Source organism: Sebastes umbrosus, chromosome 7, assembly GCF_015220745.1.
Source record: "Sebastes umbrosus isolate fSebUmb1 chromosome 7, fSebUmb1.pri, whole genome shotgun sequence".
In the NCBI taxonomy this organism is placed as follows: Eukaryota; Metazoa; Chordata; class Actinopteri; order Perciformes; family Sebastidae; genus Sebastes; species Sebastes umbrosus.
Window position 1 is genome coordinate 7,622,744 of NC_051275.1, and position 241,334 is coordinate 7,864,077.

Sequence of the window (241,334 nt, forward strand, 5' to 3'; positions counted from 1 at the left end):
TTGTATTTGTTTTTGCACAATTTAAGACTATACAACATGACAAAAAAATAAAATGAATGATATAAAGTGCAGGAAGAGGCAAAAAATCCACTGGGCTTATCTGAAGCCTCCACTTAGAGACAATATTAATATAAAGAAATAATATGACTACATAATAGTGATAACAAACAATTAGGACAAGATATATATAATAACAACAATAACAATACAGTAAATATATAAAAAAAGATAAGTGTGTGTGTCGTGGAAGTGTATGGTTAGTGTTTGTGAGGAGGATATTGATTTAAATATCTATAATGACTTCTGGGCAATCGTAACCAAACAACATTGTGAGTGGGAAAAAATAAAAAACATAAAAACAGATACTTGGACAACATGGTGGAAAAGCAATTACAAGACAGCAATTAAATGACCCTTTAAGCGACTTTTGAAACGTTTGACAGTTTATTGATAGATTTGAAACGCTACTCCATAATTTGGTTCCCTTAAATTTTATCAATAATTGCCCCCGTGTAGTGAGGAATTTAGGAGGATGAAGATGTAGAGATTGACGTGTTGAGTAAGGATGGACCTGAGAATTTATTTTAAAATAGGTCTTGAACTGCTCAGGAATATTTCCACCAGAAAGTATCTTATAAATAAAAACACATATTTGAGAAATATTGATATCATAAATAGTAAGAGTCTGGAATTTTCTTAAATAGAGGAGCAGAGGAGATGTGTGACTCTGATCGAGTTGCAATCCTCACAAAATGTTTTTGGAGAACTAAAATTTTATGAAGGTTTGTAGGAAAAGTACTCGCCCAAACCATATTACAGTATGAAAGATAGGGATAAATTAGACTATAATAAAGAGTAAGGAGACAGTTTGTGGTGACAAGAGGACTAACCCTTCTTATTATTCCAATAGATTTATTTGTTTTTCTACTAACCCAGTCAATCTGTTCTCTCCAACTCAAGCACTCATCAACAATAATTCCCAGGAATTTTGTAGATGACACTTGAAGCATTTCAACAGACTCAATTTTAATTATAGATATATCCTTAGAATATGATTTTCACAGAGTACACTACACAGGAAAAATAATGTTTCAAATGGGTTTTACAGAATCAGAAATTTGTCCGCATTGCACACAAAACACCACAGACACCTATATGCATGCCACATGGGACTGCACACCAATCAAACAATTCTGGCGGGACATCACTGACAACCTCTCTCTTCTTCTGGACTACCACATCCCACTCTCCCCTTCACTCTGTTTACTGGGAGACATATCCAACACTAACCTTAACAACACATCCAGCAGAACACTCTCCATAGCCCTAACCATCACCAAGAAAACTATCCTCATGAACTGGAAATCAAGACACAAAAACAATATTACACTTTGGAAAAATCTATTAATCGATTACATATCAATGGAAAAATTATCTGCCTCTATAAAAAAACAAACCGCCGACTTTGACATAATCTGGAATCCATTCATCGACACCCTTAATTCATAATTTCCTCACCAACTTCACTCATCACGTCTTTTTGCCTGTCAATCATCCACAATAAACATACACCCTGTCACCCACAAACGGGCATATCTGCCATCACATGTGTCATGATTCCTACACATTTTTAATCTGATATACACATGCAGGCATCCTAGACATCCACATTCAGTCCTTCAACAGCCCCCCCAGCCTCCCTCTAATCTATCCATCCATTCTGTTTTTGTTTTATTATTATTATTATTATTATTATTATTATCACGTTGCCTCTCAACTGCTCACAAACATCATTATTATATATACCTATGTACCTTCTTCTACGTACCTTCTCACCTATCAATATTACTGCTGGTATTTTTCCTCTTTGAATTAACTTCATTCATATTATAGTTATTGTCATTATTACTGTGATTATTGTGACAAGTTTGTCTGTGTGTGAATGGATTACAGTTATTATAATATCTCCATTATTATCACTATTATCATCACTATTATTATTATTGTTATTATTATTATTATTATTATTGGCAGTGGAAGTAGTGGTAGTATTGATATTGATATTGGCATTGATATTGGTATTCACATTATTAATATTATCATTGTTGGTGTTGATATCGGTATTGATGTTGGTGTTGAGATTGAAGCTAATAGTATTATTATCATAAGTGATTATTATTATTTTTGTTATTGTTTCTGACCATACTCATACAACTGTTAGAACCGGGATTATCTGTTTATTCATTTATTTATTTTTATATGTATATACACAGTTCACTCTTCTTATGTTCCATTTATTTTTTTTGAATATTAGATCACTATTTTGTTCATCTGTATGGAAATTTGTTATAATTGCTATTTTTGATAGTATGATTATTGATTATATGAGGATTGTGGGGATGATGGTGGAAATGGTACTAATAATATGGTACTAATAATATGGTACTTAATTATCAATACTAAAATGAATTAATTAATTATTATTATTGTTGCCATTGTTACTGTTATTATCACTCAATCCTTCTCTTACACTCACCTCACACACTCCCACACACACACGCAGACACAATCAATTCACTCAACACACAACACAAACACAACCTCCAACCCAATCTCTTGTTCTCGTGTGCGTGGTGGCGTATAGCAGTGCTGGCTTGGGTCTGATCACTCGTGAAAGTCTACTTGGTGTGCGGTTGATGCTGCATAATAGACATGAGCTGGAGTTCTCCAGGCCCACAACCCACAATGACAGTACCATGGGTGGGGGGGGGGGTCAAAAAAAAAGGCAAACCCCCTACTGAGGGTCTGTGGGTTGCCCACCTGCATCTCAGCTTGTAACTACACCCTAAAGGAATGACTGGAAAACATAACGCAAAACCCAAATACAGAAACCATGATCATTTGTTTGATATGATACTATGCAAAAACCCTTAAACCACATTATCAAAATGCTGTGATTTTAAGATAGATGAGCTGCTGGGAGAGATCAACATGTATGTCAATTATTACCCATGGCTGTTTAAACATACTGTAGTCAGTCCTGTACCTTTGGTCAGGAGCTATAAAGACTACTGTGGCCTGGTGTCAAACCCTGTTTTAGAAGTCTTTATGGCCTCTGATCAAGAGAGGGAAGTTTAAGAAGTTTCTTTTTTTGCAACAAAGATGAAGAAGTAGGATTATATTGATGTACAGCAGTCGTGTTGGGGTTAGATGTGATCTCAATCTGTTATCTGGTGAGTGCAAACAACAGATTTACTTTTACTTTCATTTTCAGGGTGGGGTTTCTTGTAAATGGTCTGACTTGTTGTAAATGTGTGTGTGGGTGGGTGAGAGAGAGAGAGAGAGAGAGAGCGAGAGAGAGAGAGGGAGGGAGAGAGAAAGATGTGTGTGTGTGTGTGTGTGTGTGTACACTGTATAAAAGGAGCTACAGAGTGAACTGAATCAGAACTCGACCTCCCATCCAACTGAGCGGTAAGTTGCTGAATCTGTTACACTCTTTATGCTTCAGTGTTTATGTGCTAGTGAAGATATTAGTTGCGTAAACATAATTGCATGATTTAATTTTAGTTTTAGAATGATTTGCTTGTGTTTACTGTTCTTGTAATTGTCTCCCAGTTTTGCAAACACAGTTTCGTACATGCGGTCCCACATGGTTGATTCCTAATTGATGATGATTGATATCCAACAAAACTTTCGAAAGAAAAAAAAACCCAGAATAGATGTTATTAAGAGTATTCTTCTTTTTAGTAAGAAAAATGCATCTTTGTAAAGCTCACAGATGTCAGATTCGATTCATCATTCAAAAGATTGAAATACTACTTTCAGGCTCTTTGTCCATTGCTGCATCATTCATTTACTGTATGTTTATAGTCCACTAAATCAAAATAAAAATTTTGTCGGCTCACTTTTAATATTTTGAGTTAATTTTTAAATTAAGTTGCCTTCAGTTACAACCATGCGCTCAAAGAAATGAGCTTAACAAGCAGCAGCAAGTATTCTGTCGGTATGTATTGCGGTCTATCATAGTGTCTTTTTACATATAACCACTGAGGACATGATGTCTTAAAAGTCCAACTGAAATTAAAGTGCATGTTGTCTGTCAAACTAATTAATATGAAAAAAAAAACATTTACATTAAGTAGTAACGTCAGCATTATTTCATTATTTTCATACGGTCACACTGACAACCAGTCAGAAAGCAGCCTGCTACAAAATAAAATCCTTATCCTTATCTAAATTACTAACATGAACACACGCCTCGTCCTGCACCTTGTTGAACAAGCCACCAAACAAACAATCACCACGGAAAAGTGCACAGGTCTCTAGTTTGATCCATTCATCCTCTGAATGCTCTAGGTCTCTAGTTTGTGGCTGTAAAGTTTCATGAGGATGTGATTATCCTAGAGGTCACCACAGGTCATTTTATACTGTGAGGTCAATCAAATGTCTCCTATTGGGACTAACATCATCACACATGAATACAGTTGGGCTCACTGGATCCACAAGAGGCTCAGCTTTACAGTGATACCAAATTTATGGAATTTAAGACTTTTTAGGGATCCCAGTATGCAGAAATATTCAGATAAACCATTTTAGAATAGGAGACAATAACACATACTGCATGTGATTATCATAGAGTGGGCATGTCTGTAAAGGGGAGACTCATGGGTACCAATAGAACCCATTTTCATTCACATATCAGGAGGTCAGAGGTCAAGGGACTCCTTTGAAAATGGACATGACAGTTTTTCCTCACTAAAATGTAGCCCAAATTTGGAGCGTTATTTAGCCTTCTCCCTAGCTTCACTCTAGCCCTAAAACTGTACCTGCTGGAGCCTCTGAAAGACAGTGAAGTCGGTCGGGGTCGCCACCGGCCGACTCACCCGCGGGTCTCTTAGGGTTAACATGCAATGTTAATAAAGCATCTTATCATATCTTATCCAATTAGCTGCTCAGCTGCAGCACATTATGCAGCATGAAAACGCACCTGCAAATATCACTTTGATCCATCTGGAACAAACAACATTCTTTCTGTCCATGTCCAAGACTTTTAACAAATATGAAAAACACTCAGACATTATTTTTTGACTGCCAAAGGTAAGATACTAAATGTGACTAAACATTGGACTTCAAAATAGAATAAGTGGAACTTTGTACTTGTTTTATTTTAGGAATTTGGAGACCAAGGTGTACACCCCAAGCAGCATCAGCTGGATCCTGAGCCGGGCGACTGGACTGAGAACAGCCAACAGGTTTGTTGTAATTCATTTTCAGCAACTGTTTTCTTATAATATATATATAGAAAAAAAGTATAGTTATACTATTATAGTATAAAGATCAATACTGCATTGCATTGTGGGATATTTATGCTGCCGTGGTGTCAAGCATTTGCTTACTGTAATATTTCACTGGAAATAGTATAGAAATTCACGTACTATTGGTTTCATACTAAGGTTTCGGACTGTTTTAGCGTACTAAATATCATGTAAGTATGGAATTTCAGACACAACTTAAGTCTTTTCTTTACTCCTGCAGAATTTCATCATTTGAGTCTTCTGATTGCCTCTGGCTACTCATACATTCCTCTTTCCTTTTTGTTTTATCATTTATTCAATTATATTCTGTTAGTAGTTAAGTCATGTAGTTAGTCAAATAAACACCTCATTTTATAAAGAACTTGGTTATTTGATTTTATGTGTGTATATAAACAATTCATATCACTGTTCACTATGCCCAAGAACTCCGTAGCAACACTGAGATTATGAGACTCAATTGGTTGATATCAAATTGGCAATTTTCCCCTGTTTTTATAAAACTGGGTGGCGCCTGGGTAAAGTATGATATTAAAAGTAACTGTGTGTGATATTTGAAGCTGATCATCACCACTCTCCTTCACCTTTTAAGACAATTTATGGGTTTATGATTAATAATTTTGGGTTATTAATTATAGATACATATTCTGATATTAATTAATGATTGATTATTAATCTGCTCTATGCAATAATGCTACATAAAGCTACAAAGGCCTCGGTATCTGACGTCCTGGGAATGAGAACGGGCTGAAAGAGACATACAGCTACAAACAAGGACAATAAAGCTGGACAAAGACAAAACAAACATTTAACTACTATGTGTGTATACTATACTGTATATATATATACCATATCGTCATACAACGGTTGGTATGATATCCTACGAAGAGTGATTACTGCACCTGCACAACGCCCTGCAGTACAGACCTGTTTAGGCAACAACACTACTTTGTTGTCAAATCAGCGGTTTCCCGGGTGAAAGTTCGGTGTTTTTGGACCCACCTATCCACCCTAACTCCTCCTTACGTGGACTTTGTCGCTCTTTCTTCCATGTCAACTGTCCTTGCTAACGATTACATGGATTACATCTAAATTAATTATCTGGGTTATATAAAAGTTATAGTGCCTTACTTTTCACCGGTATAGCTACGAACACTGTATGAGAACAGCTCGAAACTGTATATACACACCTATATACACTAGAATGTACATAAACATATACACTAGACACTGTTGGAATAAATATGGAATGATGAGCAGGTTCCTTTATGGAGATAGGTGGTTATGAAAATGTATTGCAAGATAATGCAAAAGTATTTATTACAAAAACAAAATTCTCACCGTGACTCTGTCTGGGGCTCCATAGAATTTTATTTTTGCCTCAAACACAAGTACCCTCAAACAACTTTTAAAAATGTCAATTTAACATAAAACTACTAATAGCAGTACTAAAGACCCACACAAATAAACTGGTAAAATGTGTGAAACTTCTCTAACCTTTTGGGCTGATAAACCCCTGCAAATCTAAATCTAATGGCAAATTTAAAACCAAAGAGTCTTTTTCATCTTTTATAAAAAGTGACAACCTGTTTGTTTCTTTCCTGTTAATTATTATTATTATTATTTACTTTACTGCTGCAACAAGACAATTTATACATGCAAATAATCAACCTTTCTGTTCTGTGTCTGTTGAAAGAGCTAAAGTTGTTTACCATTTCATTGTACAACCCTGTGTTGTAAAATGACAATAAATGAACCTTGATACATTTGTGATTATGATAAACATCAGACTCTCAATACACAAGGCAAAAGTGAGCATGGTTCACATAGCTCAAAATGAGCTTGTATGTATTGGTTTGGATTTTAAAGTTTGATTCAGCCGAATCCTCTCAGCCGTAACAGTGACAAAATAGGCAAGACGCTGAGGTCTAGGTCTGGTTGGTGTGGAGTCAGTGGTCCACCAGCTGCACCAGGGCCTGTTCAAAAGAAGTTAGTCCAGCATCTTGGACAGGAGCTGGAAAGACTACTGGTGTCAAAACCTGTTTTAGAAGTCTTCATGACCGATGATGCTGATGCTGCTGATGATGATGATGATGATGATGATGATGATGATGATGATGATGATGATGATGATGAAAAGAGGAAAATTGCAGGTTTCTTTTTGTAACAAAGATGAAGAAGTAGGATTTTATTGATGTAGAGCAGTCGTGTTGGGGTTAAATGTGATCTCAATTATGTTATCATGTGCGTGCAAACAACAGATTTACTTTTACTTTCAAGGTGAGGTTTCTTGGAAATGGTCTCGCTAGTTGTAAATGTGTGTGTGTGTGTGTGTCTCTCTCTGTGTGTGTGTACTGTATAAAAGGAGCTACATTGTGAACTGAAGCAGAACTCGACCTCCCATCCCGATCAGAGATGAACTGAGCGGTAAGTTGCTGAATACACTGATCGGTTAGAACTACTTTTTATGCTTCAGTGTTTATGTGATAGTGAAGATATTAGTTGTATAAATATAATTGCATGATTTAATTTCAGTTTTAGAATGATTTGTTTGTGTTTCTTGTTTTTGTGTCAAAGCTCACAGTTTTTTTTTGTTTGGTTAAAATCAGGTTTTGACAAACTCAAATGGTTGATTCCTAATGTAAGAAAAGTCATCAATTGTTTATTGTGGCTTCCCAACAAAACTTCATAAGAGAAAACCCAGAATAGATATTATTAAAAGTATTCTTTTTAGTAAGAAAAATGTATCTTTGAAAAGCTCACAGATGTCAGAATCGATTCATCATTCAAAAGATTAAAGTAGGAATACTACTTTCAGGCTCTTTGTCCATTGCCGAATCATTCACTCACGTTTATAGTCCACTAAACTGCAATATGAAACATAACTGGACTTTAAGTTAACCGGTCTTATTACTGTTTGATCACAAGGGCTTAATCTCCACTGGGGATGTGGGGGACGTCCCTCTCACTTCTCAAAATCCTAATTTTGTCCCCTTCACTTTTAATATTTTGAGTAAATTTTCTTAGAAAGCCTCAATTAACATCATCCTCTGAAGAAAGAAATGTTAACACACTTATCTAAGTTGTCTTCAGTTATAACCGTGCGCTCAAAGAAATGAGCTTAGCAAGACGCAGCAAGTATTCTGTCGGTATGTATTGCGGTCTATCACAGTGTCTTTTTACGTATTACCACTGAGGACATGAAGTCTTAAAAGTCCAACTGAAATTAAATTGCATGTTGTCTGTCAAATTGCTTAATTTTGTCATTTTGAGTCTCTTCGTTGTTTTGGATCTCTTAGTGGTTGTTTGTGTGTCTTTATAGTCGTTTTTAACCTCTTTTTAGTTGTTTTGCTCATCTTCACGATCATTTGCATATCTTTGAAGTTGCTTTGTGCCTCTTTGTGGTCATTTTGAGTCTTTATGGTTGTTTTATGTCTCTTTGTAGTCTGTGTCTCTTTGTGGGCATTTTATGTATTTTTGTAATCATTTTGAGTCTCTTAGTCGTCGTTTTGAGTCTCTTTGTGGTTGTTTTGAGTGTCTGTGGTCATTTTGAGTCTTTCTGTGGTTGTTTTGAGTCTCTGTGTTGTTTTAGGTCTCTTAGTAGTCATTTTGTGTCACTTAGTGGTCATTTTGAGTCTATTTTTAGTCGTGTTTTACCTCTTTGTAGTTGTTTTGCACGTCTTCACGATCATTTGCATATCTTTGAAGTTGCTTTGTGCCTCTTTGTGGGCATTTTATGTATTTTTGTAATCATTTTGATTGTTTGATTCTGTGGTTGTTTTGATTGTTTTGATAATTTTGAGTCTCTTTGTGGTCATGTTGCATTTCTTTGTGGTTGTGTTGCATTTCTTTGTGGTCATATAGCGTCTCTTTGTGGTTGTTTTGTGCCTCTGTAGGCATTTTGCACCCATTTCTGGTCATCTGCATCTCTTTGTAGTCACTTTGCACCTCCTTGTGATGGTATTGCTCCTCTTTGTCATCATTTGCTTCTCTTACAACAACAATAACTTTGTTCTATATCATGATAATGCTGATTTTTCAACCAGTGGTTATTGCATTAATGCCAGCTACACAGAATAAAGCTCTGTCTGTCATGACAATAGCACTGTACTGAAGGCCTTTCCTTTACTCTGGTGACTCTCTTTACAGCCATCTGAAGACAGCAGGTATCTGTTATATCTACAGTATCTGGAGTGATGATGTCACTGCTAAGCTGCAACTACATTTTGTTCAACCAGCGTCAGACTGTTGTAAAATAACCAAAGAACCCTCCGTGCTTATGTGCACATCAAACATGTCGTTATGATTAGTTATTCGACACAGTTTTTGTGCACATCATCATGATTTTATTTCAAAATGACCATATTAGCTTACCAACACACAGGCAAACTACATTGTTCCTTTATCACTTTGGGGTACTTAAAACACCCATGAAGTCCAGGGGCCAATGGCTGTGTATCATTCACCTCACCAGCAGGGACCTCATCACTCCAGATACTGTAGATTTAACAGAACCTGCTGTCTTCAGATGGCTGTAAAGAGTCACCATAGTAAAGGAAAGGCCCTCAGTACAGTTCTATTGTCATGACAGACAGAGCTTTATTCTGTCTAGCTGGCATTAATGTCATAACCACTGGTTGAAAAATGAACATTATCATGATGTCGAACAAATGAACTAAATTACATATACTACCAAATAGGCTAGAAATGATTGAAAAGTATCATAAACCACCAAAAAGAATACAGTTAGTTAGTGATTTCAGTTTTTTAAGTGAACTCAGGCTGATTAATCATCATTTTAGACTATGATGTCTGAAGGTTGGCAAACATGCTGATCAACCATACTTATCTATCATTGACCGTGATTATTGACTTGACTCTTCATCGATAAATGCATCAAAATTGAGAATTTGACTGCTGAACTTTTTGGGGAAAAAAAAGAAAATCCTAGGGGATTGAGGAGGGATGACCTCTGACCCCTGTGGTGGGTAACGTCACAGAAGGCCTACTCATAAAATGCACTGACTTCACTGATACCGAATCTCCCTCCAAACTAAATTGAAAAGCTGACGGCCCCTGAATATGATCTGATCAATACCACGTTGGCAGATTGATTTGTTTACTATGTAATGTCACAGGACTGATAAATTCCATAGGTTGTGTCGGCCATGTAATGTAGTCAACAATGAACAACAGCTATGAAACTGAACATTGGCTTGATAATGTTGTATAATGTGAAGTTATTTGGTAGCCTACTGTGTGAGAGAATGTGTATTTTTTTGGATCAATAAGTGTGGCAGCAATCGCTTCAGGGTGCCGGATCAGGACACTATTTTGTGCTCAGGTGAGAGTGTAGAAACAGAAAGATGCAGAGTCCAAGTGTAGAGTTAAGGCTGTTTATCTTGATGCATATCAAAGCATACAAAATAATGGTGTGGGAATTGAGCCTAATGAGAAATTAAAGTGTTAAATGCAAGGTAGTTGCAGTTTCTGTATATTTTCCATGGACGCACACATGAAAATAAATGTCCATTAGGCATCAATCATAGCAGGTGAAGCCCAGCCGTCTTCTCCTTATCTGTATTTCTCCCTCAGTGCTGTATTTGGGGGCCTACTCAGTGCAGGCACACTGATGGCACATGCACAGCGTATGATCAAGCACAGGAGATAGGAGGAGGAGACATGCACAGTAGAGGAGTGCAAGGGATTAGGTGGAAGTGTCAGGTGTGTTGAAAGGAGTAGCCACATAGTGCTTCTCACCTGCCGACATAATGAAACAGCCCATAGTAAGAGTGTGAGAGAGAAAAGTGTCAATTATGTGAGAGTTCTGAATAACATCTGTAGAGACTCTCCCTGTAATTTATCACACATGTGTTAATGAAAAGAACAAAACAAAAAAATATATATTTATGTAGCTATGTACAGTATGTATTTATTTGTGTATTTATTTAGCCTATTTATCTTCTACTGTTACCCCGATCCTGTGCTTAAAGAATGTTACACTTTTATAGAATGACCAAACTACCTTCTTGGTTTTTATTTTGACATGTTTGCTTTCACTTCCGGGTAACGTGACTGCCGTTCTTCGCTCTTGGATTCAAAAGAGAAAATGACAGAAAGAAACTTGCAAAAACTAAAAATTGGATCGTTTCTTTTAATTTGTTTTTTTCGTTTTTTGTTTGGAAACAAAAAACATTTAAAATGAAAAAAACGCGTGACTCCCGTTCTTCAATTAAAAATTAATAATGATAAAGGGAATTAGCAAAAACCAAAAATGGCTCGGGTTTGATTTGTTTTTCGTTTTTTGATTTAAAAAACGAGAAACGAGAAAACGGTCGTTTTTCGTTTTTGAATTCCAAAGGAATTACGGATTATCCGTTGATACCCAGACCATCAATCAATTCACTGCAGTGAATTGGTGATGTCTATATGTTAATGCTGATAAACACTTGTGATATTAGAGCCTAATAAAAAGTCTTACAGAGAGATTCAAAAGATACTTGAAGTAACCAGGTGACCTAATATTTAATTTTGCTTATTAATATTGGGTGTTTTTTTATTTTCATAAGTGAACTAAATTCATTGCTACTTTATTATTTTATTTGCACCTTTGTTAATAAATACCCAAAGCTTGGGAATTTTGTATTTAAAGCATACTCATGGTGTAGTTCATCTTACATATTTCAGGTTTTGTTGAACTATTTACAAAAGGTCAATTGAATTAATATACCAGACTAAAAACTTAGTTGGATACATACTTTTATTGTATTTCTTTAATCTTATTGGAGGCACTGCCATTCATTTTGTAGTTCCAGAATAAGAGAACAGAAGTTGTGAAATTCAAAATAGTTTACAAGTACAAGTAATAGCGCCACTTAATTTGAAACAGAACCCAGGCCCCGCCCATACTACTACCTTTACAAGACTCACCTAATATTGTATTGATACATGGGACGGGTGCTATAGATAGATAGATAGATAGATAGGCTGTAACTGGGATTATGATTATAGCCATGGGATGATATATTGTGGCTCTAATAAGGAAAAGGGTAACGCCTGCCCACTACTCCATGCCACCAAATGTTATTAATGACTACTGTTAATGATTCTGACCTGATGAAGATCCAAGTAGGGTTGAAACGTAGTCATTTATAAAAAAAATTGTGGCATGGAGCAGTTTAGATGCGTTACCTTTTTCCTTATTGACGCTGTGCTGATACGATAAGTATTACAAAGGAAATGCAAAAACTTAATGCAATGGAATGCAAAATCGGAATCAGAATTAGTTTATTGCCCAAATATGTGTACACATACAATAAATTTGACTCTGGTTCAGGGTTGGAAATTAGCACCAGTCAAATGCTGGTAAAATATGCAAGTGGCTGCTAGATTTGCTTCACTGACCAGCCAAAAAAAACAATGGTAGTTTATTGAGTGGCTGGTAGATTTTGGAATTCACCAGCCACAGCGGCAGGTGGACAAAAAAAACATTTTTTTAATAATAAAAAAAAATTAGTTTCCAACACTGCTCTGGTTTTCGTTGTCCACTGTGATTTGTTATCAGCCCATTAAATGGCCGTTATCAGTTGTTATCACGGCCATTCTAATGCTTCAGATGGGCCAAACTGTGTTGAAAGTGCAACGGTCGCAGTTTTAAACACTTGGTTAACGTTGCGAATGGAAACAAAACAACAACAAAACCACTTGGTTAGGTTTAGGAAAAGATCATGGTTTGGGTCAAAATAAGTATGTTTGTTACGTAACTTAAGTTACGTACGTAAGTTAAAATAAGTCAATGTGTTGACTCGGTCTCCTTGTTGGAAGTCCAGTGTTGATTTTTCCACCATCCATCCACCCACCCCGACCTCCTCCCTACGCGGACTCTGTCGCTCTTTATAGTACTACAACTGATTTCCTCCTTTGCTCCTGTCATAATGATAGCCATTAGAGGTGGTAGGCGTCGTCTTTTTGCATTCGTATTGGTGATCAACCTGTGGATAGTTGATAACAGCCTGCTGAACCTAATAGTAGGTGTAGCAGGCTGTTGTTTTGTGCCTCTGTAGGCATTTTGCATCCATTTCTGGTCATCTGCATCTCTTTGTAGTCGCTTTGCACCTCCTTGTGATGGTATTGCTCCTCTTTGTCATCATTTGCTTTTCTTATGGTCGTTTCACGTCTCTGTGCTCGTTTTGCGCTTCAGTGTGGTCGTTTTGTGTCTCTTTGCAGTCACTTTATGCTTTGTGTCTCATGGTTGTTTTGCATCTCATTTTTGTTGATTTGCGTCTCTTTGTGGTCGTTTTGCATTTCTTTGTGGTCATTTTGCATCTCTTTTAAGTCATGTAGCGCCTCTTTGTAGTTGTTTTGTGCCTTGTCATGGTCATTTCCATCTCTTTTAAGTTACTTTGTGCTGGTTTGTGGTCATTTAGCATCTCTCTTTTAGTAACTTTGTGCCTCCTTGTGGTCATTTCGTTTGTCTTTGAGTTGGACATGATATTACCTAATATGTTTAAATCACACAGACAAACAACAGATTTAACAGCAGAAGAGGCAGAGAAGTGAAGTAACAAGCTGTTTTCCATTTTGTCCAGTTCAGACTGAGTGATGGACTCTGAAGCCAGAGGGACGATGGAGATGCCGGCGCTCGGCCGGCCTTTCAGACTCGGAATGTTGTACGACTGCCGCAAAGACTCACTCATCCCTGGTAAGGATTTACATGTAAAGATACTTAATGCATCACAACCAAACTTTCAGTATTTAAAGTTGTATTCAACAATGTTTCATCTCAACCATAAAATGTAACTGGGAGGTTGTGATTTTGAGAACTAGCCTGCACGCTAACAATAATACAAAGGTCACAATCTCATAATTATCTGCTCTAAGAGGACTATGCTCTCCTGGGCCACCAACTATTGCAATCAAAGGATCAGGTTCAATCAGCTACACAAAAACTTCTAAGAGAGTTTGGAAAATAGATTTCTAATAGTTAGCAGGGAGCTGCCTACAATGGTCACATATACATGAGGATTTATTTTGGCATGTTTTACTTTGGAGTAATGAAGATGATGCAGTACTTTGAACTAGCCCATACCTAATACATATTGATGCTGTATGTACATTCTTCAAGGCAACTTCCCACTGTTCCTCCGTTATATCCAATCCCAGATCATTCTACCAAGAGGATTTCAGAATAACTAGGGAAGTGTTGTGCAAAAATAGAGAAATAATCGTATACAAAGGATATTTTGCTGGTTTAGCTGAGGGATTGAAGGTGAATAAAGATTCCATGGATGTATTGTAGGGCAATCTAGGAAAGGAAAATGTCTTCCATTTAATAAAATTGCGGATTTGGAGAAATCTGAAGAATTGAGTTTGTGGAGATTAAATTTAATGCACAACTGTTCAAAGGAGGGGAATATTCAGTCAATGTAAAGAGCTTTCAACACTTTTACATTTCCAAAAACTGAAAGTAAGATAGTCCCATACTGCCACTAGGTTTAGGTATTTATTCTATTCTGTTTGTTTTTTTGTTCCAAATAAAGTGGGTTATTACTTTATCTAGATTTGTAAAAAAAAAACTTTAAAAAAAGGATCAGGATGCACTGAAATATACATATATATCTTTTAAGTATATTAATTTTAACAGCGTTGATTTTTCTAATGAAATGGGGAGACAGGGCCACCTATCAGCAATAGTGCACTCGGGTAGTGTCTTAAAATTCTATTTAAATGAGTCCGAGCTGGGTACAACGCCGCTGGGAGATGTGAATATGACATACACTGAGCTTTTGGTATTTATAGGATATAGTTCGCCATTTGACAAATTCCCTTAATAGACCCTACCCTACTCTCAGAACAGACCTAATATTTGGTATTGATTTAAATCGGTTTGTTATGTATAACAATAAATCATATGCATATAATGAGACTTCTCGTCCGTCGTTGTAAGGGGAAGTATGTTGATTTGAAGGAATAGTTCTGGATCAAAGCAAGAGGAGAGACATATAATAGCTTCACCCATGAGATGAATTTGTCACCAAATCCAAACCTCTCGAGAACCGAGAAAAGAAAGTATTTTACTTTTCTGGTTTATTGAAATAAACAGAGGAGGGACAGGTAGACAGTTAAAGGGACTGTTTGCAACTTTTTAAGCATATAAATGTACCGGGTCGGGACATATGCGCGCTCGCGTGTGGCCGGAGCCTCTCCTCCTCTGCCTGCTTGCCTTCACTCACACTCACTCCACACTGCAGACGAGTTAGTTTAGCTCTGAGAATATCTAGTGAATGTACAGTGGACGTTTGTGCAGAAATAAATGCTGCAGCTCCTCCAGACCAACAGAGGTTTCCCGTGTCTTGTGAAGTGACGGAGCTCAGTAGCGAATAACGTTATCGTCTCTGACCGGGTGCCGGTGTCTCCCTGCAGGCGCAGTCGGGATACACCGGCACCCGATCGGCGGCGATAACGTGTCTCGCTGTGGAGCTCCGTCACCGACCCGCTTTTCCTGCTCAATCCCTCTCCGGAGGGAGACACCGGAGGCTGAGCAGGAAAAGCCAGCATTGATTCATGGAGAGACCTTCGTTTGGTCAGCTAACATTACTGCCAAGCAGCTGAAATATAGAGTGATATTGTGGTTTTAGCTGACGTGTGTCGCCTCACTGTTTTGAGCGATGCTCGTTCATGTCTATGTAGAGCGATCACAAGCGCGAGCCTGAAGCTGACTTTCGTTGACTTCACGGCCACAGGTCACTGTTAATAAGCATTTCTGAAAGTTACAAATAGTCCCTTTAACATGAGATCAAGGCTGAAGTAATTCAAATATTACATTTGAAAACTCAACAGCAACAACTGTTTCCTGACACAATGGCCTGGATATTCTGGAGAAAGTCGTTTTTCTGAAGAAATAACCCATATCCCAAAGTGTGTTCGGCACGTCCCGGACGCACTGCGGTTCAACAACAACAATGATGCCCTATAACAGTTATGATAATAGTCAACATCATAAAACGTATCCACCTCTTTTGTCTGGTAAGGAATAAGGGATCTCTTTATTATCATACAACCTCTTGGAGGTATTATATAACTGAAGAAACAATTCCACAATTTTCAAGTATGGTGAGGAGGATGACTTGAATTTAGTTTGTATGAGTATCTAATCTGTCTTTTCTGACGTAACAGCACATTCTCCTGTCTGACTGGTTCTGGAAGCTGAACTTGATTTTCACTTATTTTTCAGGAATGACACTGTGGGACCATGATGATCTGATGAAAAATATTAGCGACAGACCACAGAACTATAATGACTTTGAGATAGTTGCATCGGAATCAATTTCAGATAAATCTTCAGCACTAAATGTTGATGCATCGCTGAAGGCAAGTTTCTTTGGTGGACTGGTTGAGGTTGAAGGATCGGCAAAATACCTGAAAAATAGTACGACATCCAAAAGTCAGGCCAGGGTAACACTGAATTACAAAACTACCACAAAGTTCCAGGAACTGTCGATGAATCATCTTGGAAGAGGCAATGTGAAGCATCAGTATGTCTTTGAGAAAGGATTAGCAACACATGTAGTCACTGGTATCCTTTATGGGGCACAAGCCTTCTTTGTCTTTGACCGTGAGGTGTCTGAAAAGGAAAATCATCAAGACATTCAGGGCAATTTGAAAGTCATGATCAAGATGATTCCTTGCATTGCGATAGAAGGTGAAGGTTCGCTGAGAATGGAAGACAAGGACAGAGAAAATGTTGAGAAATTCTCCTGCAGATTCTTTGGAGACTTTTCCCTTCAGAAACCTCCTACATCCTTTCGGGATGCAGTGGAAGTCTATCAAAGTCTGCCAAAATTGCTGGGAGTCAATGGAGAAAACGCCGTACCGATGAAAGTTTGGCTGTTGCCACTGACAAGTCTGGATTCTTCTGCTGCTAAACTCGTACGTCAGATAAGTCTAAGATTAGTTCAAGAATCCCAGAGTGTCCTGGAGGACTTCAGTGAGCTGGAAATGAGGTGCAATGATGCATTTAAAACCACCACTGCACAGCGTTTCCCACAGATTGGCAAAAAGATTAAAACTTTTAAAGAGATGTGCTCTGAGTTCAGACTGGAACTCCAACGAACCTTGGCAAAGAAACTTCCATTAATCCGAGGAGGTGGAGAAGAGGAGGCTGTGCTCGCTGAGATCTTGAAGAAGAGATGCTCTTCTCCTTTCAACAGCAAAAACCTGAATGAGTGGATGGACTGTAAAGAGAGAGAAGTCGACACATTAAAATCTTTCACCAACATGATGAAAAACACCAAGATCGTTCCATCTCAAAATCACCTGTATAAGGAAAGCCTCAGTGCAGAGCATGCTATGTGCTTTGTTTTCACCTCGCTGGGAATTGCTGAACCGTACCTCTCAACTTTATCAAACTACTTAAAACAAACACCAGACGACCCTCAAGATCCACGCACTCAGGATGTAGAGAAGGAACAATGGCACGCCTCAAAAGAAGTAGCAGATGTGATGAGGAATAAAGCAAAGCTCTTCAGTGACTTTGCAGAGGCCAACAAGGAGAACAAGAACATTAAGTTCTTGACAGTGGGATTAACAAATGAGACACAGAAAGGTTCAAGCATCTACCTTTATAAAGATGGCTTTTCAGTCAATGAGAACTTTGAGCCACCTTCAAAGCCTGAAACAGTAACAGTAAGTGATATAAACCACAACAGTGTGACACTGAAGATTTCTCCACCCAGATTTGGAGCAGAGAACATCACCTCCTACTCTGTTGAGTACTGTGTCACTGGAGAGGATGGATGGAAACAGAAGACAGCATCAACAGCTGTAGAAGTCACAGTGACCAATCTGAGTCCTAACTCCGAGTATATGTTCAGATGCAGAGCAGTGACCTCAGCGGGTGTTGGGCCAGCCAATGAAGGTAGTGGTTCCATTAAAACCTTACCTTGCAGCCCTCCTGGAAAACCTCAAGTTGAACCAAACTCAAGTGAGATATCAGTTAGCTGGGAGAAACCTGCTGAGCTTGGACAAGATGTCCACATCTTGAGCTACATTGTGGAGTACGCCGTAAAGGACAAATGGGTGAATGAGGAAGATATCCAATGGAGCCGAATGATGTCGAGAGCTGAAAAGGCAATCATTTCAGGGCTTCAGTCAGAGACAGAATATGTCGTCAGGGTCCGATGTGATTGTGGTGTAGACGGCGGAAGCAAAGAGAGCATCACTGTCAATGTCAGCACAATACAAATTTCATTCAAAATGTATCACAAATCGCCCTCAGTTAATCAACTCACTCTGGCAGAAGAAAACATGGACATCTTTGGATGCCGGAGGTTTAACTTTGGCAAAGAAAGCACGATGCAAAATCGCACAATAATGGTTCTTGGAGCGACCGGATCAGGAATGTCCACTCTGATCAATGGAATGATCAACTACATCCTAGGTATAAAATGGGAAGATTCATATCGGTTTAAGTTAGTTGATGAAGGTCAGGCGAAATCACAAGCTCACAGCCAGACTTCTGAAGTCACTGTGTACAAGATCAACCACCAGGATGATTTTAAAATAGATCACTCACTGACCATTGTGGACACTCCAGGGTTTGGAAATACAAGAGGCATAGCAAGAGACAGAGAGATCACAGAACAGCTACGTAATCTCTTCTCTGCTGAGCACGGCATCAGTGACATTGACGCTGTGTGTTTCGTAGCTCAGGCTTCTTTAGCACGACTCACTCACACACAGAAATATGTGTTTGATTCGGTGCTGTCAATCTTTGGCAAAGATGTGGCGGACAACATCCAGATTCTGGTGACATTTGCAGACGGCCAGCAACCACCAGTTCTAGAGGCAATCAATGCTGCAGATGTCCCATGTCCTAGAACAAAAAACGGGCTGCCAATTTACTTCAAATTCAACAATTCTGCATTGTTGGCAGACAACAAATCATCTGCAGCAGACAACATGAGTGATGAAGATGAAGGAGGAGAATTTGATAAGATGCTCTGGGACATGGGGACAAAAAGCATGAAGAGGTTCTTTGTTGCTTTGAATAGCATTGAAACCAAAAGCTTGATAATGACAAAAGAGGTCCTCAGAGAAAGAAAGCAGCTTGAGAATTCAGTTGAAAACTTGCAGGAGCAGGTTAAAGTCGCGTTAACCAAGCTTGAGGAGCTAAAAGAGACAACTGCGATACTTAAAGATCATGAGGCAGAGATCACCAGAAATGAAAAATTTGAGATCGAACGCACTGTCACACAGTGTTTTAAAGAAGATCTTTCTGGTACTGGAATTAACATCACCAATTGTCAGCAGTGTCACTTCACCTGCCACACGAATTGTCCCTATGCAAATGATGCAGATAAAAAACACTGCGATGCAATGGGATCAAATGGATACTGTACTGAGTGTCCAGGCAAATGTTATTGGAATGTACATTTTAATCAGAGGTACAGATGGGAATATAGGGAAGTTAAGAAAAAAGAAACATATGAAGAGCTGAAAAGAAATTACCTGAAAGCCTCAGAGGCTAAGGTAACTGTTCAGGCGGTGGTTGTAGAACTGAAGGCTCAATACCAACGTCTGGAGGATAAGGTAGTGAACCTGATGGAGAGCTCTGGTAAGTGCTTAAACAGACTTAAAGAGATAGCACTGAAGCCGAATCCTCTCTCTACTCCAGAGTACATTGACATGATGATTGAGGGAGAGAAATCTGAGGCCAAGTCTGGCTGGAAGCAACGAGTTGACTACCTGATAGCCATGAAAACAAAAGCAGAGATCATGGCTAAAGTAGGCAGAAGAGAGGAACTCCTCCCTCATCAAGAATCTCAAATCTAGGCCAACCAAAACCATGATGAGACCAAAACAGATTCCATCAAGACCAAGACGAGACCTATTCTGACATGTATATAAAAATAACTGTAAAGGATTGTGAGTGACACTGATCAAGGCCCAGACGGGACCAAGACTTTTTAATGGCTATAGCCAGTGTTACGACGACACAAGTTCACGGGACCTGTAGTTTATTTTTTTTCAGTGCTTAACTAGAAACTGTTGTAGTGGAACTGATTTTTTTTAGAACATAGAAAGTAAACTTTGAAAGAAATGCTGAATGAGAGATTGTATTGAGTTACAGAAGCCAGTGGAACAGAAGCTAAACAGGAAGTGAAGTCAGGACTTCAGCTCTTAATAAAGTGCTCCAGGGATGATGTATTATTGTAGGCCAACCAGGAAGTTAGTATTGCCCTGGTTCTCTTGACAAAACGCCAACGGGATTGCTCCATTGGGTTTTGGATTATCGGAGAAAATGAACTCTGTTAAAAACAAATGTTTATGATACTCACACAGTTTGTTACGTAAGATAATCCTCACAAATGAACAGCACTTTATGATTTTTGAAGTGTGAATGCAATCGCCAGAAATAAAAAGGCAAAAGTGAGCATGGCTCACATACCCCCGCTCACTGCTTGACCCCTGCTAAAGTAAGGCCAAAGGTTTGGCCCTTTTCTAACCACCAAAAGGCACAAATACACCACACTGTCAACCATTATACCAAATTTGAAGTTCCTAAGTTAAATACATTTTGAGTTCTACTCCTGAAACGAAAGTGTGACACGCAAACGGACAGAAGGAAATGCGGAGCACCATATACCCCCGACTACGTTGTCGCGAAGGTATAAAACGCTAACGTGAGGCTATAAACAAACTACACCGCAGTCTCATCTGTGCAAGTATACACAACGAAGCTGTAAAGGTGGACGAGTCGGCATGATGACGTTTAGTAATCTCATTTAGCCACTTGTTAACAACCGCATTTTTTTAAGACACGTAAAAGCTTCAAAATTCACCAGTGGGATATTTATTGACGTATTTTATGTTGTAGAACAAAATGTTAAAATCTCTTCAGCTTGTGTTAACCACAGACCTTATTTCAGACATCTAACTAATAACTCATTGACATCCAGACAAGGGAACCAGAAGTGCAAAAATGCTGACTCATTTCCAGGTTTTAGAACTCATTCCTGTAGCACTCTATTCTGAGAAATGGTGGTACAGGTGGTAAAATTTTTCTTTTTAAGTCTAGGGGATGTAATTACCACGAAGCCATCCAGCTGTACCAGCTACTAACAGGCCACAATATTAACTCAATATCTTCGGTTGACACAAACAAGAAAGGATGTCCCTGATAACCATGAGAGAAAAAGCAGACCATGTGTCTCGATACCGAGAGACTTAAATGACATTGAAGAAGAAAAGCTGAAGCATAAATGTGTGTGAGATAAAGAGTGAAGCTGTTCACAGTTTTCTTTTGTACAAACATATTCCTGCTGGAGTTATTTGCTATTTTTGTTCTGTTTACTAAAAAGGAAAACACACATTTACCATGTGTGGTGATAAATGTTTAAGTGTGATCACATTTTGTGCTGAAACCATTAACTTCCTGACACCAATGTAAAGTTTAAACCTGCAGCTCTATTAACTCAGCAATCTGAATACTGAAAATGTGATAGTTTGTTTTATTTTCTATTATGATCATTTAATTATATTTTCATGAAAATGTTTAGATATATCTACACTGCACCCAATTTACATTGGTCAATACTGGGTTTTAAACAGGAATTAATTCAAAACTAGCTATTTAATATATATATATTTTTTTTTAAATCTGCTTTTATCTTATTTTTTAAATTTGAAAAATATCGTTAATGTGAATACCTTTTAATAATTCTATTGATGTGCATTGAAAAGCATTTTATTGTCCTGGAGTAATAAGGTGAATGTTGGAGAAATGATTAACAATAAATCATATCTGATATATATAAACTGTGTTGTGTGCTGTCCTCTGATGTGTCATTGTGTTCTTTGGCCCTCTGCAGTTAACTTTCAAATCAGCCTTCATCCTGGTGGCATCAACTTCAAATCATCGAAAATGATCTTCATTTTCTCACATAGTTCGAGATCTTTTGGACATTCATACATTTACTGTAAATATCAAAGACATGCAAAAAAGTTGACCATATATACACACAATATATTTATTGAAGAAGATGGAGGTTAATTGGACAGTTAAACTTTATGGTATGGAGCCCCCGAAAGGAAACAGTGTTGGGAATGTTTTTTTCTCAAGTACTTTTACATTACCTCACAATATGTTTTGCATTCCCACTAACCTATAAGGTAAGGCTGAGCTGTATTATGACTGAGTTTTGTATCATAGATAGATAGATAGATAGATAGATAGATAGATAGATAGATAGATAGATAGGCTGCAGCTGGGATTATGACTATAGCCATGGGATGATATATTGTGGCTGTAATAAGGAAAAAGGTAACGCCTGCCCACTACTCCATGCCACAAAATGTTATTAATGACTACTGTTAATGATTCTGACCTGATGAAGATCCAAGTAGGGTTGAAACGTAGTCATTAATCAATTTTTTTTGTGGCATGGAGTAGTGTAGATGTGTTACCTTTTTCATTATTGACGCTGTGCTGATACGATAAGTATTACAAAGGAAATGTAAAACTTAATACAATGGAATACAAAGTCGGAATCAAAATTAGTTTATTGCCAAAATATGTGTACACATACAATAAATTTGACTCTGGTTCAGGGTTGGAAATTAGCACCAGTCAAATGCTGGTAAAATATGCAAGTGGCTGCTAGATTTGCTTCACTCACCAATCCAAAAAAACAATGGTAGTTTATTGAGTGGCTGGTAGATTTTGGAATTCACCAGCTGCAGCAGCAGGTGGACAAAAGGAATTTGTTTCCAACACTGCTCTGGTTTTCGTTGTCCCCCTTGATTTGTTATCAACCCATTAAATGGCTGTTATCAGTTCAATCAGGAGAGACCCCGTATAGATTGAACAATAATTTATTACATAATGCATGATAAGAAGAATAGTGCAAAGTCTTTGGCGATTAGACTCCATCGTGACGTAGTATATAAAAGGGGGTAGTGATGCCGTGATGAGATTAGGTATATTCCCTCCAAAAAGAAGTAGTTTAGAACGGAGGATTTTCTACACTACAAATACATTACCTTACTGCAGTTGTGGATTCCTAAGCAGAATTAGACATTAGACATGGAAGAAAATTACAAAAGTAAAACATTTATAAGTTATGCTGTCATAACACCATAATGTAAGGCTGAGGAACCATTACCCGGTGCAATGAGTGATGTTATAAGAACATGTATAAGGAATTAGGTCCAGTGCTAAAGAGAGGTCAAGTGGGCCAGTGCCAAGAATGGGAACATGTTAGACCAGTGCAACTAGTGGATTCAATAAAAGACCTGGCAATAGTGGGGTCAAAAAAGACATTTGCAAAATAAAACAGTGAATATGTAGTAATCAAGAACTCATATTTGAGCAATTAGCCGAAATGCTAAGAATTGCTTGTAATAATCTGAATTAATTAAACTGAACAGATACCTGATGAATGCCGAGGTCAGCTGTAACCGGAACCAGATAAAATAGAGGGACGTTTAGCAGCAATGCAGCCGCTTAACTGAAACACCACTACCAGTTATAGGAGGAGCTAGCATTTTGCTGTTGTTACTGTGACAGGCCATGATGACTTTCTGTGCAGATGAACGCGTGATGCCTCCGTTCAATCTGAAGAATGTACTATTGGGATGCCAATGATTGAGGGACACACGAACTAAGGTGATTGTGTTCCGATGAAGGCCCCGACATGTAGCCCACGAGCCAATGATGAATACTGGAGTAAGAGGGAGGCTGGTGCTGAGACCCTGTCGTTATATTCTCCCCCCAAAAAAACCCACAGATGACGTGTCCATGGGAACTGAGTCTGAGGAATTTGCCTGCTCGTGAAGAAGAATGTATGCCGTTATGCTACTGCACAGTTGTGTGTGATGTTGAGATGAGGTCAGCCATGACTAAACACTGTTTAAAGTGGATCGTGTGATCGAGCATATGTCAGAAGGTGACGTGTCCCTAGCTATATGGTCCCAGTTGAACGCCGTAGCTGCACCGTGGTTATGAGGTGACGCCAGAGGTGACGTTGTTTCAACATCCAATACATTCTGACATCTGTTATATATCATAGAATATGTATGAACAGTCTAAATTTCATGAGAGTAATTTTAAGTTAAAAAAATACTGTATACAGATTAATACCAACCATATTCTTTAAATGAAGTATTATTCTGGAGAAAAAAAGTATTTTACAAATATCCAACTAAGTAGAGATTGTCAACTGTGAGAGTATTGTAGCAGCACGCTTCAGGTGTCTACCTAAACTAGCTTAATGTTCCAGAATGTGACATCATTAAAGGATAAAGACATCACTGTAATGCATAAAAGAATATGTATGAACATTCAAAATGACATATGGAAAACTAAATTTAAAATTGTTTTTAAAATTCTTCATCCTTAGTAAAGATTTTTATTACAGTTGGAAATCTGGAACTCAGTCCTGTTTCATTAAAATTTCGTGAGAGATTTTTATTTTTTTTAAGTATAGAATATGACATCATTAAAGGAAGATGACATCACTGTAATACATACAAGAATATGTATGAACATTCTAAATGACGGATGGACAACTAAGGGTGCTTTCACATTAGGGACCCGGGCCCAGATCCGAGTACACTCGTCCCCAAAGTCCAGTTCGATTGATTAGTGTGATTGCTCCGTACCGTACTCGGGAACGGTTCGTCGATCCGTACCCGAGTCCACCTGAAAAGGTGGTCTGGACTACGGATCATGTGTACTCAGGTACGGTTCGCATCAAGTGTGAAAGCCAACGGTACCAAAACACGGAAGTGGACCGCTATTTAACGCGAGTAACGTTAGCAGATAGCGATTACTTTTGACAGGTCAAGCTTTTTTCAACGCCGCCGGTCTCCTCCAAAATCTGTATACATAAAAAAGTTTCATATCTATCGATATCGATCTCATCCTCTGAACTGCACGGCTGTGGATGATACAGCAGGAAGGCCGGCTAGAGGTTCCTTAAAACATAGACAATAGGCGATGGGGTTGAGTGATGTTTGTTATTTTATTTAGCTAATTTAATGGTCTGTCTGCGAAGAACGAGAGACGCTCAGTTTTTCAGTGGGCAGAGAGAGAGAGACGGGGGTGCGGGGGAAACAACGTGTACAGTTGTCCTACTTTCACATCAAACTCTGTGAAATAAGAGTTTATTTCGGCCGAACCAGAGTTGGTGATTGTTGGAAAGACTAACGACGACAGTAGTGGTGAGTTTTATTTAGTTTCCGTCCAGTTTGAATGAAGTGTTTTACGACGCTCTGCCACTGAAACAGCTGATCTCAACATAAACAAATACACATGGATGATGAAGCAAGTGTACTCGGGTACGGAACAACTTTACTAATGTGAAAGCTGACCAGAGAGTGGGGGGCAATCGTACTCGGGCACAGTACGGATCAATCGTACCTATTGTGAAAACGCCCTAAATCCACACCCAGTACCACTCAGAAATCCCCAGGATGTATCCTAATCAAAAAAAAGAAAAAAAAAGAAAATGCAGATATGGCAGACATATCAGTACTCTTAGTGCCAAGTTGCCTCAGATCAATCTTTATTTCCTAATGTTGGACATGTCCAAAATGTGGGACACTGAAAAGTCTGTTAAACGGCCTAATTCACCTTGATTAATGTAGGAAGCATTCAAGGCTAAATGTACAATCCCATGTTCAGTAATTTTACCTCTCACAATGTTATCGCTGTTACAAAATCTATGCTTATAGGCGTGGATGTTACATGGAGAATAAAACAACATCAAACATTTAGGCATATTAGAAAGACATTAAATAGCCTATATTATCATATCTGTTATGCAAAGAAAGCAAACATAAAGCTAAAAATTCACGAATCTGCTGTGAATTGCAAAGTTAAAATGTTAAACTGTTAAAAAAAATTTCATTTAACTATACAGGGAACACATTCAACCGTAACATAGGGCCTATTTGAAGACAACGCATCAAACCTGAACCTGCGTAAAACCATTGCTTACCACACACTGCATTATGGATAATGATTGAATAACCTACAATGCATAGGCATAAAAACAACAACCTGCAGTAGTTAATATCTAATTATATATTTTTTTAATAATATCTAAAAAAAAAATGCATTAGAAGAATAAAACCTATAAATAACCATTGTTATTTCACAATCCATGCTGTCCCACATTAGGCAAATCATCCTGTCCCACTTTTCAAAACCATATTAATTTTCCCAAGTGGGACAATGAAAGATTTGATTGAAATAACACCATATTATAATATTTTTTGATGAAAAAGCATATCATAAACATATCCTGATAACAAAATTGTTTTATTTATAAGAAATGTATACCCTTAACATTAAGTTTGTCTAAACATTATGTTACTGACCTTCTTGTTTGAAGATTGCTACACCCTAATCTATGATTGGACATTTGAGAAGTCATGTGATTTTGATCACATGACACCACAGCTTGTAGTAACCAATAGCTTTATTGTCTTTTATTTGTTTGAGGAAGACCTTAGGTCTTTTTCATTGTGCTAACGTGTGTCCTCGTTTCCTTTCCTCGCCTCCTCTCCTCCCATCTTAGTCCCTCAACCCACTGGAGCTTATAGGTGTCGCACATTATGACAACTCACCCTACACAAACCCATTTTTATAAGACATTAATAAAAGCTTACCATTTTGGGGATGTTCGGAATGTCTAATAATTCTCTGAAAAATGTTAAATAAATAAACCAAACATTTACTATTAATGTGTCATATTAACCTAATTGGATATGCTGCAGTGATGTTTCTGTGTTCTTTTAATCCTCCTACAATGCTCAAGTTCATTAGGCCTGTAAGAATACATATGCTGCATTAATGCTTGGTTGGGTCAAATATAGACAAGATCTCCTAATGTCTACAATGGTTTCTTTTAATTATTCCAAGTTCCAGCACTCAAGTAGTCATTCATGCTGGAGTGTGCGAGCGTCTGCATCAAAGTGAATGAGTCATAAAATCATACTGCAGTATAACCATCTGTGATACACAACCTGACCCGATATGGTTCCAATGCTACCGCTGCTGCTGCTGTGAATGAAACAAAGTGTCACACACTGAAGAGGGAGACTGCCATTTATTACCATTCAGTGACAGATCTTTCTCTACATATGCTAATATAAGAAAGATAACTCACTCTGTTCCATTTAATACTTCATATAGATTCCTACAAAAAAAGATAATGCTTTAATTGATACAGATTATGAACAGTCCTGCGTTACATATAGTTGAGTGAATGATTAGCTTAAATACTGGTATATAAGTCTGAGTGGGGATGGGCACCCTACACATTTAAACCAACCAAAATTTAAAACACTGTAATCAAAGACAAATATAAGCTTCTGAGATCCACATGAGCTCTTGTATGTTACTTTTAGAGGCAGATGATGACTCAAGCAGTGCATTTATTGATATATCCAGGGTAGCAAGTATCTATTTAGTTTCACAGGTCTCCATTCAAACAGGATGTGCTGAAGCTGCCAGATGTTTAGCATTATGTGTTGAGTATGTAACTAGGCGAAGGAAATATAGAGCTTTTCAATGTATTAATTATCTTTGTTCAGCTTCTTTGAACAGACTGCACTGATGTGAAGAGCAAAGAGGGAGTTAATGGGTTAGACCTGATTGAATTTAAAGGGCAGAGCGTATTTTGACGACTTCAATTTATGATTTCCTTTTTAAGAATGTATTTTGACACCTGTGAGGACTCCTTTGAAGAAACAGTTTGATAGTTTTGGAAATGTGCTTATTCGCTGTCTGGCAGGGAATTAGATGAAAAAGGTTGATACTAGGGCTGTCAATCGATTAAAATATTTAATCATGATTAATTGCAAATGAATCACACATTTTTTTATCAGCTAAAAATGTACCTTAAATTGAGATTTGACAAGTATTTAATACTCTAAGCGACTTGGGAGTGGGCAAATTTGCTGCTTTATGCAAATATATGTATATATTTAAATCAATTAATAACACAAAACAATGACAAATATTGTCCAGAAACCCTCACAGGTACTGCATTTAGCATAAAAAATATGCTCAAATCATAACATAGCAAACTGCAGCCCAACAGGCAACAACAGCTGTCAGTGTGTCAGTGTGCTGACTTGACTATTGATCTTCTCATCTAATTCTCTGCAAGAAAGCATATAAGCCAACTTCCCAAAATGCCGATGTACAGTATTCCATTAAATGTCATATTCATCTCTGGATTATGTATGATAGTGGTGAAAGCAAAAGAGTTTTACAACAAGCTTTTACTGCACAACCACAACATGTGCAGTGGTCATTCTGCATTCTGGTCTATTGAGGCTACTGCTGGTGGAGTTAGTATGATGAATGTCTCCTTGCGAAATTGTTGAATGACGAATAGAATGTGTCTCTAAAAGGCCTCACAGTAGGATTCAGTATGGGACTGACACCAAAACCTGAAGTTTGCTGTTGACGGTCCAGTCGGCCAGAGTAATGCAACAATTGCAGCACAAAACGACAATACATTCTGGACAGTGCATTGCCAAAAGGTGTAAAAGGGTGTCAAGGTGGAATTTTCCTGCAAACCTGTTTTCTCATTGCTTTCTCAATCAGCTTCTTACTGTGAGTGGCGGGATCCTACATACAGTAAATAAGAACATTCTCTCCCAAAGTAACAGTTTTGGTTACTTCACATGAGAAGTTTCTGTATTTTTTTGTTTTGCCTGAGTTCTTGTCCAGCCAAGCCGGACAGCAGTTTGGGAAGTAGTCACGGAATTTTATGTATTGATTTGTGTACATAGATACGAATTTCAATTTTTTTTTTTTTTTGTGATGATCAGCACGAAATCAATTCGTATGTAATCCACATAATTGTGACCAGGGAAGTATAGAGAGCAGCAAACGACGCGTAGGTCAAAAAACACAGGACTTTTGCCCAGGAGGCCAGTGTTCATGTCCCGTGTGAAACCACAAGTCAAAGTTGATTTATTTGTCACGTAACCTCCGTACTTAAGTTACAGCACTTCCAGAGTTATTTTAACCCAAACCACGATCTTTTCCTAAACCTAACTAAGTAGTTTCGTTGCCTAAGCCTAACCAAGTCGATCTTCTCCTAAACCTAACGAAGAAGTTTTATTTTGAAAAGACTGGAGTGGAAATTGACACGTGCGCCACATGTTGTAGGACATTTGTAGGAAAACGCACAAAAAACACATTGTTAAAAGTCGTGCTGAGCATCACAAAAATGGGAAATTTGTGTCTATGAACATGAATCAAATAGATTACATTTCGTGACTATTTCACAAACTGTCGTGAGACTATGTTGTCTTGTCACTGATTTGAATGGGAGGGTGATGTCAAAAAATTTACCAATCAGAATTTGAATAGAAACGTGATGACATCAATCAAACCTGATCGAAACCACAACCACACACTCTTGATGAAGCAGATTACCTGAGTTTTTGTTAAAACTCCTTATAAATAATAACTGAATTTTTTTCCCCCTAACTCTAACGATGAGTGTTGCTTTATTAGTCGTGAATGTTACAGCGAAGTACTTAAACTCTAAAATCAAGTTTTCAGGGGCTATAAAATGGCTTAGCTAACAGTAAGCAATACACAATACATAACATGACAGAATACTGTTCTTAAAAAAACAAAATCTGGATGAATTTAACAGGTAAACAATAAATTTACATCAACATTTCAATATTTCTTCTTGTAACTGTGTTCCATCAAGTTCATCAAGTTCATTAATCTAAGCAATTTCCTCGCAAACACATTAAATCAATAAATAACATGCATACCAAAAAAATCACCCACTCTGCAAACAATTACATACACTTCAAACAAATCTAAACGCTGATTAGCACAGACATTATAATTCAGTGGTTAAGTTCAGGCTTGGGTGTTGGTGCCAGTGCTGCCTCTCTCTGTGCTGGATTCTATGGCTGTGGTTCAAGCTACGCTAACATTTATTCAGCACTATAGTGACAAAATGGGGAAACAGGTCCCAGTATTGTAATTCTTTTCATCTAAACCAGTGATTCTCAAAGTGGGGTCCGGGGACCCCCAGGGGTCTGTGGCACTCTGTCAGGGGGTCCACAAAATAATTTGCTATCAATTATGAAATTGTGCTGTAAATAAAACCCATTTAGTTACAAACTGAAAGTGAAAGTGTCTACTTCATACGGAGTCTCAGCACAGAGTAGCGGGTGTCATTTTTCACACATGCGAGACGAAAGAGAGTTGACAGACAAGGCGATGGTGGAGGATTTGGTGTCGAAGCGAAAAGCAAAAGTGCCTATTTGGCAATATTTCAGATTTAAACCCAATGCTGTAACGGGAACCATAACGTTAATGAGGTAATCGCTGTGAGGAGGATGGAGCGGTCACAGCCGGTGTGGGCGGCGGAGCAGCGCCGGTTGGAAACCTGCGACCCCGCCGAGCAGAATGTGCTCTACACATATTGATTGTCATCTTTTCTCGTAAAATGTCCAATGTAATCGGTAACACCGGTGTTATCACAAGTTTATTAACCGGTGGGAAAATTTCGTCAGCGTCACATCCCTAGCTTGGGCCGATAGAAACTCTGATATGATTGTGACACATCACATCAATCTGTCAGGAATCAGTCACTTCGCTGAGGACGCAACGAACCGTTCCTGCAGCTGCTTAGCTGATTAGCTACAAAGCAGCCGGAATATCAGGGCAAAACAAAGTGGTGTTAACATGATTCAAATTGAAATGTGATTCTGTTTATCACTATCAAACAGGTCTGAAGTATTTCGGTTGAAAAATTTTAGAGTACAAATAGTTCCAATGGCATCTAAGAGTACAAATGGTGGTAAGCATTATGCTTAATTATTGATTATGAGGGGTCTTTGGAAAATGTTCTCCCCTTTAAGGGGTCCCTGGCCCCCAAAAAGTTTGAGAACTCCTGATGTAACCTGCTGTGTGTCATTGCTACACCATCACACTTATATCGCCTTATATCACACCTTCTAATATTCAAGTATAGTAGTAGTGTTATAAAATAAACATTGGTAAATTATAATAGTAAGGAGGGAAATGTTGTTGCATTCACATACTTGAGATATTGATACATTTGGAGGGTAAATACACTGTTAAAAAGAGGCCAAAGCACACTGAGCTGAGTTTTCTATCAGCAGTGGATGAAATGAGAGTACAGCCCAAACAGGTATTTGTTTCCAAACACTAAATGTGAATTTAGTGGCTTGACATATCAGCTGTGTCCATAGCCATAACACGGTGCACTATCAGGAATCCCCTCCTCTGCTAAGATGCTTGCTATAGGAAAAATCAATAGCACCAAACATCAAATATCAATGCTCCTCTTATACAAGGTGGATGCAGTATGATAAAATCAATACATAGTGTGTATATTCCACATTATAATAATAATACTACTCTAACGAGCTATCTTTGGTGGAAGTAATTCTGTGCAGGATGGAGTGAAATGTACAATACAGTTATGTGTAACACTGATATAGAGGCATTAGAGTATTTCACTGAATGGTGAGCAGATTAAAGGCGCATATACCCGCACAAAACAGAAATCAGTCAGGGAGAAATACTGATTATACTCTGAGAACACTGCAAATACACTTTAAAGAAAGTGCATTGATTAAGCATTTAAAGGGTCCATAAAACAATATCAAGTAATTCAATAAATTATGAAATGATATGACTTACATAAGAAAAATGGAGCATTTGAAAAAACGGAATGCTATCCTCTTAAAAGCCAAAATAATAATCTGAAATAGATAACAAACAGCAAACACTAGTAAAATCGTACAGCCATGTACGCAAAACATGGGAATTTGATGAAAACACATTGCTACTATGTGCCTTTAAAATGACCATGAACACACTAGCTAATGACAAACTCTCAAGCATAGATATAAAACAGTTAAGAGAGTTCTTACATATTAAGTTTAGGTCATTGTCTGCATTATTGATGCACAATTATGACTTGGTTATGCTATCTTCATAATTGAAAGCATGACTTGTTCTCTTGGAGCTATAATAATAGATATTCTACCAAAATCTTTGTGTTTTTTGGTTCATTTTAGACAGACACAGATGTCTTACGCTCATTACTTAAAAAACAGTATTGGTGTATTGGTAGAAAAATACAAGGATTAGAAGGACAACCTAAGCCTCTTTCCCCATAAGATCCAATTACAGCAAGTTTAAAACTGTACCCAGGTAAGATGGCCACCATATGGCTCCATCCTGGAATGGCAACATGTCACATCTACTGTTTTATATCTATGCTCTCGACCTTATCTTACTCCTTAGAATGTGCTCAAATGAATTAACATAATCTGGATAAGCAGGTATAGCTGATGGATGGATGAATACAATCAATCCTGCACTTACACAATGTTTTAAATAGAGAAGCCTTCATACTGCTCCTATGTGGAATGTGCACTGAAAGATTGCCTTTTGGGAACCCTGGTTGACATGACATGACACAACAGCTGCTTTGTGATAACCTCCGTGGGCATGTGTGAGTGTACATGTGTTCATACAGTGTGTGATAAGCAACACAGTACCATCAGAGCTTGGTCAGTGATGAAGGAAACATCCATCCATCCATTTTCTGCTACTTATCCAGGGGGCGGGTCGCAGTGGCAGCAGGCTAAGCAAGGTAGTCCAGGTGTCCTCTTCCCAAGCAACGTTTTCCAGCTCCTCCTGGGGGGAATCCCGAGGCGTTCCCAAGCCAGATGAGACATACATCAGACCGGCAATACGTCAGCCAGAGTAAGCGTTCATGACCACGGTGGGGGAAATCAATCCCGTGTCTCTCGTAGATGTTAACAGCGTAAAGAGAAGTTGAAACATGTCTCCAAATTTCTACTCTAAATGAACCGGCAATAGTAATAACGCTATGCTGAAGAGTTGCTGTGTAGTGGGCTGCACCATGCCATGTCCTAAGTGAGGGATAATGTACAGCCAGTCATTTCTGTGAAAGAAACCCCGACAGGGCGATGCCTATGTCTCTCATCACCCTGAAGGGGTTTCTTTCACAACAATGACCCGCTAGCTGTACATTATCCCGCTTATTACACGGCTACTTACTGAAGAAATCAGTAATTTAACACAAAAACGGTCTGCCAGAGTCCCACATCACAACTGTGCCCATAGCAATGGTCTGCTATACATAGCAACAGTCTGCTATACATAGCAACTGTCTGCTATATATAGCAACCAAACACGTCAAATTGCATGGAAGTCTATGGGATCTTCAGTTTTCTTTCCCCCAAAAGGGGGCGCGGCCTTGACTTTTTGTGAAGTAACCGTATGTGCCGGTCTGATGTATATAATCCGTCCAGTGTATTCTGGGTTTACCCTGGAGTTTCCCACTGGTTGGACATGTCCGGAAGCCCTCCAAAGGTAGGCGTCTGGGACCCCGAACCACCACAACTGGCTCCATTCGACGCGAAAGAGCAGTGGCTCTACTCCAAGCTCCCTCCGGATGTCTGAGCTCCTCATGCCTATCTCTAGGGTGAGCCCTGCCACCCTACAAAAGGGAACTCATTTCAGCCGCTTGTATCTGTGATCTCATCCTTTCAGTCACTACCTAAAACTCATGACCACAGGTGAGGGTCGGGACGTGGATGGACTGGTAAATCAAAAGCTATGCCTTCACCTCCCTATTCACCACGACAGTTCATTACAGCACCCGCATTACTACCAATCCGCCTGTCCATCTCACGCTCCGTTTTACCCTCACTCGTAAACAAAACCTCTGGACACTTGAACTCCTTCACTCGGGACAGTAACTCCCAACCCGGAGGAAGCAATCCACCGTTTCCCGGCAGAGAACCGTGGCCCCAGACTCGGAGGTACTGACTCTCACACCGACCGCTTCCCACTCAGCTGCAAACCGCCTCAGTGCATGATGGAGGTCACGGCCTGATGACGCCAACAGAACTATATCATCTGCAAAGAGCAGAGAAGCAATTCTGAGGTCCTCAAACTGATCACCCTACCCATGAAAACAAAATCGGTGACAAGGGACAACCCTGGTGAAGCCCAACACCCACTGAAAATGTGTTTGACTTCCTGCTGAGAATGTGGACACAGCTCTCACTCCAGCTATATAAGGAGCGGATGGCTCGTAGCAACAGCCCCGGTTCTTCATGCTCCCCACAGGACTCTCTGGGGTACACGGTTGCAAGGTTTCTCCAAGTCAAGAAAAAAACATAACAGGATAAAGAAAACATCAACCCTAAAATACTCTTTACACTGTTAGATATCATCAATTCATGATCGTTGCACTCCTGAAGCCATTTTGTCATAAAGTGGTGTAATGTTCCCCTTTTTTTAAAGTTATTTTTTTGGGGGCATTTTCCATTTTTATTGACAGGACAGTGGATAGAGTCTTGAAAGGGGGGAGAGAGAGAGTGGATGCGGAAAGGGCCACAGGCCAGATTCGAACCCGGGCCGCCGCGGTCAGGACCAAGCCTTAATACATGGACGCCCGCTCTACCGACTGAGCTAACCCAGGCGCCCATGTTCCCCTTTTTACCATGAAGCTGCCTCATCTCAGAAACTGTTTGTACATTCATCTGCTGAAGAAGGAAAGTTACGTTTCAAAGTTACACTTCAAAATGTGCATATTTCTTAATTCTGGATTTTTCAATGATAGAGTACCTAGTAGGGCTGTCAATCGATTAAAATATTGAATCGCGATTGATCACATGATGGTCCGTTGTTAATCGTGCATTTTTTTATCCTTTGAAAAGTAGTTACAACTATTTATTACTCTTATCAACATGGGAATGAGCAAATATGCTTGCTTTATGCAAATTTATGTATATATTTATTATTGGAAATAATTTAACAACACAAAACAATGACAAATATTGTCCAGAAACCCTCACAGGTACTGCATTTAGCATAAAAAATATGCTCAAATCATAACATGACAAACTGCAGCCCAACAGGCATCAACAGCTGTCAGTGTGTCAGTGTGCTGACTTCACTAAATTTGCCAAAATTTTGTTTAAGTTTGTGGCGTTATTTAGCCTCCTTCATTACAAGCGAGTATGACATGGTTGGCAACAATGTATTCCTTTAGGTTTTTCTAGTTTCATATGATACCAGTATCTTCACTCTAGCTTTAAAACTTAGCCCGCTACAACCTAAAAATCGCAAGTTGCGTTAATGCGTTAAAGAAATTAGCGCAGCGTTAAAACAAATTTGCGTTAACGCGTTATTATCACATCAACTTTGACAGCCCTAGTATTTATACAGTTTTAACTTTCAAAGCAGAGTGTTTCTATACACCTTAAAACATCTGGAGAGATCTTTAATTTGAAATCTGCATATTCTATAATAAATTTCACAAGGATTGTTGATTGTCTAGAAATAATTCCTTGCTCTTTGACTCTGTTGGTATTTTGTCAAACGATCTGAATAGCATTATTAGCATCTTCTAACTTTAGCAACTACCCACAGAAACACAGGAAAAAAACACCACCGTACAACAAAATGGACTCAAAAACTGCTACCTTTATCACCAGCGTTTAACAGTTTTAGGCAGGATTTTTCCTTCAACAACTGCTGCTCTTTCTGATATTGTGCCCACTTTAAAAGTGCACTGCCTCACTGCTAATCAGGGTAGTTTTTGCAACAAGTGGGCAAGCCAGTGGTGTTGGATACTCGCCTATGCAGGTGCTATGGTACATGTACGTGTACTAAGAGATAGAGCTGCAGCGAAGCTTTGCTGGTACAGCGGTGCCCTCCCCTCTGCTTAAGCTGCTAGCTGGCTGCTCTTCCAGTGTGACAGATTTGTCTACAAACTCCAGTGGATGCCCCTAATAAAGCTGAAATAAATAAAGACGTAATGGCTGCATTTCCAGAAAGTGCCTGCCAGCAGCCCGCTGTAGTCCACTGTGCAGTCACCATGAGGGTGTTCGCATCATTTTCTTGTTTTACTCTCTCCGTTCCAACGAGTGGGCCGCTGATGCTGTTCCATATGCATTTGTTTTGTGATGTCAGTTAACCAATCAACAAATAATCCAATTAATCAATCAATCAATGAGTCACTCTAATTATCCAGTTGGACACCAGCTGGGTCTTCACTTGGTCTTGGGAACCACCAGTAGTTCGTCACCATCTTGGATGCTGTAGGAGTGGAGAACCCGGGTGTTGTACTTCATTTCCTCCGGACCAAAGATGCCGATCTTGTCGATGTAGTAAAGCCTCATGCTGTTGGTGGACAGCTGGACCACTGTTGTCAGCTGCTTCTTCAGCTCAGCTACGGTCTGGTCCAAACGGATGCTCAGCTGACACAGAGACAAACAGTTTCTACAATTTAGGCTTTAAACTGACACTAATTTCACTCAGAATAAGTACAATAAGACAATAAATCCAGATTTTTTTTAATTCTGCACGTGGTGGCTTTAAAGTGAAGTTTAAAGTTTAAAGAAAGTTTTTGGCATCATTGGGCAATAATTCCATAATAACCTTTCAGCATATTGTAATTCAAGTGTTCTGAGAGAAAACTAGACTTTTGCACCTCCTGATGGCTCTGTTTTCAGGCTTTACAAAATCTAGCCCGTGACGGGAGACTTTGACCAATCACATGTCATTTCAGAGAGAGAGCGTTCCTATTGGCTGTTCATTCAACAGAGGCAGCTGTCAATCACTCGCAAACTCCAATGAAACGGTCAAACTAGGCAGCGCTGATCAAATATGAATCAATATTTAGTTACTGTAATGTCTATTTCTCACTTAAAATGTTTTCACAAACATCTTGTAGTGTACTGTTTAGCTATGAAATGAGAAAGTTTGCTCCGGCTGGTGGGCGGTGCTTGGTATTTCCTCAACTGATCTCAACATGGCTGCCGGGTCACAAACTTTCTCATTTTACAGCTAAACAGTACACTACAAGATGTTTCTGAAAATATTTGAGAAGAGAAATAGGCATTACAGTAACAGAATGCTGATTCATATTTGATCAGCGCTGCCTAGTTTGACCGTTTGTTTGGAGTTCGCGAGTGATTGACAGCTGCTCAGAGACGGCAAGGCTCCAGATCAGCTCTGATTGGTTGTTTTCCTCCGGTCTGTGAAATCTTGCAGATGCCATTAGGAGCACCGGAGGACACAGAGGCACATGTTTTTTTTTCAGATTACCTGTCTCATGCACTACTGTCAGGATATAGCGACTGTTTTATAAAAATAACTTATTTTAATCATATTTCTCCAATCTGCCTACTGCAGCTTTAACGTGGCCACCAGGGCATCATCTAAAGTCCGGCAAAAGATAAGCTAAGTTTTTCTAAACAAGTTAACTAGTGAGGGATACGACAGTCAGTACAATGACCTTCACAGCAATGCTTTGTTTCCGTCTTAATCATTGAAGAGGGATTAATTACACCGTGTGGAGTCCCATGACGTGTTTGATCGATTAGTCTTTCACAATGGAAGGTTTCATGGAGTCATCTGACTGTGCGGAACATCGGAAAATGAATAGTTATCTATTAAAGGGTTGAGATGTTTCAAACAACAAGCGTCACCAAACTGAATTGGTGCTGATACTAATATTAAATATACCCTTGGTGCACCAAGTAGTCAACAGTAGGCAGTGTGAGTGTGTCAAGGACACAGTACTGAGGCAGAAACAATAATTAGATTCACTAAAGAGACACTCAGCAGGATTGCAAGGTCAAGTATGAATGGGTTACATGATATCACTTGAAGCCTCGCCTCTCAAGTGATTTTACATTGGTGAACTATACAGAACAATACCTCATGACATGCTTAACACACCTGTTCCACTTTCTCCTCACAGTGAACCTCTACCTGGGCACGGCAGCGAGGTCGGAGGTCAACCTCAGCAAGAGGTTCCAGCTTCCCATATTTGGTTACCAGGGAATGATATCTGAGGAGGAAAAGAGCAGGTTGTGCTGTCGGTCTTAAAGGGACAGTTCACCCCCAAAATCAAATATACATATATGTATATTATGCTATATGATAATATGCTATTACTAGCACAATTTAGAGGATGAAACTATAACTATACAACTATAGCAAGTTTTGTCTTTAAGCTTTTTGGGCTTTATCGGTACTTGTTTTTGTTTTTTTCGTGACATTTCTTAACGTAATAAAGTAGCTAATGCAGGATGACAACCGCTCTACCTGTCTTAATCTTTGCTAAGGTGCTGGAAGATTCAATGAGTCCAAAAGATAATAGAAAAGATATCCGCACACTTAGATCTTTGCAGTATTTCACTTTTTTTCTAAGCTTTCGGTCTTTCAGACCTTCATCAGAGCATACATGATGATTCAACAATGAACAGGCTGGTAGAAATAACCAATCCCATTCTAATCATTAGCAGTATGCAGTACACCTGCGCACACATTAAAAAGCTTGGAATAAAATGAAATACTGCATAGATCTATGTGTGTGGATATCTTTTCTATCATCTTAACGTAATAAAGTAAAATATAGAATATCACTAGACCTCTTCTTAAAGCAGAGGCTACTACACTTCCTCTCAGCACCTCCCAAACTCTGACTGACATCCAGTGTCCCTGAAGTACGAGCCTCTCGCCCATGAGTAGATGCTCGCTTCCTTCTTTGCGGTGATACGGTTGGCAGGTGTAGTTCGGTAGAAAGAAAATAGATCCTTCATGATACTGCTCGCAACAAGGTCTGTGGGTTATCTTGAGTAACCGGCTCATTATTTCTGGAAAGAGACATCGCTGTTGCGTTTTTCAAATGTATTTTTTGGTGCTTTGAGCACCTCAAGTCGAGTGCCATCTAGTTCCGTTATATTGGAGAGAAGGCAGAAGGCTGACATCTCCAATACTCGGCAACTCACACCAAAACTACCTAGATTGATAAATAGCACGACAAAAATATGTATTTTAGATTCTTTAAAAGCACCCACACATACATGACACAAACACTCATACTATTGTAGTTGGTGTATAGACAGTGAGTGCAGCGTACCTGTAAGGCAGCTCCTCCTCAGGGTAGTCTACGTGGTAACGGATGAAGAACCTCTCTGCATCTTCTCTCTCACTATCACTCACAACACTGCCATTTAGCAGTGATATAGAAGGGAGCCTAGGAGAAGCATATGCATACTATATTAGCAGGTATGCTGAGTGAATCTCAAGTTTCATTTGTTAAACACTCCTCAGTGTTAGGAGCAAACAAGCTACTATAAAGGATTTCCATTCTCACTGATGGATGGGACTCACTGTGCTATCATGAGGCTGCGTCGCTCTGTGTTGGTGTAAGTCTGCAGTAAGGGGATGCCCTGCAGCCGCACCTCCTCCAACTTAGGGAAAAAGTTGAGCATCTCGATGTCCTCCCATCTGGTGAGACCTGACAACATGTTTCAAGTCACGTTTCAAAGAAACAGCGAGAGAGGGAGCGGCAGCGAGTGTGTGAGAAAACGAGCAAGCGGCGGCGCAAAAGAGAGTTAGTTTAGCTCTGATAATGTCACGTGAATGTTCAGTGGAAGTTGTGCGGAAATAAATGCTGCAGCTCCTCAAGACCAACAGAGGTTTCCCCGTGTGTTGTTTCCCTGCTGCTGAGTGAATAGACGGGGCTTTGGACCGAGTAACGTTATGGACTCTGGCCATAAACATGTTTTAATTTGCTTCTTTAATTCCCTTATTTATTTACTCTTCTATTTAATCTTCCCTTTTATTTATTTAACATTAATAACAAAAACAAACATAAATAAAAAAAGCATAAATACAAAAATAAATACATACATTTATAAATAAATATAAAATAATAAAAAATAAATATATAAATAAATAAAAAGGAAAATTAAACAGAAGAGTAAATAAATCAGGGAATTTATATAAAGATAAATACATAAAAAGCAAATTAAAACAGAAATATCAATTTATTGCACATTTTATAGATTAATTAAAGGCTACATTTATTTTTTATATTATTTTTGCTGCATTTAATGACATTCATTTCAGTCATTTATTTATTTATTAATTTTTTTATTTTGGCAGGTTTCTTCCTCCATACCAGACAGGGTTGGGAAGCCAGAAATTTTAAAAGATGGACTTACACGTTTTTGGTTTTAGTCTTTTTAAGGAATTTATTACAGTAACAATGAAACAAATATCCTTTATGTATGTCAAAACCTTAATCCTAGACCTCAATCTTTGATGCTTTATTAACTCTTGTTCCAAGACATTGGCACTCAATTCTAACGATGCCTTCAACAATGGGAACTGCAATCATAACCAGCGAAATTATCTCAGCCTGTACGCAGAATTTGTTTTTGTCTCAAGAAAAAGAAGTCTTGAAGGCTCAAACTGAAACAAAAGATATTTTTCTGTGCCTCAGGCGAAAGAGATATGAACAAGTGATGTATTGAAGTCAATTTGAAAACGTCTTTGGATATTGTTTCCGTCCCCTCCACTCTCAACAGAACTCTAAAAATAGATTCACCACTGATACTCCCTAAAATAGAAACAATTCCTGAGATAAAAGCTGACATAGAGAGGAATCTGTTACAATACTCTACAAATAACACAAAGCGTTTAGGTTACGGCGTTTGCTTGTGCTAATTTAATCAGCCGTCGTTAAGTCACTGCATACAGATGCTGACACTGTCATTCCGTACTGAGCTGAAAATTCTAAGTAATTCAGTGTTTCCTCCTAGAATTAAACCATCATTAGGCGCTAAAACACTCAATTGAAAGAGTCTTATACCAAAAACACACACACACACACACACACACACACACACAGTACAAATCAACACTCAGATCAGCTGACCTGAGTTGTGCAGGTTGATGCTGCGTAGGTTGGGGAAGAGCCGTCGCAGGATATCCTTGTTGTCCTGAATGGAGGCCAAGTTGTTGTTGGCCATGACCAGAGTGTCCAGGCTGGGGAACATGGAGCCAATCTTGCGAACTTCGGCCCAGTCCTGGAGGCTGTTGTCGGTGATGTGAAGCAGGCGCAAGGTGGGGCAGGTCACACTGGAGGTACTCACACTGCTGTACTCATTAAGGCACAGGAACAACTCCTCCAGCCTGCAGGATAACACGGGGGAGGGGGGAACAGGGTATGTTGTGTAAAATAGAAAGGGACTCGTTGGGACTATTCCTTCAGTAGAAAGCAGATTCTTTAACAACCTAAGAACCCTACCCTCCTCCACCTGAAATACATACAGTATATCCTCCAGACATCGCTTGAAGAGGCACCTGCTCGAGGCACCTGTCCAAGTCGAGACAGACGGGTTCAGAGCAACGATGAAAACACTGGAATCGAGGTACTGTATATCTTGCTGGGGCGAAAACATTTCAGCCAAACTGCTATCCCAATATCACACCGACACAACCCAGTGGCACAGCAGTTTGTATAATAATAGTCACAAAATTGTATGTATTGATTCGTGTACAACTTTTTTTTTGTGATGGTCAGCACGAAATGAATTTGTATGTAATCCACGTAATTGTGAAGCGGTGAGTATAGAGAGAGGAGAGCGCCACGTAGGGAGGAGGTCGGAGTGGATGGGCAGGTCAAAAAACACAGGACTTTCACCCAGGAGACCGGCGTGTCCCGTATGAAACCAGAAGTAAAAATGTATTTATTTGACACGTATTTAACACCCTTTATAATAATAATAAACATAATTTATAAATGGCAAATTGGTAGTTAATTAAACTTAGTTAGTAGTTAGTTTACTGTTAACACACAATGGAATGATAATTATTCATGTTTACTAATTATTAGTAATGCTTTAATTTCTGTTATTTTATCAGTAGTTTGTGTAATATGGATTAATTAGTTTATAAATTCTATATTGTATCATAGCTGATAAGAGACGATAACAATTACATTCTGATTACATTAGTACACTATCTATTAACTGTTTATTGTTGCACACATTATAACATTTTATAAACGATATTAAGTATTTGTTAGTGATGACTAAATGATTTGTAAATCTTTAAGAAATCGTTTGTAAAATATCTATAATCATTACATAGATAGATGGACCAGAAACCAATTATTAGCCACTGACAAAGTATTACATATCGATTTAATTAATATTTATAGATGCTTTACAAAGTATTTATTAACCATTTAACAAGGTATTATAATCATCAGATTCAGCTGGATAATAGCCATGCAAATCATGTTTATAGACGGTTTACAAAACAATTATTAACCATTAACATTAAGTGTTACAAATATCTGGTCCATCTATCTCTGTAATGTTTATAGATGTTTTAAAAACAATTTCTTTAAGGTGTACAAATAATATCTTAATCATTAGAAAATACTTATATAGTATATAAAATGTTATTAACAATAACCTGTTAAAATAACATAAATCATAGTATTACTGATTATTACCAAACATTATTAATTATTGTTTTGTTGTTATCAGTAAAATAACTATTAACTAAGTTTGATTAACTATCAATTTACCATTTTTAAATTATTATTATTATGAAGAGTTACCTATTATATTCCATTGTACACTGTTATAACAGTTTGCAAGGCTGTGGAGAAATGGAGAAGCAGTGATCAACCATTGTTCTTACTCAGTTATCTCCCTGGTGAGCAGCAGCACGGTGTCCCAGGACACCCGAGTGTTGTTGAGGACGAGGCGTCGGACCCGGGAGAAGCCTTCAGCGCAGCGCGGCTCCAGGGTCATTCCTGCCAGGGGGTTATAGCTCAGGTTGAGGAACTCCAGGTTGGGGATGTTGGACACGATTTTACTGATCTGAAAATGAGACAACGATGTGTTTTTTAAATTTTGAAGCCAAAAATGTAAACAGAAAACTAGAAGATTGATTTCACTTTTTGGACGACTAGTGTGGCCACAGCTTTTTACTGGTCATTAGAATGTATCGCATCATCACAAATACACCCACAGGAAGACAGATAGCCTGCACATGTTTGACTTCTGCGTTTGGCACACTCCCCTGATAAACTTTACAGGATAAGGAGTGTTTTACTTAATGTAATGAAGGAACATGTCACCCAGTGCAACAGTATGGCTCATTGATATGTTTTTAATAGGGCTGTCAAAGTTAACGCAAATTTGTTTTAACGCCACTAATTTCTTTAACGTATTAACGCAACTTGCGATTTTTAATTAACCTCTTAAAAATCAAACAGGCCGCCGATCTTTCGGAGGTTGTAGCGGGCTCAGTTTTAAAGCGAGTGATACTTTAAAACTGAAGATCCTGGAATCATTTGAAACTAGAAAACCAAAGGAATCCATTGGTACCAACCATATCATACTAGCTTGTCATGAAGGAGGCTAATAACGCTCAAAATTTACGCTAAATTTGAGCAAGGAAAAACTGGCATTGCGATTTTTTAAGATTTTCAAAAGGGTCCCTTGACCTCTGACCTCAAGATATGTGAATAAAATGGGTTCTATGGGTATTCATTAGTTATTCTCAGATATCGCTGTTTTTTATTTTTTTATATTTATTTTATACGATGCCCAAAAAATGGTGCTTGGGACAGCACATAGCCTCATAACAACGCACAACAACAGATAGCTTAAATAAAAAAAACATAACAACACATAGCTTAAATAAAAACAAATGACAACACATAGCTTCATAACAACACATAGCTTAAATAAAAACACATAACACATAGCTTCATAATAATACATGACAACAAATAGCTTCATAACAACACACAACACATACTGAAGCTTCATAACAACACATAGCTTAAATAAAAACACAAAACAACCCATAGCTTTGTAACAAAATAGCTTCATAAAAACACATTACAACACATAGCTTCATAAAAACACATAGCTTCATAAAAACATGGCTTCAAAACAACACATATTAACACATCATAACAACAAACCGTAATCCGCACAGGAGCAATTGATAACAAATTTCTCCTTTTGCTGGGCATATATCACGGCTAGTTAGCGATACAACCTAAAGTTCTATCAGAGTTCGGTATCGCTTCAGTTGTGATTAGAGGTTACTGGCGACGGAGAACTGTATCCAGCGGTATCTCTGTCAATTTTACTGCTAATGAAAAGATAAATGTACCAATGGAAATCTGAAGATCGTATTGTTGGCCATTCTATCATGAAGGCAGAGGGGGTGTACTTTGACCCTGAAGTAACCATGCTCCTTTTATTAGGTTTTCACGTTTTTTCTCAGGTTAAAAGCTTTTATAAAGCACCCTTAAAAAATAAAGAGGGGGAAAAACATGTCTGTGATCTTCTGACATCTGTTCTAAACAGCTTGAAAACACCTTGGAAATCATCAAGACTCATAAAATCACTTTTCTGCAACACTTTGGAATATCTAGCGTGTATTTGGTGACCATTTTGATAAATGGCTATCACGGCCTTCAGGCCCCAGATTAGTAGTGCCCCGATATCTATATCTTTTCACAACATACTGTATAATCCTACATCTGTGCCAAATGTGTTTCCTTCTATCGCAAAATGCACAGTTGTTGTGCTTAACTGCCCCGCTATTATCCCTTCAAATGACATGAAGTACTGTAATAAACCCAGAGACGGCACCTCACGCCAGTCCTGCAGCTTGTTTCGAGACAGGTCCAGCTCTATGACATGGGCACAGAAAGCAGCAATCTCAGCCTCGTCTCCTGCCCTGCTGATCCCACAGCTATCCAACACCAGAATACTGGGCAGGTTCAGTCGGTCTGGAGGAGAGGTGTCAGAGGATGGAAGGAAGAATTAATAAGGAGTAGTCAAATAGAGGTGAAGATTCACACAGAAAAAGGAGAGCTTCAAGGGGCTTTTTATTGGGTAATTGGTTGCTTTCTCTGCCAACATATATAACAGCTAAATGTAACAAGCCTTGGCCCATTCTACGGAGGCTGGAGTGAGGAAAGGTGAAAGTGACATGCCAATATCTATCTGATCACCAGCTCACCTTTCATAGGGGAGCCTTGAGGACATACAGTGGGTACCACCACTATTCCCATACCAGGCCCTCTGCGTAGCGGAAAGTTATCCGGGCTGTACTTTTCACTCATCACCTCCACAAAGGTACGACCGTCCTGGTCCTCTGGTGGCTCCATGGCTCCGTCCCCCTGAACAGCACCCCCCTCAGCTGGTCAGCAGTGTGGGAAAGAGACACACATCCACAGTGAGTAGCTTGCAGCTTGAACAAAGGCCCCGTTTAACCGTGCAATCCAAGCACATTTGCTACTATATACAGGGTTCCCTGCGGATCCTTAAAGTGGCAGTAGGCAGAATGTTTTTGGCATCATTGGACAAAAAATCCATAATAACCTTTCAGCATATTGTAATTCAAGTGTTCTGAGAGAAAACTAGACTTCTGCACCTCCTCATGGCTCTGTTTTCAGGCTTTAAAAAAAGACTTTGACCAATCACAGGTCATTTGAGAGAGAAAGTGTTCCTATTGGCTGTGCTCCGGTCATGTGACCGGAATTTGGCGTTCCTTCAAGAGATTTCCCGGAGATTTCACAATGGCTACCGTGTCACAAACTTTCTGATTTTACAGCTGAACCGTGCACTACAAGATGATTCTGAAAACATTTAAGGCTAGAAATAGGCATTAACGTGACATAATATTGATACATATTTGATCAGCGCTGCCTAGTTTGACCGTTTCGGAGTTCGCGAGTGATTGATGATATAATACAGAAAAAAGCAGCAAATCCTTGATTTTAAAGTTAACAACAGGGTGCTACTGTTACAGAGAAAAAAGATAAAGTAGAGACAAACACAGACTAAAGGTTTGATGTTTAATTCTAAAATTCTCTGTCAAATCTCTCATCTTCTCCAACACATAATTCTCCAAAATATGAACTACATAAACTTTGGTGAAAATCAAGTAATTTTTTCCATTTCCTGTCGTACACGTCAAAGTTAACACGATAATAGCGTTTTAACGCAAATTTATCTTAACGCCACTAATTTCTTTGACGCATTAATGCAACTTGTGATTTTTAGGTTATATCTGGCTCAGTTTTAGAGCCAGAGTGATGATACTGGTATATGACAATAGAAACTAAACCTAGGGAATCCATTGGTTTGTCGCGAAGGAGGCTAAATAATGCTCCAAACTTGTGCTAAATTTTGGCAAGGAAAAACTGGCATGGCCATTTTCAAAGGGGTCCCTTGACCTCTGACCTCAAGATATGTGAATGAAAATGGGTTCTATGGGTACCCACGAGTCTCCCCTTTACAGACATGCCCACTTTATGATAATCACATGCAGTTTGGGGCTTTCCAATAATAAATATATACATACATTTGCAAAAGCAAGCACATTTGTCCACTCCCATGTTGATAAGAGTGTTAAATACTTGACAAATCTCCCTTTAAGGTACATTTTTAACAGATAAAAAAATGTGTGATTAATTTGCGATTAGCTATGGACAATCATGCGATTAATCGCGATTAAATATTTTAATCAATTGACAGCCCTAAAATAATCCATTGCACTTTTCTCAGGTGTAGCCTGTATGTATAGATCAGCCATCTATGCAGGAACACAAGGATGGCCAGGTCTGATAAGTGACTGCATTTCTTTTAAAGAGGGGTACAGATGATAATGGGTGCATGGAGGGACACAAGGAGGCGTCCTTAACTCTTTATCAGCAAACCAGAGAGACACTGTCCCATTTAAATATCCCCCGAAGCTGATCTTTATGCTGAACTTTTAAAAATAAAACAGATTGTGGAGAAGGCCCTTTTGACTTAACTTCTCACTTCAGTTTCTATAATTAAAATGACGAGTGTCTGCGTGTGTTTTAAAATGCTTGGTGGGCAGAGCCTCGCTGTGGAATCTGCTGCAGGGAAGCATAAATTATGTAGTGGTTTTGCTGAAATAAACAATAAAAGGATCCTGTTACAATATCTTATTTGACAAAAATGGGCTGCAGTAAATTGCGGTAACGTATGAAAACCATTTGCTACTCTTTAGCTAATAAAGCAAGTTATTTGCAATAACGTCGCCATGGTTCTTTTTTTTACAGACATGAGACAAATAAAACACAGGTATCCAATACAACATGCATGCTATGGGTTTGACCCTACTGTCCTGTTTGAGAGAAGTCACATGGTTATAGTAGAAAAGATACGGCAGAAAGCATCTTACCTGAAGAGACGTTTCCCTTGACTGGAACACTGTCACAGCTTACTGTCTTCTTCTGTGTTCGTACCGACATCCTGTCAAAGAAATCAGGAGTAGCCTGATTAAATTTGTATCCACTGACAGATGTATTTGTTCATTCATGTTTTGACAAAGCTGTCTATTTTGAAGATGCTCTATAGCACTGCCAGTTGTGTCTTACGCCAGAGTGGCTGGTAGGGCTGGCAGATGTCTCCAGAAGAAATGCTGGTCCCTCTTTGGCCAGTTGCTCTGGACAGACCAGAACAGGGAGGACTTGGAGGCTGTTCACCACATGACACTGGAGGAGGTCAAAGGTCAGTTTCTGCCTTGTTATTCATTTAACAATATAGATATAATCAAAAGAGCATAGAAGCACGTCTAGATTTCTTAGATGTAGAGCAAAGTGCTACCGTAAACAGACAAACTGCCTTCACAGATAATACCAGACAAGAATTTCTCCACAAGGGTTAACAAAGTCAGTGACAATATAAATATATGTGGTTGATAATTGTGCAGTAAGTAAGCCATTTGAATAGTGAAAAAAATAAGTTGAACGAGATTGGTTCTGACTTGTTTTGTTAAGTATAAAATCTGCTACACCGAACGCCCTTGAGAACTCTGACAATTTGATGTTGGAGTAACGTCTATAGAGAACGGGAATGCGACGTTACCGATAGCGAGTCGGACATTTTTGGAAGATAAAGGGTAGAAGTGCCATCCAAAATGTCAAAAGATAACACGGTGGACCACCGTGGGACCTTATTTTGTAAAAAATATGAATGGTAGTAAATGGCAAGGGACAAATATTTTTTTTGATCTTGTTTGAATTGTGCCGTGATCACACATATGATGTTTGTCAATTTAAAAGATCATTTTACAAGTCAAGAAAGTCTCAGTTTGTTGTAAAACTGTTGAAGTATCAGACTGTGAAAATTCATACTTAGAAAAAGGACACACCCAAAAGTCGCGTAAGTGACGTCTCTCTCTCGCTGGATCTACGATGCCTGTGTGTTTCCTACTGGGATGACCTCACACCAGCAACGGGTCTGATCATTCTTTTGCTGGAGTCGCTGGATAAAACACATCAGGTTAGATAACGTTTCATTTGTGTATGGAATATCTAGGTTAGATAGCTAGCTGGTGTTGGTGACGTGTATTGTGCGAGACGAGAGATGTAGTTCACTGAGCGGTTTCACACAAAACTAAATGATACTACGACAAAATGAGACTTTCTTGACTTGCAACATTATATTTTAAATGTACAAAACATCATATGTGTGATTAATAATTATAAATGAATAAATAAATAGTATTGATATAATTCAAACGGCATCAAAAAAATATTTGTCATGGTATGACTACCATTCATATTTTAATAGAAATAAGGTCCCATGGGGTCCACCGGAAGGGGCGGGACTTCTCCTCTATTGGGTGAAGGATGACAGTGGCAGCAACAGACAAACCGAATATCGTGTTACTTATTGTAGGCTTTTAGATTTATGCCGAACTAATGTGTAAATCTTGCTGATTCGTAAAAGATCTTAAGTGGTGTTGTGACGTGATGCATCGGCGGATAAGGACGCAGGCGTATATAAAGCGACAGATTACTGAGTGGGCTTCAGCTTCTTGTGTTATTAAGAGCCCGCTGTACCAGACGCCCTTGAAAAACCTCGTACTTTTACTCTTCTTTGCCCATCAGTCAATGTACACATATAACAGTTTGTAAAACCTGATGATGTGCAATTCAGCACGCAATTCTTGTCAATTCGGCTTACATCTTTTTGACAAAGCAATAGTCATTCAGACACAATCTAAACTTTTAGACGCGGTTTAGCCGACTAGCTGCAGTCTCCTGACATGAAGTTGCATTAAATAGGTGAAAAGTGGTCTTGGCAACAGAAGGCAGACCGATTATAAAAGTTGATATTTTATTGTTGTAAGCGATACTTCTTCTATGAGATTTAAGCCGAACTGATGAACATATCGTGGTAATTCATAAAAGGGTATTATAGTGGTGTTATTATGCTCTAAATAGGCCGATAAGGCTCAGATAAGTGGAAATTTACAGATTTGTGAATGGAGTCTGGCTTTTTTTTTTTTTTGTAAAAAAGCGTATCGCTAAACAATTACAACACTTTTCCCATTATATCCCCGTTTGAAGAACATTACATTTAAGTGCAAAGTGCCGGTTGTTTAGTATCAGCCAGTGTGCAGCCTCAGCATCAGCCTCAGCCTCAGCATCAGCCTCAGCCTCAGCATCAGCACCAGTGAGTCTGAGTCTGACCCCCAGCAGCAGCTCGATGGAGCCAGAGATGGATCACAGATGGCAGCGATATAAACATACTTTCAATAATCACTAGCTGATGACAATATGCCAAGAGGACGTCTCAACAACTGATGAAATAGAAGGTAATCGTTCTACATACCTTTGATGTCTACTTTGAATTCTCCTTCTTGATGAAAACAAACCAGCTGTCATTTTGCTCTCCTATACATCCCGGAAGTGACGTAGCTTGGTAGCTGAAAACGAGATTTGTTTTTTTTCCCTTTTCATTTATTGACTTCCTTTAGAGTTACACACTGTGTAGTTTTTAGGAGCTTATTTTTATGAGATGATATCAAATCGTAAAAAAGATTTAATAAACAATAAATAAAACTGAGATGCACCCTGAGACAATTTTTTTTTTTTTTATTTAACCTTTATTAAACCAGGTAGTACTCATTGAGATTAAGAATATCTTTTGCATTTTTGGCCAAGACAGCAGCATTTAAACATACATTCAAGATTCAGATGCCACAACATAAAACAAATGCAAAATAAATACATAGCATAATATCATACAAAACACATTAAAATCAAGTGTTTGAAGCCAACATTAAAGTGAAAATATTCAGAAACACAGACAGCTCCCGATTGACTCTGCTTGTAGGTCTTTCATTAATGTTTTAAATTCATCCAAAGCAATCAGATTTTCCAGTTTCAACTTAGCTTGCAGTGTATTCCAGGAGTAGGGAGCGGAATAGATAAAGGCCATCTTACCTAGTTCTGTGCGGACCTTAGGTACAGATAATAAGTACAGGTCAGACAAGCGTAGGCTATAGCTGCCAGTGTTGTGGGATATGAGAGTGCACAGATAGGAGGGGAGTATACCAAGAATGGACTTATAAATAAATGTGAGCCAATGTTTGTGCCTCTGCATAGACAAAGAGGGCCAATTAGCCTTGGTGTACAGGGTACAAGGATGTGTGAGCACTTTACAGCCAGTCACAAACCTCAGTGCACTATGATAGAGAGTATCTAACATTCGTAAACACTGGGCAGATGCATTCATATAAAGCAGATCCCCACAATGATGTCATTGTGTTACTGCTGATGCTGATCATGATTTGTCTTGATTCATATGTAGCTTGCCTGACAGATGTCCCTCTTATGCTGATAGACCTTTTTTATGGCAGACATTCTGATATGTTGTGGTATGGGAAAGCACAGGTGTAACTAATGACATGATGACATGTGATAATAAGGTTCAGGGCTCTTGTATTATGCATATGGGCGCACTGGAATGGCTTCCTGAACACGCAACAGAACAGAGCCATTGTTAATATAGACTAATAATATCAATTATTTTGAAACTTGAACTTGTATTTGTCGTTTGTTCGTAACACTGCAATATTTGGAAAAGGTAGGTACATAGGATGCAATGTTAAAGGTCTTAAAATAGAAGTAATAAAATGAATATGAAGAATAAAAATAGCTGATGAAACACACTCAAGAAACGACATATACTATATATCTAATACAACAAAACTCAAATTATGCAACACTGTGTGTCCCAAAACATCAAAGGCAGCACCAGAGAACAGAAAACCCCGTCACACTAGATATTATTATCATGTATGTATTTGCTAGATCTCTGATGTTATTAAAAAAACTTTTTTTCTTTTTGTATATGTATATAGGCAAAGCTTGACTCATGCAGAATTGTGTTGTTACTTAAACATTATTTTCCAGCTGCAAAGGAACATGACAATGGCACTGGCTGTGGATCACCTTACAACTGTTTTTGATTTTCTTTTCTACTCCAAATTAATTGGTGTAACAAAATGATATACTTTCCATCCAAAGCCATCCGTCTGCTGCCTGTATTAGGCCTGATCTAGCAGCTGTCATAAAGTCACACATGCAAATAATCAAAAAGACACACAGAGTTGCTCCCCATAAACGTTACACCCATTGTGTATAAATACAATAATAACCATCACATCACAACATTTGTATTACACATACAGCCACATAAAGTACATGTAGGCTATTTGGTCCTGTTTGTTTGTTACCAGGATATCTCAAAAACAACATATAGACTTCAATGACATTTGGTGGAAAGTTAGATCGTGAACAAGGGGACAAATGATTTTTGATAAAATAGCACCACTATGTGGCCATTTATAAAGCACGTTATATTTTGACTTATAACTATCTTGCTCTTTAATTCATCAGAAAGATGAATGTTTGACCACTTCCTTTTTGAAAAAGGGCTGCAGCGCGACCAGAACAAAATCAATTTATATGCAACTTATTAATATTTACAACTGCAAAATTGATTGATTATAATAATTCTTTATTAATGATGTATTAACTTTTATAATTGCAGTTGTCTGGCTTATTAGCAATTGAGAAACTCAAGATCCTTTAATAATGACTTACTAACATTTCTGAGTGCAGACATGATGACTTCTTAGAAAGTGAGGGACACCTTTAATCTATTAAATAATTCATATAAAACCTTCGTATAAGGTGAGTTATCAAAACGTAACAAGTAAGTAAAGGTATCTGCTGGCAAACTGAAACAAACAAGATTAAAACTCAGAAAAGTGTGACGAGAAAATAGCATTCAAAGTTACACAAATTCAATCGGATCTCAAATATTAATGTGTCTGTTTTATGCTATTTCTTGTGGACACAAATCACTGCCCAGACGACTGCAGAGAATGATGGACTTTATTGAGCATCAGTGCAAAGGTTTACATGTACACAGTAACAGAGCCAGCTAACTGGCCGTCCTTTTTAGGGAGCATGGTTGTAGATGTTAGGCTCGAAAGTCTCAGGTGGACCGTCTCTGCATCCTTCAGACCTCCATGAAGCTGCTTAGGGAGAAACTGGTGGTGGGGGAATTGAGATAGGGAGGGGCACGCTCAGTTTGGGAGAGGAGCAGGAGTTGGTGATGAATGTGCAGGATGTGGAGGAGGAATAAGCATTTCTGAGGCACAGCTCTTGTAGAAGGAGTTGTCCTCACGGCCCTTGATCACCTCCTGGTAGATCTGGAAGTCTGTGACGCATCATTATCTATTAAAATCCCATTACACTCAGAGTCAATTGTAGGAGTATTTATGTTCAGAACAGAACCAGACTATCTAACATTCAAGGTTTTTACTTTCATGAAAAGAGTTTCCACCTCGGATATTATTCTAAGATGTTTTATTACTCAGATAAATAACATCCCTGTTTTCACATAATGACTGCTACACGCTTGATCATTTCTAACATGCATTCAAAGATCAGATTAACTGAAAATGCATGGCTAGACAATGAGACACTACCAAATATCTCATACTGCTATACATCAGCCTGCTCAACACTACATTGAGTTCAGACTAGCAGGAGGAAGAAGAGCTCTTTCTGGTCGATGAAGTTCAGCATCATAGTTTATCTCTGGTCCCTGCTGTTCCACTTAGGTCTTGACATGGCAATAGGACAGGAGATTGTTGGAACAAGCTGGTTGGAGCTACAGTTGTCCGGCAGAATCTTCAGATGGAGGCGGCGGTGCAGGTTGATGGCTGTGGGTGGAATTTCAGGCTGCAGCTGTCTGCAAGGATCTGCAGGTGGCGGCAGCGGTAAAGGTTGCTGATAGAGGCTGTAGGTGCAGGATCGGGCTGCAACTGTCTGGCAGAGTCTTTAGGTGGAGGGGGCTGTGCAAGTTGTCGGAAGAGGCTGTAGGTGGAGGTCGAGCTGTCTGGCAAGATCTTCAGGTGGCCCTGGCAGCAAGTGGAGGCGACAGTGCAGGCTGCTGGAAAAGGAATGAGGCGGAGGTACAGGCTGCAGCATTCTTTTTGCAGAGGAGTAGTCTGTATCCGTGACCAGAGGGGAAGAGGGTGAAGCATGGGTTTATGGGTAGGCAGGGGTCGTGTGCTACGGTCAATGCTCTGCGAGTGGTGGCAGCGTCCACGAGGGCCAGCAGGTTGGGAGTGGGGATGCCGATTATTTTAGAGGATATGTCAGTGATTTTCGGAACTTGTTTCTTCTGGTGAACTCGTTCAGCGAGAACCAAACCAAAGAACCAAAAGAGTCGTTCATGAGTTGGTTCGCTAGTGGCGGGTGAACAGCACAAACCGGTTTACTTAAATGAATTGGTCTTCTCGTCACTATAAGGAGGGACCCCAAAGAAAATCTTGCCTATAGGGCCCCCTGTTGTCTAGAGCCCGGACAGCACAACATTAAAAATGGTTTCACACAATGCCTACATTTCATAATAAGTCAATTTATATAGTTTATTTTATATTATTTTTATAATATTATAATTATTATATATTTACTTAATATTTTATATAATCAATATGAATAATATAAATAATATATATTTCAGAATTTACTATTTTATTGTTATGTTATAATAAGTAATAAGTGTTATGCAAATAGTTTTATTGGTGCCCCGTTTTAAACATTTCTTACTGTGTTGTAACTCATTTATCAGTTCTCAAATCTTTACTTACTGGAAAAAATCGCCTACTGGACCTGAGGTAATCAGGTCATGTTTGCATGACATCCCTGTTTTCACATAATGACTGCTACACGCTTGATCATTTCTAACATGCATTCATTATCAGATTAACTGAAAATGCATGGCTAGACAATGAGACACTACCAAATATCTCATACTGCTATACATCAGCCTGCTCAACACTACATTGAGTTCAGACTAGCAGGAGGAAGAAGAGCTCTTTCTGGTCGATGAAGTTCAGCATCATAGTTTATCTCTGGTCCCTGCTGTTCCACTTAGGTCTTGACATGGCAATAGGACAGGAGATTGTTGGAGCAAGCTGGTTGGAGCTACAGTTGTCCGGCAGAATCTTCAGATGGAGGCGGCGGTGCAGGTTGATGGCTGTGGGTGGAATTTCAGGATCTGCAGGTGGCGGCAGCGGTGAAGGTTGCTGGTAGAGGCTGTAGGTGCAGGATCGGGCTGCAACTGTCTGGTAGAGTCTTTAGGTGGAGGGGGCTGTGCAAGTTGCTGGAAAAGGAAGCTGCAGCATTCTTTTTGCAGAGGAGTAGTCTGTATCTCTGATTACTATTTTATAGTTATGTTATAATAAGTAATAAGTCTTATGCAAATAGTTTTATTGGTGCCCTGTTTTAAACATTTCTTTCTGTGTTGTAAGTCATTTATCAGTTCTCAAATATTTACTTACTGGAAAAAATTGACTACTGTGGCACTAGTAATCAGGTAATCAGGTCATGTTTGCAGGACAAAATCAATAATACCACACTGGTTAAAGGGCATTATTGCAGAACTCCTCTTACTGTAAGAATGATACGTCCAATGTATTTACGCAAACAGTTGACTACAGCCTTTCTGTAGAAAAATGGCATTTTCACATTTTCATTATTATTACCATTAAAATTGCAGTTAGCCTTACACACTACGTTAAACAACATGAAGTCTAGAAATGATTGACTTAAGAAATACCTGGAAATCAATTGGGCGGGGAGGTTCATGATGATTAAGTGAGTGGGTAGGTGTGTGTGTCTGTGTGTGTGTGTGTGTGTATGTGTGTGTGTGTGTGTGTGTGTGTGTGTGTGTGTGTGTGTGTGTGCGTGTGTGCGTGTGTGTGTGTGTGTGTGTGTGTGTGTGCGTGTGTGTGCGTGTGTGTGCGTGTGTGTGTGTGTGTGTGTGTGTGTGTGTGTGTGTGATGCGGGGGTGGGTTTCTCCATCAGAGGCTATTTAGGAGATGCTGACTCTGAATAGTTCCACTCAGGATCATCTCGATCAGTCATGGGTCGTCCTGGGCTTCAGATGTGGACATGGACCCTGTGTGTCTTCTTCAGCTGGATGTGTGTGGGGGAAGCAGTGACTGGACCGTAAGTTTACTTGTACTGTCCAAACAAATAATAATGGCGTGTGATTGAATGAATATAAATCTCGGGTAATGATTGTTTTTGCTGCATAATCTTCTGTGTTGGAGTTTCGTCCATGCCAGATCCAGTGAGATCTACTGTGTGTGTATGTTTCTGTGGCTGTAGGCAGTACATGGTAGCCATTCCTGCGGTTCTTGAAGCCGGAGCTGAGACCAAATTCTGTGCGAGTCTCCTGCATCCCAACGAGACTCTGGTCATGACCGTCACTCTGATGTCCCAAGAGGCGAATACAACCCTCCTCAAGCAGTCGTCCAGTGAAGACTTCCATGCCTGCCTTCAGTTTCAGGTCAGCTCTCCAGATTTGATTCATTTGCTCATTTACACAACATTCTTTGAACATGTTTTAATACAAAACTCACACATAGAGTAAGACACACAGATTTGTAACACAAAGTACACAATATAAAATAATAAAGTGTTTTTTTCAGTAAGGCAATGGCTCTCTTGGTGTCTATAAAATATCTTTCTGTCACAGGTTCCATTAGTGAAGAATGGAGCAGTGCATAATTTCGAGGTGGAGGTAAAAGGCGACACATTTTACTCAAAAGAAGTCAGGAAAGTCCAGATCAATGTCTATCAACCAATGACATTCGTCCAAACAGATAAGCCAATCTACCTCCCTGGACAAACAGGTAACCACGAACTGATGATCTATGATGTTGTACACAATATGGTACCATGCTGTTTATAGAAGGATTTAGCTTATATGAAAAAAGTTCCGTTCACAATAATATGAAAAAGCAACATTTAGCTTAGGCTATATGAATAAGTAGCATTAGCTCATATGAAAAAAGTTACGTTAACATATATGAAAAAATAACGAGGCTTAGATGAAAAAAAGTTAGGTTAGCATATCTGAAAAATTAACATTAGTTTATGTGAAAAAAGTTACGTTAACATATGAAAAAAGTTATGTTGGCATATATGAAATTTCTGCTGTTTTCCTGCTGCACCAGTTAGGAGCACAGAAGTCCCTCCATTATGGATATCAATGTCACACATTTACAATATTCATTAAAAACATGTGAGCTATCTCACCTTAAAAGCAGCGCTGGAATGCGGCCTGCGGCAAGCTGCCATGCAAAGTCTATGAAAAGCTGTAGCGGCCGCTCCAGAGTTCAGCGAGCTGCGGCCTTTTGATTCTGCAGCGAAGTGCAGCCAAACTAAAAGTTGGAAAACGTTGAACTTTTAGCGGCGCGGTGCGGCCAGAAAGTACCCGCAGTAAATCAGTAAACACATCCTGTGACCCCTGTGACACGTTGACGTTGACTGCAGTTTATGGCTGACAACAGGGGCTATAATGTAAATGCCATTAGTAAATTATCTATTTTTCTAACCTTTCCTAACTTGTAAATTTGATAGTAATGATGTAATGTCTGAGTTGTCAGAAGATCAGTTTCACTAGCCTGTGAGGATGTTTACCTCTGCTGTAGAAGAGCTGTAAAAGCTTCATGAAGTCTCTCTGCATTTCTCACAGTGCATTTCAGAGTCGTCACACTGGACACTAAGATGAGACCTGCCAGTCAGCTGGTGAGTGTTTGAACAGTCTCTCCTTTCTTTAGATCTCAGTCATGAACCACGGTGAAGCTCTGGCTCAATAGTACAACCACAGCCCCTTTAGGTAAACCTGCCTGTACTGCGCTGAAGGTCTTCCAACATGTTTGTTTACCCAGTGATAAATCCATCAACCCCTAACACTAGTTTCTCATTTTGCAACATGTTGTTGCACATAATCTCATTTGAATTGGTAATAACAGTGGAAATATACTAAAGATTAAATAGAACTGTGTATGTTTTTTCCGAATGACATACTCTGAAGACAATACTTTTTATGTTAATGTATGTCACATGTTTCATATTTTCAAATCATCAATACAAGAGCTGAAGTTTGTGTTGGCCTCTGCAGTAAATACCTGTAGATTGTAAAACATCCGAGCACTGCCTGCTCATCACCATTGAACCAATGATTTCTTAATGAAAAATTACGTGCAGTGAATCACCTTAAACTGAACTCATTAGCACACTGTATGACGAGAGCAATATATACCAGCTTGTCCTTTAACAAATCTCCCTCTTTCTTTCTTTTTTGCAGTACAATATCATCGAAATTGAGGTAAGACTAATAATAAAACTATCCAAACTTGGACACACACTGAAGGTCACTTAATTTAAGTATACTTTATATAATTCCATGTGCACCCCAGCTAAAAAAAAGGTGTAATGATGTTCACTTAATTTAAGTATACTCAGTATACTTTCATGTGCTCCGAAATGTTTCATTCTGATATGAAGTTGTGAGTGACAAATATACAGTAGGTACTGTGGCAGGATATTTTACACTGAACAACTTGAACAGGGCATTTCTGAATGGTGAAAATAATTATCGACCTTGGAAACAAAACATCTTAAGTCAAAAAAATCACATGCTGCATTTTTGTTCTTATTTTTCCCTTAACCTACTTAAATCAAGTTATTAATGTAGTTTGACAAAAATATGTTGTTGTTGTTGTTGTTATAAAAGCTAATAAGTTAAGATTGCAGAAACTGCATTAAACTTGGTTTAAAAAAGGATATATATACTTTATTTTTGCTGTAATTTCTTTGTATATCTAGTGACAGACAGTATACGCTGATGCCAATATATCTGACTGTGCACTAATATTAGCCTGCCAATACATTGATTAGAATCTGTTTGAGAGTAGTTTCAAATAGTGTTATGAAAGTGTTTGCTTCAAGCTTTTTCAAAAGTACATGTGATGCTTTTCACAATGAGAGTCAACAAGTACAAGAAAAAGAAACAATCAACATGCTCTCCCTTTATTCACATGAGTTTCCTATTTTTGTCATGAATACATGCTCTTCCCATTTATTTTATTCATTAGGATGCTAACAACAACCGGATTGGACAGTGGTTGAATGAAACATCCAACAGTAAGATACTGCAGCTTTCTTATGCCTTGAACTCCGAGGCCCGTGAAGGAACCTACCAAGTTACTGTGTCGATTGGGTCAACTAAAATACATCACAGCTTCAAGGTAGAGAAATATGGTAAGTTTGTTTATTTTACCTTGCGTTTCAATCCATTTGTAATGAAGCAAGAATGCTAATAATTATATTTGGTCCCCAGTTTTGCCTAAATTTGACGTAAAACTAGATGTAACCGATGAAGTAAGTATTGATCAGGAAGAAATCAAAGCTGAAGTATGTGCAACGTAAGTAAAAGCTCTTTCGCTCATTACACTCTTAAATAATCTAAAATGGGTCCAGAATGGAGAGTGAATGGCTCCTTTTCAACTACGCTGTTTTTTTTCTATGTCTATCTAATAGGTATACATACGGACAGCCTGTGCCAGGCAGTGTTAAAATTAAGGTGTGCCGACCTCTTAGTAGCTACGGGAGTAGAGCAGATCTAATCAACCTTGATGATCTGGGTGGAATCTTCGGTATTACTGCCCCATGCTACGAGGAGACCAAGCAGGTACAGTTTCTATAACAACAGTCTTGTATCTGCTGAAATAAGATGCATATAAATGTAGACCTTACATATTCTCCTACAGAATGGATGTATACTGGAACATACCGTGCACATTTAACACTACATTAGATTAGATATATTGTCATCTATCTTTAGGATGACCAGATGAGAATGGGTGAGATTCGGGACAGGGGAGTTGGAGCCGGGCGTGGTCACGTGGCCACAATGGGCGTGGCCTCCAGTACATTACATTCAGAGTCAACGAACCGTAGGGACAGGCGATACCAAACTTTTTTAAGTCGATACGATACCGATACTTTTTGTTACATTTTTAACGATATCTATACCGATACCAATACTGATACCAATAAAACACAATTATGAGTACAATTAAATAAAAATGTTCGTGCCAAAAAAAGAGTCCAGTATTTTACAGAAATACTATAATTAAATAATGAGCCACACTACATTTCCTTTCTGCCATTCTCTCACATGTTTGATGTGGAAGTGTGCGACTGTTCGCCGCTGTACGCTAGATTCTGATGTCACATTGGTATCCACAGTCATGTGACACTGGCCAGCTAAATATTTCAGGGCTGTTTTGGCACAAATGTTATACAAAAGTAGTGAAAACGTTTGAAAGTGTTGTAGCCACCCACGTTTGTATTTATATTAGGGCTGTCAATCAATTCAAATATTTAATTGCAAATTAATCAAACATTTTTTATCTGTTCAAAATGTACCTGAAAGTGAGATTTGTCAAGTATTTAATACTCTTATCAACATGGGAGTGGGAAAATATGCTTTATGCAAATTAAGGTATATATTTATTATTTAGCATAAAAAATATGCTCAAATCATAACATGGCAAACTGCAGCCCAACAAGCAACAACAGCTGTCAGTGTGTCAGTGTGCTGACTTGACTATGACTTGCCCCAAACTGCATGTGATTATCATAAAGTGGGCATGTCTGTAAAGGGGAGACTCGTGGGTACCCATAGAACCCATTTTCATTCACATATGTTGAGGTCAGAGGTCAAGGGACCCCTTTGTTTGGAGGGTTATTTAGCCTCCTTCCAGAGGTTCCTTAGGTTTTCTAGTTTCATATGATGTCAGTATCTTCACTCTTTAAAACTGAGCCCGCTGCAACCTACAAATTGCAAGATGCATTAATGCATTAAAGAAATTTGTGGTGTTAAAATTAATTTGCGTTATATCGTTAACGTTGACAGTCTTAATTTCTATAATTGTATTATTGATAATTTTTAAAGGAATCGATACCAAATGAGTAGCTTGTGAGAAACAAAGTATCGATACCACAGTATCGATCCGCCCATCCCTAACGAACTGTAGTAATAATAATAGTAGTATTCTTTCCTACAGACTTTGCAAAATGTTTTGTTTGGATCTTGTAAGGCAGCAATGATCCACGAGTATTTCCCTCCCCACTCCTCCCGGTACCTGCAGTAACGTGTTGTCTTTTATAGTTGTTTATCAATTTGTGGCACTACTGTACACAGCTAGCAAAAAACTACAACAGCTATATTCATGTGGGCTACAGACATAACAGCGCCCATCTGTGGGCAACGCCAAAATAATGTTTCACAACAACACGTTTTCAATGTTTTATTAGACTTATTAACTAATCAAAACTCGGGTTTAGTCTAATCTTCGGGACAAACAGGATAGGATTCGGGATTGGGACATCATAATAATCATAATATTTTGTGATGTCTGGACACCCTATCTATCTTTTCAGTCTAATGTACAAATGGAGGAGCATAAAAGTTCTTTTTTGACCATGGAAATAGTAGTTTGACATAAAACAAATTTAAATCAAGCTTACTGGCTTTTTTGGGAGCTTTCAACTGCATCTCACAGTCTTCACCAGCAGATGAAGCTGCTGCTCAGTTAAAGTACAGAACTTAAAGAAGGGAACTTTACACATAGTCACAAAATAACATACAAAGACAGAATATAACCTCTGTCTCAGTTCAAAGATGGTCTTTGATAACCAAAGATGGCATGCTTCCTGATCCATACAGCAATGTTCCATAAATAATAATGAAATACTGGAGCATATGAGGCAACTTGTGAATTGTTTGGGTTATCATTGCCATTCAAGACTGGAGTCATCTTCACATCATATTTTAAATAAGTATCAGAGCAATTCCATTATGAGTTAAGAACTGTACTGAGCTATATTCTATATTCTACTATAAACAGTAGATTGACACTCTCCCTCAGGCAGCAGCAAACATTAGCTAAATAATAACTTCAAGCTACAGCAGTAATGTGTGAAAAGGTAATGTTAGTTTTAAAGTTAATGTGTTAATGTATTTCATTTTATTTCATTGTCTTTTTTAGGCGGACAAGAAAGGCTGTGCCAATTTTATGTTCATGATGTCAACTTTCACAAAAATGGCGCAAAAGGCGTTGATAGATACACTGGAAGTCAGAGCCGAAGTGGAAGAGGAGGGGACAGGCAAGTCTATTTCATATTATCTTTATATTTTTAAAAATAATATTATACCAAGACAATTCCAATGCTATGTATTATAACAATGTGTCATACACATACTGTAGTTGTAACATGTATGCTTCTTGTACAGGTATTACACGCCCACAAGAGAAGAACATAAAGATTTCATATGTTATTGGAAAGCTGTCCTTCATTGACACACCCAAGATTTATCACCAAGGATCCGATGTGGAGGGAAAAGTAAGTGCATGTTAACGTCACTCCTTCAGTGTGATTCTATACACAAAGCAATGTGCATTCTCAGTGATACACCGTTGTGCTTCCAACAGATTAAAGCAGTTTATTACAATAATACGCCCATTCCTGGCATGCCGGTGCACCTGTTTGAGGGTGAAAGGTGGTCAGCACGTCTGCTGCAGAATCTCACAACTGATAGCGATGGTGTCGCCACTTTCTCATTGAGCACAGCTGACTTTAAAGAGGACATCAACCTCCGCGTAAGTAAGACTAGAACTGATATCTGTAATCCAACATTTGTTAGTCACATCGTAACCCTTTCATGAAGATGACAACCAGTCCAAGAACTGAAACCTAAAATGGTTTCTCAATATGCTGCAACTGACCAAGGTGCCACCATCAAGTGGCCCCTTATGAAAAAGAAGTATATTTCAAGTTTATACTTGTAACTTGTAAATGTACTACTTTAATACTTCTTGGGACTAAATTGGCCCACTTTTTAGTTTATAAAAGTATACTTTTAAGTATTCTTTAAGTGTAAGAATAGTAAACTTTGAGTACATAAATAGTATACACCCAAGTTTTAGTTTGTACTGCAATTATACATTAAGTAAACGGATAGTTTACTAGTTGTATACTTGTAGCCCACTTTTTAGTTAATGAAAGTAAACTTTAAAGTATACTCTCAGTAAACTATTAATTTCATAGATTTTATACTGTAAGTATACTTGTATATATTTGTAGCCCACGTTTTAGCAGAGATGGGGACTCGAGTCTGCAACTTGGACTTGAGTCGCACTTACGTCACAAACACAGTAACTTGAGACTTGGAAGAGTTTACTACTTCTATACCTAAACATTTGCTTTGGCTGTAAGAAGTGAAGCTTTCTTCTACCTCAACAACCATGAGCTCATTTATAGTGTTTCTTTTCTGCCATCTAGGTGAGCATCTCTCCGAAAATGGGCTACAATCCTTACAGAAAAGCATACTATGAGACTGGAGATCACACAGTGTCGATGGCCCAACTGTCTTCTCCTGATACTAAAACAGTCAGCTCTCTGGACGTGAAGAAGAAGGATAACCCACTTGCCTGTGACAAAGAAGAGGACGTCTCCATCCACTACACTGTAGTTGGAGAGGCCCAGGGCTCTGTGGATATGATGTATTTGGTGAGTGAACATCATCTCGCCTTGTCACCAGTTCTCTTTCAGAGACATAGACATGTGGAAAATGGTTTTAAAATGACCTTTACATCAGATTACTAGCTGAAATGAAACACACTTGATCAACTAACCTGGTGAGACTGGAGACACCAAAACCATGTTAACCAGGAGGTTTTGTGTTTTTGTGCTACATAGTAACATTTACGCCTGGACTATATTGGGTAATAGTAGGCAAAGTTTGACATTCAACATTCGGGTTAACCCTGGTTAATTGTTTACAGGGCAAGCACTGTAGGCCTTCTGGAAACACTGTAAAGCAAATCTGCCAAAGAAAAGTTTCCACCCACTACTTTTATCCTAATATTAGGAGTTGAGCACACTTGGCGAAGCTAAATATCCAGTCTAATGTAATTAAACACTTATAGAATCACGGTCAAATTTTTAGAAAAAATTATTAAAATTGATGAAGCAGAACCAGAGAGAGATATAGAGAGCTCCAGGGATGAGGTATTTTTGTAGGCCAACCAGGAAGTTAGCATCGCCCTGGGTTACCTTGAAAAAAAGCCAATGGGATTTTTGTTTTGTTTTTATTCAGTAAGATAATCTTCACAAATGAACACCATTTTTTATGATTTATGAAGTGTAAATGGAATCACCAGAAGTAAAAAGCTAACGTTAGGCTAAAGACGAACTACAACACGGTTACATGAGCGCAAATATACACAACGAGGCTGTAAAGGCGGACGAGTCGGCGTGATGACGTTTAGTAGTTTCATTTAGCCACTTGTTAGCAACCGCCTTTTTTAAGACACATAAAAGTTTCAAGAGTCACGAGTGGGCTATTTATTGATGTATTTTATGTCGTATAACAAAAAGTTAAAATCTCTTCAGCTTGTGTTAACCACTGACCTTATTTCAGGCATCTAACTAATAACCCATTGACTTCCAGACAATGGAACCGCGAACTCATTTCCGGGTTTTAGGACTCATTCCTGTAGCAATCTATACCTTGTTTAGATGTGTAAAATCAGTGGAGTTCCCCTTTTAATACATTTTACTGCAGGAATGAATAGTTATATCATTGACTATCGTGAGACTGGCCCCAGATCTTTTTTTTTTTTTTTTTAGCAACTGTGTTTAAGCCAAACAAGCTTATTGATGTCTGACACACTAAACTTGTAAGGCAAACCTTTTGACATGAACAAGATAAACATATTCCATTAAGTACTTAAAGTCCGGGTAAAGTACAATCCGAGATTTGTTTTGGTCCAATAACATTTGGCAAGTCTAGAAGAGCAGCACGATTGAATTATTTTATCCACATTCAAGTTAGCGTAAGGCTAAACCGGAAGTTAGCCGGCTCCGCCAGCGGAAGTCTCTGGTCCAAATGCTCTGCTCATGGAGCAAAAGGGGTGCGCAGCAGTGTGAGATGACCAGTGTAGTATACACCGTAACTGTATATGTAATCAACCCTCACCTGCAATTGGGCGTGGATCACCATGGGATTGATCCCTTTTGAATCACACATATGATACTTGTCAATTTAAAACAAAATTTTGCAGATCAAGAAAAGTCACAGTTTGCTGTAAAACTGTTGAAGTGTAAGACTGTGAAAAAACGTATTTAGAAAGATGTCACACCCAAATGTTGCGTAAGTGACATCTCTCTCGCCGAAGCTACAATTATTGTGTGTCTCGTACTGGGATGTACTCACAAGAGCAACGGGTTTCGCTCGTTCTTTCTCTTCCCGGCTGATAAAAAGACCAGGAGTCGCTGGATAAAACACATCAGGTAAAATAACGTTACATTTGTGCGTGGAATATAGCTAAGTTAGCTATAGCTAGTGTTGGTGACGTATATTGTGCGGGACGAGAGATGTAGTTCACTTAGCGGTTTCACACAAAACTGAATGATAAAACGACAAACTGAGACTTTCTTGACTTGCAAAATGATGTTTTAAATTGACAAATATCATATGTGTGATTCATGGCGCAATTCAAATGGGATCAAAAAGGTATTATTAAATAAGGTCCCATGGGGTCCATCGGAAGGGGAGGGACTTCACCTCTGTATACAGCTTATTAAGATTTTAAAACTAATTTATATACTTAGCAATTTTTTTAATCATTCAAATTTGTCTGGGTGGTTAATAACACATTTTTCTGTCAAACTCAGAACACATATTTATTTTTGCTTTACCCGGACTTTAATAACATGATAAATAACCACACACCAGAACAATGTTGTAATCTGCTGTTTAAGGAAGTCAGTTTTTACTACATTACTCATTCTTTGTGTCATTTTCTCTCAAATTCTCCAGGTCTTATCCAGAGGAGCTATTGTCATGCAAGGAGTTCAGCAGGTTGAAGTGCAAGATAAATCAGGTGAGCAAAGTTTAACGTCTTAAAAATGACCCTTTAAATGAGCATGGCCAAATAATTCTGTTTTAATGACCTATGGAGGTAATGTGAGAGGTGACTGTCGTTCATAACAGTTGGTTTGTTGTTTCAGTGAATGAGGGCGATGTGTCCTTTAAGCTGGCAGTGTCTCCGGACATGGCACCAGACGTCCAGATTGTGGCATACGCCATCCTCCCCAGTGAGACTATGATCGCCCACAGTGCTGACTTCTCCGTTGAGAAATGCTTTGCTCACAAGGTCAGTATGAGGAGAAGGTGTGACTGTTCTCATCAGACGTAGTTGTCGAATCAAAGTGTATATTAGCTGTGTTACAAAACATCACAATATGTAGCCCTGTGTCAAAACAAAAGATCTGCCAGTTATTATCTATTTACTTCAATACTTAAATAAACTTAGATAAACTTTTAGGGGCAACAGCCAATATTGTGGGGGTTCTGGTGAAAATAACAGATATCTGGGCCAAGACTTTCTTTCCCATGTGCTGCTCATTACTTACAGTCTGATTAGCAACTTGAGACGTGAGAATGGAGTTGAGAGACGACGTCTACGTCCGGATTGTTTCACAATTAGCCAGTTTACACTCAGTTAATGGTTTATTTCTTAGCTAATAAAAAGCTACGTCATTGTCAGACGATAGTTGGTCATTTCTGAGATCGCATTTGGGCCAATGCGTTCCACCTCTTTTGCTCTTCACACAAACTGTTTACCTGCATTCAAACAGAACCCACTCAAACGTGAAGTGATTGGTCAATACTACTCGGACTACAAACGGAAACCAGAACGTTTCGATACCAAAATCTTGTCCCGTTGTCCATAGATATCTGCATTCATATGCAGATATCTGTTTCAATTAATTTCATTAACCCTCTGAGACCCACAATAGACCCTTTTCTTTGTCTTTTTTAGGGGGTTACAGGGGTTCTTTAGTGGGAGATAGCAGGTCAGCAGTAGATGTAAAATGGAAGTGGAGTAAATCATCTGAAAGCTAGGAAACTGGAGATTAATTTGAGATGCAGCACTGTGTGTCAAATTATTCTAGTCATCAATAAGAAACAAACATAATTCAATTAATTAATTAAAATACATTTTGAAAGTATATAAGGGCTTAGAACATTATGATAGAAGTATATGACTTCCATTCCCATGCTCTATTATGTCTCATAAGTTGTTGCAGCAAATTTTGGGTTGATACCATTTGTTACAGAGATTTGGTGCTATATTTAACAATTTTTTACCAATCAAGAATTTATAAAATGATCAATAATCCCTCCATAATACCACATTACCACACCAAAACCTCGAGGAACACCATAGAAAAAGCCATGCTCTGATTTGGGATCAAAAACTTTTGACATTTGGAGATTTCTGCAACAATTGTATGTTTCTGCAATTGGATGGTGAGCACTTCTGTTCTGTAAACTGCTCAGAAACCCCCTTATTGTCAATCTACTTAAGCCATCCATCCTGTGAATGCTCTAGGTCTCTAGTTTGTTGCTGTACAGTTTCATGAGGTTGTGATTATCCTAGAGGTCACCACAGGTCATTTTATACAGTGAGGTCCAAGTTAAAAAAATGATCTCACTACAATGAAATGGCCACTATGGGGACTAACATCATCACACATGAATACAGTTGAGCTCATTGAATCCACAAGAGTCTCAGCTTTACAGTGATACCCAATTCATGTAATTCCAAGACTGTTTAGGGACCCCAGTATGCAGAAATATTTAAATACACCATTTTAGAATAGGGGAAAATAAAACATTTATACTGCATGCAAAAACCTGCATGTGAGTATCATAAAGTGGGCATGTCTGTAAAGGGGAGACTCGTGGGTACCCATAGAACCCATTTTCATTCACATATCTTGAGGTCAAAAGTCAAGTGAACCCCTTTTAAAATCACCATGGCAGTTTTTCCTCCCCAAAATTTTGCCTAACTGTGCAGCATTATTCCTTAGGTTTTCTACTTTCATATGATATCTGTATCTTCACTCTAGCTCTAAAACTGAACCTCCTACAGCCTCTAAAAGACGCTAAAGTCGGGTCTCAGAGAGTTAAAAGGGCCCTATGATTAAAAATCAATCAGGGAGATTTCTTTAGAGTAAAATACACATTTGTGTGATGTTAAAAAGATCATTGGGTTCTGCCACTAAAGTCCAGATGGTGGGATGTGTCTTTTCTGTGTGTGTCAGGTGTCGCTGGAGTTTTCTCCGTCCTCAGCTGTCCCCGGAGAGGAGACCACCCTGCGTGTGATGGCCCAGCCAGACTCTCTCTGTGGGGTGAGCGCTGTCGACCAGAGCGTCCTCATCAAGGAGCCAGGGAAGACTCTGGATGCAGACAAGGTAACTGCTGGAATCAACCACAAATAGATGCATACATCATTAATGTTCCCTCTACATAATCTTTTTCACAATTAACATCATCGGTCACGCAGAGGTTACAGTTTTTAATCTGCTGCTATTTCCTTGTGTCATGTTTATTCTTTCTTCCTTTTCTCCCTCTACCAGCAGTACATTGTTACCAACTGTGAAGCCTAATACAGTTGTTCAATGCAGCTCAGTGCTGATTGTGTAGTTATTTTTACCCAGTTGTAAGAACGCTGTTGTGAATGTGCTATAGGAAAAAGTTATGATCACATATGTGAGGTGTATCGCTGCACCCAATTAGACTGTTATCAAGCCATTAAACAGGCGTTATCAGTCGCTATAGGCAACCGTAGATGTGGGTCATTAGGGGCCTACTACACCTACTATGTTGTGAAAGTGAAACTTCAAAGACACGTTCGAACACGTTGTAAAACTGAATGAAGGAAAAAATAAAAACTTCTTTAGGTTTAGGAAAAAAAAAAAAAACTTCAATAGGTTTAGGCAACAACACTACAACTTATTTAGGTGTAGGCAACAAAAATACAACTTATTTAGGTTTAGGCAACAAAAAACAATTTGTTAAGTTTAGTGAAAAACATTGTGTTTTGAGTTAAAATAACTACGAACACGAACACAACTACACATTGTTGGTTTCACATGTGATGCGAACTCCAGTCTCCTGGGTGAAAACACTGTGTTTTGTTTCCCATCCATCATCCCCGACATCCACCCCTTGTGGAGTTTCACACTGTCTATACTACAGTGCCTGGCTTCCTTTTCTGCTCCTGTCATAATTACTGTGGTTGCTAGAGGTCGCTGTCGTGTTCTTTTATAACTTCTTTCAGTGATCTAGCATGTGAATAGATGATAAAACCTACTAGTGGGTGTAGTAGGCCACTATTGACCCACATCAAGGCACTATTTTGACAAATATACTTTACATCCACGTTTCAAACATTTGTCACTTTATAGCTTTGAACCATACTTTTCTTTTCAGATATTTGACTTGTTGCCTGTCAGAAAAGCATCCTTCATTCCATATGACGCTCAAGATCCTGTAGAATGCTTGCATGTGAGACCGAGAAGATACATTTTGCCAAATCCCGATGATAGCCATGATGCTTTTACGGTTTTCCAGGTACTTCCTGAACATAAATGAATGTACAATATAAAGAATATACTAATATATTTTGCTGTTGCACATTTAATCAACGTTTCAGAGATGCCTGTATGTTGTTGTATCATCTAGAATGTAGGGATGAAGATGGCAACAAACTTGGTTATCCGAGTGCCTACATGCCTCAAGTTCAAAGGAAGAGAATACCACCAGGGCCACAGCTATGGTGACTAATTTTTTTGCTCTATCAAGTGACACATGCTAAATATTTACCAGCATTAGAACATGTCACTGTGTAATTGCTTTCCTCTGCTTCTGATGGAACATTTTGCTTTATTTTCAGATACTAGGTATAGAAATTACGGTGTTCCTATGGTAGCCATGAGTGAGGTACAGCTCAGTTCTAGGGGAGGTGGCTATTCTGCTCCTCCACCAATAGTGACCGTCCGCACTTTCTTCCCCGAGACCTGGATATGGGACCTGGTGGAAGTTGGGTGAGTTTTTGCCACGAAGGGTTTTGAATGTCATGAAATGAGTGTATTTGAGTGCATTTTTGGGCGCAAAGAGAATGTGCACTAGAGTCCTTCTCTCTGACTTCCTGCTGTCCCCCTGTACACATGAATGGCATGAAAATAATTTACTGAAACTTCTCCTCTAGACTTTTTTTTATTTTTTATTTAACCTCATGGCTCAAAGAGTCATTTTAGGATGTTTGTGATGCTTAGGAAACTGATTTAATTATTAAGAAAATTGCCAGAATTTCTTAAGCAACATGGAACCCTGTATTACAAATTTCTTTGAGTTTCTGACTTTCTGAGATCTCAAGAATGCAGCTTATGAAGCAATTTCACATTTAGAATTTTTTTTTAGTAGGGATCATTCACCGATCTGACTATTTCAGACACAATACCGTTATCGATACCTGCGCTTTGGGTATCAGCCTATATCGAGTACCAAGCCAATACCAGTGTTTCATTAATACGCTGTATGCCTCACTGTGTGGAAGTGACTGGAATCATTCTTTTATGTGTAAGGCAACATCAGGCTTGACTTAAACATTACTTTCCTAACTGTTTGAAACAAAATGTAACAAATAAATACATTGATATTTAAGTATTTAATTGTTCTTTATTATTAAAATAATAAATCATACACCAGCAACTTGGTAAAACATCTTCATAATTAACAGGAATTATAATTCAAGTGTAAACCTTTTTAATGCAGCAACTTATAGGTCAAAACTTAAACAGGAATTTAAATACAGTATATAATATGTATAGTATATAAACTTGAAATGGAAGTGTATAGATCGGTCCCATTGTCACCAATATTTGCTCCAGCTATTTGAGTCAGTATCAACCCGATATCCGATCCAGTATTGGTATCGGTGCATCCCTAATTTTTTAGCTCACAGTAACTATAATGTGCCGTTGTTACTGCAATAAAGCCTACGTATTAATCATCTAATAACAGTGTTTTTCTTTGACTAGTCTGAATCATGAAAGTACATTTTTCAAGTTCACAGAATGTGTCTCTGTGTATCTGCTGATTCAGAGATTCTGGAACAAAGGACGTGTCCCTCACTGTCCCAGACACCATCACCACCTGGGAGACGGAGGCTTTCTGTCTGTCCTCTCGGGGTTTTGGCTTGGCTCCTCGAAAAGAGATCACCGTCTTCCAGCCCTTCTTCGTCGAGCTCAGCCTGCCCTACTCCATCATCCGAGGAGAGCACTTTGAACTGAAGGCAACCATCTTCAACTACCTGACCAGCTGTATCATGGTAATGGATGTTTTCACATCACCTAAATGCTAATATCAGCATGCTAACAAGCTGATGATTGGCAGGTGAAATGTTTACCATATTCACCATCTTATGCCTCATTTTCACTGGATGGTTCGGCTTGACTCAACTCAACTCACTTCTGGCTCCAGGTCCTTTTTCTCTATTTTGTTTTCTACTGTGAAAAGTACCCCCTCAGTTTAGGCGGAATTCTAAAACTGCCGTGACATCATCTTCAACGCGACACTCGCTAAATCATTTCATCGGCAACCAGACAGAGGAAAGACTACACTTCTTCAAGTGTATGCCGTAGTTTTGCAAGCTGCCACATTTTTAAAATCTGGGTTGAATGATTACAAAAATTGCGGTCGCTATTGACGGTAGCTTGGCTATTTAAAAATGGCGAGTTTGTGCAAGATGTCCCGTGTGGCACAAGTGATGATTCTCTCTGACCAATCAGCGGACTGCAGTGTTTTAACTCCACCTTCTAGTATTAGCTCAGCTCACTTGGACCTCGACCGAGGTGGTATTAAAAAAAGGACCAGGTAATATCCACTTTTGCTAATGGAAGACCAAAAAAGAGCAAGTCAAGTTGAGTATAGCTGTGCCGTACCATGCAGTGAAAATGCTGCATTAGTTTAGTGTGTTAAGATACTTACATGTGCTAAGTAGCATTGAACACAAAGTACGGCTGTGACTGATGGGAATGTCATTAGTTCTGCAGGTATTTTGGTCATAAACCAAAGTAATGGGCAAATTTAATATTTTGCTTGATGATGATGAAAGAGTTAAGAGATCACCAAATTCACCCTGTGGTGTAAACATACAAATGTTATGGAAATTCATTCAATATTTATTAAGTTTATGGTTTTATAATACCTTATTTGTGATTAACCAATACTTCAGAGATTGTCTGTGGGAGGCCTTTTTGCTATTACAGTTTTCTTCTAAGGGAAAAACTAACTATCTTTAATTTGCATTATCTGGAACCATAATCATAAATATCAGGACAAAAAATAGACTACGAATATAGGATTAAGACTATATCTATCATTGTGGCTTCTTTTTCATTGTTTTATCTGAATACTTCCCTCTTTATAGAAAAAACAGACACGGCTGTTGTCTTAGTCCCCTACTCCTCGACCCAGCTGTTACACCACGGCTACATATTTGAGACTGGACAAGAAGACTGAAGATATAAACACAGATGATTCCCTCATAAATTGTTCTTGTATGCTGATGATCTCCTTTTATACATTTATGAACCCAGTGAATCCAAATTTATTTTACTTAGTCGTTTCTCATCAAACTGATTTTAATAGATAATGACTTTACCCACTATCTTTTCAAGGTGGAATCAAAGAGACTTTTAAAGCATTGTTGAAATCATAGACTGTATATAACAAGTGGACGCAGTCACTGTGACGTCACCCACTGTGACGTCACCCACTGGTTTGTGGAATACCCTTTTGAATGGTTTGAAGCCTCAAGTTTGGCATTTCGGCGGTCCCCATCTTGTTTTTTTTGGAACCAGAAGTGACCATATTTGGATGAGAGGGTGGAGCTGGATGTAAATACTGGAACGGATGGTCCAAAGGTTAGGAACGCCTATTGGTCAGGGGGTACGAAGCACATAGGAAGCACGTGCAGAATCGGCTAAGCGTCCACTCTAGCATCAAGGCCCGGCAGGGCCAGTTACCATTGCTAACCATGATAGCTAGCATCTTTAATTCATGTTAACTGGGATATTAATAGGGATGCTAATGTTAACTAGCGAATAAAAGACTTGTTTGTAATATACTTGCCGGAAAAAAAAAAATTGTATCTTTTAGTACAACCGAACTCTGAGCAATGTCGTGGTAGTGACCTGTCAATCACAAGGTAGCCCCGCCCTAAGCATACCCTACTTTATCGGCTATTTCATTATGAGACTATAAACCCCCTTCGGAAAATGTTTACGAGGTAATTAATCAAGTGAGAAATAGGGTCCTTTCCTCAAAGACGTTTATACAATTAGACTTCTTTTTGTAACCAGTGGAGTCGCCCCCTGCTGGCCATTAGAAATTATGCATGTTTAAGGCACTTCTGCATTGGTTTCAATTTTTTAGACCCAGCGGTTGCCCCTTGGTTGAAACCTGAAATTGATTACTGGTGAACTTTACCCATGTACAGTATCTCTTGTGGGTCCTGTCAACTCACTCATGATGACAGACTTACCAAGGTTCTTGTAAATATTTGGATTAATCCTCATTTTCTTAACTAGGTCAGTTTTCAAACTACTTTGATCATTTGATGTCTGCTGTTATTTGGTACAAAAACATTTGCAAGATGCACCTTCGAAAGGTCAAAATGGTGCAGCACTGTGCTGCAGTTTGAACAGTTGTTTGCATTTTTGCCATAAAACTCCAGTTTTTAAATATATTGTGGTCTTTCTTGAACAGGTCAATGTGTCTCCAGCCCCATCCTTAGATTACACCCTCACCCCCCTCTCTGGTGACCTGTACACATCCTGTTTGTGCGGCAGTGAGCGCAAGACCCTCAGCTGGACCATGGCCCCCTCATCCTTAGGTGAGAGTCATGCTTTCATCCACACTGGTGTGAAATATTAGAGGCTACCAAGGTGGAGGAACCCTTTTTCATCTCTATGAAATCAGTGAGATCCACCTCAGTGACAAATTGTTTTGACACTTTTACAATTAAAAAAAAATCTTAATCAAGTCTCACACCGTGTTCATTGATCTTTTTTAGGGGTTATGAATGTGTCAGTGACTGCTGAGGCCGTGGCATCCCACACATCATGTGACAATGAGATTGTGAGCGTGCCAGAGAGAGGTCGTATCGATGTGGTCACACGATCTCTCATAGTAAAGGTTGGTACCTTAAAACAAGATGACAAAAGTTTATCTATTAACAAGATGGAAACTCTGGAACTCACATAATTTCCGACCCTCTCAGGCTGAAGGAACTGAGATGACAAAGACCTACAACTGGCTGCTCTGTCCAAAAGGTCAGTATGTTTTACACCAGGCACGGCCCATCAAACAGTTTGAAAAAGGACAGCCCAATGCTATAAGTTAAGAGGAGGTAGATTGCATGTCAAAAATGTAATGTAATTCACTACTTACAGGTAGCACTTAGTTTCATTGTGATTATGCTAACTGTGTTTAGCGTAGGTGTCTCAGATTATTTCAATGTCATTACTTGTATACATTTTATCTACCTAATGGAAGAAACCCCAATTTTGTGGCATATCTTACTTCCAGTCTGACCTGTTTCAGTACATGACCAACTAAATATCCGTTAAATCTTTGTTTTAGTGCTGAGCTGAGTGTTTGTTCTCTGTCTGCACACAGGAGAGGCGTTGACAGAGGAAATAAACATAGAACTCCCTGACAACGTGATTGTTGGATCTACCCGTGCTTCAGTATCAGTCCTGGGTAAACTTATACATTTGGTTTTTGTTGAGTGTTTAGTTACACAGAGAAAATCTCCCCCTCGTGCAGATGAATTTGAAAACAGCCTACGAGTGGTGAAAGGTCAGGTTAGTTACGTATTCAGTCTCATTGAGTCAGTGTTTTTGTGCAGGTGACATTCTGGGCCGAGCCCTGAACAACCTGGATGGGCTGCTGAAGATGCCGTATGGATGTGGGGAGCAGAACATGGCCCTCCTGGCCCCCAACATCTACATCCTCCAGTACCTGGAAAACACACGGCAGCTGACCCCAGCCATCAAGAAAAAGGCTACCAACTTCCTGACCAGCGGTGAGTCTGTGTTTACTTCATATTGTAGCTAAATAAGAAACTCAGGCATTTCGGGCCGATACCGACTCAAAGAGATGGATTGGATATCGGTGACAATGGGGCCAACCTGTTCAATTAAATTCTATGTTTATATACTATATACATTTTATACTGGAATTTTAATTCCTGTTTAAGTTTTGACCAATTAGTTGCTGCATTAAAAAGGCTTACAGTTGAATTGTAATTCCTGATAATTTTGAAGATTTTTTGCCAACTTTTTGGTGCATTATTTATTATTTTAATGATAAATAACAATTCAATACATTTATATCTCTGTATGTATTGGTCACATTTTGTTTTACAAAGTTAGGAAATCAATGTTAACGTTAAGCCTGAAGTTGCCACTTCCACACAGTGAGGCATACAGCTTATTAATTAAACGCTGGTATCAGATCAGACTGAAAAAGTCGGATCAGTGCATCCCTACCCAAAATGTTGTTTTTCTTTAAATCTGTACATTCACACTTACAGAAACAAGAAACAACGTAAAGAAATTTATCTCAAATCATGAAATCAGATCTGACAATTTGTGTTTTATAAATGCTCTAATAAGCGTGTTTCTATTGTGATACAGGATACCAGAGACAGCTGAACTACAAGCATGATGATGGTGCTTACAGCACGTTTGGATCAGGAACAGGAAACACTTGGTGAGAACATTACTGACCAATCATCCACTAAGATTAATTATGGTGTAAAATATTTACTATGTCAGAGTCATACCTTTTAAACCAGTGATTCTCAAAGTACGGTCCGAAAATCATGTGATTTTACTCATTCTATTATCACTCATAATAAGTTCTTCACAATAATAACACCAATGCGCTATGTGAACACAAGCATGTTCAAGTATTTGTAATTAATACATGAACTGCAAAAATGTTATGTTTAGTATATTGTGGTAATTATCGTGAAGTGCTTCCTCTTGTCTTATTTCATCAGTTAATATCTAACTTTTTTTTAATATCCTCCTCAGGCTGACTGCTTTCGTGCTGAGATCGTTTGCCAAAGCGCAGTCGTTCATTTACATCGACCCAGCAAAGCTCGAAGAGTCTATGGTTTGGCTGACCGATAAACAACGAAAAAATGGTTGTTTTGAACGGTCAGGAAAGCTCTTTAACAACAGAATGAAGGTAATTAAAGTCCGTCTGGAGTTTCTATGAAAATGAGGTTACATGTTGATCTTCACTGCAGCAGTAGTTAAACACAAATGCACCATCAGGACTTTCATTCATGGCTCAGTAGTAGCTAATACCAGCCTGTGGCCCATTTCACGAAATGTGCGACATGCAAGCAGCAATTTGCAGCATGAGATAATTCCCCCTCATATTCATTTTAACAGGTTTCTCTTATCAAAACAAACGCCATAATGGCGACTCATGCAGGATTATTCGAGAGTCCCGTGGGACTCACAAATGTATTTGCAAGTCTCCGAGTGACGACCCTTTGTGAAACAGGACACGGCCGCCATTTGCAAACTGCTCAAAATGACTTCTGTGAGTGGGGCCCTTGGGTGTTGGAGGTGCAGTGATGATCTGTGTGTCTGTATGATGCTTCCTCTCTACAGGGTGGTGTGTCTGACGAAGTGACCCTCAGTGCCTACATCACTGCTGCCTTCTTGGAGATGGAGAAGCCCGTAGATGTGAGTAGACTACACTACTCACTACAAACATCTCATGCTGTTTTAACTGTAAATTGCTTGATGGAAAGAATTTACTTTACAACATATACACAAACCAATAACTTTTACATTGATAAGTAAGAAATAGAACTATTAAATACTTGACAAATCTCCCTTTAAGGTACATTTTGAACAGATAAAAGATGTGATTCATTTGCGATTAATCGCGATAAACTGTGGACAATAATAGCGATTCAATATTTCAATCGATTGACAGCCTTAATTATAATGTGTGCTTTTAATCTGTTCTAGGATCCTGTGGTGAAGCAGAGCCTGTCTTGTCTCAAGGAGACCACCAGTGACCTCAGCAACACCTACACTACAGCTCTGCTGGCGTACGTCTTCACCCTGGCAGGAGACATGGAGACCCGTGCTCACCTTCTGAAGCACCTAGACACTGTTGCAATACAAGACGGTGAGTCATCCTCCTAAAGGAAATCATTCTGGCTTCATTACTGTGAATGAAGCTCACCTTGTGCCTGTTTGTCTGCTTGTGGATGGTTGTTTTTAGGAGGGTTCCTCCACTGGTCTCAGACAGCAAAAGACACGTCAGCCTCCCTGTCTGTGGAAATCAGCTCCTACGTGCTGCTGGCCAAACTCAGCGCCGCTCCTACAGCTGAAGACCTGGGCTACGCCAGCAGCATCGTTAGATGGCTGACGGGCCAGCAGAACTACTATGGAGGCTTCTCCTCCACACAGGTACGGGCAGCCCAAACAGCATAAAGCTGGACTTTGAATTAAACGTACTGCATTGTCTTCTGGTACAAATATGATGAACAAAGGTCTGTGCAATGCACTTTTCAGCTTATTCAAACTGTTTCATTAACTTATGAAGTAGGATGATTTTTCTAAATGTATAAAGGAATACTAAATCCTTCAGCTTATCTGACAAATTCAAAATCACATAATTAAGACATTAGGACTGTCAAAGTTAATGCGATAACAAAGGTATGCTAAATGCAGTACCTGTGAGGGTTTCTGGACAATATTTGTCATTGTTTTGTGTTGTTAATTGATTTCCAATAATAAATACAAACATACATTTGCATAAAGCAATTTTCCCAGTCCCATGTTGATAAGAGTATTAAATACTTGACAAATCTCCCTTTAAGGTGCATTTTGAACAGATAGAAAAAATGTTTATAAATATTTCAATCGATCGAGCCTTATTAGACACACATGGTTTTCAAAGGACAGCGACATGAGCCCATACGTCAACAGTTTAGTGTCAGTGATTATACCTGACCAAAGACAACAGCGGTGTTATAGCCCATTAACTACGATTCACATACACTGAGCATACTGTCCTGTTTGAAATTGTAATTTTCTTAATTGATTTCTGTATGAAAATCAACAATTAAAACCTGAAATTGATAAAAGTGAACTCCTACATATGAAAGCTGTTGTATGTGTAAACAAAAGTCAATACATTTACATTTGTATAAATTTAAGCACATAAAGTATTCGGTATTTTTGTTTTTGTATGTTGTAGGACACAGTGGTGGCTCTTCAGGCTCTGACTCTCTACTCCACTCTGGTGTTCAGTCCAGACGGTTCCAGCACAGTGACAGTCCAGTCTCCCAGTGGTGAGATGACATTTGATGTGAACCAGAACAACAAACTGCTCTACCAGGAGAAGCTGCTGCAGGACGCGGCAGGAAAGTACAGCCTGGAGGTGAAGGGCACCGCATGTGCTGCAATGCAGGTCAGTGGTCACTGCAGCTTTACCTGGTTCTCTTTGCTATACATACACCATCACAAACACTGCTAATATAACTATGCCCTAATGTTAGCAGCTCAGTAGGAATACAGAAAGTTTGGAAGTTCCATACCTCCATTGCACCTCCACCTGCATTATACTTTGTTTGATCTAAAAATAAGAGGTTGTACCACGGACAGTGCCATGGGTTAATCAATACACAGCACAGCTAGGTCTACGGTCGGGGCTGTAGATTCTAACTTGTACAAACATCCGTCAGATAAAGGGTCAATGAGTCAGGCAGACTAGACTAATGGTGCATTTACACCAAGAGTGAAGCAAACTTTCTGCGCAACGCGATTACATACAAAGTCAATGCAAAGAGGTGAATGAGGCGCAAATGACAGTGCAAGGACCTTGTATGTGAATACAGCTCGCCGCCAGGTGATGTTATGAATCCAGACATGACAGCGTTTGGGTTTCTTACATTTCTGGGACTTCCACAAGATGTAAGCTACAAAGCAGCAACAGTGGTTATTCCTTCCACGGTTGATGGCGGAAACGGTGGAAAGAAAAGTTGTTGGTATCTATGGAGACAAGCTCCTTCTCCTCTCTGGCTCATCTAGCACGAATGAACATGAATGATACCAGCAGTACAACTACGCGCGAGTAAAGCAAGGCGAACATTCGCTTTGTTCTTGGTGTAAATGCAACATTACACATTCATCTAACAACCCCTCTGCTCCTACACTCTCTGTATGTATCTCACAATCCTTTAGGAAGGTTAACAAAGAGCATGCTTTTTGGTCATTTTGCTAACAAGGGTGATGACATCCCCCCTCAAATCGCCTACTGGTTGATAGTATGCACAGCAGCCAATGGGGTCAATGCATGTGAAAGTTAGTTATCAACCCTATATCTAAGACGACCAATTTAAAGGTAGCTCAATCAGGTTTGATGCTTAAACGCAGCAACATAAAACTAACATGTGAAAATGGGACACCCTTGAAAACAAGATGTTGCTTCTCAAGGCGTAAATCCTGATGCGTCATAAACTTGAACAAATTTGAGCAAAGAAAATACTTGATATTCTTCTATGAATGTTAAACTTTCCTTGTGTACCTCTTTCCCAGATTTCACTCCGCTATAACATCCCAACTCCTCATGAAATCAGCACTCTCAGTGTCGAGATCAAGGCAGAGGCCGACTGCTCCAGCAAAAGACCGAAACTCTCTCTGAAGCTGAAGTCCCTGTAAGCAATCAACAATGCAGATCCACGTTACAGAACAATACTGACATTTTTGACTGCATCTACCAGCTTGAACTAAGTAACTATTAATGGACGGACGGGAGAATTGTTTACAACTTGGTAGCAAATTAACGTCACATTTTTGTGGTACTTGTATTACAGATATACTGGAAGGGAGATCAGTACAAACATGGTGATCTTGGATATCAAAATGCTCTCTGGATTTGTCCCACAACCAGAATCTTTGAAGGCTGTGAGTATATATACAGTATACATAGTATATAGTATATGAGTATAACTTTCACCTTTAGTAGAAATAGAAAAGTTTTCATCTCGTTGAGGAACCACCCAGCTGATTATCATCTCCTCACAGCTTGAAGGTGCCCTGCTGGTGGATCGTGTTGAACTGAAGGACGATCATGTTCTGGTGTACATACAGGAGGTGAGAGGAATTCACAGTGAGGAACAAGAGATGATGCTCTTCAGATTTGTAACTGTCATCTGTTTCTTCCAACAGTTAATAAAGGATATACCCATCAACCACAGCTTAGACCTCATACAGGAGCTCCCAGTGCAGAACCTGAAGCCAGCTGTGATCCAGATCTACGACTACTACCAGCCAAGTAAATCAGTCCTCTAAGCGTCTTTTGTGTGGTCAAATCCATTGTTGTCTTCGTAGACGTGCGGCTGGCGTGCTCAAACGCGGGACCGACACCGTCACAGACCTATTTTTGTTTTTTAGTTCAACTTTTGGAACACTGCAGCACACAAACGCATGTCATGTGACGTGGAACAACCAATCACATCCGGCAGATATCTTTTCTTTCTTCTGCAAATATCAATCTACGTGGTAAATATATGGAGGAGAAGTTAATCATTTTAGTGCAGGACTACCCAGAGCATTACCATCTGTGCCACGGACTGTTTTCCTGGCTTCACCCTTTCTGACCGAGGACGGCACAACATCCGAGAGACAGAGAAATCGAGTGTAAAGCTGCTGTGAGGGATTTATGGTGCTGGAAATCCATTTACAGTATCTTTGTTTTGATTGTGTTTAGTTTCGTCAGTGAGGCTTCCTGCTGAATTACCGCAACTTCATCACTATCATCATTGCAACACGCAGATTTTGGTTGCTTAGTAACGGCAGGCGCGACAGGAGTGCAACCGAGCCCCCAGGAAGAGCAGCGGGCTTTGAAGCAGATTTTGATAGTGGCCAAACGGCGGTACTGCAACTTCCGTGTCCGTCACGTGATGCCATTGGGCCGAAAAATACTTTTTCCCATAGACTTACATTGGGAAAGAGACGTCTGTAACTCAGTGGATAATTTCTTTTTTTTTTTGGTAAATCAACTTCCCAGTACGACCACTTGATTAGTCCTTATTTAAATCATTAGGACCTAAAAGTTGTCATGTGACTGAGTCCCAGACTGAGGGCTGGAGCGAGGGCTGGGAGGCGGGGTTAAAGGAAACGCTACTGCATCCAGCTATCTTTATACATCCATGAGCACAACCTCCAAAAGCACATTTGAAAGAAAAGAAAGCGGCACAGCTGGCGTTTTCCGCGAGTTTTTAGACGCAGCATGTGTACGGCCCCTAAACCTCCTTTACAGAGACCACAGCACACACTGACAAACTCTGCTCCATAGTAGAACTGTACAACAACCTGAACAGTTATTAGAATTAGGGGTGTCACGATTCTGATTATAAATCCGAAATCAATCGAAGTTAACTTCTGATTTCAACCATCGATGACAAAAGCAAGATTAACAATTTATTTATTATTTTATACTTTTTGATACTTTTTTATACTTCCAATGTTACATAGAAAGTAGCTATGTACTCAAGAAATTAAACAGCTACTTGACTCGTGGTTAAAACTATAAATCAGGGCGCCTGGGTTAGCTCCGTTGGTAGAGCGGGCGTCCATGTATTAAGGCTTGGTCCTGACCGCGGTGGCCCAGGTTTGAATCCGGCCTGTGGCCCTTTCCGCATCCACTCTCTCTCTCCCCCTTTCAAGACTCTATCCACTGTCGTGTCAATAAAAATGGAAAATGCCCCCAAAAAAAATAACTTTAAAAAAAAAAAAAAAACTATAAATCAGCACAAAAATCACAATCACCATCATAAGCCACCATGTTCTCAACATACACATTACATTACAAACACTAACAAAAGGAACATTTGCATTTTGGAACATAAAACAGCTAACTTAATCTACCAAGTCCAGCAATCGGGAATAGGCAGGCATGATGGGAAATGTGGGTCGTCCCTGTCGCTACAATACTCAGGCCAGCCACCTCATGCATGTTTATGGAATTTTACACTACATGAATTAGCCTAGCGGAAAAATAATTTTTCTTTTTTTTTATTTCCGCTGACATGAACGTTTTTTCAACCTAATTTAGATTTGGAGAATCGTGACACCCGTAATCAGAATAGTAATTTCCAGTCGTACGTTTGTTAAATGTGATAGACTGTTGAACACATGAAGCAAGTTTGACAATTTTTTTTAAATCTCTCTTCTTCTTTCTTTGCTCTCAGGTGACCAGAATGATGCAGAATACATCTACCCTTGTGCTGCCGGCAACAATATGTAATAACATAAAGAAGCACTGCAGCGTTTCTGACAAAAGTCATTTCCAAAAAACATTTTCATTCCAACCACAAAAACCTATAATGTCTTAAATTTTTCAGAATCACTCTCACAAGTATCTACAACATTTTGGAAATAAATTGATGACGAGCCGTGGTCGGTGCCGTAGATTCTACCTTGCACAAACCTCAGTCAGATAAAGGATCAATGAGTGAGGTAGACTATACCCCCCCCCCCCAACAATCCGTTGCAGCTGTGTAATTACTGTATGTGTCTGAGGTGAAACGCATGCAAGATGGACAATAAAATAAAATTTAAAAAAAAAACTGGTCTTGTGTTGAACTTTTTTCACTGTTAATCTTTCTGCTGTTTATTTATCGTATGTGTTTCATCCACAGGCCACAAGTTTGCAGGTCAGCTTAGTGTTGAAGGTGGAAATACGGTTCGAAAAGCAGCACGTGTTGTTATGGTTTTATTTAAATGTGTGCATTTATTTATGTATTTATGCATTCATTTATTTCTGCACGAATTTCCCGTTGCATTTCAGTTGAGTGACAGCTCCCCTCATTTGCATAATGAGGTAGAAATGCATAAAGAAATATTTAAAGAAAAGAATACAGAAATAAATAAGTTTGGGGAAATAAGTGAATAAATGATAAATACAAAAATACAAAATGAATAAATAAGTTGATACTGATATGAAAGTGAATTATTCTGAATCCCAAATAGTTTCCATGAGCGCTCAAGTGCTTTGTACACCTCCAGCTATGAAAAGACCAAGAGTGCACCACCTCTACACACATCACAGGGTGTCCTCAGTCTAACTGATGTATTAAAGCTACAGTAACTTGACTTCTGCCACAGTGCCCTTTAAACTGTGTGGGATGTTTGATTTGGACGTGTAAACAGTGATTATCCTGACTGCTAAATTGAAAGTAGATTATTTTCTAGTAAACAAACCTGAGTGGACCATTTGGCCATCCTCAAACAACGCTGACGGGTTACAACACACTAGTGCACACATGTAACACCCACACGTTTGTCCAATGTTTGTGCATTGCTGTCCTCAAGGACAGGGACAAGAGACACTGGGGCGGCTGTGGCTCAGAAGTAGAGCGGGTCGCCCGGCTCCCCCAGTCCGGACAGCAGTGTCCAGCAATATACAAGTACTGGACAGAGAAAACAGATCGTTTGAACAGGAGTGAAGGAGGACATCTACAGTATGTTAAATTCAATCAACAGAGAAGGCAGTCTACGATACAACTTAGCAGCCACTTCCTGTCTGGATTCGACGCAGGGACGTTAATTGCGGATGATGGGCAGCTCTTGCACCCCGAAGCCAGAGGCCCATAGTTAAACAGTTTTGGGGGGCTCATGTCAGGTATGGTGTACATGTACGTGTCGAGGTTCTGTCGCTACACCGTATCCCCTTAACAAACTATAAACTATTATTATTGCTGCTACTATTACTGCTATTATTAGTAGTAGTAGTGGTAGTCATATTTATATTATTATTACAGCTATTATTACTGCTATTTCTATTTTCACACTATAATATCCACCGATATATATTATTTGTATTATAGCTGTGGTGCTATTATTGTCAATTCAATACTAATAAAAAACAAAACAAAACATATACAGTAAATACATACATAAAATTAATTTAGCAAATTACAATATAGGTATTTAAAAAGAACATGAAAATGGTAGAAAACGATACAGAAATAATTAATGATTGTTGTGTCAATAAAATAAACAAACAATTAAAAAACAATTAACAACAATGTATGCAATATCAAATGTCAAATGTAAAAAAAGAAAAACAACAAAAAAACACATATAGTAGAGGAGTAAATAAAAGGCAGAGTGTGAGTTACAGCTGTTATGTGTTGTTGTGGTTGGAAAGAAACATCTTGTAGTGTTCTGTTTACCTGTAAAATGAAAAAGTGTCCTCCGGCTGGTGGGCGGTGCTTGGTATTTCCTCAACTGATTTCAACATGGCTGCAGTGTCACAAACGTTCTAATTTTAAAGCTAAACAGTACACTACAAGATGTTTCTGAAAACATTTTATGCGAGGGATACACATTACAGTAACAGAATATTGATTCATATTTGATCGGCGCTTTTAAACTTTTTAATATTTACTCCGATCCTACCTCCTGCTGCTCTAAGTCGCTGCTGAAGACTCTCCTCGCTGGCGTTCGATTAAATTTATCTTCTGTTGTGCTGCAACTTTTTTACTGCTGTTATGTGCACATTATGTTTATTGTTTTTACTGTTCTTTCTGCTTCGCTTTGTATTCGTTTTTATGTTCAGCACTTTGATCAACTGTGGTTGTTTTTAGACGTGCTATATAAATAAGGTTTGACTTGACTAGAGACTCCTCAGAAAGCCATAACAACACCAGTTGCTTTTCAAACCGTATTTCCACCTTCCACAATAAGCTGAACTGCAAACTTCTGGCCTGTGGATGAAACACATACGATAAATAAACAGCAGAAAGATGAACAGTGAAAAAAGGTCAACACAAAACCAGTTTTTTTTTTCACATTACAATTATTTTATTGTCCATCGTGCATGCATTTCACCTCAGACACATACAGTAGTTAGACAGCTGCAAGGGATTGTGGCAGAATACTAACAAGCAAATACTTGATAACTGTTTGTGTATGTTTACACAAACAGACATGTTGTAAAGGTTCATCAAATATATCTGTAATAAAATGCAAGTAATTTTAAATTATACTGGAATCGGTGACGGCGCGAGGACTAACCACACTTCAGTTAACCCGGTGAAAGAAATAACGAAAACAATCAATCTGACTGAAGTTTGTGCAAGTTAGGATCGACGGCACCGACCACGGCTCGTCATCGATTTATTTCCAAAATGTTGTACATTCTTGTAAGAGTGATTCTGAACAATTTAAGACATTATAGGTTTTTGTGGTTGGGGTGAAAATGTTTTTTGGAAATGACTTTTGTCAGAAACGTTGCAGTGCTTCTGTATGTTATTACATATTGTTACTGGCAGCACAAGGGTAGATGTATTCTGCATCATCCTGGTCACCTGAGAGCAAAGAAAGAAGAAGAGAGATTTAAAAAATGAGTCAAACTTGCTTCATGTGTTCAACAGTCTATCACATTTAACAAATGTATGACTGGAAATTACTATTCTGATTACGGGTGTCACGATTCTCCAAATCTAAATTAAGTTGAAAATAACGTGCATGTAGGCTGTAGGGTGTAGGCTTCATTGTTTTAACCACGAATAAAGGAGCTGTGTAATTTCTTGAGTACAGCTGTATTTTCTATGTAACACAGGGAGGTAGGTGGTAGTGGAAAAAAAAGTATAAAAAATAAATAAAAATAAATCGACAATCCTGCTTTTGTTATCGATGGTTGAAATCAGAAGTTAGCTTCGATTGATTTCCGATTTAGAATCGGAATCGTGACACCCCTAATTCTAATACCTGATCAGGTTGTTGTGCAGCTCTACTACGGAGCAGAGTTCGTCAGTGTGTGGTCTCTGTAAAGGAGGTTTAGGGGCCGTACACATGCTGCACCGAAAACTCGCGGAAAACGCCAGCTGTGCCGCTTTCTTTGCTTTCCAATGTGCTTTTGGAGGTTGTGCTCATAGATGTATAAAGATAGCTGGATGCAGCGTTGGAGGCGGGCTCCAGTTCATTCCTATGTAAGTTGCTCAGTGGCGCAGCTGCTGTAAAGTACCCGGATCATCCGGCGATGTTCCGCATCTATTGGGCCCATAGAGCAGGCGCAGTAGCGTTTCCTTTAACCCCGCCTCCCAGCCGTCGCTCTAGCCCTCGGTCTGGGGCTCATTCACAAGACAACTTTTAGGTCCTAATGATTTAAATAAGGACTAATCAAGTGGTCGTACTGGGAGGTTGATTTACTTAAAAAAAAACAAATTATCCGCTGAGTTACAGACGTCTCTTTCCCAATGTAAGTCTATGGGAAAAAGTAAAAGACGCTTAAAGGGCTGATTTACTTGGCTGGTAGTAGTCGTAGATCTTGATCACAGCTGGCTTCAGGTTCTGCACTGGGTGCTCCTGTATGAGGTCTAAGCTGTGGTTGATGGGTATATCCTTTATTAACTGTTGGAAGAAACAGATGACAGTTACAAATCTGAAGAGCATCATCTCTTGTTCCTCACTGTGAATTCCTCTCACCTCCTGTATGTACACCAGAACATGATCGTCCTTTAGTTCAACACGATCCACCAGCAGGGCACCTTTTAGCTGTGAGGAGATGATAATCAGCTGGGTGGTTCCTCAACGAGATGAAAACTTTTCTATTTCTACTAAAGGTGAAAGTTATACTCATATACTATATACTATATATACTGTATATATACTCACAGCCTTCAAAGACTCTGGTTGTGGGACAAATCCAGAGAGCATTTTGATATCCAGGATCACCATGTTTGTACTGGTCTCCCTTCCAGTATATCTGTAATACAAGTACCACAAAAATGTGATGTAAATCTGCTACCAAGTTGTAAACATTTCTCCCGTCTGTCCATTAACAGTTACTTAGTTCAAGCTGGGAGATGCAGTCAAAAATGTCAGTATTCTTCTGTAATGTGGATCTGCATTGTTGATTGCTTACAGGGACTTCAGCTTCAGAGAGAGATTGGGTCTTTTGCTGGAGCAGTTGGCCTCTGCCTTGATCTCAACACTGAGAGTGCTGATTTCATGAGGAGTTGGGACGTTATAGCGGAGTGAAATCTGGGAAAGAGGTACACAAGGAAAGTTTAACATTCATAGAAGAATATCAAGTATTTCCTATGCTCAAATTGTTCAAGTTTATGACGCATCAGGATTTACCCCTTGAGAAGTACCATCTTGTTTTCAACGGGGTCCCATTTTCACATGCTAGTTTTAGGTTGCTGCGTTTAAGCATCAAACCTGATTGAGCTACCTTTGAATTGGTCGTCTTAGACATAGGGTTGATAACTAACTTTCACATGCATACATGCATTGTCCCCATTGGCTGCTGTGCATACTATCAACCAGTAGGCGATTTCAGGGGGGATGTCATCACCCTTGTTAGCAAAATGATCAAAATGCATGCTCTTTGTTAACCTACCTAAAGGATTGTGAGGTACATACATAGAGTGTAGGAGCAGAGGGGTTGTTAGGTTAATGTGTAATGTTGCATTCACACCAAGAACAAAGCGAATGTTCGCCTTGCTTTGCCCGCACGTCGTTGTACCGCCGGTATCATTCATGTTCATTCGTGCTAGACGCACCGGAGAGGAGAAGGAGCTTGTCTCCATAGATACCAACAACTTTTCTTTCCACCATTTCCGCCAACAACCATGGACTAAATAACCACTGTTGTGGAAGTCCCAGATATGTCAGAAAACCAAACTGCGTCGTGTCTGGATTCATAACATCATCTGGCGGCGAGCTGCATTCTAATACAGGGTCATTACACTGACTGTATCTAGCGAGACACACATTGCTACTGCGGTAAGAACCCAAAATAAACAGATTGTGCTGTGATTTCATACCAATAAACCGATCAAAAGGATGCCGAAATAACTACATAATGATGCCGATTTCTAAAAAGTTTGAAGTCATGCTTTGACAGGTCTGTCCGCAAGACGAAAAGCAAAGAACTTTTCAATTGCTTGTTTTTTGAATGGCGTGACCTCAGACAGATACAAAATTGTAATCTCCATTTCTTATTCAACAACGTCAGGATGTCAATGAAGACCGGACAAGAATCTCAATGCTGATAGACTTTCGCGACACAGCGTCACGCGAATTTCTGGCTCCAGTTGAAATATTTCAACTTCTGCAAATACGCACATTTTGCGTTGTGTCATCCACGCCATTCGCGTCATTCACGTCATCATTCACCTCTTTGCATTGACTTTGTATGTGATCGCGTTGCGCAAAAAGTTTGCTTCACTCTTGGTGTAAATGCACCATTAGTCTAGTCTGCCTGACTCATTGACCCTTTATCTGACGGAGGTTTGTACAAGTTAGAAACTACGGCCCCGACCATGGCTCTGAAAGATCAGCAGCCTAGCTGTGCTGTGTATTGATCAACCCACGGCGCTGTCCGTGGTACAACCTCTTATTTTTAGATCAAACAAAGTATAATGCAGGTGGAGGTGCAATGGAGGTACGGAACTTCCAAACTTTCTGTATTCCTACTGAGCAGCTAACATTAGGGCATAGTTATATTAGCAGTGTTTGGGATGGTGTATGTATAGCAAAGAGAACCAGGTAAAGCTCCAGTGACCACTGACCTGCATTACAGCACATGCAGTGCCCTTCACCTCCAGGCTGTACTTTCCTGCCGCGTCCTGCAGCAGCTTCTCCTGGTAGAGCAGTTTGTTGTTCTGGTTCACATCAAATGTCATCTCACCACTGGGAGACTGGACTGTCACTGTGCTGGAACCGTCTGGACTGAACACCAGAGTGGAGTAGAGAGTCAGAGCCTGAAGAGCCACCACTGTGTCCTACAACACACAAAAACAAAAATACCAACTACTTTATGTGCTTAAATTTATACAAATGTAAATGTATTGACTTTTGTTTACACATATAACAGCTTTCATATGTAGGAGTTCACTTTTATCAATTTCAGGTTTTAATTGTTGATTTTCATACAGAAATCAATTAAGAAAATTACAATTTCAAACAGGACAGTATGCTCAGGGTATGTGAATCGTAGTTAATGGGCTATAACACCGCTGATGTCCTTGGTCAGGTATAATCACTGACACTAAACTGTTGAGGTATGGGCTCATGTCGCTGTCCTGTGAAAACCATGTGTGTCTAATAGGGCTTGATCTATTAAAATATTTAATCGCGATTAATCCCAAATTAATCACACATTTTTACCAGTTCAAAATGTACCTTAAAGGGAGATTTGTCAAGTATGTAACACTCTTATCAACATGGGAGTGGGCAAATTCCTTTATGCAAATGTATGTATGTATTTATTATTGGAAATGGCTGGCAACAATCAGATGATCAGCACACTACTTATGCCCAAACATCTCAGACACTCGTCGCCAGTTCGTTGTTTAAACCCAAGTGGTAGACTATCTCGGCCTCACTCGTTCCATGTTTTTCTTGTTGCTAGTTCTGCTCGTGTTTTTGATATTTGTACTAACGTGCGTTTTCTCTACGCCTAGGTGTTGCTTTACCCCCAGTCCTATTTCTGCCTTGATCAATTCCTCTGCACATTTTTGACAATAAAAGCCTTTTGTTCATTTTTCATCTGCCTCCTGTTTCTGCATCTGGGTCAGCCTCAACTGGTCATAACACTCAAGCCCAACAGGCAACAACAGCTGTTAGTGTGTCAGTGTGTTGACTTGACTATGACTTGTCCAAAACTGCATGTGATTATCATAAAGGGGGCATGTCTGTAAAGGGGAGACTCGTGGGTACCCATAGAACTCATTTTCATTCACATATCTGGAGGTCAGAGGTCAAGAGACCCCTTTGAAAATAGCCAAGACAGTTTTTCCTCCCCAAAATTTAGCGTAAGTAAAATCGCAAGTTACGTTAATACGTTAAAGAAATTAGTGGCATTAAAACAAATTTGCATTAACGCGTTATTATCACGTTAACTTTGACAGCCCTAATGTCTAAATTATGTGATTTTGAATTTTTCAGATAGGCTGAAGGATTTAGTATTCCTTTATACATTTAGAAAATGTCCCTACTTCATAAGTTAATGAAACAGTTTGAATAAGCTGAAAAATGCATTGCACAGACATTTCAATAGTCTTCATCATATTTGTCCCAGAAGACAATGCAGTACGTTTAATTCAAAGTCCAGCTTTATGCTGTTTGGGCTGCCCGTACCTGTGTGGAGGAGAAACCTCCATAGTAGTTCTGCTGGCCCGTCAGCCATCTAACGATGCTGCTGGTGTAGCCCAGGTCTTCAGCTGTAGGAGCGGCGCTGAGTTTGGCCAGCAGCACGTAGGAGCTGATTTCCACAGACAGGGAGGCTGACGTGTCTTTTGCTGTCTGAGACCAGTGGAGGAACCCTCCTAAAAACAGCCATCCACAAGCAGACAAACAGGCACAAGGTGAGCTTCATTCACAGTAATGAAGCCAGAATGATTTCCTTTAGGAGGATGACTCACCGTCTTGTATTGCAACAGTGTCTAGGTGCTTCAGAAGGTGAGCACGGGTCTTCATGTCTCCTGCCAGGGTGAAGACGTACGCCAGCAGAGCTGTAGTGTAGGTGTTGCTGAGGTCACTGGTGGACTCCTTGAGGCAAGACAGGCTCTGGTTCACCACAGGATCCTAGAACAGATTAAAAGCACACACTATAATTAAGGCTGTCAATCGATTGAAATATTGAATCGCGATTAATCTCATGATTGTTCACAGTTTATCGCGATTAATCACAAATGAATCACATTTTTTATCTGTTCAAAATGTACCTTAAAGGGAGATTTGTCAAGTATTTAATAGTTCTATTTCTTACTTGTCAGTGTAAAAGTTATTGGTTTGTGTATATGTTGTAAAGTAAATTCTTTCCATCAAGCAATTTACAGTTAAAACAGCATGAGATGTTTGTAGTGAAAGGAGTCTACTCACATCTACGGGCTTCTCCATCTCCAAGAAGGCAGCAGTGATGTAGGCACTGAGGGTCACTTCGTCAGACACACCACCCTGTAGACAGGAAGCATCATACAGACACACAGATCATCACTGCACCTCCAACACCCAAGGGCCCCACTCACAGAAGTCATTTTGAGCAGTTTGAAAATGGTGGCAGTGTCCTGTTTCACAAAGGATCTTCACTCGGAAACTTGCAAATACATTTGTAAGTCCCACGGGACTCTCGTATAATCCTGCATGAGTCGCCATTATGTTGTTTGTATTGGTAAGTGAAACCTGTTAAAATGAATATGAGGGGGAATTATCTCATGCTGCTAATTGCTGCTTGCATGTCGCACATTTCGTGAAATGGGCCCCAGGCTGGTATTAGTTACTACTGAGCCACGAATGAAAGTCCTGATGGTGCATTTGTGTTTAACAACTGCTGCAGTGAAAATCAACATGTAACCTCATTTTCATAGAAACTCCAGACAGACTTTAATTACCTTCATTCTGTTGTGAAAGAGGTTCCCTGACCGTTCAAAACAGCCATTTTCTCGTTGTTTATCGTTCAGCCAAACCATAGACTCTTCGAGCTTTGCTGGGTCGATGTAGATGAACGACTGCGCTTTGGCAAACGATCTCAGAACGAAAGCAGTCAGCCTGAGGAGGATGTTAAAACAAAGTTAGATATTGTTGGGACCCACCAATGTGACTGTTGGCAAGTGACCACATGATCTCAGTCACATGCTCCTTGACCCATGGACTCAGCTCAGTAGCCATTGGCCACTGTAGCATTCACACATACTTGTGAAATTCACCCAAGACAAAACCAGAGGAATCTCTTTGTTCCCTCTCTTTCTTCTCACCCCTTTGGCCCTTCTGGAGGTGAGCAGCTGCTCTCCCCACCTAAGCTCTCTGATCTATGGCCTGTTAGGAAATAGACATAGAAACACAACGAACTTTCTTCTATTGCAGAAGATGCGAGAGCCTGCCTTTTTACCAACTAACGTCAAGCAACTACAGCAAGGAAGTTAGCACCAAGCTATGAAGCTGCTGGGAAGAAAGTATTGGAGCGACCAGCTTCCTCCAATCTGCACAACTTGATTTGATTACAGCAAAGACAACATCTTTGACTTGGAACCACAACTTCAACACATGTAATTACCAACCTTTTCTTCCATGGATTGGTAACATACTGGGCTTATCTAAGCATTAGTAATTACGCACGGCTGAGCAAAAGTGTTCAACTTTGATTTCTGGAATGTACCTGTATTGATATGTTTAATGTTATTCATTGAGTTTGACTATTGTGATATTATTTGTAGTTAAGATATTCAGGTAGCTGGCTTCGCCACATCTGATGTGTTTAGTTTATGCCTCACATAGACAAGGTCTTGCATGCAAACTAACCATCTTTTCTAACCCACTGCATTATCTGACACACATTAAGATCAAATACATAAACTGTGAATTAGTTTTAAACATAAACATACACATTCAGATAATCTCAACCCCCACATCACACCCCCCTTAGTCCGTCCTGAGCACATGTGCCTCAAAGAACAAAGAGGCCATGTGGTAACATGTTGGCGGCCATCTTTGATCCAGCCATCTTTGTAGTTTTACAGTGCTCGCCATTTTGTCTGTAGGCACATGCAGACATCTTGAGACAAGTAGCCAGCCGTCTTGTCTCTCACTCACACACTCACACACTCTCTCTCACACACACACACACACACACACACACACACACACACACTCACACACACACACACACACTTGGTTTGTTTAGTTTAGTTATTTAGTTGGATTAATATTGTGTTTTACACCTTTATTATCTTGTAAATAAATGTTTGTGGAATACACATGCTGGTCTGTTTAATGTTGTAAAAGAGTGAATAATGCCAACCTCTGCTATGTCAAGAACTCAAATATCCTTCAACCTTTACTATCTATTTTGGTTATACTTATTAATGTAATTATTAATCAAAGTTCCAAATTGATAGTTTAGTATATTTAATGAGACTTATCTATGAGACTATATTAATGTGCTATCATTTTCTCGTTGTTTCAAAGAGTGGTTCCCCGAGGATGATTTAATATAGATTAAATCATATTATTCAATATAATTAATAATTAGAATTATACTTTTGATAGCCATTTTAATGTCTTTTGAGCTTATATACCAATATAATTTGGAGCCCTGTTATTATTAACATATATTGATGATTTATTAATATTACTTTTATTAATATTGATAATTATCTTTAATATTTTCGAATAACTAGACCAGCCCCTATCTGCGTCCCCAACAATATTAACTGGTGAAATAAGACAAGAGGAAGCACTTGATCTGTGTAATGTCTCACGATAATTACCACAATATACTAAACATAAAATTTATGCAGTTCATGCATTAAGTAGAAATACTTGAACATGCTTGTGTTCACATAGCGCATTGCTGTTATTATTGTGAAGAACTTATTATGAGTGATAATAGAAGGAGTAAAATCACATAATTTTTCGAGCAATGTGCTCCAAAGTGTAATTGCATCATCTATATCAGTATTGTTTAAAGCAGAGGTTCTCAGACTTTTTGGGGCCAGGGACCCCTTAAAGGGGAGAAAAATCTTCCAAGGACCCCTCATTATCGTAACAGCGATTAACCATAATGCTTACTACCATTTGCACTCTTACTGTAGATGCCATTGGAACTATTTGTATTCTAAAACATTTCAGCCTAACTACTTCAGACCTGTTTGATAGTGATAAACAGAAACACATTTTAATTTGAACCACGTTAACACCACTTTGTTTTGCCCTGATATTCAGGTGCTTTGTAATCAGATGCTGCTTTAGCTCGGCTGTCGCTCGATATAACTGTCGTCATATTTTCTCAACTTAGCTAGTTTGGGTTTAGCGTCACTTGTCGATGTGGACTGACTCAAATATTTCTCCATGCTCGCCAGCTGGAACAGTTTGTTGAGCCCTGAGTGAAGCTAACGTGGGTGGTGGTAATGGACACAATATGCTTGTTTTATTGATGCAAATTGTCCCAATCTGTAGATTAATCTGCGGATCCAATGACATGTGAACCCTGAGAGTCCCCGGACCGTACTTTGAGAATCACTGGTATAAAGGGTATGGCTGTACGACGTAGTGAATATTTTACACCATAATTAATCTTAGTGGATGATTGGTCAGTAATGTTCTCACCAAGTGTTTCCTGTTCCTGATCCAAATGTGCTGTAAGCACCATCTTTATGTTTGTAGTTCAGCTGTCTCTGGTAGCCTGTATCACAATATAAACACGTTGATTAGGGCATTTATGAAACACACATTGTCAGATCTGAGAGGATTTTCGTTAATTTCATGATTTAAGTTAAATTTCTTTACGTTGTTTCTTGTTTCTGAAAGTGTGTATGTACAGATTTAAAAAAACAACAACATTTTGGGTAGGTATGCACTTATCCGACTTTTTCAGTCCTGATACCTGGGCTTTGGGTATAGGCTGATACCGATTTGATACCAGCGTTTAATTAATAAGCTGTATGCCTCACTGTGTGGATGTGACTGGGATCATTCGGTTATGTGTAAGGCAGCTTCAGGCTTGACTTTAACATTGATTTTCTTACTTTGTAAAACAAAATGTGACCAATACATACATAGATATAAATGTATTGAATTGTTATTTATCATTAAAATAATAAATAATGCACCAAAAAGTTGGCAAAAAATCTTCAAAATTATCAGGAATTACAATTCAACTGTAAGCCTTTTTAATGCAGCAACTAATTGGTCAAAACTTAAACAGGAATTAAAATGCCAGTATAAAATGTATATAGTACATAAACATAGAATTTAATTGAACAGGTTGGCCCCATTGTCACCGATATCCAATCCATCTCTTTGAGTCGGTATCGGCCCGAAATGCCTGAGTTTATATTTCAGCTACAATATGGAGTAAACACAGACTCACCACTAGTCAGGAAGTTGGTAGCCTTTTCCTTGATGGCTGGGGTAAGCTGCCGTGTGTTTTCCAGGTACTGGAGGATGTAGATGTTGGGGGCCAGGAGTGCCATGTTTTGCTCCCCACATCCATACGGCATCTTCAGCAGCCCATCCAGGTTGTTCAGGGCTCGGCCCAGAATGTCACCTGCACAAAAACACTGACTCACTGAGACCGAACACGTAACTAACCTGACCTTTCACCACTCGTAGGCTGTTTTCAAACTCATCTGCAGGAGGGGGAGATTTTCTCTGTGCTCACCTTAAATCTCAGTTTAACATGTGGAAGTGCAACTAAACACTCAACAAAAACAAATGTATAAGTTTACCCAGGACTGATACTGAAGCACGGGTAGATCCAACAATCACATTGTCAGGGAGTTCTATGTCTATTTCCTCTGTCAACGCCTCTCCTGTGTGCAGACAGAGAACAAACACTCAGCTCAGCACTAAAACAAAGATTTAACGGATGGTTAGTTGGTCATGTACTGAAACAGGTCAGACTGGAAGTAAGATATTCCACAAGATTGAGGATTCTTCCATTAGGTTGATAAAATGTATACAAGTAATGACATTGAAATAATCTGAGACACCTACGCTAAACACAATTAGCATAATCACAATGAAACTAAATGCTACCTGTAAGTAGTGAATTACATTACATTTTTGACATGCAATCTACCTCCTCTTAACTTATAGCATTGGGCTGTCCTTTTTCAAACTGTTTGATGGGCCATGCCTGGTGTAAAACATACTGACCTTTTGGACAGAGCAGCCAGTTGTAGGTCTTTGTCATCTCAGTTCCTTCAGCCTGAGAGGGACGGAAATTATGTGAGTTCCAGAGTTTCCATCTTGTTAATAGATAAACTTTTGTCATCTTGTTTTAAGGTACCAACCTTTACTATGAGAGATCGTGTGACCATGTCGATACGACCTCTCTCTGGCACGCTCACAATCTCATTGTCACATGATGTGTGGGATGCCACGGCCTCAGCAGTCACTGACACATTCATAACCCCTAAAAAGATCAATGAACACGGTGTGAGACTTAATTAAGATTTTTTTTTCAATTCTAAAAGTGTCCAAACAATTTGTAACTGAGATGGATCCCACTGATTTCATAGAGATGAAAAAGGGTTCCTCCACCTTGGTAGCCTCTAACATTTCCCACCAGTGTGGATGAAAGCATGACTCTCACCTAAGGATGAGGGGGCCATGGTCCAGCTGAGGGTCTTGCGCTCACTGCCGCACAAACAGGATGTGTACTGGTCACCAGAGAGGGGGGTGAGGGTGTAATCTAAGGATGGGGCTGGAGACACATTGACCTGTTCAAGAAAGACCACAATATATTTAAAAACTGGAGTTTTATGGCAAAAATGCAAACAACTGTTCAAACTGCAGCACAGTGCTGCACCATTTTAACCTTTCGAAGGTGCATCTTGCAAATGTTTTTGTACCAAATAACAGCAGACATCAAATGATTAAGTAGTTCGAAAACTGACCTAGTTAAGAAAATTAGGATTATTCCAAATATTTACAAGAACCTTGGTAAGTCTGTCATCATGAGTGAGTTAACAGGATCCGCAAGAGATACTGTACATGGGTAAAGTTCACCAGTAATCAACTCCAGGTTTCAACCAAGGGGCAACCGCTGGGTCTAAAAAATTGAAACCAATGCAGAAGTGCCTTAAACATGCATTATTTCCAATGGCCAGCAGGGGGCGACTCAACTGGTTGCAAAAAGAAGTCTGATTGTATAAAAGTCTATGAGAAAAGGACCCTACTTCTCACTTGATTAATTACCTCAGTAAACATTTTCTTAATGAGTTCATAGTCTCATAATTAAATAGCTGATAAACTAGTGTATGCTTCGGGCGGGGCTACCTTGTGATTGACAGGTCGCTACCACAACATTGCTCAGAGTTCGGGTTGTACTAAAAGACACTGTACAGAGTTGGCTCTTTTCAAGCAAGTATATTACAAACAAGTCTGTTTTTTTCTAGTTAAAATTTGCTACTTAATTGGCATTAATATCACAGTTAACATGAACTACAGATGCTAGCTAGCATGGTTAGCAACGGTACCTGGCCCTGCCGGGCCTTGATGCTAGAGTGGACACTTACCCGATTCTGCACGTGCTTCCTATGTGCTTCCTACCCCTAATCAATAGGCTTTCCTATCCTTTGGACCATCCGTTCCAGTATTTACCCCCAGCTCTACCCTCTCATCCAAATATGGTCACTTCTGGTTCCAAAAAACCAAGATGGGGACCGCCGAAATGCCAAACTTGAGGCTTCAAACCGTTCAAAAGGGTAGTCCACAAACCAGTGGGTGACGTCACAGTGACTGCGTCCACTTGTTATATAAAGTCTATGATTTCAACAATGCTTTAAAAGTCTCTTTGATTCCACCTTGAAAAGGTAGTGGGTAAAGTCATTATCTATTCAAATCAGTTTGATGAGAAACGACTGGGTAAAATAAATTTGGATTCACTGGGGTCATACATGTATAAAAGGAGATCATCAGCATAAAAGAACAATTTATGAGGGAATCATCTGTGTTTATCTCTTCAGTCTTCTTGTCCAGTCTCAAATATGTAGAACTAATGACATTCCCATCAGTCATTTGTGTTCAATGCTACTTAGCACATGATAGTATCTTAACACACTAAACTAATGCAGCATTTTCACTGCATGGTACGGCACAGCTCTACTCAACTTGACTCGCTCTTTTTTGGTCTTCCATTAGCAAAAGTGGATATTACCTGGTCCTTTTTTTAATACCACCTCGGTCGAGGTTCCAAGTGAGCTGAGCTAATACTAAAAGGTGGAGTTAAAATACTGCAGACCGCTGATTGGTTAGAGAGAATCATCACTTGTGCCACACGGGACATCTTGCACAAACTCGCCATTTTTAAATAGCCAAGCTACCGTCAATAGCGACCGCAATTTTTGTAATCATTCAACCCAGATTTAAAAAATTGGCAGCTTGCAAAACTACGGCATACACTTGAAGAAGTGCAGACTTTCCTCTGTCTGGTTGCCGATGAAATGATTTAGCGAGTGTCGCGTTGAAGATGATGTCACGGCAGTTTTAGAATTTCGCCTATACTGAGGGGGTACTCTTCACTTGAGAAAACAAAATAGAGAAAAGGACCTAGAGCCAAAAGTGAGTTGAGTCGAGTCAAGCCGAACCATGCAGTGGAAATGAGGCACAAGATGGTGAATATGGTAAACATTACACCTGCTAAACATCAGCTTTCTAGCATGCTGATATTAGCATTTAGGTGATGTGAAAACATCCATTACCATGATACAGCTGGTCAGGTAGTTGAAGATGGTTGCCTTCAGTTCAAAGTGCTCTCCTCGGATGATGGAGTAGGGCAGGCTGAGCTCGACGAAGAAGGGCTGGAAGACGGTGATCTCTTTTCGAGGAGCCAAGCCAAAACCCCGAGAGGACAGACAGAAAGCCTCCGTCTCCCAGGTGGTGATGGTGTCTGGGACAATGAGGGACACATCCTTTGTTCCAGAATCTCTGAATCAGCAGATACACAGAGACACATTCTGTGAACTTGAAAAATGTACTTTCATGATTCAGATGAGTCAAAGAAAAACACTGTTATTAAATGATTAATACTTAGGCTTTATTGCAGTAACAACGGCACATTATAGTTAATGTGAGCTAAAAATTAGGGATGCACCGATACCGATACTGGATCGGATATCGGGCCGATACTGACTCAAATTGCTGGAGCAAATATTGGTGACATGGGGCCAATCCATACACTTCCATTTTATGTATATATACTATACATATTATATATTGTAATTTAAATTCCTAGTTCCTAGTTTTGACCATTTAGTTGCTGCATTAAAAAGGTTCACTTGAATTATAATTCCTGTTAATTATGAAGATTTTTTACCAAGTTGCTGGTGTATGATTTATTATTTTAATATAAAGAACAATTAAATACATTTATATTTTGTTTTACAAAGTTAGGAAGTCAAGCCTGATGTTGCCTTACACATAAAAGAATGATCCCAGTCACTTCCACACAGTGAGGCATACAGCGTATTAATGAAACACTGGTATTGGCTTGGTACTCGGTATCGGCTGATACCCAAAGCCCAGGTATCGATAACGGTATTGTGACTGAAATAGTCAGATCGGTGCATGATCCCTACTAAAAGTAATGTGTAAATATGAAATTGCTTCATAAGCTGCTTTCTTGAGATCTAAAACTAAAATAACGTAGTAATACAGGGTTCCATGTTGTTTAAGAAATTCTGGCAATATTCTAAATAATTAAATCATTTTCCAAGCATCACAAACATCCTAAAATGACTCTTTGAGCCATGTGGTTGTGAGGAAGCAACAACTCCCTCACTAACTGCTTGGTAAAGCCAAGTGGGGTTGATCACAGTTATCTTTGTTTTCCTTATGTGGGTAGATAAGGGGTTAATTGACTGACAGGGACTGAGTGGCTCCAAGTGTAATCAGGTGTGCTCTGATTTCCCAGGTTCTCACTGCAGGTGTCTCCAGTCTGAGCTGATGGCAGCACTCGCCTGATAAGCCAGTTTGAACTGGAAAGGCGGGCTGTTAGGTTATATGACCATGTGTGAAAGTAGAGTTTGGAGAGGAGAGTGGTAAAAAGAGCAGCACCAGGCATGTGGTGAGCTGTGTAACAGAATGCAGAGGATGATTTTCCCTCCATGTGTTTTTTCCTTTGTTTGATGGAATTTTTACAGACTGAAAATAAAAGTCTGCCTTATTTTTCAAGCATACTTACCTGCCAGTGTGATGATTTCTCTTTGTGACTTTTCACCTTGCTCTCCTGCACCTCACCTTGCAACAATTGGTGGCAGTGGTGGGATCTAATACGCCTGTGTCGAGTTGGTGTTGGAATGCTGACTAAATGAGAGGTGCAGTACGTGGAAGAGGTCGGCCGAAGAAATCCACCTTGGCAGAAATGGAGAGAAAGAATGCTGAAAGGACAGTGGAGTTTGAGCCACCACTTGATGGAGCCATGGCCGTTGGAGATGAAGAAGAAGAACCAGTGGTACGGCCAAAAATACTTATAGACCGTGTTGCTAGTGAAGAACTCTCTGCCACAGACTTTTTTGAAGAAATGAGAGAGTTTATGCGACGGTCTAGACAAACTGAAGCGGTACTTTTTGATCAGATTAAACAGCTAAGAGGTGAGATGGGAGCAAAGTCGACGCAGGACTGGATGTCAGATGAACAATATGAACAGCCTGACCAACATTATCCTCATGCTATACCTGTTGGTGTTTTAAAGCTGCAAGCTGAAACCTCCATGCACCTGCCCACAGTTGAAGAACCAAAGAAATTCATTCCACTTCAAACTAGTGGGCCTGTCTCCTCATTACAGCAACTGTTGCCTCAGCAGCAACAGCGTGCTTCTCCACCAACCCGGTCTGTCGGGCCCCATGTCAGTGAACCAAGAATACCTGACTTCAAAGAAGGTGAAGATCCAGAGAGCTTCTTTGTTCGGTTTGAGCGGATGGCCAGAACATGGGGGTGGCAGCCAGTGGAGTGGGCAGCCAGAGTGGTCACCTTATTGACGGGAAAAGCTCTTGATGCTTATGCTGGAATGGACGAAGAACAAGCTGAATCCTACGAGGCCATTAAAGCAGCAGTGTTAATGAAGTTCAATGTGACAGAGGAGACTTACAGACAGCGTTTCCGGAGCACTATTGTGCCAGTGGGAGAAACAGTCCGTGAAACCTACAACCGGATAAAGGGACTTTATAAACGATGGATGCGACCAAACAGCCGCACTAAGGAGCAGATTGGTGAGTCCATTGTTTTGGAGCAATACCTCCGTGTGCTCCAACCAGACATTCGCACCTGGGTAAAGGAGAACAATCCCCAGACAGGAGAGGAAGCAGCAGACCTGGCAGAACGCTACACAGCTGCTCACGGGGACCCTTCAAGGAAAAAGTTGACTGTTGGGAAGCCAAGGTTTGGGGAGTCCAAACCTTACGGTTTGCCTGTTGTGGACAATAAGGACATTGGGGTTGGTAAGAAACCTGTACATTCAAACTTGAAACCTAACTTCACATGTTTTTACTGTCAGCAACCTGGCCACAAAGCTTCATTTTGTCCTTTTAAAAAGATCAAAAACAGTTGAGTTGTGTTCTGTACCTCGTCCTGATAATGATGAACATGATGATGTTAATGAGAATGAAATGATTCCACATAGACATGTAGTAGATGTCACAGTTAACGGTCATGTGGCAAAGGCTCTGGCTGACACTGGTAGTTCGCAAACTTTGGTAAAGTCCAGCCTACTCCACAACTCACTGATTAACTTTGAACGAAATGTAAATATCACATGTGTTCATGGATGTAAGAAAGATTACCCAACTGCAGAAGTGATCATTGAGGTTGAAGGGCAAGCCTTTATGTTAACTGTTGGTGTGCTAGATCACCTAGCATATGATGTAATCCTTGGAGAAGATTTGCCTGTGCTAGACAATTTGGTCCAGCAAAACTCTGTAGCATACTCTTGTGCTGTAGTGACTCGCTCTGTCACCAAGGGGTTAGAACCCCTACCTGATGCAGATGATGGTTTGTTTAAAGGGGGAAATAAGGTTAAGAAAACAAAACGTCAGCGTCGTCAGGAGAAAAACAGAAATCTTGATAAAGCTAAATATCCTGACCCTGCTCTCCCTTTAACTCCTCCCATTGAACCACAATGGCAAATCCCTGACAATTTCAGAGAGATTCAGGAGAATGACTCCTCTCTGAAACCTCTCTTTGCAAAAGTTTGTGAAATAGATGGGGTCCAAAAAGCTGGCACAGGGGGGCTGAAAGGTATATTTGGGGATCCCTTTGTCATAAAAGACAACCTTTTGTATTTGGCAGACATTGAGAAACCTAGACTTGTTATTCCAAAAGAGTATCGTCAAGTAATCCTGCATTTGGGTCATACTATTCCATGGGCTGGCCATTTAGGGCAGGCCAAAACCTATAACCGCATTGCTGAGCGCTTCTATTGGCCAGGGTTATACAAAGAGGTACTGGAGTATTGCAAGACATGTCATGATTGCCAGGTGGTGGCCCCCACCAAAATTTCAGACCGAGGCCAATTACAACCATTACCTATTATGAGTGTGCCTTATGAGAGAATAGCCATGGATATCATTGGTCCCCTGCCAAAGAGTAGCAAAGGACACAAATTTGCCCTGGTGATATGTGACTATGCAACCAGATATCCAGATGTTTATCCACTGCGCTCCATTCAGGTCAAACATATAGTTCGATGTTTAGTGGAGTTATTCTCTAGAGTTGGCATCCCTAAAGAGATCTTAACAGATCAAGGTTCAAACTTTATGTCACATCTAATGAAGTCACTGTATTCTCAACTTGGTGTGAAAGGGATAAGAACCACTCCTTACCACCCTGAAACCGATGGTCTTGTCGAGCGATTTAATGGTACCCTGAAACAAATGTTGAGAAAATTTGTTGAGGATACTGGCAAAGACTGGGATAAATGGTTGCCTTTCCTTTTGTTTGCATATCGAGAGGTACCCCAGGCTTCAACTGGTTTCTCCCCTTTTGAGCTGTTGTATGGCAGACAGGTGAGAGGCCCTTTGGACATGCTGAAGGAGAACTGGGTGGCTGGTGTGGCAACGTCACCAACAACGAACATCATCTCCTACATTCTGCAGATGCGAGACAAACTGGAAAGTTGCAGAGAAAGAGTCAAAGAAAACATGCTGGAGGCTCAACATAAACAAAAGGTATGGTACGACAAACATGCTCGAGAAAGAGAACTGAAAACTGGACAGAAAGTGTTGGTACTGCTCCCTACTGGGCCGACTAAGTTACTAGCGAAGTGGCAAGGCCCCTATCCTGTTACCAGAAAGGTGGGCCCAGTAACATATGAAATTTCCTGTCCTGATAAACAAAAACACAAGCAACTGCTCCATGTAAACCTGTTAAAGGAATACCATGAAAGAAATCCCTTGGAAACAGGTGGAGAGCATGTTCTGATGGTCCAGGATGTCCAGTCTGAAGATGATGTGGCGGAAGCTGAGGAAGCGGACATGATGCCCTTCAGAGAGAAATGTAAACCCCAGATCCCTCCAGAGCACCTGAGTGTGGATCAGTGGCATCAACTGGGTGAGCTTAAACAATCTTTCCCATCAATGTTCTCAGAAAAACCTGGCCGAACTGATGTGATAAAACACAAAATTGTTCTGAAGGACACTAAACCTGTTCGCCTGAAGCCTTACAGAATTGCAGAACGAATGATGGAACCACTGAAGAAGAAGGTGCAGATGATGTTGGACATGGGAGTCATTGAACCATCCAGAAGTGAGTGGTCAAACCCCATAGTGCTTGTTCCCAAGAAAAATTGTACTCAACATCGGTTCTGTTCCGACATGAGGAAACTGAACAGTATTTCCTGTTTTGATTCATATCCCATGCCCCGTATCGATGAGCTACTAGAGAGAATCGGGAAAGCCAACTACATCACAGCATTAGACCTTTGTAAAGGTTACTGGCAAGTGCCTCTTGACCCATCTTGCAAAGAATACACAGCGTTCCAGATTCCAGGAATGGGCTTGTTCCAGTACACTGTGTTACCCTTTGGCCTTCATGGTGCACCTGCGACCTTTCAAAGATTAATGGACATTGTTCTTAATGATTGCTCCAGGTTTTCAGCTGCCTATCTTGATGATGTAGTAATCTACAGTGAATCCTGGGAAGAACACTTGCAGCATCTTGAAATCGTCCTAAGCAAGATACAGGAAGCCGGGCTGACCCTGAATGCAAACAAGTGTTCCTGGGCTCAGGAGGAGGTGAAATACCTTGGGTACCTGGTCGGCCGTGGGCAGATAAGGCCACAAATAGAGAAGATAAAGGCCATACAGATGATTCCAAGACCCCTGACCAAGAAGCAAGTGAGATCCTTTTTAGGACTCGTGGGGTGGTACAGAAGGTTTGTTCCCCATTTTTCTACATTGGCGCACCACTCACCGAACTAACAAAAAAATCAACCTCGAAAGTGATATGGAATGATGAATGTGAACGTGCCTTCCAAGCATTGAAAAGGCAGATCTGTCAAGCTCCTGTGTTGCAGAGCCCGGACTTCACGAAAGCATTCCTTGTACAGGTTGATGCCTCCGGTGTTGGACTAGGAGCGGTGCTAGCCCAGGGGGAACCTAGTGAAGAGAAACCTGTCCTGTTCTTAAGTAAGAAACTGTTTGACCGGGAGAAAAAGTACTCTACTGTGGAAAAGGAGGGACTGGCTATGAAATGGGCTATTGATTCATTGAAGTATTATCTTTTGGGAAGAGAGTTTGTATTGCAGACAGATCACAGACCTTTGAAGTGGATGCAATCCAAGCAGCATCAGAATGCAAGGATTCTGCGTTGGTGCCTAGCCCTCCAGCCATACCAGTTCACCATAGAGCACTGTCCTGGTAAGAAAAATCTTATTGCTGATTATCTGTCACGTTTGCCTGACTTATGTAAGCCAGAGGGGGAGGAGGTGTGAAATGTGAGGAAGCAACAACTCCCTCACTAACTGCTTGGTAAAGCCAAGTGGGGTTGATCACAGTTATCTTTGTTTTCCTTATGTGGGTAGATAAGGGGTTAATTGACTGACAGGGACTGAGTGGCTCCAAGTGTAATCAGGTGTGCTCTGATTTCCCAGGTTCTCACTGCAGGTGTCTCCAGTCTGAGCTGATGGCAGCACTCGCCTGATAAGCCAGTTTGAACTGGAAAGGCGGGCTGTTAGGTTATATGACCATGTGTGAAAGTAGAGTTTGGAGAGGACAGTGGTAAAAAGAGCAGCACCAGGCATGTGGTGAGCTGTGTAACAGAATGCAGAGGATGATTTTCCCTCCATGTGTTTTTTCCTTTGTTTGATGGAATTTTTACAGACTGAAAATAAAAGTCTGCCTTATTTTTCAAGCATACTTACCTGCCAGTGTGATGATTTCTCTTCGTGACTTTTCACCTTGCTCTCCTGCACCTCACCTTGCAACAGTGGTTAAATAAAAAAAAAAAAAAAGGTCTAGAGGAGAAGTTTCAGTAAATTATTTTCATGCCATTCATGTGTACAGGGGGACAGCAGGAAGTCCGAGAGAAGGACTCTAGTGCACATTCTCTTTGCGCCCAAAAATGCACTCAAATACACTAATTTCATGACAATCAAAACCCTACGTGGCAAAAACTCACCCAACTTCCACCAGGTCCCATATCCAGGTCTCGGGGAAGAAAGTGCGGACGGTCTCTATTGGTGGGGGAGCAGGATAGTGTGCGGCACCTCTCGCAGCACTTCCCTGGGCACCTACCGGAGTACCAGCCACATTTCTATGAACTGAAAATAATGCAGAAAATGTTCCATCAGAAGCAGAGGAAAGTAATTACACAGTGACCTGTTTTAATGTTGGTAAATATTTAGCATGTGTCACTTGATAGAGCAAAAAAATAAGTCACCATAGCCAACGCCAAAATAATAGCTGCGGTGGTGGTGGTATTCCCATCCTTTGAAATTGATGCATGTAGGCATTCGGATAACCAAGTTTGTTGCCATCTTCATCCCTACATTCTAAATGATACAACAAGATACAGGCATCACTGAAACATTGATTAAATGTGCAACAACAAAATATATTAGTATATTCTTTATATTGTACATTTATTTATGTTCAGGAAGTACCTGGAAAACCGTAAAAGCATCATGCCTATCATCGGGGATTGGCAAAATGTATCTTCTCGGTCTCACATGCAAGCATTTTACAGGATCTTGAGCGGCATATGGAATGAAGGATGCTTTTCTGACAGGCAACAAATCAAATATCTGAAAAGAAAGGTATAGTTCAAAGCTATAAAGTGACAAATGTTTGAAACATGGATGTAAATATTTGTCAAAACAGTGCCTTTATCCATAAGGCAGACTCTTACTGAGGGATCAGCTGATGAGACTGTTGTCAGGCTATTAAATAGGCATTATCCGTCACTATAAGCCCCATAGATGTGGCCTATTACACCCACTAGTAGGTTTTATCATCTATCCACATCGTAGATCACCGAAGGGAGGTATAAAAGAACACGACAGCGACCTCTTGCGACCATAGTAATTATGACAGGAGCAGAAAAGGAAGCCAGGCACTGTAGTATAGACAGTGTGAAACTCCACAAGGGGTGGATGTCGGGGACGATGGATGGGAAACAAAACACAGTGTTTTCACCCAGGAGACTGGAGTTCGCATCACGTGTGAAACCAACAATGTGTAGTTGTGTTCGTGTTCGTAGTTATTTTAACCCAAAACAAAATGTTTTCCCTAAACTTAACACATTTTTTTTTTGTTGCCTTAACCTAAATAAGTTGTATTTTTTTTTTGCCTTAACCTAAAGAAGTTGCAATTTATTTTGCCATAACCTAAAGGAGTTGTAGTTCTATTTCGTTCTTCCTGACCGCCAGAGGCAGTGCTTAACTCTGGATGTTATCCATTTTGCGCACGCGCAGATTGTGTGTTTAATATCAACAAAGTCACATGTGACCTGGGATGACGTAGTGTATATAAGCCCAGGTCATCATCAGAGATGTCCCTCCAGAATCTTCTCGCCCAGATTCTGAGTGACAGAGAACTCTGGCGGTCATCCATAACTCATAGAACCGTAGTTACATACGTAACTCGCGTTCTATTTCGTTCTTCCTGACCGCCAGAGGCAGTGCTTAACACTGGATGACGACTGCCAACGTAGTCACAATGAAAACCCACCTCACCGGGAACGGCCTGTGGATTACTGAAAGACCACTGATGCTACTGAAAAATGGGCAAAAGTGCATGGAGTAGCCCAGCTGCCGCAGCGCAAATCTCACTTAGAGGGATCCCCCGTAGCGCTGCCCAGGAAGTGGAGACACTCCTGGTGGAGTGGCCGCCTATATTAAGAGGGAAAGGCAGTCCTTTTGACCTGTATGCCTCCTCAATGGCCTGACAAATCCACCTGGAAAGCCTCTGCTTGGACAGGGCGTGCCCTTTCCTATGGCCTCCATAGCAGACAAATAGGCTATCAGAGCGGCGAAAGCTTGCAGTCGCCTGTATATAATGCCTTAGGGCTGTCACTGGGCAGAGCAGTCCTGCTGACTTGGCATCTTCATCCTGTAGGCATGAAGTGTCATAGGCTGCCAGCTCAATGACCTGATTAGAGTGGGTCGGAGCCAACCTCTTCGGGAAAAATGACGGATTAGGCCAAAGTGCCACCCCTGTGCCATCCGAGTTCCAGCGAATGCAAGCTTCACTCACTGACAAGGCGTGAAGCTCACTCATGCGCTTTGCTGATGCCATCGCCAAAAGGAAAGCAACCTTTACTGAAGACCACTCCAGCCCCGAGTGCTCCAGAGGCTCGAAGGGCTGGAGACAAAGGGCTTCCAGCAGCAGAGGCAGTTCCCACAAGGGATTCTTGACAGCCCGCTGGGCTCCTTTAAGAAACCGGGTCCAGAGTGTGAGACCCCATGGTCTGGTTATCCACTCTAACATGCCTGGCTCGCAGCTACATAGATCCTTAAGGTAGAAGGAGAGAGTTTCTTCTCCAGCAAAGACTGCAAAAATCTCAGTATTATTGGCACAGAGGCAACCTGAGGTACCTCCTCATGAACTCTACACCACTCCGAGAATATTTTCCACCTGTTGGCATACAGTGCCCTGGTGGAGGATGCTCTTGAGTCAGAAATGGTTTGGATTACAGCCTGGTCACATACCCTTAGGAGTGGGTCCGGGTCCTCAGGGGCCATACCCATAGCTGTAGGCGATCCGGTTTCGGGTGCCAGATGCGGCCCCCCAGCTGTGAGAGCAAGTCTTGCCTCTTGGGCAGGCACCATGGAACTCCGTCCAGAAGCCTGTGCATCCCCGGAAACCACGGTCTCCTCGGCCAGTTTGGGGCGACCAACAGGAGTCTGTGGTTGCCGTGCTGCATTCTGTGTAGCGTTACTGCTATCAGTGGGAATGGTGGGAAGGCATAGAGGAGGCAATCTGGCCATGGGTGCGCCAGGGCATCCTGCCCCAACGGGCTCGCTGTCTCCGTCAGGGAGAACCAAAGAGGGCAGTGCATTGAGGCTTCTGAGGCAAACAGGTCCACCTCTGCTGTGCCATATTTGCGCCATATCTCCTCTACCACCTCTGGGTGGAGCCTCAACTCGCTCGCGGGGGGTTTCTGGCGGGAGAGAAAGTCTGCCACCACAGTCTGTGGCCCTGGCAGATACATGGCCCTGAGGCTGGAAAAACAAGGGAAAGCCCATACAAGGAGTCTCTGTGCCACCTGCAGCAACCGGGTCGATCTGGTGCCCCCTTGCCGGTTTACATGGTAGACAACTGACCTGTTGTCAAACACATAACATCATGCCTGCCCCTCAAATGTGGTGAGAATTGTGCCAAATATATAGCACGGAGCTCGAGCACACGTATGTGCTCCACCGCTTCCTGTGCCGTCCAGAGCCCCCTTATCACTCTGTGCTGCCATACTGCCCCCCAACCGGAGGGCGAAGCATCGGTCACCACCACCTTGCGACGTGAGGGAATCGAACCCAGTGAGATGCCCCTGGCCAGATATGCCCCGTCTCTCCATGGCCGCAATGCAAGGAGTTATCGGCTGGCTTTTGGATCTGTTGGACTTTGGATATAATGGGAGACCATTTATCCAAATTTGGAATTGCCGTAAGTACAGGAGGCCCAGTGGCACTACTGATGTTACTGACGTCAACATACCTACCAGACCTCAACCTCCTGTTCTTCCGGAACTGGAGGAGAAGCTGGAGTATGGCATTTACTCGTCGTGGTGTTGGGAATGCCAGCATATGGCGGGAGTCCAGAGTTAAACCAATGAACACTACCCTTTGGCCGGGTATGAGACAACTCTTGGCGTGGTTGACAGTAAGGCCCAACCTCGTCACATGATGCAGAACGGCCGCAGTGTCCCGCTCTGCCTGTTCCCTGGTCAGAGCACAAATCAGCCAATCGTCCAGGTATGGGATGATAAGCATACCCCGGGCTTGCATTGGGGCAAGTGCTGCCCGCATGCACCTTGTGAAGACCCGTGGAGAGAAAGACCATGTGGGAGCACCTTGAACTGGAAGGCCTTGCCTTCGAATGCGAAGCGCAGGTACTGCCTGTGAGGTAGTGCTATTGGGACGGGAAAGTATGCGTCCTTCAAATCGATGGATGTGAACCAACTGTGCCGTGCGACGGTTTGGAGCACATCTGCTGTACTCAACATGTGGAAGGGCAACACCTTCAGAAATGTGTTCAGCCCTCATAAGTCCAGTATAGGGCCAAACCCACCCTCTTTCTTTGGAATCAGAAAATCAACTGCGTAAAACCCACCTTGCTGTGTCTGTAGCCCTAGCTCTTCGATTTTCCAGGAGAGTCGATATCTCTTGTCTGAGTGCCTGGGACTTTGTGGGATCGCTGACCGTGGTCAGTCTGATCCCACTGAAAACTGGGGGCCAGCGTCGGAATTGAAGATTGTACCCTTGAGAAGGCATAGCCAACACCCAAGGGTCTGAAGTGCTGCTTTCCCAGCAGTTGAGAAGCGTCTGACTGCCGGCCCCGGGGCATCAGGGCCTCCCCCTCTGGCCCTTTGGATCCCTGGGGGGGCGATACACTAACCTCGACCCCTCCTCGCTTGAGGCGCCGGCAGCGCTGGAGCCAGTGAGGTCCTTGAGTACGCATCAGGACGAGCTGGAAGCCGAGGGCGACTGGTACCACCACCCTGTGGGGCCCGCTGTCACAATAAAGGCGTATGTTCCCCGAAGCTAGCAAACTGCTGCCGAGCCTGGTTTGCATGGATTCCCACCTCGAAGGCCTGCTGCACTGCTGGGCCAAACAGCTCCCCCGGAACCAAAGGGAGAGTGCGGAGAGCCCTCCATCCTGGCTCAGAAAGTGGGGATTGGGCCAGCCATACCTGCTGGCGAGTCAGCGTAAGGGTTGACATTAGTCTGCCAAGCTCCCTTGTTATAAGACCAAACGCCTGCAGGGATGCATCACTAAGGCTTTCGACGGAAGCATCCACGCCAGCAGCTTGCAGGGACTGGGACAGGGATAGTATCAGGTGGGAAAGATAGTTTCCAAGACGGCCCATGTGTGCCACTGTCTCATAAGCCTTGACTAGAAAGTCGTCTGTGATGCGACATTGGGACCTGGGTCAGCAAGCATCAGGACTCAAGACCTCATTGGCAGGCACAGTAAGGGCGGCAATAGATGGCTCCACGGCTGGAATCTTACCCAGTCCGTAAGTGCCGGCGTTCTGCATGGAAGCTAAGGCCCTGCCTTCAGTGGTGTGCTGGGAAAGTGATTTCGGGTCTGGCCAGCATTTGTGAAGCGTGCCAGAGTCATACTGACCACTGGCTTAACTGTCGCTGGGGCAGACTCTGAGCCTGCCCTGGACCCACTTCTTGACTGCTGGGAACAGGTGTCGGAAGCGTGGGAGGAGGCTACTAGCTCTCCCTGTCCAGGCCAGTCCTCACAGAACTGGCTATAGGAAGCCCTCGCAGACAGGGCATCCTCATCCCAACCTGTAGGGGTAGGTGTCCTAGCCTGCAGGCTGTCTCTCTGGGTTGCAGTCACCCTGCCTGGCTGAAGGTTAAGGAGCAGCGCTTTAATCTCAGCAAACTCTGATGTTAGCGTGTCGACCTTAGTTGCCAAACAGTCCACTTTACTTTTTTTGTAGGTGGGGCCCCCTCAGGTGGGGAGCGTCTCCACCCACTCTGTGCATTTCAAGGGACACCCGATAGGGGCAACTGGCCCTCGAGCTGCTCGTCTATCTCAGCTAATCGAGCTAACTTCAGCTCCCGTGGCATAAAACTACAATTCATGCACTGACTGTTGGACAACCCCTCCCTCAGGTGTACAACACCGAGGCATGTGGGGCATTCATCATGGCCATCAGTAGCTAGCAGTGGAGCCATGCAGGCACGGCAAACATGCTCTCCTAACATGGTGCTGTGATATGAATAATAATTGTTAGTATTCATTTTATACTCTTATATTAGATTAATTAATGTATTTATCTTACTTACAGTACATAATGTGTTTGTTTACTTAGTTATGCAAAATAACTGGTTACTCTGGAGTGAAAGCGCTCTCTAGTAACAGAGAGCAAAAAATCACATCAATTTGCTTAACAGCAAACTGTCTCAGTAACTAGACACTAGCTTTGAACTAGGACTGTTAACGTTCAAAATGAACACAAAAGACAGGGAAGGTAATAAATTCCCCTTTAACGTACGGCACCGAAGCTCTTTGACGTTACAGCTGCCACAAAAGAAGTTAACCCACAAGCGAAATCACTTACTGGGGAGCGAACGCTCTATCCATCAAACAAAGGAGATGCATGGTTTAACGAGCGAAAGCACTCGCTGCTGACCAATACACACTGTAAAAGGAAATTAATTAGTCGACAACAGCCCGTCGGGGCTCATTGTCAGACGGAAGCTCGCCGATACTATAAGCGCAAACACTTAGCTCAGTAGCAATAAACAATAAAGAAGACCGAAAACAGACTCCTATCAACAAACGTTACTTTAACTCTAACAACGGGAGGATACTCACCTTGCTATCCTAGCTCACCTGTCGTTAGCCTAGCTGAAATTTAACCGGCGAAAACACCGGTCTAACAGAGAAGTGTTTGAGTGTAGCCGTGATTGACTAATCACAGCCCTTGGAGGAAGAAACCGTAGCTCCAACCATGCGGTTGCAGGGCTCCCAGCGAAAAGTCAACGGCTTATCTTTTTTTTCATTCAACCTGCACTCGCGGATTACCTGCCGCGAGAAGACTCAAGGGACATCTCTGATGATGACGTGGGCTTATATACGCTACGTCATCCCAGGTCACATGTGACTTTGTTGATATTAAGTACTCGACCTGCACGTGCGCGAGATGGATAACATCCAGTGTTAAGCACTGCCTCTGGCAGTCATCCAGAGCTCATAGAACCGTAGTTAAATACGTAACTCTCGTTTTGTTGCCTAAATCTAAAGAAGCCTTTTTGTTTGTGTTCATTCAGTTTTACAACATGTTCGAACGTGTTGCTTTGAAGTTTCACTTTCACAACATAGTAGGTGTAGTAGGCCCCTAATGACCAACATCCACGGTGCTTATAGCGACTGATAACACCTATTTAATAGCCTGATAACAGTCTAATCGGGTGCAGCGATACACCTCACAAATGTGATCATAACTTGTTCCTATAGCACTTTCACAACAGTGTTCTTACAACTGGGTGAAAATAACTACACAATCAATACTGAACTGGATTGAACAACTGTATTAGCCTACATAGTTGGTAACAATGTACTGCTGGTAGAGGGAGAAAAGGAAGATAGAATAAACATGACAAGGAAATAGCAGCAGATTAAAAACTGTAACCTCTGCGTGACCGATGATGTTAATTTGCAAAAGATTATGTAGAGGGAACATTAATGATGTATGCATCTATTTGTGGTTGATTCCAGCAGTTACCTTGTCTGCATCCAGAGTCTTCCCTGGCTCCTTGATGAGGACGCTCTGGTCGACAGCGCTCACCCCACAGAGAGAGTCTGGCTGGGCCATCACACGCAGGGTGGTCTCCTCTCCGGGGACAGCTGAGGACGGAGAAAACGCCAGCGACACCTGACACACAGAAAGAAACATCCCACCATCTGGACTTTAGTGGCAGAACCCAATGATCTTTTTAACCTCACACAAATGTGTATTTTACTCTAAAGAAATCTCCCTGATTGATTTTTAATCATAGGGCCCTTTTAACTCTCTGAGACCCGACTTTCGCGTCTTTCAGATGCTGTAGGAGGTTCAGTTTTAGAGCTAGAGTGAAGATACAGATATCATATGAAAGTACAAAAATCTAAGGAATAATGCTGCACAGTTAGGCTAAATTTTGGGGAGGAAAAACTGCCATGGTGATTTTCAAAGGGTTCACTTGACTTTTGACCTCAAGATATGTAAATGAAAATGGCTTCTATGGGTACCCACGAGTCTCCCCTTCACAAACATGCCCACTTTATGATACTCACATGCAGGTTTTTGCATGCAGTATAAATGTTTTATTTTGCCCTATTCTAAAATGGTGTATTTAAATATTTCTGCATACTTGGGTCCCTAAGCAGTCTTGGAATTACATGAATTGGGTGTCACTGTAAAGCTGAGACTATTATGGATTCAATGAGCCCAATCATGTGTGATGATGGTAGTCCCCATAGTAGACATTTCATATAGGGAGACCTAATTATTTTTAAACTTGACCTCACTGTATAAAATGACCTGTGGTGACCTCGAGGATAATCACAACCTCATGAAACTTTACAGCCACAAACTAGAGACCTAGAGCATTCAGAGGATAGATGGCTGTCCCAGCTCGATTGACAATAAGGGGGTTTCTGAGCAGTTTCCAGAACAGAAGTGCTCGCCATCCTATCGCAGAAAAATGCAATTCTTGCAGAAATCTCCAAATGTCAAAAGTTTTTGATACCAAATCACAGCATGGCTTTTTCTATGGTGTTCCTCAAGGTCTTGATGTCTTAATGTGGTATTTTGGAGGGATTATTCCTAATTTTTATCAATTCTTGATTGGAAAAAAATGTGTTAAATTTAGCACCAAATCTCTGTAACAAATGGTATCAACCCATATTTGCTGCAACAACTTATGAGACATAATAGAGCATGGGAATGGAAGTCATATACTTCTATCATAATGTTCTAAGCCCTTATATACTTTCAAAATGTATTTTAATTAATTAATTGAATTATGTTTGTTTCTTATTGATGACTAGAATAATTTGACACACAGTGCTGCATCTCAAATTAATCTTCAGGTTCCCAGCTTTCAGACGATGTACACCACTTCTATGTGACATCTACTGCTGACCTGCTATCTCCCCCTAAAGACTCCATGTACCCCTCTAAAAAAGACAAAGAAAAGGGTCTATTGTGGGTCTCAGAGGGTTAATGAAATGAATTGAAACAGATATCTGCATATGAATGCAGAATCTGTGGACAACGGGACAAGATTTTGGTATCGAAACATTCCGGTTTCCATTTGTAGTCCGAGTAGTATTCTCACTTCACGTTTGAGTGGGTTCTGTTTGAATGCAGGTAAACAATCCGTGTGAAGAGCAAAAGAGGTGGGGTACGCATTGGCCCAAATGCAATCTCGGGAATGACCAACTATCGTCTGACAATGACGTAGCTTTTTATTAGCTAAAAAATAAACCATTAACTGAGTGTAAACTGGCTACATGTGAAACAATTCGGTCGTAAACGCCGTCTCTCAACTCCATTCTCACGTCTCAAGTTGCTAATCAGACTGTAAGTAATGAGCAGCACACGGGAAAGAAGGTCTTGGCCCAGATATCTGTTATTTTCACCAGAACCTCCGAAATATTGTCTGTTGGCCCTAAAAGTCTATCTAAGTTTATTTAAAGGGACTATTTGTAACTTTCAGAAATGCTTGTTACAGCGACACCTGTCGCTGTGAAATCAACGAAAGTCAGCGTCGGGCTCGCGCTTGCACGCTCTAAATATACCTGAACGAGCATCGCTCAAAACAGTGAGGCGACGTCAGCTAAAACCACAATATCACTCTATATTTCACCTGCTTAGCAGTAATGTTAGCTGACCAGACCAAGGTCTCTCCATGAACATGATTTAGATCTGATTCTTGTGTTGGCTTTTCCTGCCTCAGCGCAGGCTGAGGTAGTGGGGCTCTGCAGCGTGTCTCTCTGCTCTCTCCGCCCGCAGCCGGAGAGAGCAGAGAGACACCGGCACCCAGTCGGTAACGAGACTACAACGTGTCTCTCTGCAGAGCTCCGTCACTTCACAAGACACGGAAAACCTCTGTTGGTCTGGATGAGCTGCAGCATTTATTTCTGCACCCACGTCCACTGTACATTCACTAGATATTCTCAGAGCTAAACTAACTCTTCTGCAGTGTGGAGTGAGCGGGTGTTCACGTCTAGAGGTGGAGCGAGCTGAGCGAGAACGCGCGCTCTGTCTGAGTGAAGGCAAGCAGGCAGAGGAGGAGAGGCAGCGGCCACACGCGAACGCGCATATGCGAGCGCGCATGTGTCCCAACCCAGTACATTTATACGCTTAAAAGTTACAAACAGTCCCTTTAAGTATTGAAGTAAATAGATAACAACTGGCAGATCTTTTGTTTTGACACAGGGCTACATATTGTGATGTTTTGTAACACAGCTAATATACACTTTGATTCGACAACTACGTCTGACAAGAACAGTCACACCTTCTCCTCATACTGACCTTGTGAGCAAAGCATTTCTCAACGGAGAAGTCGGCATTGTGGGCGATCACAGTCTCACTGGGGAGGATGGCGTATGCCACAATCTGGACGTCTGGTGCCATGTCCGGAGACACTGCCAGCTTAAAGGACACATCACCCTCATTCACTGAAACAACAAACCAACTGTTATGAACGACAGTCACCTCTCACATTACCTCCATAGGTCATTAAAACAGAATTATTTGGCCATGCTAATTTAAAGGGTCATTTTTAAGACATCAAACTTTGCTCACCTGACTTATCCTGCACTTCAACCTGCTGAACTCTTTGCATGACAATAGCTCCTCTGGATAAGACCTGGAGAATTTGAGAGAAAATGACACAAAGAATGAGTAATGTAGTAAAAACTGAATTCCTTTAACAGCAGATTACAACACTGTCTGCTGTTCTGGTGTGTGGTTATTTATCATGTTATTAAAGTCCGGGTAAAGCAAAAATAAATATGTGTTCTGAGTTTGACAGAAAAATGTGTTATTAACCACCCAGACAAATTTGAATGATTAAAAATTTTGTCCATGTCTCTGAAAGAGAACTGGTGACAAGGTGAGATGATGTTCACTCACCAAATACATCATATCCACAGAGCCCTGGGCCTCTCCAACTACAGTGTAGTGGATGGAGATGTCTTCTTCTTTGTCACAGGCAAGTGGGTTATCCTTCTTCTTCACTTCCAGAGAGCTGACTGTTTTAGTATCAGGAGAAGACAGTTGGGCCATCGACACTGTGTGATCTCCAGTCTCATAGTGGGGCGTTCTGTAAGGAATGTAGCTCATTTTCGGAGAGATGCTCACCTAGATGGCAGAAAAGAAACACTATAAATGAGCTCCTGGTAGTTGAGATAGAAGCAAGCTTTGGTTCTTACAGCCAAAGCAAATGTTTAGGTTTAGAAGTAGTAAACTCTTCCAAGTCTCAAGTCACTGTGTTTGTGACGTAAGTGTGACTCAAGTCCAAGTTGCAGACTCGAGTCCCCATCTCTGCTAAAACGTGGGCTACAAATATATAGAAGTATATTTGCAGTATAAAAACTATGAAACTATTAGTTTACTGAAAGTATACTTTAAAGTGCACTTTCATAAACTATAAAGTGGGATACAAGTATACAACCAGTAAACTATCCGTTTACTTAATGTATAATTGCAGTACAAAATAAGACTTGGGTGTAAACTATTTATGTACTCAAAGTTTACTATTCTTATACTTAAAGTATACTTAAAAGTATACTTTTATAAACTAAAAAGTGAGCCAATTTAGTCCCAAGAAGTATTAAAGTAGTACATTTACAAGTTACAAGTATAAACTTGAAATATACTTCTTTTTCATAAGGGGCCACTTGCTACGATGGTGACACCTTGGTCAGTTGCAGCATATTGAGAAACCATTTTAGGTTTCAGCTCTTGGACTGGTTGTCATCTTAATGAAAGGGTTACGATGTGACTAACAAATGTTGAATTACAGATATCAGTTCTAGTCTTACTTACATGGAGGTGGATGTCCCCTTTAAAGTCAGCTGTGCTCAATGAAAAAGTGGCGACACCATCGCTATCAGTTGTGAGATTCTGCAGCAGACGTGCTGACCACCTTTCACCCTCAAACAGGTGCACCGGCATGCCAGGAATGGGCGTATTATTGTAATAAACTGCTTTAATCTGTTGGAAGCACAACGGTGTATCACTGAGAATGCACATTGCTTTGTGTATAGAATCACACTGAAGGAGTGACGTTAACATGCACTTACTTTTCCCTCCACATCGGATCCTTGTTGGTAAATTTTGGGTGTGTCAATGAAGGACAGCTTTCCAATAACATATGAAATCTTTATGTTCTTCTCTTGTGGGCGTGTAATACCTGTACAAGAAGCATCCATGTTACAACTACAGTATGTGTATGACACATTGTTATAATACATGGCATTGGAATTGTCTTGGTATAATATTATTTTTAAAAATATAAAGATAATATGAAATAGACTTGCCTGTCCCCTCCTCTTCCACTTCGGCTCTGACTTCCAGTGTATCTATCAACGCCTTTTGCGCCATTTTTGTGAAAGTTGACATCATGAACATAAAATTGGCACAGCCTTTCTTGTCCGCCTAAAAAACACAATTAAATACAATGAAATACATTAACACATTAACTTTAAAACTAACATTACCTTTTCACACATTACTGCTGTAGCTTGAAGTTATTATTTAGCTAATGTTTGCTGCTGCCTGAGGGAGAGTGTCAATCTACTGTTTATAGTAGAATATAGAATATAGCTCAGTACAGTTCTTAACTCATAATGGAATTGCTCTGATACTTATTTAAAATATGATGTGAAGATGACTCCAGTCTTGAATGTTTGACAAAAGCACAATGACATCTCCTCCAACAGCATAATTGGACAGATTACCCAAACAATTCACAAGTTGCCTCATCTGCTCCAGTATTTCATTATTATTTATGGAACATTGCTGTATGGATCAGGAAGCATGCCATCTTTGGCTATCAAAGACCATCTTTGAACTGAGACAGAGGTTATATTCTGTCTTTGTATGTTATTTTGTGACTATGTGTAAAGTTCCCTTCTTTAAGTTCTGTACTTTAACTGAGCAGCAGCTTCATCTGCTGGTGAAGACTGTGAGATGCAGTTGAAAGCTCCCAAAAAAGCCAGTAAGCTTGATTTAAATTTGTTTTATGTCAAACTACTATTTCCATGGTCAAAAAAGAACTTTTATGCTCCTCTATTTGTACATTAGACTGAAAAGATAGATAGGGTGTCCAGACATCACAAAATATTATGAGCGATTGTTCCAATCCCGAATCCTATCCTGTTTGTCCCGAAGATTAAACTAAACCCGAGTTTTGATTAGTTAATAAGTCTAATAAAACATTGAAAACGTGTTGCTGTGAAACATTATTTTGGCGTTGCCCACAGATGGGCACTGTTATGTCTGTAGCCCACATGAATATAGCTGTTGTAGTTTTTTGCTAGCTGTGTACAGTAGTGCCACAAATTGATAAACAACTATAAAAGACAACACGTTACTGCAGGTACCGGGAGGAGTGGGGAGGGAAATACTCGTGAATCATTGCTGCCTTACAAGATCCAAACAAAACATTTTGCAAAGTCTGTAGGAAAGAATACTAATATTATTATTACTACAGTTCGTTAGGGATGGGCGGATCGATACTGTGGTATCGATACTTTGTTTCTCACAAGCTACTCATTTGGTATTGATTCCTTTAAAAATTATCAATAATACAATTCTAGAAATTAGGGCTGTCAACGTTAACGATATAACGCAAATTAATTTTAACACCACAAATTTCTTTAATGCATTAATGCATCTTGCAATTTGTAGGTTGCAGCGGGCTCAGTTTTAAAGAGTGAAGATACTGACATCATATGAAACTAGAAAACCTAAGGAACCTCTGGAAGGAGGCTAAATAACCCTCCAAACAAAGGGGTCCCTTGACCTCTGACCTCAACATATGTGAATGAAAATGGGTTCTATGGGTACCCACGAGTCTCCCCTTTACAGACATGCCCACTTTATGATAATCACATGCAGTTTGGGGCAAGTCATAGTCAAGTCAGCACACTGACACACTGACAGCTGTTGTTGCCTGTTGGGCTGCAGTTTACCATGTTATGATTTGAGCATATTTTTTATGCTAAATAATAAATATATACCTTAATTTGCATAAAGCATATTTTCCCACTCCCATGTTGATAAGAGTATTAAATACTTGACAAATCTCACTTTCAGGTACATTTTGAACAGATAAAAAATGTTTGATTAATTTGCAATTAAATATTTGAATTGATTGACAGCCCTAATATAAATACAAACGTGGGTGGCTACAACACTTTCAAACGTTTTCACTACTTTTGTATAACATTTGTGCCAAAACAGCCCTGAAATATTTAGCTGGCCAGTGTCACATGACTGTGGAAACCAATGTGACATCAGAATCTAGCGTACAGCGGCGTACATTCGCACACTTCTACATCAAACATGTGAGAGAATGGCAGAAAGGAAATGTAGTGTGGCTCATTATTTAATTATAGTATTTCTGTAAAATACTGGACTCTTTTTTTACACTTAGTGGCACAAACATTTTTATTTAATTGTACTCATATTTGTATTATATTGGTATCAGTATTGGTATCGTTTGGAACAAAAAGTATCGGTGTTGTATCGACCTAAAAAAGTTTGGTATCGCCTGTCCCTACGGTTCGTTGACTCTGAATATAATGTACTGGAGGCCACGCCCATTGTGGCCACGTGACCACGCCCGGCTCCAACTCCCCTGTCCCGAATTTCACCCATTCTCATCTGGTCATCCTAAAGATAGATGACAATATATCTAATCTAATGTAGTGTTAAATGTGCACAGTATGTTCCAGTATACATCCATTCTGTAGGAGAATATGTAAGGTCTACATTTATATGCATCTTATTTCAGCAGATACAAGACTGTTGTTATAGCAACTGTACCTGCTTGGTCTCCTCGTAGCATGGGGGAGTAATACCGAAGATTCCACCCAGATCATCAAGGTTGATTAGATCTACTCTACTCACGTAGCTATTAAGAGGTCGGCACACCTTCATTTTAACACTGCCTGGTACAGGCTGTCCGTATGTATACCTATTAGATAGACATAGAAAAAAACAGCGTAGTTGAAAAGGAGCCATTCACTCTCCAATCTGGACCCATTTTAGATTATTTAAGAGTGAAATGAGCGAAAGAGCTTTTACTTACGTTGCACATACTTCAGCTTTGATTTCTTCCTGATCAATACTTACTTCATCGGTTACATCTAGTTTTACGTCAAATTTAGGCAAAACTGGGGACAAAATATAATTATTAGCATTCTTGCTTCATTACAAATGGATTGAAAGGCAAGGTAAAATAAAAGAACTTACCATATTTCTCTACCTTGAAGCTGTGATATCTTTTAGTTGACCCAATCGACACAGTAACTTTGTAGGTTCCTTCACGGGCCTCAGAGTTCAAGGCATAAGAAAGCTGCAGTATCTTACTGTTGGATGTTTCATTCAACCACTGTCCAATCCGGTTGTTTTTAGCATCCTAATGAATAAGATAAATGGGAAGAGCATGTATTCATGACAAAAATAGGAAACTCATGTGAATACATGGAGCACATGTTGATTGTTTATTTTTCTTGTACTTGTTGACTCTCATTGTGAAAAGCCTCATGTGTACTTTTGAAAAAGCTTGAAGCAAACACTTTCCTAACACTATTTGAAACTACTCTCAAACAGATTCTAATCAATGTATTGGCAGGCTAATATTTTAATAATAATAATAATTTTGCAGTTTCTGCAATCTTAACTTATTAGCTTTTATAACAACAACAACAAAACCGAGCAAACTCCATCTACTGATGAAGACAGTTAGTATCTCCAGAAAATGCTCGTAAGTCGAGCTTGATTTGAGATTTTTGTCAAACTACATTAATAACTTGATTTAAGAGGGTTAAGGGAAAAATAAGAACAAAAATGCAGCATGTAAAACATGATTTTTGACTTAAGATGTTTTGTTTCCAAGGTCAATATTTACTTTTTACACTTTATACTTACTGTCATCATTCAGAAATGCCCTGTTCAAGTTGTTCAGTGTAAAATATCCTGCCACAGTACCTACTGTATATTTATCACTCACAACTTGATATCAGAATCAAACATTTCGTAGCACATGGAAGTATACTAAGTATACTTAAATTAAGTGAACATCAGTGCACTTTTTTAGCTGGGGTTCAAATGGAAGTATGCTAAGTATACTTAAATTAAGTGAACTTCATTGCACTTTTTTTTAGCTGGGGAGCACATAGAAGTATACTAAGTATACTTAAATTAAGTGAACTTCCATACATTTTTTTATAGCTAAGGAGCACATGGAAGTATACTAAGTATACTTAAATTAAGTGAACTTCAGTGCACCTTTTTTTGAGCTGGGGCGCACATGGAAGTATACTAAGTATACTTAAATTAAGTGAACTTCCGTACATTTTTTTATAGCTAAGGAGCACATGGAAGTATACTAAGTATACTTAAATTAAGTGAACTTCCGTGCACTGTTTTTTAGCTAAGGAGCACATGGAAGTATACTGGGTATACTCAAATTAAGTGAACATCAGTGCACTTTTTTTTAGCTGGGGTGCACATGGTATTTTAGAAAGTATACTTAAATTAAGTGACCTTCAGTGTGTGTCCAAGTGTGGATATTTTTATTATTAGTCTTACCTCAATTTCGATGATATTGTACTGCAAAAAAGAAAGAAAGAGGGAGATTTGTTAAAGGACAAGCTGGTTTATATTGCTCTCGTCATACAGTGTGCTAATGAGTTCAGTTTAAGGTGATTCACTGCACGTAATTTTTCATTAAGAAATCATTGGTTCAATGGTGATGAGCAGGCAGTGCTCTGATGTTTTACAATCTGCAGGTATTTACTGCGGAGGCCAACACAAACTTCAGCTCTTGTATTGATGATTTGAAAATATGAAACTTGTGACATACATTAACATAAAAAGTATTGTCTTCAGAATATGTCATTCGGAAAAAACATACACAGTTCTATTTAATCTTTAGTATATTTCCACTGTTATTACCAATTCAAATGAGATTATGTGCAACAACATGTTGCAAAATGAGAAACTAGTGTTAGGGGTTGATGGATTTATCACTGGGTAAACAAACATGTTGGAAGACCTTCAACGCAGTACAGGCAGGTTTACCTAAAGGGGCTGTGGTTGTACTATTGAGCCAGAGCTTCACTGTGGTTCATGACTGAGATCTAAAGAAAGGAGAGACTGTTCAAACACTCACCAGCTGACTGGCAGGTCTCATTTTAGTGTCCAGTGTGACGACTCTGAAATGCACTGGGAGAAATGCAGAGAGACTTCATGAAGCTTTTACAGCTCTTCTACAGCAGAGGTAAACATCCTCACAGGCTAGTGAAACTGATCTTCTGACAACTCAGACATTACATCATTACTATCAAATTTACAAGTTAGGAAAGGTTAGAAAAATAGATAATTTACTAATGGCATTTACATTATAGCCCCTGTTGTCAGCCATAAACTGCAGCCAACGTCAACGTGTCACAGGGGTCACAGGATGTGTTTACTGATTTACTGCGGGTACTTTCTGGCCGCACCGCGCCGCTAAAAGTTCAACGTTTTCCAACTTTTAGTTTGGCTGCACTTCGCTGCAGAATCAAAAGGCCGCAGCTCACTGAACTCTGAAGCGGCCGCTACAGCTTTTCATAGACTTTGCATGGCAGCTTGCCGCAGGCCGCACTTTGGCGCTGCTTTTAAGGTGAGATAGCTCACATGTTTTTAATGAATATTGTAAATGTTTGACATTGATATCCATAATGGAGGGACTTCTGTGCTCCTAACTGGTGCAGCAGGAAAACAGCAGAAATTTCATATATGCCAACATAACTTTTTTCATATGTTAACGTAACTTTTTTCACATAAACTAATGTTAATTTTTCAGATATGCTAACCTAACTTTTTTTCATGTAATCTAATGTTATTTTTTCATATATGCTAATTTCAATTTTTAATAAATGCTAACGTAATTTTTTTTTCATATGAGCTAATGCTACTTATTCATATAGCCTAAGCTAATGTCACTTTTTCATATTATTGCGAACGGAACTTTTTTCCTATAAGCTAAAGTTACTTTTTCATATATGCTAACAATAGTATTTCACGCTAACATGTTGTTTCTGGGCTTTTGTGAATTTAACACGTACTGCCTGTTGACATTTTGGGGCACACACACAAAATTAATTTCTCTTTACCCGCGAGAGTTATTGTCGAAATGTGACATTAAGTAAAACGTTTCAGGAAAGCAAGGATGAATGCTGCATACACATTTACCTCCAAAACAAGCAAGGCGCTTTATTTTTACATCCTAAAAATGTTCATATATAAGTTGTGATGACATTGTGCAAATCAATTTTCTACCCTGTTGTTACGGTCGCAGAAGTGACCGTTCGTTATTGTTTGTAGTGTTGTATGTTGCTGTGCGGCGCTGTTCCCTGTGCTCTCTTCTTTTAGTGCGCTCTGCTGTCCCGTCTCTCCAAGACGACGTCAAGTCTTGGGGATTCCCTTCGGGGCCACGCCTCCGGAACGCCCTCAGGTGGATGCCCTTCGTTTCCCGCCATTTGTGGTCCTGCCTCTGACGACGTCACATGTGATTAGCCAATCACCAGCAGGCTGGGGCACGTGGAAAGCATTAAAGGCCAGCTGTGACTAGACCCAGGCGGGCAGTGATTATTATTGATCTGTTCCCCATGCCTCTCGATTGTTGTGTGGAAATTGTTAACCAGAAATTGTGTATAAGTCCTACTGGAGTCAGTGGACTTTAGATTGTGATATTGAATGTTAACTAGTTTGAGGTACTCGTGTTTGTTTATATTTAATTGTGCATAGCGAAGTTGTTTAATTTGTCTGTGTGTTAGGATTGTGCAGGGCTAGGGTGTGTGCCTTTTGTTTTCTCTGTTTCGGCCACCCTAAACCCTCGTTTTCATTTAGTATTAATTCAACCATTGTACGTTTTATATTGCTTTAATTTCAATCACTCATCAATAAACAAGTGATTGCCTGATAACATCGGCTCTATGTTACTCCCTTTACCCCTACACCAACTCCGGGTTGTAACATAAATGGGGGCTCGTCTGGGATTTTAATTATTCCCGAGAATTACTTGTTTACATTAATTGATTGATTGGTTGCACCGGGTGTGCGATGGCGTTCAATTTGGAGCATTTCCTTAAAACCCCCACCCGTGATCAACTTGCTTTATGTAGAAAGGACGACCTGTTAGAAATTGCCAGCCACTTCAGTTTCTCGGCATCTAGACAGCTAGTTAAAAAAGAGCTTAAGCAGTTAGTTGTGAATAAACTTGTTGAGTTGAGGGTGATTGAGATGTTGGCGCCTACAGAGTCTAGTGTGCAGGAGGAAGTCGCTCTGGCTGAGGGTAGTTCTCAACCTGAGGGTGGAACTCCCAGTACTGTGGCTGAGCGAGGGCCGAAACCAGCCCCGGGTATTGTCTTCGAGGCGGAGGGCCGGGTTAAGACGCCGGTTACTCTCCCTCGATACGATCCCCTATCGCCTGGTTCTCCAGGATCTCGAGACGATGCACGTTTAAAGGTACGCCTTGCTCGTCTCCACCTGGAGGCTCAGACTCATGCGCAGGAACGTCAGGCAGAGCTTGACTTCCGCCTGCAAGTTAAAAAACTGGAGATAGAGGCAGACAAAGGCGTAAGGCTACGTCAGATGGAGATTGATTTACAGAGGGAGACTCTTACGGCAGAGGCAGCTTCTGCGTCAGCTGGCTCACCCTCAATACTCGCTAATTATTCACATAGAGCTTTTGACATTAGTAAGCATATCGCTTTAGTCCCAAATTTCCGAGAAACTGAAGTGGATTCTTACTTCAGCGCCTTTGAGCGCATTGCTCTGGCTCTTAAGTGGCCTTCTGATATGTGGTCCCTACTATTACAATGTAGATTGTATGGTAAAGCCCAAGAGGTAGTAGCAGCGCTCCCTCTTGAGGATAGTAAAGATTATGACACTGTAAAAGCCGCAATTCTGCGCGCCTATGAATTGGTGCCAGAGGCTTATAGGCAAAAATTTAGAGCCCACAAAAAGGCTGCCACCCAAACTTATGTGGAGTTTGCGAGGGATAAGGGAAGTCTGTTTGACAAATGGTGTTCTGCTTATAAATGTGATGATTTTTCTGCCCTTCGTGAGTTGATGTTGTTAGAAGAGTTTAAAAAATGTTTGCCTGAGCGCATGGTTGTGCACTTGAATGAACAGAAGGTAAACTCTCTGTCTGCTGCAGCTGTTATGGCTGATGAGTATGTGCTTACGCACAAGGTTACGTTCACTTCGTCTTCTTTTTCTGATAAGCCTCGTTTCGTTCCCGCTGCCTCTTTTGATAGTGGTCCTAGCAGAGCTCCTCTCGTGCGCAGAGAGGAGAGGGAGTGTTACTACTGCCACAAGGCGGGACACGTCATTGCAAATTGTTTGTTATTGAAACGTAAGGAGCAGCAGCCGTCTCCGGCTGTGCGCCAGCCCAAAGGCATCGGCTTAATTAAATCAGGGCGTATTGGAAATCCCACCGACCCGTGCGATGACGATAGTCCTGATCCCTGTTTCAGGCCGTTTATTCTGGAGGGCTTAGTGTCGCTAACCGGCGCGCCAGGTGATCAGCGTCCCATACAGATTTTGCGCGACACCGGGGGTTCCCAGTCTGTTATAGTTGCAAAATCGTTACCATTTTCAGATCAATCGGCGTGTGGCTACAGTACGATGCTCAGTGGAATCGAAATGGGTTGTGTTCCGCGGCCAGTGCACAGGGTACATGTGCAGTCCAAGTTAATAAGCGGCTTCTTCCCTGTAGCGGTCTGCCCGGCGTTGCCAATCCGTGGCATCGTAATGTTAATGGGGAATGACATTGCCGGGGGTAAGGTGACGCCTACGCTTGAGGTGTTAGACAGTGCACCGACACTCTCTGTCAGCCCAAAACTCGCCGCTAACAGTGATGAGTCGGAGCTGCCTGCTTTGTTCCCGTCGTGCGTAATTACGCGCGCTCAAAAACAGAAGCGTGCTGCAGAAAGTGACAGAAGTGATGATGTTGATCTAACCGACAGTGTGCTGTTGAAAGTCCTTACAGGTAAGACCGAACTAGACGATATTGTGACGTCCCATTCTCCTCCTAAGGAGTTAAAAGACCAGGTAAATATTAGCACCGCATCTCCTGAGCTCCGGCTGCCTGTAACTCGGGAGCGGCTCATCGCTGCTCAAAGGGCCGACAAAAGTCTGAGGAAATGTTTGTCTGCCACGGTAAGTAATGCATCCAGTAACCCTGATGCCCAGTATTATGTGGAAGATGACATTCTCATGCGTAAATGGTCTCCCGCGATAACTGCTGGAGTGGAGTGGAATGTCATCCACCAAATTGTTGTTCCTGTTAATTATCGTGAGCATGTTTTAACTCTGGCACACAAAAGCCCGTGGGCTGGGCATTTGGGAGTTAACAAGACGTACAACCTCATTCTGAAACACTTCTTCTGGCCAGGGTTAAAATCTGAGGTCGTTAACCATTGTCGCACCTGTCATGTTTGTCAATTAGCAGGTAAGCCAAACCAGACCATCCCTCCGGCACCGCTGCGCCCGATACCTGCTATCGGTGAACCATTTGAGAGAGTCCTAGTAGACTGTGTTGGGCCACTATCGAAGTCAAGGTCAGGTAATCAGTATCTACTTACCATTATGTGCGCCTCCACTCGGTTCCCTGAAGCAGTGCCGCTGCGCCAAATAACATCCAGTTCCATAGTTAAAGCGCTGACCAAGTTTTTCACTACCTTTGGTCTACCAAAAGTAGTACAGACTGATCAAGGCACCAATTTTAAATCCAAGCTCTTCGGACAGGTTCTTCAGTCCTTAGGGGTAAAACATGTGATCTCCAGTGCCTACCACCCAGAGTCACAGGGCGCGCTGGAGCGATGGCATCAGACCTTGAAATCCATGCTGCGTAAATACTGTTTGGAGTCAGACAAAAGCTGGGATGAGGGTATTCCGTTTGCGTTGTTTGCCGCCCGTGAATCCGTGCAGGAATCTTTAGGATTCAGCCCAGGGGAGCTTGTTTTTGGGCACGGCGTTCGCGGCCCTTTAAAGGTGCTGAAAGATAGATTCCTCTTGGCTGAGCTGTCCGAGGAGGGTAATGTGCTTGACTACGTAAGTAGATTCCGTGACCGTTTGCATCACGCTCGTAGTTTAGCGAGAGACGCACTCGCCAGCTCCCAGGTGGAGATGAAAAAACAGTTCGATCGATCCGCTGTTGCCAGACACTTTGAAGTGGGTGACCAAGTGTTGGCTCTGTTACCCATTCCTGGCTCTTCCCTCTCTGCGCGTTTTTCCGGACCGTATAGTATCCAAAAGAAACTTAGTGACACAGACTACGTGATAAATACTCCTGACCGAAAGCGCAAAACTCGTGTTTGCCATGTGAACATGTTAAAAATGTATCACTCTCGTGACGCGAAAACTCGCTCCCCAAAACATGACTCCTCTCCGGTAAGTGGTTGCTCCGCGCTCATTGTAGCCGAAAAAAGTTCTGGTGACGAGGATGGCTTGGCTGTACGCCCCACCTCACAGCACAGTGCGCGGTTACCAAATTCAGAGATGCTGAAAGTGTTACCACATCTGCTTAATCATCTGAACGCAGAACAACAGCAGGACATTGTTAATTTAGTAGCTGAGTATCCGTGTCTTTTTGGTGATGTTCCCACTCGTACCACGGTACTAGAACATGATATAGATGTAAAAGATGCCTGATCAATTAAGCAGCACTCTTATCGTGTTAACCAGATTAAAAGAGAGCTGATGAAAAAAGAGGTAAAATATCTGTTGGAAAATGGCCTGGCCAAGCCCAGCACTAGTTCGTGGAGCTCCCCCTGTTTGCTAGAGGCTAAATCAGATGGTTCACCCAGGTTCATTACTGATTTTCGTAAAGTAAACGCCGTCACCGTACCCGACTCATATCCGTTGCCGCGGATGGAGGATTGCGTGGATAATTTAGGCACTGCTAAATTTGTCACAAAATTGGATTTACTTAAAGGTTACTGGCAGGTGCCGCTGACTAAGCGCGCGTCAGAAATCTCCGCTTTTGTAACACCCGACCACTTTCTTCAGTACACTGTCATGGCGTTTGGTATGTGCAACGCGCCTGCCACCTTCCAGCGGTTAGTAAACACTGTTCTGGCTGGTGTGGCCAACTGCAACGCATATCTCGATGACCTGATAGTTTACTCTTCTTCCTGGTCTGAACACTTGCTCAGCTTAACTGAAGTGCTCAGTCGTCTTGCGCGGGCCTCTCTCACGCTGAACTTAGCCAAATGTGAGTTTGGGAAAGGCACCGTCACGTATTTGGGTCGTCAAGTGGGTCAGGGTGAGGTCCGGCCCATCGAGGCTAAAGTTAGCGCGATAGCCGAATTCCCCGTTCCAAGCACCCGACGTGCATTGCGGCGTTTCCTCGGCATGATAGGGTACTACAGAAGCTTCTGTAGGAACTTTTCTGCCGTGGTCCACCCACTGACTAGTCTCACGAGTCCCAAGGTAGAGTTTAAATGGACTCCGGAGTGCCAGCGTGCATTTGAAAGTGTAAAATCCCTTTTGTGTCACGCGCCGGTCCTCGCTGCCCCCGATTTTGCCCGACCTTTTAAGTTGGAGGTAGACGCAAGCGCCGTGGGCGCAGGGGCTGTGTTAATGCAGGAGGATGCAGATGGGATAGAACACCCTGTCAGTTATTTTTCGAGAAAATTTAACCAGCATCAGTTCAACTATTCCACGATTGAGAAAGAGACGTTAGCGTTGTTGTGGTCGTTGCAACACTTTGATGTATACCTCGGTTCCTGTACTCTGCCCCTTGTGATTTACACAGATCACAATCCGCTCGTGTTCTTGTCGCGGATGTATAACCACAACCAGCGGCTCATGCGCTGGGCCCTGCTGGTACAGGAACGCAACCTTGTGATTAAACATAAAAAGGGTTCAGAAAATATTGTGGCCGATGCCTTGTCCAGAGTGTAAGTAGTATTGTTAGATGTGATATGGTGACAAAGCCAGTAGGTTTGTATTTATGTGGGGGGGTGTTACGGTCGCAGAAGTGACCGTTCGTTATTGTTTGTAGTGTTGTATGTTGCTGTGCGGCGCTGTTCCCTGTGCTCTCTTCTTTTAGTGCGCTCTGCTGTCCCGTCTCTCCAAGACGAGGTCACGTCTTGGGGATTCCCTTCGGGGCCACGCCTCCAGAACGCCCTCAGGTGGATGCCCTTCGTTTCCCGCCGTTTGTGGTCCTGCCTCTGACGACGTCACATGTGATTAGCCAATCACCAGCCGGCTGGGGCGCGTGGAAAGCATTAAAGGCCAGCTGTGACTAGACCCAGGCGGGCAGTGATTATTATTGATCTGTTCCCCGTGCCTCTCGATTGTTGTGTGGAAATTGTTAACCAGAAATTGTGTATAAGTCCTACTGGAGTCAGTGGACTTTAGATTGTGATATTGAATGTTAACTAGTTTGAGGTACTCGTGTTTGTTTATATTTAATTGTGCATAGCGAAGTTGTTTAATTTGTCTGTGTGTTAGGATTGTGCAGGGCTAGGGTGTGTGCCTTTTGTTTTCTCCGTTTCGGCCACCCTAAACCCTCGTTTTCATTTAGTATTAATTCAACCATTGTATGTTTTATATTGCTTTAATTTCAATCACTCATCAATAAACAAGTGATTGCCTGATAACATCGGCTCTATGTTACTCCCTTTACCCCTACACCAACTCCGGGTTGTAACACCTGTGCTGCATGCACATCTGTAATTATTTGTAAAGGGGAACTATGGTACCATATTGTGTACAACATCATAGATCATCAGTTCGTGGTTACCTGTTTGTCCAGGGAGGTAGATTGGTTTATCTGTTTGGACGAATGTCATTGGTTGATAGACATTGATCTGGACTTTCCTGACTTCTTTTGAGTAAAATGTGTCGCCTTTTACCTCCACCTCGAAATTATGCACTGCTCCATTCTTCACTAATGGAACCTGTGACAGAAAGATATTTTATAGACACCAAGAGAGCCATTGCCTTACTGAAAAAAACACTTTATTATTTTATACCGTGTACTTTGTGTTACAAATCTGTGTGTCTTACTCTATGTGTGAGTTTTGTATTAAAACATGCTCAAAGAATGTTGTGTAAATGAGCAAATGAATCAAATCTGGAGAGCTGACCTGAAACTGAAGGCAGGCATGGAAGTCTTCACTGGACGACTGCTTGAGGAGGGTTGTATTCGCCTCTTGGGACATCAGAGTGACGGTCATGACCAGAGTCTCGTTGGGATGCAGGAGACTCGCACAGAATTTGGTCTCAGCTCCAGCTTCAAGAACCGCAGGAATGGCTACCATGTACTGCCTACAGCCACAGAAACATACACACACAGTAGATCTCACTGGATCTGGCATGGACGAAACTCCAACACAGAAGATTATGCAGCAAAAACAATCATTACCCGAGATTTATATTCATTCAATCACACGCCATTATTATTTGTTTGGACAGTACAAGTAAACTTACGGTCCAGTCACTGCTTCCCCCACACACATCCAGCTGAAGAAGACACACAGGGTCCATGTCCACATCTGAAGCCCAGGACGACCCATGACTGATCGAGATGATCCTGAGTGGAACTATCCAGAGTCAGCATCTCATAAATCGCCTCTGATAGAGAAACCCACCCCCGCTTCACACTCACACACACACACACACACATACACACACGCACACAAACACACACGCCTACCCACTCACTTACTCATTACGCAACCCCCCTCCCCCTCTCATTTGATTTCCAGGTATCCCTTAAGTCAATCATTTCTAGACTTCATGTTGTTTAACGTAGTGTGTAAGGCTAACTGCAATTTTAATGGTAATAATAATGAAAATGTGAAAATGCCATTTTTCTACAGAATCAGGGTCATATTGTTCTACGTTATATCTCATTTTTAGGATATTACGCAATCAATTTTTATTTAACTTTTAAGCATAACTTTTGTTCTGCTCATTCCTTCCATGGAGACAATGCCAGGATGTTACGGCTGTAGTCAACTGTTTGCGTAAATCCATTGGACGTATCATTCTTACAGTAAGATGTGTTCTGCAACAATGCCCTTTACCCAGCGTGGGATGTTTGATTTTGTCATGCAAACATCTCTTTACCTGATTACTAGGGCCACAGTAGGTGATTTTTTCCAGTAGGTAAACATTTGAGAACTGATAAAATGAGTTACAACACTTTAAAACGGGGCAACAATAAAACTATTTTCATTTGCATAAGACTTATTACTTATTATAACATAACTATAAAATTGTAAATTATGAAATATTTGTTATTTATATTATTAATATTGACTATATAAAATATGAAGTAAATATATAATAATTATAATATTATAAAATAATATAAAATAAACTATATAAATTGACTTATTATGAAATGTAGGCACTGTGTGCAACCACTTTTAATGTTGTGCTGTCCGGGCTCTAGACAACAGGGGGCCCTATAGGCAACATTTTCTTTGGGGTCCCTCCTTGTAGTGACGAGAAGACCAGTTAATTTAAGTAAACCGGTTTGTGCTGTTCACCCGCCACTAGCGAACCAACTCATGAACGACTCTTTTGGTTCTTTGGTTTGGTTCTCGCTGATTGAGAGTCACTGAGCAGCACTCGTCTTTCGTCTCAGTGGGTTTGTGTTCATGAACGACTGGTTCTTCGTCTCAGTTGGTTTGTGCTCATGAACGACTGGTTCTTCGTCTCAGTGGGTTTGTGCTCATGAACGACTGGTTCTTCGTCTCAGTGGGTTTGTGCTCATGAACGACTGGTTCTTCGACTGAACCGTTATGGGGTGATGTTATCATGTTTTTCAGGACAAATACAACGATCAAATATCTTTTGCCAATCAGATACAATTATTGTCCAGAAACCCTCATAGGTACTGCATTTAGCATAAAAAATATGCTCAAATCATAACATCGCAAACTCAAACCCAATAGCAACAACAGCTGTCAGTGTGTCACTTTGTCTCTTCAGCACTCCCCCTTAGGGACAACGGGGGCATCAGCATTCCTGGCATTACCCCATGCGTTTTGTTTAGTTTTGGGCTTTTTGGTACTAAAAAAGAATCCAAGTCTGTGCCCCCTTTCTTTTATTGTAATAATTAACTGCATGTTTAAACACAAGAAAGTGCATATGTTTTTATGCTACAAGAGACCCTGAGGCCATAGATCAAATAAGGTTTGTTTGATCAAGTTTGAGACCATAATTGCAACACTCATGTGGTGAAAGAGTCTGAACTTTTGTTTGATCAGGAGGTTGGCAGGAGGCTCTGACATGGATGCTTTTTGGCTGGACTGCAGAGGGCCAGACCTACAAACGCAAAAATCTGTCACTGACTGACTGATTGATGAAGGTACACGATTGGTCGACCGAGTGTTGGAGTTTCCTCATTGGCCGTTGCTCTTTCAAAATGAAAAGGCGAGAACAGTCCTTTATGCAAATGAGTCTGTCCAGCGTGACGCGTCCGGCTCCCAAAACTTGGACCAAGCTGTCAGACTAGGCAATTTGGTTCTAAATTGAAACAAGATTCAGCAGTGGCATAGCTTATTTCGCTCTTTTCAGAAGTAGATTTTGGTGGATTGTTTAGACAGAATAACAGAACGTTTACGAACAGGCCGCCATGTTGTTTCCTGTTTGAAATGGCAAGCAGAAAACCAGGGACCAGTCAGGTTAGGGTGACCATGTTTCCAAACACCCAAACCGGGACCCTTAAGTGTACCGTACATTCATGCACGCGCACGTGTATGTGTGTGCACGTGCATACGCTAATATTCATCGGCGTTTACATTAGGATGGCTAACGTGGCGCACCTGTGGCTAATGTGGTTAATTGATTTCCAATAATACATATATACATACATTTGCATAAAGCATCATATTTTCCCACTCCCATGTTGATAAGATTATTAAATACTTGATAAATCAAACCATGGCGACGAGACGGCTTACAGGGCGGAGGTGACCACATTGGAAACAGTGGTGTCAGAACAACCACCTCTCCCTGAACATCTCAAAGACCAAGGAGGTCATCGTGGATTACAGGAGGGGGGGTTGCACTCACCCCCAGTCACCATCAACGGCACAGCAGTGGAGAGGGTGGACACCTTTAAATACCTGGGTGTCAACATCAATAAGGACTTGACATGGGCCACCCATGCCACCGTTGTAGTCAGTAAGGCCCAGCAGAGACTGTACGCTCTGAGGCGACACAAGACTTTTAGACTTAAACCACAAATCCTCAGGGACTTCTACCGGGGCACCATAGAGAGCCTCCTGACAGGCTGCTTCACCACCTGGTACGGCAACTGCACCAACATGGACCATAATGTGCTGGGAAGGGTGGTGCGCTCGGCCCAACACATCACCGGGTGCGAGCTGCCCGGCCTGCAGGAGCTGTACACCCAGCGGTGCCTCAGGAAGTCCCTGAGGGTCATTAAGGACATCACACACCCCCACAACAGCCTGTTCTCCCTCCTGCCCTCTGGTAGAGGATACAGGACCCCCAGGACTCTCACCAGCAGACTGAGGAACAGTTTTTTCCCCCAGGCCATCAGACTTTTAAATATATAATTCATACACCTTCTCACACAAAAATATATCTTATACTGCCATGTTAAACAAAATATGAATCATAGCAGCCGAACGTGTCTGGAGGGGAACTACAGTATAAGTTCAGCATGCAGTTGTTTAGGCTGTACCTGAGTGGAGGAGAAGCCTCCATAATAATTCTGCTGCCCCGTCAGCCATATAACAAGATCCATTTCCCAGTTTTATAATTGGGTTCTCTGCAACAAAGTCATGTGCACATTATGTTTATTGTTTTTACTCTGTTCTTTCTGCTGCTCGCTTTGTATTCATTTTTATGTTCAGCACTTTGGTCAGCTGTGGTTGTTTTTAGACGTGCTGTATAAATGAAGTTTGACTTGACGAGACTCCTCAGAAAGCCATAAGAACAGGTGTTTCTTTTTTAACCGTATTTCCATCTTCCACACTAAGCTGAACTGCAAACTTCTGGCCTGTGGATGAAACATATACATTAAATAAACAGCAGAAAGATGAACAGTGAAAAAAGGTCAACACAAAAACAGCTTTTTTTTTCACATTACAATTATTTTATTGTCCATCGTGCATGCATTTCACCTCAGACACATACAGTAGTTACACAGCTGCAACGGATTGTGGCAGAATACTAACAAGCAAATACTTGTTAACTGTTTGTGTATGTTTACACAAACAGACATGTTGTAAAGGTACATCAAATATATTTGTAATAAAATGCGAGTAATTTTAAATTATACTGGAATCAGTGACGACACGAGGACTAACCACACTTCCCTGTTAAACCTGTGAAAGAAATAACGAAAACAACCATTCACTGTGAAGACATTTTACATTAGCTGTAGACCCCCCCGCCCCGGAACTCATTGATCCTTTATCTGACTGAGGTTTGTGCAACATAGGATCTACGGCACCGACCACGGCTCGTCATCGATTTATTTCCAAATTGTTGTACATACTTGTGAGAGTGATTTTGAACAATTTAAGACATTATAGGTTTTTGTGGTTGGGGTGAAAATGTTTTTTTGGAAATGACTTTTGTCAGAAACGTTGCAGTGCTTCTTTATGTTATTACATATTGTTACCGGCAGCACAAGGGTAGATGTATTCTGCATCATTCTGGTCACCTGAGAGCAAAGAAAGAAGAAGAGAGATTTCAAAAAAAGAGTCAAACTTGCTTCATGTGTTCAACAGTCTATCACATTTAACAAACATACGACTGGAAATTACTATTCTGATTACGGGTGTCACGATTCTCCAAATCTAAATTAGGTTGAAAAAAACTTGCATGTAGGCTGTAGCCTTTATAGTTTTAACCACGAGTAAAGGAGCTGTGTCATTTCTTGAGTACAGCTGTATTTTCTATGTAACACAGGGAGGTAGGTGGTAGTGGAAAAAAAGTATAATAAGTAAATAAAAATAAATCGTCAATCCTGCTTTTGTTATCGATGGTTGAAATCAGAAGTTAACTTCGATTTATTTCCGATTTAGAATTGGAATCGTGACACCCCTAATTCTAATAACTGATCAGGTTGTTGTGCAGCTCTACTACGGAGCAGAGTTCGTCAGTGTGTGGTCTCTGTAAAGGAGGTTTAGGGGCCGTACACATGCTGCGTCTAAAAACTCGCGGAAAACGCCAGCTGTGCCGCTTTCTTTTCTTTCAAATGTGCTTTTGGAGGTTGTGCTCATGGATGTATAAAGATAGCTGGATGCAGCGTTGGAGGCGGGTTCCCGTTCATTCCTATGAAAGTAGCTCAGTGGCTCAGCCGCTGTAAAGTACCCTGGATCATCCGGCGATGTTCCGCATCTATTGGGCCCATAGAGCAGGCGCAGTAGCGTTTCCTTTAACCCCGCCTCCCAGCCCTCGCTCCAGCCCTCGGTCTGGGGCTCAGTCACATGACAACTTTTAGGACCTAATGATTTAAAAATGGACTAATCAAGTGGTCGTACTGGGAAGTTGATTTACCTCAAAAAAGAAATTATCCGTTGAGTTACAGTCGTCTCTTTCCTAATGTAAGTCTATGGGTAAGTCTTTTTGGCCCAATGGTATCACGTGACGGACACGGAAGTTGCAGTACCGCCGTTTGGCCACTACCAAAATTTACTTCAAAGCCCGGCGCTCTTCCTCGGGGCTCAGTTGCGCTCCTGTTGCGACCGCTGTTACTAAGCAACCAAAACCTGCGTGCTGCAATGATGATAATGATGAAGTTGCGGTGATTTAGCAGGAAGCCTCACTGACGAAACTAAACACAATCAAAACAAAAATAAATGGATTTCCAGCACCATAAATCCTTCACTGATATTTACAGAATAAAGAAAGAAAATATATCTGCCGGCTGTGATTGGTTGTTCCACGTCACATGACATGCTGTGTGTGCTGCTGCGTTCCAAAAGTTGAACTAAAAAACGAAAAATAGGTCTGTGACGGTGTCGGTCCCGCGTTTGAGCACGCCTGCCGCACGTATACGAAGACAACAATGGATTTGACCACGCAAAAGACGCTTAGAGGACTGATTTACTTGGCTGGTAGTAGTCGTAGATCTTGATCACAGCTGGCTTCAGGTTCTGCACTGGGAGCTCCTGTATGAGGTCTAAGCTGTGGTTGATGGGTATATCCTTTATTAACTGTTGGAAGAAACAGATGACAGTTACAAATCTGAAGAGCATCATCTCTTGTTCCTCACTGTGAATTCCTCTCACCTCCTGTATGTACACCAGAACATGATCGTCCTTTAGTTCAACACGATCCACCAGCAGGGCACCTTTAAGCTGTGAGGAGATGATAATCAGCTGGGTGGTTCCTCAACGAGATGAAAACTTTTCTATTTCTACTAAAGGTGAAAGTTATACTCATATACTATATACTATATATACTGTATATATACTCACAGCCTTCAAAGATTCTGGTTGTGGGACAAATCCAGAGAGCATTTTGATATCCAGGATCACCATGTTTGTACTGATCTCCCTTCCAGTATATCTGTAATACAAGTACCACAAAAATGTGATGTTAATCTGCTACCAAGTTGTAAACAATTCTCCCGTCCGTCCATTAACAGTTACTTAATTCAAGCTGGTAGATGCAGTCAAAAATGTCAGTATTGTTCTGTAATGTGGATCTGCATTGTTGATTGCTTACAGGGACTTCAGCTTCAGAGAGAGTTTCGGTCTTTTGCTGGAGCAGTCGGCCTCTGCCTTGATCTCGACACTGAGAGTGCTGATTTCATGAGGAGTTGGGATGTTATAGCGGAGTGAAATCTGGGAAAGAGGTACACAAGGAAAGTTTAACATTCATAGAAGAATATCAAGTATTTCCTTTACTCACATTTGTTCAAGTTTGTGACGCATCAGGATTTAAGCCTTGAGAAGTACCATCTTGTTTTCAAGGGTGTCCCATTTTCACAGGTTAGTTTTATGTTGCTGCGTTTAAGCATCAAACCTGATTGAGCTACCTTTGAATTGGTCGTCTTAGATATAGGGTTGATAACTAACTTTCACATGCATTGTCCCCATTGGCTGCTGTGCATACTATCAACCAGTAGGCGATTTGAGGGGGGATGTCATCACCCTTGTTAGCAAAATGACCAAAAAGCATGCTCTTTGTTAACCTTCCTAAAGGATTGTGAGATACATACAGAGAGTGTAGGAGCAGAGGGGTTGTTAGATGAATGTGTTATGTTGCATTCACACCAAGAACAAAGCAAATGTTCGCCTCGCTTTACTCGCGCGTAGTTGTACTGCTGGTATCATTCATGTTCATTCGTGCTAGATGTGCCGGAGAGAAGAAGGAGCTTGTCTCCATAGATACCAACAACTTTTCTTTCCACCGTTTCCGCCATCAACCGTGGAAGGAATAACCACTGTTGCTGCTTTGTAGCTTACATCTTGTGGAAGTCCCAGAAATGTCAGAAACCCAAACGCTATCATGTCTGGATTCATAACATCGCCTGGCGGCGAGCTGTATTCACATACAGGGTCCTTAAACTGTCATTTGCGCCTCATTCACCTCTTTGCATTGACTTTGTATGTAATCGCGTTGCGCAAAAAGTTTACTTCACTCTTGGTGTGAATGTACCATTAGTCTAGTCTGCCTCACTCATTGACCCTTTATCTGACGGAGGTTTGGACAAGTTAGAATCTACAGCCCCGACCGTAGACCTAGCTTAGCTGTGTATTGATTAACCCACGACGCTGTCCGTGGTACAACCTCTTATTTTTAGATCAAACAAAGTATAATGCAGGTGGAGGTGCAATGGAGGTATGGAACTTCCAAACTTTCTGTATTCCTACTGAGCTGCTAACATTAGGGCATAGTTATATTAGCAGTGTTTGGGATGGTGTATGTATAGCAAAGAGAACCAGGTAAAGCTGCAGTGACCACTGACCTGCATTACAGCACATGCGGTGCCCTTCACCTGCAGGCTGTACTTTCCTGCCACGTCCTGCAGCAGCTTCTCCTGGTAGAGCAGTTTGTTGTTCTGGTTCACATCAAATGTCATCTCACCACTGGGAGACTGGACTGTCACTGTGCTGGAACCGTCTGGACTGAACACCAGAGTGGAGTAGAGAGTCAGAGCCTGAAGAGCCACCACTGTGTCCTACAACACACAAAAACAAAAATACCGAATACTTTATGTGCTTAAATTTATACAAATGTAAATGTATTGACTTTTGTTTACACATACAACAGCTTTCATATGTAGGAGTTCACTTTTGTCAATTTCAGGTTTTAATTGTTGATTTTCATACAGAAATCAATTCAGAAAATTCAAAAAGTAAGCTCAGTATATGTGAATCGTAGTTAAAGGGCTATAACACCGCTGTTGTCCTTGGTCAGGTATAATCACTGACACTAAACTGTTGAGGTATGGGCTCATGTCGCTGTCCTTTGAAAACCATGTGTGTCTAATAGGGCTCGATTGATTAAAATATTTATAAACATTTTTTCTATCTGTTCAAAATGCACCTTAAAGGGAGATTTTTCAAGTATTTAATACTTTTATCAACATGGGACTGTGAAAATTGCTTTATGCAAATGTATGTATGTATTTATTATTGGAAATCAATCAACAACACAAAACAATGACAAATATTGTCCAGAAACCCTCACAGGTACTGCATTTAGCATACCTTTGTTATCGCATTAACTTTGACAGCCCTAATGTCTAACTTATGTGATTTTGAATTTGTCAGATAAGCTGAAGGATTTAGTATTCCTATATACATTTAGAAAATGTTCCTACTTCATAAGTTAATGAAACAGTTTGAATAAGCTGAAAAGTGCATTGCACAGACCTTTGTTCATCATATTTGTACCAGAAGACAATGCAGTACGTTTAATTCAAAGTCCAGCTTTATGCTGTTTGGGCTGCCCGTACCTGTGTGGAGGAGAAGCCTCCATAGTAGTTCTGCTGGCCCGTCAGCCATCTAACGATGCTGCTGGTGTAGCCCAGGTCTTCAGCTGTAGGAGCGGCGCTGAGTTTGGCCAGCAGCACGTAGGAGCTGATTTCCACAGAGAGGGAGGCTGACGTGTCTTTTGCTGTCTGAGACCAGTGGAGGAACCCTCCTAAAAACAGCCATCCACAAGCAGACAAACAGGCACAAGGTGAGCTTCATTCACAGTAATGAAGCCAGAATGATTTCCTTTAGGAGGATGACTCACCGTCTTGTATTGCAACAGTGTCTAGGTGCTTCAGAAGGTGAGCACGGGTCTCCATGTCTCCTGCCAGGGTGAAGACGTATGCCAGCAGAGCTGTAGTGTAGGTATTGCTGAGGTCACTGGTGGACTCCTTGAGGCAAGACAGGCTCTGGTTCACCACAGGATCCTAGAACAGATTAAAAGCACACATTATAATTAAGGCTGTCAATCGATTGAAATATTGAATCGCGATTAATCTCATGATTGTTCACAGTTTATTGCGATTAATCGCAAATGAATCACATTTTTTATCTGTTCAAAATGTACCTTAAAGGGAGATTTGTCAAGTATTTAATAGTTGTATTTCTTACTTGTCAGTGTAAAAGTTATTGGTTTGTGTATATGTTGTAAAGTAAATTCTTTCCATCAAGCAATTTACAGTTAAAACAGCATGAGATGTTTGTAGTGAAAGGAGTCTACTCACATCTACGGGCTTCTTCATCTCCAAGAAGGCAGCAGTGATGTAGGCACTGAGGGTCACTTCGTCAGACACACCACCCTGTAGAGAGGAAGCATCATACAGACACACAGATCATCACTGCACCTCCAACACCCAAGGGCCACACTCACAGAAGTCATTTTGAGCAGTTTGCAAATGGCGGCCGTGTCCTGTTTCACAAAGGGTCGTCACTCGGAGACTTGCAAATACATTTGTGAGTCCCACGGGACTCTCAAATAATCCTGCATGAGTCGCCATTATCGCGTTTGTTTTGATAAGAGAAACCTGTTAAAATGAATATGAGGGGGAATTATTTCATGCTGCAAATTGCTGCTTGCATGTCGCACATTTCGTGAAATGGGCCACAGGCTGGTATTAGCTACTACTGAGCCATGAATGAAAGTCCTGATGGTGCATTTGTGTTTAACTACTGCTGCAGTGAAGATCAACATGTAACCTCATTTTCATAGAAACTCCAGACGGACTTTAATTACCTTCATTCTGTTGTTAAAGAGCTTTCCTGACTGTTCAAAACAGCCATTTTTTCGTTGTTTATCTGTCAGCCAAACCATAGACTCTTCGAGCTTTGCTGGGTCGATGTAAATGAACGACTGCGCTTTGGCAAACGATCTCAGCACGAAAGCAGTCAGCCTGAGGAGGATATTAAAACAAAGTTAGATATTAACTGATGAAATAAGACAAGAGGAAGCACTTGATCTGTGTAATGTCTCACGATAATTACCACAATATACTAAACATAATATTTGTGCAGTTCATGTATTAATTATAAATACTTGAACATGCTTGTGTTCACATAGCGCATTGGTGTTATTATTGTGAAGAACTTATTATGAGTGATAATAGAATGAGTAAAATCACATGATTTTTGGAGCAATGTGCTCCAAAGTGTAATTGCATCATCTACTCATCACTATAGTATAAAGCAGGGGTTCTCAGACTTGTTGGGGCCAGGGACCCCTTAAATGGTAGAAAAATCTTCCAAAGACCCCTCATTATCGTAACAGCGATTAACCATAATGCTTACTACCATTTGCACTCTTAGATGCCATTGGAACTATTTGTATTCTGAAACAATTCAGCCTAAATACATCCAACCTGTTTCATAGTGATAAACAGAAACACATTTAAATTTGAACCACGTTAACACCACTTTGTTTTGCCCTGATATTCAGGTGCTTTGTAATCAGATGCTGCTTTAGCTCGGCTGTCGCTCGATATAACTGTCGTCATATTTTCTCAATTTAGCTAGTTTGGGCTTAGCGTCACTTGTCGATGAGGACTGACTCAAATATTTCTCCATGCTAGTCAGCTAGCTAGCTGGCTAATAAGCCAAGCTAAGCAGCAGCAGGAACAGTTTGTTGAGCCCTGAGTGAAGCTAACGTGGGTGGTGGTAATGGACACAATATGCTAGTTTTATTGGTGCAAATGGTTCCCATCTGTAGATATGTACTTTTTAATAATACAGCATAATATTATAATTCATAGCAAATAATTCCGTGGACCCAATGACATGTGACCCCTGGGAGTCCCCGGACCGTACTTTGAGAATCACTGGTATAAAGGGTATGGCTGTACGACGTAGTGAATATTTTACACCATAATTAATCTTAGTGGATGATTGGTCAGTAATGTTCTCACCAAGTGTTTCCTGTTCCTGATCCAAATGTGCTGTAAGCACCATCATAATGCTTGTAGTTCAGCTGTCTCTGGTAGCCTGTATCACAATAGAAACACGCTTATTAGAGCATTTATGAAACACACATTGTCAGATCTGATTTCATGATTTGAGGTAAATTTCGTAAGTGTGAATGTACAGATTAAAAGAAAAACAACATTTTGGGTTGGGATGCACCGATCCGACTTTTTCAGTCCCAATACCTGGGTATCGGCCGATACCGATCTCATACCAGCATTTAGTTAATAAGCTGTATGCCTCACTGTGTGGATGTGACTGGGATCATTCTGTTATCTGTAAGGTAACTTCAGGCTTGACTTTAACATTGATTTTCTAACTTTGTAAAACAAAATGTAAACAATACATACAGAGATATAAATGTATTGAATTGTTATTTATCATTAAAATAATAAATAATGCACCAAAAAGTTGGCAAAAAATCTTCAAAATTATCAGGAATTACAATTCAACTGTAAGCCTTTTTAATGCAGCAACTAATTGGTCAAAACTTAAACAGGAATTAAAATTCCAGTATAAAATGTATATAGTATTTAAACATAGAATTTTATTGAACAGGTTGGCCCCATTGTCACCGATATCCAATCCATCTCTTTGAGTCGGTATCGGCCCGAAATGCCTGAGTTTATATTTCAGCTACAATATGAAGTAAACACAGACTCACCGCTGGTCAGGAAGTTGGTAGCCTTTTCCTTGATGGCTGGGGTCAGCTGCCGTGTGTTTTCCAGGTACTGGAGGATGTAGATGTTGGGGGCCAGGAGTGCCATGTTCTGCTCCCCACATCCATACGGCATCTTCAGCAGCCCATCCAGGTTGTTCAGGGCTCGGCCCAGAATGTCACCTGCACAAAAACACTGACTCACTGAGACCGAACACGTAACTAACCTGACCTTTCACCACTCGTAGGCTGTTTTCAAATTCATCTGCAGGAGGAGGAGAATTTCTCTGTGCTCACCTTAAATCTCAGTTTAACATGTGGAAGTGCAACTAAACACTCAAAAAAAACACAAATGTATAAGTTTACCCAGGACTGATACTGAAGCACGGGTAGATCCAACAATCACGTCTTCAGGGAGTTCTATGTCTATTTCCTCTGTCAACGCCTCTCCTGTGTGCAGACAGAGAACAAACACTCAGCTCAGCACTAAAACAAAGATTTAACGGATGGTTAGTTGGTCATGTACTGAAACAGGTCAGACTGGAAGTAAGATATGCCACAAAATTGGGGATTCTTCCATTAGGTTGATAAAATGTATACAAGTAATGACACTGAAATAATCTGAGACACCTACGCTAAACACAATTAGCATAATCACAATGAAACTAAGTGCTACCTGTAAGTAGTGAATTACATTACATTTTTGACATGCAATCTACCTCCTCTTAACTTATAGCATTGGGCTGTCCTTTTTCAAACTGTTTGATGGGCCGTGCCTGGTGTAAAACATACTGACCTTTTGGACAGAGCAGCCAGTTGTAGGTCTTTGTCATCTCAGTTCCTTCAGCCTGAGAGGAATGGACATTTTGTGAGTTCCAGAGTTTCCATCTTGTTAATAGATAAACTTTTGTCATCTTGTTTTAAGGTACCAACCTTTACTATGAGAGATCGTGTGACCACGTCGATACGACCTCTCTCTGGCACTCTCACAATCTCATTGTCACATGATGTGTGGGATGCCACGGCCTCAGCAGTCACTGACACATTCATAACCCCTAAAAAAGATCAATGAACACGGTGTGAGACTTGATTAAGAATCTTTTTTAATTATAAAAGTGTCAAAACAATTTGTCACTGAGGTGGATCTCACTGATTTCATAGAGATGAAAAAGGGTTCCTCCACCTTGGTAGCCTCTAACATTTCCCACCAGTGTGGATGAAAGCATGACTCTCACCTAAGGCTGAGGGGGCCATGGTCCAGCTGAGGGTCTTGCGCTCACTGCCGCACAAACAGGATGTGTACAGGTCACCAGAGAGGGGGGTGAGGGTGTAATCTAAGGATGGGGCTGGAGACACATTGACCTGTTCAAGAAAGACCACAATATATTTCAAAACTGGAGTTTTATGGCAAAAATGCAAACAACCGTTCAAACTGCAGCACAGTGCTGCACCATTTTGACCTTTCGAAGGTGCATCTTGCAAATGTTTTTGTACCAAATAACAGCAGACATCAAATGATCAAGTAGTTCGAAAACTGACCTAGTTAAGAAAATTAGGATTATTCCAAATATTTACAAGAACCTTGGTAAGTCTGTCATCATGAGTGAGTTAACAGGATCCGCAAGAGATACTGTACATGGGTAAAGTTCACCAGTAATCAACTCCAGGTTTCAACCAAGGGGCAACCGCTGGGTCTAAAAAATTGAAGCCAGTGCAGAAGTGCCTTAAACATGCATTATTTCCAATGGCCAGCAGGGGGCGACTCAACTGGTTGCAAAAAGGAGTCTGATTGTATAAAAGTCTATGAGAAAAGGACCCTACTTCTCACTTGATTAATTACCTCCGTAAACATTTTCTTAATGAGTTCATAGTCTCATAATTAAATAGCTGATAAACTAGTGTATGCTTAGGGCTGGGCTACCTTGTGATTGACAGGTTGCTACCACAACATTGCTCAGAGTTCGGGTTGTACTAAAAGACACTGTACAGAGTTGGCTCTTTTCAAGCAAGTATATTACAAACAAGTCTGTTTTTTTCTAGTTAAAATTTGCTACTTAATTGGCATTAATATCACAGTTAACATGAACTACAGATGCTAGCTAGCATGGTTAGCAATGGTACCTGGCCCTGCCGGGCCCTGATGCTAGAGTGGATGCTTACCCGATTCTGCACGTGCTTCCTATGTGCTTCCTACCCCTAATCAATAGGCTTTCCTATCCTTTGGACCATCCGTTCCAGTATTTACCCCCAGCTCTACCCTCTCATCCAAATATGGTCACTTCTGGTTCCAAAAAACCAAGATGGCGACGGCCAAAATGCCAATCTTGAGGCTTCAAACCGTTCAAAAGGGTAGTCAACAAACCAGTGGGTGACGTCACAGTGACTGCGTCCACTTCTTATATACAGTCTATGATTTCAACAAGGCTTTAAAAGTCTCTTTGATTCCACCTTGAAAAGGTAGTGGGTAAAGTCATTATCTATTCAAATCAGTTTGATGAGAAACGACTGGGTAAAATAAATTTGGATTCACTGGGGTCATACATGTATAAAAGGAGATCATCAGCATAAAAGAACAATTTATGAGGGAATCATCTGTGTTTATCTCTTCAGTCTTCTTGTCCAGTCTCAAATATGTAGAACTAATGACATTCCCATCAGTCATTTGTGTTCAATGCTACTTAGCACATGATAGTATCTTAACACACAAAACTAATGCAGCATTTTCACTGCATGGTACGGCACAGCTCTACTCAACTTGACTCGCTCTTTTTTGGTCTTCCATTAGCAAAAGTGGATATTACCTGGTCCTTTTTTTAATACCACCTCGGTCGAGGTTCCAAGTGAGCTGAGCTAATACTAAAAGGTGGAGTTAAAACACTGCAGACCGCTGATTGGTCAGAGAGAATCATCACTTGTGCCACACGGGACATCTTGCACAAACTCGCCATTTTTAAATAGCCAAGCTACCGTCAATAGCGACCGCAATTTTTGTAATCATTCAACCCAGATTTAAAAAATTGGCAGCTTGCAAAACTACGGCATACACTTGAAGAAGTGCAGACTTTCCTCTGTCTGGTTGCCGATGAAATGATTTAGCGAGTGTCGCGTTGAAGATGATGTCACGGCAGTTTTAGAATTTCGCCTATACTGAGGGGGTACTCTTCACAGTAGAAAACAAAATACAGAAAAGGACCTGGAGCCAAAAGTGAGTTGAGTCGAGTCAAGCTGAACCATGCAGTGGAAATGAGGCACAAGATGGTGAATATGGTAAACATTTCACCTGCTAAACATCAGCTTGTTAGCATGCTGATATTAGCATTTAGGTGATGTGAAAACATCCATTACCATGATACAGCTGGTCAGGTAGTTGAAGATGGTTGCCTTCAGTTCAAAGTGCTCTCCTCGGATGATGGAGTAGGGCAGGCTGAGCTCGACGAAGAAGGGCTGGAAGACGGTGATCTCTTTTCGAGGAGCCAAGCCAAAACCCTGAGAGGACAGACAGAAAGCCTCCGTCTCCCAGGTGGTGATGGTGTCTGGGACAGTGAGGGACACGTCCTTTGTTCCAGAATCTCTGAATCAGCAGATACACAGAGACACATTCTGTGAACTTGAAAAATGTATTTTCATGATTCAGATTAGTCAAAGAAAAACACTGTTATTAGATGATTAATACGTAGGCTTTATTGCAGTAACAACGGCACATTATAGTTACTGTGAGCTAAAAAATTAGGGATGCACCGATACCAATACTGGATCGGATATCGGGTTGATACTGACTCAAATAGCTGGAGCAAATATTGGTGACAATGGGACCGATCTATACACTTCCATTTCAAGTTTATATACTATACATATTACATACTGTATTTAAATTCCTGTTTAAGTTTTGACCTATAAGTTGCTGCATTAAAAAGGTTTACACTTGAATTATAATTCCTGTTAATTATGAAGATGTTTTACCAAGTTGCTGGTGTATGATTTATTATTTTAATAATAAAGAACAATTAAATACTTAAATATCAATGTATTTATTTGTTACATTTTGTTTCAAACAGTTAGGAAAGTAATGTTTAAGTCAAGCCTGATGTTGCCTTACACATAAAAGAATGATTCCAGTCACTTCCACACAGTGAGGCATACAGCGTATTAATGAAACACTGGTATTGGCTTGGTACTCGATATAGGCTGATACCCAAAGCGCAGGTATCGATAACGGTATTGTGTCTGAAATAGTCAGATCGGTGAATGATCCCTACTAAAAAAAAATGCTAAATGTGAAATTGCTTCATAAGCTGCATTCTTGAGATCTCAGAAAGTCAGAAACTCAAAGAAATTTGTAATACAGGGTTCCATGTTGCTTAAGAAATTCTGGCAATTTTCTTAATAATTAAATCAGTTTCCTAAGCATCACAAACATCCTAAAATGACTCTTTGAGCCATGAGGTTAAATAAAAAATAAAAAAAAGTCTAGAGGAGAAGTTTCAGTAAATTATTTTCATGCCATTCATGTGTACAGGGGGACAGCAGGAAGTCAGAGAGAAGGACTCTAGTGCACATTCTCTTTGGGCCCAAAAATGCACTCAAATACACTCATTTCATGACAATCAAAACCCTTCGTGGCAAAAACTCACCCAACTTCCACCAGGTCCCATATCCAGGTCTCGGGGAAGAAAGTGCGGACGGTCACTATTGGTGGAGGAGCAGAATAGCCACCTCCCCTAGAACTGAACTGTACTAGCCTCATGGTTACCATAGGAACACCGTAATTTCTATACCTAGTATCTGAAAATAAAGCAAAATGTTCCATCAGAAGCAGAGGAAAGCAATTACACAGTGACATGTTCTAATGCTGGTAAATATTTAGCATGTGTCACTTGATAGAGCAAAAAAATTAGTCACCATAGCTGCGGCCCTGGTGGTATTCTCTTCCTTTGAACTTGAGGCATGTAGGCACTCGGATAACCAAGTTTGTTGCCATCTTCATCCCTACATTCTAGATGATAGAACAACATACAGGCATCACTGAAACGTTGATTAAATGTGCAACAACAAAATATATTAGTATATTCTTTATATTGTACATTCATTTATGTTCAGGAAGTACCTGGAAAACCGTAAAAGCATCATGGCTATCATCGGGATTTGGCAAAATGTATCTTCTCGGTCTCACATGCAAGCATTCTACAGGATCTTGAGCATCATATGGAATGAAGGATGCTTTTCTGACAGGCAACAAATCAAATATCTGAAAAGAAAGGTATAGTTCAAAGCTATAAAGTGACAAATGTTTGAAACGTGAATGTAAATATTTGTCAAAACAGTGCCTTGATGTGGGTCAATAGTGGCCTACTACACCCACTAGTAGGTTTTATCATCTATTCACATGCTAGATCACTGAAAGAAGTTATAAAAGAACACCACAGCGACATCTAGCGACCGTAGTAATTATGACAGGAACAGAGGCGGAAGCCAGGCACTGTAGTATAGACAGTGTGAAACTCCACAAGGGGTGGATGTCGGGGATGATGGATGGGAAACAAAACACAGTGTTTTCACCCAGGAGACTGGAGTTTGCATCACGTGTGAAACCAACAATGTGTAGTTGTGTTCGTGTTCGTAGTTATTTTAACTCAAAACACAATGTTTTTCACTAAACTTAAGCCTAAACCTAAAGAAGTTTTTTTTTTGTTGCCTAAACCTAAAGAAGTTGTTTTTTTTGCCTAAACTTAAAGAAGTTGTATTTTGTTGCCTAAACCTAAAGAAGTTTTTTTTTTCCTAAACCTAAAGAAGTTTTTTTTTTTTCCTTCATTCAGTTTTACAACGTGTTTGAACGTGTCTTTGAAGTTTCACTTTCACAACATAGTAGGTGGAGTAGGCCCCTAATGATCCACATCTATGGTGCTTATAGCGACTGATAACGCCTGTTTAATGGCCTGATAACAGTCTAATCGGGTGCAGCGATACACCTCACATATGTGAGGGAGAAAAGGAAGAAAGAATGAACATGACACAAGGAAATAGCAGCAGAGTAAAAACTGTAACCTCTGCGTGACCGATGATGTTAATTGTGCAAAAGATTATGTAGAGGGAACATTAATGATGTATGCATCTATTTGTGGTTGATTCCAGCAGTTACCTTGTCTGCATCCAGAGTCTTCCCTGGCTCCTTGATGAGGACGCTCTGGTCGACAGCGCTCACCCCACAGAGAGAGTCTGGCTGGGCCGTCACATGCAGGGTGGTCTCCTCTCCGGGGACAGCTGAGGACGGAGAAAACTCCAGCGACACCTGACACACACAGAAAAGACACATCCCACCATCTGGACTTTAGTGGCAGAACCCAATGATCTTTTTAACCTCACACAAATGTGGTACTTTAGTCTAAAAAACATCTCCCTGATTGATTTTTAATCATAGGGCCCTTTTAACTCTCTGAGACCCAACTTTAGCGTCTTTCAGAGGCTGTAGGAGGTTCAGTTTTAGAGCTAGAGTTAAGATACAGATATCATATGAAAGTACAAAAATCTAAGGAATAATGCTGCACAGTTAGGCTAAATTTTGGGGAGGAAAAACTGCCATGGTGATTTTCAAAGGGGTTCACTTGACTTTTGACCTCAAGATATGTGAATGAAAATGGCTTCTATGGGTACCCACGAGTCTCCCCTTTACAGACATGCCCACTTTATGATAATCACATGCAGGTTTTTGCATGCAGTATAAATGTTTTATTTTCTTCTATTCTAAAATGGTGTATTTGAATATTTCTGCATACTGGGGTCCCTAAACAGTCTTGGAATTACATAACTTGGGTATCACTGTAAAGCTGAGACTCTTGTTGATTCAATGAGCTCAACTGTATTCATGTGATGATGTTAGTCCCCATAGTAGACATTTCATTGTAGTGAGATCATTTTTTTAACTTGGACATCACTGTATAAAATGACCTGTGATGACCTCTAGGATAATCACAACCTCATGAAACTTTACAGCCACAAACTAGAGACCTAGACCATTCAGAGGATAGATGGCTGTCCCAGCTAGATTGACAATAAGGGGGTTTCTGAGCAGTTTCCAGAACAGAAGTGCTCGCCATCCAATTGCAGAAAAATGCAATTTTTGCAGAAATCTCCAAATGTCAAAGGTTTTTGATACCAAATCACAGCATGGCTTTTTCTGTCTTAATGTGGTATTTTGGAGGGATTATTCCTAATTTGTATGAATTCTTGAATGGTAAAAATTTAGCACCAAATCTGTGTAACAAATGGTATCAACCCAAAATTTGCTGCATCAACTTATGAGACATAATAGAGCATGTGAATGGAAGTCATGTACTTATATCATAATGTTCTAAGCCCTTACTTTATACTTTCAAAATGTATTTTAATTAATTAATTAATAAATTAATTAAATTGTGTTTATTTCGTATTGATGACTAGAACAATTTGACACACAGTGCTGCATCTCAAATTAATCTTCAGGTTCCCAGCTTTCAGATGATGTACACCACTTCTATGTGACATCTACTGCTGACCTGCTATCTCCCCTTAAAGACTCCATGTACCCCCCTAACAAAGACAAAGAAAATGGTCTATTGTGGGTCTTAGAGGGTTAATGAAATGAATTGAAACAGATATCTGCATATGAATGCAGAATCCGTGGACTACGGACAAGCGTTCTGGTTTCCGTTTGTAGTCCGAGTAGTATTGACCAGTCACTTCACGCTTGAGTGGGTTCTGTTTGAATGCAGGTAAACAGTCCGTGTGAATAGTAAAAGAGGTGGAACGCATTGGCCCAAATGCAATCTCAGGAATGACCAGCTATTGTCTGACAATGATGTAGCTTTTTATTAGCTAAAAAATAAACCATTAACTGAGTGTAAACTGGCTACTTGTGAAACAATCCGGACGTAGACGTCGTCTCTCAACTCTATTCTCATGTCTCAAGTTGCTAATCAGACTGTAAGTAATGAGCAGCACACGGAAAAGAAAGTCTTAGCCCAGATATCTGTTATTTTCACCAGAACCACTGAAATATTGGCTGTTGCCCCTAAAAGTTTATCTAAGTTTATTTAAGTATTTAAGTAAATAGATAACAACTGGCAGATCTTTTGTTTTGACACAGGGCTACATATTGTGATGTTTTGTAACACAGCTAATATACACTTTGATTCGACAACTACGTCTGATGAGAACAGTCACACCTTCTCCTCATACTGACCTTGTGAGCAAAGCATTTCTCAACGGAGAAGTCGGCATTGTGGGCGATCACAGTCTCACTGGGGAGGATGGCGTATGCCACAATCTGGACGTCTGGTGCCATGTCCGGAGACACTGCCAGCTTAAAGGACACATCACCCTCATTCACTGAAACAACAAACCAACTGTTATGAACGACAGTCACCTCTCACATTACCTCCATAGGTCATTAAAACAGAATTATTTGGCCATGCTAATTTAAAGGGTCATTTTTAAGACATCAAACTTTGCTCACCTGACTTATCCTGCACTTCAACCTGCTGAACTCCTTGCATGACAATAGCTCCTCTGGATAAGACCTGGAGAATTTGAGAGAAAATGACACAAAGAATGAGTAATGTAGTAAAAACTGACTTCCTTTAACAGCAGATTACAACACTGTCTGCTGTTCTGGTGTGTGGTTATTTATCATGTTATTAAAGTCCAGGTAAAGCAAAAATAAATATGTGTTCTGAGTTTGACAGAAAAATGTGTTATTAACCACCCAGACAAATTTGAATGATTAAATTTGTCTCTGAAAGAGAACTGGTGACAAGGCGAGATGATGTTCACTCACCAAATACATGATATCCACAGAGCCCTGGGCCTCTCCAACTACAGTGTAGTGGATGGAGATGTCTTCTTCTTTGTCACAGGCAAGTGGGTTATCCTTCTTCTTCACGTCCAGAGAGCTGACTGTTTTAGTATCAGGAGAAGACAGTTGGGCCATCGACACTGTGTGATCTCCAGTCTCATAGTGTGGTGTTCTGTAAGGATTGTAGCCCATTTTCGGAGAGATGCTCACCTAGATGGCAGAAAAGAAACACTATAAATGAGCTCATGGTTGTTGAGGTAGAAGCAAGCTTTGGTTCTTACAGCCAAAGCAAATGTTTAGGTTTAGAAGTAGTAAACTCTTCCAAGTCTCAAGTCACTGTGTTTGTGACGTAAGGGTGACTCAAGTCCAAGTTGCAGACTCGAGTCCCCATCTCTGCTAAAACGTGGGCTACAAATACAGTATATAGAAGTATATTTGCAGTATAAAAACTATGAAACTACTAGTTTACTGAAAGTATACTTTAATGTGCACTTTCATAAACTATAAAGTGGGATACAAGTATACAACTAGTAAACTATCCGTTTACTTAATGTATAATTGCAGTACAAAATAAAACTTGGGTGTAAACTATTTATGTACTCAAAGTTTACTATTCTTATACTTAAAGTATACTTAAAAGTATACTTTTATAAACTAAAAAGTGAGCCAATTTAGTCCCAAGAAGTATTAAAGTAGTACATTTACAAGTTACAAGTATAAACTTGAAATATACTTCTTTTTCATAAGGGGCCACTTGCTACGATGGTGGCACCTTGGTCAGTTGCAGCATATTGAGAAACCATTTTAGGTTTCAGTTCTTGGACTGGTTGTCATCTTCATGAAAGGGTTACGATGTGACTAACAAATGTTAAATTACAGATATCAGTTCTAGTCTTACTTACGTGGAGGTGGATGTCCCCTTTAGAGTCAGCTGTGCTCAATGAGAAAGTGACAACACCATCGCTATCAGTTGTGAGATTCTGCAGCAGACGTGCTGACCACCTTTCACCCTCAAACAGGTGCACCGGCATGCCAGGAATGGGCGTATTATTGTAATAAACTGCTTTAATCTGTTGGAAGCACAACGGTGTATCACTGAGAATGCACATTGCTTTGTGTATAGAATCACACTGAAGGAGTGACGTTAACATGCACTTACTTTTCCCTCCACATCGGATCCTTGTTGGTAAATCTTGGGTGTGTCAATGAAGGACAGCTTTCCAATAACATATGAAATCTTTATGTTCTTCTCTTGTGGGTGTGTCATACCTGTACAAGAAGCATACATGTTACAACTATGTGTATGACACATTGTTATAATACATGGCATTGTAATTGTCTTGGTATAATATTATTTTAAAAAATATAAATATAATATGAATAGACTTGCCTGTCCCCTCCTCTTCCACTTCGGCTCTGACTTCCAGTGTATCTATCAACGCCTTTTGCGCCATTTTTGTGAAAGTTGACATCATGAATATAAAAGTGGCACAGCCTTTCTTGTCCGCCTAAAAAAGACAATGAAATACATTAACACATTAACTTTCAAACTAACATTACCTTTTCACACATTACTGCTGTAGCTTGAAGTTATTATTTAGCTAATATTTGCTGCTGCCTGAGGGAGAGTGTCAATCTACTGTTTATAGTAGAATATAGTATATAGCTCAGTACAGTTCTTAACTCATAATGGAATTGCTCTGCTACTTATTTAAAATATGATGTGAAGATGACTCCAGTCTTGAATGGCAATGATAACCCAAACAATTCACAAGTTGCCTCATCTGCTCCAGTATTTCATTATTATTTATTGAACATTGCTGTATGGATCAGGAAGCATGCCATCTTTAGCTATCAAAGACCATCTTTGAACTGAGACAGAGGTTATATTCTGTCTTTGTATGTTATTTTGTGACTATGTGTAAAGTTCCCTTCTTTAAGTTCTGTACTTTAACTGAGCAGCAGCTTCATCTGCTGGTGAAGACTGTGAGATGCAGTTGAAGCTCCCAAGAAAGCCAGTAAGCTTGATTTAAATTTGTTTTATGTCAAACTACTATTTCCATGGTCAAAAATGAACTTTTATGCTCCTCCATTTGTACATTAGACTGAAAAGATAGATAGGGTGTCCAGACATCACAAAATATTATGATTATTATGATGTCCCAATCCCGAATCCTATCCTGTTTGTCCCGAAGATTAAACTAAACCTGAGTTTTGATTAGTTAATAAGTCTAATAAAACATTGAAAACGTGTTGTTGTGAAACATTATTTTGGCGTTGCCCACAGATGGGCACTGTTATGTCTGTAGCCCACATGAATATAGCTGTTGTAGTTTTTTGCTAGCTGTGTACAGTAGTGCCACAAATTGATAAACAACTATAAAAGACAACACGTTACTGCAGGTACCGGGAGGAGTGGGGAGGGAAATACTCGTGGATCATTGCTGCCTTACAAGATCCAAACAAAACATTTTGCAAAGTCTGTAGGAAAGAATACTAATATTATTATTACTACTGTTCGTTAGGGATGGGCGGATCGATACTGTGGTATCGATACTTTGTTTCTCACAAGCTACTCATTTGGTATCGATTCCTTAAAAAGTATCGATGATACAATTATAGAAATTAAGGCTGTCAACGTTAACGCGATAACGCAAATTAATTTTAACACCACAAATTTCTTTAATGCATTAATGCATCTTGCAATTTGTAGGTTGCAGCGGGCTCAGTTTTAAAGAGTGAAGATACTGACATCATATGAAACTAGAAAACCTAAGGAACCTCTGGAAGGAGGCTAAATAACCCTCCAAACAAAGGGGTCCCTTGACCTCTGACCTCAACATATGTGAATGAAAATGGGTCCAATGGGTACCCGCGAGTCTCCCCTTTACAGACATGCACACTTTATGATAATCACATGCAGTTTGGGGCAAGTCATAGTCAAGTCAGCACACTGACACACTGACAGCTGTTGTTGCTTGTTGGGCTGCAGTTTACCATGTTATGATTTGAGCATATTTTTTATGCTAAATAATAAATATATACCTTAATTTGCATAAAGCATATTTTCCCACTCCCATGTTGATAAGAGTATTAAATACTTGACAAATCTCACTTTCAGGTACATTTTGAACAGATAAAAAATGTGTGATTAATTTGCAATTAAATATTTGAATTGATTGACAGCCCTAATATAAATACAAACATGGGTGGCTACAACACTTTCAAACGTTTTCACTACTTTTGTATAACATTTGTGCCAAAACAGCCCTGAAATATTTAGCTGGCCAGTGTCACATGACTGTGGAAACCAATGTGACATCAGAATCTAGCGTACAGCGGCGAACAGTCACACACTTCCACATCAAACATGTGAGAGAATGGCAGAAAGGAAATGTAGTGTGGCTCATTATTTAATTATAGTATTTCTGTAAAATACTGGACTCTTTTTTTACACTTAGTGGCACAAACATTTTTATTTAATTGTACTCATATTTGTATTTTATTGGTATCAGTATTGGTATCGTTTGGAACAAAAAGTATCGGTGTTGTATCGACCTAAAAAAGTTTGGTATGGCCTGTCCGTACGGTTCGTTTACTCTGAATGTAATGTACTGGAGGCCACGCCCGTTGTGGCCACGTGACCACGCCCGGCTCCAACTCCCCTGTCCCGAATTTCACCCATTCTCATCTGGTCACCCTAAAGATAGATGACAATATATCTGATCTAATGTAAATGGACTTGGAATTATATAGCGCTTCTCTAGTCTTCCGACCACACAAAGCGCTTTACACTACATGTCAGTATTCACCCATTCACACACTGATGGCAGAGGCTGCTAAAGTGCCAACTTTGCCCATCAGGATCTAATCTAAATACTCATCCACACACCGATGGCTATGCCTTCGGGATCAATTTGGGGTTGAGTGTCTTGCTCAAGGACACATCGACATGTGACCTGGAGCAGCCGGGGAACCACCGACCTTCCGATTGGTGGACAACCGGCTCTACCCTCTCAGCCACAGCCGCCCCATGTAGTGTTAAATGTGCACGGTATGTTCCAGTATATACATTCTGTAGCAGAATATGTAAGGTCTACATTTATATGCATCTTCTTTCAGCAGACATGAGACTGTCATTATAGCAACTGTACCTGCTTGGTCTCCTCGTAGCATGGGGGAGTAATATCATGGATTCCATTCGGATCATCAGGGTTGATTAGATCTACTCTTCTCACGTAGCTACTAAGAGGTCGGCACACCTTCATTTTAACACTGCCTGGCACAGGCTGTCCGTATGTATACCTATTAGATGGACAAAGAAAAATATAGCGTAGTTGAAAAGGAGCCATTCACTCTCCAATCTGGACCCATTTTAGATTATTTAAGAGTGTAATGAGCGAAAGAGCTTTTACTTACGTTGCACATACTTCAGCTTTGATTTCTTCCTGATCAATACTTACTTCATTGGTTACATCTAGTTTTACGTCAAATTTAGGCAGAACTGGGGACAAAATATAATTATTAGCATTCTTGCTTCATTACAAATGGATTGAAAGGCAAGGTAAAATAAAAGAACTTACCATATTTCTCTACCTTGAAGATGTGATGTCTTTTAGTTGACCCAATCGACACAGTAACTTTGTAGGTTCCTTCACGGGCCTCGGAGTTCAAGGCATAAGAAAGCTGCAGTATCTTACTGTTGGATATTTCATTCAACCACTGTCCAATCCGGTTGTTTTTAGCATCCTAATGAATAAAATAAATGGGAAGAGCATGTATTCATGACAAAAATAGGAAACTCATGTGAATACATGGAGAGCATGTTGATTGTTTCTTTTTCTTGTACTTGTTGACTCTCATTGTGAAAAGCATCATGTGTACTTTTGAATAAGCTTGAAGCGAACACTTTCATAACATACTATTTGAAACTACTCTCAAACAGATTCTGATCAATGTATTGGCAGGCTAATATTTTAATAATAATAATAATTTTTCAGTTTCTGCAATCTTAACTTATTAGCTTTTATAACAACAACAACAACAAAACCGAGCAAACTCCATCTACTGATTAAGACAGTTAGTATCTCCAGAAAATGCTTGTAGGTCGAGCTTGATTTAGGATTTTTGTCAAACTACATTAATAACTTGATTTAAGTAGGTTAAGGGAAAAATAAGAAAAACAAATGCAGCCTGTAAAACATGATTTTTGACTTAAGATGTTTTGTTTCCAAGGTCAATATTTACTTTTTACACTTTATACTTACTGTCATCATTCAGAAATGCCCTGTTCAAGTTGTTCAGTGTAAAATATCCTGCCACAGTACCTACTGTATATTTATCACTCACAACTTGATATCAGAATCAAACATTTCGTAGCACATGGAAGTATACTAAGTATACTTAAATTCAGTGAACATCAGTGCACTTTTTTAGCTGGGGTTCAAATGGAAGTATGCTAAGTATACTTAAATTAAGTGAACTTCATTGCACTTTTTTTTAGCTGGGGAGCACATAGAAGTATACTAAGTATACTTAAATTAAGTGAACTTCAGTGCACCTTTTTTTGAGCTGGGGCGCACATGGAAGTATACTAAGTATACTTAAATTAAGTGAACTTCCGTGCACTGTTTTTTAGCTAAGGAGCACATGGAAGTATACTGAGTATACTCAAATTAAGTGAACATCAGTGCACTTTTTTTTAGCTGGGGTGCACATGGTATTTTAGAAAGTATACTTAAATTAAGTGACCTTCAGTGTGTGTCCAAGTTTGGATAGTTTTATTATTAGTCTTACCTCAATTTCGATGATATTGTACTGCAAAAAAGAAAGAAAGAGGGAGATTTGTTAAAGGTCAAGCTGGTTTATATTGCTCTCGTCATACAGTGTGCTAATGAGTTCAGTTTAAGGTGATTCACTGCACGTCATTTTTCATTAAGAAATCAATGGTTCAATGGTGATGAGCAGGCAGTGCTCTGATGTTTTACAATCTACAGGTATTTACTGCAGAGGCCAACACAAACTTCGGCTCTTGTATTGATGATTTGAAAATATGAAACTTGTGAAATACATTAACATAAAAAGTATTGTCTTCAGAGTATGTCATTCGGAAAAAACATACACAGTTCTATTTAATCTTTAGTATATTTCCACTGTTATTACCAATTCAAATGAGATTATGTGCAACAACATGTTGCAAAATGAGAAACTAGTGTTAGGGGTTGATGGATTTATCACTGGGTAAACAAACATGTTGGAAGACCTTCAGCGCAGTACAGGCAGGTTTACCTAAAGGGGCTGTGGTTGTACTATTGAGCCAGAGCTTCACCGTGGTTCATGACTGAGATCTAAAGAAAGGAGAGACTGTTCAAACACTCACCAGCTGACTGGCAGGTCTCATTTTAGTGTCCAGTGTGACGACTCTGAAATGCACTGGGAGAAATGCAGAGAGACTTCATGAAGCTTTTACAGCTCTTCTACAGCAGAGGTAAACATCCTCACAGGCTAGTGAAACTGATCTTCTGACAACTCAGACATTACATCATTACTATCAAATTTACAAGTTAGGAAAGGTTAGAAAAATAGATAATTTACTAATGGCATTTACATTATAGCCCCTGTTGTCAGCCATAAACTGCAGCCAACGTCAACGTGTCACAGGGGTCACAGGATGTGTTTACTGATTTACTGCGGGTACTTTCTGGCCGCACCGCGCCGCTAAAAGTTCAACGTTTTCCAACTTTTAGTTTGGCTGCACTTCGCTGCAGAATCAAAAGGCCGCAGCTCGCTGAACTCTGGAGCGGCCGCTACAGCTTTTCATAGACTTTGCATGGCAGCTTGCCGCAGGCCGCACTTTGGCGCTGCTTTTAAGGTGAGATAGCTCACATGTTTTTAATGAATATTGTAAATGTTTGACATTGATATCCATAATGGAGGGACTTCTGTGCTCCTAACTGGTGCAGCAGGAAAACAGCAGAAATTTCATATATGCCAACATAACTTTTTTCATATGTTAACGTAACTTTTTTCACATAAACTAATGTTAATTTTTCAGATATGCTAACCTAACTTTTTTTCATGTAATCTAATGTTATTTTTTCATATATGCTAATTTCAATTTTTAATAAATGCTAACGTAATTTTTTTTTCATATGAGCTAATGCTACTTATTCATATAGCCTAAGCTAATGTCACTTTTTCATATTATTGCGAACGTAACTTTTTTCCTATAAGCTAAAGTTACTTTTTCATATATGCTAACAATAGTATTTCACGCTAACATGTTGTTTCTGGGCTTCTGTGAATTTAACACGTACTGCCTGATGACATTTTGGGGCACACACACAAAATTAATTTCTCTTTACCCGCGAGAGTTATTGTCGAAATGTGACATTAAGTAAAACGTTTCAGGAAAGCAAGGATGAATGCTGCATACACATTTACCTCCAAAACAAGCAAGGCGCTTTATTTTTACATCCTAAAAATGTTCATATATAAGTCTTGATGACATTGTGCAAATCAATTTTCTACCCTGTGCTGCATGCACATCTGTAATTATTTGTAAAGGGGAACTATGGTACCATACTGTGTACAACATCATAGATCATCAGTTCGTGGTTACCTGTTTGTCCAGGGAGGTAGATTGGTTTATCTGTTTGGACGAATGTCATTGGTTGATAGACATTGATCTGGACTTTCCTGACTTCTTTTGAGTAAAATGTGTCGCCTTTTACCTCCACCTCGAAATTATGCACTGCTCCATTCTTCACTAATGGAACCTGTGACAGAAAGATATTTTATAGACACCAAGAGAGCCATTGCCTTACTGAAAAAAAACACTTTATTATTTTATACCGTGTACTTTGTGTTACAAATCTGTGTGTCTTACTCTATGTGTGAGTTTTCTATTAAAACATGTTCAAAGAATGTTGTGTAAATGAGCAAATGAATCAAATCTGGAGAGCTGACCTGAAACTGAAGGCAGGCATGGAAGTCTTCACTGGACGACTGCTTGAGGAGGGTTGTATTCGCCTCTTGGGACATCAGAGTGACGGTCATGACCAGAGTCTCGTTGGGATGCAGGAGACTCGCACAGAATTTGGTCTCAGCTCCAGCTTCAAGAACCGCAGGAATGGCTACCATGTACTGCCTACAGCCACAGAAACATACACACACAGTAGATCTCACTGGATCTGGCATGGACGAAACTCCAACACAGAAGATTATGCAGCAAAAACAATCATTACCCGAGATTTATATTCATTCAATCACACGCCATTATTATTTGTTTGGACAGTACAAGTAAACTTACGGTCCAGTCACTGCTTCCCCCACACACATCCAGCTGAAGAAGACACACAGGGTCCATGTCCACATCTGAAGCCCAGGACGACCCATGACTGATCGAGATGATCCTGAGTGGAACTATCCAGAGTCAGCATCTCATAAATCGCCTCTGATAGAGAAACCCACCTCCGCTTCACACTCACACACACACACACACACATACACACACGCACACAAACACACACGCCTACCCACTCACTTACTCATCATGCAACCCTCCTCCCCCTCTCAATTGATTTCCAGGTATTTCTTAAGTCAATCATTTCTAGACTTCATGTTGTTTAACGTAGTGTGTAAGGCTAACTGCAATTTTAATGGTAATAATAATGAAAATGTGAAAATGCCATTTTTCTACAGAATCAGGGTCATATTGTTCTACGTTATATCTCATTTTTAGGATATTACGCAATCAATTTTTATTTAACTTTTAAGCATAACTTTTGTTTGCTCATTCCTTCCATGGAGACAATGCCAGGTTGTTACGGCTGTAGTCAACTGTTTGCGTAAATCCATTGGACGTATCATTCTTACAGTAAGATGTGTTCTGCAACAATGCCCTTTACCCAGCGTGGGATGTTTGATTTTGTCATGCAAACATCTCTTTACCTGATTACTAGGGCCACAGTAGGTGATTTTTTCCAGTAGGTAAACATTTGAGAACTGATAAAATGAGTTACAACACTTTAAAACGGGGCAACAATAAAACTATTTTCATTTGCATAAGACTTATTACTTATTATAACATAACTATAAAATTGTAAATTATGAAATATTTGTTATTTATATTATTAATATTGACTATATAAAATATGAAGTAAATATATAATAATTATAATATTATAAAATAATATAAAATAAACTATATAAATTGACTTATTATGAAATGTAGGCATTGTGTGCAACCACTTTTAATGTTGTGCTGTCCGGGCTCTAGACAACAGGGGGCCCTATAGGCAACATTTTCTTTGGGGTCCCTCCTTATAGTGACGAGAAGACCAGTTAATTTAAGTAAACCGGTTTGTGCTGTTCACCCGCCACTAGCGAACCAACTCACGAACGACTCTTTTGGTTCTTTGGTTTGGTTCTCGCTGATTGAGAGTCACTGAGCAGCACTCGTCTTTCGTCTCAGTGGGTTTGTGTTCATGAACGACTGGTTCTTCGTCTCAGTTGGTTTGTGCTCATGAACGACTGGTTCTTCGTCTCAGTGGGTTTGTGCTCATGAACGACTGGTTCTTCGACTGAACCGTTATGGGGTGATGTTATCATGTTTTTCAGGACAAATACAACGATCAAATATCTTTTGCCAATCAGATACAATTATTGTCCAGAAACCCTCATAGGTACTGCATTTAGCATAAAAAATATGCTCAAATCATAACATCGCAAACTCAAACCCAATAGCAACAACAGCTGTCAGTGTGTCACTGTGTCTCTTCAGCACTCCCCCTTAGGGACAACGGGGGCATCAGCATTCCTGGCATTAACCCATGCGTTTGTTTAGTTTTGGGCTTTTTGGTACTAAAAAAGAATCCAAGTCTGTGCCCCCTTTCTTTTATTGTAATAATTAACTGCATGTTTAAACACAAGAAAGTGCATATGTTTTTATGCTACAAGAGACCCTGAGGCCATAGATCAAATAAGGTTTGTTTGATCAAGTTTGAGACCATAATTGCAACACTCATGTGGTGAAAGAGTCTGAACTTTTGTTTGATCAGGAGGTTGGCAGGAGGCTCTGACATGGATGCTTTTTGGCTGGACTGCAGAGGGCCAGACCTACAAACGCAAAAATCTGTCACTGACTGACTGATTGATGAAGGTACACGATTGGTCGACCGAGTGTTGGAGTTTCCTCATTGGCCGTTGCTCTTTCAAAATGAAAAGGCGAGAACAGTCCTTTATGCAAATGAGTCTGTCCAGCGTGACGCGTCCGGCTCCCAAAACTTGGACCAAGCTGTCAGACTAGGCAATTTGGTTCTAAATTGAAACAAGATTCAGCAGTGGCATAGCTTATTTCTCGCTTTTCAGAAGTAGATTTTGGTGGATTGTTTAGACAGAATAACAGAACGTTTACGAACAGGCCGCCATGTTGTTTCCTGTTTGAAATGGCAAGCAGAAAACCAGGGACCAGTCAGGTTAGGGTGACCATGTTTCCAAACACCCAAACCGGGACCCTTAAGTGTACCATACATTCATGCACGCGCACGTGTATGTGTGTGCACGTGCATACGCTAATATTCATCGGCGTTTACATTAGGATGGCTAACGTGGCGCACCTGTGGCTAATGTGGTTAATTGATTTCCAATAATACATATCTACATACATTTGCATAAAGCATCATATTTTCCCACTCCCATGTTGATAAGATTATTAAATACTTCATAAATCAAACCATGGCGACGAGACGGCTTACAGGGCGGAGGTGACCACATTGGAACTGTGGTGTCAGAACAACCACCTCTCCCTGAACATCTCAAAGACCAAGGAGGTCATCGTGGATTACAGGAGGGGGGGTTGCACTCACCCCCAGTCACCATCAACGGCACAGCAGTGGAGAGGGTGGACACCTTTAAATACCTGGGTGTCAACATCAATAAGAACTTGACATGGGCCACCCATGCCACCGTTGTAGTCAGTAAGGCCCAGCAGAGACTGTACGCTCTGAGGCGACACAAGACTTTAAGACTTAAACCACAAATCCTCAGGGACTTCTACCGGGGCACCATAGAGAGCCTCCTGACAGGCTGCTTCACCACCTGGTACGGCAACTGCACCAACATGGACCATAATGTGATGGGAAGGGTGGTGCGCTCGGCCCAACACATCACCGGGTGCGAGCTGCCCAGCCTGCAGGAGCTGTACACCCAGCGGTGCCTCAGGAAGTCCCTGAGGGTCATTAAGGACATCACACACCCCCACAACAGCCTGTTCTCCCTCCTGCCCTCTGGTAGAGGATACAGGACCCCCAGGACTCTCACCAGCAGACTGAGGAACAGTTTTTTCCCCCAGGCCATCAGACTTTTAAATATATAATTCATACACCTTCTCACACAAAAATATATCTTATACTGCCATGTTAAACAAAATATGAATCATAGCAGCCAAACGTGTCTGGAGGGGAACTACAGTATAAGTTCAGCATGCAGTTGTTTAGGCTGTACCTGAGTGGAGGAGAAGCCTCCATAATAATTCTGCTGCCCCGTCAGCCATATAACAAGATCCATTTCCCAGTTTTATAATTGGGTTCTCTGCAACAAAGTCATGTGCACATTATGTTTATTGTTTTTACTCTGTTCTTTCTGCTGCTCGCTTTGTATTCATTTTTATGTTCAGCACTTTGGTCAACTGTGGCTGTTTTTAGACGTGCTGTATAAATAAAGTTTGACTTGACTGGAGACTCCTCAGAAAGCCATAAGAACACGTGTTTCTTTTTTAACCGTATTTCCACCTTCCACACTAAGCTGAATTGCAAACTTCTGGCCTGTGGATGAAACATATACATTAAATAAACAGCAGAAAGATGAACAGTGAAAAAAGGTCAACACAAAAACAGGTTTTTTTTTCACATTACAATTATTTTATTGTCCATCGTGCATGCATTTCACCTCAGACACATACAGTAGTTACACAGCTGCAACGGATTGTGGCAGAATACTAACAAGCAAATACTTGTTAACTGTTTGTGTATGTTTACACAAACAGACGTTGTGTAAAGGTACATCAAATATATTTGTAATAAAATGCGAGTAATTTTAAATTATACTGGAATCAGTGATGACACGAGGACTAACCACACTTCCCTGTTAAACCTGTGAAAGAAATAACGAAAACAACCATTCACTGTGAAGACATTTTACATTAGCTGTAGGGTAGATGTATTCTGCATCATTCTGGTCACCTGAGAGCAAAGAAAGAAGAAGAGAGATTTAAAAAAAAGAGTCAAACTTGCTTCATGTGTTCAACAGTCTATCACATTTAACAAACGTACGACTGGAAATTACTATTCTGATTACGGGTGTCACGATTCTCCAAATCTAAATTAGGTTGAAAAAAACTTGCATGTAGGCTGTAGCCTTTATAGTTTTAACCACGAGTAAAGGAGCTGTGTCATTTCTTGAGTACAGCTGTATTTTCTATGTAACACAGGGAGGTAGGTGGTAGTGGAAAAAAAGTATAATAAGTAAATAAAAATAAATCGTCAATCCTGCTTTTGTTATCGATGGTTGAAATCAGAAGTTAACTTCGATTTATTTCCGATTTAGAATTGGAATCGTGACACCCCTAATTCTAATACCTGATCAGGTTGTTGTGCAGCTCTACTACGGAGCAGAGTTCGTCAGTGTGTGGTCTCTGTAAAGGAGGTTTAGGGGCCGTACACATGCTGCGTCTAAAAACTCGCGGAAAACGCCATCTGTGCCGCTTTCTTTTCTTTCAAATGTGCTTTTGGAGGTTGTGCTCATGGATGTATAAAGATAGCTGGATGCAGCGTTGGAGGCGGGTTCCCGTTCATTCCTATGAAAGTAGCTCAGTGGCTCAGCCGCTGTAAAGTACCCTGGATCATCCGGCGATGTTCCGCATCTATTGGGCCCATAGAGCAGGCGCAGTAGCGTTTCCTTTAACCCCGCCTCCCAGCCCTCGCTCCAGCCCTCGGTCTGGGGCTTAGTCACATGACAACTTTTAGGACCTAATGATTTAAAAATGGACTAATCAAGTGGTCCTACTGGGAAGTTGATTTACCTCAAAAAAGAAATTATCCGTTGAGTTACAGTCGTCTCTTTCCTAATGTAAGTCTATGGGTAAGTCTTTTTGGCCCAATGGTATCACGTGACGGACACGGAAGTTGCAGTACCGCCGTTTGGCCACTACCAAAATTTACTTCAAAGCCCGGCGCTCTTCCTGGGGGCTCAGTTGCGCTCCTGTTGCGACCGCTGTTACTAAGCAACCAAAACCTGCGTGCTGCAATGATGATAATGATGAAGTTGCGGTGATTTAGCAGGAAGCCTCACTAATGAAACTAAACACAATCAAAACAAAAATAAATGGATTTCCAGCACCATAAATCCTTCACTGATATTTACAGAAGAAAGAAAGAAAATATATCTGCCGGCTGTGATTGGTTGTTCCACGTCACATGACATGCTGTGTGTGCTGCTACGTTCCAAAAGTTGAACTAAAAAACGAAAAATAGGCCTGTGACGGTGTCGGTCCCGCATTTGAGCACGCCTGCCGCACGTATACGAAGACAACAATGGATTTGACCACGCAAAAGACGCTTAGAGGACTGATTTACTTGGCTGGTAGTAGTCGTAGATCTTGATCACAGCTGGCTTCAGGTTCTGCACTGGGAGCTCCTGTATGAGGTCTAAGCTGTGGTTGATGGGTGTATCCTTTATTAACTGTTGGAAGAAACAGATGACAGTTACAAATCTGAAGAGCATCATCTCTTGTTCCTCACTGTGAATTCCTCTCACCTCCTGTATGTACACCAGAACATGATCGTCCTTTAGTTCAACACGATCCACCAGCAGGGCACCTTTAAGCTGTGAGGAGATGATAATCAGCTGGGTGGTTCCTCAACGAGATGAAAACTTTTCTATTTCTACTAAAGGTGAAAGTTATACTCATATACTATATACTATGTATACTGTATATATACTCACAGCCTTCAAAGACTCTGGTTGTGGGACAAATCCAGAGAGCATTTTGATATCCAGGATCACCATGTTTGTACTGATCTCCCTTCCAGTATATCTGTAATACAAGTACCACAAAAATGTGACGTTAATTTGCTACCAAGTTGTAAACAATTCTCCCGTCCGTCCATTAACAGTTACTTAGTTCAAGCTGGTAGATGCAGTCAAAAATGTCAGTATTGTTCTGTAACGTGGATCTGCATTGTTGATTGCTTACAGGGACTTCAGCTTCAGAGAGAGTTTCGGTCTTTTGCTGGAGCAGTCGGCCTCTGCCTTGATCTCGACACTGAGAGTGCTGATTTCATGAGGAGTTGGGATGTTATAGCGGAGTGAAATCTGGGAAAGAGGTACACAAGGAAAGTTTAACATTCATAGAAGAATATCAAGTATTTCCTTTGCATCAGGATTTACGCCTTGAGAAGTACCATCTTGTTTTCAAGGGTGTCCCATTTTCACAGGTTAGTTTTATGTTGCTGCGTTTAAGCATCAAACCTGATTGAGCTACCTTTGAATTGGTCGTCTTAGATATAGGGTTGATAACTAACTTTCACATGCATTGTCCCCATTGGCTGCTGTGCATACTATCAACCAGTAGGCGATTTGAGGGGGGATGTCATCACCCTTGTTAGCAAAATGACCAAAAAGCATGCTCTTTGTTAACCTTCCTAAAGGATTGTGAGATACATACAGAGAGTGTAGGAGCAGAGGGGTTGTTAGATGAATGTGTTATGTTGCATTCACACCAAGAACAAAGCAAATGTTCGCCTTGCTTTACTCGCGCGTAGTTGTACTGCTGGTATCATTCATGTTCATTTGTGCTAGATGCGCCGGAGAGAAGAAGGAGCTTGTCTCCATAGATACCAACAACTTTTCTTTCCACCGTTTCCGCCATCAACCGTGGAAGGAATAACCACTGTTGCTGCTTTGTAGCTTACATCTTGTGGAAGTCCCAGAAATGTCAGAAACCCAAACGCTGTCATGTCTGGATTCATAACATCGCCTGGCGGCGAGCTGTATTCACATACAGGGTCCTTAAACTGTCATTTGCGCCTCATTCATCTCTTTGCATTGACTTTGTATGTAATCGCGTTGCGCAAAAAGTTTGCTTCACTCTTGGTGTGAATGTACCATTAGTCTAGTCTGCCTCTCTCATTGACCCTTTATCTGACGGAGGTTTGGACAAGTTAGAATCTACGGCCCCGACCGTAGACCTAGCTTAGCTGTGTATTGATTAACCCACGGCGCTGTCCGTGGTACAACCTCTTATTTTTAGATCAAACAAAGTATAATGCAGGTGGAGGTGCAATGGAGGTACGGAACTTCCAAACTTTCTGTATTCTTACTGAGCTGCTAACATTAGGGCATAGTTATATTAGCAGTGTTTGGGATGGTGTATGTATAGCAAAGAGAACCAGGTAAAGCTCCAGTGACCACTGACCTGCATTGCAGCACATGCGGTGCCCTTCACCTCCAGGCTGTACTTTCCTGCCGCGTCCTGCAGCAGCTTCTCCTGGTAGAGCAGTTTGTTGTTCTGGTTCACATCAAATGTCATCTCACCACTGGGAGACTGGACTGTCACTGTGCTGGAACCCTCTGGACTGAACACCAGAGTGGAGTAGAGAGTCAGAGCCTGAAGAGCCACCACTGTGTCCTACAACATACAAAAACAAAAATACCGAATACTTTATGTGCTTTAATTTATACAAATGTAAATGTATTGACTTTTGTTTACACATACAACAGCTTTCATATGTAGGAGTTCACTTTTATCAATTTCAGGTTTTAATTGTTGATTTTCATACAGAAATCAATTAAGAAAATTCAAACAGTAAGCTCAGTATATGTGAATCGTAGTTAAAGGGCTATAACACCGCTGTTGTCCTTGGTCAGGTATAATCACTGACACTAAACTGTTGAGGTATGGGCTCATGTCGCTGTCCTTTGAAAACCATGTGTGTCTAATAAGGCTCGATTGATTAAAATATTTATAAACATTTTTTCTATCTGTTCAAAATGCACCTTAAAGGGAGATTTTTCAAGTATTTAATACTTTTATCAACATGGGACTGGGAAAATTGCTTTATGCAAATGTATGTATGTATTTATTATTGGAAATCAATCAACAACACAAAACAATGACAAATATTGTCCAGAAACCCTCACAGGTACTGCATTTAGCATACCTTTGTTATCGCATTAACTTTGACAGCCCTAATGTCTAACTTATGTGATTTTGAATTTGTCAGATAAGCTGAAGGATTTAGTATTCCTATATACATTTAGAAAATGTTCCTACTTCATAAGTTAATGAAACAGTTTGAATAAGCTGAAAAATGCATTGCACAGACCTTTGTTCATCATATTTGTACCAGAAGACAATGCAGTACGTTTAATTCAAAGTCCAGCTTTATGCTGTTTGGGCTGCCCGTACCTGTGTGGAGGAGAAGCCTCCATAGTAGTTCTGCTGGCCCGTCAGCCATCTAACGATGCTGCTGGTGTAGCCCAGGTCTTCAGCTGTAGGAGCGGCGCTGAGTTTGGCCAGCAGCACGTAGGAGCTGATTTCCACAGAGAGGGAGGCTGACGTGTCTTTTGCTGTCTGAGACCAGTGGAGGAACCCTCCTAAAAACAGCCATCCACAAACAGACAAACAGGCACAAGGTGAGCTTCATTCACAGTAATGAAGCCAGAATGATTTCCTTTAGGAGGATGACTCACCGTCTTGTATTGCAACAGTGTCTAGGTGCTTCAGAAGGTGAGCACGGGTCTCCATGTCTCCTGCCAGGGTGAAGACGTATGCCAGCAGAGCTGTAGTGTAGGTGTTGCTGAGGTCACTGGTGGACTCCTTGAGGCAAGACAGGCTCTGGTTCACCACAGGATCCTAGAACAGATTAAAAGCACACATTATAATTGAGGCTGTCAATCGATTGAAATATTGAATCGCGATTAATCTCATGATTGTTCACAGTTTATTGCGATTAATCGCAAATGAATCACATTTTTTATCTGTTCAAAATGTACCTTAAAGGGAGATTTGTCAAGTATTTAATAGTTGTATTTCTTACTTGTCAGTGTAAAAGTTATTGGTTTGTGTATATGTTGTAAAGTAAATTCTTTCCATCAAGCAATTTACAGTTAAAACAGCATGAGATGTTTGTAGTGAAAGGAGTCTACTCACATCTACGGGCTTCTTCATCTCCAAGAAGGCAGCAGTGATGTAGGCACTGAGGGTCACTTCGTCAGACACACCACCCTGTAGAGAGGAAGCATCATACAGACACACAGATCATCACTGCACCTCCAACACCCAAGGGCCACACTCACAGAAGTCATTTTGAGCAGTTTGCAAATGGCGGCCGTGTCCTGTTTCACAAAGGGTCGTCACTCGGAGACTTGCAAATACATTTGTGAGTCCCACGGGACTCTCAAATAATCCTGCATGAGTCGCCATTATCGCGTTTGTTTTGATAAGAGAAACCTGTTAAAATGAATATGAGGGGGAATTATTTCATGCTGCAAATTGCTGCTTGCATGTCGCCCATTTCGTGAAATGGGCCACAGGCTGGTATTAGCTACTACTGAGCCATGAATGAAAGTCCTGATGGTGCATTTGTGTTTAACTACTGCTGCAGTGAAGATCAACATGTAACCTCATTTTCATAGAAACTCCAGACGGACTTTAATTACCTTCATTCTGTTGTTAAAGAGCTTTCCTGACTGTTCAAAACAGCCATTTTTTCGTTGTTTATCTGTCAGCCAAACCATAGACTCTTCGAGCTTTGCTGGGTCGATGTAAATGAACGACTGCGCTTTGGCAAACGATCTCAGCACGAAAGCAGTCAGCCTGAGGAGGATATTAAAACAAAGTTAGATATTAACTGATGAAATAAGACAAGAGGAAGCACTTGATCTGTGTAATGTCTCACGATAATTACCACAATATACTAAACATAATATTTGTGCAGTTCATGTATTAATTATAAATACTTGAACATGCTTGTGTTCACATAGCGCATTGGTGTTATTATTGTGAAGAACTTATTATGAGTGATAATAGAATGAGTAAAATCACATGATTTTTGGAGCAATGTGCTCCAAAGTGTAATTGCATCATCTACTCATCACTATAGTATAAAGCAGGGGTTCTCAGACTTGTTGGGGCCAGGGACCCCTTAAATGGTAGAAAAATCTTCCAAAGACCCCTCATTATCGTAACAGCGATTAACCATAATGCTTACTACCATTTGCACTCTTAGATGCCATTGGAACTATTTGTATTCTGAAACAATTCAGCCTAAATACATCCGACCTGTTTCATAGTGATAAACAGAAACACATTTTCATTTCAACCACGTTAACACCACTTTGCTTTGCCCTGATATTCAGGTGCTTTGTAATCAGATGCTGCTTTAGCTCGGCTGTCGCTCGATATAACTGTCGTCATATTTTCTCAATTTAGCTAGTTTGGGCTTAGCGTCACTTGTCGATGTGGACTGACTCAAATATTTCTCCATGCTAGTCAGCTAGCTAGCTGGCTAATAAGCCAAGCTAAGCAGCAGCAGGAACAGTTTGTTGCACCCTGAGTGAAGCTAACGTGGGTGGTGGTAATGGACACAATATGCTAGTTTTCTTGGTGCAAATGGTCCCCATCTGTAGATATGTACTTTTTAATAATACAGCATAATATTATAATTCATAGCAAAAAATTCCGTGGACCCAATGACATGTGACCCCTGGGAGTCCCCGGACCGTACTTTGAGAATCACTGGTATAAAGGGTATGACTGTACGACGTAGTGAATATTTTACACCATAATTAATCTTAGTGGATGATTGGTCAGTAATGTTCTCACCAAGTGTTTCCTGTTCCTGATCCAAATGTGCTGTAAGCACCATCATAATGCTTGTAGTTCAGCTGTCTCTGGTAGCCTGTATCACAATAGAAACACGCTTATTAGAGCATTTATGAAACACACATTGTCAGATCTGATTTCATGATTTGAGGTAAATTTCGTAAGTGTGAATGTACAGATTAAAAGAAAAACAACATTTTGGGTTGGGATGCACCGATCCGACTTTTTCAGTCCCAATACCTGGGCTTTATGTATCGGCCGATACCGATCTGATACCAGCGTTTAGTTAATAAGCTGTATGCCTCACTGTGTGGATGTGACTGGGATCATTCTGTTATCTGTAAGGTAACTTCAGGCTTGACTTTAACATTGATTTTCTAACTTTGTAAAACAAAATGTGACCAATACATACATAGATATAAATGTATTGAATTGTTATTTATCATTAAAATAATAAATAATGCACCAAAAAGTTGGCAAAAAATCTTCAAAATTATCAGGAATTACAATTCAACTGTAAGCCTTTTTAATGCAGCAACTAATTGGTCAAAACTTAAACAGGAATTAAAATTCCAGTATAAAATGTATATAGTATTTAAACATAGAATTTTATTGAACAGGTTGGCCCCATTGTCACCGATATCCAATCCATCTCTTTGAGTCGGTATCGGCCCGAAATGCCTGAGTTTATATTTCAGCTACAATATGAAGTAAACACAGACTCACCGCTGGTCAGGAAGTTGGTAGCCTTTTCCTTGATGGCTGGGGTCAGCTGCCGTGTGTTTTCCAGGTACTGGAGGATGTAGATGTTGGGGGCCAGGAGTGCCATGTTCTGCTCCCCACATCCATACGGCATCTTCAGCAGCCCATCCAGGTTGTTCAGGGCTCGGCCCAGAATGTCACCTGCACAAAAACACTGACTCACTGAGACCGAATACGTAACTAACCTGACCTTTCACCACTCGTAGGCTGTTTTCAAATTCATCTGCAGGAGGAGGAGAATTTCTCTGTGCTCACCTTAAATCTCAGTTTAACATGTGGAAGTGCAACTAAACACTCAAAAAAAAACAAATGTATAAATTTACCCAGGACTGATACTGAAGCACGGGTAGATCCAACAATCACGTCTTCAGGGAGTTCTATGTCTATTTCCTCTGTCAACGTCTCTCCTGTGTGCAGACAGAGAACAAACACTCAGCTCAGCACTAAAACAAAGATTTAACGGATGGTTAGTTGGTCATGTACTGAAACAGGTCAGACTGGAAGTAAGATATGCCACAAAATTGGGGATTCTTCCATTAGGTTGATAAAATGTATACAAGTAATGACATTGAAATAATCTGAGACACCTACGCTAAACACAATTAGCATAATCACAATTAAACTAAGTAGTGAATTACATTACATTTTTGACATGCAATCTACCTCCTCTTAACTTATAGCATTGGGCTGTCCTTTTTCAAACTGTTTGATGGGCCGTGCCTGGTGTAAAACATACTGACCTTTTGGACAGAGCAGCCAGTTGTAGGTCTTTGTCATCTCAGTTCCTTCAGCCTGAGAGGGATGGAAATTATGTGAGTTCCAGAGTTTCCATCTTGTTAATAGATAAACTTTTGTCATCTTGTTTTAAGGTACCAACCTTTACTATGAGAGATCGTGTGACCACGTCGATACGACCTCTCTCTGGCACGCTCACAATCTCATTGTCACATGATGTGTGGGATGCCACGGCCTCAGCAGTCACTGACACATTCATAACCCCTAAAAAAGATCAATGAACACGGTGTGAGACTTAATTAAGATTTTTTTTTAATTCTAAAAGTGTCCAAACAATTTGTCACTGAGGTGGATCTCACTGATTTCATAGAGATGAAAAAGGGTTCCTCCACCTTGGTAGCCTCTAACATTTCCCACCAGTGTGGATGAAAGCATGACTCTCACCTAAGGATGAGGGGGCCATGGTCCAGCTGAGGGTCTTGCGCTCACTGCCGCACAAACAGGATGTGTACAGGTCACCAGAGAGGGGGGTGAGGGTGTAATCTAAGGATGGGGCTGGAGACACATTGACCTGTTCAAGAAAGACCACAATATATTTCAAAACTGGAGTTTTATGGCAAAAATGCAAACAACCATTCAAACTGCAGCACAGTGCTGCACCATTTTGACCTTTCGAAGGTGCATCTTGCAAATGTTTTTGTACCAAATAACAGCAGACATCAAATGATCAAGTAGTTCAAAAACTGACCTAGTTAAGAAAATTAGGATTATTCCAAATATTTACAAGAACCTTGGTAAGTCTGTCATCATGAGTGAGTTAACAGGATCCGCAAGAGATACTGTACATGGGTAAAGTTCACCAGTAATCAACTCCAGGTTTCAACCAAGGGGCAACCGCTGGGTCTAAAAAATTGAAGCCAGTGCAGAAGTGCCTTAAACATGCATTATTTCCAATGGCCAGCAGGGGGCGATTCCACTGGTTGCAAAAAGGAGTCTGATTGTATAAAAGTCTATGAGAAAAGGACCCTACTTCTCACTTGATTAATTACCTCCGTAAACATTTTCTTAATGAGTTCATAGTCTCATAATTAAATAGCTGATAAACTAGTGTATGCTTCGGGCGGGGCTACCTTGTGATTGACAGGTCGCTACCACAACATTGCTCAGAGTTCGGGTTGTACTAAAAGACACTGTACAGAGTTGGCTCTTTTCAAGCAAGTATATTACAAACAAGTCTGATTTTTTCTAGTTAAAATTTGCTTCTTAATTGGCATTAATATCACAGTTAACATGAACTACAGATGCTAGCTAGCATGGTTAGCAACGGTACCTGGCCCTGCCGGGCCCTCATGCTAGAGTGGACGCTTACCCGATTCTGCACGTGCTTCCTATGTGCTTCCTACCCCTAATCAATAGGCTTTCCTATCCTTTGGACCATCCGTTCCAGTATTTACCCCCAGCTCTACCCTCTCATCCAAATATGGTCACTTCTGGTTCCAAAAAACCAAGATGGCGACGGCCAAAATGCCAATCTTGAGGCTTCAAACCGTTCAAAAGGGTAGTCCACAAACCAGTGGGTGACGTCACAGTGGGTGACGTCACAGTGACTGCGTCCACTTGTTATATAAAGTCTATGATTTCAACAATGCTTTAAAAGTCTCTTTGATTCCACCTTGAAAAGGTAGTGGGTAAAGTCATTATCTATTCAAATCAGTTTGATGAGAAACGACTGGGTAAAATAAATTTGGATTCACTGGGGTCATACATGTATAAAAGGAGATCATCAGCATAAAAGAACAATTTATGAGGGAATCATCTGTGTTTATCTCTTCAGTCTTCTTGTCCAGTCTCAAATATGTAGAACTAATGACATTCCCATCAGTCATTTGTGTTCAATGCTACTTAGCACATGATAGTATCTTAACACACTAAACTAATGCAGCATTTCCACTGCATGGTACGGCACAGCTCTACTCAACTTGACTTGCTCTTTTTTGGTCTTCCATTAGCAAAAGTGGATATTACCTGGTCCTTTTTTTAATACCACCTCGGTCGAGGTTCCAAGTGAGCTGAGCTGATACTAAAAGGTGGAGTTAAAACACTGCAGACCGCTGATTGGTTAGAGAGAATCATCACTTGTGCCACACGGGACATCTTGCACAAACTCGCCATTTTTAAATAGCCAAGCTACCGTCAATAACGACCGCAATTTTTGTAATCATTCAACCCAGATTTTAAAAATTGGCAGCTTGCAAAACTACGGCATACACTTGAAGAAGTGCAGACTTTCCTCTGTCTGGTTGCCGATGAAATGATTTAGCGAGTGTCGCGTTGAAGATGATGTCACGGCAGTTTTAGAATTCCGCCTATACTGAGGGGGTACTCTTCACAGTAGAAAACAAAATACAGAAAAGGACCTGGAGCCAAAAGTGAGTTGAGTCGAGTCAAGCTGAACCATGCAGTGGAAATGAGGCACAAGATGGTGAATATGGTAAACATTTCACCTGCCAATCATCAGCTTGTTAGCATGCTGATATTAGCATTTAGGTGATGTGAAAACATCCATTACCATGATACAGCTGGTCAGGTAGTTGAAGATGGTTGCCTTCAGTTCAAAGTGCTCTCCTCGGATGATGGAGTAGGGCAGGCTGAGCTCGACGAAGAAGGGCTGGAAGACGGTGATCTCTTTTCGAGGAGCCAAGCCAAAACCCCGAGAGGACAGACAGAAAGCCTCCGTCTCCCAGGTGGTGATGGTGTCTGGGACAGTGAGGGACACATCCTTTGTTCCAGAATCTCTGAATCAGCAGATACACAGAGACACATTCTGTGAACTTGAAAAATGTATTTTCATGATTCAGATTAGTCAAAGAAAAACACTGTTATTAGATGATTAATACGTAGGCTTTATTGCAGTAACAACGGCACATTATAGTTACTGTGAGCTAAAAAATTAGGGATGCACCGATACCAATACTGGATCGGATATCGGGTTGATACTGACTCAAATAGCTGGAGCAAATATTGGTGACAATGGGACCGATCTATACACTTCCATTTCAAGTTTATATACTATACATATTATATACTGTATTTAAATTCCTGTTTAAGTTTTGACCTATAAGTTGCTGCATTAAAAAGGTTTACACTTGAATTATAATTCCTGTTAATTATGAAGATGTTTTACCAAGTTGCTGGTGTATGATTTATTATTTTAATAATAAAGAACAATTAAATACTTAAATATCAATGTATTTATTTGTTACATTTTGTTTCAAACAGTTAGGAAAGTAATGTTTAAGTCAAGCCTGATGTTGCCTTACACATAAAAGAATGATTCCAGTCACTTCCACACAGTGAGGCATACAGCGTATTAATGAAACACTGGTATTGGCTTGGTACTCGATATAGGCTGATACCCAAAGCGCAGGTATCGATAACGGTATTGTGTCTGAAATAGTCAGATCGGTGAATGATCCCTACTAAAAAAAAATTCTAAATGTGAAATTGCTTCATAAGCTGCATTCTTGAGATCTCAGAAAGTCAGAAACTCAAAGAAATTTGTAATACAGGGTTCCATGTTGCTTAAGAAATTCTGGCAATTTTCTTAATAATTAAATCAGTTTCCTAAGCATCACAAACATCCTAAAATGACTCTTTGAGCCATGAGGTTAAATAAAAAATAAAAAAAAGTCTAGAGGAGAAGTTTCAGTAAATTATTTTCATGCCATTCATGTGTACAGGGGGACAGCAGGAAGTCAGAGAGAAGGACTCTAGTGCACATTCTCTTTGCGCCCAAAAATGCACTCAAATACACTCATTTCATGACATTCAAAACCCTTCGTGGCAAAAACTCACCCAACTTCCACCAGGTCCCATATCCAGGTCTCGGGGAAGAAAGTGCGGACGGTCACTATTGGTGGAGGAGCAGAATAGCCACCTCCCCTAGAACTGAACTGTACTAGCCTCATGGTTACCATAGGAACACCGTAATTTCTATACCTAGTATCTGAAAATAAAGCAAAATGTTCCATCAGAAGCAGAGGAAAGCAATCACACAGTGACATGTTCTAATGCTGGTAAATATTTAGCATGTGTCACTTGATAGAGCAAAAAAATTAGTCACCAAAGCTGTGGCCCTGGTGGTATTCTCTTCCTTTGAACTTGAGGCATGTAGGCACTCGGATAACCAAGTTTGTTGCCATCTTCATCCCTACATTCTAGATGATAGAACAACATACAGGCATCACTGAAACGTTGATTAAATGTGCAACAACAAAATATATTAGTATATTCTTTATATTGTACATTCATTTATGTTCAGGAAGTACCTGGAAAACCGTAAAAGCATCATGGCTATCATCGGGATTTGGCAAAATGTATCTTCTCGGTCTCACATGCAAGCATTCTACAGGATCTTGAGCGTCATATGGAATGAAGGATGCTTTTCTGACAGGCAACAAGTCAAATATCTGAAAAGAAAAGTATGGTTCAAAGCCATAAAGTGACAAATGTTTGAAACGTGGATGTAAAGTATATTTGTCAAAATAGTGCCTTGATGTGGCTTACTACACCCACTAGTAGGTTTTATCATCTATTCACATGCTAGATCACTGAAAGAAGTTATAAAAGAACACGACAGCGACCTCTAGCAACCATAGTAATTATGACAGGAGCAGAAAAGGAAGCCAGGCACTGTAGTATAGACAGTGTGAAACTCCACAAGGGGTGGATGTCGGGGATGATGGATGGGAAACAAAACACAGTGTTTTCACCTAGGAGACTGGAGTTTGCATCACGTGTGAAACCAACAATGTGTAGTTGTGTTCGTGTTCGTAGTTATTTTAACTCAAAACACAATGTTTTTCACTAAACTTAAGCCTAAACCTAAAGAAGTTGTTTTTTGTTGCCTAAACCTAAAGAAGTTGTTTTTTTTGCCTAAACTTAAAGAAGTTGTATTTTGTTGCCTAAACCTAAAGAAGTTTTTTTTTTCCTAAACCTAAAGAAGTTTTTATTTTTTCCTTCATTCAGTTTTACAACGTGTTCGAACGTGTCTTTGAAGTTTCACTTTCACAACATAGTAGGTGGAGTAGGCCCCTAATGACCCACATCTATGGTGCTTATAGCGACTGATAACGCCCGTTTAATGGCCTGATAACAGTCTAATCGGGTGCAGCGATACACCTCACATATGTGAGGGAGAAAAGGAAGAAAGAATGAACATGACACAAGGAAATAGCAGCAGAGTAAAAACTGTAACCTCTGCGTGACTGATGATGTTAATTGTGCAAAAGATTATGTAGAGGGAACATTAATGATGTATGCATCTATTTGTGGTTGATTCTAGCAGTTACCTTGTCTGCATCCAGAGTCTTCCCTGGCTCCTTGATGAGGACGCTCTGGTCGACAGCGCTCACCCCACAGAGAGAGTCTGGCTGGGCCATCACCCGCAGGGTGGTCTCCTCTCCAGGGACAGCTGAGGACGGAGAAAACTCCAGTGACACCTGACACACACAGAAAAGACACATCCCACCATCTGGACTTTAGTGGCAGAACCCAATGATCTTTTTAACCTCACACAAATGTGGTACTTTAGTCTAAAAAACATCTCCCTGATTGATTTTTAATCATAGGGCCCTTTTAACTCTCTGAGACCCGACTTTAGCGTCTTTCAGAGGCTGTAGGAGGTTCAGTTTTAGAGCTAGAGTGAAGATACAGATATCATATGAAAGTACAAAAATCTAAGGAATAATGCTGCACAGTTAGGCTAAATTTTGGGGAGGAAAATCTGCCATGGTGATTTTAAAAGGGGTTCACTTGACTTTTGACCTCAAGATATGTGAATGAAAATGGCTTCTATGGGTACCCACGAGTCTCCCCTTTACAGACATGCCCACTTTATGATAATCACATGCAGGTTTTTGCATGCAGTATAAATGTTTTATTTTCTTCTATTCTAAAATGGTGTATTTGAATATTTCTGCATACTGAGGTCCCTAAACAGTCTTGGAATTACATAACTTGGGTATCACTGTAAAGCTGAGACTCTTGTTGATTCAATGAGCTCAACTGTATTCATGTGTGATGATGTTAGTCCCCATAGTGGCCATTTCATTGTAGTGAGATCATTTTTTTAACTTGGACATCACTGTATAAAATGACCTGTGATGACCTCTAGGATAATCACAACCTCATGAAACTTTACAGCCACAAACTAGAGACCTAGACCATTCAGAGGATAGATGGCTGTCCCAGCTAGATTGACAATAAGGGGGTTTCTGAGCAGTTTCCAGAACAGAAGTGCTCGCCATCCAATTGCAGAAAAATGCAATTTTTGCAGAAATCTCCAAATGTCAAAGGTTTTTGATACCAAATCACAGCATGGCTTTTTCTGTCTTAATGTGGTATTTTGGAGGGATTATTCCTAATTTGTATGAATTCTTGAATGGTAAAAATTTAGCACCAAATCTGTGTAACAAATGGTATCAACCCAAAATTTGCTGCAACAACTTATGAGACATAATAGAGCGTGGGAATGGAAGTCATGTACTTCTATCATAATGTTCTAAGCCCTTACTTTATACTTTCAAAATGTATTTTAATTAATTAATTAATAAATTAATTAAATTGTGTTTATTTCGTATTGATGACTAGAACAATTTGACACACAGTGCTGCATCTCAAATTAATCTTCAGGTTCCCAGCTTTCAGATGATGTACACCACTTCTATGTGACATCTACTGCTGACCTGCTATCTCCCCTTAAAGACTCCATGTACCCCCCTAAAAAAGACAAAGAAAATGGTCTATTGTGGGTCTTAGAGGGTTAATGAAATGAATTGAAACAGATATCTGCATATGAATGCAGAATCCGTGGACTACGGACAAGCGTTCTGGTTTCCGTTTGTAGTCCGAGTAGTATTGACCAGTCACTTCACGCTTGAGTGGGTTCTGTTTGAATGCAGGTAAACAGTCCGTGTGAATAGTAAAAGAGGTGGAACGCATTGGCCCAAATGCAATCTCAGGAATGACCAGCTATTGTCTGACAATGATGTAGCTTTTTATTAGCTAAAAAATAAACCATTAACTGAGTGTAAACTGGCTACTTGTGAAACAATCCAGACGTAGACGTCGTCTCTCAACTCTATTCTCATGTCTCAAGTTGCTAATCAGACTGTAAGTAATGAGCAGCACACGGAAAAGAAAGTCTTAGCCCAGATATCTGTTATTTTCACCAGAACCACTGAAATATTGGCTGTTGCCCCTAAAAGTTTATCTAAGTTTATTTAAGTATTGAAGTAAATAGATAACAACTGGCAGATCTTTTGTTTTGACACAGGGCTACATATTGTGATGTTTTGTAACACAGCTAATATACACTTTGATTCGACAACTACGTCTGATGAGAACAGTCACACCTTCTCCTCATACTGACCTTGTGAGCAAAGCATTTCTCAACAGAGAAGTCGGCACTGTGGGCGATCACAGTCTCACTGGGGAGGATGGCGTATGCCACAATCTGGACGTCTGGTGCCATGTCCGGAGACACTGCCAGCTTAAAGGACACATCACCCTCATTCACTGAAACAGCAAACCAACTGTTATGAACGACAGTCACCTCTCACATTACCTCCATAGGTCATTAAAACAGAATTATTTGGCCATGCTAATTTAAAGGGTCATTTTTAAGACATCAAACTTTGCTCACCTGACTTATCCTGCACTTCAACCTGCTGAACTCCTTGCATGACAATAGCTCCTCTGGATAAGACCTGGAGAATTTGAGAGAAAATGACACAAAGAATGAGTAATGTAGTAAAAACTGAATTCCTTTAACAGCAGATTACAACACTGTCTGCTGTTCTGGTGTGTGGTTATTTATCATGTTATTAAAGTCCAGGTAAAGCAAAAATAAATATGTGTTCTGAGTTTGACAGAAAAATGTGTTATTAACCACCCAGACAAATTTGAATGATTAAATTTGTCTCTGAAAGAGAACTGGTGACAAGGCGAGATGATGTTCACTCACCAAATACATGATATCCACAGAGCCCTGGGCCTCTCCAACTACAGTGTAGTGGATGGAGATGTCTTCTTCTTTGTCACAGGCAAGTGGGTTATCCTTCTTCTTCACGTCCAGAGAGCTGACTGTTTTAGTATCAGGAGAAGACAGTTGGGCCATCGACACTGTGTGATCTCCAGTCTCATAGTGTGGTGTTCTGTAAGGATTGTAGCCCATTTTCGGAGAGATGCTCACCTAGATGGCAGAAAAGAAACACTATAAATGAGCTCATGGTTGTTGAGGTAGAAGCAAGCTTTGGTTCTTACAGCCAAAGCAAATGTTTAGGTTTAGAAGTAGTAAACTCTTCCAAGTCTCAAGTCACTGTGTTTGTGACGTAAGGGTGACTCAAGTCCAAGTTGCAGACTCGAGTCCCCATCTCTGCTAAAACGTGGGCTACAAATACAGTATATAGAAGTATATTTGCAGTATAAAAACTATGAAACTACTAGTTTACTGAAAGTATACTTTAATGTGCACTTTCATAAACTATAAAGTGGGATACAAGTATACAACTAAACTATCTGTATATTTATATTATAGTTGCAGTACAAAATAAAACTTGGGTGTAAACTATTTATGTACTCAAAGTTTACTATTCTTATACTTAAAGAATACTTAAAAGTATACTTGTATAAACAAAAAATGAGCCAATTTAGTCCCAAGAAGTATTAAAGTAGTACATTTACAAGTTACAAGTATAAACTTGAAGTATACTTCTTTTTCATAAGGGGCCTCTTGCTACGATGGTGGCACCTTGGTCAGTTGCAGCATATTGAGAAACCATTTTAGGTTTCAGCTCTTGGACTGGTTGTCATCTTCATGAAAGGGTTACGATGTGACTAACAAATGTTAAATTACAGATATCAGTTCTAGTCTTACTTACGTGGAGGTGGATGTCCCCTTTAAAGTCAGCTGTGCTCAATGAAAAAGTGGCGACACCATCGCTATCAGTTGTGAGATTCTGCAGCAGACGTGCTGACCACCTTTCACCCTCAAACAGGTGCACCGGCATGCCAGGAATGGGCGTATTATTGTAATAAACTGCTTTAATCTGTTGGAAGCACAACGGTGTATCACTGAGAATGCACATTGCTTTGTGTATAGAATCACACTGAAGGAGTGACGTTAACATGCACTTACTTTTCCCTCTACATCGGATCCTTGTTGGTAAATCTTGGGTGTGTCAATGAAGGACAGCTTTCCAATAACATATGAAATCTTTATTTTCTTCTCTTGTGGGTGTGTCATACCTGTACAAGAAGCATACATGTTACAACTATGTGTATGACACATTGTTATAATACATGGCATTGTAATTGTCTTGGTATAATATTATTTTAAAAAATATAAATATAATATGAAATAGACTTGCCTGTCCCCTCCTCTTCCACTTCGGCTCTGACTTCCAGTGTATCTATCAACGCCTTTTGCGCCATTTTTGTGAAAGTTGACATTATGAATATAAATGTGGCACAGCCTTTCTTGTCCGCCTAAAAAAGACAATGAAATAAAATGAAATACATTAACACATTAACTTTCAAACTAACATTACCTTTTCACACATTACTGCTGTAGCTTGAAGTTATTATTTAGCTAATGTTTGCTGCTGCCTGAGGGAGAGTGTCAATCTACTGTTTATAGTAGAATATAGTATATAGCTCAGTACAGTTCTTAACTCATAATGGAATTGCTCTGCTACTTATTTAAAATATGATGTGAAGATGACTCCAGTCTTGAATGGCAATGATAACCCAAACAATTCACAAGTTGCCTCATCTGCTCCAGTATTTCATTATTATTTATGGAACATTGCTGTATGGATCAGGAAGCATGCCATCTTTAGCTATCAAAGACCATCTTTGAACTGAGACAGAGGTTATATTCTGTCTTTGTATGTTATTTTGTGACTATGTGTAAAGTTCCCTTCTTTAAGTTCTGTACTTTAACTGAGCAGCAGCTTCATCTGCTGGTGAAGACTGTGAGATGCAGTTGAAGCTCCCAAAAAAGCCAGTAAGCTTGATTTAAATTTGTTTTATGTCAAACTACTATTTCCATGGTCAAAAATGAACTTTTATGCTCCTCTATTTGTACATTAGACTGAAAAGATAGATAGGGTGTCCAGACATCACAAAATATTATGATTATTATGATGTCCCAATCCCGAATCCTATCCTGTTTGTCCCGAAGATTAGACTAAACCCGAGTTTTGATTAGTTAATAAGTCTAATAAAACATTGAAAACGTGTTGTTGTGAAACATTATTTTGGCGTTGCCCACAGATGGGCGCTGTTATGTCTGTAGCCCACATGAATATAGCTGTTGTAGTTTTTTGCTAGCTGTGTACAGTAGTGCCACAAATTGATAAACAACTATAAAAGACAACACGTTACTGCAGGTACCGGGAGGAGTGGGGAGGGAAATACTCGTGGATCATTGCTGCCTTACAAGATCCAAACAAAACATTTTGCAAAGTCTGTAGGAAAGAATACTACTATTATTATTACTACTGTTCGTTAGGGATGGGCGGATCGATACTTTGGTATCGATACTTTGATACTCACAAGCTACTCATTTGGTATTGATTCCTTAAAAAGTATCGATGATACAATTATAGAAATTAGGGCTGTCAACGTTAACGCGATAACACAAATTAATTTTAACACCACACATTTCTTTAATGCATTAATGCATCTTGCAATTTGTAGGTTGCAGCGGGCTCAGTTTTAAAGAGTGAAGATACTGACATCATATGAAACTAGAAAACCTAAGGAACCTCTGGAAGGAGGCTAAATAACCCTCCAAACAAAGGGGTCCCTTGACCTCTGACCTCAATGTATGTGAATGAAAATGGGTTCTATGGGTACCCACGAGTCTCCCCTTTACAGACATGCCCACTTTATGATAATCACATGCAGTTTGAGGCAAGTCATAGTCAAGTCAGCACACTGACACACTGACAGCTGTTGTTGCTTGTTGGGCTGCAGTTTGCCATGTTATGATTTGAGCATATTTTTTATGCTAAATAATAAATATATACCTTAATTTGCATAAAGCATATTTGCCCACTCCCATGTTGATAAGAGTATTAAATACTTGACAAATCTCACTTTCAGGTACATTTTGAACAGATAAAAAATGTGTGATTAATTTGCAATTAAATATTTGAATTGATTGACAGCCCTAATATAAATACAAACGTGGGTGGCTACAACACTTTCAAACGTTTTCACTACTTTTGTATAACATTTGTGCCAAAACAGCCCTGAAATATTTAGCTGGCCAGTGTCACATGACTGTGGAAACCAATGTGACATCAGAATCTAGCGTACAGCGGCGTACATTCGCACACTTCTACATCAAACATGTGAGAGAATGGCAGAAAGGAAATGTAGTGTGGCTCATTATTTAATTATAGTATTTCTGTAAAATACTGGACTCTTTTTTTACACTTATTGGCACAAACATTTTTATTTAATTGTACTCATATTTGTATTATATTGGTATCAGTATTGGTATCGTTTGGAACAAAAAGTATCGGTGTTGTATCGACCTAAAAAAGTTTGGTATCGCCTGTCCCTACGGTTCGTTTGCTCTGAATATAATGTACTGGAGGCCACGCCCGTTGTGGCCACGTGACCACGCCCGGCTCCAACTCCCCTGTCCCGAATTTCACCCATTCTCATCTGGTCATCCTAAAGATAGATAACAATATATCTAATCTAATGTAGTGTTAAATGTGCACAGTATGTTCCAGTATACATCCATTCTGTAGGAGAATATGTAAGGTCTACATTTATATGCATCTTATTTCAGCAGATACAAGACTGTTGTTATAGCAACTGTACCTGCTTGGTCTCCTCGTAGCATGGGGGAGTAATACCGAAGATTCCACCCAGATCATAAAGGTTGATTAGATCTACTCTTCTCACGTAGCTATTAAGAGGTCGGCACACCTTAATTTTAACACTGCCTGGTACAGGCTGTCCGTATGTATACCTATTAGATAGACATAGAAAAAAACAGCGTAGTTGAAAAGGAGCCTTTCACTCTCCAATCTGGACCCATTTTAGATTATTTAAGAGTGTAATGAGCGAAAGAGCTTTTACTTACGTTGCACATACTTCAGCTTTGATTTCTTCCTGATCAATACTTACTTCATCGGTTACATCTAGTTTTACGTCAAATTTAGGCAAAACTGGGGACCAAATATAATTATTAGCATTCTTGCTTCATTACAAATGGATTGAAACGCAAGGTAAAAAAAAAGAACTTACCATATTTCTCTACCTTGAAGCTGTGATATCTTTTAGTTGACCCAATCGACACAGTAACTTTGTAGGTTCCTTCACGGGCCTCAGAGTTCAAGGCATAAGAAAGCTGCAGTATCTTACTGTTGGATATTTCATTCAACCACTGTCCAATCCGGTTGTTCTTAGCATCCTAATGAATAAGATAAATGGGAAGAGCATGTATTCATGACAAAAAATTAAACTCATGTGAATATATGGAGCACATGTTGATTGTTTATTTTTCTTGTACTTGTTGACTCTCATTGTGAAAAGCCTCATGTGTACTTTTGAAAAAGCTTGAAGCAAACACTTTCCTAACACTATTTGAAACTACTCTCAAACAGATTCTAATCAATGTATTGGCAGGCTAATATTTTAATAACAATAATAATTTTTCAGTTTCTGCAATCTTAACTTATTAACTTTTATAACAACAACAACAAAACCGAGCAAACTCCATCTACTGATGAAGACAGTTAGTATCTCCAGAAAATGCTTGTAGGTCGAGCTTGATTTAGGATTTTTGTCAAACTACATTAATAACTTGATTTAAGTAGGTTAAGGGAAAAATAAGAAAAACAAATGCAGCCTGTAAAACATGATTTTTGACTTAAGATGTTTTGTTTCCAAGGTCAATATTTACTTTTTACACTTTATACTTACTGTCATCATTCAGAAATGCCCTGTTCAAGTTGTTCAGTGTAAAATATCCTGCCACAGTACCTACTGTATATTTATCACTCACAACTTGATATCAGAATCAAACATTTCGTAGCACATGGAAGTATACTAAGTATACTTAAATTAAGTGAACATCAGTGCACTTTTTTAGCTGGGGTTCAAATGGAAGTATGCTAAGTATAACTTCCGTGCACTGTTTTTTAGCTAAGGAGCACATGGAAGTATACTGGGTATACTCAAATTAAGTGAACATCAGTGCACTTTTTTTTTAGCTGGGGTGCACATGGTATTTTAGAAAGTATACTTAAATTAAGTGACCTTCAGTGTGTGTCCAAGTTTGGATAGATTTATTATTAGTCTTACCTCAATTTCGATGATATTGTACTGCAAAAAAGAAAGAAAGAGGGAGATTTGTTAAAGGTCAAGCTGGTTTATATTGCTCTCGTCATACAGTGTGCTAATGAGTTCAGTTTAAGGTGATTCACTGCACGTAATTTTTCATTAAGAAATCATTGGTTCAATGGTGATGAGCAGGCAGTGCTCTGATGTTTTACAATCTACAGGTATTTACTGCAGAGGCCAACACAAACTCCAGCTCTTGTATTGATGATTTGAAAATATGAAACATGTGACATACATTAACATAAAAAGTATTGTCTTCAGAGTATGTCATTCGGAAAAAACATACACAGTTCTATTTAATCTTTAGTATATTTCCACTGTTATTACCAATTCAAATGAGATTATGTGCAACAACATGTTGCAAAATGAGAAACTAGTGTTAGGGGTTGATGGATTTATCACTGGGTAAACAAACATGTTGGAAGACCTTCAGCGCAGTACAGGCAGGTTTACCTAAAGGGGCTGTGGTTGTACTATTGAGCCAGAGCTTCACTGTGGTTCATGACTGAGATCTAAAGAAAGGAGAGACTGTTCAAACACTCACCAGCTGACTGGCAGGTCTCATTTTAGTGTCCAGTGTGACGACTCTGAAATGCACTGGGAGAAATGCAGAGAGACTTCATGAAGCTTTTACAGCTCTTCTACAGCAGAGGTAAACATCCTCACAGGCTAGTGAAACTGATCTTCTGACAACTCAGACATTACATCATTACTATCAAATTTACAAGTTAGGAAAGGTTAGAAAAATAGATAATTTACTAATGGCATTTACATTATAGCCCCTGTTGTCAGCCATAAACTGCAGTCAACGTCAACGTGTCACAGGGGTCACAGGATGTGTTTACTGATTTACTGCGGGTACTTTCTGGCCGCACCGCGCCGCTAAAAGTTCAACGTTTTCCAACTTTTAGTTTGGCTGCACTTCGCTGCAGAATCAAAAGGCCGCAGCTCGCTGAACTCTGAAGCGGCCGCTACAGCTTTTCATAGACTTTGCATGGCAGCTTGCCACAGGCCGCACTTTGGCGCTGCTTTTAAGGTGAGATAGCTCACATGTTTTTAATGAATATTGTAAATGTTTGACATTGATATCCATAATGGAGGGATTTCTGTGCTCCTAACTGGTGCAGCAGGAAAACAGCAGAAATTTCATATATGCCAACATAACTTTTTTCATATGTTAACGTAATTTTTTTCACATAAACTAATGTAAATTTTTCAGATATGCTAACCTAATTTTTTTTCATGTAATCTAATGTTTTTTTTCATATGAGCTAATGCTACTTATTCATATAGCCTAAGCTAGTGTTACTTTTTCATATTATTGCGAACAGAACTTTTTCCTATAAGCTAAAGTTACTTTTTCATATATGCTAACAATAGTATTTCACGCTAACATGTTGTTTCTGGGCTTCTGTGAATTTAACACGTACTGCCTGTTGACATTTTGGGGCACACACACAAAATTAATTTCTCTTTACCCGCGAGAGTTATTGTCGAAATGTGACATTAAGTAAAACGTTTCAGGAAAGCAAGGATGAATGCTGCATACACATTTACCTCCAAACAAGCAAGGCGCTTTATTTTTACATCCTAAAAATGTTCATATATAAGTTGTGATGACATTGTGCAAATCAATTTTCTACCCTGTGCTGCATGCATATCTGTAATTATTTGTAAAGGGGAGCTATGGTACCATATTGTGTACAACATCATAGATCATCAGTTCGTGGTTACCTGTTTGTCCAGGGAGGTAGATTGGTTTATCTGTTTGGACGAATGTCATTGGTTGATAGACATTGATCTGGACTTTCCTGACTTCTTTTGAGTAAAATGTGTCGCCTTTTACCTCCACCTCGAAATTATGCACTGCTCCATTCTTCACTAACGGAACCTGTGACAGAAACATATTTTATAGACACCAAGAGAGCCATTGCCTTACTGAAAAAAACACTTTATTATTTTATACCGTGTACTTTGTGTTACAAATCTGTGTGTCTTACTCTATGTGTGAGTTTTCTATTAAAACATGTTCAAAGAATGTTGTGTAAATGAGCAAATGAATCAAATCTGGAGAGCTGACCTGAAACTGAAGGCAGGCATGGAAGTCTTCACTGGACGACTGCTTGAGGAGGGTTGTATTCGCCTCTTGGGACATCAGAGTGACGGTCATGACCAGAGTCTCGTTGGGATGCAGGAGACTCGCACAGAATTTGGTCTCAGCTCCAGCTTCAAGAACCGCAGGAATGGCTACCATGTACTGCCTACAGCCACAGAAACATACACACACAGTAGATCTCACTGGATCTGGCATGGACGAAACTCCAACACAGAAGATTATGCAGCAAAAACAATCATTACCCGAGATTTATATTCATTCAATCACACGCCATTATTATTTGTTTGGACAGTACAAGTAAACTTACGGTCCTGTCACTGCTTCCCCCACACACATCCAGCTGAAGAAGACACACAGGGTCCATGTCCACATCTGAAGCCCAGGACGACCCATGACTGATCGAGATGATCCTGAGTGGAACTATCCAGAGTCAGCATCTCATAAATCGCCTCTGATAGAGAAACCCACCTCCGCTTCACACCCACACACACACACACACACATACACACACACGCACACACACACACACGCCTACCCACTCACTTACTCATCATGCAACCCTCCTCCCCCTCTCATTTGATTTCCACGTATCCCTTAAGTCAATCATTTCTAGACTTCATGTTGTTTAACGTAGTGTGTAAGGCTAACTGCAATTTTAATGGTAATAATAATGAAAATGTGAAAATGCCATTTTTCTACAGAATCAGGGTCATATTGTTCTACGTTATATCTCATTTTTAGGATATTACGCAATCAATTTTTATTTAACTTTTAAGCATAACTTTTGTTCTGCTCATTCCTTCCATGGAGACAATGCCAGGATGTTACGGCTGTAGTCAACTGTTTGCGTAAATCCATTGGACGTATCATTCTTACAGTAAGATGTGTTCTGCAACAATGCCCTTTACCCAGCGTGGGATGTTTGATTTTGTCATGCAAACATCTCTTTACCTGATTACTAGGGCCACAGTAGGTGATTTTTTCCAGTAGGTAAACATTTGAGAACTGATAAAATGAGTTACAACACTTTAAAACGGGGCAACAATAAAACTATTTTCATTTGCATAAGACTTATTACTTATTATAACATAACTATAAAATTGTAAATTATGAAGTATTTGTTATTTATATTATTAATATTGACTATATAAAATATGAAGTAAATATATAATAATTATAATATTATAAAATAATATAAAATAAACTATATAAATTGACTTATTATGAAATGTAGGCATTGTGTGCAACCACTTTTAATGTTGTGCTGTCCGGGCTCTAGACAACAGAGGGCCCTATAGGCAACATTTTCTTTGGGGTCCCTCCTTATAGTGACGAGAAGACCAGTTAAGTTAAGTAAACCGGTTTGTGCTGTTTACCCGCCACTAGCGAACCAACTCATGAACGACTCTTTTGGTTCTTTGGTTTGGTTCTCGCTGATTGAGAGTCACTGAGCAGCACTCGTCTTTCGTCTCAGTGGGTTTGTGTTCATGAACGACTGGTTCTTCGTCTCAGTTGGTTTGTGCTCATGAACGACTGGTTCTTCGTCTCAGTGAGTTTGTGCTCATGAACGACTGGTTCTTCGTCTCAGTGGGTTTGTGCTCATGAACGACTGGTTCTTCGTCTCAGTGGGTTTGTGCTCATGAACGACTGGTTCTTCGACTGAACCGTTATGGGGTGATGTTATCATGTTTTTCAGGACAAATACAACGATCAAATATCTTTTGCCAATCAGATACAATTATTGTCCAGAAACCCTCATAGGTACTGCATTTAGCATAAAAAATATGCTCAAATCATAACATCGCAAACTCAAACCCAATAGCAACAACAGCTGTCAGTGTGTCACTTTGTCTCTTCAGCACTCCCCCTTAGGGACAACGGGGGCATCAGCATTCCTGGCATTACCCCATGCGTTTTGTTTAGTTTTGGGCTTTTTGGTACTAAAAAAGAAGCCAAGTCTGTGCCCCCTTTCTTTTATTGTAATAATTAACTGCATGTTTAAACACAAGAAAGTGCATATGTTTTTATGCTACAAGAGACCCTGAGGCCATAGATCAAATAAGGTTTGGTTGATCAAGTTTGAGATCATAATTGCAACACTCATGTGGTGAAAGAGTCTGAACTTTTGTTTGATCAGGTGGTTGGCAGGAGGCTCTGACATGGATGCTTTTTGGCTGGACTGCAGAGGGCCAGCCCTACAAATGCAAAAATCTGTCACTGACTGACTGATTGATGAAGGTACACGATTGGTCGACCGAGTGTTGGAGTTTCCTCATTGGCCGTTGCTCTTTCAAAATGAAAAGGCGAGAACAGTCCTTTATGCAAATGAGTTTGTCCAGCGTGACGCGTCCGGCTCCCAAAACTTGGACTAAGCTGTCAGACTAGGCAATTTGGTTCTAAAATGAAACAAGATTCAGCAGTGGCATAGCTTATTTCTCGCTTTCAGAAGTAGATTTTGGTGGATTGTTTAGACAGAATAACAAAAAGTTTACGAACAGGCCGCCATGTTGTTTCCTGTTTGAAACGGCAAGCAGAAAACCAGGGACCAGTCAGGTTAGGGTGACCATGTTTCCAAACACCCAAACCGGGACCCTTAAGTGTACCATACATTCATGCACGCGCACGTGTATGTGTGTGCACGTGCATACGCTAATATTCATCGGCGTTTACATTAGGATGGCTAACGTGGCGCACCCGTGGCTAATGTGGTTAATTGATTTCCAATAATACATATATACATACATTTGCATAAAGCATCATATTTTCCCACTCCCAAGAGTATTAAATACTTGATAAATCAATCAATTGATTGACAGCCCTTGTATAAAACATTCCAACCCAGAGGATGATTTGTAAAAACTTTGATCCCTGACCTTTCATCTAGCACCATCATCAGAGTATTTATTTATTGTAGTTTATCGAATACTTTATTTGAATTTGCGCTACAAGAATCCAGTGACGTTTAAGGTGGGTCCTGCTTTATTATGTGATCTTGAGGCTCTGACTTAAAGCTGTAGTTGGTAACTTTGAGCAAATATGATAAAAATGTACTTTAAAAAACTGTCACTATAACCTGACAGCAGTGCATGAGACAGACAATCTGTGAAAAAAATCATGTCCCTCTGCGTCCCCCTAGTGCTCCTAATGGCTTTTGAAAGAACCAAAACGACCAATCAGAGCCGAGTAGCTGTCATCGTATCATTGCTCGCAATGGGTTACCATGGCGCCGTAGAGAGAGGGCGACATGCCAGGAGCGTGTTTAGGTTATTTTAGTGTTTTTTTAAAGGTTAGTTTGTATTCTTAGGCCAGTTTTATGTTATTTTGTTAAGTTTTGCTAGTTTTAGGTTTCTTGATAGTTTCAGGCTCTATAGCACCTAGTTAAGTCAAGCGACGTCTAAGAATGGACGACGGCGACAATAACAACAACAACAACAAAGCCCCCAGGATCAGTTACAACAGAGAGACACTTCTGAACATCAGAAAGACGAGCACTAACCACAGCCGTGACCTCCTCACTCCGGATTTAACTCTCTTTCCCGAACTGAGGAGGACAGCCAGGCGAGCCGGGGTCCAACCGAAGTCCGGGTCCCAACAGAGAAGGAGAGGCCGGCGAGCCATGGTCCTGGTTCGGCTGAGACGGCGCGCTCATCGCCCCCCACTCCCCACCATGTTACTGGCAACGTGCAGTCTCTCGACAACAAGCTGAGCGAGCTGCGGGCACGGATATGTTTCCAGCCAGACATCAGAAACTGTAACGTTATCTGCCTCACGGAGACCTGGCTGTCAGCTGAGGTACCATACCACACCATCGAGCCCCAGGGTTTCACCGTCCATTGGGCGGACAGAGACCAGGAGCTCTCCGGGAAAACGAGGGGCGGAGGGGTATGTCTTCTGGTTAACAGGACTTGGTGTGTCCAAAAGAACATCAGGACCATCGGCACCTTCTGCTCCCCTGACTTGGAGTACCTCATGCTACAGTGTCGGCCTTTTTGGCTACCCAGGTAGTGAAAAAAAAAATGTTTTTTTGGAAATGACTTTTGTCAGAAACGTTGAAGTGCTTCTTTATGTTATTACATATTGTTACCTTCAGCACAAGGGTAGATGTATTCTGCATCATCCTGGTCACCTGAGAGCAAAGAAAGAAGAAGAGAGATTTAAAAAAATGAGTCAAACTTGCTTCATGTGTTCAACAGTCTATCACATTTAACAAACGTATGACTGGAAATTACTATTCTGATTACGGGTGTCACGATTCTCCAAATCTAAATTAGGTTGAAAATAACGTGCATGTAGGCTGTAGGGTGTAGGCTTCATTGTTTTAACCACGAGTAAAGGAGCTGTGTCATTTCTTGAGTACAGCTGTATTTTCTATGTAACACAGGGAGGTAGGTGGTAGTGGAAAAAAAGTATAATAAATAAATACAAATAAATCGGCAATCCTGCTTTTGTTATCGATGGTTGAAATCAGAAGTTAACTTCGATTGATTTCCGATTTAGAATCGGAATCGTGACACCCCTAATTCTAATACCTGATCAGGTTGTTGTGCAGCTCTACTACGGAGCAGAGTTCGTCAGTGTGTGCTGTGGTCTCTGTAAAGGAGGTTTAGGGGCCGTACACATGCTGCGTCTAAAAACTCGCGGAAAATACCAGCTGTGCCGCTTTCTTTTCTTTCAAATGTGCTTTTGGAGGTTGTGCTCATGGATGTATAAAGATAGCTGGATGCAGTGTTGGAGGCGGGTTCCCGTTCATTCCTATGAAAGTAGCTCAGTGGCGCAGCTGCTGTAAAGTACCCGGATCATCCGGCGATCTTCCGCATCCATTGGGCCCATAGAGCAGGCGCAGTAGCGTTTCCTTTAACCCCGCCTCCCAGCCCTCGCTCCAGCCCTCGGTCTGGGGCTCAGTCACATGACAACTTTTAGGACCTAATGATTTAAAAATGGACTAATCAAGTGGTCCTACTGGGAAGTTGATTTACCTCAAAAAAAGAAATTATCCGTTGAGTTACAGTCATCTCTTTCCTAATGTAAGTCTATGGGTAAGTCTTTTTGGCCCAATGGTATCACGTGACGGACACGGAAGTTGCAGTACCGCCGTTTGGCCAATACCAAAATTTACTTCAAAGCCCGGCGCTCTTCCTGGGGGCTCAGTTGCGCTCCTGTTGCGACCGCTGTTACTAAGCAACCAAAACCTGCGTGCTGCAATGATGATAAGGTTGAAGTTGCGGTGATTTAGCAGGAAGCCTCACTGATGAAACTAAACACAATCAAAACAAAGATAAATGGATTTCCAGCACCATAAATCCTTCACTGATATTTACAGAAGAAAGAAAGAAAATATATTTGCCGGCTGTGATTGTTTGTTCCACGTCACATGACATGTGGTGTGTGCTGCTGCGTTCCAAAAGTTGAACTAAAAACCGAAAAATAGGTGCTTGGGAACGCTTGCACGCCGTGGCGGTGTCGGTCCCGCATTTGAGCACGCCTGCCGCACGTCTACGAAGACAACAATGGATTTGACCACGCAAAAGACGCTATGAGGACTGATTTACTTGGCTGGTAGTAGTCGTAGATCTGGATCACAGCTGGCTTCAGGTTCTTCACTGGGAGCTCCTGTATGAGGTCTAAGCTGTGGTTGATGGGTATATCCTTTATTAACTGTTGGAAGAAACAGATGACAGTTACAAATCTGAAGAGCATAATCTCTTGTTCCTCACTGTGAATTCCTCTCACCTCCTGTATGTACACCAGAACATGATCGTCCTTTAGTTCAACACGTTCCACCAGCAGGGCACCTTTAAGCTGTGAGGAGATGATAATCAGCTGGGTGGTTCCTCAACGAGATGAAAACTTTTCTATTTCTACTAAAGGTGAAAGTTATACTCATATACTATATACTATGTATACTGTATATATACTCACAGCCTTCAAAGACTATACATTTATCCCGTCTGTCCATTAACAGTTACTTAGTTAGAGCTGGTAGATGCAGTCAAAAATGTCAGTATTCTTGATTGCTTACAGGGACTTCAGCTTCAGAGAGAGTTTCGGTCTTTTGCTGGAGCAGTCGGCCTCTGCCTTGATCTCAACACTGAGAGTGCTGATTTCATGAGGAGTTGGGACGTTATAGCGGAGTGAAATCTGGGAAAGAGGTACACAAGGAAAGTTTAACATTCATAGAAGAATATCAAGTATTTCCTTTACTCACATTTGTTCAAGTTTATGACGCATCAAGATTTAACCCTTGAGAAGCAACATCTTGTTTTCAAGGGTGTCCCATTTCCACATGCTAGTTTTAGGTTGCTTTAAGCATCAAACCTGATTGAGCTACCTTTAAATTGGTCGTCTTAGATATAGGGTTGATAACTAACTTTCACATGCATACATGCATTGTCCCCATTGGCTGCTGTGCATACTAACAACCAGTAGGCGATTTCAGGGGGGATGTCATCACTCTTGTTAGCAAAATGATCAAAATGCATGCTCTTTGTTAACCTACCTAAAGGATTGTGAGATGCATACAGAGAGTGAAGGAGCAGAGTTTTTTTTTTGTAAAATGTGTTATGTTGCATTCACACCAAGAACAAAGCAAATGTTCGCCTCGCTTTACTTGCGCATAGTTATACCGCCGGTATCATTCATGTAAATTTGTGCTAGACGCGCCAGAGAGGAGAAGGAGCTTGTCTCCATAGATACCAACAACTTTTCTTTCCACCATTTCCGCCATCAACCGTGGAAGAAATAACCACTGTTGTGGAAGTCCCAGATACTGTATGTCAGAAAACCAAACGCCGTTGTGTCTGGATTCATAACATCATCTGACGGCGAGCTGTATTCACATACAGGGTCATTACACTGACTGTATCTAGCGAGACACACGTCGCTACTGCGGTAAGAACCCAAAATAAACAGATTGTCCTGTGATTTCATACCAATAAAGAGATCAAAAAGATGCTGAAATAACTACATAATGATGCCGATTTGTAAAAAGTCTGAATTCATACTTTGACAGGTCTGTCCACAAGATGACAAGCGAACAACTTTTCAATTGCTTGTTTTTTGAATGGAGTTCTGATGGATCAGTGCAAGGCTATGCAGCTGCTCCATCAACACTCAACATAAAGTCATCTAGGCATAAATACGGCAGCAACGTTGTTGTTTCATCCATAGTGGTTTATACACATACATTTATACACAGAGTTCGGTCCGGTCATTGAACAGATATGCTGTACTATCGTAGCTCTGGGTGACCACAGACAGATACAAAATTTTAATCTCCATTTCTGATTCAACAGCGTCAGGACGTCAGTGAAGACAGGAGGAGAATCTCAATGCTGATAGACTTTCGCGACACAGCGTCATGCGAATTTCTCGCTCCAGTTGAAATATTTCAACTTCTGCAAATACGCAAATTTTGCGTAGTGTCATTCACGTCATTTTCGCCATTCGCGCCATTTGCATCATTCGCGTCATTCGCGCCATCATTCACCTCTTTGCATTGACTTTGTATGTAATCGCGTTGCGCAAAAAGTTTGCTTCGCTCTTGGTGTGAATGCACCATTATTCTAGTCTGTCTGACTCATTTACCCTTTATCTGACGGATGTTTGTACAAGTTAGAATCTACAGCCCCGACCATAGACCTAGCTGTGCTGTGTATTGATTAACCCACGGCGCTGTCCGTGGTACAACCTCTTATTTTTAGATCAAACAAAGTATAATGCAGGTGGAGGCGTAATGGAAGTACGGAACTTCCAAACTTTCTGTATTCCTACTGAGCTGCTAACATTAGGGCATAGTTATATTAGCAGTGTTTGTGATGGTGTATGTATAGCAAAGAGCACCAGGTAGAGCTGCAGTGACCACTGACCTGCATTGCAGCACATGCAGTGCCATTCACCTCCAGGCTGTACTTTCCTGCCGCGTCCTGCAGCAGCTTCTCCTGGTAGAGCAGTTTGTTGTTCTGGTTCACATAAAATGTGATCTCACCACTGGGAGACTGGACTGTCACTGTGCTGGAACCCTCTGGACTGAACACCAGAGTGGAGTAGAGAGTCATAGCATGAAGAGCCACCACTGTGTCCTACAACACACACAAACCAAAATACCAAATACTTTATGTGCTTAAATTTATACAAATGTAAATGTATTGACTTTTGTTAAAACATACAACAGCTTTCATATGTAGGAGTTCACGTTTATCAATTTCAGGTTCTAATTGTTGATTTTCATACAGAAATCAATTAAGAAAATTACAATTTCAAACAGGACAGTATGCTCAGTATATGTGAATTGTAGTTAAAGGGCTATAACACCGCTGTTGTCCTTGGTCAGGTATAATCACTGACATTAAACTTTTTAGGTGTGGGCTCATGTCGCTTTCCTGTGAAAACCAGTCAGTGTGTCAGTGTGTTGACTTGACTACGACTTGTCCCAAACTGCATGTGATTATCATAAAGTGGGCATGTCTGTAAAGGGGAGACTCGTGGGTACCCATAGAACTCATTTTCATTCACATATCTGGAGGTCAGAGGTCAAGAGACCCCTTTGAAAATAGCCAAGACAGTTTTTCCTCACAAAAATTTAGCGTAAGTAAGTTGCCAACCTAAAAATCGCAAGTTGTCTTAATACATTAAAGACGCGTTATTATTACGTTAACTTTGACAGCCCTAATGTCTTAATTATGTGATTTTGAATTTTTCAGATAGGTTGAAGGATTTAGTATTCCTTTATACATTTAGAAAATGTTCCTACTTCACAAGTTAATGAAACAGTTGAATAAGCTGAAAAGTGCATTGCACACACATTTCAATAATCTTTGTTCATCATATTTGTCCCAGAAGACAATGCAGTACGTTTAATTCAAAGTCCAGCTTTATGCTGTTTGGGCTGCCCGTACCTGTGTGGAGGAGAAGCCTCCATAGTAGTTCTGCTGGCCCGTCAGCCATCTAACGATGCTGCTGGCGTAGCCCAGGTCTTCAGCTGTAGGAGCGGCGCTGAGTTTGGCCAGCAGCACGTAGGAGCTGATCTCCACAGACAGGGAGGCTGACTTGTCTTTTGCTATCTGAGACCAGTGGAGGAACCCTCCTAAAAACAGCCATCCACAAACAGACAAACAGGCACAAGGTGAGCTACATTCACAGTAATGAAGCCAGAATGATTTCCTTTAGGAGGATGACTCACCGTCTTGTATTGCAACAGTGTCTAGGTGCTTCAGAAGGTGAGCACGGGTCTTCATGTCTCCTGCCAGGGTGAAGACGTACGCCAGCAGAGCTGTAGTGTAGGTGTTGCTGAGGTCACTGGTGGACTCCTTGAGACAAGACAGGCTCTGGTTCACCACAGGATCCTAGAACAGATTAAAAGCACACATTATAATTAAGGCTGTCAATCGATTGAAATATTGAATCGCGATTAATCTCATGATTGTTCACAGTTTATCGCGATTAATCGCAAATGAATCACATTTTTTATCTGTTCAAAATGTACCTTAAAGGGAGATTTGTCAAGTATTTAATAGTTCTATTTCTTACTTATCAATGTAAAAGTTATTGGTTTGTGTATATGTTGTAAAGTAAATTCTTTCCTTCAAGCAATTTACAGTTAAAACAGCATGAGATGTTTGTAGTGAAAGGAGTCTACTCACATCTACGGGCTTCTCCATCTCCAAGAAGGCAGCAGTGACGTTGGCACTGAGGGTCACTTCGTCAGACACACCACCCTGTAGAGAGGAAGCATCATACAGACACACAGATCATCACTGCACCTCCAACACCCAGGGGCCACACTCACAGAAGTCATTTTGAGCAGTTTGCAAATGGCGGCAGTGTCCTGTTTCACAAAGGGTCGTCACTCGGAAACGTATAAATACATTTGTGAGTCCCACGGAACTCTCCTATAATCCTGCATGAGTCGCCATTATGGCGTTTGTTTTGATAAGAGAAACCTGTTAAAATCAATATGAGGGGGAATTATCTCATGCTGCAAATTGCTGCTTGCATGTCGCACATTCCGTTCATTTACTGAGCCATGAATGAAAGTCCTGAAGGTGCATTTGTGTTTAACTACTGCTGCAGTGAAGATCAACATGTAACTTAATTTTCATAGGAACTCCAGATGGACTTTAATTACCTTCATTCTGTTGTTAAAGAGGTTCCCTGACCGTTCAAAACAGCCATTTTTTCGTTGTTTATCGGTCAGCCAAACCATAGACTCTTCGAGCTTTGCTGGGTCGATGTAGATGAACGACATCGCTTTGGAAAACGATCTCAGCACGAAAGCAGTCAGCCTGAGGAGGATGTTAAAACAAAGTTAGATATTGTTGGGAACCACCAATGTGACTGATGGCAAGCGATCACATGAACTCAGTCACATGCTCCTTGACCCATGGACAAAACCAGAGGAATCTCTTTGTTCCCTCTCTTTCTTCTCACTCCTTTGGCCTTGCTGGAGGTGAGCGGCTGCTCTCCCCACCTAAGCTCTCTGATATATGGCCTGTTAGGAAACAGACATAGAAACACAAGGAACTTTCTTCTAAGGTAGAAGGCACAAGATCCTGCCTTTTTACCAACTAACTTCAAGCAACAACAGCAAGGAAGTTAGCACCAAGCTATCAAGCTGCTGATATTCAGGTGCTTTGTAATCAGATGCCGCTTTAGCTCGGCTGTCGCTCGATATAACTGTCGTCATATTTTCTCAACTTAGTTAGTTTGGGCTTAGCGTCACTTGTCGATGTGGACTGTCTCAAATATTTCTCCATGCTCGCCAGCTAGCTAACTGGCTAATAAGCTAAGCTAAGCAGCAGCAGGAACAGTTTGTTGCGCCCTGAGTGAAGCTAACACGGGTTGTGGTAATGGACACAATATGCTTGTTTTATTGGTGCAAATTGTCCCAATCTGTAGATTAATCTGTGGACCCAATGACATGTGACCCCTGGGAGTCCCCTGACTGTACTTTGAAAATCACTGGTATAAAGGGTATGGCTGTACGACGTAGTAAATATTTTACACCATAATTAATCTTAGTGGATGATTGGTCAGTAATATTCTCACCAAGTGTTTCCTGTTCCTGATCCAAATGTGCTGTAAGCACCATCTTTATGTTTGTAGTTCAGCTGTCTCTGGTAGCCTGTATCACAATAGAATATGCTTGCAGTATAAAAATTATGAAACTACTAGTTTACTGAAAGTATACTTTAAAGTGCACTTTCATGAACTATAAAGTGGGGTACAAATATATACAAGTATACTTACAGTATAAAAACCACAAAACTAGTAGTTTACTGAGAGTATACTCTAAAGTTTGCTTTCATTAACTAAAAAGCGGGCTACAAGTATACACCTAGTAAACTATCCATTTACTTAATGTATAGTTGCAGTACAAAATAAAACTTGGGTGTAAACTATTTATGTACTCAAAGTTTACTATTCTTATACTTAAAGAATACTTAAAAGTATACTTTTATAAACTAAAAAGTTGGCCAATTTAGACCCAAGAATTATTAAAGTAGTACATTTACAAGTTACAAGTATAAACTTGAAGTATACTACTTTTTCATAAGGGGCCACTTGCTACGATGGTGACACCTTGGTCAATTGCAGCATATTGAGAAACCATTTTAGGTTTATGCTCTTGGACTGGTTGTTGTAGGGACCCACCAATGTGACTGGTGGCAAGTGACCACATGAACTCAGTAACATGATCCTTGACCCATGGACTCAGCTCAGCTCAGTAGCCATTGGCTGAGGACTCAGCTCAGTAGCCATTGGCTACTGTAGCATTCACATATAGGTGTGAAATTCACCCAGGACAAATCCAGAGGAATCTCTTTGTTCCTTCTCTTTCTGCCTTTTTTCTGCTCCTTCTCCTCACCTTTGCTGACCTGCAGAGGTGAGCTGCTGCTCTCCCCACCTAAGCTCTCTGATCTATGGCCTGTTAGGAAACAGCCATAGGATCACAAGGATCTTCTAAGGCACAAGACGCGAGAGCCTGCCTTTTTACCAACTAACTTCAAGCAAAAACCGCAAGGAAGTTAGCACCAAGGTATCAAGCTGCTTGGAAGAAGTATTGGAGTGCTCAGCTTCCTCCAATCTGCACAACTTCATTTGAGCACAGCAAAGACAACATCTTTGACTTGGAACCACAACTTCAACAAATGGAATTACAAACCCTTTTCTTCCATGGATTGGTAACGTACTGGGCTTACCTTAGCAGTAGCAACTGCACATGGCTGAGCAAGACTGTTCAACTTTGATTTCTAGAATGTACTTGTATTGATTTGGTTTAATGTTATTCATTGAGTTTGACTGTTGTGATATTATTTGTAATTAAGATATTCGGGTAGTTGGCTTCGCCACATCCGATGTGTTTAGTTTATGCTTCACATAGACAAGGTCTTGCATGCAAACTAACCATCTTTTCTAACCCACTGCATTATCTGACACACATAAAGATCGCATACAGAAACTGTGAATTAGTTAAACATAAACATACAGCTTCAGATAATCTTAACCCCCACTACACCCCCCTGAGTACATGTGTTCCGAAGAACAAAGAGGCCTTGTAGTTTTACAGTGCTCGCCCCTTTTGTCTGTAGGCAGACATCTTGAGACAAGAAGCCATCTTGTCTCTCTCCCTCTCTCTCTCTCTCTTTCTCTCTCTCTCTCTCTCTCTCACACACACACACACACAAACACACACGCATGCTTACACACTTTGTTTGGTTTGTTTAGTTTAGTTATTTAGTTAGATTAATATTGTGTTTTAAACCTTTATTATCTTGTAAATAAATGTTTTTGGAATATACATGCAGGTCTGTTTAATGTTGTACAAGAGTGAATCCTTCAACCTTTACTATCTATTTTGGTTATAGTTATTAATTTAATTATTAATCAACGTTCCAAATTGATAGTTTGGTATATTTAATGAGACTATATTAACGTTTTGGTTATTGGTCCCTGATTTCAGGGTGGTGCCCTGATTATTTTTTATGTTTATTGATAATTTGTATTAATATTAATAATTATATTATTATTTATTAATTAATTTGCTAATAACCAAACGTATTACTACCAAATCCCTAGGTCCTGGTCAAAAACAAAAATGTCATATTCCACTTCTAAACAAACCAAAAGTGTTTACATTCTACACCACTAGTCTTCCACAGGAGTAGAAGTCCTGTTGTACTTTTAAACAAGTATATTGTGGTGAGAATTGTTATTTGAGAGAGTTTGATTATTAACACTTTAAGCCTTTATAGTGTTAATTTTAAGAATTTGCTTTTGCTGCTAATTCAAGTTAACCTACGCTGTAGAACTTGAAAGAATTTTGGTTCAGCAGTTGAATACCAAGTATTCAATGCAATCTAGTCTAGTTGTCATATTTTGCTGTTAATCTAAGTGTTCCTTTAATGACACAGCGTGCCACCGGCCCTGTGTAACATACAGAGCTTGTACCTGGCTGTGTAACTGCCAAGCATTCCAGCCTGAATGTGTTAAATAGAGCCACAGATTGCTACCAGCCCTGTGATATAAGTTTGCACCTAGCTGTTACTTCCACGTGTTCCAGCTGGAGTCACTTTTAAGAGACATCATCACAACTGTCACTGCCCTGCATCTCAGTTAGTGCATGTTGTAAGTGTAAGCAAACTTCTTTTGTAAACCTTTGTTTACTTTACTGGCCCCTTTTGTTTGATTCCCACTAGAGTCACTAGTTGGTCCTGTAGCTACCACTCCTCCACAGGGACCTACCCCCCATAGTGTAGGCCAGTGCATTGTTGTCAGGCTAGTGTGCCTCCTAAACTACACTACAAGGTGTCTGCGAACGCAACACCATAGCCAACAACATTGTTTTGTTTTGTACTAGACATCCTGTTTAGTTTCACCCTCCATTCCAGGCATAACATGGAGAACCCCTGTGTAGAGCTTTTTATTTCCTCCCTAGCACAGAGCCTAAATCCTGGCTGCCCTGAACTCATCAGCAGGTTGAGTTTCAGTGAGTGCAGGAAAGAAATAGAATCGCTCCTCACAGACAGGTGTGATGCGCAGACCGCATCCAAAGACTCATTGTTGAAATGCTTGCTTCTGATTTTCCACAGGCAAACCAGTCTTGCCATTCAGCGTAAAGCAGCCCTGGAAAAGGAGATAGATAGCCTAAGAACTCAAAGTGCTTGTCTCCTCCATGAAGTTCAGACAGCTAATAAGAAAGCCATGCGTTACTTAGAAGACCTGCATTCAGCAGAGTTAGATCTTTGTCAACACAAAGAAAAATTGTTAGGGCTTAGATTAGAACATTTCGCCCCACCACAGTCTGTCAGTCACTGTGATTCTAGCTACTCAGATTCACACTCCTCACTTGATGAGAGGTTAACTCCCTCTCCACTCAGAAGTGAAGGATTTTCAACCGACTCAAAGTCCTTGGGAATGAAATCAGCTCCTCAACCTCCTCTGAGAGAAAGAGTGAACAGCTACCTGACTTCCTATTGTTGTGAAACTGACAGTGAAGACACATGTAATTTATCTTCAAAAAGATACTCTGCCCCATGTTGTTCTCAGCTACAGAGAAATGACACCTTCATCTGTGCTCCTCCCTCCAAAGGTTCAGCCTGTTCAGCCTCCTTCCACTCTGTCACAAGGGTGATGACAGCTGTTCAGCCTCTGCTTCTCAGCCAGAGAGAACTTTAGCATGTGATGCACCAGTGCATTGTAATGCTAATTAAGTCTCACCTTCAACAGAAAGGAACCCACAGGGTACCCGCCATGAAGTGCTTGAGTTCATAGCTAAAGACATTGAATGTTTTGATCCAGACAACTGTGATCATCACGTTGATGACTATTTTAGGGAATTAGATCACAATCTAATTGACTTAGCACACGTCACCCAACGGACAGTTAAACTTGTGTGGAAAACCAGCTCTAAAGCTGTGCCCAAGTTTATACAGTCACAACCTCCCAGTGTCAGAAATTACTATAGTGAGCTCCGTCATGCACTGATAGAAGAATTCTCTTCTAATGCTGACGAGACCGCAGTGATGTTTGCAGCCCTTCAAATTAAATATTCACGTAGTGAGAATCCTAGAGATTACTACAAACGTTTAAGGCATGCACACTTCCAAGGTAAGGATGCCTTACCTGCTCAAACACTGACGTGTCAAGCAGATCTGCCACCTCAAAATACCACCTTCACAACAGGTCGAAGGGGGGTCACAAAAGGCTGCATAAGGACACTGAGCGTAACCGCCATGTCCCCCAGTTGCGTATAGATAGGCATTCACACAACAGAAGTGAGCAGAAGGCCATACTCTGAAATTCTGTCCCAGAATTGGCGTGACCGGTCTGACGATGACAACAGCATCTCTGACCACAGTTCAGACTCTGAACAAGGTTCAGAAGATGGACATAATCTAGCAGACAGTGATAGCTACTCTGAGTGCCTCTCTGCCTCTGGCTACCTGGAGCGTTACAGCCCTGAACCATGAGTTAAGCATGAGAGATCCAGAGTTATCTTCCCACAGTACTAGCTAACACCTAGGTAACAGTGAGACAGACGCTAGATAACGGTGCCTTAATTTTCCTTTCCTCTTTTGCAGTTACTAGGGAAAACTTGAGTTTGTTAGCAACAGCAAAAACTCAACTCAGACACCACTGTCCAACTTTACAAGTACACTTGGACCAACTCCTTGGTAGTATCTTGTTTAGAGATCACTAATGCACAACACTAGCTTAGGACAACACATTATGACTGCACAGAACCAGTCATACACCTGTCCACATTGTTTTAGGTGACACTCTCCGCATCTCACCGTAACAACTTAACACCTCTAACATTCCTGTTCTTCACTAACCCTATAAATAACAGAGAAACACTAGTTATGTATTGTATACAATGCTAATGTTGTGGTTTATCTGGTTTGTTTGTAACTTAGGGACTGTTCTTGCTTAGCCAAGATAGATAGTTTTAACCAATGCCCAGTTGGTTAATGAACTGCCCAGACATTACAAAATTGAATGAACCGTTGAATGAACTTTTTTTCAATCATGGACTTAACAACTTCCAGGTTGTTTCCAAGGACCTGTGAACTGTTCAACCTTCTGTTTTGCTCTTGAAGGATGTTACACATCTTAAGACCAAAAGGGGGGATGTTGTACAAGAGTGAATAATGCCAACCTCTGCTATGTCAAGAACTCCGATATCCTTCAACCTTTACTATCTATTTTGGTAATAGTTATTAATTTAATTATTAATCAACGTTCCAAATTGATAGCTTAGTATATTTAATGAGACTATATTAATGTTTTGGTTATTGGTCCCTGATTCTAGGGTGGTGCCCCGTTTATTATTAATGTTTATTGATAATCTTTATAAATATTAATAATTCTATTATTATTTATTAATTAATTTGCTAATAACCAAACCTGTTACTACCAAATCCCTACATTGTCATCTTCATGAAAGGGTTACGATGTGACTGACAAATGTTGGATTACAGATATGAGTTCTAGTCTTACTTACGCGGAGGTGGATGTCCCCTTTAAAGTCAGCTGTGCTCAATGAGAAAGTGGCGACACCATCGTTATCAGTTGTGAGATTCTGCAGCAGACGTGCTGACCACCTTTCACCCTCAAACAGGTGCACCGGCATGCCAGGAATGGGCGTATTATTGTAATAAACTGCTTCAACCTGTAGGAAGCACAAAGGTGTATCACTGAGAATGCACATTGCTTTGTGTATAGAATCACACTGAATGAGTGACATTAACATGCACTTACTTTTCCCTCCACATCTGATCCTTGTTGATAAATCTTGGGTGTGTCAATGAAGGACAACTTTCCAATAACATATGAAATCTTTATTTTCTTCTCTTGTGGGCGTGTAATACCTGTACAAGCAGCATCCATGTTACAACTATGTGTATGACACATTGTTTCAATACATGGCACTGTAATTGTTTTGGTAAACTAACTCTCTTTTAAAAATATAAATATAATTATGAAATAGACTTGCCTGTCCCCTCCTCTTCCACTTCGGCACTGACTTCCAGTGTATCTATCAATGCCTTTTGCGCCATTTTTGTGAAAGTTGACATCATGAATATAAAAGTGGCACAGCCTTTCTTGTCCGCCTAAAAAACACAATGAAATACATTAACACATTAACTTTCAAACTAACATTACCTTTTCATACATTACTGCTGTAGCTTGAAGTTATTATTTAGCTAATGTTTGCTGCTGCCTGAGGGAGAGTGTCAAACTACTGTTTATAGTAGAATATAGTATATAGCTCAGTACAGTTCTTAACTCATAATGGAATTGCTCTGATGAGGGGAAACTTTGCTACTTATTTAAAATATGATGTGACGATGACCCCAGTCTTGAATGTTTGTCAAAAGCACAATGACATCTCCTCCAACAGCATAATTGGACAGATTACCCAAACAATTCACAAGTTGCCTCATATGCTCCAGTATTTATGGAGCATTGCTGTATGGATCAGGAAGCATGCCATCTTTGGCTATCAGAGACCATCTTTGAACTGAGACAGAGGTTATAATCTGTCTTTGTATGTTATTTTGTGACTATGTGTAAAGTTCCCTTCTTTAAGTTCTGTACTTTAACTGAGCAGCAGCTTCATCTGCTGGTGAAGACTGTGAGATGCAGTTGAAAGCTCCCAAAAAGCCAGTAAGCTTGATTTAAACTTTTTGTATGACAAACTACTATTTCCATGGTCAAAAATGAACTTTTATGCTCCCCAATTTGTACATTAGACTGAAAAGATAGATAGGGTGTCCAGACATCCCGAGTTTTGATTAGTTAATAAGTCTAATAAAACATTGAAAACGTGTTGTTGTGAAACATTATTTTGGCGTTGCCCACAGATGGGCGCTGTTATGTCTGTAGCCCAAATGAATTATAGCTGTTGTAGTTTTTTGCTAGCTGTGTACAGTAGTGCCACAAATTGATTAACAACTATGAAAGACAACACGTTACTGCAGGTACCGGGAGGAGTGGGGAGGGAAATACTCGTGGATCATTGCTGCCTTACAAGATCCAAACAAAAATTTTGCAAAGTTTGTAGGAAAGAATACTACTAAGAATACTACTATTATTATTACTACTGTTCGTTAGGGATGGGCGGATCGATACTGTGGTATCGATACTTTGATACTCACAAGATACTCATTTGGTATTGATTCCTTAAAAAGTATTGATAATACAATTATAGAAATCAGGGCTCTCAACGTTAACGCGATAACGCAAATTAATTTTAACACCACAAATTTCTTTAACGCATTAATGCATCTTGCAATTTTTAGGTTGCAGCGGGCTCAGTTTTAAAGAGTGAAGATACTGACATCATATGAAACTACAAAACCTAAGGAACCTCTGGAAGGAGGCTAAATAACCCTCCAAACAAAGGGGTCCATGACCTCTGACCTCAAGATATGTGAATGAAAATGGGTTCTATGGCTACCCACAAGTCTCCCCTTTACAGACATGCCCACCTTATGATAATCACATGCAGTTTTTTTTTGGGCAAGTCATAGCCAATTCAGCACACTGACACACTGACAGCTGTTGTTGCCTGTTGGGCTGCAGTCTACCATGTTACAGACGTGGACAAAATTGTTGGTACCCTTCCATTAAAGAAAGAAAAACCCACAATGGTCACTGAAATAACTTGAAACTGACAAAAGTAATAATAAATACAAATTCACTGAAAATTAACTAATGAAAATCAGACATTGCTTTTGAATTGTGGTTCAACAGAATCATTTAAAAAAACAAACTAATGAAACTGACCTGGACAAAAATGATGGTACCCCTAGAAAAGATTGAAAATAATGTGACCATAGGGACATATTAAACTAAGGTGTGTCCTGTAATTAGCATCACAGGTATCTTCAAACTTGTAATCAGTCAGTCTGCCTATTTAAAGGGTGAAAAGTAGTCACTGTGCTGTTTGGCATCATGATGTGTACCACACTGAACATGGACCACAGAAAGCTAAGGAGAGAGTTGTCTCAGGAGATTAAAAAGGAAATTATAGACAAGCATGTTAAAGGTAACGGCTATAAGACCGTCTCTAAGCAGCTTGATGTTCCTGTGACTACAGTTGCACATATTATTCAGAAGTTTAAGGTCCATGGGACTGTAGCCAACCTCCCTGGACGTGGCCGCAAGAGGAAAATTGATGACAAATTGAAGAGACGGATAATACGAATGGTAACCAAAGAGCCCAGAACAACTTCCAAAGAGATTAGAGGTGAACTCCAAGGTCAAGGTACATCAGTGTCAGATCGCACCATCCATCGCTGTTTGAGCCAAAGTGGACTTAATGGAAGACGACCGAGGAGGACACCAAATCATAAAAAAGCGAGACTGGAATTTGCCAAAATGCATATTGACAAGCCACAAAGCTTCTGGGAGAATGTCCTTTGGACAGATGAGACAAAACTGGAGCTTTTTGGCAAGTCACATTAGCTCTATGTTCAGAGACGCAAAAATGAAGCATACAAAGAAAAGAACACTGTACCTAATGTGAAACATGGAGGAGGCTAGGTTATGTTCTGGGGCTGCTTTGCTGCATCTGGCACAGGGTGTCTTGAATATGTGCAGGGTACAATGAAATCTCAAGTCTATCAAGGCATTCTGGAGCGAAATGTGCTGCCCAGTGTCAGAAAGCTTAGTCTCAGTCGCAGGTCATGGGTCCTCAAACAGGATAATGACCCAAAACACAGCTAAAAACACCCAAGAATGGCTAAGAACAAAACATTGGACTATTCTGAAGTGGCCTTCTATGAGCCCTGATCTAAATCCTATTGGACATCTGTGGAAGGAGCTGAAACATGCAGTCTGAACAAGGCACCCTTCAAACCTGAGACAGCTGGAGCAGTTTGCTCACAAGGAGTGGGCCAAAATACCTGTCAGCAGGTGCAGAAGTCTCATTGAGAGTTACAGAAATCGCTTGATTGCAGTGAGTGCCTCAAAAGGTTGTGCAACAAAATATTAAGTTAGGGGTACCATCATTTTTGTCCAGGCCAGTTTCATTAGTTTGTTTTTTAAAATGGTTCTGTTGAACCACAATTCAAAAGCAATATCTGATTTTCATTAGCTAATTTTCAGTAAATTTGTATTTATTATTACTTTTGTCAGTTTCAAGTTATTTCAGTGACCATTGTGGGTTTTTCTTTCTTTAACGGAAGGGTACCAACAATTTTGTCCACGTCTGTATGATTTGAACATATTTATTTTGCTAAATAATAAATATATACCTTAATTTGCATAAAGCAAACATATTTTCCCTCTCCCATGTTGATAAGAGTATTTAATGCTTGACAAATCTCCCTTAAAGGTACATTTTGAACAGATAAAAAATGTGTGATTAATATTTGAATTGATTGACAGCCCTAATATAAATACAAACGTGGGTGGTTACAACACTTCCAAACGTTTTCACTACTTTTGTATAACATTTGTGCCAAAACAGCCCTGAAATATTTAGCTGGCCAGTGTCACATGCCTGTGGAAACCAATGTGACATCAGAATCTAGCGTACAGCGGCGTACAGTCGCACACTTCCACATCAAACATGTGAGAGAATGGCAGAAAGGAAATGTAGCATTGCTCATTATTTAATTATAGTATTTCTGTAAAATACTGGACTGTTTTTTTGGCACAAACATTTTTATTTAATTGTACTCATATTTGTGTTTTATTGGTATCAGTATTGGTATCGGTATCGATATCATTAAAAATGTAACAAAAAGTATCGGTATCGTATCGACTTAGAAATGTTTGGTATCGCCTGTCCCTACGGTTCGTTGACTCTGAATGTAATGTACTGGAGGACACGCCCGTTGTGGCCACGTGACCACGCCCGGCTCCAACTCCCCTGTCCCGAATTTCACCCATTCTCATCTGGTCACCCTAAAGATAGATGACAATATATCTGATCTAATGTAAATGGACTTGGAATTATATAGCGCTTTTCTAGTCTTCCGACCACACAAAGCGCTTTACACTACATGTCAGTATTCACCCATTCACACACTGATGGCAGAGGCTGCTAAAGTGCCAACTTTGCCCATCAGGATCTAATCTAAATACTCATCCACACACCGATGGCTATGCCTTCGGGATCAATTTGGGGTTGAGTGTCTTGCTCAAGGACACATCGACATGTGACCTGGAGCAGCCGGGGAACCACCGACCTTCCGATTGGTGGACAACCGGCTCTACCCTCTCAGCCACAGCCGCCCCATGTAGTGTTAAATGTGCACGGTATGTTCCAGTATATACATTCTGTAGCAGAATATGTAAGGTCTACATTTATATGCATCTTCTTTCAGCAGACATGAGACTGTCATTATAGCAACTGTACCTGCTTGGTCTCCTCGTAGCATGGGGGAGTAATATCATGGATTCCTTTCGGATCATCAGGGTTGATTAGATCTACTCTTCTCACGTAGCTACTAAGAGGTCGGCACACCTTCATTTTAACACTGCCTGGCACAGGCTGTCCGTATGTATACCTATTAGATGGACAAAGAAAAATATAGCGTAGTTGAAAAGGAGCCATTCACTCTCCAATCTGGACCCATTTTAGATTATTTAAGAGTGTAATGAGCGAAAGAGCTTTTACTTACGTTGCACATACTTCAGCTTTGATTTCTTCCTGATCAATACTTACTTCATTGGTTACATCTAGTTTTACGTCAAATTTAGGCAGAACTGGGGACAAAATATAATTATTAGCATTCTTGCTTCATTACAAATGGATTGAAAGGCAAGGTAAAATAAACAAACTTACCATATTTCTCTACCTTGAAGCTGTGATATCTTTTAGTTGACCCAATCGACACAGTAACTTTGTAGGTTCCTTCACGGGCCTCGGAGTTCAAGGCATAAGAAAGCTGCAGTATCTTACTGTTGGATATTTCATTCAACCACTGTCCAATCCGGTTGTTGTTAGCATCCTAATGAATAAAATAAATGGGAAGAGCATGTATTCATGACAAAAATAGGAAACTCATGTGAATACATGGAGCACATGTTGATTGTTTCTTTTTCTTATACTTGTTGACTCTCATTGTGAAAAGCATCATGTGTACTTTTGAATAAGCTTGAAGCGAACACTTTCATAACATACTATTTAAAACTACTCTCAAACAGATTCTGATCAATGTATTGGCAGGCTAATATTTTAATAATAATAATAATTTTTCAGTTTCTGCAATCTTAACTTATTAGCTTTTATAACAACAACAACAACAAAACCGAGCAAACTCCATCTACTGATGAAGACAGTTAGTATCTCCAGAAAATGCTTGTAGGTCGAGCTTGATTTAGGATTTTTGTCAAACTACATTAATAACTTGATTTAAGTAGGTTAAGGGAAAAATAAGAAAAACAAATGCAGCCTGTAAAACATGATTTTTGACTTAAGATGTTTTGTTTCCAAGGTCAATATTTACTTTTTACACTTTATACTTACTGTCATCATTCAGAAATGCCCTGTTCAAGTTGTTCAGTGTAAAATATCCTGCCACAGTACCTACAGTATATTTGTCACTCACAACTTGATATCAGAATCAAACATTTTGTAGCACATGGAAGTATACTAAGTATACTTAAATTAAGTGAACTTCACTGCACTTTTTGTTTTAGCTAAGGAGCACATGGAAGTATACGAAGTATACTTAAATTAAGTGAACTTCAGTGCACTTTTTTTTAGCTGGGGTGCACATGGAAGTATACTAAGTATACTTAAATTAAGTGAACATCGGTGTGTGTCAAAGTGTGGATAGTTTTATTATTAGTCTTACCTCAATTTCGATGATATTGTACTGTAAAAAAGAAAGAAAGAGGGAGATTTGTTAAAGGACAAGCTGGTATATATTGCTCTCGTCATACAGTGTGCTAATGAGTTCAGTTTAAGGTGATTCACTGCACGTAATTTTTCATTAAGAAATCATTGGTTCAATGGTGATGAGCAGGCAGTGCTCTGATGTTTTACAATCTGCAGGTATTTACTGCAGAGGCCAACACAAACTTCAGCTCTTGTATTGATGATTTGAAAATATGAAACATGTGACATACATTAACATAAAAAGTATTGTCTTCAGAGTATGTCATTCGGAAAAAACATACACAGTTCTATTTAATCTTTAGTATATTTCCACTGTTATTACCAATTAAAATGACATTATGTGCGACAACATGTTGCAAAATGAGAAACTAGTGTTAGGGGTTGATGGATTTATCACTGGGTCAACAAACATGTTGGAAGACCTTCAGCGCAGTACAGGCAGGTTTACCTAAAGGGGCTGTGGTTGTACTATTGAGCTAGAGCTTCACCGTGGTTCATGACTGAGATCTAAAGAAAGGAGAGACTGTTCAAACACTCACCAGCTGACTGGCAGGTCTCATCTTAGTGTCCAGTGTGACGACTCTGAAATGCACTAGGAGAAATGCAGAGAGACTTCATGAAGCTTTTACAGCTCTTCTACAGCAGAGGTAAACATCCTCACAGGCTAGTGAAACTGATCTTCTGACAACTCAGACATTACATCATTACTATCAAATTTACAAGTTAGGAAAGGTTAGAAAAATAGATAATTTACTAATGGCATTTACGTTATTGCCCCTGTTTTCAACCATAAACTGCAGGAATTGCAAAAGTAATTAGTGGGAAAGGAAGAAATTCTTTGAAACATAGGTCAACGTGTCACAGGATGTGTTTACTGATTTACTGCGGGTACTTTCTGGCCGCACCGCACCGCTAAAAGTTCAACGTTTTCCAACTTTTAGTTTGGCTGCACTTCGCTGCAGAATCAAAAGGCCGCAGCTCGCTGAACTCTGGAGCGGCCGCTACAGCTTTTCATAGATTTTGCATGTCAGCTTGCCGCAGGCCGCATTCCAGCGCTGCTTTTAAGGTGAGATAGCTCACATGTTTTTAATGAATATTGTAAATTTGTGACATTGATATCCAGAATGGGGGGACTTCTGTGCTCCTAACTGGTGCAGCAGGAAAACAGCAGAAATTTCATGTAGGCCAACATAACTTTTTTCATATGTTAACTTAACTTTTTTCAAATAAACTAATGTTAATTTTTCATGTATGCTAACAAAACTTTTTTTCATGTAAGCTATTGTTATTTTTTCATATATGCTAACGTAACTTTTTTCCTATAAGCTAATGTCACTTTTTCATATATGCTAACAATAGTATTTCACGCTAACATGTTGTTTCTGGGCTTCTGTGAATTTAACACGTACTGCCTGTTGACATTTTGGGGCACACACACAAAATGAATTTCTCTGTACCTGCGAGAGTTAATGTCGACATGTGACATTAAGTAAAAATGTTTTAGGAAAGCAAGGATGAATGCTGCATACACATCTACATCCAAACAAGCAAGGTGCTTTATTTATACAATAAAAATGTTCATATATAAGTTGCGATGACATTGTGGAAATTAATTTTCTACCCTGTGCTGCATGCACATCTGTAATTATTTGTAAAGGGGAAATCCTTCTATAAACAGCATGGTACCATATTGTGTACAACATCATAGATCATCAGTTCGTGGTTACCTGTTTGTCCAGGGAGGTAGATTGGCTTATCTGTTTGGACGAATGTCATTGGTTGATAGACATTGATCTGGACTTTCCTGACTTCTTTTGAGTAAAATGTGTCGCCTTTTACCTCCACCTCGAAATTATGCACTGCTCCATTCTTCACTAAAGGAACCTGTGACAGAAAGATATTTTATAGACACCAAGAGAGCCATTGCCTTACTGAAAAAAAACACTTTATTATTTTATACCGTGTACTTTGTGTTACAAATCTGTGTGTCTTACTCTATGTGTGAGTTTTGTATTAAAACATGTTCAAAGAATGTTGTGTAAATGAGCAAATGAATCAAATCTGGAGAGCTGACCTGAAACTGAAGGCAGGCATGGAAGTCTTCACTGGACGACTGCTTGAGGAGGGTTGTATTCGCCTCTTGGGACATCAGAGTGACGGTCATGACCAGAGTCTCGTTGGGATGCAGGAGACTCGCACAGAATTTGGTCTCAGCTACGGCTTCAAGAACCGCAGGAATGGCTACCATGTACTGCCTACAGCCACAGAAACATACACACACAGTAGATCTCACTGGATCTGGCATGGACGAAACTCCAACACAGAAGATTATGCAGCAAAAACAATCATTACCCGAGATTTATATTCATTCAATCACACGCCATTATTATTTGTTTGGACAGTACAAGTAAACTTACGGTCCTGTCACTGCTTCCCCCACACACATCCAGCTGAAGAAGACACACAGGGTCCATGTCCACATCTGAAGCCCAGGACGACCCATGACTGATCGAGATGATCCTGAGTGGAACTATCCAGAGTCAGCATCTCATAAATCGCCTCTGATAGAGAAACCCACCTCCGCTTCACACCCACACACACTCACACACACACACACTCACGCACACACGCACACACACACACACACACACACACACACACACACACTTACTCATCATACAACAGCTATCAGTGTGTCACTGTGTCTCTTCAGCACTCCCCCTCAGGACCCTGAGGCCATAGATCAAATAAGGTTTGTTTGATCAAGTTTGAGATCATAATTGCAACACTCATGTAGTGAAAGAGTCTGAACTTTTGTTTGATCAGGAGGTTGGAAAGAGGCTCTGACATGGACGCTTTTTGGCTGGACTGCAGAGGGCCAGCCCTACAAACGCAAAAATCTATCACTGACTGACTGATTGATGAAGTTACACGATTGGTCGGCCAAGTGTTGGAGTTTCCTCATTGGCCGTTGCTCTTTCAAAATTAAAAGGCGGGAACAGTCCTTTATGCAAATGAGTCTGTCCAGCGTGACACGTCCGGTACATCGGAAATGAACAAACTGTTTCAGGATATTTTTCCACAGACTGTGCTTTGTTACTCGAGTTATCTAATCATGGGTTCATGAATATGCCATTATGGAATATTTCATTTACAGTTAACAAGCAGGTAGTTTCCTAGTTTGTGTTGAATATCAGCAGGGGGGTTTCATTTGAAAGCATGGAATACAGGTATATTACCTATTACCAGCAAAATGTGAAAGTGAATGACCTGAGCTTAGCCACAGAGGAGAAACAATAAGGGCCACAGTGTCCTCTGACCTGCACTGAAGCCCATGCAGTGCCATTCACCTCCAGGCTGTACTATCAGCGGCTCCTGGTAGAGCACTTTGTTGTTCTGGATCACATCAAATGTCAGCTTGACACTAGGAGACTGGACTGTCACTGTGATTGAACCCTCTGGACACACACACATACACACACACACACACACACACACACAAACAGCGTGGTGCTGGGTGTAAGATACAGTATAGGGCCCTTTATGTGGGAAAGCCATGTTAAACAAAATATGAATCATAGCAGCCGAACGTGTCTGGAGGGGCACTACAGTATAAGTTCAGCATGCAGTTGTTTAGGCTGTACCTGAGTGGAGGAGAAGCCTCCATAACAGTTCTGCTGGCCCGTCAGCCATCCAACAAGATCCATTTCCCAGTTTAATAATTGGATTCTCTGCTACAAAATATTGCAAAACAAGACATTTGTATTAGGGGTTATCACAGCATCTGCAAAAATATTTGACGACCTTCAACTCAGGTTTACCTAAAGGGACTATGTGGTTGTACTATTGACCATAAGGCGTCAACAGGACAAAGTTATTTATAGAGACTGATTCAGGGTAAAGAGCACAACTATGTAGATTTCACTACATTATGTCATTGCTGTTCAATTCCAGCTGCACAGTGGTGCAGTGGTTAGCACTGTCGCCTCACAGCAAGAGGGACGCAGGTTTGAATCCGGCTTGGGGTCTTTCTGTGCGGAGTTTGCATGTTCTCCCTGTGTTAGCGTGGGTTTTCTCCGGGTTCTCCGGCTTCCTCCTATAGTCCAAAGATATGCAGGTTAGGTTCATTGTTGACTCTAAATTGCCCGTACGTGTGAATGTGAGCGTGAATGGTTGTCTGTCTCTGCCTTCAGCCTCGCGAATCCGAAATGGGGTAAGCGGTTACAGATAATGGATGGATGAATGTTCAAGGGTGTGTTGGTTTGTGTGTCGAGGTTTGCTGGTTCACCCAAACCACAGTAGCTCTTCCTCTAACAGCTCACTGTGGCTGTTTCCCATTGCTTCAAAATAAAAGGATTGGGTTACATTACAAACACTAATGCATGCATCATTTCCTGTGAATGTGTGGGTCATTTGAATGGCAAACAAATACCATAAGGGGCAGAGCAGGCAGCAGGTCAACAGGTAACAAAAGAAAAAAAAAAAACAGCAACAGATACAAATGCTGGAACTCAAAGGCATGAGGCACATGACCATTTTGCCAAACTGGCAAAGAAAAAAGGGCTGGTTATAAACAGTTAAAGCAGCAGTAGGCATATTGGAGCAAATATGATTTAAAAAATGTAGTTTTATAAAACGGTCGACGAACGTATATTGCTAAGATGTGAAAATCAATTGTTCATTCCTTTGCAACATCAGCGCCCAGCTCCAGAGCTATACGCTTCTGCCATTTTGAACTTAAAGCGACTACCGGACACCAGTAAAACGTCCGCCTACAAAGTGCTGTTCAAAAGGAAAACAAAATTGTTGAACTATAAAACTATTATAAATATGCATACTATTATAACTATTTACTTACTTATTTATTTATTAAACTTTTTGCCCGGCCGCTTCCCAGAGGAGCATAAAGTGAGCGATGGACATAAATGGAAGTTAGAAAAAATCCAGCACACAGATTTTGAGAGCAATCTCAATCTTTTTCATGTCAAGGATCCAAAATCGATGTCCAATAGACCACAGACCATGGATGTATAAGAGGTTGTGTCCTGTGCTTTCGCCCTGCTTGTTAGTAAATAGCCTACAACTACATAAAATTCTGTTGATGTCATACTACTAGCACTACTAGCTACTGGCCGATAGCCGGTTGTTGTTGGGAACAGAGACGTTAATACATCCACCACGGTACAGGCTTACAGCATACAGCCCATGGGTGTATTATAAGATAATAAAAGTGATGATTTACAGCCAATATATCCATTATTACAGCCGCATACAGCTAGCCGGCAGCTGGCAAAACTGAATATGTCAAATATTCGGTGCAGTCCCGTCGGTCTGATGCGCGTTCATTATGACGAGGAAAATAACTCTGGGTTCATTTATTAGTTAATTTTACAACTTTTAGGACATAATGATTTAAATGAAGGCTATTTAAGTGTTCGTACTGGGAAGTTGATTTACCTAAAAAAGAAATATCCTCTGATTTACATCTCTTTATACATCCATGGCCACAGACTCATTCCCGTTTTCAGTCCAAAATGGTGGCAGCGCTATCGCAGCGCCATCTGTCGGTTGTTGTCAAAAAAGTACCAGAGTTTCGTCTCTTTGCTTCTATATTCTTTGCTAGTCCTCAGCCACTCCCACACAGATATTGGTGGTGAAGGAGGATTATTCATATTTATATTCGATGCTTGTTCATTCAAAATGTGTTCCTCTGTGACTGCAGACATGCATGCATTAAAAAAAGTTTTTTTAGAACCCTTCTTTGATGTCTTGATGCGTACAGATCATTGGTTGAGTCAGATTTGACATTTCGTTTTGGAGGTACAAGCAAAAGCCAATTTAACCAGGGAATTATGCACGAGGAAATTAAATTTGTTGAGAAGAGATGTTCCCTGCCCCCTCCCCGTGTTTCACTACAGCTCTGTTTAGCACTTTAAATTGATCTCGTCTGGAGGCTGCAACATATTAAACCTGTCTACTCTGAGCCAGGGTCGAGACTATTTAAAGTGTATAGTGTAGTTAATCAGACAAAGAACCTCCTGAACCAAAATTATTGTCACACCTAAAGTATCATGATCTTGAGTTATTTAGTATATGCAGAATTATGGCATTGCTTTGGTCATATTTATACTACAGGACTGGTGCATGGCTATCAAATATATCTCCAGATATCTCAGGTTGTTGTGTTTCTGGCCACCACTATTTGTGGGTTGTATCTGTTGTATGAGAAGGCACAGTTTCTGTCCATTCTCTTCAATCAAATGTTGTTTTGTACATTTCCATTGTGTTGTTATTTCCAGAGAAGCTTTTTCTCACAGTCTAGCACCACTTCCCACTTTTCAAGGCGTGGCTGTTTTCTAATTTCTCTTTGGGGAGTGAGATCCAGGAAATAGAAAACATATGCTAACCCATATCCATTAGTCCTAATGCACTAATGACTAGAACACACTTAATTTCCAGTTACAAGCTCGAAAAAAATATATAGCCTACTGGTTGCATGAACCAGGGGCAGAGTGATGATTGTTATGTAGATATTATGAATTCAGACACAGTTTTAAAAGAATCAGTTGAGACAAGATGAAAATGAGTAAATAGATTGGCAGACTGTTTGATACACATCTAAAACAACAGAGGAAGTAAATTGTTATGCTCCTAAAATGCAGAAAGATGCCATTCTGAAGAAGAAATGTTTATAACTTGCACACATCACAAGTTTATCTAATTAAAACTAAAACTGAAAAAGGAATGTCTGTCTGTCTCTGTCTGTCTGTCTGTCTGTCCCACTGTGTTATTTGCATATCTCTCGGAACACTCATCCGATCATGTTGCTGGGGACCCAAGGATGTGCAGACACGCGACAAGTTCAGTATTTCTTGGGTTTCTTGTATATATTATATATATCTATTAACTATTAATAGTAAAATTATTAATACCACACAGTAAAAGTCCTGCATTCAAATGTTTATTACAAGTGAAGAGTGAAAGAGAGGTATTATCAGCACAATGTACTTAAATTTAATTGACAATTTCAATATGATGCTGGATAGTTTAATGCATCATATTTTAACTGTTATATTTTGTGAGTCAAATCTGAGTCTGCAACGTAACCAGTGTTGGGACCCACCATTACTGGTGGCATAGACAATGAACTACGCTTCTCAGGATCCTTGATTCATGCACCCATTGAGTATCTCCACCCATGGACTCAGCTCAGTAACCATTGGCTGATGACTCATTCACACATACTGTAGTTGTGAAATTCGCCCAGGACAAAACCAAAGGACAATCCTTTGTTCTTCCTCTTTCTTCACCTTCTTCTCACCCCTGCTGACCTGCGGGAGGTGAGCTGCTGCTCTTTTCTCCAGACCAGAAGCTGTAGAAGCAGCTCTGCTCTGATCTATGGCCTGTTAGGAAACAGAGATAGAAACACAAGGAACTTCTAAGGCAGAAGACGCGAGAACCTGCCTTTTGACCAGCTAACTTCAAGCAATAAGAGCAAGGAAGTGCAGAAACAGGACTGGACCAGTTTCCCTCCAAACTGCACAACTGGATCTCACACAGCAAAGACAACATCTTTGACTTGGAACCACAACTTCAACACATGGAATTACAACCCTTTCTTCCATGGATTGGTAACGTTTCTGTCCGGTTTGAATGAAGTGTTTTACGTAGCTGTGCTACGTACAACTGATCTCAACATAAACAAAAATACACGTGGATGATAGCGCATTGGATTTTACCCAGTACCCATGGGTAGAAAACCAACCAACAGGAGGGGTGTTTCGATCCACTAACCTAACAGTAATGCCATTTTAACCCAGTGATTTTTAGTGTGTATAATCAACTGGTGTTATGAATTTTAGTTTTCTACAATGACAGATAAATTCCAAAAGGTTCTTTTGAATGGGTGTTTCTCCGCAACTGTGGTAGCGTGCAGAGAATCTATCTCATCCACTTTACTTCAACTGTATACTGACAGCTACAGAAGCTTCTCACCTTTTTAAGAGGTGTGAAGATCTTTTTTGATTTTAATATTATGTGCAAAACTTTACCCACTTCAACTACATGAACCAAATTACCAGGTGTGCTGGGAGACACCCACACAGTCCATGTGCCCAAGACCTACAAATGTACGCTGGCTGTTGCACTTGCATGATTAAAATAGGGGCCTGGATGTCTCCTGTTTTCAATGAATCATCTACTGAGAGTCTTTTGACCTTTCCTGTTATCTACTGGTTCCACAGCCTGTCACTGATGGACAGAAACAGCCTATGATACATGTATACGTCCAGGTGTCGTGTAAATTTTAGATTTTGCGGTGTTACACAGATGTGTTTCTTTATGACCACAAAAAAAAGAGTCAACGTTTAGCTTTGTACCATTCTCTAACATCTCTGTCCCCACTTCAAGACATAATTAAAACAGTCATAAAAACATAAAAACGTTAAAGATCAGAAAATAAAAACAAGCTAAAAATAAAAGCTGGAATAGAAGCTAAGATAGAGTATAACACACAAGATTAAAAGTTATAGTACGGTATAAGATAATTGTGTACATAGAAACTTTGAGGTAGACGTTAACTACGACTCACAAGGTGCATTTTGGCAAGAAACATCCGATCATCAAGTTTAAAATTCTGTTACATGTGTCACTAATAGCTGGACTAGCTACAGCTAACTTCACTACACTTCACTTTTAACTTCTAGGTCACTCTGTTTATCCAGAATGGTTGCATGATTACATGATTTATCAGAAGCAAAGTTGAAATATTTGAAACAGGTGGCCATACCATAAACCTGTAAGAGTGTTACATCACCCTGGAGGAGACTCAGTAACACTGAGGCTATCACTAAAAGAAAAATGCTGATACCGAATGGGGTGGTGGGGGGAAACCACTTTGGGAATCAGCAGCCCCTCTCACTTCGCAGCTATATCGACAGACTGTGGAAGGTGGACCTGTCCTAAAATCACTCCAGTATGAATTGTTTTGAATATGATGGTTTATGGAAAGATGGAGAGAGGTTTATGAGGAAGACAGAGGGCTGCAATATCAAAGCTACTTTACTTAACAATTCATGTAAACTTGTTTTTCTCTATGGCTTAACAAACTTGTTACCCCATCCTCATATTCTCATGAAGTTGATCTCAAAAATATTTACTCTATATTAATATTCTTCCAGAGGGGCACAATAGACACTGTACTCTGCACATCCACTATACTCTGCAGACACTTAACATTTGAATGTCTGACGGAGGTGTCTTGCTCAAAGCGTGCAAAGCAACAAAGTGCAAAAATAAGACATTTTACATCAGCAATCACCCATGCATAGAACTCAGACAGCAACAATCTGTACTGTACGATACAGTAGCACTTTAAGACTATCTTCCACCCAAGCCTCCCACCCGCTTCCTCTCCAGCTGCTTCCTCTCATCCTGCCCTGCCCAGCCCAGCCCACCACACTGATTCTGTCATTTCTGCCATCGCCTGTTGCAAGTCACGGAAGAGAAAAGAACACGAATCAACGGTAAGACATTGATATACATTTACATTTACACGCAAACTCATTTTTACATAGGCTACTGTATATATTCACTTGAAACTGTGCATAAGACCTGTTGGAACACGGCAACTGTTGTCTGACCATTAAGTTAAGTTGATGTAGTAGCATGACTTTAGGGTTCGAAATGGGCTAATTTTCTGATAAAAGTGAAACACAAGACTAATGCTTGCTCTCATTTAATAGTTTAATGGATTTTACAAGCTTATAAAACTGCTGCTGGACAGGGGACGATCAATAATCATATTAAACATGTGTATTAATATAGATTTGTTCAGGAACATTTTATTCCTTATATCCATATCCAACTGAATAAGATAGACAATTGTCTCTTGTCATGATGAAAGGACTTGCAGCATTTGGATTGAATGGTTATAAAATGTCATATAAAAGTGTGACATGTAGTCTTCTCATAGATGGAGATCTCATTTTTTTCCCCCTTAATGACTGTACCACATTTTGTTTTTGTCACATGTCACAGGAAAATGCACATCTCTTTGTCTCTTCTCTTCCTCTTCATAGGTAAGTCACTTCAAATAATAGAAAGTGGATTTTATTTTAAACTAATAAAACAATGAATGATCTATTTAGATGCATCACGGTGCATGATGTATGAGTTTAACGGTGGATATGAGCAGCCGTGGGCGGCTGTTTGTAGCTTTGACATTCAGGAGGACGCTAACAACAATTTAGTGGTTACTGTTGCTTCTGTAACGAGTTTATCAATCAGCAGAACCAGCCTTAATCCAATTTGAGAGATTGGATTACATCACTGTTACACTATTGAGTTGTTTTCTTTGTGTTTGTGTGTTTTTGTGTGTGTGTGTGTGTGTGTGTGTGTGTGTGTGTGTGTGCGTGCGTGTGTGTGTGTGTGCGTGTGTGTGTGTGTGTGTGTGTGTATGTCTGTTATTGCTGTTGTTGCTGTTTCATTGATCGAAGAGCATTTGATCAAAATTGTAGGTTGATTTTCCTAAACATGATGTCGTCCAGCTCTGACGAGAATAAAGGTTCTTCTGGGTGACGTTAGAGGAGTAATTCAACAATCTGTGTATTACACCTTGCTTTGTGAGTGAAATAAAATCATTAATGATACCATATGAATAATGATAACACCACTCTCATGTCTGTGCAGGCAGTACTGAGCAAAGCCAGGTGTTTAAAGAGGAACTCCAACGATTTTACACATCAAAGTGTGTTCACAAGTGTTGTGGAGCACCACTCAGTGGAGGCTGGTGACTCAAAAAAGGAGGAAAACCAACCCACATGGCGTCATGTTATTTTATATGCTGTCATGTTCCTAATGTTTGTATGTCATGTAGGGGGGGTTACAAGGGAAATCTGGAAAGCACTTTGTGCTTAAATTGACAAGTGCTATATAAATAAAATAATAATTATTATTATTATTATTACACTAGTTGACTACTTATCTCTTTCTTATGTAAAAAGAAAAATTAAGCACTAAAACAATGGCTTACAAGACTTCTGAAAAACAATCACTATGGCCTCAGGATGGGAATGAGTGCGTGTACGTAATGTGCCACTAGAAACCTATCTGTAAACTGCCGACCATAGCAGTCCGTCGCCAATGCCAGGATACGGTCCTAGGTGAGCGGTTGGGCCGCTGCACACCACGGAGTCCCGCTGTGGGTCCAGTCCGGTAAGCTGACAGCGAGGCCTGAGGCTGCCCCAGCAGAGTGGAGCTCTCCATCCACTTCCCGTTGGGGTTCTGCCACTACCGCGGGCCCCGGGCATCCTCGGCCCTCGCTCAGCCGTGCTGCTGCACTCTGCTCATCCAGGACATCCTGGTATGGGCGAAGGACTGCCGTGCGGGCCTTTCGGGGCTACTGCAACAAGTTAACTATTGTGTTGGTTAAGGCAAATAGCTAGCTACTGCTCGATAAACGAAGGGAAACTTGTTGTGAAGACCTGATTTGGAAATCATCATTGGACCAATGTGATGTCAATCTTGTATTCTTCTGGTTGTTGATTAGTAACAACCCAAGGTAGCCTGTCCTTCCTTGGAGCATCATTTTACGTGTTTTGGCCAATCACAGATTAGTTTGAAAAAAAATGAAATGCATTGAATTCATAGAAGAGGTCCTGCCTCCAGGAAGGGAAATAACTCTGATTGGCTGTTCAATTTAAATGAATCATTAGAGTAAAAATCAGAAGAGAAACGGACGTGAAGAAAGCAAGCCAACGAGTAAAGTCAAGAGGAAAAACACAGAAGGCTTTTCTCATTTTTCATCTTCATCTCATCTGATCATTCCAATACACGGATATTTTCACAGGGACCGTTTGGCCGTTTTGGCCAAGCCGAAGACAACGGGAGGCGACTCAACGGGCGGCCTTCGTTGCCGCTAGTTCTTCGATGTCGGCTTGGTGTGTCCTCAGCTTAATATCTGGCTGAAAGACAATCTTCAATTCAGAAATCATGGAATTACTATTCACCTGACAATTTGAAATTATTTAAACTTGTTTATTATTATTTATATTATTTATTATTTGAATTTGTAGTGCTTCAAGAAGTGAAATTGGTTGTATAAGTTTTAAGAAATCTTGAAATGTTCATACAGTATGAAATGGTTTGTACAAACAAACGTGCCATCTGATTGCAGGTTCAACTTCTACCAAAAAGCAAGGGGATTTTGGCATTTTAACTGCTTGCAGAACCAATGAAGATCTCAGGTTCAAGCATCCAGTCTACTCATTAACAACACATAGCTGACAACACACATGAGTCCTCACATTCATTACTCTTATTTGGTATGCCTTTGCTGTAGGATTTGACATTAAAAAAAAGTGTGCCTTCAAAGAATTAACCACAACATTTTGATCTTTTGAAGGTTGGACTGCTTTTATGGAAACTGTACAGGCTCTCCATCCTTCGAATGTGAATTTAAGACATCCAACGGGACTCTGCTGGCGAACACATCCATGAAGTGCAATCATACTATTCCAGGTCATCATGAGCTGTACGCCAATAAAACCACGAACTACACCTGCATACTGACGCGAAAAGGCAGGAAGGAAGAGAAGGAAATCACCATAGACTACAGCATAAGTAAAGGAAGACGTAAGTATTGCTTTCCATTTGTAAATACAAATTTCAAGTATTAAAAGTCCTGCGGAGCGTTCAGTCATCAGCATTGGGTGCCCAGCAGCATGTTTTTGCCCTTGGCTCCCTGGCAGGTTAATCCAGCCCCTGGATACAATTTATTATTGATTGATTATTTGTGCCACTACCACGTAATGCGCTGTTGAGAAGTTGTGGTCATTTCACGCATTTGTGTTTTGATCGCGTTGGTTTGGGTACAAACATAACAGAGGAACAGGGTGCAGCAAAATGAGTGCTGCTGAGCTTAATCTCTCTTTCTCACTATCTCTTCAGGCCGCATCAAGACCTGTGCTGGCACCACAAGCTTACTGCTGCATCGAGCTCCAACCTTACTGTGGTCTGTGGTGATTCTGTCTCTGTGGAAGGTCATCGGTACGGACAGCCACACAACATGATTGATTTGTCGTGGAAGCTTTGATCAACAGAAATGTATTTATTTACATTTGCACTGTTTTACAAAAGCTATCTTTTACAGTAATGTCTTCTTTTAGGAAAAAAACACTGTTGCAGCATATTAAAGTTCCTTTCTCCACAGCAGCGTCCCATCAGGACCTACAGAGCAGACAACATCAGCCTTGATAAGGTCTGTTTCCTGCTGTTACAGATGCACTGGTGTAGCTCAGTGGTTACTTCGCTCCTCAAATCTATTTGATTACTTGGTTCTCTCCCTCCCCGGGATCAAACCACGGGCATTGTCCAGTGTTTTCTCTCCCTCTGGTCTGACCTGCTGTCTTTTTATTCTGATATAGACTCGCATAAACACCGCAGTTACACTGAGTAGAACTGTCTCAGTTTGGTAAATAGAAGAGTAAGCACATATTTCCATTAATTAGTGAAGCAGAGTAGCTCTGATAGAACATCAAAGGCTTGTTTTGATTTATTGGTTTATTAATTTAATCACTAACTCATTCATTTATTAGTTTCTGTTTTTATTTCTTTAATTTATTTCTGTATTAGATATCTGTTTTATTTTTTTGTATTTATTTTAACATTTATTTGTGTATTTATTTATCCATCAATTTGTAATTTTGTATCCTCCATATCCATTATCCACCAGGGAACTTTTTTTTCTGGCAAACATTCAAAATAGACTTGAAGAACGGTACCCTTCTCGTTCCCATTATCCTAGTCTGAAGCAACACATTGGAGTCTTGTTAAGTCATGTTTATAAAGCCACCGTCCAGCTCCAGCTGTCGCACTGGTATAGCTCAGTGGTTACTTCGAACATCAATTCTCTCCTGAAGAATTCGCTGCTCTCTATCCCTCCCCGGAATCAAACCACGGGCGCTGTCCAGTGTTTTCTCTCCCTCTGGTCTGACCTGCTGTCTTTCATTCTGATAAAGACTCTCAGTACATCAGCCTCAGCTCTGTCGTCAAGATTCCAGGATCTCTTGCTGACCTTTTGTTGAACCACATAAGCCTACAGAGCACCACATCAGCGGCAATACTATTACTGTGACAGGGCACAAATCTCATCCAGTGAATATTATCAGATGACCACCAGAGGGAGACGTTCACCAGGGGGGAGAATCAAGCTGGGGTCTTTAGGTGATGGTGAGGTGTGTGAACTGACTTTTATTAGAGAACTCAAGTGATAATTGACAGGAAGTCAGGGGTCAAAGGTTTCAGTGATCCCCACAGACTCTATCTGCAGTCTGGTTGATCTGGTCTTCCTTCACTTTGCTGTCTGATATCCAAACTGCATTTGCACATTCATTTCCACACATGATTCAAGACCTTTTCTGAATCCTTACAATCCACTCTTCAACTCTGCAGATATATAGACTAATGAACCAAGGAGCATTCTTTCAACATGACTTTGAATTGTATCTTTGACTCCTTATCTGCCAACTGTGTGAACAGGTTTCATATTTCTGTGATTTTATTGAAATAAAAACTATTATTGAAATACAAAACGGCCTTGTTACTGTTGCATTTAATGTCAGCAACCCCAATGTGTCATCAATGTGTGTTAAAGAGGTTTAAATATCTGGGACTCCCCGCTAGTCACTTCTAGATATCCTATGTCCTATAATGACTCAGGAGCTTATTAAAAAACATACAACCAAGTAAAAGACTATATAACAATGAATATTTTACTTGGGGCCTGCATAGGAAATGGCTGGAATATCATGAGCACAGGTCCCTCTCTGTATATGCATCACAGAGTGGACTCTGCAGCAGTCACAGACTCATGTTTATGAAGCCAGTTTCCCACCAAACCTGCTGCACTGGTGTAGCTCAGTGGTTACTTCCATCAACAATTCTACTGAAGGGTTCTGTGATTGCTATCCCTCCCTGGGATCAAAACATGGGCGCTGTCCAGTGTTTTCTCTCCCTCTGATTCCAAACTGTGCCACAATAGCTATCTTTTACAGTAATGTCTTCTTTTAGGATAAAAGCACCGTTGCAGCATTTGAAAGTTTCTTTCTCCACAGCAACGTCCCATCAGGACCTACAGAGCAGACAACAGCAGCCTTGATAAGGTCTGTTTCCTGCTGTTACAGATGCACTGGTATAGCTCAGTGGTTACTTCGCTCCTCAAATCTATTTGATTACGTGGTTCTCTCCCTCCCCGGGGTCAAACCACGGGCGCTGTCCAGTGTTTTCTCTCCCTCTGGTCTGACCTGCTGTCTTTCATTCTGATAAAGACTCTCAGTACATCGGCCTCAGCTCTGTCTTCAAGATTCCAGGATCTCTTGCTGACCTTTTGTGGAACCACATAAGCCTACAGAGCACCACATCAGCAGCAATACTATTACTGTGACAGGGCAGAATCTCATCCAGTTCACCAGGGGGAGAATCAAGCACCACAAAAGCTATATTTTACAGTAATGCATATTAAAGCTCCTTTCTCCACAGTCTCCCATTAGAACCTACAGAGCAGACAACAGCAGCCTTCATAAGGCCTTTCTCCTACTGTTACAATCGCACTGGTATAGCTCAGTGGTTACTTCGAACAACAAATTCTTCCTGAAGAATTCTCTGCTCTCTATCCCTTCCAGGGATCGAACCACGGGCGCTGTCCAGTGTTTTCTCTCCGTCCGACTCCAAACTGCGCCATAAAAGCTAACTTTTACAGTAATGTCTTCAAAGGATAATCTTTTTGCAGGAAATCAAAGTTACTTTCTCAACAGCAGCGTCCTATGACGACCTACAGAGCAGACAACAGCAGCCTTGATAAGGTCTGTTTCCTGCTGTTAAAGACGCACTGGTGTAGCTCAGTGGTTACTTGGCTCCTCAAATCTAGTTGACTACGGTTCTCTCCCCCCCGGGATCAAACCACGGGTGCTGTCCAGTGTTTTCTCTCCCTCTGGTCTGACCTGCTGTCTTTCATTCTGATAAAGACTCTCAGTACATCGGCCTCAGCTCTGTCTTCAAGATTCCAGGATCTCTTGCTTACATTTTGTTGAACCTCATAAGCCTACAGAGCACCACATCAGCAGCAATACTATTACTGTGACAGGGCACAAATCTCATCCAGTGAATATTATCAGATGACCACCAGAGGGAGACGTTCACCAGGGGGAGAATCAAGCTGGGGTCTTTAGGTGATGGTGAGGTGTGTGAACTGGCTTTTATTAGAGAACTCAAGTGTTAATGGAAAGGAAGTCAGGGGTCAAAGGTTTCAGTGATCCCCACAGACTCTATCTGCAGTTTGGTTGATCTGGTCTTCCTTCACTTTGCTGTCTGATATCCAAACTGCATTTGCACATTCATTTCCACACATGATTCAAGACCTTTTCTGAATCCTTACAATCCACTCTTTAACTGCAGATAAACTCAGACATTTTTTTGGGGAAATTTGTGTTTGGTCAATTATTTTTCTGTTGTTACAATGCTAATGGTCATTGTATTTTACATCGTTGGAAAGCCTGTTTATTTACCTTTACAATGATGTCCAACTTGTAAGGATCATGCATTTGTTGGATGAGCAGCACAGCTGATTATGTGGGTAGCGCCCAAGAAAAATTTGCCAAAATGCTCTGCCAATGGTAATCAGTGTATTCTCCTGTTGGTGTTGAATCTTGTTTTGAGTTGTTTGGTGGATTGGATGATTGAACTCTCTATCAGTAACAAGGAACAAACAAGACATATTGGTAATTTTACCCTTTATTCATTTAATACACCGTCAGGAGCCTCAGTAGCGGGTGGACGATCCATGCGCAGCCACAACAGCCTGGCACCTCCTCCTCATGCTGGTACCCAACCTGGTCACACGTTGCTGTGGGATGGCGTTCCATTCCTCAACCAGGATTCGTTGCAGGTCAACCAGCGTGGTTTGGGGAAATGGCTGGAATATCATGAGCACAGGTTCCTCTCTGTATATGCATCACAGAGTGGACTCTGCATGAGTCACAGACTCATTTTTATGAAGCCGGTTTCCCGTCGGTTTTATTGAATTATTAATTCAATAATTGATGAGTCATGTTTATAAAGCCACTCTCCTAACACTTCTCTCGCACTGGTATAGCTCAGTGGTTACTTCGAACAACAATTCTCCTGAAGAATTCCCTGCTCTCTATCCCTCCCTGGGATCGAACCACGGGCGCTGTCCAGTGTTTTCTCCCTCTGGTCTGACCTGCTGTCTTTCATTCTGTTAAAGACTCTCAACACAACAATTACAAATAAGAGACTTCACACCTATTTCCACTTATCAGTGAAGCAGAGTAGCGCTGATAGAACATCAAAAGCTTGTTTTGATTTATTGAATTGTTAATATAATCACTCATTCATTTATTATTTTCTATTTTAATTTCTTTATTTTATTTCTTTATTTAGATATTAATTGTATTCATTGTATTTATTTCAGCATTTAATTGTCTATTTATTTATCCATAAATTTGCCATTTTTTTTATCCTCCATACACATCATCCACACTAGCACGCAGTATTTGTTCTGTAGAATATTCAACATAGACTGGAAGAAAAGTTCCCTTCTCGTTCCCCTTATCCTTTTCTGAATTAAAACATGTGAGTCTTGACAAGTCATGTTTATAAAGCCACTGTCCCGCCCCAGCTGTTGCACTGGTGTAGCTCAGTGGTTACTTCGCTCCTCAAATCTATTTGATTACTTGGTTCTATCCCTCCCCGGGATCAAACCACGGGCGCTGTCCAGTGTTTTCTCTCCCTCTGGTCTGACCTGCTGTCTTTCATTCTGATAAAGACTCTCAGTACGTCGGCCTCAGCTCTGTCTTCAAGACCAGGACCACTGGATCCACATAAGCCTATACTGATTCACTGAATCCACTCTTCAACTCTGCAGATATATAGCCTGATGAACCAAGGAGCATTCTTTCAACATGACTTTGAATTGTATATTTGGCTCCTTATCTGCCAACTGTGTGAACAGGTTTCAAATATCATATATATCATATATCATATCAATATCATATGGGCGCTGTCCAATGTTTTCTCTCCCTCTGATTTCAAACTGCACCACAGTAGCTAACTTTTACAGTAAGATAAGTCTTTATTGATCCCCTTTGAGAAATTCACCACCTACCTAGCAGTCTATAAAGTAGCTTAGTTAAAATTAGCCCCATCTTTACCAGCTGAAACATTGAAGTGATGTAGGCTACACATTAATTCCTAATGCATCAATAATTGTAACTCAATGATATGATAATTCATGATTCTGAAATGAGCCATTCTACATAATGAGCATCATTTTCATCCTCCATATATATTATCCACCACACAGTATTTCTCATTGTAAGACGTTCAAAATTGACTGAAAAGAACCCTTTATCCTCATCTGAAGCAAAACATGTGAGCCTTGATGAGTCATGTTTATAAAGCCACTCTCCTGACACTTCTCTCGCACTGGTATAGCTCAGTGGTTACTTCGAACATCAATTCTATCTGAAGAATTCGCTGCTCTCTATCCCTCCCTGGGATCAAACCACGGGCGCTGTCCAGTGTTTTCTCTCCCTCTGGTCTGACCTGCTGTCTTTCATTCTGATAAAGACTCTCAGTACATCGGCCTCAGCTCTGTCTTCAAGACCTGGACCTCTGGAACCACATAAGCCTACAGAGCACCACATCAGCAGCAATACTATTACTGTGACAGGGCAGAAATCTCATCCAGTGAATATTATCAGATGACCACCAGAGGGAGACGTTCACCAGGGGGAGAATCAAGCTGGGGTCTTTAGGTGATGGTGAGGTGTGTGAACTGGCTTTTATTAGAGAACTCAAGTCTTTACAGTAATGTTTTTTTTTAGGATAAAAGCACTGTTGCAGCATATTAAAGCTCCTTTCTCCACAGCAACGTCCCATCAGGACCTACAGAGCAGACAACAGCAGCCTTGATAATGTCTGTTTCCTGCTGTTACAGATGCACTGGTGTAGCTCAGTGGTTACTTCGCTCCTCAAATCTATTTCAGGAGCAGAAATGGGCAGAAATCTGAACCTTTACTTCTGGTAGTCTATGTTTTTTCGTCCTCCATATCTATTATCCACCACGCAGTATTTCTCTTTGTAAGACATTCAATATAGACTGAAAAGAACCCTTTACCCTAGCCTGAAGCAAAACATGTGAGCCTTGATGAGTCATGTTTATAAAGCCACTCTCCTGACACTTCTCTCGCACTGGTATAGCTCAGTGGTTACTTCGAACAACAATTCTCCTGAAGAATTTCCTGCTCTCTATCCCTCCCCGGGATCGAACCACGGGCACTGTCCAGTGTTTTCTCTCTGTATCTTTTACAGTAATGTCTTCTTTATGACGATGAAAACACCGTTGCAGCATTTGAAAGTTTCTTTCTCCACAGCAACGTCCCATCAGGACCTACAGAGCAGACAACAGCAGCCTTGATAAGGTCTGTTTCCTGCTGTTACAGATGCACTGGTGTAGCTCAGTGGTTACTTCCCTCCTCAAATCTATTTGATTACGTGGTGCTCTCCCTCCCCGGGATCAAACCACGGGCGCTGTCCAGTGTTTTCTCTCCCTCTGGTCTGACCTGCTGTCTTTCATTCTGTTATAGACCCTCATAAACACCACAGTTACACTGAGTAGAACTGTCTCAGTTTGGTAAATAGAAGAGTAAGAACATTATTTAATAAGTGAAGCAGAGTAGCTCTGATGGAACATCAAAGGCCTATTTTGATTTATTGAATTATTAATTGAATCACTCATTCATTTATTACTTTCTTTATTTCTTTATTTATTTTATTCCTGTATTAGATATCTATTTTATTTATTTTGTATTTATTTCAGCATTTATTTGTCTTTTTATTTATCCATCAATTTGTAAGTTTTCATCCTCCATATCCATTATCCACCACGGAATTTTTTTTCTGGCAAACATTCAAAATAGACTTGAAGAACAGTTCCCTTCTCGTTCCCGTTATCCTAGTCTGTAGCAACACATGGGAGTCTTGTTAAGTCATGTTTATAAAGCCACCGTCCAGCTCCAGCTGTCGCACTGGTATAGCTCAGTGGTTACTTCGAACAACAATTCTCCTGAAGAATTTCCTGCTCTCTATCCCTCCCTGGGATCGAACCACGGGCGCTGTCCAGTGTTTTCTCTCCCTCTGATTCCAAACTGCACCACAATAGCTATCTTTTACAGTAATGTCTTCTTTATGACGATAAAAGTACCGTTGCAGCATTTGAAAGTTTCTTTCTCCACAGCAACGTCCCATCAGGACCTACAGAGCAGACAACAGCAGCCTTGATAGTGTCTGTTTCCTGCTGTTACAGATGCACTGGTGTAGCTCAGTGGTTACTTCGCTCCTCACATCTATTTGATTACGTGGTTCTCTCCCCCCCGGGATCAAACCACGGGCGCTGACCAGTGTTTTCTCTCCCTCTGGTCTGACCTGCTGTCTATCATTCTGATAAAGACTCTCAGTACATCGGCCTCAGCTCTGTCTTCAACATTCCAGGATCTCTTGCTGACCTTTTGTGGAACCACATAAGCCTACAGAGCATTACATCAGCAGCAATACTATTACTGTGACAGGGCAGAAATCTCATCCAGTGAATATTATCAGATGACCACCAGAGGGAGACGTTCACCAGGGGGAGAATCAAGCTGGGGTCTTTAGGTGATGGTGAGGTGTGTGAACTGGCTTTTATTAGAGAACTCAAGTGTTAATGGACAGGAAGTCACGGGTCAAAGGTTTCAATGATCCCCACAGACTCTATCTGCAGTCTGGTTGATCTGGTCTTCCTTCACTTTGCTGTCTGATATCCAAACTGCATTTGCACATTAATTTCCACACATGATTCAAGACCTTTTCTGAATCCTTACAATCCACTCTTTAACTCTGCAGATAAACTCAGAAATTGTTTTGGGGAAATTTGTGTTTGGTCAATTATTTCTCTGTTGTTACAATGCTAATGGTCATTGTATTTTACATCGTTGGACAGCCTGTTTATTTACCTTCACAATGATGTTCAGCTTGTAAGGATCATGCATTTGTTGGATGAGCAGCACAGCTGATTATGTGGGTAGCGCCCAAGAAAAATTTGCCAAAATGCTCTGCCAATGGTAATCAGTGTATTCTCCTGTTGGTGTTGAATCTTGTTTTGAGTTGTTTGGTGGATTGGATGATTGAACTCTCTATCAGTAACAAGGAACAAACAAGACATATTGGCAATTTTACCCTTTATTCATCTAATACACCGTCAGGAGCCTCAGTAGTGGGTGGACGACCCATACGCAGCACAATAACCTGGCACCTCCTCCTCATGCTGGTCACCAGCCTGGTCACACGTTGCTGTGGGATGGCAATCCATTCCTCAACCAGGATTCGTTGCAGGTCAACCAGCGTGGTTTGGGGAAATGGCTGGAATATCATGAGCACGGTCCCTCTCTGTATATGCATCACAGAGTGGACTCTGCATGAGTCACAGACTCATGTTTATGAAGCCGGTTTCCCGTCGGTTTTATTGAATTATTAATTCAATAATTGATGAGTCATGTTTATAAAGCCACTCTCCTGACACTTCTCTCGCACTGGTATAGCTCAGTGGTTACTTCGAACAACAATTCTCCTGAAGAATTTCCTGCTCTCTATCCCTCCCCGGGATCGAACCACGGGCGCTGTCCAGTGTTTTCTCTCCCTCTGGTCTGACCTGCTGTCTTTCATTCTGTTATAGACCCTCATAAACACCACAGTTACACTGAGTAGAACTGTCTCAGTTTGGTAAATAGAAGAGTAAGAACATTATTTAATAAGTGAAGCAGAGTAGCTCTGATGGAACATCAAAGGCCTATTTTGATTTATTGAATTATTAATTGAATCACTCATTCATTTATCACTTTCTTTATTTCTTTATTTATTTTATTCCTGTATTAAATATGTATTTTGTATTTATTTCAGCATTTATTTGTCTTTTTATTTATCCATCAATTTGTAAGTTTTTATCCTCCATATCCATTATCCACCACGGAATTTTTTTTCTGGCAAACATTCAAAGTAGACTGGCAGAACAGTTCCCTTCTCGTTCCCGTTATCCTAGTCTGAAGCAACACATGGGAGTCTTATTAAGTCATGTTTATAAAGCCACCGTCCAGCTCCAGCTGTCGCACTGGTATAGCTCAGTGGTTACTTCGAACAACAATTCTCCTGAAGAATTTCCTGCTCTCTCTCCCTCCCTGGGATCGAACCACGGGCGCTGTCCAGTGTTTTCTCTCCCTCTGATTCCAAACTGTGTCACAATAGCTACCTTTTACAGTAATGTCTTCTTTTAGGATAAAAGCACCGTTGCAGCATTTGATAGTTTCTTTCTCCACAGCAACGTCCCATCAGGACCTACAGAGCAGACAACATCAGCCTTGATAAGGTCTGTTTCCTGCTGTTACAGATGCACTGGTGTAGCTCAGTGGTGACTTCGCTCCTCAAATCTATTTGATTACTTGGTTCTATCCCTCCCCGGGATCAAACCACGGGTGCTGTCCAATGTTTTCTCTCCCTCTGGTCTGACCTGCTGTCTTTCATTCTGATAAAGTCTCTCACTACATCGGCCTCAGCTCTGTCTTCAAGACCAGGACCTCTGGAACCACATAAGCCTACAGAGCATCACATCAGCAGCAATACTTATCCTTACAATCCACTCTTCAACTCTGCAGATATATAGACTAATGAACCAAGGAGCATTCTTTCAACATGACTTTGAATTGTATCTTTGGCTCCTTATCTGCCAACTGTGTGAACAGGTTCACATTCCTGTGATTTTATTGAAATAAAAACTATTATTGAAATAAAAACTGCCTTGTTGCTGTTGCATTCAATGTCAAGCCACTCTCCTAACACTTCTCTCGCACTGGTATAGCTCAGTGGTTACTTCGAACAACAATTCTCCTGAAGAATTTCCTGCTCTCTATCCCTCCCCGGGATCGAACCACGGGCGCTGTCCAGTGTTTTCTCTCCCTCTGATTCCAAACTGCACCACAATAACTATCTTTTACAGTAATGTCTTCTTTATGATGATAAAAGCACCGTTGCAGCATATTAAAGTTTCTTTCTCCACAGCAGCGTCCCATCAGGACCTACAGAGCAAACAACAGCAGCCTTGATAAGGTCTGTTTCCTGCTGTTACAGATGCACTGGTGTAGCTCAGTGGTTACTTCGCTCCTCAAATCTATTTGATTACGTGGTTCTTTCCCTCCCGGGATCAAACCACGGGCGCTGTCCAGTGTTTTCTCTCCCTCTGGTCTGACCTGCTGTCTTTCATTCTGATAAAGACTCTCAGTACATCGGCCTCAGCTCTGTCTTCAAGATTCCAGGATCTCTTGCTTACATTTTGTGGAACCACATAAGCCTACAGAGCACCACATCAGCAGCAATACTATTACTGTGACAGGGCAGAAATCTCATCCAGTGAATATTATCAGATGACCACCAGAGGGAGACGTTCACCAGGGGGAGAATCAATCTGGGGTCTTTAGGTGATGGTGAGGTGTGTGAACTGGCTTTTATTAGAGAACTCAAGTGTTAATGGACAGGAAGTCAGGGGTCAAAGGTTTCAGTGATCCCCACAGACTCTATCTGCAGTCTGGTTGATCTGGTCTTCTTTCATTTTGCTGTCTGATATCCAAACTGCATTTACACATTCATTTCCACAAATGATTCAAGACCTTTTCTGAATCCTTACAATCCACTCTTTAACTCTGCAGGTAAACTCAGAATTTTTTTTTTGGAAACTTGTGTTTGGTGGATTATTTCTCTGTTGTTACAATGCTAATTGGCATTGTATTTTACATCGTTGGAAAGTCTGTTTATTTACCTTTACAATGATGTCCAACTTGTAAGGATCATGCATTTGTGGGATGTGCAGCACAGCTGATTATGTGGGGAGCGCCCAAGAAAAATTTGCCAAAATGCTCTGCCAATGGTAAACACTGTATTCTCCTGTTGGTATTGACTCTTGTTTTGAGTTGTTTGGTGGATTGGATGATTGAACTCTCTATCAGTAACAAGGAACAAACAAGACATATTGGCAATTTTACCCTTTATTCATTTAATACACCGTCAGGAGCCTCAGTAGTGGGTGGAAGATCCATACGTAGCCACAACAGCCTGGCACCTCCTCCTCATGCTGGTCACCAGCCTGGTCACACGTTGCTGTGGGATGGCAATCCATTGCTCAACCAGGATTCGTTGCAGGTCAACCAGCGTGGTTTGGGGAAATGGCTGGAATGTCATGAGCACAGGTCCCTCTCTGTATATGCATCACAGAGTGGACTCTGCATGAGTCACAGACTCATGTTTATGAAGCCGGTTTCCCGTCGGTTTTATTGAATTATTAATTAAATAATTGATGAGTCATGTTTATAAAGCCACTCTCCTGACACTTCTCTCGCACTGGTATAGCTCAGTGGTTACTTCGAACAACAATTCTCCTGAAGAATTTCCTGCTCTCTATCCCTCCCCGGGATCGAACCACGGGCGCTGTCCAGTGTTTTCTCCCTCTGGTCTGACCTGCTGTCTTTCATTCTGTTAAAGACTCTCAACACAACAATTACAAATAAGAGACTTCACACCTATTTCCACTTATCAGTGAAGCAGAGTAGCGCTGATAGAACATCAAAGGCTTATTTTGATTTATTGAATTGTTAATATAATCACTCATTCATTTATTAATTTCTATTTTAATTTCTTTATTTTATTTTTTATTTAGATGTTAATTGTATTCATTGTATTTATTTCAGCATTTAATTGTGTATTTATTTATCCATAAATTTGCCATTTTTTTATCCTCCATACACATTATCCACACTAGCACGCAGTATTTATTCTGTAGAATATTCAACATAGACTGGAAGAAAAGTTCCCTTCTCGTTCCCCTTATCCTTTTCTGAATTAAAACATGTGAGTCTTGACAAGTCATGTTTATAAAGCCACTGTCCTGCCCCAGCTGTTACACTGGTATAGCTCAGTGGTTACTTCGAACATCAATTCTCACTGAAGAATTCGCTGCTCTCTATCCCTCCCCGGGATCAAACCACGGGCGCTGTCCAGTGTTTTCTCTCCCTCTGATTCCAAACTGCACCACAATAGCTCACTTGTACAGTAATGTTTTCTTTATGATGATAAAAGCACCGTTGCAGCATATTAAAGTTTATATAGACTAATGAACCAAGGAGCATTCTTTCAACATGACTTTGAATTGTGTCTTTGGCTCCTTATCTGCCAACTGTGTGAACAGGTTTCAAATATCATCTATATCATATGTCATATCAATATCATATGGGCGCTGTCCAATGTTTTTTCTCACTCTGTTTCCAAACTGCACCACAAAAGCTATATTTTACAGTAATGCATATTAAAGCTCCTTTCTCCATTGTCTCCCAATAGAACCAACAGAGCAGACAACAGCAGCCTTCATAAGGCCTTTCTCCTACTGTTACAATTGCACTGGTATAGCTCAGTGGTTACTTCGAACAACTATTCTTCCCGAAGAATTCCCTGCTCTCTATCCCTCCCCGGGATCGAACCACGGGCGCTGTCCAGTGTTTTCTCTCCCTCTGATTCCAAACTGCACCACAATAACTATCTTTTACAGTAATGTCTTCTTTATGATGATAAAAGCACCGTTGCAGCATATTAAAGTTTCTTTCTCCACAGCAGCGTCCCATCAGGACCTACAGAGCAGACAACAGCAGCCTTGATAAGGTCTGTTTCCTGCTGTTACAGATGCACTGGTGTAGCTCAGTGGTTACTTCGCTCCTCAAATCTATTTCAGGAGCAGAAATGGGCAGAAATCTGAACCTTTACTTCTGGTAGTCTATGTTTTTTCGTCCTCCATATCTATTATCCACCACGCAGTATTTCTCTTTGTAAGACATTCAATATAGACTGAAAAGAACCCTTTACCCTAGCCTGAAGCAAAACATGTGAGCCTTGATGAGTCATGTTTATAAAGCCACTCTCCTGACACTTCTCTTGCACTGGTATAGCTCAGTGGTTACTTCGAACATCAATTCTATCTGAAGAATTCGCTGCTCTCTATCCCTCCCCGGGATCAAACCACGGGCGCTGTCCAGTGTTTTCTCTCCCTCTGGTCTGACCTGCTGTCTTTCATTCTGATAAAGACTCTCAGTACATTGTCCTCAGCTCTGTCTTCAAGACAAGGACTTCTGGAACCACATAAGCCTACAGAGCATTACATCAGCAGCAATACTATTACTGTGACAGGGCAGAAATCTCATCCAGTGAATATTATCAGATGACCACCAGAGGGAGACGTTCACCAGGGGGAGAATCAATCTGGGGTCTTTAGGTGATGGTGAGGTGTGTGAACTGGCTTTTATTAGAGAACTCAAGTGTTAATGGACAGGAAGTCAGGGGTCAAAGGTTTCAGTGATCCCCACAGACTCTATCTGCAGTCTGGTTGATCTGGTCTTCTTTCATTTTGCTGTCTGATATCCAAACTGCATTTACACATTCATTTCCACAAATGATTCAAGACCTTTTCTGAATCCTTACAATCCACTCTTTAACTCTGCAGGTAAACTCAGAATTTTTTTTTTGGAAATTTGTGTTTGGTCGATTATTTCTCTGTTGTTACAATGCTAATGGTCATTGTATTTTACATCGTTGGAAAGCCTGTTTATTTACCTTCACAATGATGTTCAGCTTGTAAGGATCATGCATTTGTGGGATGAGCAGCACAGCTGATTATGTGGGGAGCGCCCAAGAAAAATTTGCCAAAATGCTCTGCCAATGGTAAACACTGTATTCTCCTGTTGGTATTGACTCTTGTTTTGAGTTGTTTGGTGGATTGGATGATTGAACTCTCTATCAGTAACAAGGAACAAACAAGACATATTGGCAATTTTACCCTTTATTCATTTAATACACCGTCAGGTGCCTCAGTAGCGGTGGAAGATCCATACGCAGCCACAACAGCCTGGCACCTCCTCCTCATGCTGGTCATCAGCCTGGTCACACGTTGCTGTGGGATGGCGTTCCATTCCTCAACCAGGATTCGTTGCAGGTCAACCAGCGTGGTTTGGGGAAATGGCTGGAATATCATGAGCACAGGTCCCTCTCTGTATATGCATCACAGAGTGGACTCTGCATGAGTCACAGATTCATGTTTATGAAGCCGGTTTCCCGTCGGTTTTATTGAATTATTAATTAAATAATTGATGAGTCATGTTTATAAAGCCACTCTCCTGACACTTCTCTCGCACTGGTATAGCTCAGTGGTTACTTCGAACAACAATTCTCCTGAAGAATTTCCTGCTCTCTATCCCTCCCCGGGATCGAACCACGGGCGCTGTCCAGTGTTTTCTCTCTGTATCTTTTACAGTAATGTCTTCTTTATGACGATGAAAACACCGTTGCAGCATTTGAAAGTTTCTTTCTCCACAGCAACGTCCCATCAGGACCTACAGAGCAGACAACAGCAGCCTTGATAAGGTCTGTTTCCTGCTGTTACAGATGCACTGGTGTAGCTCAGTGGTTACTTCCCTCCTCAAATCTATTTGATTACGTGGTTCTCTCCCTCCCCGGGATCAAACCACGGGCGCTGTCCAGTGTTTTCTCTCCCTCTGGTCTGACCTGCTGTCTTTCATTCTGTTATAGACCCTCATAAACACCACAGTTACACTGAGTAGAACTGTCTCAGTTTGGTAAATAGAAGAGTAAGAACATTATTTAATAAGTGAAGCAGAGTAGCTCTGATGGAACATCAACGGCCTATTTTGATTTATTGAATTATTAATTGAATCACTCATTCATTTATTACTTTCTTTATTTCTTTATTTATTTTATTCCTGTATTAAATATGTATTTTGTATTTATTTCAGCATTTATTTGTGTTTTTATTTATCCATCAATTTGTAAGTTTTTATCCTCCATATCCATTATCAACCAAGGAATTTTTTTTTTGGCAAACATTCAAAATAGACTGGAAGAACAGTTCCCTTCTCGTTCGTGTTATCCTAGTCTAAAGCAACACATGGGAGTCTTATTAAGTCATGTATATAAAGCCACTGTCCTAATCCAGCTGTCGCACTGGTATAGCTCAGTGGTTACTTCGAACAACAATTCTCCTGTAGAATTTCCTGCTCTCTATCCCTCCCAGGGATCGAACCACGGGCGCTGTCCAGTGTTTTCTCTCCCTCTGATTCCAAACTGTGTCACAATAGCTATCTTTTACAGTAATGTCTTCTTTTAGGATAAAAGCACCGTTGCAGCATTTGATAGTTTCTTTCTCCACAGCAACGTCCCATCAGGACCTACAGAGCAGACAACGGCAGCCTTGATAAGGTCTGTTTCCTGCTGTTACAGATGCACTGGTGTAGCTCAGTGGTGACTTCGCTCCTCAAATCTATTTGATTACTTGGTTCTCTCCCTCCCCGGGATCAAACCACGGGCGCTGTCCAGTGTTTTCTCTCCCTCTGGTCTGACCTGCTATCTTTCATTCTGATAAAGACTCTCAGTACGTCGGCCTCAGCTCTGTCTTCAAGACCAGGACCACTGGACCCACATAAGCCTATACTGATTCACTGAATCCACTCTTCAACTCTGCAGATATATAGCCTGATGAACCAAGGAGCATTCTTTCAACATGACTTTGAATTGTATATTTGGCTCCTTATCTGCCAACTGTGTGAACAGGTTTCAAATATCATATATATCATATATCATATCAATATCATATGGGCGCTGTCCAATGTTTTCTCTCCCTCTGATTTCAAACTGCACCACAGTAGCTAACTTTTACAGTAAGATAAGTCTTTATTGATCCCCTTTGAGAAATTCACCACCTACCTAGCAGTCTATAAAGTAGCTTAGTTAAAATTAGCCCCATCTTTACCAGCTGAAACATTGAAGTTATGTAGGCTACACATTAATTCCTAATGCATCAATAATTGTAACTCAATGATATGATAATTCATGATTCTGAAATGAGCCATTCTACATAATGAGCATCATTTTCATCCTCCATATATATTATCCACCACACAGTATTTCTCATTGTAAGACATTCAAAATTGACTGAAAAGAACCCTTTATCCTCATCTGAAGCAAAACATGTGAGCCTTGATGAGTCATGTTTATAAAGCCACTCTCCTGACACTTCTCTCGCACTGGTATAGCTCAGTGGTTACTTCGAACAACAATTCTCCTGAAGAATTCCCTGCTCTCTATCCCTCCCCGGGATCGAACCACGGGCACTGTCCAGTGTTTTCTTTCTGTATCTTTTACAGTAATGTCTTCTTTATGATGATAAAAGCACCGTTGCAGCATATTAAAGTTTCTTTCTCCACAGCAACGTCCCATCAGGACCTACAGAGCAGACAACGGCAGCCTTGATAAGGTCTGTTTCCTGCTGTTACAGATGCACTGGTGTAGCTCAGTGGTTACTTCCCTCCTCAAATCTATTTGATTACATGGTTCTCTCCCTCCCCGGGATCAAACCACGGGTGCTGTCCAGTGTTTTCTCTCCCTCTGGTCTGACCTGCTGTCTTTCATTCTGATAAAGTCTCTCACTACATCGGCCTCAGCTGTGTCTTCAAGACCAGGACCTCTGGAACCACATAAGCCTACAGAGCATCACATCAGCAGCAATACTTATCCTTACAATCCACTCTTCAACTCTGCAGATAAATGGACTAATGAACCAAGGAGCATTCTTTCAACATGACTTTGAATTGTATCTTTGGCTCCTTATCTGCCAACTGTGTGAACAGGTTCACATTCCTGTGATTTTATTGAAATAAAAACTATTATTGAAATAAAAACTGCCTTGTTGCTGTTGCATTCAATGTCAAGCCACTCTCCCAACACTTCTCTCGCATTGGTATAGCTCAGTGGTTACTTCGAACAACAATTCTCCTGAAGAATTTCCTGCTCTCTATCCCTCCCCGGGATCGAACCGCGGGCGCTGTCCAGTGTTTTCTCCCTCTGGTCTGACCTGCTGTCTTTCATTCTGTTAAAGACTCTCAACACAACAATTACAAATAAGAGACTTCACACCTATTTCCACTTATCAGTGAAGCAGAGTAGCGCTGATAGAACATCAAAAGCTTGTTTTGATTTATTGAATTGTTAATATAATCACTCATTCATTTATTATTTTCTATTTTAATTTCTTTATTTAGATATTAATTGTATTCATTGTATTTATTTCAGCATTTAATTGTGTATTTATTTATCCATAAATTTGCCATTTGTTTTATCCTCCATACACATTATCCACACTAGCACGCAGTATTTATTCTGTAGAATATTCAACATAGACTGGAAGAAAAGTTCCCTTCTCGTTCCCCTTATCCATTTCTGAATTAAAACATGTGGATCTTGACAAGTCATGTTTATAAAGCCACTGTCCTGCTCCAGCTGTTGCACTGGTATAGCTCAGTGGTTACTTCGAACATCAATTCTCACTGAAGAATTCGCTGCTCTCTATCCCTCCCCGGGATCAAACCACGGGCGCTGTCCAGTGTTTTCTCTCCGTCCGACTCCAAACTGCGCCACAATAACTATATTTTACAGTAATGTCTTCAAAGGATAAAAGCGCTTTTGCAGGAAATCAAAGTTTCTTTCTCCACAGCAGCGTCCTATGACGACCTACAGAGCAGACAACAGCAACCTTGATAAGGTCTGTTTCCTTCTGTCACAGTTGCACTGGTATAGCTCAGTGGTTACTTCGAACAACAATTCTCCTGAAGAATTCCCTGCTCTCTCTCCCTCCCCGGGATCGAACCGCGGGCGCTGTCCAGTGTTTTCTCTCCCTCTGGTCTGACCTGCAGTCTTTCATTTCTGATAAAGACTCTCATAAACACCACAGTTACAGTTCAGTTTGGTAAATAAATGAGTAAACACTTATTTCCACTAATCGCTGCAGCAGAATAGCTCTGATAGTTATTAAATGCTTATGTGTATTTTGTTGTCAATTACATTGCATTCCCTCTGCGGTTGTATTTAGATCATATTATACCGCATATACCAGATGTTACAGTGAATATTCTGAAGAATGCATCCAGCTTATAAACCCTCTATCATGGCCTCAACAGTGAACCCTCTTGGCCATCATGTCTCCTACTTTAATTTTTTTGCTTAGTCAAGCTCACAAGATTTAGGATTTCCGGTTCGAAATACAATTGTATCAAAATAATGTATTTCGATATTTTTAGATCATTAAATACAGTAAGTTGTGCAATATATTTAAGAAACAGCGTTTCATGATCAAATATATCGTCTGTGCAACGTGCCATTAACATAGGCCATTAAACAGGCCATTAAACAGGCCAACTCATAGGCCGTTAAACAGGCCAACTGATGATAATGAACAAGGCTATTATTTGACAATAATGTTTTCTTGTCTGGCTATTATTAATAATATGAGCATACTTTTGTTAATTTTTCATGACCTAATGTTGAATTTCTGTGGATTTATCCCTCCTGTTGTCTTCGGGTCAAATTGACCCGAAGACAACAGGAGGGTTAACATATTTATAATGAAATATGCATCAGTATGCAGTATGCAGTGCAGGCGATAAACTAGTGAAAGGTGGCATTTTACAGTCAGATCCACCAAAAACATTAATGGGATATAAAAAAAAAACTAAGTTATATTGTAACATTGCAACTCAGAGGGTATTTTATGGAGGACGGAGCCTGCCAAAATCTACACTAAATAAATAACTGCCTCGACAAATAAATAAATATCATCATATGTAGCAAAAATAATTAAAAAAAAATATGTAGTCTCATTTATTTACTCTTCTAATTTATTTCCCTTTTATTTATTCATGTATTTTTTTTATTAACTTTCAAATTGATTTATTTTTGCATTGATTGATTTATTCATTCATTTTTTATTGATTTATTTTTGCATTTAATTTGTATCCATTTTATATTCATTTATAAATGTATGCATTTGTTCATGTATTCATTAATTTATTTACTCTTTGGTTTAATTACCCTTTGTATTTATTCATGTGTTTATTTGTTATGAACTTTTTGCATGTATTTATTTTTTTATTTTTTTATGCATGCATGATTTTCCCTTTGCGGTTCACCCCTTATTTATTTCCCCAAACTTATTTATTTCTGTATTCTTTTGTTTATACATTTCTTTACACATTTCTTTATGTTGTCGCTGCGCAGCGTTTTTCGAGTTCACCTTCAGACGGTTGGACTGGA

General features: G+C 40.4%; 7 protein-coding genes and 4 long non-coding RNA genes across 16 annotated transcripts; 6 read left to right on the forward strand and 5 right to left on the reverse strand.

Moving 5' to 3' along the window:
- The first annotated feature begins 3,340 nt into the window (after nt 1-3,340).
- On the forward strand, nt 3,341-5,585 carry LOC119491987. Its single transcript, XR_005207694.1, has 3 exons — nt 3,341-3,471; nt 5,172-5,252; nt 5,536-5,585. It is a non-coding gene; the product is annotated as an uncharacterized LOC119491987 (long non-coding RNA).
- Nucleotides 5,586-7,698: 2,113 nt separating this feature from the next.
- Nucleotides 7,699-18,354, forward strand: LOC119491533 (stonustoxin subunit alpha-like). The gene is made up of 4 exons (XM_037775673.1): nt 7,699-7,739; nt 13,901-14,013; nt 16,546-18,228; nt 18,260-18,354. Exons 2-4 carry the CDS (start codon nt 13,914-13,916, stop codon nt 18,352-18,354), a joined length of 1,878 nt encoding a protein of 625 aa, XP_037631601.1. The 5' UTR covers nt 7,699-7,739; nt 13,901-13,913.
- Nucleotides 18,355-18,422: 68 nt separating this feature from the next.
- LOC119492028 lies at nt 18,423-20,451 on the forward strand. Its single transcript, XM_037776339.1, has 2 exons — nt 18,423-19,547; nt 19,806-20,451. The coding sequence occupies exons 1-2, from the start codon at nt 18,423-18,425 to the stop codon at nt 20,142-20,144; spliced, it is 1,464 nt and encodes a 487-aa protein (XP_037632267.1). The 3' UTR covers nt 20,145-20,451.
- Nucleotides 20,452-24,857: 4,406 nt separating this feature from the next.
- On the forward strand, nt 24,858-27,062 carry LOC119490951. Its single transcript, XR_005207513.1, has 2 exons — nt 24,858-25,465; nt 26,101-27,062. It is a non-coding gene; the product is annotated as an uncharacterized LOC119490951 (long non-coding RNA).
- A 7,773-nt stretch (nt 27,063-34,835) lies between these two features.
- On the reverse strand, nt 34,836-50,106 carry LOC119492084 (tubulin-specific chaperone cofactor E-like protein). 3 transcript variants are annotated; one of them, XR_005207712.1, is made up of 12 exons: nt 49,887-50,106; nt 47,642-47,758; nt 47,446-47,516; nt 45,250-45,429; nt 44,877-45,016; nt 42,901-43,082; nt 41,123-41,379; nt 39,571-39,697; nt 39,317-39,433; nt 38,131-38,242; nt 36,295-36,644; nt 34,836-34,846 (listed from the first exon to the last, which is right to left on the reverse strand). XR_005207712.1 is itself a non-coding variant. In XM_037776452.1 (11 exons), the coding sequence occupies exons 3-11, from the start codon at nt 47,513-47,515 to the stop codon at nt 36,438-36,440; spliced, it is 1,389 nt and encodes a 462-aa protein (XP_037632380.1). In that variant the 5' UTR covers nt 47,516; nt 47,642-47,758; nt 49,887-50,106; the 3' UTR covers nt 35,849-36,437. The 3 variants fall into 3 exon arrangements, 2 of the variants coding, with proteins under 2 accessions (XP_037632380.1, XP_037632379.1); XM_037776452.1 differs by lacking the exon at nt 34,836-34,846 and having other exon boundaries at nt 35,849-36,644; nt 45,250-45,426; XM_037776451.1 differs by lacking the exon at nt 34,836-34,846 and having other exon boundaries at nt 35,849-36,644.
- Nucleotides 50,107-55,444: 5,338 nt separating this feature from the next.
- LOC119492024 (alpha-2-macroglobulin-like) lies at nt 55,445-82,031 on the forward strand. Its single transcript, XM_037776334.1, has 35 exons — nt 55,445-55,591; nt 55,754-55,934; nt 56,124-56,280; nt 57,126-57,178; nt 57,741-57,761; nt 58,531-58,696; nt 58,776-58,860; nt 58,976-59,126; nt 61,492-61,609; nt 61,737-61,846; nt 61,936-62,103; nt 62,786-63,013; nt 65,328-65,391; nt 65,519-65,664; nt 67,622-67,771; nt 68,793-68,933; nt 69,045-69,138; nt 69,256-69,406; nt 70,467-70,692; nt 73,134-73,260; nt 73,441-73,562; nt 73,648-73,699; nt 74,046-74,129; nt 74,278-74,454; nt 75,068-75,143; nt 75,470-75,626; nt 76,061-76,135; nt 76,427-76,589; nt 76,686-76,873; nt 77,667-77,879; nt 79,007-79,125; nt 79,285-79,375; nt 79,496-79,564; nt 79,640-79,745; nt 81,664-82,031. The coding sequence occupies exons 1-35, from the start codon at nt 55,506-55,508 to the stop codon at nt 81,717-81,719; spliced, it is 4,371 nt and encodes a 1,456-aa protein (XP_037632262.1). The 5' UTR covers nt 55,445-55,505; the 3' UTR covers nt 81,720-82,031.
- A 2,224-nt stretch (nt 82,032-84,255) lies between these two features.
- LOC119491140 (alpha-2-macroglobulin-like) lies at nt 84,256-129,981 on the reverse strand. Its single transcript, XM_037774841.1, has 35 exons — nt 129,821-129,981; nt 129,478-129,658; nt 129,132-129,288; nt 121,503-121,555; nt 120,920-120,940; nt 119,579-119,744; nt 119,415-119,499; nt 119,150-119,300; nt 116,638-116,755; nt 116,401-116,510; nt 116,144-116,311; nt 115,229-115,456; nt 114,899-114,962; nt 114,626-114,771; nt 111,830-111,979; nt 105,030-105,170; nt 104,807-104,918; nt 104,546-104,687; nt 97,636-97,861; nt 95,526-95,652; nt 95,224-95,345; nt 95,087-95,138; nt 94,657-94,740; nt 94,299-94,475; nt 93,536-93,611; nt 90,823-90,979; nt 90,314-90,388; nt 89,854-90,016; nt 89,570-89,757; nt 88,000-88,212; nt 86,346-86,464; nt 86,096-86,186; nt 85,907-85,975; nt 85,726-85,831; nt 84,256-84,786 (listed from the first exon to the last, which is right to left on the reverse strand). The coding sequence occupies exons 1-35, from the start codon at nt 129,904-129,906 to the stop codon at nt 84,731-84,733; spliced, it is 4,380 nt and encodes a 1,459-aa protein (XP_037630769.1). The 5' UTR covers nt 129,907-129,981; the 3' UTR covers nt 84,256-84,730.
- Nucleotides 129,982-133,446: 3,465 nt separating this feature from the next.
- LOC119491141 (alpha-2-macroglobulin-like) lies at nt 133,447-158,725 on the reverse strand. Its single transcript, XM_037774842.1, has 35 exons — nt 158,563-158,725; nt 158,220-158,400; nt 157,873-158,029; nt 156,631-156,683; nt 156,048-156,068; nt 154,835-155,000; nt 154,671-154,755; nt 154,406-154,556; nt 151,642-151,759; nt 151,411-151,520; nt 151,154-151,321; nt 150,234-150,461; nt 149,913-149,976; nt 149,640-149,785; nt 147,561-147,710; nt 146,529-146,669; nt 146,324-146,417; nt 146,056-146,206; nt 144,770-144,995; nt 142,660-142,786; nt 142,358-142,479; nt 142,221-142,272; nt 141,791-141,874; nt 141,431-141,607; nt 140,712-140,787; nt 139,547-139,703; nt 139,038-139,112; nt 138,578-138,740; nt 138,294-138,481; nt 137,301-137,513; nt 136,055-136,173; nt 135,805-135,895; nt 135,616-135,684; nt 135,435-135,540; nt 133,447-134,042 (listed from the first exon to the last, which is right to left on the reverse strand). The coding sequence occupies exons 1-35, from the start codon at nt 158,646-158,648 to the stop codon at nt 133,987-133,989; spliced, it is 4,371 nt and encodes a 1,456-aa protein (XP_037630770.1). The 5' UTR covers nt 158,649-158,725; the 3' UTR covers nt 133,447-133,986.
- LOC119491154 lies at nt 156,624-158,724 on the forward strand. Its single transcript, XR_005207551.1, has 3 exons — nt 156,624-156,738; nt 156,998-157,122; nt 158,596-158,724. It is a non-coding gene; the product is annotated as an uncharacterized LOC119491154 (long non-coding RNA).
- A 3,424-nt stretch (nt 158,726-162,149) lies between the features above and the next one.
- Nucleotides 162,150-211,629, reverse strand: LOC119491139 (alpha-2-macroglobulin-like). Of its 4 annotated transcripts, none has more exons than XM_037774839.1 (35): nt 211,457-211,629; nt 211,114-211,294; nt 210,767-210,923; nt 209,579-209,631; nt 208,996-209,016; nt 207,981-208,146; nt 207,817-207,901; nt 207,552-207,702; nt 203,175-203,292; nt 202,940-203,049; nt 179,577-179,744; nt 178,661-178,888; nt 178,340-178,403; nt 178,067-178,212; nt 175,986-176,135; nt 174,963-175,103; nt 174,758-174,851; nt 174,490-174,640; nt 173,204-173,429; nt 171,079-171,205; nt 170,777-170,898; nt 170,640-170,691; nt 170,223-170,306; nt 169,864-170,040; nt 169,138-169,213; nt 167,973-168,129; nt 167,464-167,538; nt 167,004-167,166; nt 166,720-166,907; nt 165,727-165,939; nt 164,506-164,624; nt 164,256-164,346; nt 164,067-164,135; nt 163,886-163,991; nt 162,150-162,493 (listed from the first exon to the last, which is right to left on the reverse strand). In XM_037774839.1, exons 1-35 carry the CDS (start codon nt 211,540-211,542, stop codon nt 162,399-162,401), a joined length of 4,410 nt encoding a protein of 1,469 aa, XP_037630767.1. In that variant the 5' UTR covers nt 211,543-211,629; the 3' UTR covers nt 162,150-162,398. The 4 variants fall into 4 exon arrangements, with proteins under 4 accessions (XP_037630767.1, XP_037630766.1, XP_037630765.1 ...); XM_037774838.1 differs by lacking the exon at nt 179,577-179,744 and adding an exon at nt 202,683-202,850; XM_037774837.1 differs by lacking the exons at nt 202,940-203,049; nt 203,175-203,292; nt 207,552-207,702; ... (5 more) ...; nt 211,114-211,294; nt 211,457-211,629 and adding exons at nt 179,834-179,943; nt 180,066-180,183; nt 182,539-182,689; ... (5 more) ...; nt 186,146-186,326; nt 186,489-186,662.
- LOC119491153 lies at nt 191,307-192,114 on the reverse strand. Its single transcript, XR_005207550.1, has 4 exons — nt 192,101-192,114; nt 191,912-191,980; nt 191,762-191,836; nt 191,307-191,317 (listed from the first exon to the last, which is right to left on the reverse strand). It is a non-coding gene; the product is annotated as an uncharacterized LOC119491153 (long non-coding RNA).
- Nucleotides 211,630-241,334: the final 29,705 nt, after the last annotated feature.

Coding starts and splice junctions, on each gene's coding strand:
- LOC119491139 (XM_037774839.1), bottom strand. CDS start 211,542: ATGGGTCGTCCTGGGCTTCAGATGTGGACATGGACCCTGTGTGTCTTC. Junction 207,703..207,816: donor AAAGCTGAAGTATGTGCAAC/GTAAGTAAAAGC, acceptor TCCATCTAATAG/GTATACATACGGACAGCCTG. Junction 178,213..178,339: donor TGAAGTGCAGGATAAGTCAG/GTGAGCAAAGTT, acceptor TTGCTGTTTCAG/TGAATGAGGGTGATGTGTCC.
- LOC119491141 (XM_037774842.1), bottom strand. CDS start 158,648: ATGGGTCGTCCTGGGCTTCAGATGTGGACATGGACCCTGTGTGTCTTC. Junction 149,786..149,912: donor TGAAGTGCAGGATAAGTCAG/GTGAGCAAAGTT, acceptor TTGTTGTTTCAG/TGAATGAGGGTGATGTGTCC. Junction 144,996..146,055: donor TGGGACCTGGTGGAAGTTGG/GTGAGTTTTTGC, acceptor CTGCTGATTCAG/AGATTCTGGAACAAAGGACG.
- LOC119491533 (XM_037775673.1), top strand. CDS start 13,914: ATGGACTCTGAAGCCAGAGGGACGATGGAGATGCCGGCGCTCGGCCGG. Junction 14,014..16,545: donor CAAAGACTCACTCATCCCTG/GTAAGGATTTAC, acceptor CTTATTTTTCAG/GAATGACACTGTGGGACCAT. Junction 18,229..18,259: donor TGTTGGGCCAGCCAATGAAG/GTAGTGGTTCCA, acceptor CTTACCTTGCAG/CCCTCCTGGAAAACCTCAAG.
- LOC119492084 (XM_037776451.1), bottom strand. CDS start 47,515: ATGTCGGTACGAACACAGAAGAAGACAGTAAGCTGTGACAGTGTTCCA. Junction 43,083..44,876: donor AGCTGCAGGACTGGCGTGAG/GTGCCGTCTCTG, acceptor TCTCATTTTCAG/ATCAGTAAAATCGTGTCCAA. Junction 38,243..39,316: donor GAGGAGGAGCTGCCTTACAG/GTACGCTGCACT, acceptor TTTCCTCCTCAG/ATATCATTCCCTGGTAACCA.
- LOC119492024 (XM_037776334.1), top strand. CDS start 55,506: ATGGGTCGTCCTGGGCTTCAGATGTGGACATGGACCCTGTGTGTCTTC. Junction 69,407..70,466: donor TGGGACCTGGTGGAAGTTGG/GTGAGTTTTTGC, acceptor CTGCTGATTCAG/AGATTCTGGAACAAAGGACG. Junction 79,746..81,663: donor CTACGACTACTACCAGCCAA/GTAAATCAGTCC, acceptor CTTTGCTCTCAG/GTGACCAGAATGATGCAGAA.
- LOC119491140 (XM_037774841.1), bottom strand. CDS start 129,906: ATGGGTCGTCCTGGGCTTCAGATGTGGACATGGACCCTGTGTGTCTTC. Junction 116,312..116,400: donor GATCCGATGTGGAGGGAAAA/GTAAGTGCATGT, acceptor TGCTTCCAACAG/ATTAAAGCAGTTTATTACAA. Junction 84,787..85,725: donor CTACGACTACTACCAGCCAA/GTAAATCAGCCC, acceptor CTTTGCTCTCAG/GTGACCAGGATGATGCAGAA.
- LOC119492028 (XM_037776339.1), top strand. CDS start 18,423: ATGTCGAGAGCTGAAAAGGCAATCATTTCAGGGCTTCAGTCAGAGACA. Junction 19,548..19,805: donor CCAGAAATGAAAAATTTGAG/ATCGAACGCACT, acceptor ACATATGAAGAG/CTGAAAAGAAATTACCTGAA.